We start from the raw sequence: 288,358 nt of genomic DNA, 5'->3' as shown, positions 1-288,358 counted from the left end.
GAAGTGATAAATGTTGGAGGGGATATGACAAAATTGGAATATTAATGCGTTGGTGGTGGAATTATGAATTGATCCACACATTTTAGAGAGCACTTTGTAACTATGCCCAAAGGACTATAAAACTGTAACCTTTGATCCAATAATGCCACTACTAGGTCCCTATCCCAAAGAGATCAAAAAAAGGGAAAGGGGCCTACTCATACAAAAATATTTATAGCACCCCTTTTTTGTTGTGGCAAAGAATTGGAAATTAAAGGGATGTCCATCAATTGGGGAATGGCTGGACAATTATGATATATTATGGTGATGGAATTATATGTGGTATATTATGGGGATGGAATACTATTATGCTATAAGAAATGATGAACAGGCTAATTTCAGAAAGAGCTGGAAAGACTTTCACAGACTGATGCACAGTGAAATAAGCAGAACCTGGAGAATATTATTCAAAATAACTGAAATATTGTGAAATGATAAATTGGGATAGCATGTCTGCTCTCAGCAATATAATAATCCAAGACAATTCTGAAGGACTTATGACAAAGGATGCTATTCACTTCCAGAGAAAGAACTGCTGGAGTTGGAATGCAGATCAAAGCATATTATCTTTCACATTCATTTATTTGTTTTTATTTTGAGGTTTTGGTTTTGTATGAGTATTCTCTTACAACAATGAATAATAAGGAAATTTGTTTTGCATGATAATCCATGTATAACCCAGATCAAATTATTACCATCTCCAGGTGGGGGGAGAGAAGGGAGGGAAAGAGACAATTTGGATCTTATAACTTCAAGAAATATGTGTGGGAAATTATGACATGTAACTGGGAATATAAAATATCTTTTTTAAAAAAGAAGAGTGGTATGAGCTAGGCAATTGGGGTTAAGTGATTTGCCAAAGGTCCCACAACTAGGAAGTATAAGAAACCATATTTGAACCCAGGACTTCCTGTCTCCAGTTCTGGTTCGCAGTACACTGAGCCATCTAGCTGCCCCAGGGGCATGGTTCTTTGGTCCTTTTGATGGCATCTTTTTTCTCCTTCAAGAAATGATACCATCGTGAAAATCACCCCTGGCTACTGACCAGTCCCCATGAACTCTCAGACTCTCAAACTCTTGCCATTATGACTAGAACAGTCCATCTCTCAATCCTGAAGTTCAGTTGCTGTCATTCTTTGTTTTTCAAAGAGGACCAATGGCCTCATGAGATAATGTCTTGACTTACACATGAATTGGATTTCAGTAAGACAGAGTTGTACAAAGTCCTCAGCCTTACTCTCTCTTTCTGTGACATGGAAATACACAGGCAGAACAAAAGCCAAGACTGACTGGTGATGGCCGGAATGCAGTGGATGTCCTTGGCATCTTCCATGTCTGACCAAGCTCTAAGTGCTCCACAGTGCCTGCTTAAGCCACCTTCATGGTGGAACAAAGTGTTCTCATACATCCTTCTGCACCTGCTTGGGGCAGACATTCCCCACCAACTCACCAACAGATGAGAGACCTGTCAGTTACCCCCAGCCTGGTGTAGCCCATCTGCTGGGATGGTTTTACCATCTGCGTGTACATGGAGCCACAGGTGAGAATTAAGGGAAAGGTGGACACCTCAAGTAGATGAGCAACCATGGAAAGGACTTGGCAAGCCCACCCACCAGAAGTGCTAGTCCTACATCCTGGATCCCCCTCAGACACTTGTACTAAAGAAAAGAAGCATAAAGCAGAGGTATATATTTGAAATCCAATCTCAGGTATATCTTGATAAGCTCATGCACTCATGGCCATGTGCAGATAGCCATAGTAGCTTCTGCTAGGAAACGGAAGAAGAAAACAATCCCCTTACCCCCATCAGAAGTCCAAGGGAGAGATCCAGAGAAAGAACTGTGGAAGTAGAAACAAAGAAGAAACACAACTGCTTAATCTCAAGAGTCGATGGGGATATGACTGGGGATTTAGACTCTAAATGATCACCCTAGTGCAAATATCAATAACACGGAAATAGGTCTTGATCAATGGCACATGTAAAACTCAGTGGAATTGCTCTTTGGCTACAGAGGGAAGGGAAAGAACATGAATCATGTAACCATGGAAAAATATTCTAAATTAATTAATTAAATAAATTTTTTCACAAAAAAAAAAAGAATTCCAAGTGAGACTTGAAAGAGTTCCAAGTAACTTGTTCAAAGGAGTGAAAGAAAAAAGACAGGTGGAGACCTTGTCCTCTCCTTAGCCTATTGAGTGGGCAGCAATTCTTGACTAAGTCAATAATCATCCTTGGCATCCTCCTAAATCACAGGGACTGATGGGCCAACCAGGAATCAATAATCATGCATATCTTTAGAAACAGATGAGACCCCATGGGATGCTATCAAAGATGCCAGAGTGAAGGCCCTCTTCTCCTCTGCTCATGAGATGCTCAATGCTATCTTTATATAAAGAACCATACTCAAAAAAATGGAAAAAAAGTGGGCACCATTGATTAGAGAATGGCTGAATAAATTATGGTATATAGGCATGATGCAATATTATTGTAAGAAATGATAAATATCAGGGAAGTTAGGTGGCACAACAGATAGAGACTCATGCCTGGAGTCGGGGGATCTGGGTTCAAGTCTGACTTCGGATATATGACCCTGAGGAAGTCACTAAACCCCAACTGCCTAGTCTTTACCCCTCATCTGTCTTTAGAGTTGTTACTAAGAAAATAAAGGCTTAGTGGGGGGGGGGGGAAGAAATGATAAATATGAAGAATTCAGAGATGCTAAAGAGGACTTTTATGACTAAATGCTAGTGTAGGAAGAACCTAGAAAACAATTTACTCATTAACCATGGTAGTGTAAAAGAAAGTCACCCTGAAAGACTTCCAAACTCCAACCTGTGCAATGACCAGCTTAGAATTTAGATGCTGAACTGAGCCTCCTCTCTGGATGGAATGCAGTATACCTTTTCAAACTTGGTCTTTGTTTTGGCATGCTTTTCCTAACTACATTTGTTCTGAGGGAGGATGCTATTGAGGAGGGAGAGTCTTTGGAACAAAACGGTGATTTTTTTTAGGAGACCATAAGTAAATAAAGGATGGCATACTAGTAAGGAAAAATAAACATGAGTAGTTTTAATTACATAATTATATTTATTTATAAATACATATTTATAAAGTTATATAAAATTCTTAGTTGGAAGAGACTTTAGGAATTATCTACTCCAACCTCTCACTCAGCAGAGGAGTCTTTCCCATGATATTCCTAAATAACCTCTATTTGAACAATTTTAATAACAGAAAACTCACTGCTTCCAGAGCCTGCCCGGACCATTTTTATTTTTATTTTTTAAACTCTTACTTTCCACCTTAGAATCAATGTTTGATTCTAGGGCAGAAGCGTGGTAAGGGCTAGACAATGGGGGCTAAGTGACTTGCCCAGGGTCACACAGCTCAAAATTATTTAAAGCCAGATTTGAACCTAGGACCTACCATCTCTGGACCTGGTTCTCAATCCACTGAGCCATCCAGCTGCCCCTCTTTGACCATTCTTAGATCAAAATTATAAACAATTTCTACCCTCAAGGAGTTTATATTCTACTGGAAATAAGTATATACATTATAATTTGAGGGAATAGTAGAGCACTGAGAATTGAGGCAATCAGAAAGCTGTCGATTCAGGGGTGAATCATATCTAACTCCTGCTACTTGACAAACCTTCAAGTATTGGGAAACAATTTGGAGACAATTGGAAAACAAATATGAGAAAGCCAATATATTCCCCTAAAATCTCCCTCCCCTTCAAGCCAAACATCTCTATTTATTCTTTCATAATACAGTTTGATTTTCAGACTTCTCTAGCTTGACTGTCCTTTTCAAAGACTTCATTTGATCACTGAGTCTCTTCAAATCTGATACCCACAAGATAACCTTCCTTTTGTTTGAGATTCTTTTTTAAAACTAAGACAAGCATTTAGTATAGATAGAGCCTATCAGTGTATACCCATCCTGTTCTTTTGGAGAATGGTGTTAGCATATCTAGAACTCTGTGGGCTAGAGATTAGCTTTTGGAATTAGCAGAATGCCAAATTCCTGCTCCTTGGATGCATTTAGATTACTCATTCCCCCTAATCCATGATCGCACCAAATTCAGGACTGAGAAGTGTGTTTTGGTGCTTGCCCTAAGCCCATTCCTTAGCAGTGATTATAGTGGGAGGATGGGGGGGGGGGGGGGGGGTCCTTTCCAAGAACCAAGATCTTTAACTGACTGAATTATGTTGAAGTGTGGGTGGATTTAACAAGGTGGTAAGAAAGCTTATGTAAGCTACTTTATTATATATGATTATATCACTGGGGTAAGCGAAACTCTTCCTGTTTGGATATTATACTGATCATTCAGTTTAAGATTTGTAAGAAATGAAATGAAGAAAAAGCTGCTAGGAATAGTATCTGGGTGTCTGATTTTTAGCAACTTACATTTGCTCTTTTCTTCCTGCTTTCCAAAGAAACTCCACACACTGGCATTTTGTGTCTACAAAATGGAAAAAAAAAAACACTACCAGTCCATTGGGCCAAATGACTTGACATTTCAAAGAAGAAAAAAATCTGGGATGAGTAGATGGGTCAGTGGATAGGGAGCCAGGCCTGGAAATAGAAGGTTTGGGGTTCAAATCTGGTCTCACAATCTTCCTTGCTGTGTGATCTATAAACCTTAAAATTTCCCAGACCCTACTTTATAAGATTGGATTAAGACCATTCCCCATTTGGGCAGTGAACTCTACTTAGATCAGGAATATGAGAACTCTACTTCACCTACTTAAGTCTGTCCTAGGGGAAGATAAAGTTGTAAACTCTTTTCTGAACAATGAAAAGTACTTAAACCCATACTTTTCTTAAGCTAAGTACCTATAAAGGTCAAGCAACTTGTGATTTTATAAGGAACAAAGAACTGTAAAACTTACTCAGAGCTTTCCTGGTGTGAATTACTCAAAAATCCACACCTTCTTAGGTGTGGACTAAGAATGGGCGGTCCTTTAGAAACATCTACAGTGATTGGTAGATGTAAGGACTTAGGGGAGGTGACAGAGAAGATCTTGCCCTTAAAAATAAGAGCTCAGGGAAGAGCTGGGAAGTCATTCTGAAACATTCAGATTGGAGAGACTCATTCTGAGGAGACTGATTCTGAAACATTCAGATGGAGGAGGGAGCTGGTGAAAGCAGCTGAGATGCTGCTGGCCTGGTGTCGTTAGAAATCCTTACTTAGACAGATCTTATGGTGAGTTATAAAAAACTGACTGATTTCTCTTTTAAGACTCAGGTCTAGGCCATATTGGCTTGAGGTCCCTCATACTTTTTCCTTTCTTACTCTCTCTCTCTTTCTTTGATTACTCATTTTATTGTTAATTAAAATCTCTATAAAACCTAATTGACTTGGGTATTTGAATAATTGGGAATATTTCCCTGGCAACCACCTTATATTTGATTTTAAAACCTAAGACACTGTAGTGAAACATATTTCTGTGGTCAAATTTACTCACCCTCTCTTATATCTATCACAATTTATATCTTTCACTATTTTAATCACTACAGTTTAAGACCTCAACCATTTTAAATCTCACAGACCCTGAGCAAGTCATTTAACCCAATTGCCTAATCTGTACCACTCTTCTGCCTTGGAACCAATACTTAGTATTGGTTCTAAGATTAACGGTAAATTTTATAAGGGAAGGGAAGGGAAGGGAAGGGAAGGGAAGGGGAAGGGAGGAGAAAGGAAAGGAAGGGAAAGGAAAGGAAGGGAAGTCAGTCTAGCTGATTGTTTCTCTGAATTTCAACTACCAGATCAAACCAAGGGCATCATGGAACTATGGTGGGTATATTCTAGGCATTGTCCCGGGTCCTTGTGGTGCCTCCATCTCTCAAGACTTTTCAGGGCAATGATGGTGTCTCCTTGATGAGGTGTGAACTCTTCATCCTTTCCTGGGTTACTCCATTGACATCAAGTTGAGGATTTAATGTGGCCAATCCATATACTTAGAATGAGTCCTTGTTCATTAAAAGGAGAGAGACATGAGAAAAACACAAAGGAGAATGAAAGCTGGAAAATTGGACACAGAGATGCCAAACATTCAGGCACTCAGTTCCACAGAGGGAAGCCCTTGAAGCCATATGCTTCCAGAAACCATGTGGCTTCTTCCAAAGAAACTTTGTGCTCTAGGGAAACCGTGTAGAGCTGAGGAGTTCCTAGAGTAGAAAGATGGACCCAAGAACCTTCAAGAAAGAGAACTATGTTTTTGAAAAGCAAGCCCAAATGTTGCTCTTCGGTGACACTGTGAGTTAAGTGGGCTCTGAAGATCTAAGGAAAGGAGTCAACTCTCTAGTGACTGAGTTTTTCTCCTTTTGGGAGGATTTAACACTCTGGGTAATACTTTAGAACTGAATGCCGATATACATGCCTAGATAAGGCGATGAAAGGGGTCACCTGGTTCTCTACTAATACTAACTTCTTTCCCCTTGCAAAGTAGTACTGTACTATGTCTGGAAGGCTGTGTAAATTCCTGAAAGATGAGCCTTACCAAAGAGAGGAAATTTCAGTTCCTCTGCAGAAAACTAGAATGACTCAAACTGAGGAGCATAGTATAAATCTAGGTCCCTGAGGAAGGTGGGCTCATCAAGAAAGGATAAAGAATTATCTTAAGTGTTTATGTACAAATACTTTGTGATTCTGGGTGAGTTTAAGTAAAACCTGTCCTATATTCAATGCTTGGTTAGCCTGAGTACCTATGTGGGAACAAAGGGCTCTTTACCCACCCCTCTTCCCCTTTTGGTGGAAACCAAGACAAGGGCCAATCTCATTTTCCCAAGAGAAAACACTAGCCAAAAATAATAATAATATGTATGTGTTACTTAGTGAGAAATCCCCAAGATTGAATCCAGTCTATGTAAACTCGGAACTTTCATCCTAAGGTTGCACAATTATACCTGAATTTGCAAAGAATTCGTGATCAATATTAATAATAACCAGTATTTGTATAAGTGTTTACAAAGCATATTACAAATATCATTGCATTATGTCTTCACCACAACCCTGGTAGGTAAGTGCCAATTTTATCCCAGTTTTATAGGTGAAGAAACTGAGACAGGCAGAGTTAAATGACTTGCCCAAGGTCACATAGCTAGTAAGTGTGAGGTCAGCTTTAAATTCAGGGTTTTCTAAATCTGGGTCCAGTCTATTCCAGGTCTTGGTTCAGTGAGCTACGTAGCAACCAAATCTCTCTTTTCTCTTATAAAATATTAGCCTTTAAATGGTTTTATCAAGGGAATACTATTCTAGTAAATACTAGGAGATTCAAAACTGAATATGGCAGAGTATCTACCATTTGGTCCAGAACTGCCTTTGACTCAAAAGCATGAGAAAATTCTTTTTTTCATCTTCCTCCCTTAGCCTTCAGTCTCCTATGCGCCCATTCTCAGTATCTCATCCTCTTAATGCTTGGATCATTCCAATACCCACATGGAATCTTAGGCGCTAATGTTGAAATGGACCTTAGAGATCATCTGGTTCAACCCTCTTGATTAAGAGATGAGGAAATGAAATTATGTGACTTGCTTAGCATAACATGAAAATAATAATAACTGAATAATAGTTTGATTATAAATGATTTATTGGCTAAGCAGTGGGAAAGCAATGGTCAATGGACTTCTCAGTTCATCCAAAGACCCCAAATACGCAGTAAAGCCAAAAAAAATTAATCAAATATGTTTAAAAGTTCAATTAATTCTAACAAAAAAGATGAACCAGGCTATAACTCAGGATACAAACTCTGATGATCTAATTTCTAATTAGAGCTTTCTAAGGTGGGAACAGGAAGGACCAGGTTCCAGTCCAGTTGATAGGGAGACAAGTAAGTTTCAGGGTCTTCTGTTTATAAAATGAAAACATGCCAATTAATTAAATCCACCTGCATATAGGACAAATAAACAATTCCTATAATCTGGTTTCCCATCAGTGAATAATGGAAAAACAACAAAATGGAGGAGAATATATATGGCAGCACAAGATGGAATCTGTGCTCAAAGACAGAATCTGATTGGTCCTGATTCTCACACTAAACCCTTACCTTCTGCCTTAGAATTAATACTAAATATCAGTTTCAAGGCAAAAGAGCAGTAGGGGCTAGGCAATTGGGGTTAAGTGACTTGACAAAGGTCACACATCTAGGAAGTGTTAGATTTTAACATAGATCCACCACCTCGAGCCTTACTCTCTATCCACTGAGCCACCTAGCTGTCCCTTACCTTTATTTTACACTAGTAAGGCATATTGCTGAGACTAAACTGAAGTCCTCCACCTCCAAATCTAGCTTTTTCCCACTAAGTTGTGGGAGAGCAATTATTTAGTTTCTGTGGTTCATTATCATAACTTGGAAGAATTTTTCATTTCTGCAAATCTAGTTTCTAGCCCTTCACAAACTTTTTAAATTAATATTAGAAATTATTATATTTCCCTTATTTCCCCAGCCTATATTTCCAGCCCCATTAGACATTACCTTCCCTCCTTTACTCTGCAATCCAGCCACAATGTTCTGTTCTCTATTCTGCATACACCATACTACGTTATTCATCTCCATGCCTTTGCCCCCATTTGTCCCCCACATTTTGAATGCCTTCTTTCCTCCCCATGAAATCTTGCTCTTCCTTCATGACTCAGCTCAAGGAAGTCTTTCCACATCCCCCAACTGCTAACATCCCCCTTTCCTAACTATTTGTATTTATCTTCTTTACTATGTACGTACACAGGAGCCAGCTTGAACCAATTGCTAAATTTTCAAGCACTCACACTTAAGAAATCAAAGCCTGATTTAATGCTTTTTTGATTGTCAAGACTCAAGAAAGTGATGGAGAAAATGTTAATAGTGTAGATTAAGCATAAAAGTATGTCATGTGTACATTTTATTTTAATCAGAGAGATGGTTGTTAATCAGTCATCACATTCCTGTGTGCTTAGCACGGCACCAAGACTTTTGGGACAACTTGTGTTGTTTTCCTCATTAGGATGTAAGCTCCTAGAGAGCAGGGACTATTTCCTTCTTTCTGTTTCTATTCCCAGCACCTAGCACATTGCCTGGCACAAAGAGGGCATTTTAATGCTTCTTGATCCATTTAAGCCTTCTAGTTTTTAATTTCTGGTTTCTTTCCTTCAAATAATTGCTTGAGGACAAAAATGACTTAGCCTTTAGTCAGATCCCTTCTCTTTAGACCTTCCTTTCCTACAGACGCATTGTATCAAAGCAGAAAGAATCCTTATTGATACTTCAATTTTGTCTATGTAAAAAGGAAGCAACAAAAGGTTTAGAGGAAAGAAGGAATTAATTGTTTTGCTGGGTCTCAAAAGGCAGAACCAGGAGACAGGAATGGAACTTCCAAAAAGAAAAATTTAATCTTGATGTCAGGGATATAATAAAAATAAATTATTATTTACTAGATGTAATTTGTTATATTATATATAAATATTTAATATAATGTATTTGTATATGTAATTATGTATACGTATATAATTATATATTGTATTATAGCTTATTTAATTAACATAAGACATATAATATTAGATTATAATGATTAATGATGTAATTATTATAACTAATAATTAAACCCATCCCCAAATAAAAAGTATTGGTTTTAGAGCTAGTGAGTTCTCCTTCACTGGAGATCTTCAAGCAAAGACTGCAAAACCACTGTGGGCTACATTATAATGGAAATATTTATTCAAATGAAAATTGGAGACACATCATAGCCCTGTGAGCCTGGGCAAGTCACTTAACCCCCACAGTCTAGACCTTATCACTCATGCTTTGGAAGCAGTACACAGTATTGACTCTAAGACAGAAGGTAAGGGTTTGGGGGAACTAGGTGGCTCAGTGGATTGAGGCCTAGAGACAGGAAGCCTTCAAATATGACCTGAGATAGTTCACTTAACCCCTATTGCCTAGCCCTTACCAATATGGTTCTAAGACGTTAGGTGAGGGTTGAGGGAAAAAAAAAAGAAAGTCAGGGTTTTTATTTAAAAATTTTTTATTTTTTAATTTAAAAACTGAAAATTGGACTAGACAGCCTCTGAGAATCCTTACGTCTCTTAACTTGGGTGATACATCTCTGCATCAGATCCAGACTGTATCTCAATATTTAACTCCCCTGGAATTCAGATAAGAAAGACAAGAAATTCAGGCAAGAAAGACCCTCAGTGGTAGCACAAGAAAGCTAGAAAGAGGCCAAAGGAGGATTAAAAGAAAAAAGAGGCCATAAATTCTATAACTAACATGGGGCAGTTGGGGATTGGCCTCCGGCACCATATTTAGAGGAGTCTGATAACCCTGGTAGTCCTTCAGTTCCCTCAGTGGAACTTCTACATGCACGTTGCCCTTTCCACAGCAACAAAATCTCTACCCTATAAGGTGACATAAACATATCTCCCTATTCTCACCCTCAAACTAAGGGCATCTTTAGTACAATTTGCCCTTAAGAGAGGTTTATCATACTTACCCCAGGAGCAAAAAAACAAAAAAATCATCAATTTCCCCTGTGACTAGCACAGAACAGAGAGGGATCCAGGAGACTCTTCTAAAAACAAATAATCCATTCCACTATTTTGCCACCAGTAGCCTTGGGGATCCCAATGCACTTACTTAGACCAATTCAATACAGGTAAAACTTTGCAAGAAAGCTTCCAATGAAGGGTCAGAGGCTCTCAATACCTAATCAGGAAAACTGAAGACCCCAAAAGACTTCCACACTACAATCTCTGAAAATTAGAAGGGAGATCAATCTCTTTGACTGTAGCTAAATTAGTAAAAAAACAAATTTCCTAATGCAGAGTGAAGGGGAGTAAATTCCACCTGGGTACTCCCTGGATGCCAAGAAGAGTGGTTGCCAATCATCATTAGCAGTCATCACAATAGTGATGTGGTTCCAAGACGTTAGTGTTGATTGAGTGAGAGAAGCAGGGAAGGGGAGGTATGAAATTTCCTTCTTTTCCAGGAAAAGCTGAACTAGAAAGAACTGAAGAGCTCTGGGGCCTGGGGTGGTTTCAGCTGTTAAAGGGAACTGCTTAGTCAAAAGATAACTGTTAAGGGTTTGGGGTTTTGTTTTTGTTTCTAATGACACAACCTACTAACAGAAAAACTCAAGTAATTAAGTTTGCTTCTTGGGAGAAATCATTGGGAGAAATGTTTATAATCTGCTCTACCAATAGATTTTTTTCCAGGTCAAAGGAAAAAGCCTCTGTTCTCACTGATTGCCCCTAAAGCAGTTCCCTCCACTGCTCCTAGAAGATGGCCCTTTTAGGTTTAGAAATGTCTTCTGTGCTCCAAAGCTAATCCTCTGATTGAGTAGGGCTCATTTCTGACACTCCTTATTGGGGAGCCTACCAGGGGCTTATGAGGAGGAGCTTTAGTGGGGAGTTTTCAGATTTTGACCTAATTAAAATGGAGTAAAGGCTTTACTACAAGAATGAAGTCCAGAATAGCTAGTGGGCATTTGATTATTTAAATTTTAAAACTGAAAATGAAAATATTCTCATCCCCATAGTCCTGAAGAGCATGATGCTTGGTTGAAAGAACTAGCCAAGGCTTTATAGCTTTCAAGTGGCTTGGAAATAACTGCAAGTTAAACTCTTAACAGTTGAGGAAGGAAGAGAAAATTCACTGTGTTAAGGGAGGGGGGGAAAGGGACCTTGCAAATAGGATCCTGAAACTCTAAGTCAGGAATGCAGAAGTCTTTGCATTCAGAATCTTTTCACTGGTTGTAATGTTAGCACCATCTCTATCTAGACTCACTCCCCTGGTTGAGAGATTCATATTAAGTCCTAGAAAAATAGCAGAGCCATGGTCTATGTGATATAAAAATAACCTTATCTGTGGCTATCCTCCTAATACTATAGTTCATGAGCCCCCACTAGTGTGCTTTCCCCTAACATTCATCCAGTGTGTTCATTTTTTATCAAAGACATTCACCAAAAAATAGAATAGCAAAAAAATTACAAAATATTTCTCCCAAAACCTGTAGTATACCAGATTGAATCACCTGCCAGCACTAGGAGAAAGGGAAGGGAGAGAGAGAGATAAGTTTCATCATATAACTTGGGAAATTTTGTGTGGAAATTTGTTACTACATGTAAATGGGGGAAAATTGAAATTTTAAAGAGAATAAATAAATAAATAAATAAACCTGGGGTATATTCTCCCACAAATACATACAGAGATTGTGAGTAGGAGGAGTAAGCACAAATTTAAAGTATTATAGAAGTAAAAAAAGAAACACCTGATCAAGTCAACTTACAGTTCCAGAACTTCAAGACCAGCATGTCCTTTCTTTCTCCATAGGGCCTTTTTAAAGATTGCAGCAGGGTATGGTATTAGTGATGGATTGGTACACTACTCAGTTGTGCTGGCTCCTTGAAGGACATAGCATCTCTGCTGGACACATAATTTGACTTGACTTGCTCCTCACAGAAAGTAGGATAGGTCAATCCCTTGTAGGACTATGTCCAGAGGATCACTTGGCTGACAAACTTGATCTCCAACAATTAATTCTTCAAGTTTCAGAGTCACTTTCCTCATCCAATGGACTCTTTCTTTCAAGATTCCCTCATGTCCCTTCCAGTCCTGATCATGATATTTCTATTGCCTCAGATGACTTCCTTCCATCTTTATGGAACTGCACTATATCCTAAGAGGTCTTCAGAAGAAACAGAGACTGACTAAAGATTACTAAATCTCAGTTCCTTGAAAGAAATTCCAATCTCCTCTTTGGTACTCCATCTACCCCCTTCTCTTTTCACCCTCCTTGCTGGAGGAAGAGAGTTCTCTTAATCCTCTTATGTAGACTCTGGCTATGGCCACCATGTTTCACCTTTGGGTTGGATCCTGATGAGAATTTAGCTCATTGCTATAACATCTGAGTACCAACCTTAAAGGGCTGCCTTCTCTCTAGAGGCCAGCCTCTTCAAGAAAGTTCCAGACTCCAGATGCCCAGCTAAGAAGATATATAGTATACCTTAAATTACTTCTAGGATGTATGAATAGAATTCTACCACTGTATCCCTCTAATGTCTCTCATTACTTCCCTCAACGAATTTCTCCAAATAAAGGCTTGTTTTGGCTCAAAGTAGGACAAGATTGGGAAAATGGCCTCCCCAGAAGAGAGTAGACGCATTCCAAAACACTAAATAAAGAGATCTGGATATAGGCCTAATTCTGTCATTCCTTTGCTGTGTGTCCTTGGGCAAACCTAGGCCTTAGCTTCCCCTCTCTACAATGACAAGTTCTACCCCCTAGCTAATTAGGACCACATAACTATTGGATAATAGCTCTAGATCTAGAAAAGACCTCAGAGATCATAGGCCAACACCTCTCCCCCACCCACTGTTTGAGGAAATTAAACCTTAAGGTAGAGAAGTTATTTACCCAAAGTTACTTCAAAAGCAAGATTTGAATATAAATCTTTCAAAGGCTAAGTAAAACTCTTTCCTCAGATTTGAACAAACTTGTATCACACTAGATTGCCCCGAAGGTAATCACTCTACCTACTCAATTCAGTTTAAAGCTCACCTCCACCATGAAACCTTCCTTGGATGATTCCAAGAGAATCATCATTATATATTATCACAGGCCCACTTCACTGGGCTTGCATTTTAGTACCCCACCTACAATGTTACCTTATTCCTCCTTTATGGAATTCTACCAATGATTTAAGAATTAGACAAAGTTCTACTTTTACCATGAAGTCTTTCCTGTCTACTGCTTTCTCCAAAATACCACAGTATTCATTGTCTTTCAACTCATTGACTATAATCATCATAACAGTGATAACTTATATTTATATAGGCCTTTATCATTGCACAATGCTTTCACATGAATTTTTTTAACCATTACTTTCAGTCTTAGTAATAATTCTAAGACAGAAGAGCAGAAAAGGCTAGGCAATGGGGGTTAAGTGACTTGTCCAGGGTCACACAGCTAGGAAGTTTCTGAGGTCTGGTTTGAACCCAGGTCTTCCCAAATCCAGGCCTGGCTCTCAATCCACTGTGCTACCTAACAGCCACCAAATGTATTCTATAATCTCATTCTCACAACAGAGAAATCAGTGTAGTGGATAGAGTTAGCCTTGAAACCAAAAAAATCTATATAGATTCAAGTCCTACCTCTGATACACACTGGCTACATGACCCTGGCCAAGTAACTAAATTGCTCAGTATTTTAAATTTTTTTTTTCAAAAATTTATTTAATTAAATGAGTTAGAATATTTTTCCATGGTTACCAGATTCATGTTCTTTCCCTCCCTACCCCCCACCCCTCTCCCATATCTGATGCACAATTCCACTGGGTTTTACATGTGTCATTGATCAAGATCTATTTCCATATTATTATATTTGCACCAGGGTGATCATTTAGAATATACATCCCCAATCATCCCCTATCAACCCATGTGACCATGTTTTTCTTCTGTGTTTCTACTCCCACAGTTTTTCCTCTGGATGTGGATACATTCTTTCTCATAAATCCCTCTGAGTTGTTCTGGATCACTGCATTGCCACTAATGGAGAAGTTCATTACATTCGATTGTACCACAGTGTATCAGTCTCTGTGTACAATGTTCTCCTGGTTCTGCTCCTTTCACTCTGCATCATAAATTGCTCAGGATTTTAGACAGCTCTCTAAGACTAGGTGAGGTCAAGAAAGAGAAGGTACCAACTTGTACTGGTAGAGAGCATTTCCTCCTCTGGGAATTCTCCAGACCTGAAAACACAGTCCAGACTCTGGATTTTTCTCACACAATTCTGGGAGTGATAGCCAATATGAGGATTATTATCCATCCTCATTTTACAGAGCCTTTGAGAAATTAATTGAAGTGACTTGCCTTTGTTGTTGTTATTCAGTCATTTTTCAGTATTGTCCAACTCTTTGTGACCCCATTAAGAGTTTTCTTTTTTTTTTTCTTTTTTTTTAGATGGAAAGCATTTTATTTTTTTCCTTTTTTACCATTATTTTATTTGGTCATTTCCAAGCATTATTCATTAGAGACAAAGATCATTTTCTCCCTCACACCCCCCCACCTATCCCATAGCCCACACACGATTCCACTGGGTATCACAAGTGTTCTTGATTTGAACCCATTTCCGTGTTGTTGGTATTTGCTCTAGAGTGTTCATTTAGAGTCTCTCCTCAGTCATATCCCCTCAATCCCTGTAGTCGAGCAGTTGGTTTTCCTCTGTGTTTTTACTTCCACAGTTTATCCTCTGCTTGTGGATAGTGTTTTTTCTCCTAGATCCCTGCAGATTGTTCAGGGACATTGCATTGACACTAGTGGAGAAATCCATTACGTTCTATTGTACCACAGTGTGTCAGTCTCTGTGTACAGTGTTTTCCTGGTTCTGATCCTCTCACTCTGCATCACTTCCTGGAGGTTGTTCCAGTCTAAGAGTTTTCTTTTTTTTTTCTTGTGGGCTTTTTTTATTTTTCTTTCTTTTTTTTAAATATATTTTATTTGATCATTTCCAAGCATTATTCGTTAAAGACATAGATCATTTTCTTTTCCTCCCTCCCCACCCCCCATAGCCGATGCGTAAATCCACTGGGCATTAGATGTTTTCTTGATTTGAACCCATTGCTTTGTTGATAGTATTTGCATTAGAGTGTTCATTTAGAGTCTATCCTCTGTCATGTCCCCTCAACCTCTGTATTCAGGCAGTTGCTTTTTCTCGGTGTTTCCACTCCCATAGTTTATCCTTTGCTTATGAATAGTGTTTTTTTCTCCTGGATCCCTGCAAGTTGTTCAGGGACATTACACCGCCACTAATGGAGAAGTCCATTACGTTCGATTATACCACAGTGTATTAGTCTCTGTGTACAATGTTCTCCTGGTTCTGCTCCTCTCGCTCTGCATCACTTCCTGGAGGTTGTTCCAGTCTCCATGGAACTCCTCCACTTTATTATTCCTTTTAGCACAATAGTATTCCATCACCAACATATACCACAGTTTGTTCAGCCATTCCCCAATTGATGGGCATCCCCTCGTTTTCCAGTTTTGGGCCACCACAAAGAGCGCAGCTATGAATATTCTTGTACAAGTCTTTTTGTCCATTATCTCTTTGGGGTACAGACCCAGCAGTGCTATGGCTGGGTCAAAGGGTAGATATTCTTTTGTCGCCCTTTGGGCATAGTTCCAAATTGCCCTCTAGAATGGTTGGATCAGTTCACAACTCCACCAGCAATGAATTAATGTCCCTACTTTGCCACATCCCCTCCAGCATTCATTACTTTCCTTTGCTGTTATGTTAGCCAATCTGCTAGGTGTGAGGTGATACCTCAGAGTTGTTTTGATTTGCATCTCTCTGATTATAAGAGATGTAGAGCACTTCTTCATGTGCTTGTTAATAGTTTTGATTTCTTTATCTGAGAACTGCCTATCCATTTCCCTTGCCCATTTATCAATTGGAGAATGGCTTGATTTTTTGTACAATTGATTTAGCTCATTATAAATATGAGTAATTAAACCTTTGTCAGAGGTTTCTATGAAGATTTTTTCCCAATTTGTTGTTTCCCTTCTGATTTTAGTTACATTGGTTTTGTTTGTACAAAAGCTTTTTAGTTTGATGTAGTCAAAATTATTTATTTTACATTTTGTGATTCTTTCTATATCTTGCTTGGTTTTAAAGCCTTTCCCCTCCCAAAGGTCTGACATGTATACTATTCTGTGTTTACCCAATTTACTTATGGTTTCCTTCTTTATGTTTAAGTCACTCACCCATTTTGAATTTATCTTGGTGTAGGGTGTGAGGTGTTGATCTATTCCTAGTCTCTCCCACACTGTCTTCCAATTTTCCCAGCAGTTTTTATCGAATAGTGGATTTTTGTCCCAAAAGCTGGGATCTTTGGGTTTATCGTATACTGTCTTGCTGAGGTCGCTTTCCCCCAGTCTATTCCACTGATCTTCCTTTCTGTTTCTTAGCCAATACCAAATTGTTTTGATGACTGCTGCTTTGTAATATAGTTTTAGGTCAGGGACTGCAAGGCCCCCATCATCTAAGAGTTTTCTTAACAAAGATACCGGGGTGGTTTGCCATTTCCTTCTCCAGCTCATTTGACAGATCAGGAAACTGAGGCAAAACAGTGACCCCAGACTTGCCTGGGGTCACATGCTTAAGAAGTGTCTGTGGCTAGATTTGAGCTCAGGAAGATGAATCTTCTTGACTCAGACCCAGCACTCTGTCCACTGTGCCACCTACCTGTCCCAGTGACTAACCTATGATCACCCAATTAACAAGTAACATAGCTAGAATTCGAGCCAAGCTCTTCTAACTTCAAATACTTCCTGACATTGTCAGGTGTTTTTCATATGTCCTGACTAGACTCCATTCTTCTAAAGGTCAAGGACAATCTTTTCCCTCCTTGAGTCGCCTACAATGCCTAGCAATGGCTCAAATGGAGGAGATGCTCAGGAAATATTTCCTAAATGATAGATTGACATCCTTCCCCCATCACTCTTCCTGCCCTCCCACAGTCTCAAACATTCACACATCTATAATAATAGCTGACATTTATACCGCACTTTGGAGTTTGGAATTTGCATACATTAGCTCAGAACCTCACTTCTAAGGTAAACGTCCCTACTCAAAGGATTATCCTCATTTTACAGAAGATGAAACTAAATTTTAGAGAAGTTGTGAAGCTCCATAGACACCTAAGCTAGTCTTCCTGGATCTGGGCACAGTGAGGTGGCTCAGTGGATAGAGCGCTAGCCCTCAAGTCAGGAAGACTCATCTTCTTGAGTTCAAATCCAGTCTCAGATATATACTAGCTCTGTGACCCTGGGAAAGTTACTTACCCTGTTTACCTAAGTTTCCTCATCTGTCAAATGAGTTGGAGAAGGAAATGGCAAATGACTAGTATCTCTGCCAAGAAAACCTCAAATAGGGTCAGGAAAAATCAGAAACAACTGAGCAATGTCTTGACCCCTGGACCACTTAGCTTCTTATCCTAACACACTAGCAGTCATTTGGTAGCCCATTTGTTTCTAGGCGTGTATCAAGTGAGGTTTCTCCCTCATATCTCCTCCATTGGACTGGAAGTATTTTGGAGTGAGAGACCACAATACCTACCTCAGACCACAGGATACTAGACTAGGACTAGAAGCAACTTCATAGGCCATTCAGTCCAATCCCCTCACTTTAGGGTTGAGGAAACTGGGGCCCTCAGAGAGGCTAAGGGATTTATCCAAGGCCTGAGAGTTGGGATTCAAACCCAGGTTCTATTCCCTCCAGGGCATTTTCCACTGTATCATGTTATGTCTCCTTAGATCTCCCCACAGACCCAGTATAAAATATTAACTGCCATCTTGTTGACTGGCTGGCTAACTGATTGAATGAATGTCAGACTATATAAACAGACAAACAAAAGAAAAAAGTAACAGATAGATCTGGTTTTGAAAGAAAGAAAGAGAGAGAGAGAGAGAGAGAGAGAGAGAGAAAGGAAGGAAGGAAGGAAGGAAGGAAGGAAGGAAGGAAGGAAGGAAGGAAGGAAGGAAGGAAGGAAGGAAGGAAGGAAGGAAGGAAGGAAGGAAGGAAGGAAGGAAGGAAGGAAGAAAAAAGAAAGAGAGAGAGAAAGAAAGGAAGGAAGGAAGGAAGGAAGGAAGGAAGGAAGGAAGGAAGGAAGGAAGGAAGGAAGGAAGGAAGGAAGGAAGGAAGGAAGGAAGGAAGGAAGGAAGGAAGGAAGGAAGGAAGGAAGGGAGGAAGGAAGGAAGAAACAAAGAAACAAAGAAAAAGTCTTTGTTGTTTCTTACGGTGAGTGCTAAGTAATCAACAGAGCTTGCTGATCAGTGAAGAGTGCCAGGCCATGAGCTGCTGAGAGCTTTTTAATTAAAAGCATAAATGCAATAAAAAGTAACAGAATTATTTTTGCATCATGCATTTCTATCTATCTGCCAGAAGGGAAATAAACCAATGAACACCCCAGGGATGGCAACCACGCTGGTAAAATAGCTTATATAGTCTGTAGAGCTGTCTAAAGGTACCAATTGGGGACATGGAAAGGGTTTGTGAAGGGCTGAGACTTATTTCAGTTCTGTAAATTTAGGTACCTACAGAAGACTATGTAAGCATTAGGATGAATTAACAGTCTCATTTAAGTAATTCCTGCAGCCATCCAGCTATTGCCCAATTCATTCCATAGGTTTGATCATTCTCATTGAATTCACTGTCCACTTCAGTCCAAGGACCATGTTTAAGGGACTATTTTTTTCTTTCTGATTGACAGAACCAATCACTCATTTGGGGGCCATGTAGACACAGGCTAAATCTGGAACAGATGAACATAACCATGATTTGATTGATGATAGTGGCATCAAGTGCTACTCCACATTTCCTATTAGAAAAGATCTTTTGGAAACCAGAAGGGCAATTATAAATCTTTTAACCCTAGGCCAGACAGCTGGACAAGGGTACAAAAGACAGTCAATAGGAGAAGGGAAATGGCAATGCAGATGACAATCTAAGGAGTTGAGGAATTATAACATCGTTCCGTTTCTGATTCAGCTATGCTAGGAGGTGATAAATACTCAGAAACTCTGCATGAGAGTTAAGGTGGCAGGACAGAAAAATAAAGGAAGAAAGAAAGAAAGAAAGAAAGAAAGGAAGGAAGGAAGGAAGGAAGGAAGGAAGGAAGGAAGGAAGGAAGGAAGGAAGGAAGGAAGGAAGGAAGGAAGGAAGGAAGGAAGGAAGGAAGGAAGGAAGGAAGGAAGGAAGGAAGGAAGGAAGGAAGGAAGGAAGGAAGGAAGGAAGGAAGGAAGGAAGGAAGGAAAGTTATTAAGCCATGTGCCAAGAGCTATGGTAAGAGCTGAGGGTGGAAACAAATTTTGCTCTTAAAGAGTTCACATTCTATTTGAACTAAAGGGCTAATGGAAAGGCCCATGCCTTAAGGATGGGCCATGGGCCACCACCAATTAGAAGAGGGTTTTAGAATTAAGGGTTGGAGTGGAGTTGGGTTTCTAGATTCCCTCCAGCACAGATTTGGGGACAGCAAGTGAGGTAGGGGGATGAGTCTGTGTCCAGCCAAGAAAGGAAAAGAGGAAGAAGATATTGGCAAGTAATTTGAAGATGGATTTGTTTTTTAAAAACTCTTACCTTTGGGGCAGCTGGGTGGCTCAGTGGACTGAGAAACAGATAAAGAGACAGGAGGTCCTGAGTTCAAAAGTGGCCTCAAACATTTCCTAGCCATGTAACCTTGGGCAAATCCCTTAATCCCTCATTGCCTAGCCTTTACCACTCTTCTGCCTTGAAACTGATAAACAGTATTGATTCTAATTCAGAAGGTAAGAAGGTATTATAAATAAATAAATAATTTTGAAAATTAAAAAAAAGACCTTCTGTTTTAGTATCAGTCTCAAGGCAGAAGAGCCATAAGGGCTAGGTAACTGTAGTTAAGTGACTTTCCCAAGGTCACATGGCTAGTATATCTCAGGCTATATTTGAACTCAGGACCTCCAAACTCCGGTCTTGACACTCTATCCATTGGGCTATCCAGTGCCCCTGAAGATAGACTCCAGGGTAATGAGACAGAGAAGAAAAAGAATGGTCCTAATGGATAATGATCATGCTACACAGCGTACAAGCCACTACAAGGGAAAAGCAAAGGAAAAATTATCTCTGTTGGGAAAACATGTGTGCCCTTATATTTCAGAACTCTGTGGCAAAATCCTATGTGACCTGTGTTGGTTGCTGCTTTGCTAGAAGGTGCCTAACAGAAGGCAGCTTTGACAAGCCAAAGAAAAGTCACTAAGGGCATGAAAATGACGCTCTGCCAAGATCTCAATGGCATGTAGAATTAGGTAATTTCATGTGTCCCAATAAAGGAGGAGGTCTTCCTGGATCTCTTTTTTTTCCTGTTCTCTGCATTAGGAGACACCAAATGCAAAGTCTTGCCAGAGAATACCAGGTTGCTTGAACCAATCAGTTTAAAAGCCAAAGGAAGTCTCTTCTCAGAGGTTTTTCAATATTGTATTTTTTTCCCAGCAGAGAGTGGGTGATGGCAGATGGTTGTGAAAATCCACAATTAAGGTGGCCTACCTCCCACAGCGTATGCTGAGTCTAGACTTGAGCTTCCTTCCTGAGATAGAATCTTAGAATAGGACTGGAATCCTGACATATTTCCAAAACAGCCTTCCTTCTTTGGTACCCAGATGGTCTGGAAAGTAGAGCTGGGGCAAATCCCTTCCCTGTCAGGGAATACTGAGGCAGCCCCTGCCCCACTCTTCTGCTGAGCTGCCAGAGAAGTAGCCCTGGGTCATTTCAAGAAATCAGAGATTAGGAGCTGGAAGGGACCTGAGAGGTCATCTCATTTTATCATGGGGAGACTGAGACAAAGAGAAATTAAAGTGACTTGCTGGATGGGGGAAGAGGGGAGCAGATAGGTAGCACTGGGGAAAAGTGCCAGAACTAGAGTTGGAAGGTTCCAGGTCCAAATCTGGCCTCAGACATTTCCTAGTTGTGTGACCCTGAGCAAATCACTTAACCCCAATTTCCTAGCCCTTGACACTCTTCTGTCTTAGAACTGATACTAAGACAGAAGGTAAGAGTTCTTTTTTTTTAACCCTTACTTTTTCATCTTAGAATCAATACTGTGTATTGGTTCTATAGCAGAAGAGCAGAAAGGGCTAGACAATGGGGATTAAGTGACTTGTCCAAGGTCATACAGCTAGTGTGAAGATTGGATTTAGCTATCTCCTGATTGTAACTATGAAGGTACTTAGCTCTTCCTTTATTGTGAAGATAAAATTGTAATCCCCTGATTGTAACAATGAAGGTATTTAGCTCTTCCTTTATTGGGAAGATTGAATTGTAATCCACAATCTATTTTTAGAATTTAATCTACAAAAAGGTGATAATTCAGTATTTTTAAGTACATCTACCCATTTTAACCACAAAAATATGTTAAGTAACTACAAAAGGTGAACTTACCAAAAAATGTGTTAAGAAAACCAAAAAAATATAATCTAACCAAAGAAGGTGAGAACTAAAGAATAGGCAGTCCTGGAGAAAAGCTTTTGCTGTGTTTGGTAGATGTGAAAATTTAGGGGAGGTGACACAAGAGAAAAAGATCTTTAAGAGGCCCAAAAGGGCAGAAGAAGAAGGATTCAAGATAATTTCAATTCAATTTGAGGAGATCGAAGGGGGCTCTGACTTGGAGAAGAGACTGGAAGACAGACCCTTGAAGAGTGACTGGAAGATAGACACCAAAACTTCTTTTTAGACTGTCACCATTGGTGAGTGAAAGGCTGACTTAGTGACCCTGCTTTTCTCTTCCCCTGACTGGGACTTAGAAATTCTAACTGATATCAAAAGAAGCCGGAGTTTTCTCTCTCGCTCCCATTCATTAATATCTTCCTTCTATTGTAAATATTATAAACTACCATAAATTCCATTTAATTTAGTAATTCATTTTGGGATTTAGAAATTAAATCCCTGGAGACCACCTATATAAATATTCAGAGTCCAACCACAATTAATTTTAACACTAGGAAGTATCTGAGGCCAGATTTGAACTCTTGACCTCCCATCTCTAGGTTTGGCTCTCCATCCACTGAGTCACCCAGCTGCCCCCATGAAGGTAGTTCTTAAAAAAGTGCTTCAAAAAAATAAATAATAAACTTACTTCTCTAAGGTTACAAAGCTAAGTAAATGTCACTGACAAAATCAAACCCACTTTCTCTGACTCCAAACCCAGCACTCATATACCATGCTATATCCTCCTCCCCAAGTGGGTACTCATGAGAGTGAGAGATGAGTTGCCTGGATGATGGGGGAGAAAGAACATCAAATTATGAAATTCCCCCAGAACTCACCTGGTACCTATTGGGTTATGACTCACCCAAGGGGAAGGCTGAACTTAGAATTCTGGGTAAAGTCAGAGGTAAGCATCATAGGGGAGGGGGAAGTCTCAGGAGGAGACACATGCCCTTCAGAATAGTTCCAAAAAGGTCAATGATGGAGAGCTGCTGATTCCTCAGAAAGCGGAATTCCAAAAGATGCAGAATTTCTTTTCATGTTGATGGGCAGGGTGAGGGCTGGAGTATCCTAGCCTAAATAGATCCTGGTTGGGTAAATTTCAGGAATAGAAAATACCAAGGCTCTCTGGGCCTTTTCTTTCCCCATGGTTCATTTATTTAAAAGGGGAGAATCTCACTGCCTGGGATAGCAGGTACACCCCCACCCAGAATCAGGATATTGATTGCAAAGGACAATGTCCATGGAATGGAGAGAAAACCTGAGTTCTAGGCACATTCCTTTACTTACCAACCATGTGACCTTGATTAAAGTCAGAGGACTCCAGAGCTGGAAGGGATCTTAAAGGTCTCTCATTTTATAGGAGATCCAAGAAGAAAAATGGTTTCTCAAGGTCATTCAGCTAGGCAGCTACAATGATGTAGGATTAGAACCCAGAGCCAGTCTAGGGCTCTTTCAAACTATTCCAACATATCCTTTCTTATTTTTTATTTAATTAATTAATTTAGAGTAGTTTTCTTTTTTTTTTTAAACCCTTACCTTCCGTCTTGGAATCAATACTGTGTATTGGTTCCAAGGCAGAAGAGTGGTAAGGGCTAGGGGTTAAAGTGACTTGCCAAGGGTCCCACAGCTAGGAAGTATCTAAGTCCAGATTTGAACCCAGGACCTCCTGTCTCTAGGCTTGACTCAATCCACTGAGCCACCCAGCTGCCCCCAAGTATTTTTCTATGGCTACATGATTCATGTTCTTTCCCTTCCCTCCATAGCCAATGAGCAATTCCACTGGGTTTTACATGTGTCATTGATCAAGACCTATTTTCATATTATTAATATTTGCACTAGAGTGATCATTTAGAGTCAACATCCCCAATCCAGCATGCCCTTTCCATCTCACTTAATCTCACTGGGTCTCAGTTGCCTAATCAGTAAAATGAGAATAATTAGACGTCCTTTATCTAGGAGAAACTTTAAGAGATCACCTAATCCCTCTGTCTGCTTTCAGGTAGATACAGTCTACACCAGTGCTACACTTAGCAGAGTGGCCCAGGGCAAATCATTTCCCTCTCCTGGTCTCCTGTAAAACGAGAGACATCTTCAGACATCATGTAGCAAATATGAAAATGTTCCCCAAAATATGACGTCTCCTCCTACCCCAGTTGGTTCTCCATATCGGAGTTCCATGAGTCATGGTTTCCAGCCCCACAAACTCATTATCCTACCTATGGTAAACAGCGACAATTAGTAGGAAATTGTATTGACAGATCTTGATTAGTTATAATCTACTTAACAGAAAGCATCCTGAATCAATTACACCAATGCTATGCTACTCAGCCCCCTCTGAAAAGTCACCTCTTCCTATTTTTTAAGCTCCCCAAAGAATAAATTATATGCAATGTGTTTAGAGGGGTTGGGCTATTTTAATCAACCTAATTAAGGAGGCAATACAGTTTTCCCCATTAGCAATGAGTCACAGATGGACTCAAACATCTGGGCCATCTCACTAAACCTGTGGATCCCCAATCCCACCCCAGTTTACAGAATTCAATGACCTATTGCCTTAGAACCTTCAGAAAACCATCATTTCAGTATTGGGAAGCCATATTTATTGCCCTTATAGACCTCAAAAGAAAACTAGCCTGGGACATGACAGAGGAGAGACTCTAAATGAACATTCTAATGCAAATATTATCAACAAAGCAATGGGTTCAAATCAAGAAAACATCTAATGCCCAGTGGATTTACGTGTCGGCTATGGGGGGTGGGGGGGAGGAAAAGAAAATGATCTATGTCTTTAACGAATAATGCTTGGAAATGATCAAATAAAATATATTTAAAAAAAAAAAAAGAAAACTAGCCTGGATGGAAACTCAGTCATAGAGTCAAGAAGACTTAAATCCAGTTTTGAATCAAGAAGTTCAAGTCCAACCTCTGTGGACATAATAATAATAAATAATGTTTATGATGTTGTTCAGTCATTTCAGCCCTGACTTGTGGTGACCCCATTTGGAGTTTTCTTGACAGAGATACTGGAGTGCTTGGCCATTTCCTTCTCCAGCTCACTTGACAGATGAGGAAATTGAGGCAAAGAGAGTTAAGGGATTTGCCCAGGGTCACACAACTAGTATCTGAGACCAGATTTAAACACAGGAAGATCAGTCTTCCTGACTGCAGGCCTGGCACTCTATCCACTGTGGCTCCTAGCTGCCCCACACAAAGTGTTTATATAGCACTTTAAAATTTGCAAATTTTAAAGCACTATTTAAATGCCAATTATTATAATTCTGAGTAATTCAATTCCTCTGTCCTTTCTTTGCTCCAACTATGCAACTCCATTCTGTTTCTCTCCTTCATTTTACCAATTGACTAACAAATTAAAAAAATATTTGCAAGTACATGTAGAAACTGTTTTTGACAATTATTTTCTGACATTTTTTGATTCAGATTCTCTTTTTCCCTCCCTCCCTCCCTCCCTCCCTCTACCTCTCCAATGTGGTAAATGATCTGACATAGATTATACCAGAGCTTTCATGCAATCCATATTTCCATATTCCTCAAGCCATGACAGAAAACATATCACACATACAATTTTTTAAAAAACTCATGAAGGAAATAAAGTGAAAGATGGCATGCTTTGATCTGCTAATAGATTCCAACAGTTCTTCTTTGTCAGTGGATAGCATTTTTCATCATGAGCCCCTTGAGGTTATCTTGGAACCTTGCTTTGCTGATAATAGTTTAGTCCTTTACCATTGATCATCATATAATATTTCCTTAACTGTATACACTGTTCTCCTGGTTCTACTCACTTCATTTCATATCAGTTCATATATATCTTTCCAGATTTTTCTAAACTCATCCTTGTCATCATTTCTTTGAGCACAATAGTATTCCATCACCATAATATGTCACAATTTGTTCAGTCATTACCCAATTGATGGCATCCCCTCACTTTTCAGTTCTTTGCGTCCACAAAAAGTGCTGCTAAAAATATTTTTGTATAAGTAGGTCCATTTTCCCTATCTCTGATCTCTTTGGGATAAAGACCCAGTATCTCTGGGCCAAAGGATATGCATGATTTTATGGCCCAAACAATAAGTTTTCATTAAGTGTGAATTACACGGCATGCCAGAAACTTCACTATGTAGGGGGTACCAATACAAAAAATCTAACAGTCCTTCCTCTCAAGGAACTTATTGAACCATAAAGTCATAGAATTATAAGGTATGTCTAAAGACAGAGATAATAGAACAGATTTAGAGTTGGAAGGGACTTCAGAAATGTTTTAGTCCAACCCCTCCATGAATTACATGTCAACATCCCCCCAGATGTGGTTATCTAGACTCCGGTTTCTCAGCCTCTCCTTTCTCACCTCCTTAACTCCATGTAATAAGCCTTCCATCCCCATCACTCTACTGAAACTCTTCTCTAAAAGGGTAACTATGAATTCCTAATTGCCAAATTCACTGGTCTTTTCTCAGTCTTCATTCTACTTGATCCCACTGTAGAATTTAATCCTATACCTTCCTTCTGAATACATTTTCCTCTCTTGGTCTCTCTTGGTCCCCATGACTGAACTATTTGATTTTCATTCCACCTCTCTAACCACTCATCTTTCTATTTTATTGGCTTCTCTTCCTTCTCTTTATTTAGCCTCAAAATAAAATTATGCTACAGAACCATCTAATCTTCTCCTTCTGTACTTTGTCATTATTTTTATTATTATAACCTTATTATAACCTACATTTACTCCCTGGGCTTCCACTTGCCATGTCCAAGCAAGAAAATGTAACATGAATGATGAAGAGCAAATGAATGTGGCAGAGAAATGGTAGTCAGAGAGAGAGAAGAAAATTATTAGAATATAATGTCTCCCCCAATTGACAAATGGTAGAGGGATATGAATAGGCAGTTTTCAGATAAAGAAATCAAAACTATCAATAATCACATGAAAATGTGTTCTAAGTCCCTCCCAATTAGAGAAATGCAAATCAAAACAACTCTGAGGTACCACCTCACATTTAGTAGATTGGCCAATATGACAGTAAAGGAAAATAAATATTGGAGGGGATGTGGCAAAACTGGGACAATAATAGTGCAGTTGTGAATTGATCCAACCATTCTGGAAGGCAACTTGGAATTATGCCCAAAGGACTTTAAAAGAATGCCTACCCTTTGATCCAGCAATATCACTACTAGGTTTCTATTCTAAGGAGATAATAATTTAAAATGTTTGTACAAGGATATTCATAGCTGCATTCTTTGTGATAGTAAAAAACTGGAAAATGAGGGGATGCCCTTCAATTGGGGAATGGCTGGACAAACTGTGGTATCTGATGGTGATGGAATATGATTGTGCTGTAAGGAATAATGAACTGGAGGATTCCCATGTGTAAAGGGTGAAATTATGGTTGAGTCTGAAAAAAATCTAAATTTAAGTGGTCTCCAAGTATGGTGGCTTAATTGATATAGTAGAGAAGATTTTAAGAAGAAGGAGGAAGGAAAGGGCTAGTACCGGGCAAGAAGATAGGAGATCTAGAAAGTAAAGGTTTGAGTGTGAAGGAGGAAAAGAATCAGCTTGACCTCCAAAGAGGCTTAGCTAAGATGCCTGAACCTGAAATCAGCTCCAGGGCAAACTCACCATCCAACACTCCAAGATATCAGAATGCTTAGCCAGAGTCATCTCTCCAGGAAAAGAGAAAGAGGCAGAAACTGACATGCCTTATATGGACGTTTTTACATCACTTTTCTGCATCTCATCTGTACCAATGAGAAATTAGCTTGACTTAGGACAGCCCAGAGGTCTGTCCTTTTTTTGCACATGTCTGTTGAAGGCCATCTCCTCAGATAATTAAATCTTGAGTTTGATGCAGACCTTTCAAAATCTTGTTAAACTGAGTAGGGTGGAGAATATGGGTTTTCCAATACCTGATTCTGTTATTCCAAGTATCTCCATTGTTATTGATCAGGAAATAGCTAACTCAGAGCTTCTAAAGAATGGTCTGATTAGGGTGGAATAGTTTTAAAATTCACACATGTAAACTGGAAGGACTTCTCTGAAATTATGCAGGGTGAAATGAGCAGAACCAGGAAAACATTGTACACAGAAAGTGAAACTTCAATTGGGGAATGGCTGAACAAATTGTGGTATATGTTGGTGATGGAATACTATTGTGCTAAAAGGAATAATAAAGTGGAGGAATTCCATGGAGACTGCAACAACCTCCAGGAAGTGATGCAGAGCGAAAGGAGCAGAACCAGGAAAACATTGTACACAGAGACTGATACACTGTGGTACAATAGAACGTAATGGACTTCTCCATTGGTGTCAATGCAATGTCCCTGAACAATCTGCAGGGATCTAAACAACACTATCCACAAGCAGAAGATAAACTGTGGGAGTAAAACCCCGATGAAAAGCAACTGCTTGACTACAGGGGTGGAAGGGATATGACTGAGGAGAGACTCTAAATGAACACTAGTGCAAACACCAACAACATGGAAATGGGTTCAAATCAAGAACACTTGTGATATCCAGTGGAATCGTGTGTGGACTATGGGATGGGGGGGGGGAGGGGGAGGAGAAAATGATCTTTGTCTCCAATGAATAATGCTCGGAAATGACCAAATAAAATAATGTTTAAAAAAATAAAATAAAAAGATTGGCATAAAAAATTTTTTAAAAAAGAAAGTGAAACATTGTGGAACAATCCAATGTAATAGACTTTACTACTATAAGACTATCCCAAGGGACTTGTGAGAAAAAATGCTAACCACATTGAGAGAAAAAACTGTAGGAGTAGAAATATAAAAGAAAAACATATGACTTATCATTTGTTTATATGGGTATATGATTTGGAGTTTTGCTTTTAAAAGATTGCTTTAAAGTGGAGTAGAATCAGAATAACAATTTACACAGTAACAAGAGTATTGTAAAGATAATTAATTGTGGAAGACTTAGTAACTAATCATCACATGACCCACCACAATTCCAGAGTACTCATGATTAGAAATGCTATCCACCTCCAGGTGGATTCAAAGTGCAGATGGAAACATTTTTTCTTTCTTTTTCTTGTTGTTGTTGGAGGGGTTTTGGTGGGGGAGAATGTGGCTAATGTGGAAATTTGTATTGTGTGACTTCACATGTATTATGGATTTTGTATTTCTTGCCTTCTCAAAGAGTAGAGGATGAGGGAAAGGGAGAGAATTTGGAACTCAAAATAAAATAAATTCAGTTTTTTAAATGAAGTCATTTAATCCAAAAAAAAAAAGATTGCTTTGTTGTAAAAATTAATAATATGGAAATAGGTATAAGTGATAACATTTGTATAACCCAATGGAAGGGCTTATTGGCACGGGGTGGGGGAAAGGGGAGGGAAAGAAAATGAAACATGGAAACATGGAAAAATAAGAAAGAAAGAGAGTGAGAAGAAACAAACAAACAAAAAGAAAGGAAGAAAGAAGAAAGAGAGTATAATGTCTCTAGAATACTACAAAGAAGTCAAGGGAAATAAAAACCAAAAAATTACTGAAATTAGTAATAAAGAGCACATTAGTAGGAACAGCTAGGAACTCAGTAGATTGAAAACCAGGTACAGAGATGGGATGTCCTGGGTTCAAAGGTAGCCTCAAACATTTCCTAGCTGAGAGACCCTGGACAAGTCATTTAACCCCTTTTTGCCTAGCCCTAACTGTTCTTCTGTCTTGGAACAATACATAGTATTGATTCTGAGATGGGAGGTATGAATTTTTTTTAAGTGAGAGAGCAGATTAGTGACTTTGGAGAGAGCTATAAGGATGGAAAGTCCAATCACAATGGTGTTGAGAAATGAGAAAATAAAGTAGAAGGAACATGTATCAATGACTCTTTCCAGAAGTTTTTCAATGAAAGGGGAAAGAAAGCAAAGATATTAGCTTGAAAGGATAGTCGAATTAAAGAAATGTGAGTTGTAATTGACTTTTTTTAATAAAATATCTGCACATTTATATAGGCTGGAGGCTCAGAGCTTGTAGAGAAGAAATTTAATTAATCAAAAAATATTTATCAAGCTCCTATTATGTGCCCAAAAATGGGTTCCCAAGTATAAAGAATGAAACAAAGAATGGATAATTCATGGAACAAAGACCACAGGAGAGATGGATGAGACCAAAGATAATAATAGAAGGATTTGTCTTGGCAAAGAGGATACCCTCCTCTTCCTGACACTGAAGAGAAGAAAGGGAGATTAGGTGAGGATGCAGAGGTGGAGTTTAGAGGCATGAAAGAAAGAGTTCAAGTCAAATGGTCTCCGTAAAGTAGGAAGAAAAGCCATCTGCTGATCCCAAGGGGAGAAGTCAGGTCCTTAAGCAGAGAAGAGATTTTTAAACAGCTGCTGTGAGGCATGTGATTCAGAGTCAATAAGAGATGAATAAAAGAATTGTAAGAAAAGTTAAGAGTCCACATGTCCAAATGCCTGCTGGACATCTGCACCTGGATGTCCCATCAGCATTTCCAACTTCCTATCTCTAAAATAGACTTGTACAATCACAGAATCCAAGTTATAAAGAGCCTCTGAAGTCACCGTATCTAACCCACACCTGAAGCAGGAATCCTTTCCACAAAATCCTGGACAAGGATTCATCCAGATTGCATTGAAGACCTCCCAAGATGGTGAATTCATCGCTGCTCAAGGCAACATATTACACTTTACAGGCACAGAGAATTAAAAAGCACATCGGACTCAAAACTGGGAAGATGAGTTTGAATCTTAGAAGCTATGTGACCTTGTGCAAGTCACTTGACCTAATTCAGCCTCAGTTTCTTCATCTGGAAAAAGAAGGCAATAATAGCACCTTCTTCACAAAGTTTGTAATGAAAATCAAATGAGAGATCATGAAAAGAGCTGGGTAAGCCTCAGAATGTTACCCAAATGTGTCATACATCAGAATGGGGGAAACCATTGGAAATACATGAGTCCAGGTCTAACATTTTTAGTACTTTTCCATGCAGATTTATGTACATGTGAGAGGGTGTCACATTTGTTCAGTGATCATTACTTGGGAAATCTGGACCACTGTTATTTGTTGCTAATCATTGTGAAGATTGTATCTCCTGATTTAGCTCTTCCTTTATTGAGAAGATTAAATTGTAATCCCCTGATTGTAACAATGAAGGTTCTTAGCTCTTCCTTTATTGGGAAAATTGAATTGCAATCCACAATCTATTTTTAGATTTTAATCCCCAAAAGGTGGTAACTCAGCATTTGAAATAGATCTACCCATTTTAATCTACAAAAAGTATATACTCAGTATGTTAAATAGATCTATCCATTTTAACCACAAAAAGGTGTGAACTAACTACAAAAGGTGTGATCTAACCAAAAAAGGTATAATCTAACCAAAGAAGGTGTGAACTAAAGAGTGAGCAGTCCTGAAGAGAGTGTCTGCTGTGATTGGTAGACGTGAAATTTAGGGGAGGTGACACAAGAGAAAAAGATCTTTAAAAAGAAGACCACAGACATGATCGAGGAGAGACACTAAATGAGCGCCCTAATGCAAATACCAACAACAAGGAAATGGGTTCCGAGCAAGGACACATGTGATACCCAGACGAATCTCGCCTCAGCTAGGGAAGGGGTGGGGGTGGGGGGGGGGTTGGGGGGAAGAAAAGAAAATAATCTGTTTCCAATGAACAATGTATGAAAATAACCAAATAAAATAATGTTTTAAAAACTTAAAAAGAAAAAAAGAGAGAGAGAGGACCACAGAGGCTAGAGGAGATTATTAGAGCATTCGAGATTTCTGATAGAGTGAAGAAGAGTCACTCAGAGGAGAGACTTGGCTGTGGAACTGGACCTCTGGAGGAGCTTGTGCAGGAGACCTCAGACTGCTTTCCTTTTAGATGGTCACCATTGGTGAGTGAAAGACTGACTTAGTGACCCCATCTTTCTGGAGGTGTAAACCTCTGCCCATCGCCTTGAGACTCTTTTCCCTGATTAGGACTTTAGAATTTCTACCTGGCTCAGAGGAAGATGGAGTTTTCTCTCTCTCATTCCTTAATATCTTCTCTCTATTGTAAATAAACTACCATAAATTCCAATTTTATTTTAGTAATTCATTTTGGGATTTAGAAATTAAATCCCTGGTGACCACCAAAGTAATTATTAAGTCCAATCAGAAATAAAAATTAACATCATTTATTGTAGACCCAAAAAAGCCTTGTGAAAATATTATGCCACAAACAACAACAAAGTAACATAAGATAATCACATTTTTTAAACAAAAAAGCCACACAAATGCTATCTGTTAGTATTATTATTCAAATTAGTTTGAACAGTTCTAATTGTTAAACTAAATTGTTAAATAACTCCCATTGCCTAGCCTTTGCTACTCTCTTGGGTGGCTGTCAGATGCTAGTCATTGTGCTATGGTGAATCCAAAAACAAAAGAATACTCCCTCCTCTTAATCTTATATTCTATTTGGAGGGAAGAAGGAAGATATAGCACACACCCAGATGAGTAAATATGTGATGCAGTTGAGGACAGGGTTGTAGGACAAGCACTATCCATGGGAAGAAGCAGGAAAAGCATACAGAAAGGTTTGGTTTTTTCCATACATCAAGCCTAAAACTATAACTTCCATCCACTGTTCTGAGGTCTGCTCTTTGAGTACCAACAAACCAAGATGGATCCCTCTTTCTAGGGATATGTAGGCAGTTCAGTGGATAGAGAGCTGGACCTAGAGAGGGAGGTCCTGGGTTCAAATGTGATCTCAGACACATCCTAGCTGTGTGACTCTGAACAAGCCACTTAACCCCTATTGCCTAGCCTTTACTACTCTTCTTCCTTAGAAATTATACTTAATTTTGAGTCAAAGACAGAGGGTAGGAGTTTTAAAAAAAATATTCTAAGAAAGAGTTCATAGTAATAATAATGACTAACAAACTTCATAACAATAGCTAACATTTATAAAAATAAATATGTGCCAGAAATAGAAATACTATGTGCCAGACCCACTTTATAAATATTATCTCATTTGGCCCCCATAACAATTCTGTGAGGTAGGCACTGCTATGAAGAGCTGTTCCATCTTCCTGTTGTTCAGTCATTTTTTAGTCATGTCCAGCTCTTCATGACCCCATTTGGGGTTTTCTTGGCAAAGATACTGGAGTTAGTTTGCCATTTCCTTCTCCAGCTCATTTTACAGATAAGGAAACTAAGGCAAAAATTTGCCCAGGGTCATCCAGCTTGTAAGTGTCTGATGCCAGATACTGGAGTGGTTTGCCATTTCTTCCCCAGCTCACTTTACAAATGAGGAAACTGAAGCAATCAGATCCTTTCTCCCTCTAAATCTGTGATGCTCCTATTCTCATCTGGCTCCTTAATAACACATGATGATTTCAGACGAAAGTATGTAGGACTGGAGTCATGGACAGCTGAATTTCTCAGCTTAAAGCTTGTGCCTATGTACAGACGCCTTCCTTCCTCACTTTTGTCTCTCGGCATCCGTAGCTTCCTGTGAGAGGGACCACCTTTCCCTGGAAGTACATTTTTGTTGTAACATCAGTTACTTGTCTCTGACTCTTCAGGACCTCATGAGGGGTTTTCTTGGCAAAGACACTGGAGCATTTTGCCATTTCCTTCTCCAGCTCAGGAAATGAAGACAAATAGGATTATGTGACTTGCCCAGAATCATACGTGCAATAAATGTCTGAAGTCCATTTGAACTCAGGTTCTTTAATTCCATGCCCTGCACTCTATTCACTAAGAATACATTAAATTAAATTTAATTTTTTTTAAACCCTCCCTTTGGAAGTACATTAGGAAATTCTCAATTCCCCTGGGTCGAGGTTTCTTAACCTTTTGTATCCTGGACCTCTTTGGCAGTTTATTCAAGCCAAGTTTTGAGTTAGAATAGATCTGAATTCAAATACAGCCTTAAGACACTTAGTAACCATGTAACCTAGAACTCTTAACACTTAACTGCTGTTTGCCTCATTTTCCCCAGCTGTTAAATGGACACCTACATGGCACAGTAAAGACAGTAGCAGGCTAAGAGTTAGAAAGGTTCATCTTGTGTTCATTTTACAGATGAGAATTATTAGAGAAGTTAAACAACTTACCCAAGGTCATACAACTAGTGAATAGTGCAAGAAACAGAATTAAAACCCATGACTTTTGGCCCCAAATCCTTGACTTCTTCTGCACTATATTCCACCCAAAGTAAAATTCCAGCTAGAATGTTTCCCCCAGAGGGCAGAGCTTCTCATGCTTCTTTGCCTCTGCCATAGGATTTAGAAACAATCTTAGCCATACATTGGGAGCAAGTTGGATTTCTTTTGTTTTTTTTTCAACACAATAAACATTTATTAAGCACTTACTTTGTGCCATTCACTGTGTTCTAGCTATTAGAAGGTTGGGGGCAAGGTGTTAGTCTAGAAATGTGAGCTATTTTTATTATTATTATTATTAATATATTTATCTTATTTAATTCCTCTATTGTTGTCCCTTAAATAAGAGCTAGAATCTTGGAGCTGAAAGGAACCTGAGAAGTCCAGCCCACTCCTTTTAAAAAATATTTTCTTATTTATTTTATTAAATATTTCCCAATTACATTTTCTAGATTTTTAATATTCATTTTTTTTAATCCTTACCTTCCTCCTTAGAATCCATAGGGTTTATTGGTTCTAAGGCAGAAGAGTGGTAAGGGCTAGGCAATGGGGGTTAAAAGACTTGCCCAGAGTCACACAGCTGGGAAGTGTATGAGGACAGATTTGAACCCAGGACCTCTCATCCCTAGGTCTGACTCTCAATCCACTGAGTCACCCAACTGCTCCTTTAAAATTTTTTTAATTCCAAATTCCCTGCTTCCTCCATTCCTTGAGAAGGGATATATTGATTATACATATGAAGTCATGAAAAATATATTTCCATATTAGCCATAGTTGCACACCCAGGAAAAGAAAAATTGGGGCAGCTGGGTGGCTCAGTGGATAGAGGGCCAGGCCTAGACATGAGAGATCCTAGGTTCAAATCTGACCTCAGAAATTAACTAGCTGTGTGACCCTGGGCAAGTCACTTACCCCATTGCCTAGTCCTTACTACTCTTCCACCTTGGAACCAATAGACAGTATTGGTTCTAAGACAGAAAGTAAGGGTTTAAAACAAAAAGAAACTGAAACAAGTAGACTTTAATTTGTGTTCAGTGTTCTGTTTTCTGGAGGTGGATAGCATTTTTTTTAAAACCCTTACCTTCTGTCTTAATATCAATTCCAAGACAAGTGGTAAAGGCTTGGCAAATGAGATTAAATGACTTGTCCAGAGTCACACAGATGGAGAAATCCAGGTTTGAACCCAGGTCCTCCCAACCCCAGACCTGGTTCACTATCCATTGTGCCAGATACTACCTTAGCCATAGACTGTTAGAGCTGGAGGGGTCATTAAATATTATCTACTTCAACTATCTTCCTATCCCCACTTATTTCGCAGAGGAGGAAACTAAGGTCCATTGAGGTAAAGAGACTTGCCCAAGGTCACACAGCAAAGCCAGAACCAAAACCCCAGTCTCCTGTGAACCTCTCAATTATCCACCACACTTCTTCCCAAGCAGGGCTCTATAAATAAATGTTTGTTGTTTGAGTGACTGGCCAATAATAAAGAAATGCCTACTTTACCCAGCTGAGTCCTACAAATATGGAATGTGTTTTCCAAGAGGTCAAAAGTTATAAATATTTCAGGAGGACTTAGCTAAGTCCATAAATAATAGATACATAGAGAGTTAGTAAGGGAAGCAAGAAAGATCTGGGGAAATCTGCCTTTACTGAGCGTTGACAGCCGAGAAGAATCCAAACCCCCGAGTTTCAGGGCTAGCTGGGATTCCGTTGTCTATCTAGTATGAACTGGATTGGGGGGGGGGGGGGACGAGAAAGGGGGGGAACAAGCCCTTGTACTCCTCCGCGGATATATGGGGGGGGGGGGGGGGGGGGAGAGACACATTGCCTGAGGTTCAGTCCTTTCCACTTTGGACAGCTCCAACAATGAGGAATTTTCCTTGAATTGTGTCAGCAATTTCCATGCATTGTCGTGTCACGGTTGTTGTGGAGTTGTTTCAGCCTTGTCCGACTCTTTCTGACCCTTTCTAGGGTTTTCTTGGCAAAGATGCTGGAGTGGTTTGCCATTTCCTTCTCCAGCTCACTTGACAGATGAGGAAACTGAGGCAAAAGGGGCTCAGTGATTCCTCCAAGATCACACAGCTAGTGTCTGAGGGCAGATTTGAACTCAGAAAAAATGAGCCTTCCTGACTCCAAGCCCTGCACTCTATCCACCGTGCCACATGATCTTCCGCTCGCTGATCCCACTCATGTCTTCTCTAGGCTAGACATCTTGGTCAGCTTACGGCCTAAAAACCCTTCGCCACGACCCCACTCCCTCATTTTACAGATGTTCCCTCTGGGAGGATCAGTCTGGAGGAGGTTAAGTAATTTGGGTAGAGGCAGAGATACGATTCTGGGACCCAGATTCAGCGTCCTCCCCTTAGTATCATGCCACCTTTTCCAATTCGGTCCTTAGGACACTGGAAAACCCGCGGATCCTAGGAAGGGAGGCGTGCCGGAGGGAGGAGGGAAGTAAGCAAACACCCGGTGACCGTGGCATGCTGGGAAGAGGACGATTAGCTGAGTGACTTTGAGCAAAGCCCTTTCTAAGGCGCTGGACCCCAGTTTTCTCATCCACAAGTGAGATAATATACTACAGTGCAGTGAGTGAGTGATTGGGGTCAGAAGGTGGGGTTTTGATTCCTGCCTCTATTTCTATATTTGGAGAAATCAAGAACTGGACAAGAAGTGGTTTCAACTCATTTTTGCACCCTAAATCCCTTTGGCGGGGTGGTGAAGCCTATGATTAATGTTTTTAAAAGTAGAAAATAAAATGCTATATATTTTATTATATTGAAATGCAATAGGAGCAGTGAGGTGGCTCAGTGGATTGAGCTAGGACTAGGTCCTGGGTTCAGATAAGACCTCAGATAAGATCAGACATTTCATAGCTGTGTGACCCTGGGCAAGTCACTTAACCCCCATTGCCTAGCCCTTACCACTCTTCTGCCTTGGAACTAAGACACAGTATTGATTCTAAGATGAAAGGTAAGGGTTTAAAATTTAAAAAAAAGAAAAAGAAAAAGAAATGATGCTAGCAAGATATTTTTAAAAGAAATTCATAGATTTATTTTTTGCCCCTTAATGAGTTTAATTTTAGAAAAGATAGCAGTTGAGGACTGTCAAGGACTCCTCGACTAAATGATCTTTAAGGACCCTTCTAGCTCTGAAATTCTGATTCTGAGGGGTGCCAAAGATGAATTTATAAACCTTATTCACAACCACACCATGTGCTCAAAAAGGCAGTTTCCAGAACTACTTTTACCTTTCCTCAGCCCAATGAACCAACCCCTCCAAGGCCATCCCCCACCTTTTTCAAGCCAAGTCTAAAAGGGCACATCCAAGCAATTTCATAGATCTGACTCTCACTCACTCTTTCCTGATCCAAAAGACCTGAGTTCAAATATACCTTTGACCCTAATTACATGACCTTGGACAACCCACCATAATTTTCCTCATCTGTAAAAGTAAAGGTATTGTTTTTTTACCTATCTGATGAGTGGGAGAGAGAACCACAGAATAACCTTAAATTACAATTCCCTAATTATTAGTGACTTAGAATTAGTGGGTATTCATACAGCTAGAGCTACCTAGGATTTCTTCCCTTGAAAGCTGCCTGTTCATACTCTTTGTTCATTTAGCAATTAGGGAATGGCTCTTATGTACAAGCAAGATGAGGCACAGGTTTTTGGAGCCCATCAATGTGCAAATTTGTTTTGTTTGACTGTGCTCATCCATGACAAGGATTTGTTGTTTTATTTCAGAGAATGAGGACAGAGGGGAGAGGGGAAAAATTTTAATTGTCAAAAATAAAATATATTATATATCTTATATGTGTTATACATGTAAATGTATGCTTAAACATGAGGTGTGTATCTAATTTACATAAATATGTAAACATATGTCTAAATGTATGTATTATAATGTATTATATGTTGTATTGTGTTATAGTGCATATTCTGTGTATTGTATTATATGTTATGTTATACTGTTTTGTTATATCTATATTGTATCATATCATATCACATATATCATATTATATTTGATATATTATATTATAATGTGTTCTGTTGTGTTCTATTATGTTATGCTCTATTACATTATTTTTTAATCCCTTACCTTCTGTCTTGGAATAAATACTGTGTATTAGTTCCAAGGCAGAAGAGTAATAAGGGCTAGGCAATGGGGGTCAAGTGACTTGCCCAGGGTCACACAGCTGGGAAGTGTCTGAGGTCACATTTGAACCCAGGACTTCCATATCTAGACCTGGCTCTCAATCCACTGAGCTACCAGCTGCCCCCTCATAATGTATTATTTGTATTCTATTATGTTATGTTGTTATGTCCTATCACATTGTATCTATTATATTATAATGTGTTCTGTTGTGTTCTATTGTTATGTTCTATGACATCATATTATATTGTGTTATATTATAGCCTATTACATAGAGATATTTATTATCTATTACCCAGGTAAGTGTATATATGTGTGTGTGCTCTATATAAAGTATTTGTGTAATTGTATACTGAATATGTGCATAAATATGTGCAAATGGCTGTGTTGTTTCTTTTTTAGCAACAGGACTGGACAAGATGTCCTAAAGTCCCTCCAAGCTCTAGCTTACGTCTCCACTTTCAGCCAAGATTCTCCCCGGCCCCACAGTCCCATTCATTGTCAGTGGCTGCCACCTAGTGGCAGCCATGGAGCAGGGCAGGGGAGACTCAGACTGGTAACCGCAGGCTTTGTCTCCTTTATGGCTACGGGTGTGACGGGCAACCAGGTGGCCAGTTGGATAGAGGGCTGGACCTGGAGTCAGAAAGATTCTCCTTCCTGAGTTCAAATCTGGCCTCAGGCACTTACTGGCTGGGTGAAGGCAAGTCACTTCCTCCAGGTTTACCTCAGTTTCCCCACCTATAAGATGAGCTGGAGAAGGAAATGGCAAACCAGTCTGGTACCTCCTGCGGGTGATCTAGGGCAGGTCTTAAAGCCAAAAAGTCAGCTTGGCCTCGGGTTCAGCCTCTGGAGGGGGTGAGATTGGGTCAGAGGTGTACAGCAACCAGCTCAAACATCAAAAGCCAATTGGTAAGCATTTACACCTTTGACATATATAACAGGGCTTGATTTATTGCTTTGATTACTGGACCTAAAAAAAAGCAACGGGAGAGGAGCAGCTAGTTGACTTCGTAGATAGTCAGACTTAAAGTCAGGAGGAACTGGGTTCAAATATGATCTCAGGCACTTCTTCAGTCACTTAACCTCAAATGTCTGGCCCTTATTGCTCTTCTACCTCGGAACCAATATTTAATATCAGTTCTATGACAGAAGTTAAGAGTTTGTTTTTTCTTAATTGATGGAGAAAATGTTCATAATACAAATTAAACTAAAAGTGTAGCTTGCATACATTTTTTCCCACAGTCAGCTGTTTGCCCCTGGGGTGGGGGTGGGGGGGAATCTCAGTGGCCCAGTGGATTGAGTCAAGCCTAGAGACAGGAGGTCCTGGGTTCAAGTCTGCCCTCAGATACTTCCCAGCTGTGTGACCCTGGGCAAGTCACTTAACCCCCATTGCCTAGCCCTTACCACTCTTCTGCCTTGGAACCAATACACAGTATTTATTCCAAGACAGAAGGTAAGGATTAAAAAAAAAAAAAGATTCCTCAGCACATCCTGAATCCAGGACAGGGACATTTCAGGGGTATTTGAGAAGCCCATTGATGAAATGTCTGAAATGGAAAGAAAGCTCTAATGGGAGAATGAACAGGAATTACAGATTTAGGACCAGAAGAGACCTTAGAAATCATCTAGTCCAACTCCTTTAAACTACAATTGGGGAAACTGAGGCCTATAGAAGAGAAGTGACTTGCATTGAGGGAACATGGAAAAGAAAGGAAAGTAAGCTTTGGGTGTTAAAATAATGTACACAGCAGCTCTGGAAGGGTCATTTGAACCTTAAATCTGAGAAGGGAAGTGACTTGTGAAATGTAAGATTTAAACTAATATCCAATAACTCCAAGCATTATTTTTATAATATTTATTAATAGTTACTTGAAGTAGAGGAATAAAACATCAAAAGTAAAGCCTGAGTAAAAAGAAGTTTTTCCCCACTACCAGAGAGCGAGAGAGACAGAGACAGAGACAGAGACAGACACAGACACAGACACAGACACAGACACAGACACAGACACAGACACAGAGACAGACAGAGACAGACAGAGACAGACAGAGACAGAGACAGACACAGAGACAGAGACAGAGACAGAGACAGAGAGGTCACAGAAACTTTTATCTCCAAAATGTAAGGACAAAAGTTGGATTCTGGGATACAGATTCTGGGATGGATTTTGTGCCTGGGGTACAAAATTCTAATTACACAGCAAAGTGATTTAAATTCAGGTGTTCTGACTCCAGATTTCTTGCCCTTGTACTACCTTCCTCAGAAGGAGGCACTACAAATAGAAAATGTAACCTGATTCATGATTTTTATACAGCATTCTTTTCATGGTCCAACATCAGGATAACTTCTAGCCTAAAATGAGAGAAAGGGGTCATATACCAACAACTACACAGAAGTCATGTGTCAACTAGAAAAAACGCAGAACTATTAAATAGTCAAAATCACTCTTTAATCGAGGGGAAGGGGGTTAGCACTACTAATAGGACAACAGAGCTGCTCCCCAAGACTGCACCGAGTCTGGACGCCCTGGTCACTGACCCCTGGGAGTGCCACCGACTCAGGATGGACTCCAAGGAACAAAAGCACTTGGGGAACCTATATACCACTCTAGATGACCTGGGGGGTTGGAGTGAGAGGGATAGTTGATTGACTTTACAATGGTAAGATAGGAAAATGAGGACTGGGGATCTCTAGATTTCCATGTTGACACATGAATGAACAAATAAGTCTTTGGCATAGAAAAATGATTTCTAACAAGAGCCTACAGAGTTTCCCAACTCCCATCTTTTTGCCTTTGTGTAGGCTAATTTCATTTTCCCTCGTTAGCTCTGCCCCTTGGAATTCCTGAACTCCACCTTGAGACTCATTCTAAGCACCACCTCGGTTATTAGTGCCCCCTCCCCCACCATCCCAATCACTTTGTATTTATGTAGCCTATCAGGGATACTTATCTTCCATTAGTTATCTAGGATCATGTTGCTTTACAAATTTTGTAACTGAAATAAACACATAATTTTGCTTCAGTATGCAGCATTGCTTTAGCAAATGTTAATAAATGCACCACATTATTATTGTCACAATAGAACATAGCTCCATGAGAGAAAGGGCTGTCTCATTTTTGTACTGCTATTTCCATCACCTAACACACAGTAGGTGCTTAATAAAATGCTTCTTGACTGGTTGATTGTTGGATGGATTGGGCACATATTAATATCCCCGTTTGATAGCTGAGAAGGCACGGATGAGATGATTCATTGACTAGCAAGCAGAATATCTGGGTTCTCGTCCAATGGTTTGTTATGTGACCTTGGACAAATCACATCAACTCTCTTGGTTTCTCCACCTGCCAAGTAGGGATAATAGTTCCTCCTCTGTTCTAAGTCACATAAGCAACAAGATGGTGACCTAGATATTTTCTCTGTCTCCTACAACCTCTTAAATCTCTACAAAACAGAAATTATGCCTCAAAGACAGAGTAACTTCATCTGTTTCCATGGTCTGGGATACCCAGAATCCAAAAGAAGGTATTAAAAAAAAAAAAACCCAAGAACTGACATTCACTGATTTTGAGATCACTCAACACCCCCACCCCATTTTCCCCTGTCTCCCCCATCTCCCACATTACCAACAGCAAGGCTGCAGGAGCAGACACAAAGACATGACACCAGCTTATATGAAAACCTCCTTCTACAGCCCAGCCTTCCCTCCTTCTTTCCTGGGCAGGGACACTTTGTGTATAGGCTTTGGAAGTTTGGTTAAGCCTCAGTAGCCTGCTTAGCCTCAGCCTTCAGGAGCAAAAGCTTGCCAGGAGCTGCAACCCATTGACACCAGTGCTGCAAAGCTCTGAATTACAGGTGCTGGACCAGTACGGCAAGTCACTAGGTCAGGACAGGATACCACCAGCTGGTAAGGCAGAATAGGAGTTACTGTACAGCATTTCACCACACCTGAGGGAAAGAGCTCAGGGTCCAGCTGGAGCCAGGTTTGACTACTCAAAAGTCAGTTGGGACTGATATCTAAGCCTGAAGAACCCTGAATTGCCTAGTGTAGGAGAAGAATGAGATGCTTTGAGACCCATTCCCCAAGGAAACTACAATCAGAGGAGCCAGAATCAGGACAAGTGATAAGGAAAATAAGTGGGGGAAATGTCTGAAAGTACCAAAGATTTCAGGATGAAGAAATTTCAAAAATCTTGAACATAAATAGATAAATCAACAGGAAAAAATTGTAACAAAAGAAATATGGCCTCCAGACCTAGTAAATGAATTTATATATCTATGAATAAATACTGCAAAGGAAAATGATCTAAAACTTGATTAACAGGACTGTGTGGCATTTGAGGAGAATCTAAAACATAGAAATATATTTCCTGAGAGGTTTATAAAAGTTACAAGAATTATTAAAGCAGAATTTATATCCTACATGACAAAAGAAATGGTCAGAATTTTAAAAACTGGAATGTGCATTGGCAAGGTTCACCAAAGAAACAAAAGAGAGAATAATAGATTAGGAATATTTGAATTAGAAAATTAGAAACACAGAAGAGAAACAAAAAAAAAAGAATATTAAAAGAAAATGTCTTTATTATATAAGGAAAATATATAGCTCTCAAAGATAAGATGCCCAGAAGATCCTAGATCTCCAAAAGAATACAACAGGACAAAAGATCTTAACACCATAATGAAAGAAATAAGGGAACTGCTCTGAACTTCTGAATGTAGAAAATGAAATTCCAGTGGAAAGAAGTCTCATATTGCCTCCAGGGGGGAAAAAAAACACAACAACGTAGCTAATTCCAAGACTCAGAGTGGTTAAATTTAACAATTCAATTCAATTTAGAAACAATAAGTTCTGCAAGCCAACTGGAGAAAGACCTTCAAATATAAAGGAAAGGACATTTGAATAGCATAAGACTATTCTGCACCCACTAGAGAAAGGAGGAGGGAATGGAATCGTGTATTCCAAAGGGCAATGGAGCTCAGGATGCAGCCCAGGGTGACCTATCCTGCAAATCTGAACTTAACCACAAAGGACAAAAGACAGACACTTGATAATAAAGAACAATTGGAAACATTTTTAGAATAAGTCCTGCTCTGTCTAATTCACAGGAATATTATAGAATCAATCTTTTTAAAAAGGGGTTATTTAGTCTCATCCCTACCAGAAGAATCCAAGAACATTATAAAGAGAATTAAATCTTGGACTAAAGGTGTGGGTTCAAGTCTCAGCCTGTACTAGCTATGTGAACCACAGAAAGAGAGAGAGAGAAAGCATGACCCACACCACCACCACAAAAAAAAAAAACATAACCCTCCAAGTGAAAGTAAAAGAATGAGCAGGTGGGGTCTGGGAATTTGCCTTAAAACCTGATTATTTCACTTTCCTAGTCATCTAGTCAGAGAAATAAAGTGGCAAAGTGAATAAGAATACTGGACCTGAAATTAGGACAATCTGAGTTAAAATCCAGCCTCAGATACTAGCTGTTAGGCCCTGGACAAATCATTTAAAAATCTGTTTACCTCCAATCCTCATCTATAAAATAGAATAATAATAGCTGCCACCTCCTAGGCTTATTGTGAGGATCCAATCAGATAATACTTATAAAGCACTTACCATAGTGCCCAGTAAATAGCAGGCATTTACAAATGCTTATTCCCTCCCCTCCTCAGTTTCCTTATAAATATAATGTGAAATGAGGGACCTAGACTAGATTATTGAGGGATTATGGCTCTATTACAACTTCAAAAAACACTACTCCTATACCTCTAGCAAGTGGCTGTCCAGCTACCACTTATAAGGACTAATCCATCCTCCATACAGATGCCAAAATGATTTTCTAATGACTTCCTATTGCCTCTAGGATCAAAAATAAAATCATCTCTTCAGGTTTTAAAGCACTAAAACCAACTTAACTCAATAATAATGATGATGATAATTAGCATTCACATGACAATCTGATCAGATCTCTGGGAATAGGCTTTATAGCCTCAGCCTCTACAAAATTCCTATAAAGTTTGGGAAACTGTCTACCAGAATGTGTTTTAGGGATACAAAATCCCTCAGGGGCTACACCTAAGTTACAAGGAATTTCCTAACCCTTACAACAATAATTGTCTAGAACAATGGACTTCAAAATGCAGGTAATCAAAAGAATGGACTTCATCTTATCTTGGGGACATTCTGGATGGCTTTTTCTGGTTGTTCTTGTCAATCTGCCTATTCTAATTCCTTAGCTGATGAAAATCAAGAGCCCCAAAGATGGTAGGGAAAAAAAGCAGTTCAGCAACTAGATATAGACAGAATAAAACAGAGTAGCAACCATGTGATGCTTGGCATAAAGCCCTAATGTTGGAAGGGATATTGGAAGTCACTCAATCCAACTTGTACTTGAAGCACAGAAAAGATGGCGTACCCATCTGAGAGGAGCTTAGAGCATCATCAGAGGGCTTTGCTGTTCTTCACTTGTTTTCAGTTGTGTCTGATTCTTCATGACCCTATTTCAGGCTTTCTTGGGAAAGAACTGGAGTGGTTTGCCATTTCCTTCTCCAGCTTATTTGATAGATGAGGAAACGGAGGCAAACAGAGTTAAGTGACTTGCCCAGGGTTACCCAGCCAGCAAGTGTCTGAGGCCAAATTCAAACTCAGATCTTCCTGACTCCAGGTGCGGCACTCTATCCATTGTACCACCTACCATCTTAATAACAGAGCTATGAGTTGCGCTGGCCATATGTATACCCTGATTAAACATGTCTATTCCATGTGTATCCTCCATGAAGGTACCTTGATCACATGTGCTCCCTGAATGGGTGACTTCCATGCTTATTCCCTCATCACACATGTTCTCTTGTGCCCTTCCCGTTGAGGGTAGGGTCCCTTGTGATAGCATACATCATGTGCTTTCTTATCGCTACTTGATTAAACGTCTTTTGTTTGGGACTCATATATATTCTCCTCTGGCTGATAAAAATAAGCCCACCAGCGAGGGACTCAGAAATGACTTCAGTATGGGTTTTGCCTATAGAGCCAGTCCGTGGAGTAGCTTTTCTGGATGAAGGGGTACACAAGATGGCAGCGATACATAGATAGCTACAAATATGTGAATTGGAAAGAAATATAGAGAGTTGTTCAGTCGTTGTCCATACTGGAAGAGGACTGAAATAACATGAAGTGATGCCTTTTGACTCACACATAAATTAGATTTAAGGGAGGCAGAGCCTCACTCTCTGTTCCAAAGTCATCTAAGTCCAATGGCATAATCGGGATAGCCATTGGTAGTCTGGGATGCAGTGGATGACCTTGGTGTCTTCCATGGCTGGCCAAGCTTTAAGTATTCCAGAGTCTGTTTCAGCTGCCTTCAAAGACCCTGGAACAAAGTGTTCCCCTTCTGCCAGGGGAAGTCTTCACATGCCTGCGGCAGACACTCCCCGATGCTTGCCAAAAGATTTGAGGTCTGCCAGTTCCCTGAACCTGGTTTAGTCCACGTGCCAGGATGTTTGCTGGGATGTGACCACTGTGCATGCTCCGGCTTCTCGGAGCCACGGCTGAGAGCTGGGTGGAAGGTGGACGCCAAAGGTGAAGGAGCAACCCTGGAAAGGTCTTGGCAAGCTTCCACACCAGAGGTGCTAGTCTTCCCTGAATCCCCTGTACCATATGTAGACAGATATAGCTACAGACAGCCCCCGATATAGATACCGATAAAATGCAGACACACAGTGACATAATTACATACATGCACACACAGAGAGAGAGAGATAATGGTGTTATAACAGGGATTATCCTTGCTGTCTTCATTAGCAGATTGAGTCTACTCCTGTAAAGATTAAAATTTAGGGAATATTGGGGGAGACTGAGGCAGGTAGAAATTATTTTCTCTCTGCAAGGAGTATTATATTTTTTTAGACGTTTATTGAAGATTAAGGATTAAAGAAAATACAGGATAAGAGACACGTGTCCAGGCCATAGAGAGGCCTAGACACAACCTCACCTACATTATGAAAAAAAGCCACGCCTGTCCCAAAACGGAAGTCCAAGCCCCCAACAAGACCTTTGCCACCAGCTTAAATCCTTCCTCGATCTCGGCCCACCTCAGAATTCCCGTGAGATTACAAAGCATTTTGGGGAAGTGGAGCAAAGGCTTGTGGGGATTGTAGTCCTGTATTCGAGTCTATTATTTACACTCCTTATGGTCTGTAGCACACGCTACATAGCTTGCTGCAAAGGTCACCCCTTCCACTCAGCATCTCCTCAGCTGGGTACAAAATGCTAGGGGAGCTGTTCACCCCTCCCTTGCCCATTTCTGCCCATTTCTGCCCATTTCTCCCCTGCAGTCAGCTAGAGACTGTTGCTTCCCTTTGATTAACAGTCTGCAAGGGAGTGTGTTTTCCTTCTCCAAAGAACTGGGCTCTTTGGTAGCTGCTTCTGACAGGTAATTTTCCTCTGTTTCTGGCTTCTCAAATGGCCCTTATTACCCATTCTTTCCCTATTGCCTGTTTATTGCTCACTGCTGTTTTAGCCTGGGTTTCCGTGGAATCAGGGAATTGGAGACTCGTAGGATGGAAAGGACTCCATGTCATACCATCTAGACTTTTGCTTCTAGTCCATAGACTTCTGCATTCTTCTCTTGCGGATTTCCAAGCAAAGGGATTAATGTTTGTCTGGGTTAGGGATTGGGGAAGAAGCCCTTAGCAGGCAGGATATGTGGGGTGAATCGTGATGTTAGTATTAGTAGTAGCAATGGTGATAAAAGCAAAAGCATTAATTTCCTTGCAATTTAATGACCCTCTTTACTTTCTCATCTCAACAGTCTTTTTTCTCATTGATAAAAAAAAAAAAAAGCTCCAAGAGGTTAGGCTGGTCTGATCACCCCTATCTGAAAGCTAATGAGGGTGTTGGTGGGTATTTGTATAGATGTTGATCATTGTAAAACATTTTGCATCTTCCACAGTAGAGTGGAAACAGTGCTAGATTTAGCAAAGGTCCTGGGTTTGAATTCTGACTGCCACTAGCAGTGTAATCTTTTTTTTTTCAATTCAAAATTCTCTCCCTCTCTCTAATCACTCCTCCACCATTGAAAAAGCAAGAAATACAATAATAACTAATATGATGTCATGAAATAGGGTCATGAAGAATCAGACACAACTGAAAACAAGTGAAGAACAGCAAAGCCCTCTGATGATGCTCTAAGCTCCTCTCAGACGAGTACGCCATCTTTTCTGTGCTTCAAGTAGAAGTTGGATTGAGTGACTTCCAATATCCCTTCCCACATTAGGGCTCTATGCCAAGCATCACATTGTCACTACTCTGTTTTAGTCTATCTAAATAGTCTAGTTAAATCTTAGTCTAGTTAAATCTTAATAATAAAAATATCATATTTTATGAGGTTTATTAAATGATCATTAGATTTCTAGGAGTAAAGGATTTCAAGGATCAAAGAGGATACAAAACAAAAACCACGTGACCATGGTTGGTTAGCCATTTTTTAAATCTCCACTCACCGCCATCACTACTGATTGCTGTATCATGCCCAAAAAGAGAGGAAGAGCTTCAACACCCACTCCTTTTATCCTGTCTACAGGAAGTATGTAATGACAGGAAGTCAGTGGGCTCTTGGGATATGTGGCTCTTTTTTAGGGTAACGGATTTTCAATTATGCACTATGAATACAACAAATAGTGGACTAAGCATAAGAGGTGATGATGGTATCGTGCCCATACAACAGATGAGAAAAAACAAGGCATAAAATGAGGTTTATTTAACTTAATGAGATTAAATAAATGAGATGACATATGTAGTTAGGGGTCCAGAAGTCAACATCTCAAGAGATCCCATTGTGCTTTTGAAATAGGGTGTCCACAACAATGCAACAATCTGGGACAAGATTGTGACGGGGAATGCTCTCTACCTCCAATAAAGAACTATTGGGGTCGTCTTTCACATCAGTGTATCATTGGTTTTATTTGGGGGGTTTGGCTGCATATGAGTGTGCTCTTACAACCATGACCGATATGGAAGTGTGTTTTGCATGATAATAAAAATAAAAGTAAAAGAGTGATCTGGAAAAAAATAGGGAGTTCAAAGCTAATGGCAAAAACTTGAAGTATATACTCTCAGGGCTCTGCTGCCAAGTCTCAGCTGCCTCTTGACTCCTCCTTTAGGTAATCTTCTCTCATTCTTTCCTTTAAATCCCAACTAAAATCACAACTTCTATCTGAAGTCTTTCCCAATTCCCTTTAATTCTAGCACTTTCCTTCTTGTTATTTCCTATTTTTTCTATCTTGGTATAGTTCATTTATAGATATTTGTTTGTATGTTGTCTCCCCCACTAAATTGTGTGGCATACAGAATTTTAACCAATAAATGAGACCATTTCCCCAAGACGTATGTGATCTATTAATAAAAGATGGGTCCATGAGTCTGCCTCTAATACCAAAAACACTCAGTAATCCTTAACCCTGTCTTTTATAAGGAAGTATGTTCACTTTTAGCCTGGCAGTTTGTCCTTTGGGTCTCCCCAGTGACAGCCCCAATTGGTAGATATTGGGGGAGGGGGGTTAAATTTTTTCTTTTACCAAAAACATGTAATAACAAATTTCCAAACAAGTTTTCCAAATTTGTCTACCTTCCTCCCTTCCCTTCCCTCTCCCAGAGCTGGCAAGCAATTCAACCTGGGTTGTACATGTATTATAATGCAAAACATATTTCCATATTGTTCATTTTTGTAAGTGAATAATCTTATAAAACCAAAACCCCAAAATACAAACCCAAATAGACAAGTGAAAAATGGTATATTTTCATCTGTATTCTGACATTAACAGTTCTTTCTCTGGAAGTAGATAACATTTTCCATCCTAAGCTCCTCAGAATTGTCCTAGATCATTGTATTTCTGTTAGTAGCAAAGTCTGTCACTATTTGATCATCCCACAATATTGTTGTTACTGTATATAATGTTCTCCTGGTTCTGCTTATTTCACTGCATCAGTTCATGTAGGTCTTTCCAGCTCTTTCTGAAATCATCCTGTTTGACATTCTTTACAGCATATAGTATTCCGTCACTATCATATGCCACAATTTATTCAGCCATTCCCCAATTGACAGGGGGGATTGACAGACATTCCTTCAGTTTCCACTTCTTTGCTACCACAAAAAGAGCAGCTATAAATATTTTTGTACAAACAGATCTTTCCTCCCTCTTTTTTTTTTTTAATCTCTCTGGGATGCAGACCTAGTAGTAGTATTATAGGACTGAATGGGATAAAATCAGTGACTTTCTCATAGGAAGTGCTAAGTACCTACATAGAAGCTGGTACTTTTCCTTCCTTTTAGAACACACCCCCTCTTCCAAAAACAAAAACTTTTGGCTTTTAACATTTCAAAGGCCTTGAGGGTAGGAGTAACTCACAATCCATCAAATCTTGTAATCCACAATCCAGTGCTTCACTTATCTTTTAAAGTAATCTATGTCAAAGATGATGACTTCTGACCTGAACAAAAGGGGGAGGAAAGAGGGGAGGAGTTTCTTTGATTGGAGACCCTTTGAATTGAATCTTTGGAAAGAATTTAAGACCAAGCAAGAGACAGAGAATATTACAAGATGTAAAATGAATAATTTTGATTATATTAAATTTAAAAGATTTTGTACAAACAAAACCAATGCAACCAGAATTAGAAGGGAAACAACAAACTGGGAGAAAATTTTTATATCAAAAATCTCTGACAAAGGTCTAATTTCTCAAATTTATAAGGAACTAAGCCAAATGTTCAAGAAATCAAGCCATTCCCCAATTTGGCATGGACATTGTAACCCCCAAACTCAGGCAAACTATAAGAAGGGAAATTCCTTTGCTCCCTCCTGTCCCTGTGACTCCTAATCCAATAACATCTGATAACTTCTTATAAGACCTTGAGGTTATTGTCATCCTTGGACTGTCCTTTAGATTTCAGATAGACATAGAGAGGCACCTCCAGGCTACACCTCGATACTATTGGGCAGTATCTCAGACATCCATCTCTCCCCTAACCCTATAAAGGTCACCAGGCAGACCCCAGTGACTGAATGCAAAGTGTTTCTCACTCTAGAATCACATCCTTACAGTGACTCAACATCACATCTTCACTGTTGTAAAGAGTATATAGTTCCCAGAATTGATGGATTCTGGGAGCAACCTTTCATCTTGCTGTTCCACCTATACTATCCTCCTGGGCAGATTCAAGATTACTTTCTAAATTAATAAATTTTTCTTTTTTATTTTAAACTAATCTTTGGAGTCTTGCATTCTTGAAAAAGGTACCCTTCCCAAACCCCAGGGGCTAACCTCAAGCTCCCCCACAACAAATTGACAAATGATCAAAGTCAAAACTATCAATAATCACATTAAAAAGTGTTCTAAGTCCCTCCTGATTAGAGAAATACAAATCAAAACAACTCTGAGGTACTACCTCAGACCTAGCAGATTGGCCAATATAACAGTAAAGGAAAATAATAAATGTTGGAGGGAATGTGGCAAAATTGGGACACTAATGCATTGCTGGTGGAGTTGTAAATTGATCTAACCATTCTGGAAGGCAATTTGGAATTATGCCCAAAGGGCTGCAAAAGAAAGCATACCCTTTGATCCAAAAATACCACTATTAGGTTTGTACCCCAAAGAGAGAATGAAAAAGGATTGTACAAAAATATTCATAGCAACACTCTTTGTGGTAGCAAAAACATTAGAAAATAAGGGGATGCTGCTCAATTGGGGAATGGTTGAACAAATTGTGCATTATGATGGTGATGGAATACTATTTTGTTATAAGGAATGATGAAGTGCCTGATTTCTATATGAACTGGAAAGACCTTCATGAACTGATGCAGAGTAAAATGAGCAGAACCAGGAGAACATTATACTCAGAAGCTGAAACATTGTGGACCAATCAACTGTAATCACAATTCTGAGGGACTTATGAGAAAAAATGTTATCTACATCAAGAGAAAGAACTGTGGGAGTAGAAATGCAGCAGAAAAACATATGATTTGTCACTTGTTTATATGGGTAAAATATTTTGGGGCTGAGTTTTAAAAGATTACTCTATTACAAAAATGAATAATAATGGGAAAAGGTGATAACACATGTATAACACAGTGAAATTGTCAGCTCTGGGAGGGGGAAGGGAAGAGGAGAGAGAAAAAATGAATCGTGTAGCCATGGGAAAATATTTAATTATTTGTTTTTAAATTGAAAATAAATAAATAAATTGAATCTTTGGTCTCAATACTTAGACATTCCTTAGGCACCTAAATCTGGGGAACATCCCTTTCATGAAAGAATAAACTGCTGTCTTCTACTTTGGCTTCTGAGCTCTGTGTTTCTGAATTCTTTCAGTGGTGGGGTCCACTGTCCGAGACCCTGTTCCACACAGGATCAAAGAGTATACATTTTTTATAGCCCTTTGGGCATAATTCCAAATTGCCTTCCAGAATGGTTCAATCAGTTCACAACTCCACTAGTGATGCATTAGTGTCCCAGTTTTGTCACATCTCCAACATTTATCACTTTACTGTCATATTGACCAAACACAATTGTTGTGAGGTGGTACCTCAGAGTTGTTTTAATTTTCATTTCTCTAATCAAGAGAGATTTAGAACATTTTTTGTATGATTATTGATAGCTTTGATTTCTTCATCTGAAAACTGCCTATTTATATCTGTCAACTAGAAAAATGCAGAACTATTAAATAGTCAAAATCACTCTTTAATCAAGGGAAAGGGGGTTAGCGCTACTAAGTGTGACAACAGAGCTGCTCCCCAAGACTGCACAGAGTCTGGGCACCTTGGTCACTGACCCCTGGGAGTGCCACCGACTCAGGATGGACTTCGAGGAACAAAAGAACTTGGGGAATCTATATACTACTCCAGATGACCTGGGGGGTTTAGGATTAGAGGGACAGTTGATTGACTTTACAATGGTAAAACAGGGAAGTGAGGAGTTCCAGAAAGGAATAACAGTGAGCAGCTGATGCCCCACAATGGACACAAAAAGGAAAGACCCAGCCCAGGGCTGGGCCCCCTAGGTAATGGACTTTAGCATTGGGGGAGAAAAAGGGATTAGCTGCTCCCACCCAAACTACCAGGAAGTCCATTGTCTGGTGAAGAGGGACCTTCCCTCAGGGGGAAACCTCTCCTGTGACAAGGTCAAAACCTGGGGTTTCTACACTCAAACTAAATAAACTGGGGATCTCTAGATTTCAATGTTGACATATCCTTTGACCATTTATCAATTGGGAAATAGCTTGGATTCTTACAACTTTGACTTAGTTCTTTATATATTTGAGAAATGGGACCTTCATCAGAGAAATTTGTAACAAAATTTTTTTCCAAGTGTGTTGCTTCCCTTCTAATCTTGGTTGCATTGGTTTTGTTTGTACAAAACCTTTTTAATTTAATGTAATCAAAGTGATTCATTTTACATCTTGTAATGTTCTCTATGTCTTGTATGGTCTTAAATTCTTGCCTCTTCCATAGATCTGACAGATAAACTATTCCACATTCCCCTAATTTACTTATAATATCACTCTTTACGTCCAAATCATATACCCATTTTGAACTTATCTTGGTATATGGTATGAGATATTGGTCTACATCTAATTTTTCCATACTGTTTTCCAGTTTTCCCAGCAGTTTTTGTCAAATAGTGAGTTCTTATCCCAAAAGCTGGGATCTTTGGGTTTATTAAACACTACTTTGCTAAGGTCATTTATCCCTAATCTATTTCATTGATCCCCAATTGGTGGATATTTTAAAAGAAGAGGTGACCTTAAAGATTTCAGCTCCTCCCCATTGCCTCATCACAGGGGAGGGATCTTTGCCCAGTAAGGAAAGTGAGGCCCACCCACCCAGCTTTCAAATGCCCTAGGCGGGGTGTTCTGGGTTAAAGTTAAAGAAGTGCCTGGATCCTTTCAAAGTCTTTAACAAAAGACAAAAGGTCCTATCCCAATTAGATGCCTTGAGACTTGAGAGTAAATTATTTCACCTTGGGACAGGCTGACCTTCAAAATTTGAGGCTTAAGAAAGGTTTTATCTAGAAATATTACTAATAAATAATACAACTCAACATTCATTTTCTTCCAAAGCCTGTGTTTCTTCTCTTTGTTTTGCCAGGCACAAAGCTATTGTTGGTCAGTGGTGTCCAATTTGTTAGGACCCCATTTAGGGCTTGGCAATGGGGGTTGGATTTAGGATTTTCTTGGCAAAGATACTAGAGTGGTTTACCATTTTCTTCTCCAGCTCATCTGACTGATGAGGAAACTGAGGCAAACAGGGTTAAGTGATTTACCCAAGGTCACACAATAAATTCTAAGGCCAGGTTTGAAGCCAGGAAAATGAGCCTTCCTGACTCTAGGACCAGTACTCTATCCACTGTACTACCTCACTGCCCCCTGACACATAATGGGAGCTCAATAAATGTTGATTGGTGATTGATTAATTGGTGAGTTCTTCCATTTTGGTGAAGAGTCCCCATACCAACCATCCCTAACCTAACCTTCTCTCCCTCACCTTCTACCTCCCACTGCCTTTCAGGTTTGTTTTTTAATCTCTTCCCATTTGAATGTAAGCTCCCTGGGGGCAGGCACAGTGGATAGAGGACCAAATCTGAAGTCAGAAGGTCCTGGGTTCAAATTTGAACTCAGGCACTTCCTAGCTGGTGACCCGGGACAAATCCAACCCCCATTGCCAAGCCCTTACTGCTCATCTGCCTTAGTACCAATTCACAGTATTGATCCTAACATGGAAGGTAAGGGTTTTTTAAAAACAAGGCAATTATAGACAGCAAGGTGGCTTGGAGGCTAGAGAGGTTGGACCAGAGATGGGAGGTCCTGGGTTCAAATGTGACGTCAGATGTTTTCTACCTGTGTCATCCTGCCACTTAGAACCAATAATCCATTTTGGTTCCAAAACAGAAGATAAATGGGGGGTTTGTTTTAAAATAAGGCAATTGAACCAGATGACTTCTAAAGGCATCTCTGTTTCTAATCCTGTCTGATTCTGTAAGCAGGGCACTTGTCTATGTACCAGCAGAGTCATCAGTGAGCCCTTGAAGCTAACTCTCTAGAAGATTAGCTTCAGATTCTTCTCCTGGACAGCTCAAAGGAGCCTCCCTGAAAATTCTCAAGGTAGAGGATGCTTCTAAGAGCCTGGACTAGGAATCAGGAAAAGCTAAATTCAAATCCTGCCTCAGAGACTTTCCATGTGACCCTCAGTTTCCTCATCTGTGAAGCGGGGACAATAATAATATTTATCTACTGGGGTTGTGCTGCGCAGTGCCATACAAACTTTAAAGTTCTCTAAAAATGCATGATCGCTCCTATCATGATTCCATTTGGGATTTTCTTCATATACCACAATTTGTTCAGCCAGTCCCCAGTCGAGGGGCATCCCCTCAGTTTCCAATTCTTTGCCACCATAAAAAAGAGCTACTATCAATATTTTTGTACAAACAGATCTTTTTCCCTTTTTTTTTTATCTCTGGGGTACAAGCTTAGTGGTATGACTGGATCAAAGGGCAGACATTCTTTTATAGCCCTTTGGGCATCATTCCAAATTGCCCACCAGGTTTTTGGAGTTGTCTCATTGAAATACTGCAGTGGTTGGCCATTCCCTTCTCCAGGTCATTTTACAGATGAGGAAACTGAGGCAAAGAGGGTAAATAAAGTGGCTTGCCCAGGATCATACAGGGAGTAAGTGTCTGAGGCCTGTATGTGTAGCCATCATTATTAGGTAGCCCCCATCACAGCATCTGACCTGACATCGTTTCCTCTTTGGAGGAAGGGCTCACTACTGCTCACAAATGTTGTACCAGAAGAGCAGGATGCAAAAGAATGTGAAATAAGGACTCCAGAGGCCAGGGACTTGGAACTCCCGACAGAATAAGTGCTTAAATTGTTTGTGGTTTGTTGTTTTATTTTTTAACTCTTTTTTATCTTCTGTCTTGGACTCAAAACCATGTATTGGGCAATGGGCAATGAGGGTCAAGTGACTTGCCCAGGGTCACACAGCTGGGAAGTGTCTGAGGCTAGATCTGAACCCAAGATCTAGGGCTGACTCTCAATCCACCGAGCCACCTCATTGTCCCCTTAAATTCTTATAACCAACTGACTGCAAAAGAGCAGACAGCTCTCCTGTTTCTCTGCCTAAAGCTTAGAACGCTGAGGAGAGAATATCAGCCAGCTTGGGGGAAGCCCAAACTACAGTGCAAAGTGATTCCAGCTCACCCAGCCTCTCCTTTCCCAAGCAGAGGGTCGCTCTCTGGGCACGGACACAGGCACGGACACGGGCAGGGACACAGACACAGACACGCGGATGCGCGCGCACACACACCCGGACAGCCGATGCCGGAGCCTCCCGCTTCCCCTCTGCCAGAGCCGCCCCCTTCTCAGACGCCCCAGGGACGAATGATGCTATAACGGTTCTCAGGAAACCGCGCACCATCGCGATTCCGAGAAGCGCAAGTCTGCAATCTATCCTGCAGCCCCGAATGTCCCGGGAGCCCTGGGGGCGTGTATTAGCATTTCTACCCTCCGTTACAGATCTGGCGCTTGACTAGAACCCGATTCCGATGCATTGCCGTTAGCGACGTGGATCCCAGCTTTCTGTTTGGCTTAAGGCAGGTGGGCCACCTTGCGCTCAAGTCTGATTTTCATCCCACAAGGATGCTCTCAATGACTAGTGTTATTCAATTGATCTCCAGCTAAGAGGTCCAAAACAGAATCATGCTCCTCTGTTCTTCCAAATCCCCACCACCACCACCGGCCTCACTTTCTTTTCTTAAAAAAACAAAACAAAAAAAATATTTAAAAATAAAAGATCTTAATTTTCTGTCCTAGTAACCACTCTAAGACGGAAGGGCAAGGGCTAAGCAAATGGAGTCAAGTGACTTACCCAGGGTCACACAGCTAGAAAGAGTCTGAGACCAGATTTGAATCCAGTTCCTCTTGACTCCAGGTCTGAGGCTCTATCCACTTAGGTACCTAATCACTCTCCAGCTTCCCTTTAAAAAAAAAAAAAAAAACCTTTACCTTCTGTCTTAGAATCAATACTGTGAATTGGCTCCAAGGCAGAAGGAAAGTAAGGGCTAGGCAATGGGGGATAAGTGACTTGCCCAGAGTCACACAGCTAGGAAGTGTCTGAGTTCAGATTTGAACCCAGAACCTCCTGATTTCAGGACTGAGATTCTATCCACTGAGCTACCTAATCAACTCTCCAGCCTCACTTTCTTTTTTTTTTTAATAACCCTTACCTAGTTGCTTAGCCCTTGCCCTTCTGCCTTAGAGATGGTAATAGGACAGAAAATAAGTTTTCTTTTTTTAAAGAAAAGGGGAGGGGGGGATAACCAAAAGGTCCTCAGATACTTCCTAGTTGTGTGACCCTAGACAAGTCACTTGATCCCACTTGCCTAGCCCTTATCCTTCCATCTTCAAGCTATTACTAGGACAGAAAATGAGGATTTAAGGGGAGAAAAAATTCACCTTTTATGTAAAACCATTCCAGATCTTCTCTCCCCTAACCTGAGTTCAAATCTAAACTCACACATTTACTATATGTTTAGGGCAAATCACTTAACCTTTGACTGCCTCAATTTTCACAACTTAAGATGGAGATAACAAAAGCCCCTACCTGCCAGGGTTGTTGTGAGGATCAAATGAGATAATATACATAAAAGCACAATTCTTGGTACACAGCAAACACTAGATAAATGTTTATTTCCTTCCTAGTTCTTTCTCCCTCAAAATAACCTTGGGTATATTTTGAATATAACATACTTAAATGTAATGGGCATCGTCCGGGGGACAGAGCACTCACCCATCATCTCTGGCTAGAAAACACCCTATGAAGTACAACTAGAAGGGGGGTGGGGGGACTGGCCCTATCCCCATGACATATATGCCGGCTCAATGATCCAAGACTTGGAGTTTGGAGATGACTTCGCAATTTTCTGGCTCCCTGGAAGCAGGGTTAAAGAATTGCACCAAAGACTCTGCCTCTTCCTTCTCCCTTCTCTCCAGAGGTCCCTTTCTCTCTCTCTCTCTCTCTCTCTCTCTCTCTCTCTTCCTCTCTCTATCTCTGTCTCTCTCTATTTCTGTCTCTTGTCTTTCTCTCTGTCTATCTCTCTATTTCTGTTTTTTTGTCTCTATCTCTCTTTTTGTCTCTTTGTTTCTGTCTCCATCTCCTTTTATTTCTGTTTCTGTCTCTGTCTCTCTCTCTGTCTCTTTCTCTTTCTCTCTTTCTATCTTTATCTATTTCTCTCTGTCTCTCTGTCTCTTTCTCTCTTTCTCTATTTCTCTCTGTCTCTGTCTGTTTCTGTCAGTCTCTTTCTGTCTCTGTATTTCTCTCCGTCTCTGTCTCTGTCTGTCTCTGTCTCTCTCACTTTTTGTCTATCTATCTGTCTCTCTCTCTTACTCTTTTTCTTTCTCTCTCTCCCCTGGGTAGAATGACAACTGCTCCCACAGGGCCATTGATCTGTCCAGGACATGACCACTCATACTATTCCAGTGGTGAAGCTCATTCCATCCTCCAAAATGAGACTATGCAGGAATCAAACTCTCCTCTTTAGAGATGGTGCCAGAGGCAAAGGATGGAAAGACTGAGCTGTGGAGTCAAGAGGATTTGGGTTAGGATCCCACTTCTCCTGGGCTATCTGACCTCTTTTAATGTGTTTCCTCATTTGATAAAATGATGGGGTCATTCTAGGTGGCTTCTATAGTCCTTTCCAGCTCTAAATCTTTGCTTCTGGGAATGAACAGGTCAGGAAAACCCAGTCTTTCAGATTCACTAAAGTTCATCCCATAGTGAAAATTCTCTATAGGGTGGCAGAACCCTTGTCATAAGATTCTCTAAAATTATTCTTTTTAATGCTTGTCAATAGATGTGACCAAGGCAGCTAGTTGACTCAGTGGATAGAAAGCCAGGCCCAGGGAAGGAAGGTCTTGAGTTTAAATCTGACTTCAGACACTTCCCAGCTGTGTGACCTTGGGCAAGTCACTTAACCTCAGTTGCCTAGCCTTTACCACTCTTCTGCATTTGGAACCAATATTTAGTATCTATTCTAAGACAGAAGGTAAATTATTTGTTTGTTTGTTTTAATAGGTGTATGACCCTGGACAAGCCACTTAATCCTGTTTGCTTCAATTTCTTTTTCTCTAAAATAAGCTGGAGAAGAAAATAGGAAATCACTTGTATATATTTACCAAGAAAACTCCAAATGGGGTCACAAAGAGTTGGACACAACTGAAAAACCACTGACCAAAAAAATAAAAACAATTTAAAATTCATTAAAACAAAAAGCAAACTTGAGGTGTTTCAGAGTTCCCTGCAGTACAGTTTGAGAAACAGTGTTCTCTTCCATGAAATCACATTTTGAATCCCTACCCTTATCCCAGATCAGCAGGGGAGGGAGGTATAAAGGAAGATGCCCCCCATCTCACTTTCTCCCACACCTCCCACTGGGTGACCTACCACAAATCTGAAGCCACTCCCTAGCCTGGCACCCAAATCTACTCTCCACGGGTCCCTCTACAGCTTACCTAGCACAGTGCTAGGCTCAACAGGTTCTCAGTTCTTGTTGAATTGTGTTAGACAGACAGAGCTGACATGAAAAGGAAAGCTTTTGGGCCTGATTCCTCTATCAAGCTTCTCTCAGCTCTCGAGGGAAACAAGTAGCCATGAGCACAAGAAAGCAAGAAAAGATAATAATACTGAGGCCACTAACCTGCCTCATGACCTTACTTCACTTCTCCCTGCTTTGGAGTCTTCTTTTATAAAATCAGGCTGGGTGATTCTCTAAGTAAACCCTAGCAGGTATAATTCATTAAAAAAAAACAAACACATTTTCCCTCCCTCAAGAACAGGCATGTGCCAGGAAGCCTGTTCACCTAGGTGAATGGCCAGCTTCCCACCCTTAAAGCCATCCGCCAATTGCCTGAGAAGTCAAAATTCCAGAAACTCGGTATCACAGAACTGGAAGGAACCCCAGAGGTCTCATATAACCTCTACCTGAACAGAAATCCTCTGTCAAATTATCTCTAATAAGTGGTCATCTGGCAAATCAGAAACTGCCTTCCTCAAAAGCAACCCATTCCACCTTTGAGCAAATAGTTTTTTTGTTTTTTTCCAGGATTATCGTAAAAGTCTCAGAGCACTGGAATTGGGAAGACCTGGATTCAAATGTGGCTTTAGTCATTTCCTAGCTGAGTGACCCTGGGTAAGTCACTTAACACTGATTGCTTAGCCCTTGCCACTCTTCTGTTTTAGAATTGATATTGACAGAAGGTAAGAGTTAAAAAAAAAAGTCTCAGTTTCAAACTATTAAAGCTAAAAGCCCTAAGATTTTTGGAACAGCTATTGAATGGAAATCTGCCTCTCTATGAATTCCACCATTAGCTCAGGGCAGAGCCAAATAAATCAGACCCCTCTTCCTCAGGATGGCATGCTAAGAGCTATCATGTCCACCTTAAAGTTGGTATTATGTACAGGATAGGTCTCTCCCACTTCCTACAACCAAGATTCTTCTGATGTGGTCGCCAGTTCTCACTCCATCCTGGTCTCCCTTCTCTGGCTGTGTTCCAGTTTGACAGTGTTTCTCAGCAATGTGGTAACCAGACCTAAATGTCACACTCTGGATGTGGTCTGACTAGGCCAGATTTCTTTTTTTTTTTAAACTCTTACCTTCTGTCTTAGAATCAATACTGCGCATATGGTTCTACGGCAGAAGGAAAGTAAGAGCTAAGCAATGGAGGTTAAAGTACTTGTCTAGGGTCACACAGCTAGGAAGTGTCTGAGGTCACATTTGAACCAGGACCTCCTGTCTCTGGGCCTGTCTCTCAATCCCCTGAGTCACCCAGCTGCCCCCTCTCCCCGCAGGCCAGATTTCAGAAGGACCATTGCCTCTTGGACACTGCCTCTATTAATTAAGCCTCTGATCCCATTAGCTTTTCTGGACTACCATGTTCCATTTATTGACTCAACTGAGTTTGCAAATCCCCTTCATTAAAATCCTTTTCTTAAAGGATCGAAAGAACAATTTATACTCTGCCATCAATATTATAAAAATGAACAATTTGGAGAACTTTTTTAAGTTGATGAAGAATGAAATGAGCACAACCAGGGGAACAATTTATTTAATGACAACAACACCATAAAAACAAACAACTTGAAAGCTCTAAGAACTCCGATCAATACAATGATCATTCATGATTCCAGAGGGACTGATGAAGAAACACAGGATCCATTACAGAGACAAAACAGATTTAGGGTACAGAATGAAACCTATATTTTTGTATAGTCATTGAGGGAATTTATTTTGCTTAACTATGTATATTTGTTATAAAAATATATTTTTCTTTTTTCCTTTTCCCCAATGGGCTGGGAAGTAGGAGAGAAAGAGAAAAAAATAGAAATCTGTTTGTTTTTTTTTTAAGTAGAGGAAATATAGAGGTTCTACAAGATGGAATTCACTATGGAATTCATTTTACTTCATTCTTTTACCTTATTCCAAGAGACATCTTACAAAGTGAGGGAGGGGAGGTTAATCTGTAAATAGTTATAATATAGGGTAAAAAGAGGTATCCAGTCTCCTAGGAAAGTAAGTAAGTCAAAGAGGCACTTTGTGGCTCAGGAGGTAAAGGAAACCTAGCTGGCCCTGGAATTTCTCTAAAGGCCAGCACTGATCTGAAAATGGCGGACCAGAAACCCAGAATCTACCAAGTCTGAAATTAGCATTCGATCAATAGACCTATACACAGTTGCAGGGCACAAGGTGAAGGAGCCACATATTGGCCAAAGGTATCACTAACATGGCCTTGGTTTTAGCCTGGGGTGGAGGAGAAAGGAGAAGTCTACAGGCCATGAGGAGAGATAAAATGCAGGTAGAGACTTGTAGGAGATCTCATGTTTCACTGAAAAGCATTTGGCACAATCTCTAGGGGAACTGGAGAAAAAAATGAAGGGAAGAGCACGAGAAGACAAATTGACTACCTCTGCTCCATATGGAAACCATGACAAAAGGCAAGTTCTAAACTGCAGAGAAATACTGGATTATGACACCGAGCTCGGGGCATCTTTAAACAATTTAATTTGAAATGTTAAAAAGTCCGACAATATCAAGTAGTATAAATTTTCATCCAGATAAAATCCAAACTAGAGAACTCAAATAATTTTTTTTCCAAATTACTAAAATAGAATTTGCTTTAAAAAATATTTATATACAACTTTTCAGAAACCTGCTTTCCTGGAAGAAACCATAAAATGCTTATACACCTAGAGCACGGATTACCCACACTTTGTTGGCCCCCGTTCCTTGGCTTTATGTCAATTTTCCTAGACGTACATACATAGATACATATACACATGAGGAATAAAACAGAAATAGAGATCACGCCTGTGATTTCATTGGAAGAGGAAGAAACAGCCTTTTACCAGCCCACGCTGGTATCTTCTCTGTGACATTAGAGTCTTAGACTAGTACCTGGGAAAGACTGCCAGCAAAACTGAGTCTAAGACTGAGGCAAAACTCGAACTCAAGTCTTCCTCATTCGAAGGCTGGCTCTCTATCAGCTCTACCACCTTTGCCTCTCAGGAAACAAAAAAGGAATTTCAGAAGGATAAGGTATATCAGCCCTATCCCTCGACACGTTTCTTGTGCTCCCTAGAAGTTTGCTTCCCCCTTCCCCTAGCTGGAGTAAGTAGGGAGCTCAATGGGAAAAACTACAGTCAGGAAGATCTGAATTCAAATCTAGCCTCCTACGCAACTCTGGGCAAGTCATTTCACCCTGCTTGCCTCCGTTTCCCCATCTGTCAAAGGAGCCAGAGAAGGAAATGGCCAAGCACTGAGTATCTCTGCCCAGAAACCCCCTCATGGGGGCACACAGAGTGAGACACGCCTGGAGAACACCCCGACTGAAGACCAGAAGAAGGCAGCCGGTGCACTTCACCATGGAAAGAGACACACGAGATCATTAGGTCTGAACGCGGCACTGGAGGGAGAAAGGAAGCCACGAGGCCGTGTATTTTAGAAGGACGGAACTGGTTTCCCTCCAGAGAGGATGCAGACAAAGTCAATTCAGAGGAAGGTTTAACAGATTCACCAACAAAAGAGGCCCAGCGGGGCGTGAAAGGCGATGTCAGGACCTCCTGAGCCCCCGGAATCGGGCTGAGGGAGGAGACGCCCCCTCTCTCCTCCCTGGGCCCTGGGGGGGGAGGGGTAAAGGCTGGGGTACTCGGTGGGGAAGGGGGAGCAGAATAGGAAAAGAGGCGCGCTCATTTCCACCCATCGCCAAGGCTGGTGACGGTCTGCGGCCCCTCTGCGGATGCCGGGCCAGTGTGGAAGACGTACAGAGCCCAAGTTCCGGGGGACTGTGCCTAGGACGGCGGCTCCTAGTGCTCCGATGTCCACTCCCTCCACAACTAGTGGATGAGCGTCTCTTATGCACACGGCACACTTGTATTTGTTTCGCTTCTGGGCCGCATGGACGCGAATCAGAGTATCTGACTCTGGGTCTCAGCGAACCCTTGGGCAGGGCACTGACCAGCGCAATAAGCGACCATTCGTCATTCAAGAAGCCTGAAGGTTGGACAAGTGACGGACACGGGCTTCCAAATGAGGCCTACATCTTGAATGCGGCCAAAGAGGGAAGTGCTTAATCGGTTATGAGTATTTCTTACTAGGGTTTGGGGGATTTTCCTTTTGGAGGTGTCGCTGTTATTCCATTGGCAGAAAGAGTAAATAAAGGCTTCTTACATGAATCAGTTATTTTAAAATAATTAAATTCTAGAGCATGGAATAAACATTTTTTTTTATTTATTTATTTTAAACCCTTACTTTCCGTCTTGGAGTCAATACTGTGGATTGGCTCCAAGGCAGAAGAGCAATAAGGGCTAGGCAATGGGGGTCAAGCGACTTGCCCAGGGTCACACAGCTAGGAAGTGTCTGAGGTCACATTTGAACCCAGGACCTGCTGACTGCTTCTGGGTGTAGTTCTGTACCCCTCCCTCTCCCTCTTTAAGTGAAAATCGATAGAGCCTTAGTCAAGTCTTCCTTCATCCCGTGGTTTGATGATATTCCTGCCGGCAAATCCTAGAGGCAGGTGACCCTGAGCTTTGGGCAAAGAGCTGTAGATGAAAATGAGCTTCAATTAGGGGAAAACATCAGCCACAAAAGTTGGGGCCGAGGCCGGCAAGCTTTGAAGGAGCCCTTGTGCTAGGGGCCGGGAAGAGGGGGACACCAGCACAGGCTCGGGTGCCCCTGCAGAGCTCAGAGCTGAGGAGGAAGGAGACAATCCCCCAGAAGGTCCCAGGGAGGATGCTCCGAAGCCCAGTGAGCGCAGGCTCCGGCACTCCCAGCCTCGGGAGGCTGAATGCTGCAGGGGCGGAGAGCTCCGCTCCAGAGGCCGCCCCAAGTACCCTCCCTCGGGGTCAGACTCCGTAGTGCACTCCCTGGTCAAGAGGCGCCCGAAGGGCCCTGGCACAATAATCAGATGGCGGCGCCCCATTAGACGTGCAGAGTGCTGAGCTGGGAGGGAGGGCCGGGCTTTATTTCCTCCCTCACAAGGTATTCCTTTGAGTCTCTACACAAATCGTCTTACCTCTCCAAAGTCCATTTACTCATCTCCAAAATGGAGGAAATAGGTTCGTGATCTCCTCCGGAGTCACTGGGAAATAAATGTCGGAATTGGGAATTTTATTAAATAAATGTAATAATTTAATAAATAAAATAGGCAATCAATTTATGTAAGGGCAGCTACATGGCTCAATGGATACAAGACCAGAGGTCCTGGGTTTAAATCTGACCTGACACTTCCTAGCCATGTGATCCTGGCAACACACTTACCCTCCATTGTCTGGCCCTTACCACTTTTCTTCCTTGGAAACAATACTTAGTCTTGATTCTAAAATAGAAGGTAAGGGGGCAGCTGGGTAGCCCAATGGATAGAGTCAGGCCTAGAGACTTGAGGTCCTGGGTTCAAATCTGAACTCATACTTCCCAGCTGTGTGACCCTGGGCAAGTCACTTGACCCCCATTACCACTCTTCTGCCTTGGAGCCAACACACAGTATTGATTCTAAGATGGAAGGGTTAAAAATAATTTTTTTAATGAAATGCAAGAAAATAAAAGGTAAGAATTAAAAAGTTACATATGTCATCGTCCCCAAAACCTATTCCTCAGGGCTCTGCTACCCATCCAGCACTGGATTAGACAGTCGCTATGAGGGCAAAAAGCAAAATAGAAACTTGTTCCCTCTCCCTAGATGGCTTGCAATCTGTGGGATCCGCTCTCCTTTTCTGATTGGGGCAGCCTGCCAGACCTGGGCTCAGCCCTTGACCCCGCTGCCCCTGGACAGCTATTTCCTGCTTTTCGGGGAGGGAAGGAGAGCCTGGTTTTGTGACATTCGCTTTAGGAACACCCCAGTGACCAGACCCCAGGCGAGCTGCTCTGCCATAAGCCCAACAGTCCCATCATCATGCGGGCTGTGATGACGCCTATCCTAGAAAAGGAACTCTGCCCATCTTCTAATGATGCATTGTTCTTTTTTTGAAGCATAAGGGTAAAGCCCTTCCCTGGTCAGGCTCCCGTGTTATGCTAACTAATGGGAGATAAATATGCCAGGCCTTGGCTAATAAGTGCCAAACATTTGTGTCCACGGCATCAAAGGCAAGACCTTTATTTTTAGTGAAGAAGGAGGCAGGAGAAAGAGGGAGCAATTAAAGCCTATTTTTGTTCTCTTTGGTGTGTTCTCCACCCAACCCCAGCCCACCTCCCACCCCCAAAGAGGAGAAAAAAGAAACCAGCGGCTCTAGCCTCAAGAAACTTGGGTGGCGGGAGACTGCGCCCTCGCTAAACCCCTCCCCTTCGCTCCCCTGGTGAGGCAGGGCAGGTGCCAGCGGGGAAGGAAAAGGGATGCTGTCAGAGGGATGTCGGAGCAGGGCTTTGTGCAATGTTAGGGCTTCAGCCCCTCGGCCTGCTTTTCACAAAGAAGCTTCTCCATCCCATCTGAACATCCTTAGCCACAGAGGGTTTCTCAGAGACGCCTGAGGATTTAAACGTGCTAGTGAAGCTTGGGAAACCTTTGTCCTGGAGTGATCTGGATTCTCACGTTTCATCAGCCCCTTCCTGACTGCTTGATGGACTAGAAAGTGGAATCCCTCTACTTTTAAATATCCTTTTCAATAATTACACCACGCAGGGGGCAGCTGGGTGGCTCAGTGGATACAGAGCCAGGCCTAGAGACAGGAGGTCCTGGATTCAAATGTGGCCTCAGACACTTCCTAGCTGGGTGACCCTGAGTAAGTAACTTACCCCCCACTGCCTAGTCTTTACTGCTCTTTTGCTTTGGAGCCAATGCACAGCATTGATTCTAAGACACAAGGGTAATAAGAAATAATAATAATTATGCCGTGCATTGTATAGCACTTTATAACCGATAAAGCCTTTCAGATTTTATTATCATCTCAATTGACCTTTATAACAACTCCCTACAATGGTAAGGAGAGCCAATGCCATTCCCATTTGGCAGAGAAAACCCAACACAAAAAGATCACGTGGCTTCCCCAAAGGTCACAGGGCCAGGAAGCTAAAAAATCCAAAAAATTCCATGTTTCTACCCCTGAATCATTTTATTCTGCCGACTTTAGCAATGTTTGGCTACCTCTAAAAACATATTCACTTCCTCTTATAAATGGAAAATAAATTCACCCATCCTGAAGCCTTTATCCAGAGCGAAGGGTACTCCTGTCTAGACACAGTTCAGGGATCTTGTCTGTCATTTCTAGAGTCCTGCCTACTTTTCCTGCCCTCTTCACTCATCTCTAAATCCACAGAAACTCAGAGGTTCCAGGCTAGGCCACAGTCCTTGCTATGCAAATTATAGTTCAATTACATTTGGAAACAGCACTGAGATCTCATGTTTCATCTGTGATGCATCAACAATATGGAATGGAACGTGGTCACCCCCAGGAACCAGGACATACAACTGAGGCCACCGTGGCCTGGACACTGAACCAACTCAAAACAGACTTAAGCATCCATCCGTGCTATGAACTGTGAGTGATAACTGAATTTTTGTGGGACAAATGACAAAAAACAAACTCAAGAACTGAAGAAACAGTCAGCAAAACCCTCATCTCTTGGGCTCCGCTGCTGCGAGCCTATACAAATGGAGGTCATGTCTCTGCCGTAAGAATATTTGCACCTCTTGAGGACAAGACCAGGGCTTTCTTTTCACTTAAGTCAAGAGGGGGATCTTCTACCATTGCTAAGACAAAAGCATCTTCTTAGAGGAGAAAAGTAGCAGAGGGAACAGTATTTTTTCCTAAATACAAGTTAACTCAAAAACCCAAACTGCATCTCAAGCTCTAGCCTTCCCGTTTATACTTATCATTCAAAGTTTTTTGTTGTACACAAAGATTTCTTTCCTATGTGTGATACAAATTTGGGGTTGAAGGAATGCCAGTTTCACAATGAGCCTGGAGTGGATTGGCAGGGGAGGGAAGAGACCCAGCACTGTTCTAAGCACTTTAAAAGTATTGTTTCATTTGGTCCACATGACCAATTTGAAATAGGTGCTATTTTACTGTTGAGCAAACTGGGGCAATTCAAGGTTCGGCAACTTGTCCAGAATCAGAGCTGTGGAGTGCCAACATCTGGATTCGAACTTGGCTCTTTTTGACTCCAGACCCAGCACTCTATAGACTGTCACTTCTCTCCCCCAGAGGACAGAACAAACTTAAGCCAGACAAGTCAATGGAGCAGGAAGCCTTAGCAAAAAAGAAAGTTTGAATGGTAGCAGTAAAATTTGACCAATTCAAATTAGAGATTATAAAATGACCCTCAGGGGAATCTTAGGAAAGATGCTAGTGTGAAAACCAGTGAAGATGGATAAATGGGTTCAAGTCCTGCATCTGCCAAGTCCTAACCCTGCTCATCATCCATCCTACCCTACCCACAAAGGGGGAGGAGTGAAGATCAAAGGAGATAAAAATGTAAATTGCTTTGCAGACCTTTAAGTGGTATAGAAATGTCAGCTACAGTTTATTAATTAATCAGCTCAGAAAGAGCAGTTTTGAACTGGACCACAAGAGTTGTGCTTCAGACTGTCAAAGGAGTAACTGTGAAGTGGGCAGCCTGGGCAAAAAATGGGGCCAAAGAAAGTCATCAGGTTTATACTACTATTAGTTAAAATGGAACATTGTTTACACTCAGAATTCCCAACCCACTGAGGATCTGGCCAAGAAGATATTTGTTTGGGGCAAATTACCAAGCATGAGAAGGCAGGGCCATACGCATACTAGACGTCTAGTCCTGGTTTCAAATACAGTCTCTGCAATTTGGGTACTTTTGTGACCTTGGAGAAACCAATTGCCTGGGCTTGCAATTGCTCCTCTGTAAAAAGGGGTTGGAGTCAATGTCCCTTCCAGCTCTACATCTATGCCAGGGGTCTCATATGCTGGCTCTGTTCTGAAGAGAGGCAATCTTCAGATAACTCCCTTTGAATCTGCCCCACTAAGCACGGCTTCTGAGCCATCCATCAGTAACAGACACAGCAGTACCAGCTCAGGCATCTATCCAACCTGCTGTTCAAGTCCTTAGAGAAAATGTCAAATTCAAGTATTAAGCATTGACTGACTGTGCACGGCACATAAAAAAGGCAGCTTTGTAATCAAGAAGACAGGAGTTCCAGTTCTCTCTGAGAACACACGCTTCATGAACAGACAAGCCACAACCACGTCAGGGCTTCAGGTATCCTTGCCAGGCTAAGCTGTATGTTGGGCTGCATCCTAAGCAAATTTCTCATCCAGATTATCTTCCTCTCATTAATATGCACAGCCCTGTGCTAGTCACTGGAGATGAGAACCCTGCTCTTAAGAAGTTTATTGCTTTGACTGGAGGAGAGAGTTATCATTTATGGGATGTGGGAGGGTGAGGGAAGATCACCAGCAAAAAAGAGAAAACCATGGAAGACTCTGTGGCTGAATCTCTTTGGGGGAGGCATTCTAGGTACAGAACACACACAGAGTGCCAGATGAGTATGTAGTTTTGGAAAAGATCAGGCTTGGGCATAGGAATTGGGAAAGGCACAGTATGTAATTATGTCCTGAAGAAAAGCTTGTTCATCCCAGGCAAGACCTTAGGCTCTTCTTTGCATGATCTCATGCCCTTCAAACACTAAGAACCACTCAGCATCAAACCTATTAAGAAAAAAATCCTGAGGGCCCTAAAGAACATATTTCTTGGGGACTCCACTCTGGGCTTATCTCAGTTGTAAAATGAGGGGACGGCGCATGCCCTTTTAAAATTCCTTCTAGCTTTAAATGTGATCCTAAACCAGCAGCAAACCACATGTCTGCTGAAATTTGGCCATTCGAATTCCAGTCAAGTACCAAGTTATAGCAAATGAATATGACTGTTCTATTATCACATCAAAGCAAAAGGATCACATCTTTATAGGTTGTAATTTTGTTATTAGACATCTGCTCATCCTTTTATTCTCTTTCCACAAGGAAACATCCAATTTCAGTAAGGAGCAGATTATTTTTTTCTTGTCCTTTTAATTAACGCCAGGTCATCCAACTAGGAAAGGCAACTTTCCAAGCAGAGAGCATGTGGTGTAGGGAATACCATTCTTATAAGTCTTTGGTTTCAAATCCCTGAGGGTTCACCCCACAAACTTCCTCTTACCCAGTGCGGAGCCAATAATACTAATAGGAGACAACTGAAGTCAAGAATGATGAGGAACAAGTTCTCAGAAAATCCAAGTTGTAGTATCTTAGCAAAGTCTACCAAACCTCTGAACCTCAATTGGTCAAGAATTAAGTTTTAAGGCAACTAGGATGCCAAAGACCCAAGTTCAAATCTAGCTTCAGATAAATCATTTAAACGGTTTGCCTCAGTTTCCTCATCTGCTAATGACAATATCATCTACCTGGCATGATTGTTATAAGGATCAAGGGAGGTAACTTAGCAAAATGTCTGGAATATAATAAGAGCCAGCTATGTTAGCTATTATTGCCAAGTTAAAAGTATAATACACAATTGCCATAACTGTAAATGATCGTGTCAGCTTGGGCTTTGTAAAAATTAAACTTATATCTCAATAATAAAAATATTACATTTTAGGAGGTTTATTAGATGATCATTAGAAATCAAGGAATAAAGAGGATACAAAATAAAAACCACGTGCCCATGGCTGGTTAGCCGTTTTCAAAATACCCACTCACCACCATTCACTGCTGATTCTACATCATGCCCAAGAGAGCAAGAGCCTCAATGACCCTCCCTTTATCCTGTCTATGGCAAGTCCGTAATGACAGGAAGTCAGTGGGCTCTTGGGAGATGTGGTTCTTTTTTTAGGGTAACAGATTTTCAATTCTACAGCTTTTATTATCTTCATTACTGTTTTTGCTTTCACAAACTTCATAAAAACTGATTTTCTTCATGATCAGTTTCTTTTTGCATCCACTGCAGTTCGTGAGTCCTATTACTGGTTTTCCCCACACCAAAATCTATGTGCCACATCTGAGGGTCAACAATTTTGGTGACAAGAACTTAATTCTTATTAAGTATCAGTCCCTCCCATAAACACTAATTACCAATTGAGATCATATATTTAATCTTTTCTTTTAAACCCCTTACCTTCCATCTTAGAATCAATACTGTACATTGGTTCCAAGGCAGAAGAGATAAGGGCAAGGCAATGGGGGTTGAGTGACTTGCCCAAGGCCACCCAGCTAGGAAGTATCTGAGGCCATATTTGAATCCAGGACCCTCTGTCTATAGGCTTGACTCTCAAACCACTGAAAGGAGTCCTGAAATACAAACACTACTCTATCCACAAGAATATTTCCCAGGTCCCGCTATTATTATAGAAATCTATTCCAAAAAGAATGAATCTTTTAAAAGAGTGAATTCTTTTAAGTTGAAAAATACACTCATCTCTATGGGAAATGTTTCATATGAAAAAGGAGACCAATATTCCTTAACTGCCTCTTAAGTACTGTTTTTTAAACTCCACTAAATTATACAATTCTCTTCTACAGAACAGATCCAAGTTACAACTGCATCATGGCAGCTGAGGCCTGAGATCCTAGGAGCCAGGCTCAGCTTATGCACTAATGGCCCTTTTTGTCAAAGCTGGGAAGGATTAGGAGAAAAGGCAATGAAGGCACACTTCCTGGTGAGCAAAGGGCTGAACTCCACAGCCTTGCGATTAATGTTTGCTACAGCAACTTAATACTTGGAAATTCCCATTTGCCTGGCCAATTTTGCCTCTAGATGCCTCTCCTTTTCCACTGATCCTATAGGTGAACCCCCTGATTCACTGTCTCTATTTGGCTATGAGCTACAACAGAGCAGGTACCATCTCACTTGGCTTATTACTTTTTTCATTTGTCATTCATAAAAATGACTAAGCAATGCCAATTTAACAAAGGTAACTATATTGATTCAGTTAAAACAAGGGTCAGAGATAAGATGCAGGGCTAAAAGGGGCCTTAGTCATTACAACCCAATCCCCTTAGCAATGTCTAGTATGGAGTCAGCTATGTAAAAAAAAAATGCTTTTATCCATTTTAGATGAAAAAAAAAATGAAAGGTTGGAAAGGTTTAGAACACTTGTTCTCTAACACCATTTTAACAACAAAAACGTTATTTTTCTAAAAATTCAAGCCAGTGGGGTTAGGACACAGAATATCCCCTTTTCTCCAGTGCCTCTAATCAAGGTACCCCAATCACACAGGGGACAGATAATTGAGTAAAAACTACCCAACATCCCAAATGATTCATCTGACAGAGGAAGGAGGGAAATCTCTAAACCTGTGTGCTACAACTTGACATAAACTCCCTCCTATAAAGTCGTAACAGAGAAACAGTTTAATTGTAACAGGTTCAAACTGATGTTGGCTGGGCAGGGCATCCTTAGCAAGTAGGGGCCTAAATTCTTCATTGGAGCACTGCTAAAATCATGAGAGGTAAAACAGGGTAAAAACACCCCCATTTTACCAAGCCCAACTTACTATGTCCCAGGAAGGTGACTTGACAAGTTTCTAGGTCTATTTTTCTGAAAAGCCCAACAAAGTAACTGAACCCACAGAATACCAAATTTCAGAAATAGCCCCCCCAATACTGAACACTGGAAGCTTCCAATGCGGGGAGGGATTTGAAGCAAAACAAAAAGATTCTCAATGAAAAGAACCTTCTATTGCCAGGCACTCAGTGCCTGATGCAGAAACTATTTCCTTTTTACAATGCTCTGGGATTAAGCATTTCAATCTACTATCCCCACCTAGTGGCTGTTATGGGAAAGATTAGTCAAGTTTCACCAACATTATACAGCCACAAAAAAGGTGAGCCTTTGAAAATTACTTTAACCATTTTCCCTGTGCTAATACAATCAGTAGCAGGGCCCTTTGTGACTACTCCTAGACCATGCCCTTAGTGATTCCCTCCCTGACTTTTACTCAGTAAGTGCCACTCTATGCAAATACCTGAAATCCCCTACCTTGATGGAGCTCACATTCTCCATCATTTACAATACCAGACCTAGCCTCCAGTGAGTTTACTGGCTTTTTCAATTACTCAGCATTATCAGTCTCTCAATCCTTCCTATTTAAGAAGCAACCTTATTTCTCTTAATTCCAACACCAGAACCTTTGGAACTTCAAGACTTCCCTCTCCTCTAGGATTCTGCCCCAGCATCCCCATTCATGTCTGTAATCTATTGCAATTGTATTCCATCAGCCTAAACACATGCAGATTTCTCCTATTCCAAAGTTGTCTTCCCTAGACCCTACTAGGTCATTTAGCTAGCATTCCATTTCTCTTCTATCATCTTAACTTTTTTGAAATGCCCCTCTTCAACAACCATCTTATCCTCGGATGCTTGCAATCAGCCTTCTGCCCCTACACTAACCCAATTACCAAATCCTATCTTCACTCTAACCTCTTGGGGTATCAGGTGCCCATGCCCTACACTGGCTTCAGAGATGACTTGGTCCTGAACATCCCAGGAAACTGGTTTCCTTTACTCTTCCTGAGAACTTTTAACAAATTTTTCCCAAGGGTCTATGGCAATATCACTTATTACAATGGCTTCAACCACAAGATCCCTTCAGATAAGTTCCTCCCAATTTCCAACCCCCATTGTCCAGATGCTTTCAAAGTTTCACTAATACTTTAAACTCTCAGGTGCTTTGCAAACTTTTAGAATACTATCATTTTTCTTACTGACACCAATTTATAATAAATTTCCTTTTCCCCTCTCCTTATATCAAGTTCCTAAGGCCTGCCTTCATCACCATCACCTATCTACAACCTCCTACTGCTAAGACCACCATGATAGTATAAAGCAAATCTTTCCTAATTTTATTGCATGAGATTGTTCCACCTCACAGCAAATCCTTCAGGAGCAGTTAAAACAGCATAGTGGATAAATGTCATGTCTGAAGTTGGGAGAACCAGAGTTCGAGACTTTCAGCAAGTCACTTAACCCCAGATGTCTAGCCCTTGATGTTCATCTTTGAATAGATGGGTGTAGGTCATAAAAAAATAATATAGGTCTTTCGAGGTGGCATAAACTTCCTTAAATTTTCATAAACTTTACTTTATGTCCTGTTCTCTTGCTTCTCAAATTATTTTACTTGTACAAGCTATATTCCGCAGTCCAACGTAAGCTTCTTAAGGGCATAACAAATTTCATGTCATTGTATTTCAGACATTTAATGTGTTTAATTAAGTATCAATGCAATAAAAAATTTTCAATGGCTCCAAAGTCTATTACTGCACAAAGGCACAATTCATTCCCAACTAAATCCATCCATTCTCTAAGCAATTCAAATTCCTATACTGATTCATCTTAGTCTCAATCGCTAAATAAAATTACTAGTATTATCACACTCTCAACTCATCCTCCCTGTTCAGGCCTCATCAACTTGAAATCAATTTTCCTAAGGAATTGGGGGTGGGTCTGACTATGTCATTGCCCACTCTGCTCAAAAATCTTCAGTGGCTCCTATTGATACCTCTAAAAATACAACTTCTCAATTTCACATACCATGTATACAAAGACTCAACAATATCTTCTGGGTTTCCTTCCCATCACTCCTGGTAAAAAAACACCTTGTATTCCAAACTATTTGTTTAGATATTTGCTCAAAGACCATTCCCCACTCCCACCTTAACTACCTTCCCGGTTTAGTTCAATGTATCTTCCCTAATTACCTTTGTTTCTGGTTCTTTGGTTTTCTTTTCCGACTGAAAAACACTTGATCAGATTTCAGAGCCCTTCAAAGCTCTGTATGTGGCAATTTACATATATCCTTCTCTCCATTGTTAACTAGCTACTTGAACATGAATAAAAACTTGAGAAAAATAAAATTAAGCAACTTTTTGAATGCATTTTCTATTGTGATTCTGAGATTCAGGGATACTGAATTTTCAAGAGGAAGATATCCCAGGATTTCTTAATACTTAATATTTAAAAAATTAGTTAAGATCAAATTCCATCCTGAACCTGAAAGAGTAAAGTATGTGGAGTTACACAGTAAACTGCCATCAATCAGAATCAACAAGGCCAGTGTTTCCTTGTTCCTCTAATCTTCTAGTATAGCTTTAATGGCCTCAAAGCTAATTGTGGGTGAGCTGAATAAGGAAAGAATGCTATTACCTGAGTCAGACTGGAGAATAGAGTCCTATTCAACTCATACCCAAATAATATGCAATGGGTATATTAGAACCAACACAAGATTGATGGCTTTTCTTCCATGCCTCAGTGGAGAGGTCTGTTGTACAAGTAGACTTCTGTTCATTTCAGGTTGTGACAATGGTTGAATCAATGCCCAAGTATTTCAATACAAATCCTATTATGTAATCCAACATTAAGGCAAAAGCTGACCCAAAAGATCAGAATGGATTTGGTAAACACTCAGCATTTAACAGTATATACCTATGAGAACCAAAAATATGAGCATCCAAATGATGCTATTAAAGCTTTTTTTTTTTTTCAAGGTTCAAAACCACTGACTGGAAGCACCACAGTCCATTGGAGCATTTTATTTATGTATGTTTTACACCCTTAGAAAAAGAATCCCAGGATTTTTCCTCCTGTGTGTTTTCGTCTTGCTTCCTCATGGTCCATGATGCCAGCTGAGGTTGTAAGCACAATGAACCTATTAAAGAGTTAAAACAAAGAGAAAAGATTTTTCTGGGTATAAGAACAAACTTTAGCAATATGGTCCACTGTAAAAGTATATGACACAATCCTCAACCACCTTTAGCAGTCATGGATCTAAATTTATCTATGCTTAAGATTCAGCTGCTCTGGTTATTAAAAAAAAATCCCTTCATCCTTCCCCTAAAGTTACAATTATTTATCTGTTAATGGAGAAAATATGTGAGAAAAAGCTATGAATTCAACTATGAATTCAATAGCATTTTAAGTGAACTTGTCATTTTAATCACAACCGCATTTACAAACATGTAAAACAAATCATTCAAATGTTGGTTATTGTCCACAAAAAGATCTAATGAGTTAGCTAATGGGATACAGGTGGAAAATCTAGGAATTCAATAATTCTCTGCCTATATGAAAGAATGAAAATATTCATGGCATCCTTAAATGCAAAATATTCTGTAGTTTTCATTATTAACAATGTTTTTCTAAATTGTTTCACAGAACTTTGGAAGCTGTTAAACAAAGGTGGAGTGGTTCAAGGAATAAAATTTAATAGCTATATTCTGTTAACCATCAGTATCAAGGTGTCAAAAACTAATTATGCATAGCATTTTCCCAATGAAGATAAGCTTAATTTCCTCTATTCATAAAACTTTTGACTTCTCATTTTACCCTGGTGGTAGTATTTATATTTCCATTTCCCTAAACTATAGTCTATGGAAGTTCCTGGAATGAATTTAAAAATATTTCCAGAGGGCAGCTGGGTGTCTCAATGGATTGAGAGCCAGGAGGCCCTAGGTTCAAATCTGACCCCAGATACTTCCTAGTTATATGTATTGCCTAGCCCTTACAGTTCTTCTGCCTTGGAACCAATATATTGATTCTAAGACAGAAGGTATGGGGTTTGTTTTTAAGTATTTCCAGGATAAATTAGTTAGGGAAGTGCCAACTTATTCACTGTTTTCCAGATTGAAAAATGAGTGACTAATAAATGATCCATAACATGTTCTCAGGTATGATGTGCAAGATGTCAGGTATTTTATTGTCACATTCAACACCTTTTAAAGATTAAAAAAAAAAAAAGATCTTTGACATCCCAAGCCTCACCAATGAAAACAAAATTTAAAAATCTGCTTGTGAACATACACAATTATAATAAATAAGATCCTTACCCAAATTGACGGGATGGTAGCAGATTATTCTGCCACTTTTCCAGATCTTTCAATTGAACATCAAATCTGGGGCTGATTACACCACACTGTAAAAAACATTTTCCAAAAAATTAATTCTAACCAAAATTGCATCCTAAGTACTTATAAACACTCTTAAATAATGTCTATTTGTTATCAAAGCAACATTTACATGCTTAAAACATTCAAGCTAAGTATGCTCTCTTCTCCAAAAGCTTATGAATGTACCTAAAGCAACCAGACAAAGCCACAAAAAGTTAAGTACTCAATAAGACAAAAATAGTAAGCAAGCACACAAAGCAGTACATGATTAGTTGCCAAGTAAGTGGAAGGCTTTCAAAGTGATAGTTCAGAAGTTTCTATTATGGGCTAAGAAGACCCTTTATGAAAGAGAGAATGAAAGAGAGAATTTGAATGGCCAGGAATGAAATGGAATAGAATGGGGATTTGTGAGAAGAACTGAGTAAAACCCAAGCTTGAAGGAGCTTTGGTTTATGAAAAGATGAAGGAAAATGTAGATAATGTTGAAAAAGCGAGATCCAGCTAGTCAAAAACAGAAAATGCACTTGGGAAAATTAAACCATATAGGTCTTGCAGGTCAACCACCTTCTAATACTCTAAAATAAGAACACCAAAAACTCATTTACATTAATTATTTTAGTCAACTGTAAAAGTTGGATTTTCATAAAGATTCACAGTGGAATTAAATCCTTCAATATTGTATTCCCTTTTATTTTTATGTTTGTTGGAAACAAATGCAGTCACCACATAAGATAACCACAAACTTTGCAGAGAATATCCTATGAATGTAGATTAAGAACCCTCCTTTTGTTTCTCTAAAAATAGCAAGAAACAAATATTTATCTAGTCTAAAAACCTTTCTCAATTCATTCTCTCCTTAATGGTAGATTAGTTGAGTACAAAAATCCCTTCCAGGGGACAGCTGGGTAGCTCAGTGGATTGAGAGCTAGGCCTAGAGAAGGGAGGTCCTAGGTTCAAATCTGGCCTCAGACACTTCCCAGCTGTGTGACCCTGGGCAAGTCACTTGACCCCCATTGCCTAGCCCTTACCACTCTTCTGCCTTGGAGCCAATACACAGTATTGTTTATTTAAAAAAAAAAAAAATCCCTTCCTGTAGGGAAATGGACTGAGGATAATAAGCAAACTTTGTTTATATATTGCTAGTGGCATCTAAGAGAATTAGGAGTGTGACTCAGAATGATACTAATCACAAGGAAAATTCTCTTTAGACCTTCTAGAATGTTACACCAGTAAGTTTTTTTTCTGACAGACTTAAGTTTAGCCCAGGGAGTACAACATAAGGAAATCTCTTAACCTCACTGAGCCTCAAATTCCCTAATCCATGAAATGAAGGAATTAAATTAGATGGCATCCTCTGACTCTAAGACCTTACGACCAAGGACAGCTAAGCTAAATTCATAAGTTCATAAGTTCATAAACATAGACATTTATACCCAATCAGTAAATTCATGTTTTAAGAGACAATTTGAGGCAAAAATAAGTTTTAAAAACTAATCGTTTTCACAATCATCTCTCCCCCAAGGTCATTAAATGTTTCTTAATGCAGGACCCACTGGTCTATTTTTCACATTTTAATCTCAATCTGATTACAGATTACAAATTACAAGAAGCAAAATGCCCTGGAAATCTAATTACTATATAACACTCTGTAAATTCCTACCTTGTTTAATCTGCCCGTGAGGTTCACAACAATTTTTCCTGCTCTGTGATCATCAATGATCTCAAATTCGCCAATATAACCTAAATGGTTTAAAAAAAAAAAGTATGTTAAGTAATTGAACAATAAGAGCCTTGGGCATTCAATTAGTGTTCCATTGTATACTCTATTTTGTACTAAAACTAGCATTTCTAGTCTTACCCTGACCAAACTTTCTTCTGGAACATTTTTGAATATTTAACAAAATAGAACCAATTCACTAGTATACTAACCTTCAGAAACAATATATCATGATAAACTTATTTGACTTCCATAGAGTGACCAAGGGGAGGAAAACTTGAGGTCACAGAACTCCTAAAGCATGATGTCAAGCATGTAACAAATAAAAGCTAGTCTTTATTCTATCAGAAGGCTCTTTAAAGTAATTACATATTTTGAAAAAAACTTTTACATTATAAACAGTGCTTCCAATAGTGGAATCCACCTCCCCCCAATCTACTTCCAAGCATCACAAAGCCCTTCTCTTAAACCTCCTTTAAACCAAAATACAGCTGAGAACCATACTTACCATGCTTCATCATCACAGTTAAGAACCGGACGATTACTTTAGAGCACGGCCTAATAAGAACCTGGCGTTTTCCTCGCTTCTCAGCATTGTTTATGCTTTTGAGAGCATCTGCCAGGACATTCATGCGCACCATGGTGGCTATAAAGAAAGAAAAGATGGATATTCTGTTAGTATTGCCATCAACTGAAAAGAAATAATTTCATTTGTTACCCCCACTGGCAAAATCAAGAACTGGTCAGTCTATGCCTCCACTGAGGAAAGAACATAAACACCTTTGAAAAGGCATCAGAGCAATCAAAGTTCAGGTTTGTACCTGTGATTTATTTAGTATACAGCAAATTCCCAGATGAAAAAACTCCCTCTTAGTAATGCAGGCTACTGACCTCAGCTACTCAATGGTCTTAAAAGAGTGGCCTATAACAGGGTTATTTATCCAGGGACATGCAGTCAATGTCAGAAATAGGACCGGTATGAAAGTGTTTCTATCTCCTAGGTAGCCTCCCTTATTACACTAGCAATTATACTACACTGCCTAAAATCAACTGCTTAAAAAAGAACATTTAGACCAGATCTAAACTTGAAACCAGAAAAATCCTCTCATTCTCACATGGTCCAAAGCCCAGTAAATCTATTGAGCCAAACAAAAATGCTCTGCTCAAGGAGCTTGAATTCAATAGTGGGAAATAGCATGTACACATCACAGTCAAATACAAAATACAGACAATATATAAAAATAAAGCCCTTGAAACAAAACAGCAATTTACACTTAACCTCAGCTCAATGAAACAGGGATACTAAAACATCTGAGCAAACTTAGGGATCTGTAATGTTGGCCAAAAAGATCATTAGAGACTAATGCTAATCTGTAAAGTTGGGCCAAAAGAGGTCCTTTAAATGCCAAAAGTAAAATTTATACAAGCAATAGGGAGCCATTGAGGTTTGTTAGTTGAGCAGAGGAATGACAGTGTGGAAAAAATTTTAAATGGTAGCTGCAGACAGATCAAGCCTACTACAAACAGTAATTTTTTTTTAAACCCTTAACTTCTATCTTAAAAACAACGCTAAAACGCTAAAATAGTGATTCTAAGAGAGAAGGATGTCAAGGGAATTAAGTGACTTGCAATGGGTCAAAACAGCTAAAAGTTGTCTGAGGCCATATTTGAACCCAGGTCCTCAGTCCCAGGACTTCAGGCCTGACTGCTCTATTCACTGTGCTTCCTAGAAAGTGGGCTTGGGGAATATTGTAAAGAGTGAATCAATGAACTTTAAAAAGTTGCTGATTGATAGACAATGAGAATTTTGAGTCACTTCACAATAGAGATCTGGGAGGAAATAGTTTTAGGGCCAAAAAGGTTTCTCCGAGGTTGAAATCAGTCAACTTGGGTACTACAGCAGTTTCCGCTCTGCAAAGTCACCTCTTAATCAAATTCCCCATCACTCCTAAAGCCGAACAAACTTCTGCTTGGCATCGGAAACTTACAAACCGATCCCTTTATTTTTTTTCAGTCTTCTTACAACTCTCCTCACCCTCTTTTTCACCGTCTGTTGAACTCACTTGTACACACACACAACCTTCTACCTGCTTCCCTTGTGCTTTTAAGCATACCTAACATGCATTCCTTCCTCACCTGGCCTCACTTCCAAAACTCACGGACTGCTTTGCATAGGCTTTTCCCAAAATACCTTCAGAATACCTTCCCTGGCCTGGCTATACAGGCTTTCTCGTAAGACCGAAAGCTGTAGAAACTCCTTGGGGCCAGGGCAATTTTCGCTTTTTCCTTATACTCCCAGAACTTGCACGCCCAAGACGCTTAGACAAAACTCGCTGGCTAAAACTCAAAAGCACTAGGTGAGAGTTCACTGATTGCCTGGCCTTTACACGGAACGGAGCGGATCAGACCAGACCTACCCGGGTTTGCTTTCTCATAGCCAGGACCCTTCAAAAAGGAACCATGACAGTAACTCGTCCCTCTACCGTCCTACAACAACACTGCAAAGAACTCTAGTGGGCACGGACAGAGCTCCGCCACCGGCCCGACCGCAGCAGGGTTTCCGCCGCTCCCACGTGCGCTGACCGCCCAGCCCGGACCGGAGCTGGGACTACCCAGGGCTCACATTCGCCCCAGCCCGTCCCGCTGCACGCCCGCCTCCACCCGCAGTCCCAGTTAGCGTGTCGGCCCCCTCTGTGCCCAGGCCCAGGAAGCGCGGGAGCGTCCAGACCCGCCCGGGAAGAAGGAAGGAGGCTCCAACGACCGCACCCCCCCCAAGGTCCTCCAACGTCCCCGGGGGCCCCAGTTTCGAGTCAACCCGCAGCCAAACTAGGAGCCTCTGAAAGAGAAGGGTCTGGGGCGTCGGCAGAGCCCAGGAACGCATGCCTTGGCTGCTGGATGTAGCCGATGCCCCATGGATGCAGACGGAGAGTAAATCCAAGACTACTCACCGGCGCTGCAAGATGGCGGAAAGAGGACGAGATGGGTGAACGCGGAGAGATATGGGAACCGCGGGAAATCTCGCGAAGCTTTAAAGGAGCGCCGAGCAGGATGGGGCGTTCCTCTCTGCTCAGGGACTAGCAAAACAGAGCCGATGACATCGAACTGAGAACCTGGAGGGGTGGTGAGGGAGGCGGGCTTACTGGGGGTAGAACCTCATGGAATACGCGGAACTAGAAGAAGGGATGAGCAGGGTTATTGGCCAGACTTGGTTCAGGGGCGGTTTTCTATATCCTATACTAGCTGAGTCTTTAAAACGTAGAGAATTGAATTGTTTACAAGTTTTTTGCTTGTTTTTCATGATTGATTGCAACAAAATCTAAAACATTGGTAAACAAATTGTGCCGTCTAAACTTGCAAGCAAATCACAAATGCCACCAAAAGAAAGAAAGAAAACTTTTAATTTTCCCATCAAGAGAGAATAAGGACCATTGGTCAACTCTTGTTCGACGTTCACCCGTAAATCAACTTCTTTATAGTTTACTTGGGCTAGATTATCCTGTTAAAATCACAAGTGAACTTCGTTTTACAAAGAAACCAAAATAGGAACATTCCTGTTAATTAGAATGTATGTATATATGTATGTATATATAATACATGTATGCCCTTTCAGTCATTTCCGGCTCTTCGTGACTCTATATTTCTTTTCCTAGTAGCCACACACCCCTTGCAAATGCCTTCCCTATGAGATTTATAACTTGAACCACAGAATACTAAAAGGAAAGTAATGTGTAATTGTGGCTTAGGATCAGGTTTTGAAGGGCTTTGAATGACAGAGGAGTTTAATAATAATAATAAATAAAAAGATCCTCACTCCCAAATGTAATATATAAATACACATATACCAACTTATTTATTTTGTTTGTTTTTGTTATTATTATTAAATTATATGATAAAATTATATGATTATTATTTGTATCCCCAATTCCTGGCATACAATAGGTGCTCAGCAAATACTTGTTGATTTGATTGATTTATAAAGGCTTAGCCCATTTAAAATATAGCAATATGATTTACAAAACCTACGGATTTCACTCAGATTTCAGCTAACACATCCATAACATTAAGTATAGGTGGTGTAGTGGATAGAGCACTAGAACTAGAGCCAGGGAGACCTGAATTCAAATGTGACCTCAAACACTAACTAGCTACAGTGACCCTGGGCCAGTCACTTAACGTTGTTGACCTCAGTTTCCTAGCCTGTAAAATGATCTAGAGAAGGAAATGGCAAACCACTTAAAAAAAAAACTCAAATAAGGTCATAAAGAGTTAGACAAAACCAAATGACATTAAAATGAAAGCTAAATCATAAAAGCATTTAAATAGTGGTTTTAAGGTTTGCAAAGCATTTCATATGTTATTTTATTTGACCCAAAAATCCAAACCCAACTACGATGGTCTGGACACGTCATCCGCATGGACCCACAGTGAATACCAAGACAGGTATTCTATGGTGAACTGTCAGCTGGACTCAGGAAACAAGGCCGACCAAAGAAAAGATACAAGGATCAGCTAAAGTCCAACTTGAAGTGGGCTGGCATTACACCAAAGCAACTAGAACTCACTGCCTCTGTCAGAAGCAGCTGGCGAACCCACATTAACCATGCTGCCACCACCTTTGAAGATGAGCAACATTGACGTCTTGCCACTGCACGTGAATGCCCACATCAGGCCACAACCGCACCTCCCGTAACAATGGGAGAGAGAAAGAAAGAGAGAGAAAGAAAGAAAGAAAGAAAGAAAGAAAGAAAGAAAGAAAGAAAGAAAGAAAGAAAGAAAGAAAGAAAGAAAGAAAGAAAGAAAGAAAGAAAGAAAGAAAGAAAGAAAGAAAGAAAGAAAGAAAGAAAGAAAGAAAGAAAGAAAGAAAGAGAAAGAAAGGAAGGAAGAGAAAAGAAAAGAAAAGAAAAGAAAAGAAAAAGGAAAAAAAAGAAAATAGTACCAGCAAGACATGCCTTAGAGAAGGGAGGGTGGAATGTCTTATTCTGTGAATAGGCGCTTTCAGCTAGAATGCAGAATGTGCATGAAAACTAATAACAGGGAATATTCCTTGAAGAGTAAGCCAAAGCCAGATTGTTAAGCATTTTAATGACAGAAGGGTTTGTACTGCAGCATCTGAGAGGGTGCCATAGTCAGGCTTATACTTTAGGAATATCAATTCAGTTATAGGTGGAGAACTGGGAGAGACTGGAGTCAAAGAGACCAGTTAGGAAATAATTAATACCTCTCATACTTCCAAAACATTTTAATTGCTTTATATCTAGTAGAAAAACCTTGTGAATGTGAACAGATGCTTTCAGACTTAGTTAGTTTGGTCCCATTTACTCACTAATTTTAGAAAACAATGGAAACATAAACTCAATAAGCAGGCTAAAACTTAATCCATCAGCCTTAAGCACATGAAGAATTCTGTTAAGTACTGTATTTTCTTAATCCTTTCTCTTTCTGCTGCAGATAAGGGACAAAGAAAGGGACACAAAGTGAGCCACTCAGATTTGCTCCAAAGAAGTAGGAGCTAAAAAAATGGATTGAGTCATCCTTCAATTATTCAGGAGCTGAAGTATTCTAAGGGCTTGAGGGCAGTTTCACTTCTCTTTTACGCTGGTAGAGAAGGAAAATCTAGAGAAAGGGCATGACTCCAAATGGGTTGATTTTTCTGACTCTGAGAACATGCAAGCCTTTGCAAATGATTGTATCTTTATAGACACAAAACTGAGAAGTTGCTTAAAATGGAAAATCAGCTAAAAAGCAGTTAAGTGATTCAGTGATTACTTCACTGGACCTGGTACCAGGATGGCCTGAACTCAAATATGGGCTCAGAGACTCCTTGGCTACGTAGGGTCAAGTCACTTAACTTTTGTCTGACTCATTTTCCTTACCTGTAAAATAACAATATAGTACTACCTTCCAGGGTTGTTATGAGGATCAAATAAAAGGATATTTGTAAATTATTTGGCATAATGCCAGTAGAAACTTAAGGAATACTTGTTTCCTTCTATTTGTGAATTCTAATTACATAAAACTAGTAGATTTGAATAGATGACTTTGTTCAGAGGTCGGCCAGATATTGACATGGAGTGAGTATAAAATCAGGTATCACAGATGTCCTGTATATAGACCAAATGAAAGGGTTACCCATTGTTGGGGAGGTTCTCCAAATATTCCCAAGCAAAGATGGCATTATGCTAATTGTTGCAGAAAAGGAAAGGAGGAAAAGTGAATTGGATGGATCCTTGGTAAGGGAATGGGGACAAAGGCAAGCATTTGGACAGAATGCTTGAAGAATTGCATGAAGAAGCTAGAACTTACATCTGTGGATTTTCCATCGTCCTATTAATGAAAATAAAAAGACCTACTAAAATACCAAAATTCTGATTCTTGGCAGCATTTATAAATCCAATACTCTAATACTGGAAGAAGGTTTGTGTGTGGGCAAAGCAAAAGACCATCATATTCCTTTAACTTGAATAGTCAGATTATTATCATTAGCTTGCCTCAGAAGTTTGCTTAGCCTTTACACCTGGAAATATCAAAAGAATAACTATGGCAATACCCTATTCTATCATATTTCCAAATTTTGCCTTGCTCTGTCTAAGATAGTTTATATACAATGTCAATGGATATTTTACTAAATACTTAATATGTCCTGGGAATACAAATACAAGCAAGAAGATATGCAGTCCCTGCTCTCAAGGAGTTTGCTTTTTTTTTTTTAATGCTTCCTTCCAGCTTAGAACACTGGGTATGGGTTCCAAGGTAGAAGAGCTGTAAGGGCTAGGCAATAGGAGCTAAGTGACTTGCCCAGGGTCACACAGCTATGAAGTGTCTGAGACCAGATTTTAACATCCTTCTCTAGGCCTGGCTTTTAATCCCCTGAGCCATTTAGCTGTCCTGAAAGTTTACATTCTAAGGGGAAAAGATGACACATAAAAGAGGAATTAAAAGGGCTGGGTGGTTAAGAGTGTAATGAAGAAAGCCCAGAGTGCAACCTAGGAGAAATTAAATTTTTTTTTATTTTAATAACAAATTTACATCTGTTTTATGAAGTTATATGATCCATATTGTCTCCTTCCTTTCTTCCCTCCCCCCTCCTGGAACTGACAAGCAATTCAATCTGAATTATATATGTATTATCACACACAAAATATTTCCATATTTTTCATTTCTGTAAACAAATAATCTTATAGAACCAAAACCCCAAAACATATACCCAAGTAAATAAGCGATAAATAATAGGTTTTTGTCTGTATTTCTACTCCAAACAGTTCTTTTTTTGGAGGTAGATAATGTTTTTTTCTTTCTTTCTTTTTTTCTAAATTGAAATCCTTACCTTCTGTCTTGGAATCAATACTATGTATTGGTTCCAAGGCAGAAGAGTGGTAAGGGGCTAAGCAATGGGGGTTAAGTGACTTGCCCAGGGTCACACAGCTAGGAAGTAACTGAGGCCAGATTTGAACCTAGGACCTAGGACCTGATATGCTGTGAGAAGCAAAGACTATCACCTTTGATCATTCCACGAAAACCTAGAGAGGAATATTAACATGATCAATCATGGGTCTGGAAGCAACTTCCAAAATTTCCAAAGGCACATATACATATACCATCCTAAACAGATTTATGGAGAAGATATCCTATTTTTAGGATTCTATATTTTCTCTTGATCACATTTCATGGTCTCTCTCCTATTACAACTGTGTTTATTCATGCCCACTCTTTGTGGAGGTCACCAGCAGGACTCCTCTTGGGCCTGCTTCTCTTCTTTTTACTCTTCCTTATAGACCTCATCAGTTCCCATTGATGCAAAAAATATTCCTTTGCAGTTTGTCTTTCTTTCTTTTTTTCCCTATTTTTTTAAAATTTTTATTTGGTCATTTCCAAACATTATTCACTGGAAACAAAGATCATTTTCTTTTCCTCCCCACCCCCCCCCTCCCACCACCTTTCCCTCTCCCATAGCCCACACATGATTCCACTGGGTATCACATATGTTCTTGATTCAAACCCATTTCCATGTTGTTGGTATTTGCATTAGAGTGTTCATTTAGAGTCTCTCCTCAGTCATATCCCCTCAACCCCTGTAGTCAAGCAGTTGCTTTTCATCGGTGTTTTTACTCCCACAGTTTATCCTCTGCTTGTGGCTAGTGTTTTTTAGATCCCTGCAGCTTGTTCAGGATCACTGCATTGCCACTAATGGAGAAGTCCATCACCTTCGATTATACCACAGTGTATCAGTCTCTGTGTACAATGTTTTTTTGGTTTTGCTCCTCTCGCTCTGCATCACTTCCTGGAGGTTGTTCCAGACTCCATGGAATTCCTCCACTTTATTATTCCTTTGAGCACAATAGTATTCTATCACCAACATATACCACAATTTGTTCAGCCATTCCCAATTGAAGGGCATCCCCTCATTTTCCAATTTTTGGCCACCACAAAGAGTGCAGCTATGAATATTCTTGTACAAGTCTTTTTCCTTATTATCTCTTTGGGGTACAAACCCAGCAGTGCTATGGCTGGATCAAAGGGCAGACAGTCTTTTATCGCCCTTTGGGCATAGTTCCAAATTGCCCTCCAGGATGGTTGGATCAATTCACAACTCCACCAGCAATGAGTGTCCCTACTTTGCCACATCCCCTCCAGCATTCATTACTTTCCATAGCTGTTATGTTAGCCAATCTGCTAGGTGTGAGGTGATACCTCTGAGTTGTTTTGATTTGCATCTCTCTGATTATAAGAGATGTAGAGCACTTTTTCATGTGCTTCTTAATAGTTTTGATTTCTTTGGCTGAGAACTGCCTGTTCATGTCCCTTGCCCATTTATCAATTGGAGAATGGCTTGATTTTTTGTACAATTGATTTAGTTCTTTGTAAATTTGAGTAATTAAACCTTTGTCAGAGGTTTTTATGAAGATTGTTTCCCAATTTGTTGCTATCCTTCTGATTTTGGTTACATTGGTTTTGTTTGTACAAAAATTTTTTAATTTGATGTATTCCAGATTATTTATTTTGCATTTTGTAACTCTTTCTAATTCTTGCTTGGTTTTGAAGTCTTTCCCTTCCCAAAGGTCTGACATGTATGCTATTCTGTGTTCACATAATTTACTTATAGTTTCCTTCTTTATGTTCAAGTCATTCACCCATTCTGAATTTATCTTGGTGTAGGGTGTGAGGTGTTGATCCAAACCTAATCTCTCCCACACTGTCTTCCAATTTTCCCAGCAGTTTTTATCAAATAATGGATTTTTGTCCCAAAAGCTGGGGTCTTTGGGTTTGTCATAAACTGTCTTGCTGAGATAATTTACGCCAAGTCTATTCCACTGATCCTCTGCAGTTTGACTTTCAGAGCTGTAAATTCAGCCCGATACTCTTTCCTGGGCTCTATTCAGTTCTTCATCACCAACTGCCTATCAAATCTGCTAAACAGTCAATGTCAGAACATCCAAAACAGAACCATTCTCATTATCCCCCAATTCACTCTTTTTCTAAGTTTCCATATTCCTGTCCAGGGCAGCACCATCTTTTCTATTTCATAACCTTAGCATTAGCTTTGGCTGTGCGTAGTCTCTCATCCCACGTCTCCACTTGTTTGTCTCTCGTGACATTTCCATCTCTGTCTTTGTACTGTCACCACCTCTGGTCTAGGCTCTTATCATGTCTTACCTGTATTATCTGTCTGGATCTAATCATCTCATCTAAGCAATAGGATGGTGTCTTGCTTTGCTCTTTCTGCTCTAATACTGGGTTCATAAATTCGTCTGATCTCACTTTTCGTTACTGTCAAGTATAGGGATTTTGGTACTTCAGCAGGTCTTTTTATTTTTGTCAGGTAGTCAAGTCACTCTTCCCAGCTGGCTGCCTTCAGGGTCTGGTCCAGCCTCCTTTTCTGGAAGAGAGAGGAGGGGAAAGCCCTCCTGGGGCCTGGGAGATGGGGCACAGGGAAAGCAAGGGAGAATGATGCCCCAGATGGAGGGAGACTCCTAGATTCGAGTTTATTGTTTCTCCAACTCATCCCATACACAGGCAGCAAATATATGGACGTTTCTAAAGCTCAGATCTGACTATGTCATTCTCCTACTCAAAATCCAGTGATTCCCTATTACCTCTAATTAAATTAAATAAACTCAATTTGGCATTTAAATCTCTTCACTGCCTTTCAAGTCTCCTCACATATTCCTGTCCTCCATTCCTGCCCTGGTCTACTGTCCAGACATTCTGCTCTAGCTATGATGCAGAGAAATGCTCCATCTCCCATCTCTCGTTAGAGGACTCCTCACATGGTAGATTGTCTGGTCTTTAGGACTGCAATGATCTTTCTGCTTCATTTCCACCTTGACAATCCTTTCTTTCCCAGCTTCAGAACTTTGTTCCAATGTCACTTTTTGTATAAAGTCTTTTTTGATCCCACCCCTAGCAACTGGTACCCTCCCTACCCAAAACACTTTGTGTTAGTTTTGTATATATTCTGTCTATGTGAACACTGTCTCCCCTGTTAGAACATAAGCTCCTGAAGGGTAAAGACATTTACTTTTGTCTTTGGAATCCTAGCACTTAAAGGTTTGCTCACTGGGGCATAGTGCTTGCTAGGGACCATGAAATGAATAAATGAATAATTGCTTTGTGACTGGGGTAAGCACCGAGAATACAAATATAAAAACTGAAACCTTTCCTGCTCTTAAGGAGCTTACACTCTAATTAGGGGAACTCGAAAGGCTCATAAATACTAGGGCATTAGCTGCAGAGAGGGTAAGGCCCAGGGCTGAGATTTCATCAGTCGTTAAGATGACAGTGCAAGGTCTTGTGTACAGTCTGGTGGTCCTCAATCTTTCCAAAAGAATGAAATAAAGATGGTGACTCTCATCTCATCCAAAAGGTTTAAGAGGTCATCCTAACTGGCTGCCTTATGGGGTCTGGCCCAATTCTCTCTTCTGGGAGAGGGAGGAGGGAAAGAAAAGATGGAAAGGAGAAAAAGATTCCCTTTTGTGAAGATGGGATTAACTCTCTCCTGCCCATTTTTAGATTTAATCACCAGAAGTGTATCCACCCCCACTTATCCTTAAGTATGGGGAGGTCATAGAGGTATGTGAAAGTGGGTGATGAATCAGAAGCCCCTCGGCAGTCCTAAGCAAAACTATAGCTAAAATGGGTCCACATAAAAGTGGAAGGGAGGCACAGGAAGGGATGAAAGGAAGGGTCTTTAAAAGTGGCAAGAACTTCCTATGACCAAGTTTCTCTGCTTTCAACTTGATCCTGGAGGAGCTCCGACTGGGGACCTCAGACTGCTTTTGATTTTCCCTTAGTACTACCACATGGGTGAGTGGAAAAGGCTCACTCCTTTTCCTGGCTTTTCTGGAGGTACTAGCCTCCTGAGAAGACCCTCGTCTTGGAGGAGGCCTCATGGCTAAAACCCTTGTTTCATTCACCTCTGGGGCCCCTTTGCTGGGGCTTCTGAAGCCCTGCCTGGTTCAGACCAGGCTGGAGTAATTATCTATTCTCTCTGATTTCCTTCCTTTCACTCTTTCTCCTTTTGTAAATAAACTACCATAAAATGTCACTGACTTGAGATAGATTAATTTCTGGTGACCACTCATATATTTAGTCCAACCCTTTAATTTTTAACCCTTACACTTTGTGGGATCTGGGAAGCTAGGGCAGGGAGAGGGGGCAAAGGGAAAGCAAGGGAAAATGGTGACCAGATGGTAGCAGGTCTTAGGTTAAGGGGAAGGAAGCAGGAAGCCTCTGGAGAGTGGCAGGTATTCCTAACCACTAGCTATTGCTATTAGTCCCTGAAATCAAGTTTATAATCTTAGACAGCTCATCCAATTTGTCCTTAGGAGGAAAATGGTACATTCACAAACCCATTTTATACTTAATTGTTTCTGTGAGATTGTTTAACTGCCTATATGATTACAATACTCCTATGGAAAAGACCCTCCATGTGAGACTCTGTATGCACATCTAAGAGATATATGTCCATATAGGTTGTCCAAATGTGGCTCAAGAAAGCATCGATAACTATCTCTTCACTCTCACTTGTCTCCCTCTCCAAGGGAAAGGTGATTCTTGCTTTTAAGAGATCTCAAGGACTGAGGCTAGATGAGAGGGATTCTAGACTAGAATTCTATCCATTGTTAAGGTCCGGGAATTCATCCACCACCAAGGAAGACCACGGACAATGCAAACAGGCAGAGAAAGGCCATTTATTGAACTGATACGCACATCAGTGGGAACCTCTGCCATCAGAGTTCCAAGTTGCTTCTGATAGGCTGGGGTTTAAATACTTTTCAGCATGTATAGCTCTTATCTGCTTCCTACTATTCTTGGAACTTTCACAATTTTATGTTATTGGGGTCTTCCTGGCCTTTATCTGGTACCTACTGCAGCTACATGTTTATTGGGGTCTTCCTAACTTCCAAGGCTAGCCAGCTTGTTAAGATTTTCCTGTATTTTCAAGGCTGGTCATTTTGGCCTCCCTCACCATCTAGTCTTCTCACTATTGCTGCTCTGGGGGTTAGGATTTTTAGGTTCATAACAAAAATCAGTTACTTGGTCTTTAGTTTAGGTTAGTGGGGAGGTGGCCCCAAGCTTATGCCTTCTAGCTTGGCTTCCTCTCCCCAAAGAACATGACAAATGGTAAGTAAATTCACTTATTCAAGTGTAACCCAAGTTCCAAAGTCCACTGGTTTGGGACTCTCTCCTCATTAGTAGAGATCAGTGCTCTACTGCATCTATGAAAAGGGCAATGCCAAGTTATTGAGACTGGGAAAGAGGAAGTCTTGCTCTGGCTGCAGAGCTTCTTTGGGGTCTGCTGTTGCTTTGGGTGTTTATGTATTTCAGCTTCAAGACAGAAAATGGAAGAGGCCAACACCATTTCAGATGACTGAAGGAGAAGACTCTGGAAAGACAATGAGAATAGTGAATGTCTCCATCATGTCCCTGACCCCAACTTGCTGTGTAAGACTTCAGGGAACTTCCCCTTGGGCTCACCTTTGGGGGTTCACCACTCTCACTTTAGGACTCTCTTTTGGTTCAGGTGATTTACTTCACTTTGCATTATCTAGTATATATTCCATTTTATTTTGACTTGGATAAATGGATTTCTTGCCAACCATGTATATTAATTGTAGAACTTATTCAATAGGAAAGGAAACTGGAGGTCCTCCTTCCCTGCAAAATGATTAGATTGAAAACCACATCTCCTAGATTAATACTAATTAAGGGAGTAGACAGATATAATTCTAGCCCAGTACTTTCTCTATCTCTAAGGACAGTTGAGTGGCCCAAACTACCTGCTTTCCCTCCTAGAAGGAAAAAAAGATTCCCTTGCAGAAGAGAAGGGGGAGAAGGGTCTACAGATGTCTATTTTTCCTCCTTTTGAGCCACACAATAAAATCTCCATTCTACATGGAGTGGTGGCAGGGGAGCTGGAGACAGTTCTCAGCACACAATCCAAAAGGCAATTAGAAAATGGAAAAGTTATACAGATTTGAATATACAAGAAAAATCCCCAGGTATTATTATATTTATCTATTCTAATAGGAGAAAGATAAGATCTCATAGCTCAAACCTAGAAACTCACTCAAGGGGAAATTTTCACAAAAATCAGACGTGTTTGAATAGCATATCTGCAACTTTCAAAATATTTTTCTTGCTCTCCTTGAAGAGTTTGGAGCCATGGCCGCTCCTCAAATAATGTTTGTTTCTATAGGTCAGCATTCTCTCCAGTGTGATGTCATGTTGCATATACAGCAGCACACAAAATAAGCTCAGGATGGTCTGGAAACCCAAGTTATCCTCTATTAAAGACTCTCCTTGCCCCTTCAGTCTTGTCTTCTAAAAACTGCAGTTTCTTTTGGCCTTTTTCATAGAGCTTATTCTCAAATCTTTCCCAGTTTCCAAGATCCATGCTAAATAATTGTTAGTCCTTCATTGTGGAAGAGGATCAATGACATCATGGGGGTGTGGCAAAATTTTTAGCCATCTGAAAGGAGACAAAGAGGCAAAGCTCTAAACCAATAGCAGGTTTATTGAGAGACTAGTGGCTCTCAGCAAAGCTAAGTCATTGGGTTCCCCCCATCTTAGACAACTGAATGTGAGTTTTCTGGTTTGTTTTATTTAATACCCTAAAATTACATCAAGATCCCACCCCAAACTTCAACCACCAGTCAATTGTAGGTCTCAATGGGTGGGAGGCCCATTTAGGAACAATGGGTGGGAGATCCATTTAGGGGAATGGGTGGGAAGTCCATTTAGGAACAATGGGTGGGGGATCCATTTAGGAACAATGGGTGGGAGATCCACTTAGGGGAATGGGTGGGAGGTCCATTTAGGAAAAATGGGTGGGAGATCCACTTAGGGGAATGGGTGGGAGGTCCATTTAAGGAACAATGGGTGGGAGATCCACTTAGGGGAATGGGTGGGAGGTCCATTTAGGAACATTGGGTGGGAGGTCCATTTTGAGCAGGAGATACATTTTCTAGTCATGGTTGGGGTGTTGTCTTCTTGAAGAGGTGTCTGATTCTTTTTGAGTCTTGGTTGATTGGGATGGCCTTCAATGTAGTACACTAGCAATGCCCCTCAGTCTAGGGGTCAGCACACTTCCCAAGTCCCCACTCATCATCATCTGGACATGCCTTATGTAGTGGATCAGAACTCTAACTTGATGAGTCACACCCTATTGCAAATGCTAGCTTATGAGAAAAAGAGGAAGTAGCTAGATTTAGTTTAGACTTTTCCCTCATAAAATACAATTCCTGGATTTCTCTTCATCTTACTATAATTCTGTCAATCACTAATTAATCATCATCCCAGATTAATCACTTATAGTGGCTAAAATACTGATCGTGGTAAGTGGGGAGTCAGGGATTCTCATTCTCTTCGGAGGGATGCCTTGACTTGCCCATGAATTGGATTTAAGTGTGGCAGGACAAAAAATTGAGATAACTGGCTGGGAGAGAAGTGGATGATTGCTGCCTCTTCCATGTCTGACCAAGCTCCTAAGTATTCCACAGTGCCTGCTTCAGCTGCCTTCATGGCTGTTGGGGACAAACTGTTCTTATCTACCCATTTCACTGGGGGAAATCTCTTTAAATTCTTATTTTCTGTCTTAGAATTGATACCAGTGTCACTTCTAATGAAGAAGAGCAGTAAGGGCTAGGTAATTGGAATTAAATCACACAATTAAAACATGTCACAGGCAGATTTGAATCCAGGTCCTCCCAATTCCAGGCCTGGCACTCTTATCCACTGAATCACCTGTCTCCTGGGGAAGTCAGCCGTCTCCCTGAGGCATATCAGTGACTCTCAACCCAGGGTAGGCTATCTGAGCAGTTTTACCAAGGTGTGGCTATTGCATGTGCTCCAGCTTCTTGGAACCACCAGTGAGAGCTGGGTGAAAGGTGGCCACCAAAGGTGGATGAGCAGCCTGAAGAGAGCTCAGAGATGCCAGGCCTCCCTGAATTCCCCATTGAGGAATATAAAGGCAAAAATACAAGTCTGGATCCTCCAGGAGCTTACATTCTAATAGTGAAATAATATGTAAATAAACAGGGATTTGGAGAATGAAAAGATGGAAACCCGGCACATGGTGGGCACTTAGGTATTTATTGATTCAAGTGGCTCTGGGAAATGAGAAGGTGGCATTTGAGCTGACTCTTATCCTCGCCTATACCTTTTTGGAAGGCAGGTCAGTTAATCTTCTCAGTTGAGGGTCTTGCTTTGGGACAGTTGCCTCTGTAGATTAGAAAGTAAATCAAATCTCTCCTCATCCCCAGGATAAATTTCCTCCCATCCAGTCAACCTAGCAACTTGCCACCCTTGCACCAATCTTTCTCCTTTTTCTGCTTTAGAAATATAATACTGCTAATAAATCAATTAACTCAAAGAATACTAATCAAATCAGCTTTCTTTGGAAATGCTAATTAAATTAACTTTGGCATCCCCTTTTCTTTCTTTTTACAAAAATCCTTACCTTCTGCCTTAGAATCAAAACTGTGTATTGGTTCTAAGGCAGAAGAGCAGTAAGGACTAGGCAATGGGGGTCAAGTGACTTGCCCAGGGTCACACAGCTGGGAAGTGTCTGAGGCTAGATTTGAACCTAGGACCTCCAGTCTCTAGGCCTGGCTCTCCATCCACTGAGCTACCCAGCTGCCCCCATGGCAGTCCTCTTTTCATGAAAATTTATTGCTCTGTTTCTACTGAGCGTCTCTGATTCTGAGTTTTAGGGTAGCTAATCCCAAAGCTCCCTTCCCCAGCTACCACTCACAAACTTCCACAATCCATAACTCTGAAATTTCTCTATCTGACCATAATTTCTTGTCCTTCTAGCTCTCCCCTATTCCTCATGCCTCCTTCATTTCTCACTGTTTATTGCAATCTCCCTCCAATCACTCCAGTGACCTCCCTAACTTCAAACTTCTCAATTTTTGTGAAAGGTAGTTACTTAAGTTTACCATCTGGAAGTCATCCATGGCTCTTTTCACTGACATCTCTGAACACCCAAGCCCACCTCCATCGAATCAGTTACCAAGTTTTTTCTTACTTAGCTACCAGAGAATGATTGTCAAGAGGCCAATTTAGTCTATTGGCTTTAATTTGCATTTCTGTATTTGTAGGACTTAAAAAATATATGTACATCTTGGATTTCTTTCTTTAAAACCCTTACCTTCTGTCTTAAGACTCAATACTGTGTATTGGTTCCAATGGAAAGGACTAGGCAATGGGGGTCAATAGTGACTTGCCCAGAGTCACACAGCTGGGAAGTCAGCCCAAATTTGAACCTGGGACCTCCCATCTCTAGGCCTGGCTCTCCATCCATTGAGCCACCCAGCTGCCTCCTTCTTGGATTTCTTTCTGTTAAAAGTGCTTGTCTTCAATTTGACCATTTATCTGGTCACTTAATAGGTGGCAGCTGGATAGAACTCATTAAGACTACTTCAAATCTCACCTCAAGACACTGTATGACTCTGGGCAGATTATTCAAACTGTTTTCTCAGTTGGAAAGTGGAAATAATGATAATACTTACTTCACAGGGTTGTTGTATTAGGATTCATTAAGGCTAATGAGGACCATTTGGAGTGGGATCTTAGCAGCTAAGGACAGGTAAAGAATAGTGGGGAACGTTTCTTTAAGGCCAGACAGAATCTTGGGAAGGTTGCCTGCTGGAATTCTGGGTAGCCTGAGTCAGTTGGGTTTTTGCCAACTGATTCCTGGAGGTTGTTTCCCCTAGGAGGAGGCTGGTGTTTCTGTTCCCTGGAACACTGAAAAAAACCCAGTGGCAGGGGAAGGAGAACAGGTTGGAGTTTCTGGAATAAGTTAGTGGGGGGAAATCACCAAAAAAAAAGAGACTTTTTCCTTTGTGTGGCTGCTGAGAGGGCCAAGTCATTTTCCAGCCTGCTTAGGTCAAAAAGCCTAGCTAGGCCCAGAAGGGCTGGCAGTGGGCAGGGAGAGTGAATAACCGAACTTATTTAAAGCCTAAGAGATCTAAGGAGACAGCAAACTTACCTATATACTGAGATTAGTAATTAGCATACTTTACATAGTATAGACCCTAGGTTTTTAGTGATAGCTTAAGGAGGCTCAAATTCCTGGAGCAGGAAGCATGTTCTCCCGAACTAGAAGGGAGTGGGTAAAAGTTTTAGATCCCCTTTAAGACTAGGGAATCTATCTATCTCCAGCAGTTATCCTTGGGTAGGCCAAAAAGAGTTACATGGAGCTTCTGAAGCCACAAGCACCTGCCCAATCTACTACAAGCAGTAAAATGATACTGTATCCAATCTCTCCCCCATAACATTCCTATATTAACATTCTTGACGATAGATTACATCAACAGTTGTGAGGATCAAATGGGGAATAGATATTTAGCACTGTACCCAATATGTAGTAGGGATTATTTAAAGGCTTATTCTTCTCCCACCCTTTCCCGATTGGTTCAGCAATGGCTTATTCTCATAAATTTGAACCAATTCCTTATATGTTAGCCAGTCAATAAATACTTATTAAGTGATGACTGTGCCAGTCACTGTGCTAAGTGTTGAGGATATAAATACAAATAAAAGTAGACAGTTCACTGCCCTATCAATCTAATTAGGCAATTTGATCAGGGGAGGAAGAGAAGGCTGTAAACATTTCCCCCCAGTTTTCTTTCTAATCTTAACTGCATTAGTTTTGTCTGTACAAAAAAGTTTTATGGAATCAAAATTGTTTTATCTTCTGTGATCATCTCTATTTCTTGTTTGTATAGGAAATCTAGCCAGAGATCTGAAAGGTAATTTGTTTATGATGGGTTGTTTTTATATCTAGCTCATGAATCCCTTTGGAGCTTATATATAAATGGTATGTGATGGATGGGAGGTTGTCACCTTTGCCCTGATTCCATCACCCTCTAGCTTGACTATTTTGATTATCCCTTTTTTCTTTCTTAATTTTCATCTTATTCACTGGCTTCTTTTAAACCCAAATCTCCATCCTTAAAACTAGTTACCTCAAGCTAATTTTCTTCACCAACTTGTAGAATAAGTTGATTTTTTTTGCTTTTCAAACCCATTCAGCCCTCTCTGCCACCTGGTTTCTCTGTTCCTGCTAGGTGAAAATATTTTCTCCAAGGTCACTAATGATTTCTTCATTGCTAAAGTCAATGATCTCAGTCATCATCCTTTTTGATGTCTATGCAACCTCTAGACACCACTATCAGTTCTTGAAAAATTTCCCCTCCATAAGCTTCTGTGACATTGCTTTAGGTGAACTGTCCCCTATTGCGACTCCGTAGATGTCCCTGGCAATCTAATCAGCTTCCATGGCTTCACCCATCTCCTTGACCAGATGAATAGGCACTCCTCATCTTTTTCCTGAGTTCCAGGCCTATGTCATCATTAGTCTGCTAGGTAACTTCATTTGGAAGTCCCATAAGGACTTATAATTAATATACTCAAACAGAACTCAACCCATCCTTCCCCCTTTCTGTGCAGGGCATTTACCATTCTTTCAGATACTCAAGTTCACATCCTAGAAGTCATCCTTGACTCCTTACGCTCATTGACATTCCCAACCCAATCTCCCCATATCCACCCAGTTGTTGCCAAGTTTTTTTTTTTTAATCTTCAAAATCTCTCAAAAACATTGTCTTTTCCATACTTATGCCATAGCCACTCTTTAACTATGACCCTCAATCACCAGTCATCTGAACTACTAAAGCACTCTCCCAATTGGTCTCTTTGCCACCTTTTTTCTCTCTACACAATTGCTGAAGAGATAATCCTTAAGCTCAAGTCTAACCATGCTGTTCTACTGCTCAGGAACTTTCTATGGCTTCTTTCCTATTAAGCCTCTTTCTCAGGCTTATTCACATTACTCCCCTTTACACACTATGTCAAAACTAAATTTACCCATTTGGTTCCTCAAATTAACACTGTCCCTTAAGGATCATGCTATGGGGGCCACTTTATAACCCAGAATCCTCTTTGTTGCATAAATTGGCTTGGATAAGGTCTAAAACAGACCCCTCTATTAAACTACATTCTACTTGATGTTATAGTGAATTCAAGGAAAATGGCTAATACGCTGATTTTTATAAGTTTGATTATATGATTTTCTGTGTTGTTTTTAAAAAAATGGTAGAATGCAAATGAAGAATTCAACTTTTTTTATTCTTTCCCCTCCCTCTTTATTCTCTTCCTGCCTCTTCCTTAACACAAAACACAGAAGGAATAATTCAGGATTAAAACTGCAGAGGTCATCAGTACAACACACAGAAACAGCTATGAAGACAGGCTTATTTACAAGAGGAAATAAACGCAATATTCTTTAGGTGGTTTATACTATCAGACAACATTCATAAAACTAATCATGCTACATGGGCTCCTTGGCTACAGTAGTATTCTGAAAACAAAGTTTACTGTTAGAACATAAATATCACAGCCCAATTTTAATATCATTTCAGTGCAATAAATTCACAAAACTACATCATAGTCAATAAGAGTTTAAGTACTGTTTCTAAACATTCCTTGACATATTTCACAGGGGAAAGGGTGTTGGTGGAGAAGAAGTGCTGTTAAGCTTTAGACATCTCTTTATTTGAATTCAAAGTGACCTCAATTTCTGGCTGTAAGGCTGAATATAATTTGAATACTGGATAAATTAAAAACATACAAACTACAGGGGCAGACTTTCCAGCATGCTTTTACCAATAACCTTCTTGTTCTCTATGGAGAGGTCAAAGAAAAGAATACAGGCAATCACTTGCTTTTGTACTAAATCTATGGTGATAGCAGTGTCTTATAACCATTAACCTGAGACATGGAATTTAAAAGTCTATCTCGTAAGATCTATTACCTACCAGAGTGAGGCTTGACTAATTTACAGAGAGGTGTTACTGTCTGGCCTTAGAGCTAGGGGCGAATGGTGTGGGCCATTATTTCCGGAGTTTTTACCTTATGGTGACTCTCTCATTAGTTCTTCCTTTCCTCTCTCCTCCAGGCTAGGTTTTAGATAATTATCTTAAAACAGTAGGATTCTATGAGTGTACTATAAGAAAGCTTCTAAAAAATTTACTAAATAGAAGTTACATGTGAGAGCACAAAAGTGACTGACAATAGTGTGCCAGATTTCTACTTGGCAGAAATGATCACATGGCCAAGGTGTTCAGTAGGGGAAACATATTAACCAGACCATTAGCTAGGCTATGGAACCGCTTTTCAGTAATTCTGTGGGCATTGTCCATGATACTAAATAGGAATGGAAAATTAATGCTAATTGATCTCTTCATCAGAAGTGACGAAATTGGTCATCATATCCATGGAGCCAACATTTCAAAGCAGGATGTGAAACCTACTTTCTACACCCACAGACCACCCCAATTTCTCTAGAAGGAAAAGTTTAACCTGAGTTTTCCCACTTTAAGGTGGATTGTATTACTCAAGTTACTGTGAATGTTCAAAAAGATTAAAGTGAATTACTATACTAGTGAATTACTATACTACTATATAGGATTGTTTTAGTTCCCTAAAAATGCTAGTTCTGTTAATCTTGGGTAATGAGATAGGAACAAGTCCAGAGAGGTCCCTTTCACAGACAACTATTTCCCATGTTCTCGATATTAATTGGTGAAGATACAATTCAGGTGAACTTTACACGAAGACACTACAAATAGGGTTTTTCAACTGGCAAGTCTCAAATTCTTTTGAAGTAAGAAGCCAATCTGAAGTTAAATGAAAAAGTAAAAATGTGCTTCTGTAACATTAGTACACATACTTTGTAGATACTGTTCCCAAAGACACTGTGTCACATTTATGATACTGAATGAAAACAGATGAGTCATTCGTTTTTCTTCTCCTTTTGTTTGAGGAGCTTGTTTATCTCTCTTTTGGCCATTCCAACATACTTTGAAATGATTCCATGTTGGTTTAGTCCAGGAAGTAGCAGTAAGAAAGTTACTAAAAACAAAAAGAACTTAGGTTAAGAAGTAGGACTCAAATAATGCTTCATATTATGGTTATATATATTTTATATCTCTGCCATGGAATAAAAAGAACAAATTAACACTTTTCTCTAACTCTTACAGTACCTTGCACAGAGTAAGCATTATAAAAATACTTACCTATTTTTAATAAAAAATTTTCTCTTTAAAAATTTTACTTTTTCAGTTAAAAATTGATTTTCCTATAGCAAAACAAACAAAACCCCTTTTTAACAAATGTACATAGTTAATCAAACAAAACAAATTCCTACACTGGTGATGTTAATATAATATAATAATATTATTAATAATATTAATATAATAATAATATATGTATATTATGTATACATGTGTATACATATAATATACATATTAACATACATATACATATGTATATGTTAATAATATATGTATCATTCTGCATCCTGAGTCCCTCAGCTCTGTGAGGAGGGTAAGAATTCCTCATATAAACATTAAAAAAGTTAATAATGGAATTGGCCTCTGAATTGGACATTAGAAAAAAACTTTCCACAAACTGCACTGTTCTCTTGAACCTCATTGCTTTGTCCTATCAGTGCTAACAACTTAGCCAAACCTCAAACCTAGAGCACTCCCACTATTTAACTCCTTCATTCCTGTTCATAATGCTGCTGAATAGCAGAAGGAAATCACACAACTAAAATGACTAGCCCCGCTATAGATTTGTTGTCAAATCTCACCTGGGGCCTCATAGCAACAACATCTTTTTCACTTCTTTCCAGATGATTCTGGAAGCCATTTTCTTCTCTCAAATTTCCCACACTATCTCCTCTGTAACCCTCAGCCAAGTATCTTGTCTCACTTTCCCAGAAAAAAAAAAGTCTCAAAACTCCTTAATATCATTTTTCATTCATTTCAGTTACATCTATCTCTGAATAAAGCCAACCTCTTCTACCTGTACCTTAACTCACCATTTCACCAAGAAGTGAAAAAGATGTTGCTATGAGGGCCCAGTTGAGATGAGGTAGCATATAGCATTTAAAGATCTTTACAAGTTAGGCCCATCCTACTTTTCCAATCTTCTTAAAACATTGCTCCCTAGGGGGCAGCTGGGTAGCTCAGTGGATTGAGAGCCAGACCTAGAGATGGGAGGTCCTAGGTTCAAATCTGGCCTCAGACACTTCCCAGCTGGGTGACCCTGGGCAAGTCACTTGACCCCCATTGCCTAGCCTTTACCACTCTTCTGCCTTGGAACAAATATACAGTATTGACTCTAAGACAGAAGGTAAGGGTTAAAACAAAACAAAACATTGCTCCCTCTCTACACCTTCTAGAGTATGCATGTTCTGATCTACTTGTTGTTTCTACATACATGATGTTCTCTCTCTCATCTCTATGGCTTGTAATTGGCTGTTCTCTCTGCCTATAATGATTTTCCTTTTTACCTCCACCCCTTAGGAATGCAGTTTCCTTCCTTCCTTCAGAACTTTGCTCCTCCATGGGGCAGTTAGATGGCTTAGTGGATTGAGAGACAGGCCTGGGGACAGGAGGAGGGCCTCAGTTCAAATATGACTTCAGACACTTCCTAGTGATGTGATCTGATGCAAGCCACTTAACCCCTATTGCCTAGCCTTTACTCCTCTTCTGCCACAGTATTGATTCTAAGATTAAGGTAAGGATTTAAAACAACAACAGAACTCTGGTCTACTGTCAACTTTTGCATGAAATATTCTAATCTCCTAAATTGTTAGTTTCTGTGCCCCCCCCCCCATTTTTTTTACCTTGTATTTATTCATGTGCAATTATATATGGGCAACATTTTCCTTCCTTTTTTTAAGATAAGGACTTTAGACAGGATATCCCTTTGTTTCAGTTTCTAAAAAGACTTACCGATAAGGTAGGTGAGGAAAAGATTATGGACTTGCTGTCCAATCCAAGCGACTGCAGCAAGAGAAATGATCATGGTCATGAAGTACTAAAAAGGTTTAAATGAAAAAGAATTCCTTGTTACCTAGAGGTAGGGAGGATACCTAAAACATTGAAACTCTTTAGGATTTTGTTATTACCACAAAGTGAATATAATTATTAGGTGATATAGATGTACATATGTGTATATATGGAATCTTACTAAAATTTACTTTATAAATAACTGTTCTGTTTTCATTTTTTATTCAGACTTTCTAATAGTAAACCAAAGCACTTTTAGGCATTTAACCCCTGCTTTCCAAAAGACACTTCATAGTACAAGTATTTTACTTTTGTTTCAGGAAAGGAAAAGAGAAAAAAGGAATGAAAATATTCTTATCTACAAGAGGAAGTATTACCCCCAAACAACCAAATACAGATAATGTAATTTTCTGACTTTCACGGCCTACGAATGATGCCCCCAGAATGTATTAGATGAACGTAACAAAAACAAGTACCATTTTAGGTTTTTCTTCCTTCAGTGTGAAGAGGCGTCTCCACCAGCCAACAGTTCTGCGCCGGGTCTTCACTAAATTGCTGCAGATTTCATGGAATCTTTGCTGTTGCTCAGTAGTCCTAATGAAATAACACCCCACCCCACCCTGACTGTGAACAAATTTGTATTTTATATAGAACATGAAGTTATATACATAATTTTGTCAGCTTACATTTTGAGATTCTTTCTACTAAAATGAAATTTGGCAAAGAACAAACAAACAACAAAAAAGCAAAATATTCAATCCCATACATGTAGGTTATGTGGCTCCAGAATCATGTTTTGTAATCTTAAGAGCCACATAAACACTCTGTGGTTGATAGGGCTTAATATAAGTTCATTACTACTACATGAGATCACAGAAGATCTTGATAATAAACTTATTCCTAGAGAGCCTATATAAACTGGACCATCTTTATTTCTGTTTTTTAAGCTTTCACTGAACCTTAAAATTAAAGACTCAAACTCAACTCAACTCAAACCTAGAGTTGACTATCTTATACATCTCAAAATCTTCAATGATTCTCTATTGCCTCTAAAATCTGGCTCCCACCTACCCCCCCCCCCCCACCCCTATATTCCATTACTCCTTTTTCAAGCAATGTATTTTAATCAAACAGGTCTACTAAAGCTGCTTCCTATAAATGACATCCTACTCTAGAATGCCTTGTCAGATTACCTAGTTTACCTAGTTTTCTTCAAAGCACTATTATATGAGACCTTTGTCTTGCTTTCTAAGGAATCAGGAAGCTCTTGTTTTAATTTTGAGTAGGCATTCAGTTAAGGTCACCAACCATACAATAAGTTGATATTTCAGGTCTCAAGGAACATAGTACTTTTGATATGTTATTTAAATAAACATTAATTTCACAAATTGTGGATTTAATATGAGTTTTCAGCATCATTATCATAACAATATATAATCACTTATCTAAGTCACATAATTTTTATATATTTAAAATATATATACATATTTAACATTAAAAAAACTGAATTTAATGGATAGAATATTCCATTTGAAGTCTAGAAGACTTGGGAAGTCTAATTTCAGTAACTTACTATCTAAGTGATCACAGGCAAATCACCTACTCTCCCTAAGTTTGCTTCTTCATTTGAAAATGATATGGTTGGACTACAGTGTCTCAGATCTCTTCCAGCTCTAAATCTATGACATTATCATAATTATAATTTACATTATTATCATCACACTCTTAAGTGACCTAAGGTAAATTATTGGCATAGTTTCCACTCTACTTATTCTTAGGCCCCACTAAAAAGTATACACACTCAGAAGTACTTAATATGCTATGATTTATATGTCAGATGCCAACTCTGATTAAATTCCCAAGCCAAGAAGCTATTCCTAAATGATGCAAAATGTTTAAAAATGCAATTTAATCAAGTTGTTCTTATTTAACCTTTTCTTAGTTCTTTGTTAAATGTGGAAATTTTACTTGCAACTTATAACTTGTTTCATTATTTACTGGCCTTGGCATCTAAGAGGAATGTTACTAACAATTACAGTAACATTCCTCTTACATGTCAAGGCCAGCCGGAATTCTTTGTAATCAATGGCATACACTTCAAAAAGGGTGATGGACAAGGGAAAATTTTATGGACCAGTTAGTTGTTTTTTCTTTTAAAAAGGGTTATCTTGGGGCAGCTGGGTAGCTCAGTGGATTGAGAATCAGGCTTATTACACAGTATTGACTCTAAGATGGAAGGTAAGGTTTTTTTTTTTAAGTGTTATCTTCTTATTTAGTGCCATACCTATCCAACCACCAAGAAACTTTTTTCCTGAATTAGAAAAAATTATAACAAAGTTCATTTGGAGGAACAAAAGATCAAGAATATCAAAGGAACTAACAAAAAACCTGTGAAGGTTGGAGGCCTAGCACAACCAGATCTTAAACTGTACTATAAAGCAGCGGTCATCAAAATAATATGGTCCTGGCTAAGAGACAGAAGGGAGGATCAATGGAATAGGCTTGGGATAAATGTTGTCAGCAAGATAGTGTATGATAAATCCAAAGATCCCAGCTTTTGGGGCAAAAATCCATTATTTGACAAAAATTTCTGGGAAAATTGGAAAACAGCAAGGGACAGATTAAGTTTAGATCAACACCTCACACCCTACACCAAGATAAATTAAATTCAGAATGGGTAAATGACTTAAATATAAAGAAGAAACGATAAGTACATTAGGTGAACACAGAATAGTATATCTGTCAGAACTATGGGAAAGGAAAGAATTTAAGACCAAGCAAGAGGTAGAGAATATCATAAAATACAAAATGAATAATTTTGATTACATTAAATTAAAAAGGTTTTGTACAAACAATATCAATGCAACCAAAATTAGAAGGCAAACAACAAACTGGGGGAAAAAATCTTTATAACAAAAACCTCTGACAAAGGTTTATTTGGTTGAATTTATAAGGAATTAGATCAATTATACAAAAAATCAAGCCATTCCCCAATTGATAAATGGGCAAGGGACATGAATAGGTAATTTTCAGATAAAGAAATCAAAACTATCAATAAGTACATGAAAAGGTGCTCCAAATCTCTCATAATTAGAGAAATGCAAATCAAAACAACTCTGAGGTACCACCTCACACCTAGCATGTTAGTTAACATGACAGCAAAGGAAAGTAACAAATGCTGGAGGGGATGTGGGAAAATTGGGACATTAATGCATGGCTGGTGGAGTTGTGAATTGATCCAGCCATTCTGGAAGGCTATTTGGAACTATGCCCAAAGGGCAATAAAAGACTCTCTTGCCCTTTGATCCAGCCATAGCACTGTTGGGTTTATATCCCAATGAGATAAGGAAAAAGAGTTGTACAAGATTATTCATAGCTGCACTCTTTGTGGTAAGCAAAGGAAAGAAATCGATGTTTGAAAGGATGTGGCAAAATTGGGACACTAATACATTGCTGTTGGAGTTGAAAATTGATCCAATCATTCTGGAAAGCAATTTGGAATTATGCCTAAAGGGCTTTAAAATACTACCTACCCTTTGATCCAGACATATCACTGCTGGGTTTGTACCCCAAAGAGATAATAAGGAAAAAGACCTGCACAAAAATATTCATAGCTGCGTTCTTTGTGGTGGCAAACATTTGGAAAATTAGGAGGTGTCCATTGATTGGGGAATGGCTGAACAAATTGTGGTATCTGTTGGTGATGTAATACTAGTGTGCTCAAAGAAACAATGAACTGGAGGAATTCCATGTGAACTGGAACAACCTCCAGGAATGGATGCAGAGTGAAAGGAGGAGTAACCAGAAAACATTATACACAGAGACTGATACACTGTGGTACAATCTAATGCAATGGACTTCTCTACTGGCAAGACAATTCTGAGGGACTTATGAGAAAGAACCCCATGCACATTCAAAGGAAGAACTGTGGGAGCAGAAACACAAGAAGAAAAACACTTGGTTGGTCACAAGGTTCATTGGGGATATGACTGGGATGTAAACTAAATGATCACCCTATTGCAAACATTAATAATATGGAAATAGGTTTTGATCAATGATAACATGTAAAACCCAGTGGAATTGTTCATTGGCTATGGGATGGGGGGGGGGGGGGGGGAAAGAACATTAAATAATATTAAAAAAAGAAAAAGGTTATTGTCTATCTTGGAATGGATACTAAATATTGGGCTAGTCACTAAGGGTTAAGTGCCTTTCTAGGAATCATACACTTAGGAAGTATAGGAAGTATCTTGTAGCCACATTAAAATTCACAACCCCATCTCCAGGTCTGGCTCAATATTTACTGAGCCATCTAGCTGTCCCTATGGATCAGGTTTTTTTCTTTTTCTTTTTAAATTGTTCTCCCTATTTCTAATCTAAAAATGGCTAGTTCATGGTTAGTTAAATTTTATGTCACTTGACTTACTGTGTTCAGGAAAATAGAAACACAAAAGCAAGAGTATTTTCGTTGGGATGGGGGAGGGGATCAAGCCAAGTACCTATGATGTGCCAGGAGATAGGGATACAATGACAGTTTTGCACATATAAGCATATACAAAATAGAAACAAAGTAATTTTGAGAAGTGGTAGAAGATGGAAGAAGAAGAAGATTTAAAATTCATGGAAAGGAGTGCCACAAAACAGCAAATACTCAATTGGATCAAATTTTGCACTTGGGCTAAAACAATCAAATTTAGAGATACAAACAGGGAAAGAATGGCTATAAAAGTGTGTCTGAAAAATATCTGGAACTTTTAGTGGATTACAAACTTGTAAGTCAAATGACATGACATTTAAATATGCTAATGTGATTTTAGGCTGCCTTAAAGAGTTTTATGACCTAGAATCTGGAAGGAGGTAGTCCCACTGTACTTTTGTTACAGTCAGATCACATTTAGAGTACTTGGATCAATTTTGGACATCACATTTTTTTTTAAAACTCTTACCTTCTGCCTTAGAATCAATACTTTGTTTTGGTTCCAAGGCAGAAGAGTGGTAAAGGTTAGGCAACAGGGGTTAAGTTTCTTGTCCAGGGTCACACAGCTAGGGCGTGTCTTGAGGCTGGATTTGAACCTAGTACCTCCTTCCTGTCTCACTGAGTTGGATATCAATCTTAAGGGGATAATGCTTTAAGATGGCATTCAGAGAAGGAAGAATCAAATGGGTGTGGGGCCTTAAGCTCATACTATATTAGAAAGTAAAGAAAACGAGGATATTTAGCCAGAAGACTCAAAAGAAGATATCAAATCTCTTTTTCTGGTAGTACTTGAAGAGTTGCCTTATAGAAAGTTTCGAGAAGATCTAAGAAAAATGGCTAGTTTACAAAAATGCAGATTTAAATTCAAGAAAATAAAATTTCTCAGCAATTAGCGTGATTTCAAAGTCTTAAAAATGCTGATGGTGTCAGGATACAGTGAAATTCCTCTATTGGATCTTTAATCAAAGTAAGGATGACTACTTGTTAAGACATTTTTGTACCAGCTGATTTTGAGATGAAGCTATTTGTATTTTTGGAGGTTTATATTTCAGGAATTTTTTCCCCCCAGGGTTTTATTTTATTTAGAGAAAAATCTTTACAGACTTAGTAATCAAATTTTAGGAATGGTGGTTACAAAATTTGTTCAACACTTTTAAAACAAAAAATGTAAGTATATTTCAATGCAGTGAGAAATATAAATGCTAAAAGAATAGTTTGTATCTTTGGGTTAAATAAAACAGTATTTTATCTTTGGGTTATATAATAACAAGCAGTGTATATGTTCTGCATACACACAGGAATTTAAAACTGCTAAGCCAGTCATTTTGGAAAACAATTTGTAGTATGCCCAGAAAGTTGAACTATACCTATACCACCCTCATACCCACTGATACCACTGTTAGGTCTATACCTCCAAAAAAAACTGAAAAATGCTAAAGAAAAGGACCCATAAATGCAAAAATATTTAGAGGAGCTAGCATCGGCAGACCTTTTAGAGATCCAGAGGAAGGAAGAGCTGTCATTGTGCTACTGGACATACAAAAAATGTCCTTGGGTACTGGGAACAGGGGGAACAGAGTAGCCCCCTTCAGCATGCTGGGATACATGTTGGAACCACCATCTTTGCCAACACGGAGAGGAGCTCATTTTGTGACTGATAAAGAACTAAAAACAACATCCACAACTGCAAGTGGAAACCAGCTGGGGAATGTTTAAATAAATCATAGTATATAAATGGAATGGAATGAACAGGACAACTGCAGAGAAATCTAGGATGACATAATATGGTAAAGGCAAACAACTTTGAAAAACTTAAGTACTTGGATCAATACAATTATCAACCTCAAAGCAAAAAGCACCAAGCATGAAACATGCTATACCCCTTGACAGAGAGGTGATGGAGTCACAGTACAGAATGAGATGTACTTTTTTAGACATGACCAATATAGGGATTTGTTTTTGTTGAGGAAAGGGGGAAGAAAAACTTTTTTAATTTAAAAAAAAGAAAAATGAAAAAATGCTAAGAAAATCTGGAACAGAGATTCAGTTTATTCTGAAACACAATATTGAAAACCTCACCTTATTTTTTTTTATGTTCATTAATTTGTTATGGATTTGGTTAGAAGCTTAGGTAGAGATTTTAAAAAATCTTTTAAATGAGCTAAAAGAATGACTAAAAAACCCCAACTAGATAAGACTAAAAACATCAACAAAAAAACCTTACCTTCTGTCTTAGAATCAATATCATGTATTAGTTCCAACACACAAGAGCAGTAAGGGCTAGGCAATGGGGGTTAAATGACTTGCCCAGGGTCATACAGCTAGGAAGTGTCTGAGGCCATATTTGAACTTAGGACTGACCCCTTCTCTAGGCCTGGCTCTCAATCCACTGAGCCACCTAGCTGCCCCCTGACCCATAGACTTTCAAGGAGTATAGTCACAATTTCATATGATAGTGAAAGAGAGAAATGTAGATCCATAGGAACAAAGCAATCAGAGAAGTCTCCATTTATACAGAAGTGATTGAGATCATACAGCTTGTTAGTAACAGACATTACTAACACTCCAAGTTGCTTGACCTCCAGTTTGTAGCTCATTTTACTTACCAGAGTAGCCTGCTCTTATTTAACAGCATGTATTTATAAACTTTCTTCATAGTTCTGATTTTGTGGTGAAAAAGCAATTGGTTTTTAGATTAACAATAGGAAAAGCACAGTAACTTCATTTTCCATCAGGTTAAAAAGTGGAAAATATTCGAAACAAACAATACATTTTTAGGAGGTTAGGCTTCAAGCAGGGACTGATTCAGTTAGTTTAGACTAACTTTTTAATATCCTTAATTTAGTTGTGTTTTTCAAAAGCAATCCTCTTCACAAGCCATAAATGTCTTTCCCCCTTTTTACCATTTTTCCTCTACTGTCCTGATGAATTTTAAACTCTGAACTCTACATCCTAGACACATAAGCTAGCAATTAAATTAGGCATACTAATGTAACAACAGTCTCCCCCCTCTCCCCAAATGCTAAGTATATTGAGTTAACTAAAGTATTACTTAACTTACCATTTATTAGAGCCAAATATTCTAGGAGCAAGAATGGGTACAAGGTAGTCAGCCAGGCACAAAAACATGACAAAACAGGAAACGCCAGAAAGAACAGATGGATCTAAGTAGTAGATCAAACTATTAAAGGAAAAAAGAAAACAAGATTTAAATATCAGATTACTAGAAATTTTATCCCAAGTTAAGATCTCAATGAGCTTAAAAGTCTAGGAGATGAGTATAACACCAATTTACTTATAATATACATCATGATAAAAGCATTAGAGCATTATAAAGCAAAGTTTACATAATGAAACGTGAAAAAGATGACTTAAGAAAATGAATTCATTACAGATTATATATTACATAAGATTTAAGGTATTGCAACAAATGGAGGCTTATTAACAATACAAGTAATAAATATCAAAATAACAACTCAAAGCTCACTTACAGGAACACCAAAGAAACAACACCCACGACTGCAGGTGGAAACCAGGCTCTTTCCCATCGCAGGATTTTATCAGCTACCAGCATCACTTCTCCCCATCCTTGTAATTGTTCTTCCAGGCTGGCAGTCTCTGCAGCCTGCATATAAGTAACACTTAATATAATCATTTTAATATTCTTAAGAGTAGTTGAGACTATCTGAAAACAGATTTTTTTTTAATGGCACTATGATGCCATGTATCTATTTTCTGCTCTAACTAGTTAATAATCTTAATTTTGAAAGAAGTCATAGTGGTGCACCAACAAAGGTCAATGATAGAAAGACACCAAACACACCCAATATTTATAGGAGAACTTTTCTGTAGAGACTAAGAACTGGAAATAAATTTGATTTTCATCATAGGAGACTGACTATACAAGTTGTGGCATATCAATGTGATGAAATAATACTGTGCTAAAAATGATGAAAATAATATGAAAAAAATGATAGAAGACATGAATTGATAGTAAGGGGAAGTAAATAAGGTGGGAAAATGTAAACAAAGACAGAAGAAGATACCTGGGTGTGGTACACTGTATGATATGTCAGATATTTCTGATGTATTGATTTGTTTTGTTTAACTCCCCCCCCCCCTTCTTTGTTCTAAAAGATGATTCCCTAGGGGGAAGACAGGAAAGGGATAAACTGGGAAATGTAGATGATATAAAGATAAAAGGCAGTAATAAAAATTAATAAAGTCATCGGGCTGATAGGCTAAAATACTTAACATAACTTTATCAAAAGATTATTAGTTTTAGGTTCAGATCACAGGAGTTCCTAAAACAAAAATCACCATTTTAATAGAACGTTAACCCCTTTCTCGTACTAAAAGGGGCTCTAAGATCTTTTTCAATTCCTTAAGTATTTCTGGACAATCTTCAATTTTTCAAAACAGCTTTCTTGTGAAGAAGTCAATCAATTTTTAAAAAACATAATCGAAAACAAGGATATGCTTTAATAACAAAAATAGATGTCTAACTTCATCAAATTTTGATGCTCAACATAATTTCCCTTTGGAGTTTGTGAAAGAACCTGAGAAACTCAAAATTTCATAAAATGAAAACTCTAAAATAAGCAAAATAGAGGAAAACTACAGAGCTGATGTAAGAAAAAATAATATTGCTAAATTTTTTTTTGTAGTCTGAAAACTAATGTGAAACCCAGGTATTTCTAAAAATTACTAAGAATTATTCACATGGAAAATACTGTAGATGTCCCTTAAGACAAACAAGTCACTGAACTTGCTGAGATTTAGCTTACTCTTCTGCAAAATGAAATTAGATGCTATCTCAACTCTAAATCTTAAAACTGCTTATCTTAACTAAAATCCTACCAGGCCTAATCTATTTCTCGAGCTACGTGAGATTGCTATGGGAGTCTCAAAGGTTTTCCATCTCCAAGCTTTCCAATTAATTGACCTGATCTGCCAGAGCATAGAGGAAAGAACATTGGAGCTAGGAATCTGAGCCTAGTCAATCAGTCTCTCCAAATATGAGTTTTCTCATTCTGAAAAGGCGTTGGCCCAGATCTTTTCCAGCCCGGGGAGCCTATAATTGCCTTACAACAAAATCCCAGTCAAAAGAACGCACTTCTCTGCTCCTCCAAAAATCAGGAAATAATTTGCAGTCACCATTTCATTTCTCTTAAGCAAGCCTTCACCTTTGGATTTCATCAGAAAACTGAGAAAAATTCTGTTTCTACTCAACCATAACGCTTTTAGCGGAAGGAGTCGAGGAAAGAATAACACAGATAAGGAATAAAGGCCTGCCCCAGAAAGACACGATTAGGTTGGATTGACACCCTCCTCCCTCCATCTTGTTCATATCCATGCAATCACCCCGCCCCCTCCGCTCTCTCCTTCTCAACCCCGACCTTTTCCTGAAGATTAATCAATAGGCCTTCAGCCTTCCCCCACACCAAAGAAGGCCTTGCTGAGGAAGTTGGTGGCAGATCACAATACAACTCAAACAACCCTCCTCAACATTCAGCAGAGGAGCAGAGAGGAAAAAGGGTGATCCTTTTCCTGGCTCCCAAGCCTTGACTTGGGGAGACTAAATTACAAGTTTGGCCGTGGGCCCAAACGAACTCAGCGGGAGGAAGGCCCGGGGCCTCTCTCTGCTACCGTGCCACTCACCAGCATGTTGCTGCTGCGATTGTCCCCCTCCGCCATGGTCACTGTAGCGCTTCTCAGGCTCCGCGGCCGCGGCCTCTGGATTACCAGAGGAAAAAAAAACCGGATCAAGAACTAGAACCTTCGCAAGATCCTTAAGAGATACAGCCTTGCCCCCAGGCCCTTTTATAGGCTAGCTCCTTTTCCCGACAGGCCTTGCGAGCAGGTCTTTTCATTGGTAGTATTCGGGCGAAGCAGAAGCTCACACCAGCCAACCATCAGCCAGTGCATATCTTCAAAACGAAGCTGAGAAATATGTGAAGGAAGTCCACGGTTGAGGGGCGGGGAGATGGATTGCCTGACCAATAACCACTCGAATCTGTTCTAAATCCTTTACCTTCCCCCCCACTTCCCTCCAGTCTCAGCCACTTAAAGATTCGGAAGCAGTTTAACTGTCACAGGTGCAGAGTGGGTGGGAGTGCGTGCGCGCGTGCGTGCGCGCGCACCCAGAAGGTTGCGCAGGCTCCTTTTTTTCCCCCATCAGTTTTCACTGTACAGGCAATAAGTACCCTACTTGGCTCTAGTTTCTCTGCCCTTTGCCGCAAGGGAACTTCCTGACTTATTTCATTCTTTGGTTGCAAAACGCCGTGAATGAAGAGCAGCCTTAGGTTGGGGCGGGGTAGGGCTGGTCTTTGATTTTTAAATGGATAAGCTGGCCTTTGGGAACGTTTCATCGAGCTCGGGTACGGGGATTAGGGCCATCAATATAATGGTCAGTGACTTTGAACACTTCACCTCCCTCCCTTTGTGATTGCTGCTTCTGTCTTCAGCTGTTCCAAAGGCGCAAGAAAAGAAAATGAAAGATCTAAGAAGTGGGATAGACATTTATGTGGTTTTTGTTCCCCACATAGTAATGACTCACATTTATATAGTGACTTTAAGTTTGAAAGGAGCTCTGTATTTTGTTAGCAACCACAAAGTGCACCATTTTACATTTGAGGAAACAGGCTTGACAGGTTAATTGGTCACACAGCAAGTATTTGAGGTTTTTGAACTCGTCTTCCACGCTGCAGATCTAGTGCTGCATCCACTGGGCCACATAGCTGTCCCTAAGTGGCATACATTTTTATTTTAGAAATTTCCTAGTCACATTTGTAAGAAGCAAACATCACCTCCCTTTTAAATTATTATGGACATTTGGATTTAGAATTGGGAAATACAAATAAAACCCTTACTGGAAGAGAAAGTAAAACTTTCTCCAAAACGTAGTGATTCTTCATATGAGTAGACTGTATTGTTCAACTGCTGAGGGCAAGAGAAGGCATATACAGTATAGTAACATTGTAGATTATTCTAGGTAGGGCAGCTTTCAATGTGCAAGAAACATATTTAAACATTTGTGTAAGTTATTGGGCGAAAAGTTTAGACAGAGATGATACATGGCCTTTGATAAGAAAAAAAGGAGTGGAGGGATCCTTTTTTGAGGGATGGAAAAGACTGGCAGGTTGTTGGAGAGTGGAGTACCCTCAACTAAAGGTAAACTCCTTAAAAATAGTGTCAAGGATTAAGCAGAATAACACGGGAAAACTTTCTCTGTCACACAATTACACTAAGTAGGCCAGGTTACAAGACAAAACATAATGAGAAATGGAACTACTAGGTATAGTAGACCCTTCTTGTGCACTTAATCCATAATCACAACCCATGAGATAATAAGATATGATAAGATAATCCATAATCACAACCCATGAGATAAATAAGGTTGTGCAAGATGTCCAATGTATCTCTTCCACTACTGAAGCTTCCCAAGAGCATAGTTTGGGATTTAGGAAAAAAACAAAACTCTTTCTTAGTTAACTCAGACAAAAGGGTAGAGGGCTAGGCAAACAGGACTTGCTCAGTGTCACACAGCCAGTAAGTATCTGAGGCCACATTTAAATCCAGATGCCTGGCATGCACTGAGCCACCTAGCTACTGTTTTGGGAGTTTTTATTTATTTTTTTTAACATTATTTAATTTGGTCATTTTCAAACATTATTCATTAGAAACAAAGGTCATTTTCTTTTTCTCACTTCCCTGTGGGAGTTTAAGATTTTCACTGATGTTTTGCAACCATTCTGAACTTTTAAAAAGTGATAATTCTAATATTCATGATAAACATTACTTTAAAATTTTTTTAAAGAAAATCTGGGTGGGGGTAAAAAACAATTGTACATCATAAAGCAGTAAGAAGATAAGACTTTTTAATATTTAGGGCTGTAAAGTATTTTTAGTAGCCTGCTTTGAACAATAACTTCAGAATTTAACATTAGCCCAGTTAAGTTTAAATCTTTATTTTTTTGTAAAAGGTATTTTATACAGTCTTTACCATGTTGATGTCATGTATGCACAAAGTATGCTTGTAAATTTTTTTCCAAAAGTTGCTTTATCAACATTTTCAGGAAGTTGGTGTGATTTAAGTAAACTTTTAATCTTTAATACACTCACAAAATGATATCCCTTGGGAAGGTAATACAACCTTTGTACTGAGCAGTCACATCCTTTTATATAGTTCTATTATGAAAAAAGGAAGGTTAACTTAAAATTATTTGTCTTCACAAAGAGTGAATGGAAAAATTACTTATATCACATATGGTAATTACCATTATAAGTGGTAGAGAAAGAAAACTGTTTTTTGCCAGAAAAAAAAATGGACAAGGGGTATAAAGTGTTGAGCTGAACAAAATATTTGAGGGTTGATATTGTAAAAATATGCTCATATTTAAATCAGCCCGTTTTAATAAAAACAAAGCATCTTTCCACAAGTCTGTTTCTGAACAACATGCATTTACCACTTTCAAAAATACATCTAACAATTGCATTTCATTTTTACATTAGTACAACAGTTTTTTTTTCTAATAAACCCAAACAACTTAGTAAGGAAAACCAATTGATCTAGAATCTTCTTGTTTTACAATCCACCTCTTTAAATAAAAGATTCTCTTGGCCAGGCCAAGTGTTTTCCTGCACTTTGTTTAGTTAGGTTGAAATGTTGCTATTCCTAACCCAGGTTTAAGCAGCAGAAAAAAGTGCAACAATACCCACACAACTTCTTATTATGGTGAATTTCTTTTCCATCCTATTTCTTGGAAAAAAAATTATTTTATATAGATAAGCTACTGTGTTTTTTTTCAAAGGAGGTACTTTCCAATTTGAAACATTAAAGCATTAGCCACTTCATTTCACTGAATCTTATATTAACAATATTCTGCCTCCAAAGCTTAAGGAAAATAAAAATCTTAATTCTATTTTGATAATGTATAAGCCAACTGAGAATAGGTCACTGATTTTGCTATCTAATGTAAAAAACATTCAAGGATGATAATAGTAATTTGCATTTTTCTTTTGAATGAGTAGTTCAATTAGGCTCAATTAAAGAAACTGGCTGAATAATATTTTATGTCCCCAAAGCAGGGAAGAACTGCCAAAAGAAGCATAGCAGAGGAACCAGCTCCTTTTGTTTTAGTTCTGCTCAAATAAGCAACTTTCAAGAGTAATTATAAAAATAAAGAGGTGAACTGAAGGGGGAAGACTTTCCAGGGTTAAAGTACTGCTTATAACCTAAGAAGGGCCTTGGGACTATACTTCTACTCTAATATCTGGCTGTATTCACACTGCCCTGCTCAAAAATTTAAAATGGCTCTTTCCTTACATTTTAAAGATTGGACCAAACACTGGAGAAAACCCCTAAATTGTGGATAACATACAACACTAGAAAAAGCATCTGAAGCATGAGAAGGTAGAGAAGGCTTTAATTCGAGTGTTGGATGATTATATCTTAGTTTCAGCCTTAAACTTTGGTATCTGAAACCTAATGAAGAATTTAAGACTTGGGTTGAAATAGTGGATCAACAGTTCTACCTATAGTCTCTCAGTCCCTACATAGAATTCCATTTACCTCAATAAGAACTATGTACAAGGACCATAGGATCAAATCTAGACTGTTATCCAAATAACCTAAACATCAAGAAAACTGCATAAGAAATAGTCATGAACAAAATGGAACAAATAAAGAGTAGTGGAATTTCTAGAAGTATTCCACAGACTAGTATACCTCCAGTTTTTTCAAGTAAACATTAAAAAAAGAGGTCAGGCAATTTCATGACTCAAGACAATATAACACTGAGGATAATTGAGCCTTGAGAAAGTAAAAGAGCTGCTTATCAATCTAAATCATTAAAAAAAATCTTTGTTTCCCAGAGCTATTTTTATTTTTGTCTATGACCAAATGTAATTATGTTTCACAGGTGCTTCATCTTTACATTTTACTATAAACATGAAATCTATAGACCTATTTGATCTGCTACACCACTATTTTGAAAATACTAGTGAATATTCTTATAGAAGTCTAAAACTGCAAGGCCATTTGAAATTTAAATTCCATGAAGAAATCAAACTGCTGTGCAGGAAATGTCAATATACATTTGGAGCCATATGTTAATATTTCCGAAAGAAAAACATTTGTTTTGATGTCATTCTTAAAAGTTAAAGGGACCATTTTGTCAAAGGCCATGCATAGATAATTTACTAGATGTATATGGGTACTATCTTTCACAGTAAAGTTTTTTTTTACTATTACCTGGGATAAAGTGCCAAGGCATCTGTGAAGTCTGATACTTCTTGGAATTTCTTATTCCCTTCCTTACTAAAGAGGAAGCCATTTCTGAATACTACATGTAAAGGCCAATTTGTGTGTTGGGTTATGTTTTAAAATATTCTTCCTTGCTTTTTCATTTTGATAATAAAAACATCTCTGCAAGCAACTTCATTTCTGGATAGCAAGAAGTACAAATGAGATGAAATCAATTCTTTTAGCTCCTAGAAAACAAAGCAGCATGCAAAATGCATTATGGCATTACTATTCCAGCATAAGTTTTGTTAAAATAAGGTTAATTATAAATGAAGTAAAATTTTAAGAGGATCTTTCATTAGGCACATAACTATTCAACTGCCATCTTTCTTGCAACATGGCAGTGTTAAGGTGTCATTCTCTTGAGTATTAAGAAATCAAGAGTAATGAAGCAATTTAAGAAAAACTTGTAACCATATGGAATTTTTTTTAACACTTCAAATTTGTGAAAACTGTAAAGTAAACTGTCTAAAAATTTACCACATGCTTGAAATCTGTACTGGATGTCAGGTTTTTTTCCCTTTTGTGTTAATATAAGGTTTTAATTTTGTTTTGTGTTATATGATTTGAAAATTCATATTCTAGCCAGGATTTTTATTTTTTTGATGGGATGGTTTGGTTTACTGAGTAAGACTTTAATATTAAAATGCAATACTAAATTTAAGGAAACCTTGATCATGAGTTCACTGTCATATATTACTGAACAGTAAACTATCAAAGTTATGCTAATAAAGCACCACACTCTATACATAACTTTAATAATTTAACAAAATGTTGGTGGTTTCTCTTACTAATATTACATGTAAAAGTCCTAAAATATCACATGAACTAAGGAATTTTTATTTTGCAAAAGTATCAAATGAGGAAACTGAATTAAAAAACCATATCACTCTACCTCCACCAGAACATCACTTTATTGTTTATCTGTCATCAACAATGTAAAACTCTACTAGATATTCTATCCTGGTTTTTAAAAAAGGTAAAAGATTACATTGGATTGGCTACTCTTTTATGAAAGAAACTACAGCAATCACGGTAGAATGAGGTTTGTGGGAAAATTTTGAATGACAGCCCTCCCACCCCAAATCCCTCCCGTCCCATACGTACACTACTACAATAGCAGAGGGAAGTGTACATTAAATCAAATGCCTGTTAGATTAATTACTTTTAAATGCACAGTGACAATTTGGGAAACTGTACATGATAGAATCACAGAAATGACTTTTAAATAACCAGAATTACATTTTGTATGTGATCATTCAACCTTTAAGTAATCCTTGAATTTTCAATGTTTTCAGTGCTTTTGGAGATATTTTCATTTTTCAAAAAAAGATTCTAGGTCAACAGCATTGAGACTGAAGTACGTGAAATACAAGGATTGAAATAAAAGTTTATTTGAAATATGGCTAATCTACTAGACTAGGCAAAGGAGGAAAAAGGAGAATGGGCAGGGGGTAAACGAGGAGGGGGGAGGGTAGGGAAAAGAGGAGCAGGGAAAGGTAGAGGAAAGGGGAAACCCAGACTTTTTCTTCATTTCAGAAGTTCTTCCATTGCAGTGTATCTGTTACACAGCTCTCTGCTTTCAGTCCATTTCTGAAGTTCATATTGCGTAGCCTTTTTTTTTCTTTCTTTTTTTAAACTTACTGGTCAACCCAACCAGTATTGCTGCCACACAACAAGTGTAACACAAGAATCTGAATGCATCAAATCTTCCTTTGCTGTGATTTCTTCATGGCCCCAGTTTTCTGTTTCTCTTTGAACGGGCTTTGGTATTTCCTGGATTGTACACACAGGGTCAGGTGGAATGGAGTTCCAAATCACTCTGCGCTCTGTAGCATTCGGATTTCTTTCTGCAGCTAACCTCCTGACACGTTTGCAGCTGTTCCGTAGCAGAAAGACAATCGTGGTGTTCAGGCGATGAACTTTCACCCTTGACCCTGGGGTTGCAGACCATTGTGTTTAGCGTATCCCTGAGTGCAGCTATCCTGCAGGATTCACTTCCTAGTGCACCGAGATTTCCTAGGTTTCCTCAGATTAAGCCCCAGTATGCATCACCACCGACTGTGGTGTGGCTATGGATGCCTGAGGCCGAGTTGATTCTGGTGGATGTCTGACCTCACTTAACCAGACTGATCTGTGGTCTTCCCGTTCATACCCAGGCTGTCCAACCTTCATACAGCTGAGCCAAGTTATCTAGATTAGTTGCTTCCTTAATCACATAGTCAACCTGTAAACAAGCAAAGTAGTAATATTTAAAACCAGAAATAAATAGGAAAACTGATTTAGGAAGAGAGATGAAAAGATGATTGTGATTCCCAAATTAGATAGCTGGGTGGCTCAGTGGATTGAGAGCTAGGCCTAGAGAAGGGAGGTCCTAGGCTCAAATCTAGCCTCAGATACTTCCTAGCTATGTGACCCTGGGCAAGTCACTTAGCCCCCATTGCCTACTTCTTACCACTCTTCTGCCTTGGAACCAATACACAGTATTGATTCTAAGACAGAAGGTAAAGGTTAAAAAAAAAAACAAAAAAAAATACCAAGCTGTTTCTATGTACAGACAAATTCACTATGATGTCAGAAGAGTTTTAATAAAGATAAATTGGAGGAATATAAGTATGCCCTATGACTATTTACAAATTGTAATCTGAATTTCTAGTGGGACTAGGTGTCAAGTAAAATGGATATACCACTTCAAAGCATCAACCAAGTCCACTATACCACTATAGGTCTTCAAGAAAGTCCTCTTCTAAATGGAGGGTGGGTGAGAGAGAAAGGGCTGGGGTGGGAGAAAGACATCATAAGTTACTAACACCTAAGTACTGAGTAGTATAGCTAAGAAAGTAGGAAGATCAGGAAAACAGGGAAAGGTATTCAAAAGAGATGCACCAAAGAAATATTTTTGTCTTTTTTATTACTCCTTAACTGGGCAGCTCAAAATCATAATAATTTAGAAAACTTCCTGGTCAACAGCTTTTTAGACCTTTGATATTAGTTTTGTGACTTCAACAGGTACTCAATAAATACTTCTAGGATTTGACATCCTAATTGTATTTTTCTAACAATATAATAATTTTCAGTTCCACATTTTTCCTTATTTTAAAAGTCACCTGTTCAGCAACAGACATCCTTCTATTAGGATCAACATCTCGGCCCTCTAACTTGGCTTTGACTCTCTTCCACACACTCACTGCATATGAGTTTCTTTCTTGCACAGCTAAAAAAGAAATGAAATCACAAATGGTCAAACCACCAATTTTAATATGTAGAGATTTAAAATACACCAAAAGGGAACTAACTTTATTTTAACTAATTACCTTTTCCAGTTTTAGGATCTCTGACTGCCTTTTTAGGACTACAAGCAATACTCTTGCCTGTTCCTGGGACTGTGCTTGGTGGAGTATCTGCGGATGTGGCAAGATTTTTCTGAATTGCCTTCCTTGCATTCTGTGACATAACTTCAGGCTGAGTCTTCTGGCCAGTGTTGCTTCGAACTGCTATAAACATGAGAGTTGATATAATTATTTAAATGGAATGAAGAAATATTTCCAAGGGACATAAATTGAAATTTAGCCTCAAACTCCTTCAGCCTCTCCCTATCATTAATACAATTTCATTCTAAATTTAAAAAAGTGTATTTAACATTAATTATTTTCATATTTACTTGATTAATCTGAAGTTGGTTTAGCTGCCTGATTTGGAAGGATTCCTTTCCTACAAAGGTTTTCTGAATAGGAGTTTCACATATTATGCTACACAAACTTAACACATTTCTATCTAGAAAACTTATACACACAAATTCTTCATTTTATTTCATCCCTTCCCAATCAGAAAGGAATACCTGCAGCAAAGGTTGGCTGATAGGTAGCAGATGATGTTGGACTTGAACATTCATTTGTTGCATCTGTGACTAGGGGTGATGCAAAACTCACTAGATTATTGTAGATGCTGAAAGACATAAAATTTATTTTTAAAGTAAAAGTTGAAAACATGGAAAATGCCATAATTATTCACAAGATATTTTGACATAATAAAATGGCTTAATTTTATTTTATAGGGGATCAGAGAAATAACATAAGGTTTGCTTATATTTTTACTTTGGTCAGCAACTGAGAAACTATTCTTACCTCTGACTTTGTGTTTTCAGCTCCTTCAAGGTGGGAGTTATTTCTTGCAGCATTTCAACATGCTCTTGACTGCGCACCTGACCCATAGCTTGAACTAATGTAAACAGTACTGTCTGAATGTTGTCTTGCCATGACTTATATTCCCCTAAGAACTGCCTGACACTGTTCTCATAAGGAACATCATCACCATCTGCCAGTGCAGCTTCTTCATCCTAGGATTTAAAACATTAAGAAAAAAAGTTTTATTTTGCTAAAAAACTTCATCTAAAGAAGTAACCTTTATAATCCATGAGGTGGTTTGAAATATAAAATAAAGCCGAGAACAAAAAATTTACTTAAAAATGCAATAAAAAATGCAGTAACTTAGTGACAAACACATTCAAGGGCAGCTAGGCTGCACAGGGAATAAAAGTGCTAGATCTGGGAATAAGGAAGACTTACCTTTACCTTTGTTCAACAACAAATGCCATTCAATTTCCACTGACAATCTAACATCTTTTTTAATATCCTAAATGACATTCATTTTTGAGTCCCATATTTTTTCTCTCTCCAGCCCCTCTCCCAGCCTTGGAGAAGACAAACAATATGATATCCATTAAATATATGAAGTCATGCAAAACATATTTTCACATTGGGCATGTTGCCATACTCCCTGCCCCCCAAAAAGGCAAGAAAAAAATGAAATGGAACCCCCTCCAACTTTAATCTGCACTAAAGAGTTCATTCAGTTCTCTTTCTGAATAAGGATAATATCCTAAATGAAAGAATACATGTCTTGTAAATAAATGTTACCCAAATGTTTCTCATTCATTAGCTATGTGACCAAGGTTAATAAATGGAGAAGTCACAACTTCTCTGGAATTTGATCTCATCTTACTAGAGCAAGGGTCAGAAAGTTATAACCCTCAGGCCAAGTCTGGGCCCAAATCCAAAAAAGCTGTATTTAAAAAATGTGAAAAACAATTTCAGTTCATTGGCCATACAAAAACAAATAGGCTACATTTGTCCCATTGAGTCCTTAGGGTTAGGTATCTTGTTTATCCTTGTTTCTTATCCTGGAAGTACTCAATAAATAGCTGTTGAAGAGTTAAACTAAAAAGTTTTCCAACCCTATGAATCTGTTCTATGGTACTTAGTTCCTTAGTATTAGCATTCCTCTTTGCCTCTTTAAAAAAGAGGGAAAGAAAATCTTAAGCCCTAAAGTCTTTAAAAATATAGAAAATTGGGGCAGCTGGGTGGCTCAGTGGATTGAGAGTCAGGCCTAGAGATGGGAGGTCATAGGTTCAAATCTGGCCTCAGACAGTTCCCAGCTGTATGACCCTGGGTGAGTTATCAACCCCCATTGCCTAACCAATACACAGTATTGACTCCAAGTAGGAAGGTAAGGGTTTTAGAAAGAAAGAAAGAAAGAAAGAAAGAAAGAAAGAAAGAAAGAAAGAAAGAAAGAAAGAAAGAAAGAAAGAAAGAAAGAAAGAAAGAAAGAAAGAAAGAAAGAAAGAAAGAAAGAAAGAAAGAAAGAAAGAAAGAAAGAAAGAAAGAAAGAGAGAGAAAGAGAGAGAGAGAAAGAGAGAGAGAAAGAAAGAAAGAAAGATCATACCTTACTCTGTATACTTAAACCTTATTTAAAATATAGAATAGGTTTTATTTAAAAACCAAAAAACCATAAGTATCATTGGTCTTTAATCTTACCTTGGCCATTGCTTTTAATAGATGTTTGACATCTCCCAGTTGTCTGTTGTGACCAGTGAGAACTGTCTTAATGTTATCAACCAAGTTCTGAATTGTTTCACAGACAGTTTCTACCTGTTGTTCTTTCTCAGTTTGAACCACTCTTTGAGTAGACATGTCCTGACTCAGTTGTTTGTGTGCTGACAGAAGCCACTCAGAGCTGCCAATAGCATGTTCAAGATTGGTACCCTTAAAAAAATGATTTTAAGAACCCATATTATTGAAATAAAAATGTCTTTAATCATCACAATTAAACACAACTTTAAAATTAAGCATTAGGTGACCCACTAAAAGAAAGCTTAAATTTTAACACTACCTAGTCCTTACTGTCAAACTTTGTAATGTTCAAATTTACCACTTAAGTGTTTTAAATATGTATATAATCAAATGTCTATGTAAACATACACACATATGTATATAAAAATGTAAAGGAATACATAATTCATAACAGATCTATTTGGAAATAGCAAAACTTGCGGCTCCAATGATTAGTTAGTTAACTTGGGAATATTGCTTAAGAGTTCAGTTTTTCTTTCTTAAAATTTAAGACTTACCACTCTTTGTAGTAAACGAAGCTCTAACTCAGAGACTGAACTGTTAAACTGTGATGCAAATGAACACATTTGCTGACAGCGTTTGATAAGTTCAAATAATGAAGCATCAAGATTTAAGGCTTCTGCAGTTCTAGTTCGTAAACTTTCAAAATGAATAATATTACTGCAGAGGAAAGTTACCTATGAAGCAAAAATAAAAGACAAAAGTCTGAATTAGCTTGTAAAAAGTTAGAATCTCAATTATACCTTTTAAAAAGATTTCAAGGAGAAAAACCATAGAAATATTTATCTGGAGGACTCATATCACTAGATAATCTAGAAGCTATTTGAGAGAAATGATTCTAGTCAATAACCACCAGCTCATTTCCAATTTCTTTTACATCTTATCAAAAGGAAAATTTAGAATTGGAGATCATTTGAAATGAGGTCAAGTTAAATGCACTTTTACATTTAATAGGTTTCTGTAAATTTTTTGTTAATGGCAAAAAAGTTTTTGAAATGTAAGGTCATCCATCTAGACCAAATCCCTTCTTATGAGCAAACTGAGGACCAGAGACATAAAGCACTTTGCGCTTCAAGGTGATGTGAAATCGAATCCTCTATACCAGCTAGGTCAGTTCATGATAATTCCCTACCTGACAAAATTGGACTTTAATGAGTTTATAATTACACTTTGTCTTCTGTTTGAATGCATGTTATAAAGAATATCAGGAGGCACATTGAGATAAGAGGAGGACCTGACTGTTGCGATCTGAAACTGTATTATATAAAGTCACCATCATCAAAATTACCTGGATTTTTTTTTTTATGACTTAGGGTTTTGATACTCAAAAATGAGTAATATGGAAATATGTTTTGAGTGATAATAATAATCCAGTGGAATTGCTTATCAACTGGGGTGTGTGTGTGTGCACACAACATAAATCATTTAACTTTGGGAAACTTATGTGTAAATTTATTATTGGAATAAAATAAAGATAAAAATTATATATATTTTTATAAGAATAATAATCCATAAGCATTAAGCCTCTGCTACACACCAGGCACTGTGCATTAAGTTTTCAAATACAATGGATGAAACAGTTCCTACCATAAAGGAGTTTACATTTTAATGGGAAAGATAAATATAAACTCTTTCTGTGTGTGTATATTCATACATATATATGTGTAAATAAAATAGGTACTATATGCATAGATACTGTACCTTATCTGAAATGATATTAAATATTATGTAGAAAAAATCTTAAGAATTCTATATACTAATGGACACAAAGGCTTGTACAAAAATATTCATAGCTGCGCTCTTTGTGGTGGCCCAAAACTGGAAAATGAGGGGATGCCCATCAATTGGGGAATGGCTGAACAAACTGTGGTATATGTTGGTGATGGAGTACTATTGTGCTAAAAGGAATAATAAAGTGGAGAAGTTCCATGGAGACTGGAACAACCTCCAGGAAGTGATGCAGAGCGAGAGGAGCAGAACTAGGAGAACATTGTACACAGAGACTAATACACTGTGGTATAATCGAATGTAATGGACTTCTCCATTAGTGGCGGTGTAATGTCCCTGAACAACTTGCAGGGATCCAGGAGAAAAAAACACCATTCATAAGCAAAGGATAAACTATGGGAGTGGAAACACCGAGAAAAAGCAACTGCCTGAATACAGAGGTTGAGGGGACATGACAGAGGATAGACTCTAAATGAACACTCTAATGCAAATACTATCAACAAAGCAATGGGTTCAAATCAAGAAAACATCTAATGCCCAGTGGACTTAAGCGTCGGCTATGGGGGGTGGGGGGGGGGGGGGAGGAAAAGAAAATGATCTATGTCTTTAACGAATAATGCTTGGAAATGATCAAATAAAATATATTAAAAAAAAAGAATTCTATATACTTATATACTTCTGGGAGTTGGAGGTAGGGAGATTGAGTTCTTTCTAGAAGCTTGAGAAGAACCTAGAAAGCTTCAGAAGACTTGTCAGTTTCTGATAGGAGTGTGGCTCCACCAGTGAGAAGCATGATTCAATCTGAGCTGAATAAAAAAGATCCCCCTTTCCAACCTCCTTCTTTGGAGAGATTACCTCATAAGAAGTGAAGAGTAAGCAAGGTAATATAATGATAGTTATTTAAGAAAAGAAAAAATGAGTTCTCAGAAGATCAGACGAAGACCTATGTACCCATCTCATATTCCCTTGGTTTCTGCCTCTGTCCTCATTGGTCAAGATCAAAGTCCCTGATTTGACAAGAGTTGATAAGGAGGGCAGAGGATTCATTCTCTTTATTCTCTTGACTACCTTTATAATTTTTTCATTATCTTCCCAAGTCTCTGGGTTCTGCAGTCACTTTGAGCACAGCTTTCTTCCAGGAAATGAATACCAGACTTTTCTTGTTGGCTGGAATGAATCAGTGTTTTCTGCTCTGCGTCAGCCTTACTGCTACTCTCGCAATACTAAAGTTCTTTCAGAAGCATGAGAGACTTAATTTGCCCATGGGAACAAATAATTTGTTCAGATAGATAAATTAGGGCACTCTCCATTCTCTATCTGAGTCATGATACCATCTGTGTGTGGTAGAAATTGGGAGGACTTTGGAAATTTCAAAGTTGACCCTCTTTTACCACTTATTAAACAATATATGACTATGCATGTCAATCATTTAAAATATAAGACTTTATTGAGAGAGATTGGCGGGGGTGGGGAATCAGGAGAAGCGGGCATTGGCTCAGGTTGAAGACCCAAATTACCTGATATTGAATAAAAAAGGAGAGAAAAAGAGAAGAGGAAGGAGAGGAGGGAGAGAAGAGAACAATGGGAGAACACAGATTCTAGAAGTTAAACACAAACTATATGTAACAAGAGCACAATTTCATGCACCATTCTTTTACTATATTTGTATGTGGAAATGTTCCATTTTATTTGGTATTAAAGTTCAGAATAAAATTTTAAAATAAAACATTTAAAAACTAAAACTTAACAAGCATCTAAAAAACCTATAGTAAATAAAAACCAGGGAAAAGAATTTATTCCATACATATATTGCTGAGATACTAGATTGGCTATGATAGACAATAAGTTTAAAATGACTCAAATACCAAAAAAGTTAGAAAAAACTAAAAATTTATCTCACCTACGGAAAGAAGATACATTTCTGTCTATCGAGCAAATTCAAGAAAATGACAGTAGATAGTTTTAATTACATAAAATAAAAATTTCTGTACAGTCTTAACCACTTTAGGAAAAAGAACAATCTGGGGGAAAATACAGGCCAAAAAATAAATGTGAAACTGATTTAAATGGTGCATCTAGTTCCTAAAAGATGACTAAACAAACCATCTAAAAAATGTTCAAAGTAACTAATAAAGAAATACAAATTAAAAAAATTCTGACATGCTACCTTCACAAATACATAAATGACAAAAATCAATGATGGTAAGGATTTCAGAAAAAAAAAGAACATCCATGTTTGAAGTTAATTTTTACATAATAATTTGGCAAGACATTGCAAAAACTATTTTTTAAAAAAAATCATACTGTTTCATGCAGTAATTCTGCAACTGGAAATAGACCTTAGGTTTATAGAGGAGAAAAAAAGTTCGCTGATGAATGATATTTATAGCAGTTTAAACAAAATATCCAACAATTGGAGAATGGGCAAACTGTGGCATATCAATGTAAGTCTATTAATGAAATTAAGATTGTCAAATATAAGTACTTAGTACAATGCTTGGCACAAAGCAAGTGCTTAAATGCTTGGTGACTGACATTATCATTACAGAATGAGACAAATGACTATTAGAGAGAAAGAATAAACATTCCCAAATTGCAAAAGTTTGCATTTATCTGTTAAAAGAATTAATTAAAATTGTACCTACCTCTAATAAGAAACTTTTCTTCACTTCTAAGGAGGGGAATGGTTCTAATCTACTAACTTGTTAGTGGATGGGGACTATGTTTCATTATATTTGCTTGTGTATACTTTCTTAGAGCAAGGGTTCTGAGCCTTTTTTGTATGTTAAGGAACATTTTTTCAGGAGGCTGATGCTTACAAACATCCTTTCAGAATAAGGTTTTGTTGACTACATTCACAACTGAAGGAAAAGCTGTATTTCAGCTATAGGTTAGTATAAAGATGTGACTTTCTCCCCCTAACCAAGATCATAGGCCCTAGATTAAGAACCTCTATTTTAAGATTACCATTTTATGTTCTTTGTATTATAAGAGGACAGTCTAACAGTTCTCATTTAGTCCCCCATTAGTAGGGGTCTGAAAAGATTATAGTAGTTTTAGTTTAAAGACCTGCCTTAACTCTTTTTTTTTTAAAACCCTTACCTTCCGTCTTGGAGTCAATACTGTGTATTGGCTTCAAGGAAGAAGAGTGGTAAGGGCTAGGCAATGGGGGTCAAGTGACTTGCCCACCTAGGACCTCCCATCTCTAGGCCTGGTTCTCAATCCACTGAGCTACCCAGCTGCCCCCCCACCCCCCATTCCTTAACTCTTAAATGTTTACTGACTTCACTTTTAGATGACTGGGAGAGATGGGTACTTGATAAGGGATGGATCAGGACAGGATAATGATCCAAAAAGGTTTGTGTTCCATATCAAATTTAGAGCTCTTCAAACATCATATCAGAATGCAAATAAAATGCAATTCAACATACCTGACTTGCTCTTTGGCTTTCTTTAAGGACAAGATTCCTTCTTTCAGCAATTGTTGCTTCAAAATCTTGTAAGACTGGAGCCAGTGCAGGATTGGCCCCACCCGCCCATTTTAAACGCTGTTCAATACTTGCTTCAAGTGTTGCCAGTTTTTCCTGGGGGTGGGAAAAGTAGCTTCTTTTTTAATGCCAATAAAAACTATGTAATTCCAAGTTAGGATAATACAAAGTCCAGAATAGTAGTCTTAACCAGCCTGTGAACTCTCAAATATGCTCTCAAAAATATTTGTGAAAACTGTGTCAATATAATAAGTTCTTTGTATTCCTATATAAATTATGTGTTTAAAATCACTGTGTTGAGGAGTCCATTGACAGTCAGATCGCCAAAGAGGTCCATGGCAAAGTCTAGATAAAGAGTCTCTGGCCTTTTAAGAAAGCAGTATGAAATAGTGACAAGCAAAGATAACTCATAACTTATGTATTAAGTAGAGTTCTGAGTTTACTTGGGCAAGAGAAAGCAGAATACTAACATAAATAGATATAAACAGAAGAATTAGGAATCTGATAGAGTAATGAGTGGTAGATTAGAGGAGGAAAAGAGAAGAATCAGAAAAATCAGAAAACTCTTATTTTATATATATATATATATATATATATATATATATATATATATATATATAGTCTAAGTAAATGGTAATAAGGACCTAAAGTAGAGTAGTGGCAATGGGAAAAAATGCGAGAGATAGTACAAAAGAAAAATAAAAAGGATTTGATGATTAAGACATGTGAAATGAGGGAGAGAAGGAATAAAAGATAATCTCCTGAAGTTGTAAACATGCAAAGATAGAAGAAAGATGGTATTACTGACAGAAACAGTGAAGGAATCAGTATGACAGCATCAGCTCAGAAATAGTATTTTATTCACTCCTAAATTATGGAATTAAAATTCCCATTTTAAAATATTGATTTAACCACTCTGTTTCCTATCTATAAACTGAGTGCTCAAACCTCATGTATAACTTAAAATAAATCACATAAAACATGTTAGGAATTCAAAGAAAAGTTCATTAAAAACATTTTTATCTACCTCTGAAAAATGCAATGTACACAAAATCAGGTCATGAATATTCCATTAAAGATATCAATATACAAAATTCCTCAAGGATATGAAAAAAAAAAACCCCACTGGTTTTCTCCTGTGCTCAAAATTTACACATTAAGACAGTTAAACAATGCAATAGAAAATAGAACTATCTGTTACATTTACTTGGTAAATAGGATAGACTTGCTGATATGCTTCAACAAAGAGCACCTACTCATTTAATCATACGTGGGTGAAATTATTTTGTTTAGATGCCAGGAGTCATCAAAGACCACGCTGTTTGACACAGTCCACGTGGAAACCGGGGACTGCAAAGCAGCCCTCTGGAAGGATGGAAACACCTACTGAAACCCCCCTAAGTGACTTTCATTATTAATACCCCCATATTATTGGAATTGCTATGATTATTATTCTTACTTAGCCCCATGAAAAATAAATGAGAACAACATTGCAGGGTTAATATAGATGTCCCACTCTGTCCCCCCAGGTTATTACCAGGAGAGCCCACTTACAAAATTAAACCTAAGGATTCTTATATACCCACTTAGATAGGACCCTCTTTTCTAGGCATAAAAATTTCTGGCAAATCTATGCTCTTCCCTAACCTATATCTGGGTCATGTTGATTCTACCCTCTGACCCTGCACTTAGCAACAATGCTTTGTTGACTATCTCCCTAGGCTTCCTGTCTGTTGTTAGGTTCCATGGAAACATGTATGTTGAGAATGAAACTGTGCCAAGTAGATGTGTGATATGAAGGTATAAAATAAAGCCAGGCCTTAGCCAAGGTAGAGCAGTTTATCCTGTGAAACCTGTGCTACGGGTTGAATGCGAAAGCTGTGTCTCATCCATCATTTCGTCGACACTGCCCCACCTCCAAGACCCCATCCCCTGTGGGTGGCTGGCCCACCTCCACAGCATTTAGATACACTGAAGATATACCTGCACTGCTGCAATTGAAGTTTCAATCTGACTCAGCGTATGAAGTTTCTTTTTCATGCTGGTTAAAATAGCAGAACGAGGTGGAGGTGTAACTGACATGGCCTGTGGTCTACTAATAAGAAGATCTTCATGCTGCCACTATTTCAGGAAAGAAAAATAAAATTAACTGGTTTACTTTAAACAAAGTAGCATAAGTATGAATTATATGTTGAGAGAAATGATTGACTATATCTCAGGTACACAAATCCCTAAAGAAGTAACTGAGAACAAGACAGCATTCATTGCTTACTACAGGCTTACTTACATACATACTTACATACAGGCTTACTAGTTGACAAAACTCATAATATAGCACTCATAATGCCTTGATGGCCAAACTAAACTTCAAAACAAGTAAGCCAAAAGTGAACACTGAAAATGTATACAATTAGGACTTAATAAAGTAGATTATGACAAGATTCCTAATCCTTTCTTTTGAACAGATGGTTTAAATTTGGTACCACTTATTTTTGAGAAAATCAGCCCAAATTACCCAGAGACAGTACAAAATAACAAATTGTTCTAATGTACTCTTTATGTGAATCTTTAAAATCTAATATATTTACCTGAAACATGGCAATGTGCAGTTGTACTCTCTGGAGGCTTGTCTTACAAGATGAAATACTGGTTTCTAGTCTTCGAACCAAGTCATGTTTCTTCCAAGCAGTGTCATATGAACTGGCTAGTACTGTTGCCCTGTTCATGACCAGTTGGGAAAACTTCCCAATTTGGATGTTATGTTCCACTGCCTTCTTACACAAATCATCAACTGAAACTTTACTTTCAGCCCCAAAGTCCTTTGCTTCCACTTGAGCAATTATATCTACGCCTAAAGCACTGATGAAACTACAAAGGGTAAGCCCTAAGGCCTGATTTGGGAGTCCAATTAATAGCTGTCTCACAAAGTCAGCTGTAAATGCCTTTATGGGTTTTGCCATTTGATCTTCACTAAAACAAGAATTTCTAAAAAGTGTTTTTACATTGACAATCTGTACAGGTCCATTTACAGTATTCTGGTCTTCAAGTGAACTTGACCCTAAAAAAGAAAAATATTGCACAGAATTTAAAAAAGTAGGATGTTAATGATCAACAGTGGCTGACATAAGTTAATAAATAAGATGACTGGTCATATGAAATAATTAATGAAGGTTCATTAAAAAAATTCACACAGCTACAAGAGAAAGGGTTCATTTAGAATTCCCTCAATTTCAATATTATTTTAGAAGTATGAAATATTTACCTGACAATGTTTTTGAGAAAGTACCACAGAGTCTGAAGAATTCTTTAATTGTCTGCAATCGTTTTAAAAAGAAAATTTCTTCTAAAACTTGCCGGTGATTATCATCATCGAAAAAATTAACTTGTGTACTTCTGGCTTCCCTTATAATATCAACCTTACGCCAAGCTACAGGTATTTCCATCTTATTTAACTGTCAATTAAAAAAACCCAAAAAATCCATTTCATTCTATTTTTTCCTACATTCATTGACTCAAATATTTCTTATATATATCTTATTCCTAAAATAAAATAAAGTTAACACTTACCTTTTCAATTAGTAAGCCAAAAGCTGTTTCAACTTGGGCAAACATTCCATCAAAAGCAACTAAAAGCATCTGACCAGCTGACATTTTGGGTGTTTCATCAACTGAACCATTTCTTGGTTGAATCAATTCACCATACTGAGCATGCAGTATCCTGATTAAAAGGAAAATTAAAACAATTCAAACAATAACATTCATTATAGCCAAAGCAAAAACTGATAAAATTTCATCAAAGGACTTATTTCACCTATACCTCAACAAGTAGAAAAGCCAATCAATACAAATGGGAGAATATAAGGTCCTTGAAAACAGGGATTGTTTCATTTTTTGTGTTTATATCCTAAATCACTAGAACAGTTCCCAACACATTAGGTACTTAATAAATGCTTGTTGATAATGATTTTTCAGGAAAAACAAAACAACCCCCCAAAAAACCAAACCAAACCAAACCAAACCAAACCAAACCAGACAGGCTGGATAGAAATCTTACTAACTGCATTGGTACAAAACACAGGAGTGGACTATGCCAAATGTCTTGAGTTTTACAGGAGAAAAATATAAAGGAACCCTAGAGGCTATGTCAGTCCAGTCTATACTTAAATAGGAATCCTTTCTATAACAGCTTAATTAATAGTCATCTTGACTTTCTGGGTGTTAAATTGTTTAACGGGGTATGAGAAATGATCTTTTTAAAATTTTTTTCTCTTTTGTTTTGTTAGTTTTAAATATGAAACTTGAAATGGAATTATACCTCATACTTGGTATCAGTTTACAATGTCTAACCACCCTGACAACACCGCATACTTCAAAGCTCAGAATACTAAAATTTGCCATTGGTAATTAAATCTTATGGGACTATAATGGATACTTGAGTCTGATTCCAGGAAAACTACATCGGGATTGCTAACAAGCCTCTGATGAAGGATGTCAAGTATCCCTGTAGGGGTGATGTCAGTGTCCAAGCTGGGAAGCTGTCTCAGTGGGAAGTGAAAAGAGTGGCTTTTCAGCAAATGTTCTGAGGTAGGCCTGCCTCTTCTGACTTAGTCTATAAGACATGAATATGCAAGACATGAGAATATCTTTATTTACCTCTGATTTTGGTTTATCCCTATGACTTGTATAGAGTAGAAATCAAGACTATGGGTTTTGTTCCTCTTTTTCTTTGGCATGGCAGCTTTTCTTAGTCATGGTAGATGGTGGGTAACTACAATATTGTTGTATCTGACCTACATGTTTGTAAGATATAAATTACCTCCACTAGACGTTGAATATGTATCAGAGTCTTTATATTTGTGTACACACACACACACACACACACACACACACTTTTTTTTCCTTTTATTTTTGGGAGAGGTGATTCATATATTATTTAATGCATTTTAAAATTAGCAATATAGTCATACATGGTTTACCAAGTCTATTGTTGTTGCAAAAGAATATTCACTATGTCAGAACATTATTTTGTGTTACCATCAGGTTATGTATATATGTAGGATTAGATGCTGGGCAGTATCTCATCCTTCTGAAGAGGGATTATTGTAAAATTATCCCAAAAATTCAAAGACTAAGACCATTTAAAAGCAATTTTAGGGAAAGATATCACCATTAACCTGAACAGGAAAACAAATCTCTTGGAGAAGATACTGTGAGGACCATCAGGATTTCAAATGGACTAAAAAGATGACAGCAGTACAGGATATCCCAGAAATCAAATACATAAAAGATTCTTGAGCAAGTTTCTTTGAATTTAATGAACTGAATTGTGGTGAGTTGGGCCCTCCATCCACTTCTGTCTTTTCCATGCGCCATTATTTTATTATTATAATACCCTTGTGCCAAAAAGGGGGAATAACCCCCTTTAATGAGTATTATCGATCATTTTTTATGTTAAGAAACACCCAAATGTAGTTAAGAACCATCATAAAATATGTAATATCTTTAGGTCTTTATGCACCTTGGTGATACAATCCTAAAATGTATAGATATTCTATATGGGGTGATTCACTGGGGAGAATCAGAGTGGGGATTGCATAAATTTAATATAAATTGTATCCCTCTTTCCTTTCTAAAAGGAAAGTTTTGAAAATCCATTTTGGTCTTACCCCTACCCTTTAACTGGGTTGGGAACTTGAGTCCAGAAGCTTATCTGTGGAAGGAGAAAAACCTGGCTCCCTGGCACCCTGGAAGATGCTTGCATTTTGTTCCACACGACTCGGGTCTGTTCAGCCAGGTTGACTGGGAGGGAGTGACATCACTGGGGTTATAAATTGGGGATCAAGGAAGTAGCAAATAGAGACACAAGGTGAGTGGCAAACTCAAATTAGCTAGGCAACTGGTCATGTGATTATGTGCCTTTTCTCTCTCCAACTGGCTTTTCTATCTCTTCCTCTAGATTACCTTTTATGTAATATAGTTATTTGTTTTTCAGGTGATTGCTAATTGCTGATGTGACACATCATTTATACAGTCAGAAAAGACAGCTAAAAAGTAAACTATACTCTTTTAAGAAAGCCTAGAATTTACTGTGAGTTTGCTAGGTGCAAGGCACATGTAACAGGAGTTGAAAACAATATTCTTTTGCTCTGATAATTCAAGGAAGAAACAAAGCAATCAATGTTGGCATCAGAGGATTACTCTGAACCTGAAACACAAGCAGTGCAGAAAAGATCTAGAATCTCAAAAGAAATAACGAAAAAAGCAATAGGAATTAAAAGTACTTGACAAAATATAGCTAACCCCGTAAATATTATATGACAATAAGCTCAAAATAGAAGCGACTAAAGTTTTTTAAGTCTCTCCCCCTCCAATAAGAGTTCTAGTTAGACTTCCTTTACTCCAGAATTGCCAAGGGAAGGAGGGCAAAAAACGAATAAAGAAAAGAAACACCAAGGGGAGAAGAAAGCTCCAGAATGAGAATCTTGGAAATAGTTAAGAATGGCAGTGGCCATGTTAAGACAAAGATTCCCAGTCAAGGATCCCAAAGTCCCAAGTACCATGTGCAGAGTTATAGTGAAGACCTAGAAGATCCAGGATTATGAAACTTAGATCTGGGTGGCTTAACCCCACACCCAAAAGTACAGCAGGGAAACCAGAGCCTAGATCACTGGCACAAAGCCCTAATTCAGGAACTAAATCTGGAGTCATGGGTAAGAAACTAGTATTAAAAATTCAGGACAAATCTATAAAATTATTCCCAAGAAAAGAATTCAAAATGCAATGAGGGAGGGAAGACAACGACTTTCCATAAAGATTATATGAATACCTAGGTGAAATGCTACAAGATCAAGAAACCACAAATGAAAACTGCCTAAATCCATTCGAACCAGAGTACAAACAGGGAGTTGGTAGATTCAGTTATCATTATTAGTAAGAAATATCAAAAAGAAAAGATCCAAGAATAAATATCATAGCCCAAATCTAGAACTCTCACATCAAAGGACAAGAGCATTCAGAAAGAAGCAGTTTAAGTACTAAGGGACCAAAACCAGCTTCATAGAAGACAAAGAAGTTTCTATTATAATAAAAGGAGATACTGGAATAATTTCAAAAGGCATTAAAATATGTATTTATAACCAATAATAATATACTTTGTCAAGCTGAGAGTAATCCTATAAGTAAAAAAAAAGGGGGGGGGATGATTTAAAATAGAATATAGGATTTAGGAGTGTCTAGGTAGTTCAGTGGATTGAGAGTCAGACCTATAGACCTATATCCTGGGTTCAAAAGTGGCTTCAGACATGTCCTAGCAGGACCCTGGGCAAGTCACATAACCTCAATTGCATAGATAGCCCTTGCTGCTTTTCTGCCTTGGAACCAACACACCCAGTACTGATTCTAAGATGGAAAGTAAAAGTCAAAAAAAAAATAGCATTAAGATTATTATTATTTCTGAGTTAGGATAAGAAAAAAAAATGAATGAGTATGAAGAGAGCAAACTATATTTAGGTTCTGCTGCTTAATTTAAAGTTCAAGCAAATCCCCCCCACCCCCACGTCATTCCTTTTACTGAAAGACTGTCCTTTTCCTTATACTATTATTGAAGTCTTTTGCTTTTGTTTCACATTCATTTCTAAACATCCTTTCACTATCCAATGAGCTTTCTCTTATAGCAAAGATGTCTAACAGCATATTCATCACTGTACTCATAGCCTACTTCTACAATTACATGGCATTTAGGTTTACTTTACTGTATATGTGGAGTTTTCCAATTTCATTATTGTAGTCATGATATGTAATCTTTTCCTGGTTTTGTTTACTCTACTGCATCAGTTCATATACTTCTTTATTTAAAATTTAATTATTCATTCCTTCATTCAATTACATGTAGGAACAATTTTTGACAACTGTTTTTTGATGTTTCAGGATTTTCTTTCTCCCTCTCCCTAGCAGTAAATAGTCTGGCCTAAGTTATGCCAGTGTAAAACAATATTTTCTTAAAAGATCACACACATATTTTCTAATATATTGTTTTACTTATTCTGATCAACATTTGGTTCTGAATGCCCTTAAATCTGTATATGAAAGAACATATAATACACATATTATAAATAATATATCTATACATAATATAAAACCGAAATCTTCCAGGTAAGTTTTAAGTTTATAAATCAATAATGAAAGATAATAAAAACATTCCTTTATTCTATCCACTTTTCCCTCTAGCACAAGAAAAGGAATCATTGGAAAGTCTTGTTTACCTTGCAACATCTATATAATGAGCATGTGTTTCTTCTTCTAATCCCATGGCTGCATTTCTCAAATAGGCCTGAAGAGATTCAACCAATGTCTGTAAAGGGACGCCATCAGTTGTTTGTTCAATAAGTGTGTCCAGTTCATGAAGCATACTTTCTAATGTATATTCTCCTTTCATTAAACATCTAAGTGCTTCTGGAAATATTATTTGCCGAAAGTTGGAATTCAATTCCTACAAACACATAAATTTCATTTAGTGAAAAATTTGCATTATTTCAACAGTTAAATCCTACTAACTTAGTGTTTTCCAAAACAGGACTATGGCATACACACCAAGTAGGAATCAACCAAATGGAGATCAGGAAGATGGGTTGTCCCCCAACATTCCTCATGATAGCCTGTCTCCAACTTAATCCTACAACTCCTCCTTTGCTCATCCTAGCTGAATATTCCTCACTCTCTACTTTTGACTACTGGTCGGTCTCCCATGGTTGCTGCATTGGCAAAATTCCTCCTCTCACACCTAGCATCCTCTACTCTAACCTTCAGATCAACTGACAGCTCAGCAAGGAGGCAATGACTGAGAAATTTTCTCAACTCCACTTTACATTGTTTTTAGGGAGGAGTTCCCAGGATGAGCTAGAATGAATGGGTTAATATGTACACTGCAGATCTTTTTAAAATTATCTTTCTTCTCAAACCCACCCCTCTCTTTTTAAGTTCCCCAATTCCTACTGAAGGTTCCACCAGTTTCCCATATCCTTTCAACTTCCTTGTTATCCTTAACCCCATATACAAATAAAACTGCAATTGCCAAGTTTGAAGGCCATTTTTCAATGCTCATCCTTCTTGATATTTCTCCAGAATGACTTACTGATGAACACCCTCTCCTCTTGGATACTAACTCTCTAAAAGTAATGTTAAGTATGTTACCTATTAAATACTCTCCTATCTGTACACTTTTTAAAAATTGGAAAAAATATTTTTAACCTGACAAAAATCTTCCCAGCCAAGAGTTTCAATGATAAAAATACCCCTTCTGATAAGTTTGCAAGAACTGATTGCTGTCAGGGAAGACAGAAATTTAATAGCCAAATATCAACAAAAATCTCTGTAACATAGGTAGAATGGATTAGAAAATGAGTATGATTTAAGAAACCTAGTGAACCATGGACTTCTATTAGCAGTTTTGTATCTTTGTGAGGTATCTATTTTAACTGTTGACAACCAAGAAAATAAAGTTCAGAAAATAACTGAACCTAAAACTAGACTTGCTGGACAACAATATATTAAACCAAAAATTTTAAATATAAAGAAGCAGATTCGATTACCACCCTCTCACTAAAAATACTAACATTTTCAAAATGTGTATTATCTTCATCTCATAATTTGAAAATGCCCTTTTTGCATAAAATTTGCGATTAAATAGATATATACAATATTAGGGGTGCATATTCAAAAACTTTTTATTGACAAGGCTAGCATGGACCCCTATAACTAGCTAAAAAAGAATGAAAGAGAAACTAATTTTTATAATAATGGAGCAGTAATTACTAATAGAATAATGACTTATAGTGTTTGGTTTCAAATCCAAGATCAAAACTTAGAAACAATATATTTTAAAATCTATTGTCATAATGCACCAATTACATAATTTTTGGTTTAATTTTTACTATAAGTGGAGGTATAGAGATTCTTATATGCTTTTCTAAAGATGATACACTTAATGGCAGAAATGAAATGATATAAGGACTTTGTAAACTTTAAAGTGCCTATATAAGAGAGCTAAGAAATATGTACAATATCTAAAGCATGACTTTATATGACTTGTGTTAAGCAAAAAAAATCTCACTAGACACAGATACAAACAGGAACATGGAATTTTAATTATATGAGAACAAAATTTTAACTGACTTATGAAAATTAGCCACAGCTGAGGTATTTTAGAAACAATCCTGAATTCAGAGTCAGAAGACTGAGTTCTTGAACATTTTTGTTAGAAAATAAGGATAATATTTGTTATCTACTTTTTGACAGGTGGGGGTGGGGGGAAGGAGACAGTTACAGAGAGATGGAAGGAGAAAAAACACATAGGAAGCATGTTTAATTTTCTAAGGCATTACTATAAATAAAAGCTATTACTATATTAACATGCAATATAACATCACCAATGATAATAAACAATTATCCTTTCCAAAATGTTCATTTGACAACATAGCTAAGTTTTTTTAAATGAGGTTGATTCAATAATAGGAACAGCAAGTATATTTGTTTAGGATATGGGCTTCCTTACAAGAATAATAAAAAAAAATTCATGGAAAAGAAAGCAAATGAGGCTGATGTAAAATAAAGATTTTTTGTTTTTTACCTGAAGTGAAGTATATACTCCATTAGCTAAGTGAACTGCTTCAGATGCTTCCACTGGGTTAGGAATATCTAAGTCCTGTGGGACCAGATGGCACTGCTTCAATAACTGAACAAGACATGTAACATTTCCACTCATACTACACAATTCCTCTAAGAACCAGGCTCCATCCCGTGAAGTAAGATCAACAAGCTGTTCTCCAGCACTAGATGCAGCACCTTCCATCATTAGATTACGCCTAAATGAGATATTTATATAATCAGGAAAAATGTACATTGAGCTTACCGATGAGAGTCAATAGTAGATACAAAAGTCAATTATGTGCAGCATTACAATGAAGAAGCTACATTTAGAGTAGACTGTAATTATTCAAATTCGGTTTGGGGAAATGTATGAAGACACAGAAATGTCCACTGTCATTTTGGATAAATTTATTTCGGATCTAAAAATCCTAAAATTTTCAATTTGGGGGAAATGAAAAAAAAGGAGATAATGAAAAAGGCAGCACATCAGCACAAACTCTCTTTTTTTAGCTCCCAAATTAGGATTAAGTGTACAAAATGCATTTTCAGAGTTTGTGGAAAGGCTCAGAGAACACGTGTCCAGGTTATTTCCTGAACCACTGAAGAGTGAAAAGCTATGGAGATCATTGGCCCTATATTTGTAAATCTCTTCCAAAAGGATAAAGGAGATATAAATGGTAGCTGATTAGCTTTAAGAATGCTCCCAGGGCAGATTTTGACTATTGCCCACACATTAAATAGCACCACAGAGTTTCAGACTTCTTTTGTAGAGTAAAATGAAAATATATACTCCTATAGTTTCCTGGTATTACACTGGTATTAGAAAATATTAGGTATTACAATGAGTTAAAGAATTATTTTCTATTCATAAGATATTAAAAATTCAACAAAAATAATACCTATACTGTAGTAAAATATTGTGAATAAAAAATGAAAAACAAGATAGTTCCTGCTCTTTTGGAGTTTACAAATCTAATAGTCTCTTAACAAAGAGCATGGCCCATTAAACACAACTAACTTACCTTGTAAGGGTGCAGAGGGCAGATATAATAACACTTGCTAGGCTCAAAGACCCTTCTTCTCCATTTTCATGTAGAAAAACTTTAATACAACGTTCAATTTCTTTCAACTGTTCTTCACAAACTGGCACAGTAACAGCTTCTTGCTTCAACCTTTCCACTTGTCTTATAAGTCGACTGTTGATATCTGCAGCATAACGCTGAAGAGTCATTTCTGTGGCAGTTATGAATTGGCATACTGTTGGAGGAGGTTGGGGAGCATACTGCATTTCATATCTGTAAAAAAAAAATCACAAAACACAGATTATTTGAATGTGGCATAATTATATTAATTAGGAAAAAGCAATATTTATTATTTTAAGTAAGAAAAAAGGGGGTAGCTGGGTAGGTAGCTTAGTGGATTGAGAGCAAGTCCTAGAGACTGGAGGTCCTAGGTTCAAATATGGCCTAAGACACTTCCCAGCTGTGTGACCCTGGGCAAGTCACTTAAACCCCATTGCCTAGCCCTTACCACTCTTCTTCCGGTTCCAAGAGAGAAGGTAAGGGTTTAAAAAAAAAAGCAAGAAAAAAATAAGACCAATAAAAGTGCAAGAAAGTGACTTCAAATTTCCTAGCTCAATCTCCCATAAAGTTTAACTTATTTTTTTTTTTTGCTGAGAATGTGTACCCAAAAAAATCTAAGAATTTTTTCTTCCTCCAACCCTACCCTGTTGCCTATAACTTACTTTCTGTATAATTCCTGACAACGTTCTATTGTTGTGTTACAGATAAGTTCTTCCATCCAAGTCTTCCATTGTTCAATTCGGTGTTTCTGAAATATTGCTTTGGGGTATTGAAGAGCTACAGTTGCATAGTGATGCAACTGCTCAAGACATCCTCTTAACACTGACCGCCGTTGCTGTAGAAGAGCACCGACCTCTCCCTCTAGCTGTTCACACTGGCTGATCAAATGGGCCTGACCAGCATTCTGAAGAAAAGCTGTTGCTGGTACATAGCTCGGAGGACCTATAGGTAAAATGAAATATAAAACATAATATAATGGAATTAAATGTAGCACTAACTTTGGAAATATAACACAGACTATCAATGAAAATATGTGATGGTCATATAAGGATCTCTATATATTATAGATATAGCATACCAAGGTCCATTTGTGTGCTAATCTCTTGAAGAAGACTTGCAAGTTGTGTTGCTTCTAAATTATTAAATGCAGCCTGGTAATGTGTTATCCACTGTTCAAATTCATTCAGTTTCACCTGGATTGCTTCCTGAACAGCTCTTTGCTGAGTCTGCAGTTGTGTATGTTCAGAATACCTGAATTAAAAAAAAAATTAAACAAATATTTCTCTACATTAATATGTTAGATTGCATAAGGGTCAATTGCTCAAAAGATGACATTACAAAAAACATGTGATTTGTACTTATATTGCCTTTATTTTTTATTTTTATTTATTTTATTTATTTTTATTTTTTAATTTTTATTTGGTCATTTCCAAACAATATTCATTGGAAACAAAGATCATTTTCTTTTCTTCCCTTCCCTCCCACCACCTCTCCCATAGCCCACATGTGAATCCATTGGGTATCACATGTGTTCTTGATTCAAACCCATTTCCATGTTGTTGGTATTTGCATTAGAATGTTCATTTAGAGTCTCTCCTCAGTCATATCCCCTCCACCCCATTGCCTTTATGTTTTAAAATAAAGTTGGTGTTAAACAGAAGATCAAAGGATGTCTGTCTACCAGTGGTTCTCAATGTTTTAGTCTCAAGATTTCCTTAAAAAATGGAAAACTTCAAGAGCTTTGGTTTATGTTGGTTATATGTATCTACTCATATTTACAGAAAATTAAATATTAAAATAAACTTCTGCATTCAATCAGTTGCAATGTGTTGTTTTAGTTGAAAGATGACAATTCAACCTCACACAGATATGTAGTTGGAAAAGGGAGGAGTATCTTAATAGATGATGAATATCTTAGTATTACCACGAAAATAGCTTTGACCTCATGGTCCCCCTGAAAGGATTTTAGGGACTCCAGTTATTTAGAACACCACCCTTATTTTATAAATAAGGAATCTATGGTCCACAGAAGTGAAGTCATTTAAGGTCTAAACTGGAGGGTTGAGGAGAAAAACCAATCACAGGCTCAAAGATGAGAAATTTAGGCTACAAGGAACATTAGAAGTTATCCAGTCCAATTCTCTCTCTTTTTTTTAAATAGATGAGGACTAAAAGCTAGAAAGATTGACATGGTTATTAAAAAGTGAACATTCCTGAACAAATATTCAACAATTCCTTTACACCTGTGCTGCAGAGTATGAGAAGGATGATCCACTCCTTCAGCTCCTTCTAGGAATTCAATCTCCTCAAGGAGTTTGCCTTGTAATTTTTCAACATCTGTCAGTTGTTCTTGCAAGTTCAGATATTCTTCTAAGCTGCTGTCTAGCTTGGGAAGCACGACCAGCATTTCATCTCTATTCTTAAACCAATTTACCTATAAAAAAATTCTTATTAGGAAGGCTTCTTACAGTCAATTTTCTCAAACAGTTTAGCATCATTAACTACCACAATGTGAAATCAGTAATATGTAATATTAAGGCAGTAGAAAAAGAAAATAATTTTTTAAAACAAAGGTAAAGACAATGCATGGCCCTTGACAAAATACTGGGAGTTTTTTAAAGGAACAAGATAGAAACTAAAAGACTTGATTCACTAGCATAGAATAAAAGGAAAAGCAATTATTTCCTAAGAAAGAACCCAAATGGACAAGATTCTGTGTAACATATAAGATTAGTTTCAATACTGAAACTCAAAATGAGCTGTTATATTTAAGTAGTGGTTCAAATCATTAACATGCTTTTAATTATATGTTCAAATAGAACATTTTATCAAATTTCCTTCACCTTAATTTCAGCAACTCTGGAAGAGAAAAGGCTTCGTGTAATGTCTCTCTCCATCTCTCTTTTACTTTGTTTGTTTTCAGCTTGTTGGCCACCACCACCATAGACAGCTCCAGCAAATCCTGCTTCTCCCCCAGCTGTCCAGTCGACGAGGGGATCATATACAAATGCTTCCAGTAATGTAAGCAAAGTCTCTCTTCCACGTCGCATGATATGCAGGACCTGTTTTAGAAATCATTTTAGACTAGATTTTTGGTGAGTTTCCTCAAAAATGAAGGCCTATTTTGTAGTCAAGAAATAATAATAGATATAACACTTGCTTCCTTGGTTAAAATGGACCCTCCCAAAAGAGGAAAGCATACCTGCTCACAAGAAAGCCTGAAAACTCCTTCTACTCCAGTCACACCCAGGGCTGTCTCAATATTATGTGTCATGCGGAAAGGTACTTTTTCTGGAACTCTAAGGCTTTTACCTAAACAAAAAGATATTATTTTCTTATTTTAGTTCTACTTACTTCTAGTAAAGCCATTTTAAGAATACCAAAAAAAGCCACTTCTACTTTACCTTTTTCAAAGCAAACATTATAATCTATATGAACAACTTCTCCTGTAGTCATGTCTATAAGAACATTATCCAGATGTCTATCTCCAAGGCCAATTATGTATCCAACCATAGACATGACTGCGGTAGATCTTGCATAGGACTTAAAAAAGAAATTACATATCACTAGTAGTATTTTTCCAACATGAAAATAAAGCTTTGAAACTAGTACCAAAAGTGCCACCCCTACCCTCTCAGAGATGGTTCTTCTTTCTCACTACTTTACTTTTCTTCCTATTTTTTTTTTAAATGCACTTTCACCCACCCCTCAAGTAGCACTTAAATTTTCTTGTGGTTCCTTTCTTATAAGTTCTATAATCATGGCTAAAAGCATCATATAGTTTAAATTCAGGTCTTTATTATGTTACCCCCCATTATCAAAGCTCTAAGCTTTATTTCAAACAAACCATACCTGTGTAACTCTCCACCATTCGTCAGGGGTAGTACAAGATGACCAAAGCTCCTTAGCCAGAAGATTTGGGGGTGTTGCCTCCATTAGTTCTTCTAACACAGCCTTCATCACATTAAGAGGCCAATCACGACGGGAAACATCAAGACTAAGCCCAACTGCTTTTAAGGCAGGTCCAATTTTACTATAATAAAGTTCACTTGGTCGAGGCACTATTCCGGGATTTTGAGGGGTTTGGTAGGAATCTTGAGCCTGTTTTAAGAAAAAATACAATTTTATTCCCAACAAAAGCTCGAATTGCTAATACTGTCAGACAGAATTGATGGGTGTTAGCTTTGCTAAAGTACTTTTTTTCTCCTTTCTTTTAAGTCTTTGTAATAGCAAGGGCTTTCTGGGTAAATGATATAAAAACAAGAGGAATCAATTATTTTTTAAAAAATAGAAATCTAAAAATTTCTTAAAACTTTCCTAAGGGAGAATAGTAGCTCAACTGATTGAGAGCCAAGCTTACAGTTGTGAGGTCTTGGGTTCAAATATGCCCACAGATACTTTCTAGCTATGTGGTCTTGGAAATCACTTAACCCACCCTCCCTAGCCTTAGTGCCAATTCACAGTATTGTTCTAAGATGGAAAGTAACAGTTAAAACTTCCTTGAAATAGTCTATCATTATACTTTCGAAAATAAAAACACTAACAAGGAAATGCTAAATGAGAAGTAGCACTAGTAAACTTAGAAGAATGCTGGATTCAGTGATCAGAAGAGCCCTGAGTTTGAACTGCATCTTGCAATGAATTTTGTGACTGGGCAAAACATGTAAAAAATTCTTCACATTTGAGTTTCCTTCATGTATAAAATGGAGGTAATGCTTAAGGAACCTACTTCATATTATTACTGTGATGGCCAAATGAGAAAAATATGTAAAACATTATATAATTTTAAAAGTATATATTAAAGCTATTTAAATTATCAGCTAGTAATATTATTATTAGCTAATGGTATACAGCACTTTATAAAACTAGGAATGTAAAAGGGGAAACAGAAATGGCTTTTAGAACCACAAGTTTAAACTAAAGAATTGCAAAACAAAACAACAATTCATTCTTTCAATATTAATGAAATTGTTTACCTGTCCAAGTCCTCCTGGAATAGCTTTTGATGTACCAAATAGCTTAATCATCTTCCTTATGGCCCTATGTCCCCTTTAACTCTGGCACTGCTTCTTTAGTGGAGATATCATTTGTGTACCATTACTTTTTCTTTCAGGTTTAATTCATAAGTGTCAGGAGTTTTTCTATTTGCCTCTCTTTTACTTTAAAAAAATGATTATCTTTACCATAATTTCATATTCTTTTCTGTCAAGGTTTTCTCAACAAATCAAACCTGTGAATTTAATTTAATAGAAAACATTGATAGGGATAGGGAACTCCCAAGTGAGGAAGCTCCCTCTACCAATGCAGACTGACATATTGTCTGTGATTTATAGTCCTAGAGTGTTTTCTAGAGCAGAGGTGTCAAACACTTGACCCACAACACTCACAAGTTCAGTTAAGTCATGTAAAAATTTAATTAGGAACTATTTAATAAGCTAAATAAAAATCCAGTAAAGCATAGATAATATCACATTTTAAAGTTAAGTCAATATGTAGCCTGCAGGGATCATTTTCTACTTGAGACTACCACCACTGGCCTAGAGCACTAAGAGATTAGTGACTTGCATAGGTTCCCACAGCTAATTATGTGACAGAAGTGGGTCTTGAACTGAGATCATCTTGGCAGAATGGAGTAGAGAATACAAAACATTTAATATTCAAAACACCAATACATAAAAACCTTTGCATGCTTTTAATATTTTAACATATCAGTGATTCCATATTGCTTAAAAAGCCTCAAATTAAAAAAAAAGTATTCAAACTTTTCCAATGAATCACAAAAATCACATTTCGATTAAATTACACACCTTTATAACTTCCTAATATATTCTCACATTCTACAAAATAGTATATTCCCAGCACCTCACAAAGCATCTTATCAGATGCTCATAAAATGTTTGTTAAATTACTGTACTAGAGCAAAGTATGATCTAAAAAATGTCATTTGCACTTATATGTATCAATGTGTGTTTGGGAATTTCAATATAGATATACATTTTGAGCTCACAATATAATAAAAATATCTACCTTTTGTGCTTGTAAAGCAGCTTCTCGTTGTTGCCACCGTTTGTAAAGACCAAATAAAGGTGTAGCTCCATCAACCCACTGGATCAGACCTGACCTGGTTCCTAGTGGTGTTACAGAATAATGTCTAGCATGAAAACGAGGAGTCTCTTGACGATTAATTGTAGCAAACATAGTATTCACAATAGACAAGAATTGCATAATTCTCTCATCTAGGTGCAAATCTTCTAGTCCTGCAATTAAAAACAAAATATGGCATACTGAGAATATGTGGCTAAACAAAAAGGGAAATATTAGGTTGCTCTGGAGAAGTAAAAATTTGCAACAGATTAAAAAGAAACTAGTAATAGTAAGGTACCATATTCAAAGATTTTTTAAAAGACATGCATTTTTTAGTCAACATTTTAAGCAGTGGTTTTGAATGTGAAGGAATCTATTCATTATAATGGGAGAAAATGTTTATTTTTATAACTCAAGGGCAGGGGTGGAAGGGAGATACAGAATTAAGGTCTTACCTTTGAAAAGATAAGGGTAGTTTTTCCCATCTGAACCTAGAAAGAGAAGTTTCTTTGGTTTGGTTTTAGTAGGCAAGATTGTGATGGTACCACCAACACTGTGAATTGTAACTGTATCTCTGGCAGATACTTCTCCAGGAAGGGCAATTTCAGTGTTAGTCATGGCAGCCAACCAAGGACTAATTTCTTCAAGACGTAAGATGTAACTAGCACGTTTTTGTGCTCTCTGCTGTAAACTTAGCATCACCTGCATTTAAAATTAAAAATCAACAACAACAAAAATTCCTAAAGTTCAATGTATTAGTGTGACATTCATTCACATTTACTTTGGCATACAAGCTTTGGATCAGATAGATAATATTAATAATCATATGGCATTAAGTTTTTAAAAACCTTAATTATAAAAGAAAAAGTAGCAGCAAATGTAAGAGTCTAAAATCTATTTCACATGATCAATTTGTACCCTTAAAAACCCTATCTGACACATAAGGAAAATTAACAATAAATATGAATATATTTTATTTTAATATACTATCTTTCCTAGTTTAGTCATTCTTAACTATTTCCGCAATTGATAAAAACATTTAAGGGCAATATTAGTTTTATTTTCTATGCTAATAAGTGTTATTAGGTTGTTTGCCTTTTTGTTAATATAAACACTAAATATATCCACTAAAAGTAAATTTAATTACATAATAAAACATTCTCCTTTCATTTGTTTCCTCTGTAACAAAAGAGATATTTAATAATGAATTAGGGGGACCAGCTCAATATCTTTGGGTTATATGTCACAAAGGACCAGTAAGTATTACAGGGTGAACACTTAATTTATATAGCAGGTTCTCTCATCAAGGAAGGAAACTTTAGTGTGTCCAAAACAAACAAACAAACAAACAAACAAACAAAAACCCAACCCAAACCCAGTTTTACACAACTTTAGCTAAAGCTGATCAAACTTCCACAGCAGGAAATCAAGGAACTTAGAAAAACAAATCATCATCATATTTAAAGGAAAAAAAAATTTTTTTTTTTAAATTTACTTACAGGTATTCTTATATAAACAGTACCTCTTTAAAAGGGATCCAGCTACTTCCTGGCTTTGCAGGATTGGATGGATTCTTCAATTTTTCTAGAGCATTTTCAATTGCATCACCATAATTGTCCTGAAACCATTTTTCGTGAGGAGTTTCTGCAGGGGCTGCTGTAATGCTCCGTACATGTTCCAATGCAAATACAATAGGTTTCATCAAAGCAGTGTGCTTCTCACGCATGATAGCAATTTTTTCCTCTCTAACAAAAAGGAATTTTTATTTTTGACACTTTTAAGTACATGATATAATTATGTATGTCTGTATGTATATAATTTCTAGATTTAAGAATGGAAGACAATTATATAAGTAATTAGTAATGAAACTTGTAACAAATAAAACACTTAAAACTAAAAATACAATGGGAATGGCTTCTAGTATTTTCTAAATATATTGTATAAATTGGTGCTACATAGTTCTGTAATCAATGTAGATAGAGTAATACTATTGCTTTTTTTCTCAAGCCCACCTCTCAGATCTATTAGTCCCTTCATTCACAACTGTCTCCTTGCCTATGGGCAATAGATTTTAAGCTTATTTTTGGACTAAACTGACTTACCAAAAAAAAAAATTTATATATATACATATATATAAAATTATTTGGAGAAAATAAAAACTTGAGCAGTACCTAATGCTTTAGAGCTCCTGAAAAATGAAACTAATCTTACAAATGAGAACGCTACTAAAATGTTACCAGAAAGAAAAGCAAGATTAAAATTTATGGAAAGTACGTGTTAAAGCAAAAGTAGAATACCCATTTCTATAAAAAAATTTTGATTAATTTTATGCACTTCAGAAATTAGTGTACTTTAAAAAATTTTGATTTCAATAGCATTAAAAGTTTAATATAAAAATATTTTGGACAGCGGGTGCTAGTGAGTCAGAAATCTAAGCATTTATATGGTATTTGTTCTTTGTAATAAAAAGTATCCATAAAAACATACTTGCGCAATGTGTTGTTGTTTTGGACTCTCTTCACTTCATCTTCTAATTGCTGAATTCTTCTCAAAACATACATGTGCTGTTGTAGTAGAACTCCTAACCAAAGCTCATCCCAAAGGACAGTAACCCTGCGAAGCTCTGCTACTAGCATTTGGACCTATATAAATACCACAGTGTTTATCTTTAGAATATATACAAAGTAGAATACTTAGAGGCCGATTTTAAATTACATCATTTCAAATGAATGATTCCATAATGTCAAGATGACTGAAAAATACTTTTAAGTAATTCTGAAAAACTAAAAAAATTTAATCTTAGTTTAACAAAATATGTAATTATGCAGTAATATTTATTCTGCAAATGCTAGTTCCACAACACTATTGAAGGCATATTTTAGACCTGAGAAAAAGATACCACATTAAAAAAAAATTGAATCTTTTACCTGTAACACCATTGTTGGATTTGCTGAAGATAGCTTTTCTACAATTTTGCTGTAGCAATCTTGCATCATAGCTTGGTCTTCATTTAATCCATTTTTAGGCTCATCCTTATTACTATCTTGAGAAGCTGGGGGACTTCCTCCTTCACACTCAGTACCCAATAATTCTTCACCTTGAATATTGCCTAGCAAGGTAGGAATTGCAGAAGGAAGTTTGTTCCCTAGAATGAAGACAATGTATAGATTATAAAAATGTTTCTCTCATGTACATATAATATTAAATAAAACTGAGAAAAAGAACAAGATTCAAACTAACTCATTTTGGCCAACTTTTTTTTTTACACTATCTGATATTTAAATACTAGAAACTTAATGTACTAGAAATACTAGATTAATTTGTACTAAAAGCCAAAATAAGAAAAATGATGAAAAGGTACGAAAGACATCTCTAATAAAGCCACAAATACATAGAAATTTATAGTACATAATACTTGCCTAAAAAAGAAATTATAATAAACAAAAATAGCTATCAATAAGATCATCATGGATTTAATTAAGTAGCTTCACTTGAGGGAAAAGCATTCTAATATTCCATACCTGAAGACTGTGATTCAGTACTAAGTGAAATAGTACCCACTATTGCAGGATACAAGATAAGGTGAGGGGAGTCCTGAGCCACTCGACAGAGTAGGTTACAAATACTTTGGCGAACATATACTTCAGGGTGGTTTAAACGGGAGAAAAGCTGTGGAATAATACCTTTGGGAAAAGAGGTAAAAAAAATTGCACAAACTGTTTAAAAAAACAAAATCCATATTTTTTTTCAGGGGGTGGGGGATGGGGACCTAAAACATGCAACCCTTCAAAATCATCAACATAGTGGTCAGTTTACTGTGCCAGGCAGCACAGCACAACAGTGAGAAAGTTGAGTATGGAGCTATAGGACCAAAGTTCAAATCTCAGCTCTGTTGCTATCTGACTTGGGGTAAATCAACTTATCTTCACAACTTCATTCATAAAACGAAGGTTTTGATTTAGTGGATTACTTGCATGGACCCTCTTAATTCTTGAGTGATGATCCAGATTTTCACAATAAATCATCCTCATTAACTGTGAGGAAAAAAGAATCTCCCCATAACCTCCCAATCCAAGGGACAACAGGGAGATGCTTCAAATTTCTCAAAGGCAAGGAAAAATAGCAGATGGGCTTTAATTATCAATTTGATGGAAATTAATACCCATAACCATTGCTGAAACCTCTGAGTGAATTCACACAATAAACCAAGAAAAACAATCATTTTGTTCCATTCATATATCTACTAAAAGAAATGAAGATGGGGTGATTTCAGAAAAACATGGCAAGAGTATGAGTACTCTCTTACAATAATGACCAACATGAAAGCATATTTTTTATAATACATGTATACTAACTAGAAGGGAAGTGAAACAATTTGAGATCTTATAAATTTGGAAAATATTTTAAAAAGTGGCATGTTCTCCTTCAAAGTCATGTGGACATGGCTGCTAATAGACATATAATGGAATAAAGGACTTTGAAGCATTTCTGATGAAAGGACCAGAGCTAACCAAGAACTCTGAAACACAAACAAAAAAAGCAGTTTGAAAGGGATAGCTATTGATATAGAGAATATAGAGACTGGCAATAATAATGTGCCTCCCCTCCAAAATTTAAGGTCATTAAAATATCTTTTAAAAATAAACAGAAGTGAACAGAAGGAAGTATAGAAGAGCAGGATATTTTTGAAAGTAACATGTGGAAACATATTTTTTAAAGTAAGCACAATAAAATAGAGATTCACAGTTGCAATCCTCTGTGTCTTAATTGCATATACTGTGTTAATTTGGGGGGGTGTTTAAATATGGAATTTTTCAAAAAAAGGTTTGTGATACACATGGCAAGTTACCATGCCTATTCTGTGCAACTCTCTGTCCAATCCAAATGGAAAGGGAAAAGGTGGAATCTACAACAGGAGGAATTCCTGTTGTAGACATGTAGCCTTTTAAGGGTTAAAGGAGGGTTAAAGATTAAAGGATCTTGCTGGGGGAACAGAATGGAGAATTCTCCCAATGGCACATGTAGAGATAAGTATTCAGGTAGTAATTAAATTATAATTGCCACAAGAGACAGAAAAGGTGAGGTCTTTCTATTGTTCAACTGGTGCATCACATACTCTGGGATGGGTCATGGGCTCTACACTCTGGAGAACACTAATAAACAAATGCCATCTGCCCATATAGGTCTTAAAATTACTAGAGGTTTCATATTTAATCATTTATGTTTTATCATAGCTAATTGTGATTCCGGTCAGTTACATATACTTCAATGGCATGTTTTCTTTCTTTCTAAACCCTTACTGAAGCTTCCGTCTTGAATCAATACTATGTTGGTTTCAAGCCAGAAGAGTAATAAGGGTTAGGCAATGGGGGTTAAGTGACTTGCCCAGGATCTCATAGCTAGGAAGCATCTAAAGCTACATTTGAACCTATTATCTTCTGCCTAAAGGTCTGGACCTCTATCTACTGGCTCCATTACTATCTACCTCACTGCTCCACTTCATTGCTCACAAGGATCATTTTTCATTTCTCTTGTGTGTCCCCAGCATGTCAGTAATAATGCCTTTGCAAACAGCAGAATTGGCTTGATAAATTAATGTATAGCATGATTAGGCCTATCTGTCCTGAAAATCCTGCTAGCTTGGTAGAATTATCTTTTAAGAATAGAAAGCTCAATGCTTTAGTGTTAATACAAATATATAAGAATTTCCTTCCTTTATAGTACAGAAGCATGTACAATAGCTCTTAGTTTTTAGGATTATTCAGTCCCAGGACCTTTAAGTAAACACAAAATTCAGAGCAAGTTAATATCATCCTAAAGAATATAATTTAATCATCACCTCAAAGGAAATTGTGAATAAAATATCTGGATAAAAACTATCTGTGAAAAATTATTCTTTTCATCTCCTCCAAAATTCACTCTTGAATAAAGGTGCTAGAGTGATTTTCAATAACATAGCTGGTACCTATGAGGCAGGATTAGAACATTGGTCTTTCCTGTCTCCGTTCAGTATTTTTCTTCAGTACATCATGTAGTTTGTTAGTAAATAGATATTTATAATATAAATGATGTAGGTTATGAGGCATAATGTAGATGCCCATGTTTAAAAATAATTAGGTTTTCACTTAATTACACATTCCATTAAAATTATAAGTTTTTATAATGCTTAATTTCAAATGTTACCTCTCCAAGGTGCAGTGGGTGTTGTTTCCAAGCCATGTTCCAGATACTGTCTAAGTTCTCCAGCATGTTTTACAAGTAATCTCAACAATCTTAATGTTGCCATTACAATAACATCATCAGTACTCTGTTCAGACCTATTACTTAAATGCAATCTGGGATCATCTTCATCTAGAGGAACCTAAAAATCAACAAAAGAGGAAAGAGAAGGGTCAGGGAAAGAATAAATAAAAATTTGTAATATTGTTCCTGTACTATACACCAAGAAAACAACTTTTGAAAAATTTGTATTTCCAGAAAGGCTTATGGCTGGGGAAATTGGAAAACAGTATGGCAGAAACTAGGTATAGACCAATATCTCACACCTAAACCAAAATATGGCCAAAATGAATATATGATTTAGATATAGAGTGATACCCAAAGTAAATTAAGGGAACATAGAATAGTTTACCTAGAAGCTTTATGGAGAAGGGAAGAATTTATGACCAAATAAGAGAGTATTGTAAGATTTAGAATGGAAACATCAAACTGGGGAAAAAAATTTTATAACAAGTTTCTCTGACAAAGGTCTAATTTCTCAAATTGATAGAAAATGAAGTGAAATTTATATGAATACAGGTCACTCACCAATTGACAAAAGGTCAAAGGATATGAATAAACAATTTTCAGATAAAAAAATCAGAGCTATTAAGAATCATAGGAAAAAATGTTCTAAATAAAATAGGTTCATTATATTTCATACCTGTCCAGCATTGAGTTTAAGAAAAGTAAAATATGCACTACAGGATAGTTTGTAGAGGCTAAAGATTCTATCTACAACTTTCCGCCACACTTTAATTAGCCCCTCTGTTGCATTTTCATCGAGATCTGAAAGCCATGGACAGCTTGCCAATAACTGGCGCCAGATAACATCGACCATATCATCTTCTTCATTGTCTTCACTCTCAGTTATCTGAAGTGTTATATCTTCATCCTGAATGAAAATTAGGCAAAAAACAAAACAAAACAAAAAACCTGTCTTCAACTCAAAAAGCAAAAACTGATACGTATATTTAAAAAACACCTCGGTATATGTGTGCATAGATATAAAGAATACACAAAAATGTGTTTGAGATCATTGGACTCAAGTCTGGAGACCTATTTTCTAACCTTCTTGCTGAAACTCTTGAGTTGCATACAGTTGTATAAGGTATATAACTTCTCTGTCCCTCAATTATCTAAGATATTAAGTGGCTACACCATAGGACTGTTTTGTAAGGAAATCACTAGATAAACTTTAATGTGATTTTCAGTTGTAAGGAAGTATATATGTATACATATGTGTGCAAGCGCATGTGTGCATGCACATATGCATTTGTATGATACATATCTTAATCAAAATGTGACCAATAGGTGAAATTTATTTTCAGTCACACTAATTGGGATCCTTTATTAAAAAAAGGAGGAAGTTGCAATTTCTGTCAGTGGAAGAAGTATCCATTTCAATGAAGTAATAGGACTTGGCCATCTCCTGTGGAAAATAGTATGGCACAAACTACGTATAAACCCGTCAAAATAACATAATTGCAAATGTTTTACTAAGAGTAGCCTGCAACAAATTTCCTTAATAGGAAAATGAAGCAATACAACACTATTTGTATTAGAAGTGACCTTTAAACAAAACTTGCCTGAATTCCGGCTGGCCGGCATACAGCCTGACCAAGAATACCATATATTTTTTCTCTATCTTCTTCAGCTATGTTGTCTGGAAGTAGATTCTGAACCTCAGACTTCTCTCTAGGTAGTAGGCGGACACCTTCTCCTTGACTGTAAAAATTAATACATGTATCGTTATTCCACTTATCCCAAATTAAATAATGATACACTAAATCTCTATCTTGAAATATACTTAAAGCCTCTTCAATAAAGTTCATCTGAATTCAGTATCTGAAGTGTACATACCTAGCATTATCAACCACCTTTCTGCCCCATCTGTATGCCCAACTAGCCAGGGCTGCCCAAGATTTGGCAACCTCAGGAGCTTGAACTGAAGAGAGGTGATACAATTGCCCCAATATGAAGTCTGGTTCCCCAACTCCAATATTTACTGTCAAGATTGAGAAAAAACAACAAATGTTAAGTACCCATAAAAGGTGCTTCCATTTAACATTTGTATACACAAAAAGTTATCAGCTAGAAGAGAATAATTTTATACTTTAAAGACCAATAAAAATGGTCAAATCCTAAAGTTTTTAAGAAGAAAAACTAAAATTTTCCTTCTCTCAAAATTTAAATATACTTTTTGATTAATCCTTGATCCATAGATTTAGAAGAGTTACCAGATATACTTTTAAAAATGTGATTTTGGATGACTACTACTGCAAAGTTCTATAAAACAAAGGCAGAATGAATTCTATACAGAAACATTCAAATATAAAAGTTATCTGTTTAGTGATACACAAAGCAGTATAAATTACTATACACAATCTTAAAATATTTATTTACTATTATTATATAATACATATATAATAATATACTATTATAACCAGTAATAATCTTTAAAAAATCATAATAATTTAATAGTTAACATAAGGCATTTTACCTGTAGATTCACTCTCAATCCGGGGATATTCCTCTTCTACTGCATTGACAGATGGTAGTGCAATCAAAGTATGTATGTTTTTAGACAAAGTAGAAAGACCTGTGAAATTCTGTTGCTGTTGGGCTCTGTATACCTGTTTCAACTGCCCTGAAATTTCTTTCCATTCTGCTTGGATCCACTTAGCCAGAGTAAGAATTGATTTAGCTACTGCATATTCCGCTTTAGCAGACTTGCAAAAGGCTATGGCACAAGAACTCAACATTTCCATCGCATGTGTTGACTGACCTAACAAAGACAACAAACTACAATTTAAAAGAATCCTTTATATATGAATAATCATTTTTATTTTGGGGTGAAATCATTGGATACCAGGACAGCAATGATCACTAGAAACAAAACAAAACAAAAAAAAAGAAGAAAAGAAAAGTAACAAGTTTTTCAGCTAATTTTCAAATATTGCAATCATTCTACTTCTAGTCCAAAACATTACATTCTAAGATAGAATACTACCATTTCACAAAATTTGCTCACCAACACAGTCAATGAAACAGGAAACACTTTTAGAAAATAAGAGCCACTAGAGAAAAAATCTTTTTCTGCTTTAGCTTCAAATTCTTAAGGTTTCTTAAATGAAAGAATTCTAAGAAAACATTTTAACCTTAAAAACAACACACATCCCCACACCCCAAACCCCAAGTTGCTTCTTTTCAAGCAATTGTTTTGGCCAGAAGCAATCTGAACCAATTTTTTTGCCTGCAAAATACTTCATACCTATCTTCCTCTTTACCCATTCCAAAAAGTTATGTGTTAAACAAATTTAGGACCTATACTATATATACATTCATAGCAAAATGAAGCCAATGAGAAAAAAGTTTCATAAAATGCCAAGAAAACATAACTTTGAGGTAGATCTCTTAAGAGTGTGCAAGGGGAAGCTAGGTAGCTCAGTTTTGGGAAACAGGAGATTCTAGGTTCAAATCTGACCTCATATACTTCCTAGCTATGACCCGTGGCAAATCACATAACTCCAATTGCCTAGCTCTTACCATTCTTCTGCCATCTAAAAGATAATAAGGTTGATTTCTAGTGTTTATATAGGATATCCATTGCATGGTTCTAATAATTCATATCCTTAACAAAAACATTTTTTGCTTCTGTGTTATGAAGAAACAGTTTAATATGTACATTCAGTGACAGATAGTGGGTCAGAAGAACATTTCTATTTCACTAAAAAAGCTAAAGAACTTAATTGGAATAAGAAAATTACCACTACTATTAAACATGTCATTAGAATAAAATTTCTACAAAGATGAATGCTGGGCTTATTATTTCATTGATAGAACTTACAAATGAGTGCACTCTACCAATGCAGATCGATATCTTCTCTTCAAGACTTCTATAGTTTTGGAAAGTTGCCTAGAGAAAGAGTGCCAATCTCAAATAGAAACAGATCCCTTGGGGCTACATATTGACTTAGAATACCACAAATTACTATTATCCATGTTGTATTTAATTTGTTTCCTTTGTTAAATATTTTATTTTACTTATGAATGTTTTGCTTTGACCTAGAACACTAAAAAGTTAAAGAACTAGCCCATAATCACAAAACCTAGTAGAGGTGGGCCTTGAATGCCCAACTTGGATTTAAGTTCAGGTCTTAATCCATGACATGAGGCAACCTCTTACAAAACTCTGTATTGGGTTTAACCATTTGAATTAATCATTTTTCCTAATAGTTTTAACATTAAACCTGTTAACATCAATATTATACTAACCTGCTGTATATAAGAGTTTGGTTTTTTCTATATCAAGCTCAGGTCCCCATTTTTCATCTACTTGACCTTGTGTCGACAATTTTTTAAAATACTGGACTAAATCTTGAGCAGTAGTAGTTTTTCCCAATTGGACTTCACTACACTGTGCAAGTAATCTTGTGGCCAGTGCTACATTTCCCCGTTTTCTGGCAAATTTTGCTGCTGTTAGGCCCAGTTCCATAAGGTGACTTCTAATTGGAACAGTTTGCTCTAAAGAGAAGAAAGTAAATATTTGTTAATGTTAAATGGCATGATAGGCATAGGATCAAATCTAAAATCTGAGCCAATACCAATGAAAATTTTCACATGAAAAAGTATGTTGGTCCAAGCACAGATTATATTTTCACTACTCTCTATCTTCTGTATGACTTAGACAAAATCTAATTCTTATGCTTATTGTAAAGCATAAATAAAGTTATGCTTTAAAATAATTATCTTAAAAACGCATGGAATTTCAATATACTTTGGTTTTATGTATAAAAGTACCACTCTTCTTAACAGGTGGTTAAACAGTTCATAGCTAAAACAAAACAAAAACCCTGCCATTTGAATATAATGGATTGAAATTAAAATAGATTTATATACTGCGTTAAGGTGGCATAATGCTTTCCTCACAGTCTTATAAGGTAGCATGATTATAAATACTGTTATAGTCTTATGATCTGTTCAAACCAACACATGTAACAAGTATAGGTGCTGGGACTTAAGTTTTTTGACTCATCATAAAGCACTCTGTTCATTATACATTGTTAGAAAGAAAAGAAAAAAAAATAAACTTTGGGCAATCAACATATGATTATTTTTATTGAATATGAATTATTGGAATAATTATTTTTAATAATTACATTTATTTTTCTTTGAAAGAGATTTCATTTTATGAAGCAACTTGCAATCAGATCAATACGATAACTATTGAACATCTGGTTCAAAGGTAGTCTAAAAAGACAGAAGGCTGGGAATGATGAGTTAATAAATTAATAGGTAACATTCTTAAGCCTCTTTTTTGTCCCTTTAGTCTTTATTTTCATTCAGTCATCATGAAAAAGCGAGGATTGTTTAGGAGGGGGAAGATGCAATAAAATTAGGGCAAAAGAATAAGTTTCCAAAAAAGTGTATTCGTGCTAGAAGTCCAGATATCTTTAATGTTTTTAATCTATCTTTAAAAAAAAAAATTCTGCCTAAATTTCAGCATTCCAATAGACATTTTCAATGGTTAATTCATTGAAACTCTACTATATTGCAGTATCAGTAAAAAAAAAACACTGGCATTTAGCTCCAGAAATGGGGTTTTCAGACTTTTTTTTTAAACCCTTACCTTCCATCTTGGAGTCAATACTGTGTACTGGTTCCAAGGCAGAAGAGTGGTAAGGGCTAGGCAATGGGGGTCAAGTGACTTGCTCAGGGTCACACAGCTGGGAAGTGTCTGAGGCCAGATTTGAACCCATCTCTAGGGCTGGCTCTCAATCCACTGAGCTACCCAGCTGTCCCGGTTTTCATATTTTTAAGAAGCAAATGCATTTTTTCTTCACTAACGACAGGAATTATTCATACATCAACTCTGCAAAAATACATATAGTTCCAAAGAAGTTAACAAAACCTATGAATACTAATTCTATATTAATATGATTAAATATTTACTTTTAAGTAGTATACATACCTTTAATTTTTTCAAGTAACTGACTCTGATACACAGTATATCTTAATGCATGCATCCATGGTCTTACATCATGTTGCTTACATGAACGCAAAGCTTCACTAAAAAGTGGGATTAGACAGTCCTGAAAAAAAAAATTACATAAACTAGAATATCAGGAAAATTGTTAGAAGTTTATTATCTTGGGGCAACAAGCTCAGATGTTCAGAGAATGATATAACTGACCACACAAAATTATCAAACAAATGCTGAGGATCCATTAATATAGAAAGATATTACTAGCAGTGGATCAATAAGTAAATTATTTTTACACAAGGAAGTTCACTTTTACACAAGTCTGTTCTTACAGTTAACTTAAATTTGAAATACTTTTAGCATGCATTTTTAAAAATCACCATTTAACATTAAAATCCCATAATTACACTCTTTAATTCTGATCAAACCTAAGAGAATGTAAGCATTTACCTATCATAATTAATTCACCCATCCATTTATAACCATGCATATAATCTTTTCCCCAAAGACAATTTTTAAAATGAGCTGATTTCCTCCTATTTACTCTCCATTCACGAGCACGACTAATTGAAACTCAACATAGATAAGTGACAGCAATAATTTCTCACCCAAAATGAAATTAGATACAAAAAATGCTGATTTAATGGGCAATAAATGGCAAAATAATAGCAAATTAAAAATCCAGCCATCAATAATGATATAAAAAGCTGCAAATACCTAAATTTTCTCCAAAAGGATCTGATTAAAAAAGCTAGTCTACACCTTAAATTCTATTTTATTAAACAGTATCACAGATCAAAACATATAGAAATATACCTCTGTTGAAAGCCTGTTTGACACAGTATTCTCCAAAGCAGATGAACAATATAGTTGTAGAGTGCTTAAAACTGGCAAAGACTGTGAAACAGTTAGTGTAGAGAGCCTCAAAGGTCCAATAGCTATACGTGATGTTTGCTTCAAGTATTTTACAACATTTCTGAGGGGGGGAAAGTTTGCTATTAATTGACTATAACTTTTCAATTTGCAAATCAAAAGTTAAATTATTTAAAAGTATAACACTTATAATTTCTTAATATTGAGTCTTCTGATTTTTCATTATAATGACAGTGAAATAGGATAATTTGTGCTATTTAATTATTTTAACCTTTCACTCCTTTGAAACCACAATTCATATGGTAAATTAGCATTCCTATATTATATGATCATATGAATTCTACAGAGACAAGGTCTTTATATTATAAATCATAATTATATAAATAGATTATTCCTAATCTATTTTAGGAGCAACAAAGTTCTATTGACTTAATGGGAAACAAATACATTTAATGAAATCATAAACTAGAATATAGCTAAATTGTTTCTTAAAACTTACTCAGTTATAGATTGCCACTTCTGTTCTTGTTCTATATGATTTACAGCAGTTGCCAAACAAACTGAACTTCTCAACAACTGAACTTCAATGGATTTCTGAAGTTCCCTTGGATCTGGACTTAACATGTTAGGAAGTAGTTTTTTCATATCTACAAAAATGAAATATATCTCATAAAAAATATTTCATATTTTATATACAAACACAATAGTAACAGACAAGTTTTAAAAGTAGCTGCCACAGTAATTTTATTACTAATAGGTACGATTTTCTTTTATGTCTAAGTGCTTCATTATTAGAAAATTAAAAATTCTCAGTCCAACAACTAGAACGTATTCTTGAGGACTAAGAAATCAGTCACTGTACTATAATATTGTGAACATTTCCCAGAAATATTGCTTGAATTTTTTTAAAAGTCAAAGATACATGCAAACAAAAAGTCTTTGATTGAGGCAAATCTAGACTGTGTTCCCAAATACTATTTAAATAGGGATGTCTTGGTATTCCCAACTGCATATAGGAAGAGGAAACAGATTATATTAACACAATTGATTTACATTCTAATATAGCAAGCAAAGTGGAAATTAAAGTTTTTGAAATCTTTTTTTTTACAAAAACGTTTCATTTCCAATAAATGAAAAAGAAATACTATATATTTTTAAAGTTTAAAAATCACCCCCCCCCCCAGACTCATCCTTTCACCAGTAGAGGGAACTCCAAGAAAGGAACTCTCTCTACTATAGCAGACTGAAACTCGGTTCTGCAACTTAGCTCTTTCAACCATTGGACAATGTCTTTTGTTTTGTTATCTATATATCTTGAATGTCACACTCTTATTATTAAAGGTATTTTACAGAAAGACATTTTGTTGGTCAATCACTTTCCTTCTTATGCTAGTTGTATTAATTTTGTTCATGTAAAAACCTTTTAATTTCACATATCAAAAAGTGTTTTATATCCTTTAATTATGAAAAAGATAACAGAGTAATTTTAAAAAATATTCAGGTTTATTTTGAGTTTACTGTGATATATGTTATAAAATATTGGTATAAACCTAATTTCTGCAAAACTGTTATTCAGTATTCCAAGCAATTATTGTCATCAGTCTCTAAGTAAACTATTTCCCTAGATAATGTTTTTGAGTTTATTTACAAGGGACTAAATTCAATTATTTCTGATTCTTCCTTATTTAGTCTGTTCCATCAATCTACTTGATATTTTTCAACCATTAGCAAGTAGTTTTTATGACTATTTTATAACGTAGTATGAATTATCTAGAACTATTATATAGAACTAGTCCTATTTCCCCTTTATACCTACTTTTAAAAATAGTTCCCTCCTTGATAATTTAGATGGGTTTCCCCTATACTGTCTAGTTCTGAATTGTGACTAGAATGGCACTAAACCTGAAGACTAATTTAGGTAGTAGCATTGCCATTTTTATTGTATTGCTACATTCCTTAGATTAACTGTTAATTTTTTAAAAGAGTCTTTTGTAACTGTATCAATAGGTACCCAAATGTGCTTCAATCAAGTCCCAGATATAGCATGTACTGTGCAGTTAATATGAATGGGATTTTCCTTTCTAGTCTTCTTTTCTGGGTTTTGTTATATATAGAAATGCTATTCATTTTGTATCTTGCTATAATTACTGTTTCAAGGAAGGAATGACATATGTATTTTATTAAGTATCTACTATGTGCCAGACACTGCTAAGATCCTCACAACAACCCTGGGAGGCAGGTACTATTATTTATTATCCTCATTTTAAAGTTGAGGAAACCGAAGCATATAGAGGTTAAATGGCTTGTCCAGGGTCACATAACTAGAAGGATGTGATCTCAGGTCTTCCTTACTCTGGCCACTCCTTCAATCTACTTGCTTTTTGTGCTACCTAGCTGGAAAGGGTATTAAAAGTCTAGAGGAATTTGTTTTTTTAAACACATAGCTTTCATTTTAGTATCAACTCTAAGAAGGAAGAGGGACAAAAGCTAGGTAATTAAGGTTAAGTGACTTGGCCAGGGTGACATAGCTAGGAAGTGTCTGAGGCCAGATTTGAACCCTCGCCTCTCCAAATCCAGGTTCTGTGCTCTATCCACTATGCTACCAACTGTCCCAAGAGATTATGCCTTCCTGACCCCATGCTCAACACTCTATTCTCTGTGCCACCTAGTCAGTGCCAATTAGAATCTATGTTAATTCCATAGGATTTTCAAAGTTAATTCATGACATTTGTTCTTATTGTTTTTGCTAGTAATTCTAGAATTATGTCTAGGAGCAACTAGGGGCATAGTAGAAAGAATGCCAGTCCCAGAGTCCACAAGAATTTAGTTCAAAACCTGATTCACATACTTACTAGCTATGTGACCTTGGACCAATCAATTAAAACCTCTATTTGCATCAGTTTCCTCATCTGTAAAGAGGGAGTCAGAATAGCACCTATTTTTCAGGGTTGCTGGGGGGACTAAATGAGATAGTAATTCTAAAGTGCTTTGCAGAGTGCCCAGCTTATAGTAGGCACTCTAAAATTGTGAACTGTTATTATTGTCAGCTATCATCATCATTATATAATGAGGGCAATGTGGAATTTCTTCTTTATCTTTTTATTTATTAGGAAAACTTTCTAGTGTTTCCCTTTGCATATAATACTAGCTTTTGATTTTTATGTAGGTGTTTTTAAAATCATATAAATAAAAGGAAATATATCTTAAAAATGATAGAATGCTGCAAATAACTCATATAAAGAAAAAATACAAATCTGTTTTAAAATATAAAATAACTGAGAATCATTTAGAGAATTGGCAAAAATAATATAGGAATAATCAATGTTGGAGGAACTAGATTAATCAATGCATTGCCAGTGAACTGTAAATTGGTACAACCAGTGTAAAAAGAAATTTGGCTGTATGTGAAGAAATTACTAAACTGTCTATACCCTTTGACCCAAAAATTCCACTGCTAGGTAAATACCTTAAGGAGGTAAATGTTAAAGAGAAAAGCCCCATACATACCAAAATATTTATAGTCGCGCTTTTTGTAGTAGCAAAGAACTGGAAACAAAGGAGATTCCTATCAATTGGGGAAAAGCTAAACAAGTTGTGGTACATGAATGTAATGAAGTATTACTGAGCTGTAAGAAATGATGACTATGGATACAGAGAAGCATAAGAAGACATATAAGCTAATACCAAGTGAAGTAAGCAGAACCAGGAAAATTATACACAACAATATACATAATGACAACAACTGAAACTAAATGCAGTGAAATTGAAATGACCAAGAGATATGAGAAAGTACATCTCTTTCCCTTCTTTGCAAGATGGGGAGATTTAGGGTATGGAGCACTACAGATGTCAGATTTTTTTGAAGCTTGCTTAGTTTTACAGAACTATTTTTGTACAGTCCCTTACTTATTCTTTCTTTTAAGATTTGGCTCTCTGGAAGAGGGTGGGAAAGAGATATACTGGGAAATGTAGGCGATGAAAATGTCAATAAAAATGTATTTTTTTTTTAAAAAGTCAAACATTTTACAAAAGCAAACAGTACTATTTTTAATGTAAATCTATATAATGATACATATTTCTAAAAGTGTGTCTAAATTTAATTAAATCCAATTTTCATATTGTAACGGCTAAAATTTGTTTAAAAAACCAAAAAAAAAAAAATTTTTTCCCTGAGGCACTGGCTCAGAAATGCCTGGAAATATCTAATTTCTGAATTTGTTAACATAACTTAAGGGTAGTTAGGTGGATCAGTGGTTAGTAGCCGGGCCTGGAGATGGGAGGTCTTGGGTTCAAATATGACCTCAGACACTCCTAGCTGTGTGACCCTAGGCAAGCCACTTAACCCCAATTGCTTAGCCCTTACAACTCTTTTGCCTTGGAACCCTTACTTAATATTGATTCTAAAACAGAAGATAAAGGTTTATTTAAAAAAAAAAACAAACAAAAAACCAAAATTAAAAAAAAAAACCAAAACCAACAACAACATATAATCTCAGTTAATGCATTTGCACATATGGAGTCTATAAAAATAATTTTACTTACATACCTATTTTTTCTTTTGATCCTCCAGTAAGCAAGTTAATGTTTTCTCCTGGTAATAATTCTAATTGTTCAGTACATTCAATAAATTCTCCAGACTCAAAGCTGCTTAGTGACCTGTAATTAAATTATTAGATATTTTCAAAATGTTGTAATGCTGCTTTAACTGCCATTTGTTGGAAGTGATATGTTTATGAATGTCAACTGAAAGAAAAGATTTAAAAGTAGATTATTATATTTGTAGATAATTACATCACAGCTCTTCCTTCATGCATATTCCTTTTGTACATCAAGCTCAGTGATTTATGGACAAAAACTCCCAGAAAAGATATTATTTCCATCTCCTATATTTCTATGGAAATCTTTACTTCTTTAGTAAGGAAAAGATACCTATAGTTTCACAAACATGCTGTAAACAGTTTTTGAAAGTGAGCAAAAAGCTGCTTTTTAGTCTTAAAAACAGGAGAAATCAAAGCCTACACTTTATATTTACTTCCATATTTTAAAATTCTAATATTGCATTTAGGGCTATAATTTCCAAACAGCAAATACTACTATTAATGTGTGTTCTAGTAATTAGTATGGATTGATATGATTACTATTTTATTCCTTTGCTCTCTTCCATTATCCATCCATGAATGTCTGTCCTAACATACTTCTTGACCATTAAACTTGCCTGCCTGTTCTTCACCTCTAATAATCACTTTCTTTGAATGGTTTCAACCCTCTTTGGGGGTTCACAAAGTCAACATATAAATAATTACAATTAGTAAATACTATCAATATTCTGGAAAAGGAAAAAAAAATCAATGACGGCCTTTCTTCCCATAACAAAAAATATTCAATTGAAACCAAAAATGAAAACCCAATTTTGATAATATTTGGTTCAAAATTTAACAATTCTGCTTTTAAGACTGTTAAAAACAGCATTATTTACAAAGATTTATTACTTTAAAACAACATCAGGTCATCATCACACACTTTAGGTATGGTGCCAAACCCTACAATTAATTTTAGGGGGGAAAAAATCTTACTTTATGTAGTTGAAATCAGCTTTTAAGTTGAGGGAAGTACTACTTGTGCTCTTTTTCAAGTCATGGACAGCATTCTGCCATTCCTGTACAGCAGCCCAATCAGCAATTGAGATATAACATTCACATGCCTTATTGCCCAAGTAATTTATAACCTCAGGGGAAGAATCACTTGGCTTAGCCAGGACAGTTTTTCTAGCTTCACCTATAAATTGTAAAATTTAAAAATAATCAAGTTTAGTATAAATACAAATATTTTGGACCAAATATTTTAAAATGTAAAAAAAATTTGAAGCTCAAAATTATATTTGTCCAACAGTCATAAAATAAACAAAATATTTGATGCTAAATTTAATCTTACAAATATATCAAACTGATTTAACTCACCATTCAGAGAATGCTTTGGACTAGCATTATTACTATTCGAGTTGGCCAACTTCAAGACTGATTTATCAAATCCAGTTATGCTGCAATCTACACCTGTCATGGCACACAAGTGCTCCTGGTACTCAATGGTAGCCTTTTCAAACCTTTTAACACAAAATTAAACAGTTTTATGTAGTACCAATATTCCAAAGTAATTTGCAAATGAGTTACTTAAAGTTTCTGGAATTAAACAAATTCAGGGCCATAATATCAGACACTAAATCTGATAAAGATTGCAGAGACTGAGTCCAGCTCCTTCACTGTGCAGATTAGGCAACTGAGGCCTACAGCCAACTAATTCAAGCTGAACTTTTCAAAATGATACTTATAAGGCAAGGAATGGTATTTACTCTCTATAGGAGCCAAATTTAATTTTGTTTTCTATGTATGCTGCCCGGTAGCATATATTAACATCTTGAAAATGTCCATTTGTGGAATCCAAATAAAATGGGATACTGTGGACCCTACTTAGAAAAACATAAATCAACATCATCTACATTTTATTTTTATTTATTTCTGCTAAACATTTCCCATTTACATTTTAATCTAGTTTGTGATACTTTGCTTTTAGATCTGCAAGTTTGAAATCTCTGATGTACATTATTCACAAGGAGAACCACAGAAGAGAGATGATAGGCAGAAATCAATTCCTACTACCAGGCAAAATCCATGCTGTATCAATAAATGGTACAGCAGAAATCTCACCGTCACAGATTGTACATGAAAAGAACTTCTGAAAACCCAAGATACTTTGATAATATCTTTTAGGTTATATATAAAATGTATTACTAATCTAAGCAAAAACCCAATCTGAAACTTTCCCCATAAAAGAGGCGGAAGTTCTCTTTAAAAAAGATTTTTGTTGCATTTTTTTGTAGTAGCAAAGAACCAGAAACAAAGTAGATATCCATCAACTGAGGAAATAGTAAAGACTATAATACATGAATATAATGTATTATTGTGCCAGAAATGATAACTAGAAGCATTCAGAGTAAAATAAACAGAACCAAGAAAACATATATACAATGACCATAACAAAATGGAAAATAAAACAGAATATTGTGTAATTGTGATGACTAAGCATAATTTTGTGGAAATGAACTTCTATCATTCTTTTAGCAGATCTCCTGTTTTTAGAGGAAGGATTGACTAATCACAAACCTGAGTTAAAGAGCAAAATCTTGCTCTTACCTACTTCCTGTAATTGCTGTAAGTCATGGCTCTTTATTTCTGAACTTATTTTTGAATGTAGCTAGTCTGTAATGGGTTAAGTTTGAAAATCCAGGTCTCTTGCTAATCAATGAATTTTTTTGGCTTCAAGGAATTCTAAATGGTCTTGGAAATTGTATGAGAAAGAGAAGGATTTGGGTTTGATATCTTTAGCCACAAAATTTTCAAGGATGTCTGATTTGGTCTCAAAAAGTCTCTCACACTTGGACTCCAATAACAAGCCCTTCTTAGTCCCAGGGGAAAAGAAGTACATTGCTATTCTCTATTAACAAACTTCCAACCAATCATATAATTCCCTTAACTCTGTTAACACTTACTTTGGTAATAATGATATTATTTACCCTGCTCTGGATTTTATGTGCCTCTCCAACCTTTTGTGGTTTTAAGCTTTAAAAAACCCCTATGCCATAATGGGCCCTCTTATACCTCTGATACCTGTGGTGTCCCAAAATGAGCATTCCCTAATCATGTCCATATTAAAGATGAAATATATAGATTCCTCTGGTTTCTTCACATTGGGGATCATGACTCCTTTGTTTTGAGTAAGAGGACAACAGATTCAAAGAAGATGAAATACTATACCTTCCTTCAAGTTTTACATAGTTGGGAGATTAAGGCTGAAGACTATTTCATATACTGTCGGGCACTGTCTACATGTTATAGGCTTAGTTTTGACACATTTTCTAAGGAGCAGGGGTAGTTGGGAGGTATGAAAAAGGTGCATATTTGGAAATGAAAGCTCATAAGTCAAGTCCAACCTTTTATTTTACAAGCAAGGAAACAAGCACAGAAAGGTTAAATTAGTGGATCCCAGGGTCATGGAAGTGTCTGAAACTCAGGTTTTTGTTTTACTCTAATTTAGATCCTATGCACTACAATTAATATAAATATCTTGGGGACAGCTAGATGGTTCAGTGGGTCCAGAGCTAGGCCTAGAGACAGGAGGTCCTAAGTTCAAATATGACCTCAGATACTTCCTAGCTGTCCTGAGCAAGTCACTTAACCCCCATTGCCTAGTCCATAATACTCTTCTGCCTTGAGATGAAAGGTAAGGGTTAAAAAAAAAAAGACTTAAAAAGTAAAGTTAAAAAGTCTATGTTGTTGCTAGTGTCAAAGTGAAATCTTTAAAAAACAGGATACCCAGAAGCAGTGAGGTGGTTCAATGTAAGAGAGCTGAGCCTGGAGATGGGAGGTCCTGGGTTCAAATTTGACCTGACACAAGTCCCAGCTATGTGACCCTGGACAAGTCATTTAACTCCCATCACCTACTCCTTCCCATTCTTTTTCTTGGAACCCATACATAATATTGATTCTAATATGGAAAATTAAGGGTTAAAAAACAAAAACAAAACAGGGCAATTTAAACAAGAATAAGATATGAATTCCCAAATCTAAAATGACCACGTTTTAGTTAATATCTCAACATATGTTTTTACAAGATAAAAATGATAGAGAATGACAATGAATAACATTTCTATCATTCTTATTAAAAAAAATTTAACAAGCAACAAAGCTTCAAGAAAAAACTAGGTAAGAACACATATTTTTGAACAGTGTAATACAATAATGCCAATTTGAACTTCATATTTGACAAAACAGCATTTCTCTTAAGCTGCTATCACATTCTAGACAAAATCAAAGTGGCTTTTTATAAAAATTTATAAACACTAAAATGTCTTAATTTTGTCTTCTGAAACACAGCAGAAAATAAATTTTGATTCAGATCTCTTTAATCTTCCTTATGGTATACCCTCTGCACCTAGCTAAGCGATCTTGCCCAATAACAGACATGCAATAAATACGCAAAAACTAAAAAATTAAAAAACAAAAACAACTCTTTAGGGGGCAGCTGGGTGGCTCAGTGGATTGAGAGCTAGTTCTAGAGACAGGAGGCCCTAGGTTCAAGTCTGGCCTCAGACACTACTCAGCTGTGTGACCCTGGGCAAGTCACTTAACCCCCATTGCCTAGCCCATACCGCTATTCTGCCTGGGAACCAATACACAGTACTGATTCTAGGACGGAAGGTAAAGGTTCATTGATTTGCCCAGGGTCACGTAACTTTAATGAATGAAAGTCCAATCAAATCTGGAGTATAATTCAAATGCAAGGTATTATTTTACTGTTATAAGTGTGTATTATCTCTAATAGGTATTTTCTATGACTACTGTTTTAGAAATATCTTTAAGCTCTTTGTTTCAAGGTTTGCCTCAAGCAAAGAATTCATCAATCTGACAATCTACCTGAAAAGTATCCTTAAATTTGGGAGGTCATGGAACAGAAGGCTCATGTAATAGTAGTTGTATTCATACCTAAACCCTTCTTAGAAAGCTGGACCTATTGGTGGAGCCCTCCAGAATCCAAGGTTCTTCACATAGTGAACACTATGCTAAATGGAGGAAGCCAAGAATAGTGGAGACACAAATCCTGTCTCAGACAGCTGAGTGAACTTTTGGAAAAATATTAACCTGGGGGGTGGGGGGTGTTTCTTCATCTAGAAAGTGAAAGTTGGATTTAATGGCTTTTAAAATCCCTTGTAGCTCTAGATCTATGAGCAATCTAAGTAGTATGTGGTTTTGGTTTTTTTTTTTTTTTTTGGTATGTGTATAGCCATAAACAAGCATTTAGTAAATCTTGACCATTTGCCAAGCACCGAGTTAGGCTTTCCAGATATCCTGCTTCCCTCCTTCTTTCAAGGAGCTTACATTTTATTAGAAAGAAATGACATGGACACATTTGTGTGTCTGTGTGCTTTTTACTAGGCCAATGATTTAATTAGTGTATGGATCCCCCAATACAGACCACTACTTTCTTTACAACTTACAGAGCTGCATGGGACACTGAGAAATTAAATGACTCCTCCAAGGACTTCCTGACTACAAGGCTTCTGCACTGTTTCTCCCAAAACCTATACAAAGTTGTCACACTATGGAACAAAGGGTAGAGAAAGGTCTCATGTAGAATGTAGCACTTGAGATGAACTGTGGAATAAACTAAGTATCCTAAGAGGAAGAGATAAGAGAAAGAGCATTCTAGGTAAGAGACTGTCTGGGTAGAAGTACAGAAAGGGGAGATAGGCGTTGTTTTGAGTGAAGGACAATTTTCCTTAAGTTTTAATCTAACCCATATAATTCTCCTATTTAATAAACTCAGCCAGCACCCTCTTACCTCCAGGGAAAAATAATTTTTACAATCAGTTTTCCCAGGCTTATTGGCCATTCCTCCACGAGCACATTGTGAGATCCAAGTCCAATCAGCTTTCTCTCTTCAACCACATACAACTTGTCCTCTAATCTTCCCTGCTTCTGTTCTAATGCCTCCCCAAAACGGCAACAACTCCCTTCTCACCTCAATCCCAGGAGTACCTTTTTCAAAGCCTCTCCTAATTCCTCCAACTGCCAGTGCCCTCATCTAACACTGCCTCATATTTACTTGGAGTATACTTAGAAACATACTTGTCTTCTCCCAATCAGTTGAGTTGAGATTCTTTCATCCTGGTATGTGTCCCTACTTCCTACACACAGAAGGCACCTAAATGCTTCCTGATCAATGGATTGACAACAAAGGAAGTGAAGGGCAGCAGACTATACCAGTAAAGTTAGAGGGGAGTCAGGATGTCAAATGCCACGTGGATCATTTTTGTATTTGATCCTACAGGTAGCAATCCTCTGAAGAAAATACTCCTAGAATGAGGCTTTAGAAAAAAAACATTTTAGTGACTTATAAGATTGATTAAGGAGGATGCAGGCAATCTATCTTCTAAGGCATTAGGCAGTATCGAAGCTCCACTTACTGTCAGATATACAAAGTAGAACTAAAGAAACAGGTAATAGTGATTCATTTTTAAGTCTAAGCAACTCAAGAGAAGAAGGAAATTTGAATGAGGACATACAGGAAAAAAACAGATGGCAAAAGTTTAAGACCCTGCTAACTTTGGTCACCAGTAGGAAAAATTCATCTAGTTTATCACAAATAATTTTCTTCCCTATTTTTCTCATATTTGGGGTGAACAGTTCAAAAATCATACCCACAAAATCATGTATACCTTTTGTGTATAAGTATAATGTAGTACCATTACAGTTTGCTAAACTGAAATAGGTTGAGTTTAACTGGATTATAAAGTTTAAATGTGAATTAATCAAGCTATGTCCCATCCTACCCTTACCTTCCTTCTGCCTGTTGTGCCACTGAATTAATCCATACAAGATTCTTTCCAACAACTGAAGAGGACCATACAGCTAGTCCTTGTATGGCTTCAGGACAATGTAGTTCACACAGTGCTTCTACTACCATCATAATTGTTACTTCTAGTTCATTTCCCTAAAAGCAATATTCAGAAGAATTAAAACTTATACCACCATACTTTAACATATTAATCAGTTTTCATAAAAGGGGATCCTAAACTTCAAAACACCTCTATATTCATGAAGATACATCACACATTAGAAATGTGTAACATTTCAAAATTTTATAAAGTATGCATAATTATTAGCAATAATCAGGAGCTTTGAAAATTGGTTAAATGGAATTTTTAAGACAATTTTTAAAATGCTTAAAGAACTGATAATATACATACTGGGGAAGCTATTTTAGGATCTAAGAAAGTAACTCTTACATGACCCCAAGAAAAAGATTTAAGAAGACACTCCCAACTCCACTCCTCTGCAAAAGTGAAAGGTCCTTGAGTGTGGTACATTTTCTTTTCTTTGTTTTTAATTAAACCCTTACCACCTTCCATCTTAGAATCAATACTATATATTGGTTCTAAGGTAGAAGAGTGGTAAAGGCTAGGCAATGGGAGTTAAATGACTTGCTCAGGGTCACACAGCTAGAAGTGTCTGAGACCAGATTTGAATACAGGACCTCCCACATCTGGGTTCAGCTCTCAATCCACTGAGCCACCTAGCACCCCTCACCCCCAACCTGTGGCATGTTCCCAAGACTTTTTCAGCAAACTGATTGATTTTCCTGATTTTTTTTTAACTCTTCCTCTATTTTGTTTTTCTTTCTTTTAGAAATATTTTTTGCTATATGGGATGGCCCTTGGGAGGGAGAAAGGTCACTGGAAGAAACCATGGTGACAAAATTATCAATAAAAATGTCTTTTAAAAAGGTAAATATTGTAGATTCTTGGAAATGGCAATATTATTTTATACTGCACCCATAGAAATCTTATAAGTAATGTGGATTTAAAATATACTTTAATAAAATTTAAAACAATACACTATTAAGGGGACTTGTTTAATTTTTTTAAACCTCTACCTTAAAAATTTTGATAAAAAGAATGCTGAAACAATAGTTCTAAAAACTAATGGAGGGGGCATCTCAGTGGTTTAGTGAATTGAGAACCATGCCTAGAGATGGGAGGGTCCTAGGTTCAAATCCAACCTCAGATACTTCTTAGCTGTGTGTCCCTGGGCAAGTCACTTAACCCTCATTGCCTAGCCCTTACCACTCTTCTGCCTTGGAAGCAGTACACCGTATTGATTCTAAGGCAGAAGGTAAAGGTTAAAAAAAACAGTGTATGAAAAAGTTTTTCTTATTTTGCTAGTAAAACAAGTCACATGTATCAAAGAGTTAGCACTGGGTATTCAAAATAAGAACCAAATAATTAATTATGGAAAAATATTTACCTGAGATATATTATTGGTCTTCATTTCAGTAAGCAAATCAAAGCCATGTCTTACAGTCACAGCAGGTTGACCTGCCAACAATCCAACTCTCATGATGGAAAGTCTAATCCGAGTTAGCCAGTCCTGACAAGTTTGGCGGTTGGTATAGAAAAATGTCCTAATGACCTTCAGGATAAAAGGTAAAAGACTTGAGCTTATTAAAATTAAAAATTCTTTAAATTTTATGCAGTCCAATTGGAATAGCACTCATTTCATATAAATGTTGGTAAGCAATCTATCTACCTGCTTCCATACAAATGACCATATAGCAATACTCTCATATACTAACCTTAGGAGGTGAAGTTAGTGCATTAGCACATCCTTCATATGCATTATACATTAGTTTTTCCAGATTTTCTAAATATTGCAGAAGAAGAACAAGCCTAAGTTGGTTGCTGCTATGTCCTTCATCATTGTCTGCTGTTGTCCACTGGCTAACATCTTGATCAGGGTTTAATGTGTGGGCTGCAAGACTTCTAATGATACCTAGAAACATTTGACAACATTCCAAATGAATAATTTTATAATATCACATTAATAAGATAAAAAATATTGACACCAAACATGTACTATATACAGAGCATTATAATGAATCTTTCACAAAAAAATTTAGAATATTTAAACAGTATATTTAAGAATAGCTTCTCATTGTATTAGGTTGACATTTAATCTCTTAGAACACAAAAATACAAAAACAAAAACAAAAAAAACCCCTTACATTCTATCTTGGAATCAATACTGTGTATTGGTTCCAAGGTACAAAGGTAGTAAAAGCTAGGCAATGGAGGTAAAAGGACTTGCCTAGGGTCACACAGCTAAGAAGTTCCTGCAGTCAGATTTGAACTCCCACCTGGCTCTCAATCCACTAAGTCACCTTGCTGCTCCCCATATGATTACTTTTAAGTTGTTCAATAAATATTACAACTATACCTATGCCTTAATAACAAATCACTGAATTTATTTTTATCTCATTATATATATCAATAACTTTGTAACAAAGGTTAAAAAAAAGCACTGACAATAAAATTATTTAAAAAATATTGATAGACTCTTAAAATCACCTTCAATTGTCTGGAATGTATCTTGTGCTCTGCCTAGTGGGGTTCTTAACTTAGAAAGAACAGTGAATTGAGCAGCTTCCCAAATAGCCCACTGCCAAAGAACAGCATCTGTCTTCAGTAGGTTTCGTGGAATAGTTGATTGGTCACGCTTATCCAGCCTTTGGCAACTGTAGAACAACCTCTCTAACCAATTGTCCTTCCTGGGAAGTAGAGTTTTTACATTTAATTCAATAAGCATTTAACAACTATTATATACTTGCCTCTGTATGAAGAACCAGGCATATAATGAGAACAATCCCAACCCTCAAGAACCTCCCAATTTAATTTTTACCATTTTGACATCCTTAAAAAATTACCAGAACTTCTGAAACATTAGCATCAGAATAGTTAAGCACTTTTTCTAAAAAGTCAACAGCCTTTTCTAGCATTGTTTTCAGATAAAGTACATTCTTTGTTCTTTGGTTAGGTTAGATCTGAAAAGCTCTTCCTGTTGCTAATGATTACTTCAAATAGAGAAAGGAATGATTTTAGTTCCCTACCCTGTAGTTATGTTTAAATACTGAGGTTGAGATAAAGATATGTAAATATAGTTTTTAGCCATTTTCCCATTTATTAATAAATAAAATTTCTTACCCAGTCCTATGAGAATTCCCATACAAAATAAAACTAATGACGTCAGAGAAATCTTGTGGGTGAAATGTATTACTTGGAGCTTTGCTCATGTGACTTCTTATAGCTAAAGAAATTTCTTGTATTTCTGTGTGGTTGCTATTGCTGTAAGGGAAAAATGTGCTTTGTTAAACAAAGGTGATAGTTTATCTCTAAGTTTCAAAGAATGGAAAAAAGCTTAAAAAATATAAGAACTTAAAAATAAGATCTAAGATTATATATATAAAAGACATTATAATAAGATTACAAGATTGAAAATTCTAAGTAGGCTCTAAAATTATATGGACTACATGAAAAGTCTATTATACCTAATTTTAACTGGATCAATTGCTTTCCTCATCACTGAGCAGATTCAGCAAAGTTCTTAGTCCTTAAGACAAAACTATATTTAGAGGATTTCCCCCCCTTTTCCTACAAAATCGAAAGATTCTGATGTAGAAAAATACTGAGAATTAAGAAGTTTGTTTTGTTTTATTTTCTAAAAAAATTCCTCTTTTACATTTATTTCAAAATCTGTTTACCTTAGGACAACATCCAAAGGAATAGATTTCAACAACTTTCCAAAGGCTTGCCGAATACGAGTTCCACTATGGACTAGCTGGACACGACATACATCAACACACCTACATTTTTAAAAAAGGAAACAGAAAATTATCACATGTATAGATGAAGGTTGTTTTTTTTTAGGAGGGGGAGAAATAAAGTAATAAAAATATATAACTTTTCAAAATATACCTTTGTAAAAGGTCATCTGGCAAGGAAGATGATAGGGCATGTAGGCTGCTGCATGCTTGAAGACAGATATTCACATCTTCAAGAAGGGCTATAACAATAACAAAAAAAGATCTTTTAAGACAATTTTTAGATTGCTTTATATCACATCTTCTGGATTCTAAGGGTCAAAGACCTATTCAATATAACTGAGAAGCCTACTTATATGCAAGTCAAAGCACTAATGGAAAACAGAGACTTTTAAAGGACAATCTACAAAGTATTTTAATTTTAAAATGGTAAGGAATCTGAATATTATGAGCATACTGAAAATTTTAATATAATTAAAAATTCCTTATATGCAAGAATTTCCAAGGGGTAAGAGGGAATTTATGTTCAGCTATCTTTGTTAATTTCTGTTACCAAGGATACTCAATTCTGTGAAGTTTGAGAAAGTAAAAATCTTACTGTTTGCCAGAAGTCCTTTGCAAAACTTATGGAAAGATGGAAGAGAGAATAAAGGTGCATATGTTTCAGACTTTTTCATTAGAACAGCAACTTCCAAAGCCCAAGTCATTAGCAGTTTCCTAAAATGTAATTTATATAAAGCAAATATAAAAATGAATGTCCCACATTAGCTTACATTAGAACTCTACTTTAAATTTACTTCTGAAAAATATAACTTTCATTGTTTCAAATATTAACTATACATAAAATAATATTTAATAAAAATAATTTTGTCTTAATGGTTGAAATTTTCTTATAAAGCTTGTTTTAATAAAGTCTCCAAACATTGGGGTTGGATTCTAGCCAAAGTTAACTAAATTCTCCATGTACATATGTTCTTGATTTCAATTTCTCTCACAATTCTTTTGAAAGGAGTCAATTAAAAATTAATTCTCCAAAAATAAGAAAGGGTTGAGCATTTATATACTGCCTGCTATGTGCCAGGCACTGGGTTAAACACCTTACCAATATTGTCTTATTTAATTCTTACAACAACCTCGAAATGTGGAAATTAAGGCAATCAGAGATTATTGGCTAGTCAACATAGCTATTAAGTCTGAGGATGTACTTGAATTTAGTTCTTCCTAATTCTAAATCCAACACTAACCATTCTGCCAGCTAGCTGCCTCAATACACACTCACTATTTGAGAAATGTGAGCTACTATAATTTTCACAAAGAATCAATTTAGGAACAAAACTATAATATTAAAATTTTGCCAAGTTACCTGGTATCCTGATTAAGGTTATCTTTCTTTAGTAAAATTCCCAAGAGGTTTAATATGATGGAGAAATGCTTCTTTGTGGCTGTTGTTACAGTACTAATTACTGCTCCATCAAACAATGATGGGGAAGAAGAGCTAAGACTACTAGATATAAAGTGATCATGCCTGGAAAACATATAGAAATTGAAATTGCTTTTATAAAGTTAGTAATTAAGTTTTAAAAAATCTGGTAACTGTTTTCAAAGTAACAGTCTTACCTGGTACAATGTGAATATAAGGTGTAAAGAACTGCATATTGAATAGCAGGAAAATGGACAGCTAGGTCACCATGCACAATCATTAGATTCTTACTAAGTAGTGCAAAGACCGTTGGAGACAGTGCCCACATCTAAGTAAGCATAAAAAAAAAATAAATCTTGGGTTACTATTTTCTAAGAGTAAATCCTTAGAAACAATGTTAAATACAAATGAAAATATACTTATGCTGCTAAAAAGAAATACCTTTCTAAAGTTAAACATTTAATTCAGAAACTTTAAGGAATATATACATATTGCTATACTCGAAGGGTTCCTTGTTTTGTGTGGGAGTGATACTTATTAGTCCTCTCTTTTCAAAGCATTTTATTAATTTTTCCATGCTTTCCTTTTTTAAGTCATTCCATAAATGAAATTTCCTGAGATAGTCTCAATGATTAAGAGTTGAAGGGAATACAAAAATAAAGAAGGCAGTCAAACATGTGGGGTGCAGTACCATTGGAACAAAATTGAAAATAATTGGGAAGTATTTAGTAAAATAAATATACAATAAAACATTAGCTAACAATTCATTTTAAACTAATGTCAATAAGAAGCCCAAGTAAAGATTAGTGGCTGATGTTTCTATGTGAGTTGGGTGCCAGAGGTCTAAGCCAAGATGATCCCTGCTGTCAAATATTTTTAAAAGGCAGTGTGTACTACAGTGGAAAAAACACTGGCTTAGAAGTCAGAGGACCTAGGTTCAAATTCTAGTTCTAATGCTTACTACCTACCTCTGTGACATTTGGCTAGTCATTTAACTTCCCTAGGCTTCAGTTTCTGAGGGCTTTGGATTAGATGACTTTTGTAGTCTCTTCCAGTCCTAGCTCTATGATCCTATGCAGTAGAGTATAGTAAAGGAGTAAACAAGATAACTTGATCCCAAATATAATGGGGAGGTAAAGGGCTCTCAAACAACACTCAAACTACAGTCCAAATCTTCTTTTGTCACATAGAAACTCTCAGAACAAAGGGACTGCTAAGGTTTTCAATACCAAGGCAAGCTGTTTATGTCCATATGATCAAAAGTTAGAAGAAACAAAAAAATCTGAGGATTTAAACTTCCTAACCTAATTCTACTTTTTAATAATATATTACTTGTAATAAAATTAAGACTTTGCAAAAAAGTAAAAAAAAAATAAGCCTTCAACTTTTTTTTTGGTATTTCAATGAATTCATTATCTGCCACCAAGGAGAGAAGCCACATCCAGGTTGCTGAACCCAGATTCAGGACTGGCTAACCTACCAGTGCCCTGTTATCCACTTATAATGCCTGAAATTTTTCCTCTCGTCTCTTCCTATTAATATACTAATCATTTAGGAGAAAACTATCCCAAGGTACTCCTCACCCTCATCCCCAATCCTAACCCACTTAGGGCATCCCTTCCACTGTTGCCCACTTAAAATTCTCATTCCATAATAAAATATTCTTCAAACTCTGTGTTATTCTTGAATTACTTCCATCTCTTAGTCCTCCACTGATAAATGAACTCCCTTCTAAAGACACTGCACCTCAGGCTATTCTTTCCAGCACTGGTTGTACCTTCTCTTAGAACCTCCAATACAACTGTCCTGAAGGAGAAACTGGAAACATTTCCAGTCTCTCATTACCTTATGTATTCAGCAACCTTTCCTTTGTTTAAAGTTCATTCAATCAAAATTTTCCACCCAATCCAAACTATGGCAGTTGTACACCAACCTCAAGGCTAATCTCCCTCTTTTCTCAAGGAGTATAGTAATTGGCTCATCATTTTCCTCTCCTCCCAAACTCCTGCCTTATACTACTAGGGAATGTTAATATTCACAAAGATGCTCTCTCAAGCTCTCCAACTTAGGCCATTGATGATGAACATTTTAGAGATAGAGTGCTAGGCCCTGCCCCCATCCTATCCCATGAGACCTAGTGCAGTGTCCTTCCTATCCCCCCACCCCCACCCCAGCAGAGGAAGGAAGTACTCCCATTGGGTAGCTGGACAGAGGGCTGGGGGAAGTGAGAAATGTCCTTGGGCACATGGAAAGAGGGAGAGGAACAGATGCACCCTGAGTCCCTCTGGCTTTCTAACAATGAACTCTGGCAGGCGAATGTAAATGTGCCCACAGAGAGGGTTCTGTGTGCCATACGTTTGCCATCACTGAGCTAGGCAATGGGGGTTATGCCCAGGTTCATACAACTAGAAGTACGAGGCCTCATTTGAATCTAGGACTTCCTGTCTCTTAGACCCTTAGTTGTCCTTCCTCAAACTTTTTAAATCTCATGATCCACTCCTTCATTCTTCTTCAGCCACATATAAGGTGTTCACACACTAGATTCTCATCATCATATACAAGTATTCCACTTTCCTAATTAGAAATTTTATCCTTATCATAGTTTATAATTCCATCTCTCTCAAACCTTTCTCCATTGTCTAATCCTTCCAAATATCAATATTTCTCTTTCTCCTCCTTCACAATCAAGCCAAGAGTTAGCCATATCAACCCTTAAATTGTTCTCTGTTCTCTAATTCTCATTCCATACCCAATATAGGTCCAATTCCATCCTCTAGCTCTTAACAAAGGTCAACCCTGGAGTACTCTTGCTCATAGGTAGATGGACACACTAAAGGAGAAGTTCACAACTTAAATTCCTTATTATCTAACCTCGACTCTTGATTCAACTTTTAATTGATGTTTAAAACTTCTATCTCTTCAGAAAATTCCAGACTATTCAGTGACTTCATTCCCCCCCCATTCTCTTTACAAAAAATCCTTGTCAATATTATCTCCTATTCTTCTCCCCTTTTGCTTGCTAAAGAACACCTCTATGTGTGTGTATTTGATCCCACCCCCACCTATCTTTTCTGGAAGACTGCAACCTCAATGTTCTTCCTTAGCTCAGAAAATGTTTGATCTCTTCATTCTTTTCCTACCCTACTGCCTTCAAATTTATCCAAGTCTACCCCATGCTTAAAAAAAAAATCATTGCTAGACACTACCATTACCCTCAAGCTATAGTCCTAGATCACCCTTCCCTCTCTAAACCAAAGCTATCTATACTGAAAGTGCCTCCACATCTTTTTTTTCCCTCACTTATTTGGCAGCCCTTCAATATCATCATTCAAAATCACTCCCTCCAAAGCTTCCAGAGTGTCAAATCCCAATGGTCTTTTTCTGATTACAAAATCTTCTTCCCCAACCTGCTGCATTTGACACTGCTGACCACCCTTTTCCTCCTGGATATTTTCTCCTCCCTGGGTTAGTATGACAACCTCCCTCTGATACCTCTCAGTATTACCATTCCTCAGTCTCTTTTGCTGGAGACATCTATAGCATGCCTCTGAACTGTGGATGAACACTGTGTTGTATCCTAGGCCCCCTTCTCTTTTCTCCTCTGGTAAATTTATGAACTCCACTGGGTTTATCTGTCACCTCTATGCAGATGACTTGCTGATCTCTGCATCTAGTCCCAAATCACCAATTGCTTATCAGTCATTTCAAACTGGACATGAAACAGCTCAAACTCAGTAAGTCTCAAATTAAACTCACTGTTGTTCCCCAAATGCTCCCACACCTCCACTCCTTTCCAAATTTTCCTTTTTCTGTGGAAGATGTCACCATTCTTTCTACCTCCCAGGCTAGAAAACTTGGCATTATCTTTTACTCCCCCCCCCCCTTTCACATTAAATCTTGCCTTTTCTACTTCCCTAGCATCTATTTCAGTAAAACTTTTCTCTCCACTTTAATAGCTATTTTCCCTCTTTGTTCAGGCTCTCATCAAATCTCACCTAGATAATCACAACAGCTTCTTAGTAATCCTCCCTGCCTTGTGTTTTTCTCACAATTGTCATTGTGATTTTTCTGAAGTACAGATCTCACCATGTCTCTCTCCTACTATATCAATTCCAATGCCTTCTTACTTAAAATAAATTCCTCTACTTGGCTTTTAAAATCCTATAAAACCTAACAATTTTCTTTAAAAACCTGCCATCTTAATATCAATACAAAAACAGAAGAGTGGTAAGGGGCAATTGAGGTGACTTGCCTAGGGTCAACTGGCTAGGAAGTCTCAAAAGCCAAATTTGAATTCAGCTCCTCCTAACTCCCAGACCCAACATTCTACCCTGTGCTACCCACCTAACCCTGAGAATGATTTTAAGTAAAAGTATAGTAAAAATACACATAATGTATATTTTTAGGGAAACTAATCATGTTGAAGCATATGTGCAAATAAAATATAAAATAAAAAGTTTACACACTGCGGATTAAGAAATCCTCTTCTACACAAAGCCTTTCCTGAATTCCTTTTGTTAATGTCCTTCTCCCTGCTCACTACTTGTATAAACAGATATATGTATACATATCCTGATGGGATACAAACTTCTTATATCCCTAGACCTAGCACAGTGCTTGGCAAATAATAAATGCTTGATAAATGACAAATAATAGAATCAGCTCATGTTTTTTACCCCCTCCAGAGCTTTTCATAATGACACATTTTCCAGAAGATATCTTTTACATTTTAGCACATAAGTCATAAGGGTGTTCAACCTATTTAAGCCTATTAAAATACAATACTCCAGGGGGCAACTGGGTGGCTCAGAGGATTGAGAGCCAGGCCTAGAGATTAAAGGTGCTAGGTTCAAATCTGGCCTCAAACACTTCTTGGCTGTGTAAATCTGAGCTAGTTACTTAGCCACCTCTGCCTAGTCTTTATTGCTCTTCTGTCTTGGAACCAATGCACAGTACTGATTCTAAGATGGAAAGTAAGGGTTTAAAAAAAAATACATTACTCTACTGCCTCTTCCCCTACAATGTCGGTTCTTTAGAAAGAGTGGGTGAATCATCTCATGATTTAGTTAACTACCATCACCAAGAGCAAAGGAATGTAACTTTAGTTTCAAGGAACCTATAAAGGCACTATATAGTTTCTCAAATACAATCTAGGTTATTCTCTTCCATCTATTCAACTCTGGACCCAGGTCAGGTTAATAATGAGTAGCTGTTTCTATCCAACATAAGTGTACTGGGGGACTAATTCAATGGGTATCTATTCGAATGGACAACTAACATTTTTAATTCACAAGATATCTAGCAAGTGGACTGTGAGGTATATATATATATATATATATATATATATATATATATATATATATATATATATATATATATATATATAGTAGGCATATACCTTAATGACAGGGTTCTATAGTGTTTGGGGGTTTGACACAATCAGCACACTCTAAAACAGGACTTTGTGATGGATCTCACCATCAAGTTATAAGGATTACCTCTTCTTTTTGGCCACTGCACTAATATCTTCCATGACATTAGCATATTGATTTCCCTGCTTTTCACCTTCTTTGATATTATCTGAAGACTGACGATGAGTAATACTGAATCAAAAGTTTCTGTATAAGCAATAAAACAGTGGAACCTTGTATTCTTTACACCTTGCACAACTTTTGGGACTAAGATCAAATTATACTTCAATAATATTATTTATGAAAACTTACTCTTAGTGGCTTTTCATAGACACACATGCAGATTATTGTCATAAGATTTAAATGCAAGTCTACTAGTATTTAGCTCAAGTAAGTAATATCCTCTTGAGAGCCTTATTCACTACTAATACTGTCTGATTCTTTGCAATTGTTAGGTATTTTTACCACTTTTGAGTTATTTTGAGAACTGATACTTCAATACATTTAAAATTGTGTCATTTTCAAGGGACAGATTTTCCCCATGTATTCTTAGTCTTCAATTCTTATCTTCACCTTAAGTCCCACTTTTATTTCCTTATACATAAGAATTAAAGATGGAAATGCATCAGAGGCTAAAATACTAGTATACAGTATAATGGTTCTTCTGCTCCCAATGTGGTCTAGAAATGGTATAGATTTGATGGCAATTGTTTGGTTCTTTTTTTGCCTCCTCACTACAGTGAAAGCTTTATCTTGGTAAAACTTCCATGGGAAATCACATTCAAGATCAATGTTTGTTTCTTTTCCATTTCCCATTTTTTAAGATTAATAACTTGTCTGAATACATCAAGTAGGATCTGTTGTAATGTTACATTGTTAAATCTCATTTTTATACTTTCTTCTAATTTGGTGTTAACACAGGAGTCAAAAATCAACAAATCTAAAGTATGAATGCATATAATCATCCTGAAACAAATCCTATGTTGTAACCAAGTTTCTTTATCATTATTATAGTAAATTTCATATTTTGTGAGTGTTCAATGTTCCTTTTGACTATCACCTTCAGCATAACTCCCATGAATAAAGTTATTCATGCTATATAGACAGTTTCTGAGTAGCCTTTAAAAGCAAGCCTTTGGCCTTAGTTCCTTCTAACCATGTTTACTTTCTCCTATAGAGAAGGGAATAAGCATTTATATAGTGCTTACTATGTGTCAGATACTATGCTAAGTGCTTTGTAAATGTTATCTCACAAAAAATCTTGGAGCTAGTGCTGTTATTATGCTCATTTTTACAATTGCAGAATCTTAAGTGAATTTGTCAAGGTTTTACACAGCAATTATCTAAAACTGGATTTGAACTCAAGTCTTTCTGACAAGCACTCTATTTATACACCACCTAACTGGCTCTAAAATAACACACCCAAGGTCACATAAGTACTCAATTAATAATCAACAAAAAATAAATGACTACAATATACCAGACACAATGATATGCTCTGAGGATATAAAAAAGAGACGCAAGACAAGTTTATGCACCCAAGGAGCTTACAACCTATTAAATAGCAAGCTCAGTTTAGAATTAGGACTTCAAAATTCTCCTTACATTATATCAAGCTAGCTAGTTCAAAAATTATGCAGAAATCACTGAGTATTAAGATATAAGATTGACTTAAATGGAAAGATCTTACTAAGTTAAGAGGAGAAAGGTCTTTTTTTTTTTGCCTTTTGACTGTCTGCAATTGAAATTGGTACAGAAATTATTTTCATAAGCTAAATTTTAAATATTGGTACTATAAATGTTGAAACTTGGCCAGGGACCAACAAGTTCACATTCAACATTGGAAGCATATTAATTGTATTATAATTGTTCTTACCACACATTAAACTATAAGACACAAGGAGACTGCAACTAAATAGAAAGAAGACTTAAAAGTGTTCCTAAAAAGGCAAATAAAGAAATGGGTGGAGTGTCACCATGAGTCCAAAGGAAACAAGAATTATTTCATGGAGTCTCTGGATATCTCACTTTGCAAATGCTCATTATAATAAGTATAGGCAAAAAGTCAAACCATGAACCAAAATCTGATAAACTCATGGTTTCCTAAAAAGATACCATTTTTCCCATCAGTGAAAAGAATACCTGACTACATATGGAAGAAAAAGAGAACATTAAAGAAGAAAAAGATTTCTTCCTATTTGCAATTAAAATCAATTAGAAAAACTTACTTAGATACTCAGGATAAATCTGAGTTAAGAAATTAACTTCCTGAATAACTGGCATGTTTGGAAGATACCAAAACACAGAAAAGTAAAAAAAATTCAATATATTTTCTAGAACCGTGATGGTGAGCCTCGAGTAGCCATTTTTGATGACATGAGTATGGGGCCACATGCTGAGAAGGACAGTTAGGGTTTTTTTTTTCCCCCTCAAAGTGACATACCACTTGTGTTATGCTTGGTTTTTTGGTGAATTTTGACACACCAAGCTCAAAAGGTTGCCCATCTCTGTTCTAGAAAATAGTAAACTTAAATACACCTCTAATATCCACTAATAATGGCAAGTATTAGGTTGCCTTATTTTGTGCATATTCATAAATCTAAATATTTACTACTCAGCCACAAATAAAAAGCATACTGAAAGGAATATTTAAACTTACCCTGAATAGTAATTTTGGAGTTACAATGATGTGACTCTAGTCAAATACAGTTGATACTTTAGAAATAAGTAGGAAGAATGAACCAAAAAAAGCACTAAAGACTTACCCCAATTAAAGAATTTTTGGCATTTCCAATTGTGGTTAATGCACTGAGGTCAAATATAACTACAAATTTTGCATTGTCTACATTGAATACATGGTTCTTAAAAGCATCATGCTGGATTTCAGAACAGGCTTCAGGAAGTTGTAAGTTATGCAGGAGATTGTTCAGTGCACAGGTCATTTCTCCCAAAATTAACCTGTAGGCAGTCTCCAAAACAGGAATATTCTTCAGGCTGAGTACAGCTTGATATACAGCATGAGCTACAGCAACAACCTTGAAAATTTAAGAAAACATCTCAAAAGAAGGTAATTTTTCTATTTCAGCTCATTTCTGACATATTTCCAAGATCCAAATGCTCAGCATATGCTTTGAAAGCTATCAATGATCACACCAATAAGTATTAAGTAATTAACTTAATTTGAAGATATAAAAAAATTTCTTTAAAACACTTCAAATCAAATTTCTAAACAAAAATGATCCAAAGGAACATTTATGCATTTCTTTTGTTTAGTTTTATAGGGTTTATTACTTGGTCAGAAAGAATATAACAAGAAGTTAGTAATCTGACTACTTTGAATACTATGGCTTCATTAAAACACAAATTGATTCCTTTCAAAACAAATTTTATTTACAAACAAAATTACAAAATTTCAAAACTATAAAACTGTAGAGCTCAAATATATGTAGTGTTCAAACAAAACTTTTTAACAGCCTCAAATCTTTATAATGATGATGATGATGAAAAGAACATTAAAAATTAAAAATTTTTTCCAGGCACATAGAAATCTAGTTTCCTTCAACCTACATCAGTATAGTACAATAATAATCAACAAATATTTATTCAAAGAATTCTTTTCCATCTAAAGTTTCAATCTAAAGTTAAAAAAACAAATATTCAACAAATCATCTAATAGATACCTACATCCTTTATGAAATAAAGAATGTAGAATGTTTACCGATTCCTTTTCCCCCACAAATGAACTTTGTATCTACTTACTACTTACCTCTTTTTCTTTATGATAACGCAGAAGTAGTAGTTTAGATGCTGGTATAAACAGTTTTTCTACGAATGATGATGGTAATTTTGTATTTATCTGTTCAACAATCTAAAAGCATAAGATAGCAATATTTGTCTCGGTTATATTTAAAAAAACCCAAACTTCATGAGCCAAGTCCAAATTTTTATAAACCATTTAAATTTAAAATAACTGCAACTAAGAATTAACCTACTGAACTCTGCAAACTTAAAATACTCAATGGTTACAGAAGCTTAATCACAATTTAGTCTCCATCACAAAAACGTGTGCTTTTAAATAGAATGAGCATACTACATAAATTTGAAATACACTGAGCTACAATCTCTACAGAAATGCTTTTTTAAAAAAGTGTTTTCTACTGAGGCCTATATACTCATGTATTCAATGTATTTTGTATTCATGTATTCAAAAATATGAATTACTACAACAAGTAACAGAAAATTAAAACTAATCCTTTTAAAAATGTTACACAAAAGCTTGAGTGAAAAAGAAGCAAAATATCATGATGACTCTAAAATGACTACTTAAGTACTTCTACAATTTTTGTTCAAGACTTACAAATACTTTGGAGATTAATTTGTAACAAAAACTTTGACAATGTAAATAACTCAAAAATATTAGAGAACTTCTAGCAATAAAATTAAGGAAACTATTGTATTGAAAAAGCATATTATGCTATAAGTAAATATATGAAAACACACTAATTTAAACTTTAAATCAGTAAATTAAAAAGCAAGGGAAATTAGAACAAAATACTTACCAATGTGAGCAAATTCAAGACTGAGATAATATAATCGGTACCACAAGTCTGGCAATTCTCCAACTGATCTAATCCATATGTGATGACCATGTCACAATGTATAGACATGCTAGGGTCTAAGCTACCAAGCAAAACACCAACACATTCATTGGCAGCTGTCAGAACTGCCTCAGAAAAAAATACTTGGTTTGCAGCAGTTACACATCTCATTACTCTGTACAGTACCTGTCAAATGAGAAAAAAACAAGTTTTTAAATTTAAAAATTTCTAAATTTAATTAACCTTACCATAACAATTATCTTTAATAGGATCAGAGACCTCCAATCTATTCATCTTACAGTCAGGAAACTGAGGCTCAGGGAGTGTCAAAGTCAGTTGTCAGATTGCCAAAATAATGGCAGATTCAGGATCTAATTAAATCCAGGTCCTTGGACTCTAAAGCCCATGTTCTTTCCATTGTATTTTTGTCTGACTTTATTTACAAATGATAAGTCATGATAATGGTATTTTATATTTTTCAATGTTTTCAATATACTAACACTAAAAAGTCAGAAAATTCTAGAGCTTTAACATAAGAATTGGAATTCCTTCTAACACATTTATTATTATAAATAAAGTTAAGAAAAGGAGATTTTTTTTTAAAAAAGGATGACATTAATGGGCTAAGCTGTTGCTGATTAACTTGTTTTCTCTTTTAAACTGTGAACTGTCATCTTTCAAAAGAAAAGACTTTGACCATTAATGAGTGCCAGGATGCCAGGATATATTTATATATATTTAAACAACTCTTCAAGTGGGATAATTCATACTTTTATATTAAATTTCCAATGAATACATTTTAGGAGAAAAGAAGTGGACAAATGATAGAATATAATAATCTATAATAATATTTTTAACCATTGCACATAAAAAAGCAGTGGAAAAGCCTAAAGAAGGATTAAAAATGATTTTTGCTTAAAGTCCAAATTATTTCTACAAGTCATATAACTATAAAGCTATTAATTAGGATGCTTTACTTTCTGTTTTTAGAGACCTATTTAACTGCCTACACTGTTTTTAAAGACTTAATTGTACCTCTAACAAAGATGCAAGCAATGGCACAAGAATATGAAATATAGAGGTTTGGTTTAAACATCAGCAGTTTATTTCATTTATCTGAATGAAATCACCACAGAACCCATTCTTGTCATTAAACAAGAATCCCCTATACAGAAAGATCTCATTCATCTACCATCTGAAAATACAGCATTAGATAGCTGTTTCTGTCTTCACTGAATATTTATATCCTTTTAATCACAAATAGTTTGAAACCATTTCTAATACAAATCATTCTAAAATATGTTACATATTTCTGTCTTTAAGCAAGGGGTATAATGTTAACTGCATTATTATAAAGATCATTATTAATAAGCATGCATTATTATACTCTACTGTAATGCAGTGATACTCAATGGCTACTGAGACATGAGAGCTGTTTTCTCTTAAAATAAGCTCTAAGTTGTTATATACTTAATAAGTTCTATCCTTTTATATTTTTCTGTTTCTTCCTTTGTTGTTCAGCTTTCCAACCTCTTAAGGCAATCATTTTTCCTCCTTTCTTATTTGAATTCTAATCAATCTACTATGAATCTGAGAATATGGACAAGTTTGTTACTAAAGTCAAGATTAAAAGTTACTGGAGCTTAAAGATCTCTTTTTTCCCAATGTCATATAAAGGGTAGTTAAAAAAAACTCTTACATCTGTTACATATGCTTCTGTAATTGGAGGACCTCTGATTGGACTGAAGCGCTCTCCAATACTTCTCACCACAGTACTGAATACTCGAAGAAGTGCTGCTAATTTTGGTAGTGATACTGACGGAGGTGGAATATCTTCATCTACTGACTCCCCAGAGGCCACATGGCTGAGGTCCTAGATAGGATACAGAACATTCATTTATGAAGACATATAAAGTAAAAAACTCCCAGTAAGGGAAAAAAAAGATAAAAATTCATCTCAAAACAAAAGTAAACATTTGGTACAGCACAGCCAACAACGAAAAAAGGTATACAGAAATGGATCTCTTCTTTCACCTTAATATTAATTATATCTAGTTGAAAAAGGAAAAAATTTCTACTTAAGTAATGCAACAGAAAAATCACTGTATTTGAAGTGACAGGAATTTCTGTCTTGAAGCTCTACCACTTAATCATGAGGCAAATTTGGCCAAGTAACTTCAATTCTCTATGTGTGTTTCCTCAACTATAAAATGTCAGACTAGTTACATAAGGTCTCTTAAAATTCAAAAGGTTTCTGATTTACTTACTTAAATACTTTTGTTATTATTTACAACCTACACAGCACTTTGCTAAATAAAATAAATTCCTGCCTAAAAGCCTCTATAAACAATACAGGAAAGAGAACCCCCCAAAATTAGGCAACATAAAAGTTAAATTACAAAGTAACACAAGAAATTTTATACCATTTTTTACTGGGAAAACTGATATGGATAACAGATGTTATAAATTTTAAACAGAACATTTTTCTCTGGACTAAACTAATCTGGAAAAGCCACATAGAAGTACATCATAAAGAAAATTTTAGGTTTTAAATCATTGGGGGGAGGAGGAAGGAAATGTAGAGAAGCTTACATTCCAGATGCAAGAAATATAAAGAATATGAGGTGAGAGTAGACACGATAAGAAAAGAGGGGGAGGGTCTAGGATACAACACAGGGGTACAGGCACAGTTAGAAGGCATGATATGGATGGAGAACCAGCATAGGAGACTGAGGAATGGTTATATTGAGAGATGCCAGGAGAGAATATCACCAGAGAAAGTATCCAGAAGGAAGAGGGTGATCAGCAGTGTTAAATGCAGCAGGTAGGGGGAAAAGATTTGTAACAAGAAAAAGACCATTGGGATTTGACACCTGAGGGATCTCTGGCATCTTTGGAGGGAATAATTTTGATGAGTGGTGATATTGGAGGGCTGTCAAATAACTGAGAAGAAATGATGTGGAAGTACAGGGAAGATAGCTTTGACTTAGAAAAGGAAGAGTATCTAGAAATGTGTTTTGGGTGATAATACTGGGAGGAGAAAAGAAGGGAAGGAGATATTGAGATCACATAACTGTGAAGATGGGATTAACTCTCCCCTCGCCTACTTTTAAATTTAACCAATGAAAGCAATACACCCATATTTAACCCTAAAGTAGGGGAAGTCTAAAAACTATTTACTAAAAGAGTTTGCACCTCCAAAAGCAACTGACTGCCCCCTGGGCAGTCCTAAGCAAATTTAAAGACTATAATTGGTCCCCTACAATGGAGGAAGAAATAGGGAGTGATGTAAAGAAGGGCCTTTAAAAGCGTCCTTCCTGTTATGAGGTCTTTGAGCTCTTTCGAGGCTCTGGAGGCTGGTGGAGGACCTTCTTCAGGCTGGACCTGGGACCCTACCATTTGGTAAGACTGCTCGTGGATCTTCCCTATTGGATTCCCAAGTGGGTGAGTAAAAAGCTGACTCCATTCCTGGCTTCTGAAGAGATTAGTTTCGGGAGGAGGCTACATGGTTATTCACCACTGTGTCTTCTGGTTAAATGGCCCTCCAGCTGAGTTAGCCCAGCCTAAATTGAGCCAGGCACTGGAGCAAACATTTAGGGTGATTAGTTAAGACTGCTTCCTCTACCCTCTTTCACATTTCTCCATTTTACTCTTTCCCTCTATTTTATAAATAAAGCTGCTAAATTTAAAAAAGTCATTTTGACTTGAGTTATAATATCAGTGACAACATTCTCCTATATTAATCAAACCATTAATTTTATCCCCTACATAACTTTGGAGAACTTGAGACAATTTGGATCATATTATTTCGGAAAACTTAAGTGGAAATTTGTTATTAAATAAATAAATTTCTCTCTCTTTTTTTTAAAGGAAGAGAAGGAAGAGTGTTGTAGGACTATAGCTTATGGGAATGATAGTGTCTTGCAAAGTTTAAGGATGGGAAAGATAATGAAAACTTTTGAAAAGAATGCTCTCTAGAGGATAAGGAAAATAAAAAGATAAATTTATGAGATTTGCAACCTGAGTATATGAAAAAATGTTACATACTCTCACCAGCTGAGGAGCTTACTTGGGAAGGGGTTGTCAATAGGAGACAGCAAGGATATGTAAGAATGCATTTGGTTTGAGGGGAAAACATCCAAACAGAAATATACAGTAGGAAAATACATGACTAAGTTCAAAAGAAAAGTTAACACTAGAGAAAAAGATTTTTAACATCTCCAGATTGTCATAGTGAAAACAGCAAAAACAGAAGTGACTCTAAAAGGGAAAAGTATAGACCTAAAAGCAGAGATCAAGGACTGAACCTTGAGTACTGCCCAAGCTGTCAATTATAGGCTACAGAGGCAATTGCTTTATTAAGGTCTGATTCTGAATATGTCTACCCCAAATAGCATACTATTCCACAAGCTAAGGAATACTTAGGATATAAGTTCAAGATACCTTTACCTTCAGACACTTGTACTACAAAGGATCAAGTATAAAAAACAATGAACAGAGAAAATAAGAAGAAATTAGAATTAAAAAGTAAGACACTCCACTGAGATTATAATCCCTATCAGGCTTCAACAAACCCCCCAAAAAATTTCTACCTAAAATTTTTGGTCTTTCACTCTGATGGTGAAAAGCAAGTATAGGTTCCAATGTAAAGTTCTATTAAATTTTTTATTTTTCCAGAATTTAATTATGAGATTGAGCTTCTATGCATAGCTGATATCTTATAACATAGTCATTACTACTATTTATTAAAAACATGTAGTTTAAATAATTTTTAAAATACTGAGAATCACAAATTTAGAGCTAGAAAGCTAGAACAGCCTAGCTGAATCCCTTCACTTGGTAGATGAGAAAACTTTATTTCTTAGATTTTTAAAATGTTTGCTATAATTTAAAAATTCCTATCCACATGCTTATTACCTCAGCATATGCCTCCATATCCTCCAGAAACTGACCAAGAAGAGTGGTAGAAAATCCAAGATCGGCTACCCAAAATGGCTCCAGACTCTGTAACCATCCTATGGAAGGTAGAAAACAAATTTTACAATATGAGACCGACCAAAGAAAGTATATGTTACCTGACTTTTTACCAACCCTGGTTTGTAAATGGGACTATTCAAAAATATTTTGATACATTTTATCTCCCAGAAGTAAAACATACAAATTTTAATTTAATATTAACATTTTAAAATAAATTTAAATACCACATGACACCATGGGGAAGTATACATAAAATCAAACTACCAAAAATTAAAACATCAAAGTTATTTTCTGAATATGGTATCAATTAAAAACATTCACTTTGTCTACAACTGCTTCTAGTTTTAGTCCTGCCACTAATTTGACATCTGAATGTTTTAAAGAAATTGAGACCTAACTTGATTATAAAACTGAGACCTAATTCAGTTGTCCAGAGGTTTCTTGTAAGAATCAAATAAGTTAGGAAGTAGAAATGCTAAAGAGAAAGAGATTTAATGAATGTAAATTGAAATCAATAACAAGTAGTATTTGCTCCTCAAAGTAACTAATTTGAAAGGTTCATGTTTTTTAGCACCTGTCTATTTCCCTTTTATCTTTGATCACCATAAATACTTCTGCCAAGAAATTAGCAATCAACTAATAACAAATGACTGCCTCTTCTGAAATTTATCTAGTTATCAGTTCTTATCCACTTCAAAGGAGTGTCACTTTTCATATTAAGTCAGATAATGAGATCATTTTAGGAAAAAGAAGTCTCTAAAATAATTGACTCTCCTTAAAAAATAATTAAAAAGGGGGCAGTTGGATGGCTCAGTGGATTGAGAGCCAGGCCTAGAGTCGGGAGGTCCTAGGTTCAAATCTGGCTTCAGACACTTCCCAGCTGTGTGGCCCTGGGCAAGTCACTTGACCCCCATTGCCTAGTCCTTACCACTCTTCTGCCTTGGAACCAATACACAGTATTGACTCCAGGACGAAAGGTAGGGGTTTAAAAAATGAATAATAATAATAATAATAATAATAAAGAAGCTACTGACATCCTGCAGCTGCAATGAAGTCATTATTTCTACAAAGTAGATTAATTACTATTACTTACATTTAAGAAAAATCAAGTATTTCCATATATCATGATTTCTCCTTAAGCCATAATATTAATCTTTATAAGACTAAAAAATTCTTAAAATGTATAGATTAAAATACTTACCAGACACCTGCTGAGTCAGAGAAGGTTTCTGAGTATGATCAATATGCCATCCAACTAATATATCAACCGTATCCTTGAAAAGGGAAAAAAAGATTTTTACCAATGTAACATTTTTGTGAATTTATAACTTCTCTCATAATTTGAAGGAAAAGACTACCTACTCCACTCATTCTTTCTTGCTATTATAAAAGACTCAAAAGGGAAAACTGGCGTTGTTTGTGACAAGCTATTCCAAGATTGACCTAATGATTTGCAAGAATAGGAAGACAAGGCAAACTAGACTTATAGTTCCCTCTACATAGGGATTTCCCTAACTCTAAAAATCATCTTCTGCAAAATTTAGAGAAGCCTCAAGAACGTAAAATGATTTTACCATTACCATACAACTAGTATGTGTTAGAGGCAGTAGTTTAATTCAGGTCTTCCTGATCCTAAGCCCAGCTCTATATCCTCTACAATGCATGCTTATCAATGAGATTAAATTTTTAAAATTAAATCTTTAATATCAAGTTGTTAATTCATGCCAGCAACAAAAGGAGAAACACCAAGATAAATAGTAGTTTGAAAGACAGCTTAATTTTCACAGATGAATGATTATACTTTGAGAAGAATCTACAAACTCACCCTAAAATTTGTGCTGAAAATATGAGGGTAACATCGAGCCACCAAGAGTATGCACTTTACACATTTGCAGAGTAATTCCGGTGTATCCACATTTTCTAGAATGGACTGTAGGCTGGTCATTACAAGCTTAAAAATAAAATCAAACCATAAATTCCCAATTGGAAATGGCACTAGTGACAATGTAACAAAGTTTAGCACTATACATGGTACCAGATTCCATGGTAGTTCTCTTAAAAATCCCTATTCTGACAATATCTAAATAAGAGAGAACCTCCCAAGGAACCACATTCTAATATGAACAGCTCTAATTGTTAATTCAGTTTTCCCTTTGGGTCTGAGAACTTCAAAATGTTCCAGAAGTTAGGGGCTTAAAGAAACAAGCAACTTTTAGTCATTGTGGAGCCTGATACAAAACAAAAAAGAAATCAGTAAGAAAATTGCCATACAATGACAGCCTACCTGAAGGGTTTTTTAGTTGCTCAGGAATAAGATAAAAGGTAGAAATTTTACAAGCTTAGGGTTAAGAGGTAGAATGAATAGTTAAAGAAACATTGAGCAGTTCCACGGAGGTTAAAAGAACATTACTGAAATGAGTGACTGAAAACTACATAGGAAAGGAAATGAGATCAGAACAGGGTCCCAAGCAATCTCACAGGAGACAAACCCAAGGTAATGATTCCAAGTAAATGTTGCCTTCAATATCAAGTATGATGGACAATATATTTAAAAGTCACATTTGGTGAATACCACTCTAAATTTTTTCTTCATTTTTCCTACAAGGTATATGCGTACAATCTTCCATTCATTAAGTATTCATTCTACTTTTTGTGTAATGCACTGATATAAAGAGAAAAAAAAATTTTCATTTACTTTTCAGTCTTACCTGCATTACAGATGAAAAAGCCTTCTTTTCTCCTACAGTCTCTAGTGCTTTGTAGGTGGCACATAAGTAAAGAAGTTTAACTTCATCTTTTGCAGATGAGCTAAATTTGCTAAAAATCCATTTGAAGATTTTCTCAGCCTCATAGCTTAGGGAAGCACAAAGAAGGCCAAGACAATAAGCTCCCTCCTGTCTCAATTCTTGAAGTAATTTGCTACTGTAATGATACCAAAAGAAAAAAGTTAGCTTCAGTTTTGAAAGGTAATGACATTTTACAAACTGAATGATCTTTTACGTAATAGAAAATTTTAGACAAAATTAATCAAAGGGTTGAAATCTAATCAATTTAAGGGGAACCATATAGTCTCTCTAGAACAGGAAAAGCATCTTACTGAATATTTCACTTTTCCTCTATAAAATAATTTTGTTAAGCTGACAAGGTTAGCCTGAGATTGACCTCAAGATTCATATTCCGCCTTTAAATATAAATGATCTGTAAAAGTAATCCAAACCAGAAAAACTATATATTTGTGTATTTCCACAGCTAAAATATCTATGATAAAGCACTCTAAGAAAACAAAATGACAAAAGATGCTTAACAATAAGTGAAAAAATGGCTAAACAGTAAAGTTTAATTGAAGGGAGACACTGATAATAAACTTGCTATTAATGAAGTAATAGAGTATAAAAAGCATTGGATACAAGTAAGGAGACCAAAAGTTTAGTCCCACCTCCACCACTAACTTGATGTGTCACTTTACCACACGAGGTCTCAGTTTCTTCATTTGTTAAAGGTAGTAGCTGGAATAGATTACCTCTAAGGGTAACTTGGAGTTCTAACATTCTAATGTTATTATGATCTCATGAGCTAGAGTATAAAGCAAAACCTTAAGGGTCCCTCTATAAAGCAAGACAATTAAAGGGGAGAGGCGAAGTTAGTGGTCAACTGTGACTAGCCTGACACTTTTTGTCAAAAATTTGTTGGATTCTCTGTAGCTACAAGTGCACCAGTGGGTAAACAGGGAACTGCCACAATGATGAACACCATAACCACATTTGGAGAAACAAGGAGGCTTAAGTTAAAAGAACTTAGCAACACTATCATTCTGGGTAAATTTCCTGAAATTTGTTATTTGAATGCATACCTAGAAGGGATATCATTGACCTAAAGGCTTTACTCATTCTAGGTTAAGGGTAATAAATTAACAAGGACCTCGTCCTAGTCTTGCTTCAATTCTTTAATGATAATATCACATTAGGTATTTGCTTTAAATAACCCATTTTGGCTAATATTATTTATAGATTTGTAATAAGAGGTAAAACTGTCTAGATTAAAGTAAATTCCAATTTATTGCTCCTTACCTCTCATTAAGCACATCATGTATAGCAGCCAAGATATTATCTAGCTGTTTAACTAGTACCTGAAAAAGTTAAGGAAGAAAATTCAGAAAAACTTCACATATTCCATTACTTTTAAGCGTTCTACGATAGTGTCTGTGGAAATTTGCCCAAGAAAACATTTGATTATTTTGCCCAAGAAAACATTTGATTATTTTCAAAGAAAATACATGCAACTAAAATAGTTCAATCTGGCCCCGTTGATCATGATTCAACCGCCCTTGCCTAGCCCTTACTGCTCTTCTGCCTTGGAAAAAATACTGACTCTAGGACAGAAGGTATGGGTTAGGGGAAAAAAAAAGTTCTTCACCTCTGAGATCTGCCCTGCTACAGCTACTACATATACATTCCTGCTTCAATACTATAACTGTAGAGTTAAGGTGCCAAAGAGATCAAATGATTCAGATTAAGACTTTGATGTTTTTCCCCCTAAGAGAACATTCCTTCTTCTGTCCTCTCCACCCCACCTACCTTTTAAAAAAAGAATTACACAAATAGAAAGCTTATTTCCATGTCTTAAGTAGAAATGAATAGACTGACCAGCTTATTTTCTGGTTGCTGAATGAATTCTTTCAACTGCTTTACAGTAGCCAGTCTCCGGTCTCTGTCATCTTCCCGAGTAATCCTCCGAAGAAGATTTGACAGTCGAGACTCATCAGAGTAAGACAACGATCGCTCTATAGATATAAAATTGTATTTTCCATGAGAGTACATAGAAGCATCACCTTTAGATGAATATGTTAATTAAAACTACAAAAAAAAATGAGTTGTGAGCACACAATTCCTTTTAGCAAACTCTTCCAAGAGAAAGAGCCTGTTAAGTTTTTCTCATGTTCTTCTTAAACACTATCCAATCTTTCAGCAAACAGGTAAGGGAAAACCCTCCAACAAGTATTGGGGATAAAGGGCAAAACTTAGTATCCCACTAAGGGGGATGTTAATTTCTCATTTTAGTAAAATTGTTATTGGGAACACTATTTTCACCAATAATTATTATTCCTTAGCCAAAGATAACTCCTGAATGTATTTGTGTTTTTAACAACCACTAAAAATAAGAAAAACCTCAAATAAAAGTCTTTCATTTTTTAAGAGAAACATTATCTAGCACACATACTGATAATATAACAATGTACAGCTAACTTGTGTGCTTGTATATTACACACATTCACCAATATTTTATATTAGAGATTCATTTCACTTCTCCTAATTAAAATAAATTCAATTTTGTCTAGGGCAAATTATAAATTGATCTATAATCTAGGTAATAGATGCTAGCTAGGAATATCAAGAAGTTAGAAGATTTTGTTCCTCTGGACCCTAAAAAGAAAGGCTGAGAGAGATGGAGTGAATCCTTGATGCATCTAGATCCATATATCCCTTCTTTAAAATTATCTTAAAATTTCCTTTTGGCTCTGAAATTCTGATTTTAAGACCACCACCATCAAAAAATAAAAATATTATGAAAACGACCAAATAAAATAATGTTTAAATAAAAAAAAATAAAAAAAATAAAAATATTTTGACTTCAAATCAAAGAGGAAATGAAATTAACTTAATTACAATACATCAGACCAGGGGCTCTCAAAAGGGTATGTATGAATGTATGGATCTCAGTTTTGCATTGTATGGAATTAAGCCTGCATTCTTAGGTTGCAAAATTGCACAAGTCTTCTCAACTCCTCATGGAAAATTCTGGGTTATGATCAAAAAAAGTTTGAGTGTTAGATGAAAGAAATACCATTCCAACAAAATGGAAAAGAAATACTATTTACATAAATAAAAGGGTTAGCATATTCCAAGAGTACAGTAAATGAAGTAAAAAAATAGGATCTTTATATGTTCAGCTTTGTAACTATGGAGATTGATAAAAAGTCTCTATATCCCATTTGCCAGGCATCATATATATATATATATATATATATATATATATATATATATATATATATATATATATATATATATATATATATATATATATATATATATATATATATATATATAATTTTATTAGGACAAAATAGTGCATTTTAAATTACTTCATCAATTCAAGCAAAGAATGAGCCTCATCTGGAGAGAAAATAGATTTTATTTCTGGACTTTTGTCAGTTAAATAATGGGGAATCCATTACTCCCCTAAATAAACTCCCCATTTAATTCAAAGTACTCCATTCCCAGTATACATCTTTCACTTTAAAATCAATTTACTTAGTGGATAAAACACTAAATGGTTAAATCAGGAGGAATGAAGTTCAACTTCGTACTTCTGATGCCCATGAGACTATAGGCAAGTAACAGCTTTTCTGAGCCTTAGGTTTTTTAATCTATAAAATGAGAATGATGGGGGAAGCTGGGTAGTTCAGTGGATTGAAAGCCAGGCCTAGAGATGGGAGGTCTTAGGTTCAAATCTAGCCTCAGACACTTCCTAGCTGTGTGACCCTGGGCAAGTCACTTAATCCCCAATGCCTAGCCCTTACCACTCTTCTGCCTTGGAACCAATACACAGCATTGATTCTAAGACAGAAGGTAAGGGTTTAGGGGGGAAAAAAAACGAGAATGCTATCTCTAGTATTTACAAACAAAACACTTGACTAACTTTTAAAGTACTATGTAAAACAATAATATTGATATGGGTAGTAATAATAATGATAATAATGATAATCCTTAATTCTAAGGCTTTACTCATTCTACCTAGAATGCCCTTGTTTCTCACCATTTATCAAGATTCTACTTTTCTTCATGGCTGAACTCAAATTGAGCATTCCATGACTCCTTTCTAGACTACATCGGGCTGGTGTAATTTTTTCCACTCCTAACCTAAAAATTCACTAAATAAACAATTCTTGATCATTTGTCAACATGAAGATTCCTTTTTAATCAAAAAGTGTCATGAATGTCACCATTATTATGGGCCTAGAATGAGAAAATACTTGACAAGTGATGACTTCAGTAATACTTAAATAAATTTGTATTTTATTAGTCAAAATATTTTCTACATCATAAATAGTAATAGGCATGCAATACTCAGTCAACAGAAAACATCCATCTTGAATAAGGAAATAGATGTTTTGCAGGTTTCATAGATTATATATGTGGCTCAATCAACGAAAGTTTCAGTCTTAGGCCAAATTCCATATCCGGCTTGTTTCGGGATTTGAAATTCAATGCAGTAATAAGTGCAGAAAATTCACCTTCACAAAAAGATGTTTTAAGAAAATGATCTAATATTCTATATCAGATAATCTATGTAATACAGAATGACTATATGGCCCATAAATAGGTACTTTTAAAATGAAAATTAAATTTTAAAAAATTCTATCTTAATATTCAATTCTATTAAGTTACAAGGATTACATACTCTGTTGCAGTCCCCTTCTCCTCCCAGGGATCCAGGGGCCAGAAGTACTGGTCCACAGTGTTATTAAATTCAATAAAAACAGTAGCCACTAAACTTTGTCTATAGATCACTGCAGTTTCATATCAACTTAGAAAAACCATCTATGTTTTATTGCATTTTTATTTTATTAAATATTGACCAAAATCTACTTTAGCTGCACTTGGTTTTTGCCGTTTGACACCTCTAGAACGCATTACTTATTCAGCAATAAAACTGCTCATACGGATTTAAAAATTTTTTTAAACATTTGTTAAGCTATATATCCATAAGTAAATAAAAAAACTAATTGAGAATGGGAAGTATAATTTTGTATTCCCTAATACAGCAATTTTTTAAAAACAAAATTTGATTTTTATAATACTCAAAAGATCATTTTAAAAAATTTATGTTTTCTAATTTAGTATGTTAATAATTTAAGTACTTCCTCTCACATAATGCTATTCTTGTTAAGGACTAATTATTCTTTCCTATCTGTATGACCGTGGGCAAGTCATTTACCCTGTTTTGCTTAGTCTTTGCCCTTGTCTTAAGAACTGTCACAAGGGCAGAAAATAAAGGTTAAAAAAAGAAACAAACACATTTTGCTAATGAAGAAACAATTTTCTTTAATAGATGTACACTAATACCTATGGAAAACATTATGTCTCATGTTTTTTATTCTTTAGTTATATGATAAATCAGGAACTAACACCATAAAGAAAATAGTTCTACACACCATATTTTATTCTTTAAGTGTTCAGAATACTTACCCTGTGATTTCCTCATGTCTTTTGTGGCTAAAGCACGATTTCCATGCTGAATACTGGTGAAATCAGGGTTGGTCACATTGTTAACTCTCAGCTCTTGCCCCAACGACTTCCGACCATAAGTATTTTCCCCAGATCCTCCATTGACATTGTAGCCACCTATAAATAGTGAATTTGAGTTGGCTTTATTAAGATATTCAATGTGAACTCACAATACTCCTTTTTAAACCATAATTAAGAAATGTTTATACCTTTTTCGTCATTCTGTATGTCAGTATGGACTCTGATATCATCGTGCCTTTGACGAGACACCACAGCTGAATTTGAAGATTGTAGTCCATACGAGGCAGAACTGCCCCGATCTCTAGATGAATATTTTAAATTATCTGGGTCGGCTGATGCACTATCAGTTCTGTTAAAAAAAAAAACACGCACACACACACACACACACACAGATACACAATTTAAAAGGCTTCATTTAGTAATGTAATAGCCAGTCAAAGTTAATAATTAAAACGTTTAAGGTTAAGATCTCCAGGTTAAGATTTGAATCTTCCAAGTGCCAACTGCCTTAGTAGTAGCAGGCACTCAAAGTTACTTTTTAAATCAAAATGTCACCCATGAGTTCTTATTAGATATTATATATTTTTTAAATCCCCTGGAAATCTGAATAGCAGAAGTTTTTTCACCTGTCTTTTGATGTAAGGAATCATTTATTATTTTTCTCAGTTAGAAAATATTGGGAACTTAGAAGAAAAGAAATATTTTTAATCTTCCAAGTGACAAACTTAGAAGCAATGGCAACGAAGCCAGAAGAGGAAGGTGCTATCACCACTTTTAAAATTGTAAAGAACTATGTTAATATCTTCAGGGAAACGTATTTCCAAGTTATTTAATTCATGACATCAATTAAACTACATAAGAGTTAAGTTGAAAGGTCATATGTTGTAAAAATGAGGGAGAATGCACAGAACATTAAGCATTTTGGGAAAAAGAGTTCACAAAGAAAATGTGTAAATTCAATAGCATATTTATATACTATAATACTCAAGGATTCATTGTAGAAGTCTGCAATAAAAAATGTATCAACTGACATATAAAGAAAATAACAGTAAAAAGGATTCAGTGAGAAAAAACTTTAAAAACTTTCATTACTACCTTTGACTCAAGTCATAATTTTAAATATTCTTAATCTTATTAAAAACCTATTTAGAAGGGAATTTGACACTCAGATCCTAAAAACAAACTGTAATTTAAAAAGCTTAATCATAACTGTCAATGTTAAAAAAAACATTTAAGATAACAGGGTGTGTATATGTATATATAAACATAATATAAATATAACATTAAGTATCAAGAACCTCAAAAGTTCTAAAGATATAAATAGGAAAATCCAAATTCTGTTAGATTTACTACTGCTAAAATAACTTCAAATCATTTTAACTAAATTTGTTTTTGGGAAGAATGAAATTTCTACTTCTACCTATTCCTCAGCCTTGGGGGGCAGGGGAGAAGAAACCTATAGATATTTTTGCACATGTTGTTCATTTTAATTTCCCTTCGGGGGAGTATAAGGGGGTGGATGGATGGATACTAAACCTGAAATCTAGACAAATTCTATCAGAATATTCCATTGTTCCTAAAAGGCTATTATATGAAATGCTAACCATTTAAAAAAAGGATGTCTGCCAATAGGTTTAGTCAAACCTTGATTAAAAAAAAAACCCGATTGAGTCTAATTAGGACCAAAAGCCCCCACATAAATCAAAAGTCCAATAATCTAAAATTCAGTAATCCTATTCTACTGAGATATAAGCAAGATTGTATTCTAACCTATGACAAGTTTCCCCCCTTCAGATATTAGAATATAATTGTCAATAAGCTTCAAATATAAATCATAATACCTCCAAATTGTCACAGAAAAATAAGAGTTAAGAAACTGTCTTTACCTGACTTCTAACAATTGACACTGTGAGGTTACTTGCCAAATATGTCATACACCAGTGCTAATTTAAATACTTCTGTTATGTCATTATAATACTTTCTTAAGTCACTAAATGGAACATGAGGGCACTGAAAAACTTACCATAAAAACTTACAGTATGACTGAAAACAGCACATTTATTTGAAATTGTACCCAAAGTAATTAAAACATGTTCCACCAATCATTCCTTTCTGAGTGGGTATAAAATTAGATAACTACACTAATAAAATGTTTGTTGAATTCAATACTGAAGTGCCCTCAAAGAAACTTAATTTGAATATGCCTTCATTTCCTGGTGCTTAATTGCTTTTATCAGTTAAGTATATATTTTTATTTACAATAAGGTACAGTGGAAAGAACACTAAACTAGAAGTAGTGAGCCTTCCCATGACCAGTAACCACAAATAGGAGTTTGGGCAAGTCAGCACATCTCTGGACTTCTTCAGTTTACTTATCTATGAACTCAGTAGGTTAAAACCAGTTTAAAGTCCTTTCTAACTGTAACTTTATGACTGTATAATTATATATACTGAAATGTTTCTCATGTACTATAGAAGCAATTATGTTCACAAAGGGAAATCTCAAAATCCCCTACAAAATCAACTCAATCTTAGTAAATTAGAAACACATACACACATTTTTTACATACACATAAATTAATCAATATTCATGCAACTCATTTTGTCACCCATTTTTATTTTTTGCCCACTTTAGTTCTTTTTCTGACAGGAATTTTGGATCATCTGTCAAGTTATTAGGACTATAGGAAAACAAAGAGATCCTTTACTGCAAGTTCCTGGTTACCTAAGATATACAAGCTTAATAATTCTATAGGCAACGAACACTGAGAATTTCAGAATGAGGATCTTTAGAAAGACAACATTTTAAAAAAATACTGATACAGGACTTAAGATCAGGACTTGGATTATTAGTATACTCTATTCTACCAAAGAGAACAAAATGGTGATCTGATTATGGAGTTAGCAATCATATAAAACTCTTAAGAGTTTGCTTCTAATACCTAAACTGCTCAGTTTTGGTTTTTTATTTTAAAGAAAACTAATTTGGACAGGCCATGCTACCAAGAAAAGCTTCCCCAATCAAAGAGAAACTCAAAAGAAAATAATTAACATTCAATTAACTAAAGTGATCACCATGGCTAAATAGAATACACAGCTGCAGACTCAAAGTGATAGTCACAAAGATAGAACAAGCTAACATCTGCTAGAATGAGCATCCCTCATTTCATTGGGAAAAGAAAATCAGCTGGTAGAGGCCATGGAGCCTAGAAGGGATCCAGAAGTACTCCCAGCCCTTTAAATACTTTAAAAACAGTATGGAGGGGAGTTAGAAAGGTAGAGTGTCCCCCTAAAAGACCAAACTGAAATTAAAGCTTGATGTACATGCCACAGTGAGAGGTAAGTTTCTAAATCTCATACCTCAAAAATCGCATACTGTATAATATGGAGCCTTTGTGATGTTTTGCATCAAGTCAATCTGTAAGACAGTAGTTACAATATTAGTGAAGATAGTGGGTTAAAACATTTGTTGCTCAAAAAAATTAATGTACATATGCAGCAAATAAGGTTTTGGGGTTAGTTGGTTTTGGCTTAATATTAAACCTGTGGGGACTAACATATGCTGTGAAGCAGAAACAACAAAAAACATAAAAAAAAAACCTGATTATATAAAAATTAAGAAAACATAAATGTCAACTGTAACATACATCAAATGGAAATACAGTTATAATTCATTTTAGATAGACTTAATAAATGAGACTAGATAAAGTTGGGATGTGATTAATTTTTAATAACCTAAAATCTTAGAACTAAGGATGTTTTAGGCAATATCTAATAACTGTGCCATTATATACAAGTTAGCTATTAAATTATTATAGATGCCCTAAAGTACAAAGGGAACAACAAGTAAAATGTAAGTTCCAGAGAGATTGTTCCTCATTTCTGTCAACATGACCCCAGCATCTACCAAGTTGCTTTATTTGGAATAGGAACTTAATAAAATGTCTTTTGAAATGAATTAAGCTAATTTCTAGAAGTTATGAATGGAAAGAGAGATTTTTCCCAGAGAAGAAACAAATGAAGAGAAAGAAACAGAAATCGAAGATTTAGTAAAGTTTCAAAAAAGCTCTGCAACATTCCCAAAATACTCAATGCTGCCTATGGGACATGGAGCTAATTACTAGCTCAATGGGAGTTTTCAGTTCACCCCACCCTCTCCCTGGAACATTTCTTCTGTTTTAAAATAGACATCAACTAGAAAAGAAAATTTTCATTACAGAGAATTTTCTTAACAGAGAATTCTTACTGGAATAGTTATTTGTCTACAAATTAAGAATCTAAAAGGTCTGTTTAAAAAAGGTAAGTTCAGAATATATAAAAATATAAAAGAGCTTCCGGTATAATGTAACTTTAATCAATGGAAAATAAGCAAACTCAATTTAGTGTAACAAAACTCAAGCTCTATCATGGTGAGAGCTCAAATATAAGCTTTGATCAGTCCACAAATGCTAAAGATATTAAAAGATAGGCAGCATGATATAATAGATAGACTATGCCTTTATTTTTCCCCAGTACTTGTCCAAAGAACTGTAGCATAGTATAACAGAAAGAATCCTGGACTTAAATAGTCAGGAAGGTGAGTTCAAATTCCACCTTTACCATTTATTAACCATGTGACCCCCAGCAGCAAATAATTTAAGCCTTTTCATCCTTCTTTTCCCTATTTATAAGATATGGATAATAGTAGCTATCTCACAGGGAACAGGGGAAGGAGACTGAGATTATGTACATATGCATAAAACACTTGTAAACCTTAAGTGTGCTACATAATATAAGCCATTATTATTAGTATTAGAATACTATTGCCCAACTAGATATAAGTTTTTGTGTACTTCTTCCCACCCCTTTAATGACAATAGGTCTCCAAATCCATCCATCCTTTCTAGAAACAAATAACACATTTGTAAGACAACTTAATAGGCTTAAAACCAGAAAAAATTAAACATAAATAGCCCAAACCTCTGGCTGCACAATCAAGAACTCTGGTCAAAGTCAAACAAACACTTATTAACCACATACCATGGACCATGTAAGTAAGGCTTTGGAGATATAATGAAAAAAATGAAATAGTCCCTTGTGCCCAAGGAGCTTGTGGATATAATGTGCCCACCTAGCCTGTGGATATAATGTGGATATCTAGATTTAAAAAAAAAATAGATGCAATATCAGGCAGAGAGAAAGAAATTGCCAGCAGCTGGAAAGAATAGGAAGGGTTTATGTACAAAGTAGGAACAAAAGCTTAACCTTAAAAGAAATAAGAGAATCTGAGAGGCAGAGGTGAGTCTGTGACTAAGTAGTGTGGCACAATGGATTTAGCAGAGAATGAACTGGAAGCCTCAAGTTGAAAGCCTACCTTTGACAATTAGTTGTGTTATCACGGCAAGTCCCTTAATTTCTTTATGCAACATTTCTTTATCTGTAATATTGGGTTAATGTCTGTAGGTATTTACTACCTTTTCTCTGAGCCTCATCTCCTCCATGAAGTAGATACACAAATACAAATTTTGAGAAATGAAAGGTAATCTTAGTGACCATCTAGACCAGATAATATACACAAGAAATTCCCATTATAACATAATCCAATCTCTGCTTAAAGAAAGGAAGGGGGAATAGAACACTTTTTTAAGGTAACCCATTCCACTTTCAGAATTTCATTTATTAAATAGTTTTTCCTTGACATCAAACCTAAATTCACCTCTCTGCAACTTCTACTCAACTCCTGGGTTGGCTCTTTAGGGCCAAAAACAACAATCCCTCCCTCCTCCACACAACAGCCCTGGCAAACAAGTCCAGATTCTTCAACCAACCTGCATATAACATGAACTCAAGGCCTTTCAGCAACTATCCCAAGTGTCCAACTCTTGGACAAACAATACTCAAAGACAGAACTGTCATTTCTTTATTCCTAGAAGTGAACAATTTGGAACTATGCCCAGAAAATTACCAAAGACCACATATCCTCTGACCCAGTTATATGACTACTACTAAGCCTATACTCCCCAAAAAATCAAGGAAAAAGGAAAAGGATCTATATAGACATTTATAGCAGCTGTTTTTGTGGTAGCCCCAAAGTGAAAACAAAAGGGGTTTCCTATTGGGCAAAAGCTAAACAAATTGTACTATATGACTGTAATTATTTGTGTGCCCAAAGAAATTAGGAGATGGACAAGGATTATGAGAAAACTGGGAAGATCATTAGGAACTAACAGGGCAAAATGAGCATAACTAGGAAAACAATTTACAGAATAACAGTATAGAGAAAAACACGATACAATACAAATTCAATGTATGGTTTTGTTTTGATAGATATATAGGTATTGAGGGGTTGAGTTTTTTTTTGTTTGTTTAAATTATTCAACGAGGTGGGGGAGAGATTACTGGGGACACTAAGGAATGAACCCTTCTAAAACCCAATCTGATCCTGAAGTGGGGTCAAAAAATCTTGAGAGGTCCCACTGAGAAGGAAGGGAAGGAAGAAGGCAGAGAAGGAGAAAAAGAGGGAGACAGAGATTAGATGCAGATTGCAAACTTTTAAGTGCCATGGTTAAGGAATTTGTACTTTATTTAGAAGCAATGAACCTAGTAAAAGTGCTTGGGTAAGGATGTGCCACAGTCAGGTTAATTCTTTAGTAAGGTCCTCTTGGCTGCTGTATGAATGGTAGATTGGAGAGAGAAGAGACTGGAAGTTGAGTCCAATTAGGAAGCTGCTGAAATAGTACAAATAATCTACAATAAGTATCTGAATTAGGATGCTAGCCATATGAACAGCGAGAAAGATGGGAGATGTTGCAGAGAGTAAAATCTTAGACTTATTAAGACAAGAACTGACAACTATATTTGTTAATATAGTTCAACCCTCATCTTCGGTCTTGGAACCAATACTGTGTAGGCAATGGACATTAAGTGACTGGTTCAGGGTCACACAACTAGAAAGTATCTAAATCTAGATTTGAACCCAGGACCTCCCATCTCTAGGCCTGGTTCTCAATTCATTGAGCCAACTTGCTGACCCCTATAATAGTTTTTTTTTTGGGGGGTGGGGATGAGAAAATAAATGCTTGTTTATTGAAAACAAAAAATCCTCCCACCACAATAAAATGATTGCATTAGCTTTTCAGCTAGCAATGATAGCCTTCAATGAGTTTCTACTTCTCTGAATTCCTAAACACTCATTTATACCAATACAATTTATGAGTTAATTATAGACTGCCTAATATCGTTCAGTTTGATCATGTGTTAGTCTCTCAATTAACTTTAGGTTCCTTGAAAAAAGAGAAGAGTGTCAAAATACTGTATCCTCCACAACACTCAGTATTGTCTTTGTACCTCTTATACTAGCATAGGGCTTGACACATAGTAGGACTGTTATGTTGATTGGTTGACAGTCTGAGGTGTGCAATAAAAGCTAATTGACTAGTGCATTCATTATAACTGTTAAAAATGAAACCATAAAAGATAAATCAATAAATCTCAATGTGTAATTTAATTAAAATCTAAAAATGTAATGGCCAAAAAGGTTTAGGTTTCATTATGAATTTTTGCATATTCTTTTGTATACAGGGAAAGAAACCTAAAATATAGAAAACACATCCACTAGTACGCAGACTGATTTTTAATTACCTTAGTTGGAGCCAATGATTTATTTAAAGGAAGGTATTCAAGATAGGTGAATAATTTTAAGTTATTAAAAGGAAATTATTTCGACTACATAAAATTAAAGAGCTTTTGCCCAAATAAAATCAATGAAGACAGAATTAAAAGAGGAAGTACTAAAATATTTGCATTAAACATCACCAATAAAATTCTGCTAAGGCATTAATACAAATACATATCACTAAGAGCTATTTTCCAAGAAATGCAACCAGTAAACATTTAACTACTGGTCAGGTACTGGACTGAACACTGAGGATACAGAAAGAGGCAAGATAGTTCCTACCCTCAAGGAGCTCAGAATCTAAAGGAGAAGTCAACAAGCAAAACAAACCAAGGGAGAAAAAAAACCAAGCTATACACTGGTTAAACTGGAAATAATTAAAAGAGGAAAAGCATTAGGATTAAGAGGGATTAGTAAAAGCTTTCTTTAGAAGATGAGATTTTAATTGGAACTTGATGAAAGCCAGGGAAGGTAAGAGGCAGAGATGAAGGAAAGCACTCAGGGATGGGGGATACAGCCAGAGAAAATACCAGGAACATCTGGAAAGATGGAGTATCTTATTTATAAAACAGTAAGAATGTCAATATTGCTGGATCAAAGAGTAGGAAGCAAGACATAAAATGTAAGAATACTGAAGGGGGATTTTATAGTTTATATGAAAGGGCTCTGAAAGTCAGAGGATTTTTCTTTTTGAACATATTAGTAATAGGGAGTATATTGAGTGGGGGAGATGGGATGTGTTTATGTGTGTGATATAGTTGGACCTAAGCTTTAGGAAAACTACTTTGGTGATTGGCCGATGGACTATAATGGGGAAAGACTGGAAGTAAGCTGATTCAGCAAGTGGGCTATTGCAGTTGTCCAAGTGAGAATTAATGAGCGTCTGTAGCGGAGTAGTGGTGAGAAGAAAATGGGCATATAAAAAAGATATTATTACAAAGTTGAACTGACAGGCCTTGGCAACAGCTTTGGCATGGGAGATGAGAGTGAACAAAGAATGATACATTGATTGTGAACTTCAGGGATTGGGAAGATGGTGTTGCCCTCTACATTAACAGGGAATTTGTAATGGGGAGGAGAGGATCAGGAGTAAAGATACATTGTTTAGTTTGGGATATGTTAAGTTTAAGATGTCCACTAAATATATGTTCTAGATGTTTGAAAAACAGAGATGCAATGTTAATGGTCTGCAGAAAGATGAGGACAAGAAAGGTAGATTTGAGAATCAAGAGCATAGACACGGCAATTATATCCAAGAAAGCTGATGAGATCACCAAATATAGTAGTATATGGAGCCAAAAAAGGGCACAGAACAAAACTCAATTGAGTCACATCCTCAAAGAAAATGACTTGGATGAGAAGGAACCATCATTGATAAAGTAGAAAACCCAGGAGATTGATGTTCCAGAAGCCTAGAGAGAAAAGAGTATCAAGGAGGAGAGAGTGATCAACATTGTCAAAAGGATGTGGAGAGGTCAAGAATGAAGACTGAGAAAAATCCATTGGAATCGGCAGGTAAGAGACCTTGTTAACTTTGGAGTGAGCAGTTTCTGTGAGTGAGAAATTTGGAAGCCTAATTGTAAGAAGTGAATGAGAGGAAAAATGTGGAGGCCAATTGTTGCAGATGGCAAATTATAAATGACCACACAAAAAAGGTCCCAAAATTACTAACAGTAACTGAAATGCAAAATGCCTTCCCAACTACTTCTTTGCACACCTGGGAGAAATTTCAAAAAAAATTTTTTTTAACAATCTTCATGCTACGCAAACTGGCAAAGGGACTAAAAAAAGAACAATTCTTATCTAAGATAGGCACAAAGATGTACTGTTGATGGACCTCTGAAGTAGTCCAATAATTCTATATTATCAATTTAGAATTATGTAAGAAAAAAGATTAACCTATCCAAATGGTTTGACCAGAAAGACTTCTGAAGGTTATATAATATACTCCAAGAAGATCAAAGACAGAAATAAAATATTTATAAAGTAATTTTTTTTTGGTAACAAGAAACTTGAGAAGGGGGGGCCCATTATATGTGAATGAAATGCAGTATTGTAAAGAAATAGGAACTTGGAGAAATATGGGAAGATTGTATAAGCAAATACAGAATGAAACAAAAACAGAGAAAAATAAACTGCTAAAAGAAAGTAGCATTCTGAATTAACTGGGAAAAAAAACAATGAAGATCTAGTCTAGGAGAACAGATCATTAAATTTATTTCCTTACAAGGGGCAGAAAGCATTGTTAGATTCTGTCAATGAATCAATTATTTTTGCTTGGTTTTTCTTTGTCACAAGGGAGAGTGGTTCAATGGAGAGGCAGAGATTAAATTACAATCAACTGGCAACAACATTTTTTAAAAAAGAAAGTATGTTCTGTTTTTCATTCTTAGCAAACTTAGCAATTTTAAGTAAAAAGTGAACATTTGGCACTGTCCTTTAGGTAGTTTGTTCTCCAATGCAATCAAAACTTTGATTGTCTAACTTCAGAAAACAGGCATAAGTTTGAAAGAAAGAAATTTATTTACTGAAATTATTTACTGAAAGAAAATTATTTAGTCATGCACACAAAGAAACAAAATGTCATACCTGTCCCTTCCTCCTCCCCCTTTCACTGTTGCCTATGTTTATAATTCCTGATATTCTGGCACAATTAAAATTCTACTCAAGATTAATTACTGGGAAAGATTTATATCAATGAATAATACCTTCTCTCCCACCTAAGTTTCCTATATAGTTCTTGACAGAAAATTTTATGAAGCAAAGTACTATACGGGTTCTCTATTTATTTCTGCACTACTTCACATTTTAAAGAATGACTTGTAACAACATAGATGGCATGCTTAAAAATCTATTGTCACAAAGGTCAGCTGAAACTGTGGATGAAAGTCGAATCTAATGATGTAGATGGATTATTGGTCTGAATTCAATAAAAAGAAATGTAATACTTTATTGTTATCCCTAAAGTTCTAAAAATCTACTTCACAAATATAAGATAGCAGTGCTCCTGAAAAAGATCTAGGGTTCTAATAGGCTAAAAGTGTGATAACAGAAAGAGAATTTTAGAGTCGGACTTGTACTTTAGGAATACCAAACTGACATGATGGGGAGAGACTAGAAGTAAGAATAACTATTTGGAAGCAATGACAAAAACAGAAAACAAAAAACAAGCAAGGAACTATATTAGAATCTAAATTAGGATGATGGTCATGTGAATAAAAACGGGACAGATATAGTATATATTGCTAAGGTAGAATCAACAAGATTTGGCAAGGGGTGAAGCAAAGAGAAGAATAAAGAATGATTATGAGATTGCCAAGACTGACTATAAGAAATAGTAGTGCCCTTGGCAGAAATACATTGTTAGAAAGAAGGGAGAGTTTGAGGGAAAAGCTAAGTTCTGTTTTGGACATATTAAGTTTAGGATGTCTATAGGACACCCATTCAATTAGATGTCCAGCAGGAGGTTGGTGATATGGGAGTGGAGTTCAGGCGAGAAAATGAGGTGTTTAGACAGACAGCTAGATAGGCAGAGAGGTATAGATATTAACAGATATACCTGGGAGCTTAGTGTATAGAAATAATGGATGAACACGAAGGGAGCTGGTGAAATCACAAAAAGGGTCCAGGAAAAGGTCCTTGAATACAACCTGCACAGGTGTGGACCAATGTTAATAATTCTGCCAAAGACACTGAAGAAAGGCCAAGTCAGGTAGGAAAAGAATCAGAAGAGGACGGTATATCTAGGAAAGATGATCAATCAGCCAAAAAGCATTTATTAAGCACTTATTGTGTGACAGGTATTGATTGTACAAGAGGGTCAAATGGTGCAGAGCAGTCCAGAAAGAACTGAGAAAAGTCCTTAAGCCACTGGTGGGAACTCAAGTTCTTCCCTTTCCTCAAGTCTTAAGTCTTAAAGTCAAGTGCCACCTCCTCCTAGAAGCCTTCTCTTAGACCACAAGTGAAAATAACTTCTGACTCTTAACTTCTCAGAACCTTGCTCTGGACCTCTGCTTCCTATTTATTCTCACTTTGCTTTATCAGTTATTTCCACATCCATTATCCATTAGGTAGGTAAGAAACTGAAGTGCTTCCTTAGTATTCAAAAGAAAATATATCTGGGGAGGGAAAAAAAAATCTCAGTTCTAAAGGTCATTTAGTATAATCCTTTCATTTTAAACAAGGAAACTGAGGCTCAGGGAGTATAAATGACTTGGCCAAAATCAAAGAGATAACAGCAAGAGATAGAATTTAAACCCAGGTTCTCCAATTCCAGAACCAGTGCTCTTTCCATTGAGTCATGCTTTTTACCAGACCAGTTAACTTAAGAAAAGACTGATGAGGTCTTAAGGCAGAAGCCAACAGTTTAAAAGAAGAAAATGGAGGCAAGTTTAGGTAGCTTTTTACATGTTATTTGGAAAGGGAATGACTGACATATGAGCATACTTGTAAGGGATAGGGAAGGAGACTTTAAATGACAAAAGTGAGGGAAAAACAGTTAGCTCCCACAGGACAGGAAGGGACCAAGATCAAAGGGAGCAGTTGGCATTTGCAAGATTAATACCTAATATTTTTTCCCCTGTGTGAATTTTAAGGACAGTAACTCAATTTATAAAATCTGGTGAATAATATTAACCTTAGTCTGAAATACAAAATATTCCCATATAAAGAGTTTTTATAGTCATTCTAAATGATCACTTATGGAACTTATGGAAAATAAAAAAATTTCTGTGGCTATTTTTAATCCAGATAAGTTCAAAAGTCTTGAAACACTGATTCAGCTCCTATTACAATTACTTATCTCTCATCCTCCCACTCCCTTTGTCAGTAGGTCTTGGAAGCATTCTAGAAGCTCCCATCTAGCCTGGGAAATGGCCAAGAGTGAAAGGAAATCTCCATGACCTCCCAGGTTAAGTAAGGAGGACAAATCCTGAAAGAATCCAAAGAAACTTTCCTTTAAACCTTCATAAAAACTCCCAAATGTAGATAACTGGAAAGAAATATGACTAAAAGCAATTAATACTTCAGGTATTCTAAATAGAAGCCTCCTTTAAAACACATACACTATTTTAATATCTTCTGTCTTGGAATCAATTGACTATGGGGGGTTAAGTGACTTGCCCAGGGTCATACAGTTAAGAAGGCCACATTTGAATGCAGGACCTCCTGGCTCTCAATCCATTGAGCCACCCATCTGCCCCCAAAACACATACACTATGACCAGGAAAAAGCGTAATCCACAAAAGGTCAAGATGAAGTAATTTTTTGGCACAAAACAACTTAGAAGGCCAGTTTGAGGGAAAGAGTGAACCCTGAGTGGAACTAAAGCACAGCATGAAAGGGCAGGCCCCACAGAGGCAACAGGGCTGAGGCACAGCTGAAGCAACAGCAAAGAATTTTCAGCCATAGATGGTAAAAGGGGGTTGGACAAATGCTCAGAAGATTACAGAAGTGCCTTTGCTGGCTTTGATGCAAGACTTCTGTTGCATTGCTTGTTGCAGTATAGAAGTACAATCTCAGGGTGAAGAGGAACACTACCAGACACAAGCACTTGAAGCAACAGGGTTCAACTAGGCACAGTTCCAAGGTGTAAAAGAGTGGCTTTGGGTTACTCACAGACTAGAGTATAGGTAGGGTGAGGATTAAACATACCTTTCCTTACATCATAACACACTGGAAGAATTGAAAGCAGATAGATTCCCAGAGCCAATGCTCAAGGCAGCTTCACAAATAACTTGAAGCTTGGAACTGTGTTCCCTTCATCCCAGTTATAGACTGCAACTTTTACCATTTTTAAATTAAAAGAAAAGGCAGGAAAATAAGCAAACAAACAAACAAAAAAAAGAAACTCAACATAAAGTTATTCTGGAGACAAGGAAGACTTAAACTCAGCAGAAGACAACAAAGTCAATACTGCTGTATCCAAAGCTTCAAAGAAAAATATAAATTGCTCTCAAGCTCCCCCCAAAATAGAGGACCTAAAAAAGATTTTAAAGTCATAGGAAAAACTTAGGAAAAGAAATGAGAACAACAGGACAATCTTGGGGAAAAAAAAGTCAACAGCTTGGTAAAGGTTCAACAAAAAAATTCTGAAGAAATTTAATACCTTAGAAAACTCAACAGGTCAATTGATAAGAGGCACAAAAATCCAATGAAGAGAAGAAATCCTTAAAAAGGCAGAATTGGTCAAATGGCAAGATATACAAAACTGTCTTGAAGAGAAAAACCAATGAAAGATAGAACTGGTCCTATGGAAAAAGAAGTACACAAATTCACTGAGGAATTTTATTCTTTAACAAAGTAGAATTGATGAAATATTTTCGAAAAAGAGATACAAAAGCTCACTCAATGATAATATATATATAACCCAGTGGAATTGCTTGTCAACTCCAGGAGGGGGAAAGGAAGAGGGGAGAGAGACAACAAGAATCATGTAACCATGGGAAAAAATTTTTTTAATTAAAATTAAAAAAAAAAAATTTTTAATCTTACTCAAGAAATCATGCCTTAAAAATTAGACTCAGGCAGGTGGAAGCCTAAAAGTCAAAAGATGGGGGAAAATAAAATCAAAGAAAATGTGAAATATCTTATTGGAAAAACTGACCCAGAAAATAGACCCAGGAGAGCTAATCTAAGAATTATTCAACTACCTGAAAGCCATATAATTGAAAATCTGTTACCCTAAAAAAGAACTACATTTCCTGGGAGCCCACTGACTTGTAGACGGGGTCTGCCCTCTTTGGCATCTTGGCGGGATGGTGGCGAGTGGGATTCTCAACAGACTGATCAGCCATGGACACGTGGTCTTTATTTTGTATCCCTCTTATTCCTTTATTCCTAATGATCATTAATAAATCTCCTAAAATATAACATTTTATTATTAAGATTTAATTTTAATTTTTACAAAGCCATGATTAAAAAAGGATCTTAGACATAATTTTCCAAGAAATTATCAAGGAAAATTTCCCTGATATGCTAGAACCAGAGGACAAAATAGAAATCTAGCAATCACCTCCTGAAAGAGATCCCAAAAAAGAACTCCTAGGAATATTATAAACAAATTCCAGAACTCATAGGTCAAGAAGAAAATATTGCAAACAGACAAAAAGAAACAGGATAACACAAGTTTTAGGAGCTTTTATTTTAAAGGACTGAAGGCCCTGGAATATGATATTCTACAATGCAAAGGAGCTAGGATAGCACAAGATTTAGCAGTTTTTACATTAAAAGATTGGAGAGTCTGGACTACAATATTCCAGAATTCAAAGGTGCTAGGACTTCAATCAAGAATCACTTACCTAGCAAAACAGATCATAGATTCATCAGGGGGGAAAAATGGGTATTTAATGAAATAGAGGATTTTCAAACATCTTGGTGAACAGATCAAAGATGAATGGAAAAATCGACTTTCAAATACAAGACTCAAGAAAAATAAAAAGGTAAACAGGAAAGAGAAATCAAAAGTCACTCAATAAGGTTAAACTGTGTACATCCCTACATGGGGAGATGATTCTTGAAATTCCAAAAACCCGTGTCATTATTAGGGCAAATTAGAAGCAGTATACATAGAGGGCAGGGAGTGAGTTGAATATGATGGGATGATATAAAAAATTAATTTAAAGCAAGAAATAGAGGAATTTATTGGGAAGAGGAGAAAGGGAAAATAGAAAGGGGTAAATTATTATAAATAAAAGGCATGAAAAGAGCATTCAGGAAGATGGGGTGGGAGGAGAGACTGTGAACCTTTTACTCTCATCAAAACTGGCTCAATAAAGGAAGAATACACAATCAATTGGGTATAAAAAGCTATTTAAACTACAAGCAAGTAGAAGGGGAAGTGGATAAGAGGGGCTGGAACTGATAGAAAATAGGACAAATTGAGGGGAGAGGGAGATAAACTAAACAGGGGTAAACATAGGATGGAAATTAATACACAGTAATCATAATGGTACAATTTTTTTTTACAAGCCTTTCTAGTAAAGGCCTCATTTCTCAAATACATAGACAAATTAGTTGAATATATAATACAAGTCATTCCCCAATGGGGATCAAAGGATAAGATCAGGCAATTCTCAAAGTAATTAAAGCTCTCTACAATCATGCAAAAAATGCTCTAAATCACTATTAGAGAAATGCAAATTAAAACAACTCTCACCTGCCAAATTGGCTATTGTGACAGAAAAGATAAATGACCAAACTGGAGGGGTTATGGGAAAGTTGAGAAATGAATGCATTGTTGGGGGAGTTGTGAACTGATTCAATCACTCAGGAGAGCAATTTGGACCTATGGCCCAATAGCTATGCAACAGTACCCTTGGATCCAGCAATACTATACTAGGATCATGTCTCAAAGAGATTTAAAAAAAGGAGGGGCCTATATATACAAAAATATTTAAATCTCTTGGGGGGGGGGGCAAAAATCTGGGAAGTGAGGAAATACCCATCAATTGGCGATAGCTGAGTAACTTACAGTATATGATTGTAATGGAATACTATTATGCTGTAAGAAATGACAAGAAGCTCAGAAAAACTTGGGAAGACTTCTACAAACTGGAGCAGTGTGAAATAAGCAGAACTAGGAGAACACCATACACAATGACAAGAATACTGTAGTACAATGAACAACTGTGAATAACAGCTATTCTCAACAATACAATGCTCCAAAACTATCCCAAAGGACTCATGATAAAAAATGTCATCTACTAACCAGAGAAAAAAGAACAGAGTCTGAATTTCTTTCTTAATTTTTTTTCTATTTGATTTTCCTTCCACAACGGATAAGACAAAGTATTTTACATAATTGCACATATAAAATCTATCTGATATTGCTTACTATCTCAGCAAGTGTAGGAAGCTAGGGGGAAGGGAAGGGAGAGAATTAGACTTAATATTCTTTGAAAAAAGTTGTAACTTTTTTACATGTAATCAGGGAAAAATAAAAATTGATAGTTATTTGTTACTTAAATTGATTTGTATAGTGCCTTAAAGTTTGTAAAATGCTTCACATGTTATCTCATTTGATCCCAAGAACAAATCTATTAGATAGGTTCTATGAGATTAAGTAACTTGTCCAGAAATTCAGGGGCAGGATTTGAGGTCATGCCTTCCAAATTCGAAGATCAGTATTCTACAAATGTTATATTACCTACATTAAAAATAAAATTTAAAGGATTCTTTACAGTATGAGGCAAAAATAAAATTTGAATATGCTAGGGACTATATTCAGTGTCCTAGAGTGAAAAGAGTACAGGCCCTGAAGTCTGAGAATATGGCTTCAGTTGACTGTAATTTAATACTAGTATTATCTTGGGCAAGTCACTTCATCTCTTTAGGACTCAATTGCCACTAAATTATATGATCTCTAGGATACCTTCTACCTCTAAATTCTTTTGTATGCTATTTGGCATAATGGTACAATGTGCATATACTTAATTATATTTGAACTTACAATTCTCTCTCTTGGTTTGGAAGATTATGTATTTATATCCCTGTCTTCCCCTGCCCCAATAAAACTAGTTTTGTACCAGCTTTTGGAACCAGGAGGCCTAGGTTTAAATCATAATTCTGGTCATTTCTAGCTGAGTAACCTAAGGCAAGCTAGTTAACTTCAGTTTCCTCACCTGTAAAACAGGGATGAGAGGAGAAATGGCACAGCTATCTGTGTTATGTGAACACACATGTGTACATAATGTTATATGGTGTGCACCATATAAATGTCAGCTATTATTGTTACATGGTTCCCTGGAGTTGTCATTACTCTTTCTTAGCAAAAGAGCAGCTTGGCACAGTGGATAGCCTTCTGTGCTTGATAGAGAGCTGTATTTGGTACCAAGTTCAAGTCCTGGATCTAACTTTTTATTGTCATATATATATATATATATATATATATTGTCAGTAGATATTGCGTACCTTATTTTATAGTAGCTAGGTCTACAACATTGTGATGAAGCATTTATTAAGACCACAAAATATGCTGGTAGTGCATTAAAAAAAATGACATCACCTAAATTTCTCCATACCCAAAACAAAATGAGAAAAAAATTTATGATCCATAATGAATCAAATATGAGTAGTAACAAAATCACACAAGCCATCTATACATATATAAACATTATATAATAAAATAAATTTCAATTAGTAAACTAAATATTAAAGTAAGCTAAAATATAAGTATAACTTTGTTGTAAAGAAAATTATCATAAAAAGAACTAGTAACAAAGGATGGATGAATTTGCCTATGCAAAGAATTTTATATGACAAAAACCAATGTCTCCAAAATTAACAGAAAAGAAAAATTAGAACAAAATATTTGCAGTAAGTACAACTGATAAAAAGCAGACCCCCAACTCTATAAGGAATTTATACAATTTTACAAAGTAGAGGAATAGTCAAAAGCTTTGAAATGTGGACTATCACTATCATCAAAAAAGACAAAAGTTAAATGTGAAGTTCAAATGTTAAGTTAACCACTACACTGTTGGTAGAATGATAACATGCATAAAAGTTTTTTGGAAACCAATCTGTCAGTATGTAATAAGTGACAAAAGTAATCATAATGTACAAAAATATTCATAGCTATTTTATTTGTAAAAGGAAAAATCTGGTAACAATACTGGGAAAGGGGTAAACAAATTATGTAATTATAAATGTAACTGTTTATTATTGTGCTATTAAAGACATCCCAAATAACAGAAATAAATGGAGGTCAACAGCAAAAGAAAACTACATAGACTGGCTACAACCATTATAGAAATGGGCAACAAACTTTTTAACTACAAAGATTTAGAAGAGAGAACAACAAAAAATCAAATTCTAAATATTTTCTTCTAATACAAATGTTAATAGTTTGCCTTTTAAAAAACCCTTACTTTCTGTCTTAGAATCAATACTAAGAATTGGTTCCAAAGCAGAAAAGCAGTAAGGGCAAGGCAATAAGGGGGTTAAATGACTTGCACAGGGTCACATAGCGAGAATATGAAATCACATTTGAACTCAGGAACTGAGTTCTCTAGTTCTAACTGGCTTGCTATTCACTGAGCCACCTAGCTTCTCCTTACTGAAACTATTAAAGAAAGCAAAACTACCTGTTAGAAAATCCTTATGAAAACACCCCTTCCCTTTATCTATGGCTCATAAATTTATATATTTTATTTCATTTTTAATAAATATCTATATCAATATCTCTTCTCAAGAACACAACATAATATAGAAAATTACTCATTTGGAGGTAGAAGATATGCATTTAGATCCTGATTGTTCCAAAGCAGAAGACTGGTGTGGGGTCAAGTGATTTGTCCAGGGTCACAGCTAAGAAATATTCTGAGGCCTATTTTGAACCCAGGATAATATCCTGTGTCTCTATGCTGAACCACCTACCTTTCCCTTAAGATAGGTTTCCATATCTAGATTACATAAAAGAAAGATCCTTTCTAGGATGTAATGCTACCATCCTAAGAAGGCAGGAGGTCCACATCTTCTCTCTCATCTTCTCTCCCTCTCCCTCTCCCTCTCTCTCTCTCAATCTGAAGTTCTATGATTCTTCAACTTTGTTTTAGTGGCTCTTTACCTGACATCTGTAAACTTAAAAATAAAAAAAATGAAATCATATCTATATATAACTGTATTATAATATAATTGGTTTCCTTTTTATTTCTATGCTTCTGATTTTACTCCATTTATACAAATTGTATTAATTTACAATTGCTTCATTAAATGCTAATTTCACTATATAGATAATATTGGGTTTACACTATAATGAGGATAAAATTTTGATAAAAAATTTCCCAGGAGGAGGCAGCTGGGTAGCTCTGTGGATTGAGAGCCAAGCCTAGAGACAGGAAGTACTGGGTTCAAATCTGACCTCAGACTTCCCAGCTGTGTGACTCTGGTCAAGTCACTTAACCTCCATTGCCTAGGCATTACCATTCTTCTGCCTTGGAACCAATACACAGCATTGATTCTAAAGGTAAGGATTTAAAAAAAAAATTCCTAGGAAAAATGTATCAACTTTATCCAATTAGGAAAACCCTTTTAGTCTATAAAGTGATGTTACGATAAAGGGGCTGATTCAAGTGTATTTAAATTTAATTTACTTTTCTATGTAAAGATCCCAAATTACTATTTAGAAAATGAGTAGAACCAGGAGAACATTATACACAGCCACAGAATTAATGCTGGAAGAATAAACCGTGTTACTTCCAGAAAGTGAACAGAAAGGTGAAATATGAAAGAATTTCCATATATGCATTGGCCTCCCTGACAATGTTTTATGATACAGGGAGGATGGGATTCATATGGATGAGATTTGTAAGCTAAGCACACAGTCTCTGTATATGGAAATGCTTGTTTTTGTAAAGTTTGGAATAAAAAAGAAAAAGAAAATTAAAAAGGACTTAATCCTAAAAATGAGGTGTTTTGTTTAATTTTCTTTGCCAGAGGAACAAAAATGAGGCTCTGGAAACTAAATTTTTTTTTTTATTTTTAAAACCCTTACCTTCCCTCTTGGAGTCAATACTGTGTATTGGCTCCAAGGCAGAAGAGTGGTAAGGGCTAGGCAATGGGGGTCAAGTGACTTGCCCAGGGTCACACAGCTGAGAAGTATCTGAGGCCAGATTTGAACCTAGGACCTCCCGTCTCTAGGCCTGGCTCTCAATCCACTGAGCTACCCAGCTGCCCCCTTGGAAACTAAAATTTATTAAGGATAGTAAGGATGCAAAGCCATGGGACTTGGATATATATAATGACTTAAGCATTAAGAAATTTGGGTCATTTAAAGAAATTAAGATATTAAAAAGTGGGATAGTCCATAGGAGGAAACTAGGTAAGCAGTCAGAAAAATAAACAATCTGAACTTGAAAGGATCAAAAGGAAATAGGAATTATTAGGGAAATGCAAACAACTCTGAGATACCATCTCACACATACCAGATTGACTAACATAACCAAAAGGGGAAAACTGGGGCATTAAAAGAGCCACAAAACTATGCATACATTTTGACCCAGCAATACCACCACTGGGTCTATATTCCAAAGAGATCAGAGTTAAGGGAAAGAACCTAACTGTAGCAAAATATTTTTAACAGCTCTTTTTGTGGTGGCAAAGAAAGGAAACCATGGCAATGTCCACCACTTGGGAAATGGATGAACAATTTGTGGTATATATTTGTAATGGAATACTATTGTGCCATAAAGAACAATGAATAAGATAAGTTCAGAAAAACCTGGGAAGACTTGTATGAACTGATGCACAAGTGAAGTAAGCAGAACCAGGAGAACAATGTATACTCTGTATATACTATACTATGTGATGATCAACTGTGAAGGACTAAACCATTATCAACAAAGCAAGTCTCCAAGAAAACCAAAAGGAACTCAGGATGAAAATGCTATCCATAGCCAAAAAAAGAAATTTACTGAGTCTGAGGGCAGATCAAAGCCTGTCATCTTCCACTAGATTTCCTTCAGGAGGTTTGTATCATATGTGTGATATATGACTTCTATTGTGACATGAGCAGTATGTATCACATGAAAATAGATATAACCTTGGCTATTCATTGCAAGGGGGTGAAGGGGCAGGAGTGGAGGGAGAAAATTTGAATTCTAAATAAAAAACCAGTTGTCAAAAATTGTTTCTATATGTAACTGAAGAGTTAAAAAACAAAAAACAGATCTGAAAGTAGTCTTAGGTATATTAAGTGTAAGACCATGATGTAGAAAAATGTTCCTCTATCAATAGATATGGACGAAAAATTCCTAACATGCCACTAAAGTAGGAGAGACTTTTAAAAGTCCTCCTTCCCTCAGGTGTTATGGGAAAAAACCACATACACATAAACACACAAAATACCTGAGCAGTCACATTCAAGTATGGGGGGAAAAAAGTAAATGTTTTCAAATCTCTAGGGTTCAATGATATAACAGGGTTACCAAGGATGTACTTCAAATTTCTGCAATCATTTATAATTTTCTTTTTAAAAACTGAAAATAGTGATATGGTCATCTATAGTCTATATGTAAGCATTTATTAAGCACCTATTGCAGGCCAGTCACTGTGTTAAGTACTGAGGATAAAAATAAAGAGAAAAGATAGTTTCTGCTCTTTGGGAACTCACAATCTAAAGGGAGAGAAAAATGTATGGTATATTCCCAATTAAAAGAAAATAATCAAAAGAGATGGCACTAAAATTAGGAGGGGCTGGAATAATAGAAGAGTAACTGCATTGTTTTTATTTTGGGGGCATTGGAAGAGAAACAAAAGTATTAATTCCATACATGGAAAAATCTGGTAAGGATAATTTAATAAATACTGTACCATAGTGGATAGAGAGCTAGCTTCAGAGTTGGGACGGCTTGGGTTCAAGTTCCATCTCTGATAATTACTGATTATGTGACCCTGGGCAACTCATTTAAAACTTTCTGTGTCCTGGGACCTGACACCAACTTGAAAAGATGGTTCCAACTAGCTTTAATGGAGAGAATGTCTTTATTTGGGAGTTCTTTATGCCAATAAAATTACAGATCCAGTATTTATTCAAATATACACATAATTTAGATCTTGGGATACTGTGAAAAAATTAAACTTCTAAAGGAAAATTCCTGATAAAATAATAAATTTCTTTTCTTGACAGTACAGCTGATAAAGCAGCAATAAAATATTTTTGAGGCTATCTGGATTTGGGCAAAATTAAATTTAGGTAAGATCATCCATCAGTTGGGATTCTCCTCCCCCAAATAAGTATTTAAGTTCAATATCAACCTCTATAATAGCACCCCGCCATGGCCACAAAGCAGTTTGAAGCATGAAATATACTAATGAAATTTATAAATGTTAATGACAAAAGGGTATGCTGTATAGAACATATTAAATTCACTTTCAATACTGAACATTGGTTCATAATAATTTTTTTAAATCTCTCATAAAAAACGAGTATATAATAACAATTTACAATGTATCATCAGTAAAATGAAGGGATGACTGCTAGATGCCTTGAAGGTCTCTTCCAGCATCTCTCTTATCCTAGGAGTAGAGATCTAGTCTTTTCCCCAATGCTGCTCTTTCAACTGTTTCTATAGCTAAAGAGGATAGTCATAGCACTCTCAAGGTCCTCTTAAAAATACTTTTAACCACAGTAACATTATCTTGTGAAAATTTGCATCTAGTTGTTATGAACAGAAACAAACTAGCAGAGACCCCCCCCACCCCCGCTTTTTTTTACACTGTCTTACTAGCACAAATATCAAGCTCAGTTCATACAAAATCTAAAAATGGAGTCAATTGGTAAGTTTCAGAACTAGAGTTCCTGAACTTCCCCATGGGGGGAGGGTTCCCCCATCTAACTCAGCATGAATTAGCAATGCTGACTGGTGGTAGGGTGGGCTGGCACTATATTTTATGGATTGGAATGCTGCATGTAGGAACCAGTAAAAAATCGCAACTTACTATGAGCCAAGCACTGTATTAAATGCTAGGGATACAAGGCAAAAAAAAATATGGTCCCTGTCTGCCCTCACATTCTAAAGAGGTTGACAATATGCCAAAAATCTGCATACAAGATAGATACAGTGTAAACAGAAGGTAATCTCAGAGGAAACCAAGAAGTGAAATAAAACAGTGGTCAATTTACAAAGAACCACTTTATAAAACTTCCATAAAACAGGATGCATTTCTGTTGATCCTGATGACTTAGAACAAGTTATTTCACTTCCCCATGTCTCCCCATTCCTCAACTGTAAAATGATGTACTAAATCCTATGATCAACTTTGGGTGAGCATGCTTGAAACTAATCTCAACTCAAAGTCAGTGGATGAAGTTCAAAAGGAACAAATGAAGAAAAATTCAACTTAAAAGGAGAAAAATTATACCAAGATAAATAATAGCTATAATTTACATAGGGTTTTTTAGTTCACAAAATACTTTGTATGTAAACTCAATTTGATCCCAACAAAAACGCTGGCAGGTAGATCATCTCCATTTTATAGATGAGTTAACTGAGGCTCATTGAGATGAAGTGACTTTCCAGGGTCATCCAGTTATTAAGTGTCTAGGGAGGATTTGAACTCTGTTTTTCTTAGTTTCAGGACCAATAATCTTTCCACTGTTCTACCTAATATGGAATGTGGAACATGACTTGTTTTTTAACACTAAGATTCAGGGGGTTTTGCTGATCCCAAGCTAAAGTTAGCAATGTAATGCTATAGTCCAAAAAGAAAAGAGGATACTAATCTGTATAAAAGGATGTGAGAATTATGAAGTGATGTTTCTCCTTACTCAGTATTAGTCAGGATGCTTTAAGAGAATCCTATTCTTTTTTATTCCAAAGCATTCATAGAATCATGAAAAATCTACAAATTATCTAAATGAAAACAACAAAAAGAATTCAAGGTTTGTGAGTTAGCTTTTGAAGGAAAGTCAGAAACAAATCAAGGATGGGCCAACAGTCTACAACTTTAAAAAAGTATATCATGTAAAAATGATGGTGACTTATGTGTTCCCATTGAGGCCACCACAAACAAAACCCAAAAAACTCCAACTAAACAATACTATATGGATTTATTTTCATTAATTAGAAAGGAATTCTTTAAATTAAGAGACTTGTGAGACACTAATATATTTATTAAAGAATCTGTAGGATTTGCCTTCTCTGAGGATTAACATCCTTATCCAAGAGTTTCAAGAACTTTATTTTATACAATATAGTTACAATACTTCCTGAAGTATATGCAATAACTGTTAGCCCCAATCCAGATAAAAATTGTGAGTAGGATAATCTCCCCTAAATCATGCACTTTGTGGTCAAACAATGTAGAAATGACTTTCCCTTTGTTCCTCATTTCCTATTTATGTTATACATAGTTTGTACTTTGTTGTTTGCATGTCTCTCTTATTAAATTATTAATTCCCAGAGGGCGTGGCCTGTCTTTTGCCTTAGTTTCTGGCAAATAGTAGGCACTTAATAAACGTTTATTGATCATGGAATGAAAGAAAGCAAGGCTAAATGCAGGCACAGCTAGATTCCTTTCAAAAAAAAAATTTGCATAGCTCCAGGTTCAAAAGTGAAATTTCTCTTCCAAACATATTACCAAAATTTACAAATCTATGCCTCCAAATAAAAACCAGGGAAATTCACCAAACCTAATAATTGTAACATAAACTGACTTCAAAATCAAAGCTAATTTTAAAACAATTCAATTAAACATTTATTAATGAACTCAGGGCAAGGCCCAGTGGATAAAAAGACAAAAAAATATAGTTCCTGCCCTCAGGGAACTTTTATTTTATCTAAGAGAATAAATAATAACATTTAGAACCCCAAATAGGATCACCAAGTCAGACACTACTGAAACAACTCAATAACAACACAAGTAAGGAAATATAGGAGTATTGGAGTTCTAATATCAGGTTATCAGGCATGGCCTGGGGAGGGAGGAAAGAGGAGAGAAGGGAAGGAAGGGAGGTAAGGGGGAGAGAGAGGAGAGAGAGAGAGAGAGAGAGAGAGAGAGAGAGAGAGAGAGAGAGAGAGAGAGAGAGAGAGAGAGAGAGAGAGAGAGAGAGAGAGAGAGAGAGAGAGAGAGAATGTCAATTTGATGTATGGTATACTATATAACTATCTTTACCAATAGGGCCAGGTATAATATCTTGTTAAAAGATACTACTTGTCTTTATACCATCAAGACAAGGAGAATGTCTAACTGTAGTATCCAAGTAAGTTCTTGGAAATCCAACCCTGTCCTCTGAATTCTAAAGAAATAACGAGTGACACTAATTCAAGCTGACTTGAATAAAATATTTAACTTATGGGGACAACTTTTCTTAAATGTTTATTAGAGTTTCTATGAATAAGTACAAAGAAAATAAAGCAAGGCTATATAAATGCTTAATGATAATGTGCTTCCCATTCTGGATGACAGTGGGTCTGCTCAGCTACAAGGAATATTTCCTGTTGATATGGATGAAGTACCTCGTGTGTCCATGAACTGACTCAACAGTACCATATCACATTGGCTAACTGGCAAACAGGAACTGAAAGGAATTGCTTTTTCAAAAGCCTGAGCCAAAGAAAGTGGAATGCTACAACCAGAAAAGAAATCAAAAGAAAATGAAAGGAATAGAAAAATCAAATTTATCTTGATTCAGAAGAGCAACAAGGAGTTGTACACTCCAAGAAGCTCCACAAGCATAAAAACAAGTAAGCTTCATTTAAACTGGAATGAACTTAAAATTCCATTCAGCTAACTAGACTCTGCCATTACCTCTGAAAAGGCTTGCTGCCTCAGAATAACTTTTTAAAACTACACTTAATACTCTCACAAATGTTCTAGTATTTTGTTTAGCAACTTTATAAGTAAAAATCTAGTCTATCTGTACTTGGAGATCTACAAAGATACTAACAGTAAATCAATTATGTTCTATTTCCCGATGGTGTAACAGTTTATCTAATCCTGTAGAACATCAAGATCACCTAGAAATAAGGTTTTATAAAGAGAATGTTTACACATCTAAAACAAGAAAAATTTACATTCCAAAGGCTAAATTTTACATTCAGAAAAATAAAGCACCCTGCCAAAAATGCCACACGGACACTAATATGCCATGACAAACTTCATAACTATAAATGATATTGCTTCATACCTGTCAGAATAAGTCACATGACCTTAATAAGTGGATACAACCCATTTACTTAGAGCTACAAACTATGGATCTATTTTCTTTTGTGAAAGCTCCAAGTTAAAGTTCTCTGGTCACTAAAATGAGACTGAGTTCAATATCATTCATTGATAGTTACACATTCAAATAGCAAGAGATAAATTGGGGTTCATATACTGCCCAACTGAACTCCAGTTTTTTTAAATTGAGATAGTCAAGTTTTAACAAGACCTAAAATTTAAATAAATAATGTCAAAATCAATGCCAATTACTTAAAATACTTGATAACTTTCCTGGCAATCATCTACCAAACCAAAGGAGTTGAGTCATAACTATGAATTTCAAATGAAAAACTGTTTAAAATGTATCAATATCCTTCACATCTCAATCCTTAGAAAATTTTTGTTGTTAAATCATATTAAAGAGCTGTATTGCTAAATAATCCTAAAGATAATTTCAAAGTGATGTCTTTTTAAAAATCTTGTAGCAAAAACACATGATCTTACATTTTAAGTTTCCAAACAACATTTAAATTAAATGAAGCCTTTTTTCCAGGCTGAAAAAGCCTACATGATCACCTGCACTTATTTTTGTTAGCTCCTGGAAAACCATGCTAGTATGATTTTTCTTGAATGTATGAAGGTGCAGCACACATAAAAAAAATCCATTAAATCCCCTTTTTGGTACATAATACAGATTACCTTAGTCGAGTGATGCTATAAATCCCTCTACACTTGGTCTTAAACTGCAATCATTCCACTGTCTATTAGAAAAACTTCTTAGGCCTTCGAAATTGTGGTAATGTCAGGTGCCAAAAAGTTACAACTGCCTATGATTCAAATGACATAGGAACCACACTTACGAAGAAAACGTTTTCTTCCACTATAGTAGCCCCAATGTCTTAAAGCTACAAGAGTCTCATTCGCACCAACACTGGAAAGATTCCTCCTCTAGATTCAAATTTAAGCCAGCTCTGAAAGAGTCGAGTCTTTCAAGTGTGCTGGCATGGTGGGCCTTCCCTCAGAACCAACTGCCCCAGCAGTAGGAGAGACCCCACAGGTCAGGGAACAGGATGTCTTTAAAGGAACTCTCCGACACTCACTCCCAGGGTAACGAGGGAGGGGATCCAAACCTGGGTCCAATGAGGTTTGGATCGGGCCTCTAAAGGGAATGATTGCTGGGGCCCAATGTGCTTGGGGAACCCCCAACCCCATTTCCCGGGAAAAGGTACCTGGATAACAAAATCTTCTCTAGCTGGGAGGGTGGGGGGAGCAGGGATAGTGGCAGCACCCCCAGACTGTCACACACCCCCTCCCAATGACTCAGGTGCTCCTCCCTCACCCCAACTCCCAGCCCCATCACCCGCACTAGAATCTGCTCACCCCCGCCCAGGGCCCAAGGCCCAGGGCCCAGGGCCGCGCCTTCCTCTCAGGCCCTTGGCCCAGCCCACCAACCTCCGAGCCCCAGGCAGAGGAGGCAGAACTTAGGCCTCACCTCTCTCTGGTCTGCTCCGAGCCCAGCCGGCCGCGGCGGGAATCCTGGAGGCGGCAGAAGCCGCGCCCCGACCCCTTAGGGGGAAGGGAGCGGGGTGGAGTGGCCTAGGCCGCGCCTTCCAGCCCGGAGGCTGCCGGGCTCCAGCTTCCCACCGCCGCCGTCACCGCCAGGAGCTCTGCGGGCAGGGACCCGGGGAGGGAGCAAGCCTGGACGCCTATAGGCCTCAGGCCCAGGGCCCGGAGTGAAGAGGCGAGGCCGGGCGAGCCACCCACCTGGGTTGCCAGTCATTCCAGCTCCGCGGATACTTGGTGCCGCCGCCGCCGCTGCTCAGCCGAGACCCCGGGGCTCTGCGGCTCATTACCTTCCCCGACACGACATGGCCAAGCGCCGCCGCCCGAATCGAGAGTCTCTCGAAGCAGCCGCCCACCCGGCAGCCAACCCAGTGCCCCGGCCTCGGCACGGAGAGGGCGAGGGCCAGGGGAAGCAGCAGCAGCAGGAGGAGGAGGCGGCTGAGGGCGAGAGAGGGGGGGGAGCAGGGCGGCCGTTCCGGGTTCTGCCGGAGCCCGCAGCGCAGGAGGCAGGCACTGGGCGAGGAGGCGGAGGCGGAGGCGGTGTCTTCGAGGGCCGTGCGCTCCGAGGAAAGGGAGGAGGAAGAGGAGGAGGAGAAAGAAGAGGAGGAGGAGGAGGAGGCTCACACGGCGCGACCCACAGCGACAGCTTCCCCGCCTCCCGCGCCGCTCCAGCTCCGCCCGCCGCCCCGCCGCACGGCATGCTGGGAGGGCGGCGCTGGCGCTGGAGCTGTGGAGAGGGGAGGGGAGCCGAGCGGAGGGAGGGAGGAGCCGAAGGTGCGCGGCTTCCTCAGTGGAGGAGGACAGTGGGGTGCTGAAGTCGCTGCCGCAGATCTCGGGGTTCCTACGCTCCCACCCCCTCCCCCTCTCTGGTCCCGCTGCGCCCGCCCCAGCTCTGAGCAATCCCTGCCCCCCCCCCCCCCCGGCTATCTCCGCCCGCAGAGAATCATGGGAGAGGGGATTCCCTCCCCCCCCACCTTCGCCTCTCACTAGCTCCCTTCCCCCCCCCCTCCGCACTCTCACACCTGAGCTTATTGTAAGAGACTGCACCGGGGACAGGAGAGCCGGTGTCGTGAGGAGTACTGCCTGGCTTATTGCTTCTGTTCTGGGCCATTAGTATGCTCACTTAATCCACTCATCTGCTCCAATTTCTTTTTACCTAGAGAAAAGAGAACCAGGGTCCTCTTCATAAAACGCTGAAGAGCTACCTCTCCTTACAGTTCATCTAGTAACCTTTCTTCACGTATCCTACCCATCTCCTGTGCCCCTGATAGGAGAGCTCATTTGCTCATTTGCTCCATTCAATGGGGCTCTGTCATTGCCTCAATTATTTCCAAGTTTATCAGACCCGTCTAGTAATTTTGTGGATAGTATACCCAACATCTTATGTTCCTTCCATTTCCCCCAGAGTATCTTGGGTTTGAATTTCAGGTCCCTTATCTCTGTGACCTTGGGCAAGACACTTAACTTTTGGGGGTTTGTTTCCTCATTAGTAAAATAGGGATGTTGGGCAAAATGATCTCAAGGTCTGTGCCAGCTTTAAATCTTATGACTGCAGTTGGGGATCAGTTTTCACTCCTTTTGTAAAGCACCCATCTCCCGCTGTGGATACTCCTAGTGTTCGCTAAATCCTTTATATATAGATGCAACTATTCCTTTAGTCTTACCTACATATCCCCTTTTATTACTTCCATCTGTAGGATACCCAGATTTTGGTTTGTGGTCTTTTGTGTGTGTGAACAAATGTCTAGTTTCATGACCTATTTAATAATTTTGGCTATGTTGTCATATATGTGGCCATCAGAATATGATCATAACGACTAGATTGAGCTGGCTCTAGAAATTTGGAATCTCAGGCCAAAACCTCAGGCTCATTTTATCCCAAGTGGCAGTAGCAGTGTCTAGTTGCCTAATGTTGCATGTTCTACATCACCTTTTGCACTTTCTTCATGTATTTGGGAGCATGATCAGTAATTGGTCCTCAAAAAAGCCCCAAGGCAGTAGAAGCAGAGATAGAGAACAGGAAGGGACCATTTAGTCCAACCCCATCAATGTCTAAGTATCCCAATCATAAGGCCATACAGCTAGAGCTAGAAGAGATCTCAAAAGTCATCTAGTCCAATCTGATTTTACACATGAGCAAACTGAGATTCAGAAAAGTGATATGATTTGCCTAAGGTCATACATGTAAGCAAGATCAAAGGTAAAATTTGAACCCAGCTCTCTCTGACTTTAGGACCAGTACTCTTTCCATTGTAGAGGCTAAAAGATTTGTTCAAGGTAATACATTAAAGCGGAAGTGTCCAACAGGAAACGTCCTTTAGGAATTTTGGAGGGTTTTGGCAAAGCTGTGTTATTTTATGGAGTTTCTTTGCTGGTCTCTTCAAACCTTTTAAATATCCTTAGTTGAATTTGCAGAACTTGTGGATCTGCAAAATTTGCAGAAAGGATGCCCCCTTTCATTCTATAAATCTAGAAAAGTAACAAACTGATGATCTTGAATATTATCAGTATTCTTCTCAGACCTACTGTAGGTGTATATCAAAGTAAGAAAGTTTTCTTCATTCTGCTCTGCTTTTGTCTTTATTGTGGATAGAAAATAAATTTTCTCCTCCTTTCTTTTTATGAATTTGAAAATTTAGCCCAAATTTACCTTATTAGCAATCAATAACTCAGAAATATATATGTATGCACATATACAAATATATATGGAAATGAAATTTCCTTGTAAAAATCCTAAGGTATAAGAGAGTGATTTTAAAACATGTCATCAAAATAAATTTCATATGTCCAAGACATTATGACATATGAAAACTGCCATTCTTTCTCCAGCAAGGAAAATCTTTGAGCAGTTTCGACTCCTTCAGTAGGGGTTATTTTTATAGCAAGTTTCAGTCTGTTGAGGAATTTGGCCCAGAAATTTTCATAACACATTTGAAATCTCTACTTAGGTTACCACAGCTTGAGTCTTTGAATTTTATGATTTTATGAAATGAGATACATCATATGTTTCACAAGGGTCAGAGAAACCACATACATTTTCTATGCAATAAGAAAAAGGATCAAAAAAGTTCATTTGCATCTTTTAATTGTTTACAATGAAGGTGGAAGATGGATAAGGCAGAAAGAAGGTTTTCTTTTTAGAAAGATAATTTATTTTTAACATTCTTTTAAAAAATTTTTAAGTTCCAAATTCCTTCTCACCCACCCTTCCTCCACCCACTGAGAAGACAAGCAATATATCAATTATACATGTCAAGTCATGCAAAACATTTCCTTGTTAATCATGTCATGAAACAAAAAAAGAGAAATGAAGTGATTCCAGTGTTACTAGAGTCAAAAGGGAATGATATATTATAGCTTTTTGTGGGAATTGTTACTCAATGGCTAAGTAACAGTGTTGGCTATGACCAAAATTAAATTTGAACTAAAATATCCAAAAAAAGAAAAGAAATGTAGAAAGCTATATCTCAATTTGCACATTCAGTTCTTCCTCTGGAGATAGCTAAGTATTTCACAGGTGATCATTATTACAATATTGCTGTTACTATATACAATGATCTGATTCTGCTTACTCTGCATCAGTTCATATAGGTCTTCTGACATTCTTCTGAAACCATTCTACTCGTCATTTCCTTTTTTTTTTAAACCCTTACCTTCCATCTTAGAATCAGCACTGTGTATTGATTCCAAGGCAGAAGTAGGGGCTTGGCTGTGGGGTTAAGTGACTTGCCCAGACTTCTCTACTAGCAGCAGTGCAATGATCCAGGACAATTTTGAGGGACTTATGAGAAAGAAAGCTATTCACATCCAGAAAAAGACCTGTGGGAGCAGAAACCCAGAAGAAAAACAATTGCTTTGTCACATGGGTTGAGGGGATATGATTGGGGATGTAGACTCTAAAACAATCACCCTAGTGCAAATATTAATAATATGGAAATGGGTCTTGATCAATGACACATGTAAAAGCCAGTGGAATTGCTCATTGGCTATGGGAGCAGAGTGGGAGGGGAGGAGAGAAAGAATATGAATCATGTAACCATGGAAAAATATTCTAAATTAAGTAAATAAAAAATTTTTAAGATAAAAAAAAAAGCAACTTACCCAGGTCATACAGCTAGGAAATGTCTGAGGCCAGATTTGAACCTAAGACCTCCCATGTCCAGACCTGACTCTCAATCCACTGAACCATCCAGCTGTCCCACCTCTGCTTATCATTTCTTAGAGCACAATAGTATACCATCACAGTCATGTACTATAACTTGTTTAGCCATTCCCCAATTGATGAGCATCCCTTTAATTTCAAATTATTTGCCACCACAAAAAGTTGCTATGAATAATTTTTTGTATATAGGTCCATTTTCTTTAATCTCTTTGGTGTATAGACCTATTAGTGGTATTGCTGGGTCAAAGGTTATGCATGATTTTATAGCCCTTTGGGCATAGTTCCAAATTCTTCAGACAGTTCACAATTCCACCAACAATTCTTTAGTGTACCTATTTTCCTTTCATCCCCTCCAGCATTTGTCATTTCTGCTAGGTGTGAGGTGGTAATTCAGAATTGTTTTAATTTGTATTTCTCTAATGCAATTTCAAATAATTCTCAGTATCAGCTTCCATGGTGGTGTGATTCTAGGAAAATTATGGTTACTGTTCTAGACTACATTCTGATCTTTACATTTACATCCCAGGAAGGGACCCCTGTTCCCCTGTAGCCTCAAGCACTAGCAATTCCTCTCTGCTCCCGGAACTTGGATCAGGTCCCCTGCTCTTCTTCAACCACAAGTGCTAGTGAGGGAACTTCAAATAGAGTCTCTGCTCCCTTGTGACTGACTACCAGTGCTCCTTTTTGCCCTGGAACCAAGACTCAGAACAGCTAATGGGCTATAGAACTACCAGTCAGTGCAAGCTGCTCTCAAGACCAGCAGAGTCCCCAGTGATCTCTTTCTAAACAATTGCCTGACCTTCTTACTATCTCTTGCCCGAGAGCTCCCAAAAGCTGCTGCTGCTGCTTTCACAGCTACTTCCAAGGCTTAGCTGCTGGTGCTGCCATTGAGTACTCTTTGGGTCAGTACCCATTTTGGAATCCGAGATCTCTCCTGCAGACCCCCTAAGTTAGTCCTAGGCAGGAAATAGGTTTCATTCTGACATTTTCTTGGTTTATCATTTTATTTGGGGCATTATTTTTAAGTTGTTTGGAGAAGAATGTTGGGAGAGTTTGACTGGGTCGTTGGCTCTACTTTGCCATTTTGTTTTTGTCCTAAAAGATTTGATTCGACTCAATGTTTTGTTCTGAGATAGCAAAGGAGAAATATGAAAAAGTAGCATTATACCGTGGATTTGTAAGTCTTTCCTCTGTTGGAGGTAGCTCCTTATTTTTGTTTTGGTTCTGACGAGTATGTCAGAGACATAAGTAAAAAAAAGTGCATCTTTGTGCTTTGTAGCATAGTATTGATGGGGATTTCCCCTCCTACATTATTATTATTATTATTATTTTAAAAATCCTTACCTTCTGTCTTGTCAGTTCCAAGGCAGAAGAGTGGTGAAGGCTAGACAACAGGGATTAAATGATTTACCCAGGATCGCACAGTTAGGAAGTGTCTGAGGCTTGAGTTGAACCCAGAGCCTCCGATATCCAGCTCTGACTCTATCCATTGAGCCACCTAACTGCCTTTCCTGCTGTATTATTATTTAACAATCTAAAGTGATTACTCCTCTGTAGTTTACTGACTCCATGTTAGAAGGAACCTCAAACAAGGAACTCTTTTTTTTTTAAAGTACTTGGCAAACAGCCAAGTCTTTTCTTGAAAAAAAAAAATTTTTTTTTAATTTCTTTAAAAAAATTTTTTTTTTTTTTTAGCTCACTGCTTCAGGAGTCATACAGTTGGTTCCTTTTCTGCATGGCTAGGAAACCTGATTCTGTCTCCTTGCAACTTTCAGCCATTATTCTTAGTTTTGCTTTCTAATTTCAAAGTTGAATATATCTAACCTCCTTTTCCACCTGGCAGTCATTCAAGTACTTAAAGATAGCTATAACATCCCCTCTAAGTTTTCTCTTCTCCAAGTTAAACATTCCCAGTTCTTTCAACCAATACTTGTAAGGTCTTATCTTCACTGGACACTGGCCAGTATATGCCAATATTGCCAGTAATGGAAGTAAAGCTCATTGAGCTATGGCTTAGAGCCTCCACTCTTTTCAGTGGTCCAGGTGAAAGAATACAGTATATGAAGTAAAAAAATGTTTTCATATCCTGACTGCTATATTTTGACTCTATGGCTTTGTTTAAGTCACTTATACTCTGGATCTCAGTTTCATCACCAGTAATATGAAGAATTGGACTAGATGGGCTTAAAGATCCCTTTCTAAAATATGATATCCACACTCAATACAATACTCAAGATATGGTCTAACAGAGTAAGACTCTTGCTGAGTAATTTCTGGACATTATATCCACTTAATGCAGATGAAGAATATAAATTATTCTCCAACTTTTTTGAGTGCTATATCACACTCCTGATTTATAAAGAATTTGATGTCCATTAAAGCTCCCAGACTTCCCCCCCTGCCTTAAATGCACTGCTGCCTTCTCACATTTATTTATTCTCACATGTATTTATAAAATTAAACTATTGAATACAAGTATGTGACTTTACAGTGATCCCAATTAATCTTCATTTGATTAGATTCAGGACAAAATTTTAGCTTGTGAAGATATTTTAGGAACCCATAATTTAATATGTTTGTTATCCTTTCTAGTTTTGTGTCATCAGCAACGTTGATAAGCGTACCATCTATGCATTTATCCAAGTTATAAACAGCACAGAACCAACCACAGATCCCTGGGGCATTCCCCCAGAGACCTTCTAAGTTGATATGAAATTATTAATGATACCTCTTTGTGTTGAGTAGTTTAGCTAGTTCTGAATTTACCCAACTGTACTATAAATCTAACCCAGAGACTTTAATGATGTGCTTTGTTAAAATCTAGGTAAATTATATCTGTAACATTAACCTGAACTATATGACTAGTAATTCTAAAAAAAAGAAATGAGTTTAATTTGCTCTTCCCAAGTTGAGTTGAATTTAATGACTTGTTAATTATGTCATGCTGGTTCTTTGTGATTATTATTTCCTTTTCTAGGTTTTACTAACAATCTATTTAATAATGCATCATAGATTTGATCAACACAGTGTCTAGTCAAGGATTCCAGAAGGCTTAGGATGAAACATACTATCTGCCTCTGGACAAAGACATGAATTGACTCAGGGGGTAAAATAAAACAGGTGTTTTTTTAATATAGGTAACATAGAAGTTTGATTTGTTCTATGTATGTATATGTTATATATATATATATATATATATATTTAAACCTTTACCTTCCATTTTAGAATAAAAACTGTGTATTGGTTCTAAGGCAGAAGACTGGTAAGGGCTAGGCAATGGAAGTTAAGTGACTTGCCCAGGGTCACACTGCTAGGAAGTGCCTAAAGTCAAATTTGAATCTAGGACCTCCCATCTCTAGCCTGACTCTCAATCCACTGAGCCAATTAGCTGCCTCCTATATGTATATTTATTAAAACATTTTTCTTTCTTCTATTTCCAGTGGTGGGAAGAGTAAAAAGAGAAAGAGAATAGATTTTTGTTAAATAAAAATAAATTTTAATTAAAAAAATTTAAATAAAAAATAGATACCAGAGTTTTCTAATAATGCAACCTAATTCCAGTACAGTCTCCATTCTTTTACATGTTACATGAAAAGAGACTGAGACATTTGTCCTCTACTCTTATTTTCCTTGTCTTAATCTCCAAGTTCTTTTGAAGATTGGGTTCCTCAGTAACATTTACTGAATTCTTTCCATTCCCTGGCATGTAATTTTACTGGACCTGTTGATCTGAACTCACCCAGGCCATCTAAATGTTCTCTCACAAGTTCCCTATTTATCTTAGCTAACATCCCCTTATTAGTAATTTTTATTCTGTCCAAAAATCATTCTCTTTGGGAAAAATTAATTAAAGGTTGAAGTATTATTTCCAATACCAGTTATCTTATCTACCTTAAAGAAATGATCCTATCACTTCTTTGATACTCCTTTTCCTAATGTAACTAAAAAAGCAAGCAAACAAACCCATTTTTTTTTGTTCTTAGCTTTTATCACCTCCACGTTGATGTGAAACCATTAAAGATTCTTCTTTAGGTTTAGCCATTTGTCCATTTCTGAATTTTTCTCATTCTAAGCTTTAGTACTCCTAACACTATTATGAATAGAACTTTAGTGAATTCAATCCTCTCACAGCTGTGTTGAGACAGCTTTTATGATTCAAATCCTGACAAATAATTTCAGACATTTTGGCTTCATTTCATATTTCTCTCCAATAGGTAGTGGCTTTTCTCACGGGGTCATAGATTTAGAGCTGTAGGAAATCTCACACAGAAAATCTTACCTTTCATTTTACTGAAAAAAACATTATATACTCCCTATTCTCCAGTTCTTTTCATCTCAAAACCCCTTGCTGACATCTCTCATTCTCCCTTCTCCTTTCCCCTAGTCTCCCCATCTTCCCCATCTTCTTTAACATTATATCCTTCATATTTGTCTCTCTATAAAATCCTCAGTCTCCTATTAAATGGTCCTTTCTCTACTGCCTTCAGACATGCCCAAAGCACCCTTATTCTTTTTTTCTTAACCCTTACCTTCTGTCTTGAAATCAATACTGTGTATTGGTTCCAAGGCAGAAGAGTGGTAAGGGTTAGGCAATGGAGGTTAAGTGACTTGTCCAGGGTCACACAGCTGGGAAGTGTCTGAATCCAAATTTGAACCCAGAGCCTCCTGTCTCTAGGCCTGGCTTACAATCCACTGAGCTACCCAGCTGCTCCCCACCCTCATTCTTAAAAACAAAAAACAAACAAATAAAAACTTGATTGGACTCTACCAATTCCTCAGGATTTTGTCTCATATCTCTCCTTCCTTTCTTAGCCAAACTCCTTTAAAAAGTTGTCTACATGATTCACCTCTTCTGTCATTCCTCTCCTGTCATTCTTTAACCTTTTACTTTCAAACTAATCACTCAGCTGAAATTCTTCTCTCCAAAGTTACCAAAATGACCAAATCTTATTTATAGTCTTCTCTCAGCCATGATTCCTCTTCACCTATCTGTTGCACTGACACTGTTGAACACTTACTTCTGGAGACTCTTTCTTCTCTTAGGTTTTGATGATACGACTGTCTCCTGGTTTGCCCTACTACATGCTTGACCATTCTTTCCCAGTTTTCTTGGGTGGTTCATTATTGCTTCCTATCTGGTTGGCATTATCCTCTAACCTTGACTCTGTAACCTCACGTATTCAATCAGTTGCCAAATCATGCTTTATTTAAATAACATCTCTCACATCCAGCTCCTTCTTTTCACTCACACAGCTGCCATCTCAGTTCAAATCCTTATCCAGATCCTGGAGGGTAAAGGGAAGTGAAGAAAGGAGACAATTTTGATCATATATACTTTGGAAAACTTAAGTGGAAATTTGTTATTGTGGGTAATTGGCAAAAAAAAATTAATTGAATTATGGAATATAGTTTGTAGGATGCTCAAATGGGCATTTTACACTTCATCTGGGTTCCATGTTGTCCAAACAACTTTAGGGACATATCCACTGGTTCAATGATCAGAATCAGGCTATTCTAAGTTGTGGCTGTTCTCTTGCTACAGACCACCTCCAACCCAATGAGACTCAGGGCCTTCAGATCTCTGGAATTCACAAGATCACTTCCAAAACTAGAAATGTTCATTGGAAGATAGGTATTTGCTTACTCTATATCAGGAGAGCACAACTATTTTAGAGGCTACAAGTTTCAGGCTTACCTAAGCAGGACAAGTACTGGAGCTGTGCTGTGCTTGAGGTCTGGTTGGCCTCTATCTCTGTCTCTTTTTCTGTCTCTGTCTGTCTGTCTGTCTCTTTTTCTCTTTCTCTCTCCCTCTCTCTCTGTCTCAGTCTCTCTGTCTCTCCCTCTCCCTCTGTCTTTCTCTCTTCCTCTCTCTTTCTCTCTATCTCCCTTCCTCTCCCTCTCCCTCTCTCTCCCTCTTCCTCTCTCTCCTTCTCTCTGTCTCAGTCCCTCTGTCTGTCTCTCCCTCTCCCTCTCTCTTTCTCTCTCTTTTCTGTCTCTATCATGGCTAATATGGAAATACATTTTTCATGACTTCACATGTATAATGAGTATGACATTCTCAATATTTTTAATGGGTGGGGGAGGAACAGGAGAAAGGGAGAGGATTTGGAACTCAAATTTTTAAAAAATTAATAAACAGCATGTAAATGTATTTTAATAACACATTTTCACATGTTTTCTGAAGTTACATGATCCATATTGTTTCCCTCCTTGCTTCCCTTCTCTCTCCTGGAGCTGACAGGCAATTTAATCTGGGTTGTATATGTAATAAATGACTTAAAAAAAGAAAAAAATAAATAGTCCTGACACAAAAAAGGAAAGGAGATGGCAGAGCTCTTTTTTGTATATCCACTGAGTCATCAGCTCTTTCAGATAGGCAGCCACTGAGGGGGTCTTCTCCTCAAAATGTGATGAGGCACACATGACTGAGAAGGGATCTCAAAATTCCCAAATGGCTATCCGAAAACAAAAATGGGGACTCTGTGAATGTTCCATGGGATGGCCTCACTACACTTTCATTCATATTTATATAGGCTTTAAATGACCCAGAATTTTACATTCATTGGCCTTGTTTTCAAAGGATTTTTTACAACAAACCAGTGTAGTATCCTCGTTTTACAAATAAAGAAATTGAGGCTTAAAAGTGATTAAGTGCTTTGTCCAGGGGCACATACCTAGGAAGTAAGGATTTCAACCTCTTCCCTGCTCCTTTTCCAGAGGCAGGTAAGACTTCACAGAGAAAGAGTAAAGTTCAAATGATAAGGAGGGACCTCAGGTTCTTACTGGAAGTCATCTATCCATACCAGTTTTTTAACATAGGAAAGGAGGCAAGCAATCTATATTTTTGCTTTCCTCAATTAAAAAACGTCCCAAATGCCATTTATAAAATAGTATAGTGTTATCTTTTCCTAAAAGTTAGTATTTCCTAATTAATGCTTAGGCTCAAATTGTTCAGTCCTGTTTGACTCTTTGTGACCCCTGTCAGAGTTTTCTTGGCAAAGATACTGGAATGGTTTCCCATTTCCTTCCCCAGCTCATTTCACCTCATATATAAATGAGATATGAATATGAAAAGACTAGGTTCTTAGAAAAAGAGTCTCATTCAAACTATTTACTGAGTGGTCACAATCAGTGTAAGCTGCTGAGCTTGGGAAAGGATGCCAGCAAAGGACACAAGACACTCCCTTTGATCCCTTAACATTAAGTGAAATTGAAAGGAGAGGGAATACACAAGAAGGATCAAGCTCACTTTCAAAGATCTGCATAGACTATTTTTTTTTAGCCTTCAGTAGGACATATTTCAAATTAGACAACAAGGCTTGATCAGAAAGAGGCAATTATGGTTTTTTAAAATCCTTACTTTTTGTCTTAGTAACAATTCTAAAAGAGAATGGCAAGGGCTAGGCAAATGGGTTAAGTGACTTGCCTATAGCCACACAAGCTAGGAAGCTTTTGAAAGTCACTTTTGAACCCAGGTGCTCTAGACTCCAGGTCTGGCACTCTGACACTGTGTCACCTAGCTGCCTCAGACCATTCAGTTTTGAAGGAGGATTTAGAAGTGGAGAGTGGAGTTAAACTGGTTAAATAAAGGGTCAGGATGGGAGTGGAAACACCGAGGAAAAGCAACTGCCTGAATACAGCGGTTGAGGGGACATGACAGAGGAGAGACTCTAAATGAACACTCTAATGCAAATACTATCAACAAAGCAATGGGTTCAAATCAAGAAAACATCTAATGCCCAGTGGATTTACGCGTCGGCTATGGGGGGTGGGGGGTGGGGAAGAAAATGATCTATGTCTTTAATGAATAATGATTGGAAATGATCAAATAAAATATATTAAATTAAATAAAGGGTCAGGATTGTGGAGGGAAGAAAGTGAAGTTATAACAGGAGTAATGGACCGAGAGATAGAGTGATAGGAGGTCATGGTGAAAATAAAGCATAGGGTTTAAAAATTTTATTATTATTATTTCAAAAAATCCTTACCTTCCATCTTAGAATCAATACTGTATATTGGTTCTAAGACAGAAGAGTAGCAAGGACTAAGGAGTGGAGGTTAAATCACTTGCCCAGGGTCACAGAGCTAGGAAGTATCTGAGGCTAGATTTGAACCCAGAACCTCCCATCTCTGGACCTAACTCTCAATCCACTGAGCCATCCAACTGCCCCCAAAGCATAGCTTTAAGAAAAATAAGACATAGGGAGAAAAGAAATAATATTATGACCAGATGGAGGAACACCAGGTATTTTTTTTTTATCATGGAAGATCTAGGATATAACCATATTTGTACATGGCCAGAATGGTTTTGTAGCTCATGGGAGTTAGGGTGTTTGAGGGAGCAATCAAATCAAAGTCTTGGGCTAAAAGTCTCTTCCTTCACCACCTCCCTTCTCTCCCTTTCAAAGATCATGCACATACCATATTCCTTACTTTTCTTTCATCTTTATTGATTCATAGCTATAGTAGATAGATAACCATAGAGTCAGAGAGACTTGGATTCAAAATTCATCAGATAGGGAGCAGGTTCAGTGGACTGAGAGCCAGGTTTGGAGATAAGAGGTCCTGGGTTCAAATTGATCTCAGATACTTCCTAACTCTGTGACCCTGGGGAAGTCACTTTACCCCCACTGCCTAGCCCTTAAACTCTTCTGCCTTGGAACCAATATACAGTATTGATTCTAAGATGGAAGGTAAGGGGTTTAAAAAAAATCCATCAGAGGCTTTTATTAGCTGTAAGACAAATGAGCAAGTCACTTTCTCTCTTTAAGCCTATTTTCTCATCTTTAAATGGGGAATTACCTCCCAGGGCTGTTGTGAGGCTCAATTTGACAATATATATACAAAGACCTTTGTAAACTTTAAAGCACCCTATAAATTTCAGTTTTTATGATTACTTCTGGTTATTCAGGCAATCTTTTTCAAACATAGAAATTCATATTTTTAATTCCCTTTGCCCTTCTCTTTTCTCTTCCCAATTTTATCCAATTATCATAGGATTCTCCTTTTTTCTCCTTCTAACTCTTTCTGATTTTTCTATTTAGGAGCCATCATAGCTACAAACATAGTACTAAGCTAGTTGAAACGACTACCTTGAAAAAGAGAAAACCCATAAGCTTTTTTTTTTAACCTTTATTTTCTGTCTTTGTAATAAATCTAAAGCAAAAGGGCAAGAGCTAGGCAAATAGGAGTCAAGTGACTTGCTGGGGGTCACACATACATAAGAAGTATCTAAGGGCCAAATTTGAATCCAGGACCTCCTGACTCCAAGTCTTACTTAGCCACTGTGCCACTAAGCTGTCAAAAACTTTAAAGTAAAATTAGATGGATTGAAAAACTTCTGCAAATTAAAAAAAAAAGTGAGAGGGAAGGAGACCTAGCAGAAATCAAACATACTCCAAAGCAATAATCATAAAAACAATTTGGTACTAAGAAATAGAGAGGTTGAGTAATTGAACAGATTAAGTACATAACATAGAGAAGCAAAAAAGCACAGTAGCTTAGCATTTGATAAATCAAAGGTTCCAGCTATTGTAGCAAGCAAGAGGTTCTATTCAATAAAAACTGTTGGGAAAACCACAAATCAATCAGGTAGAAACTAGATGTAGACCAACATTTCATACCATATACCAAGGCAAATTCCAAATGGGTTCATGTATTAGATATAAAGGATGACATCACAGACAAATTAGAAAAACAAGGAAGAAATTACTTCTCAGATCGATGTCTAGGAGAAGAGTTCAAAACCAAGCAAGAAATAAGAGTGATCGCAGAAGGTAAAAAGTACAATTTTGATTAGGTAAAATTTTTAAATGTTTTTGCACAAACAAAATCAATGCAGCTAAAATTAAAGTAGTTCAGTGGGGGAGAAATCTTTAGTGTTTGAAAGTTTTACATATATTATCTCATTTGATCTTCAGAGCAACCCAGGGAGGTATGTTAGTGCTAATATTACTATTCCCCCATTACCTCTTGTTATGTACTCTCCCCCTGGATATCCTTCCCTTCCCTCCCTTTTCTTGTCCTCTTTTCCTTAACCCACCTTCCTTTTCTTATTCCCTCATCCACTCCTCCCCCCCCCCCCCCCCCGTAGGGGACTCTCATACCCTCCCCTGTCCCTTCCCCCTTCCCTCAAGTTTCTCTGTATGTTAAGAGAACTGAATGTTCTCTCTTTATCCCGGGTCTTATGAGAGTAGGGTTCTAGAATCCCAACTGTCCATGGCCCTTTCTCCACTCATTTCTCCTCATTATGAGATAGCCATTCCAGCCAGCCTCCTGTCTGTTCTACTACCATTTTGCCTCATTCAATTCCATTGTCTTGACTTCAAGTCTTTCATCCATTTCTGCCCCTTCAAAATAATCCAGCAATGATGCCATTCCCAGAGGCCATAGATGACATTTTCCCATGCCAGAATAAAGTAATTTGTCCTTTTGGGTTGCTTAAGATTAGTCTTTCATTATCTTTGTATATTTCTTATAGATTAATTTTTAAAATTTTAATTTAAACTTTAATTTTAATTCCATCTTTGCATGATTCATTTTCTTTCTTTCCCTTCTTCCCTCTCCTTCCAGAAACAACAATCAATTCCACTGGGTTACACAAATGTAATCACTTGATACCTATTTCCATGTTATTCATTCATTCATTCATTCATTCATATTCATTCATTTTCGTAAAAGAATAATCTTTTAAAACCAAAACCCCAAATCATATACCCATATAAACAAGTGATACATTATATGTTTTTCTTCTGCATTTCTACTCCTACAGTTCTTTCCCTTGATGGGAATGGCATTCTTTCTCATAAATCCCTCAGGATTGTCATGGATCACTGCATTGCTATTAGTAGTAAAGTCAGTTACATTGATCGTTCCACAATGTTTCACTTTCTGTGTACAATGTTCTCTTGATTCTGCATTAGTTCATGGAGGTTCTTCCAGTTTATCTAGAAATCTTCCAGTTCATCATTCCTTACAGCACAATAGTATTCTATCACCATCATATACCACAATTTGTTCAGTCATTGCCCAATCAAGGTACACTCCATTATTTTCCATTTTTTTTTTGCCACTGCAAAGAGCAAGGCTATGAATATTTCTGAACAAACCTTTTTAATTATCTCTTTAGGGTACAAACCTAGTAGGGGTATTGCTAGATCAAAGGACATGCATTCTTTTAAAGTCCTTTGGGCATAATTCCAAATTGCCTTCCAGAATGGTTGGATAAATTCACAACTCAACCAGCAATGAATTAGTATCCCAATTTTGCCACATCCCCTCCAACATTTTTATTTTCCTTTACTGTCATATTGGTCAATCTACTAGGTGTGAGGTAGTACCTCAGAGTTGTTTTGATTTGCATTTCTCTAATCAAGAATGATTTAGAACATTTTTTCATGTGATTATTATAGATCAAATTTTCTGCTGAGTTCTGGATTTTCCCCAGGAATAATTGAAACTCCTTTGGTTTGTTAAATATTCTTTTTTTTTCCTTTTTATGATTATGCTCATCTTTGTTGGATATGTTATTCTTAGTTGTAAGCTGTAAGTTGTAAGTGCAGTTCTTTTGCTCTGTGAAATGCTGTGTTCCATAGCCTGCATTCTTTTAATGTTGCAGCTGCTAAGTCTTGTGTTACTCTGATTATAGGTCCATAGTATTTAAATTGTTTTTTTTTCTTGTTGCTTGTAGTATTTTTTTCTTAACCTGGGGGCTATAGAATTTAGCAATGATATTCCTGTGCATTTTCATCTTTGGGTCTTTTTGAGGTAATGATCAGTATATTCTTTCAATTTCTATTTTAGCCTCTGTTTCTAGAATTTCTGGACAGTTTTCTTTGATGATTTCTTAGATTATAATATCTACAAACTTTAAAAAAATTGTTTTTAAACCCTTACCTTCCATCTTGGAGACAATAGAGCTAGGCAATGGGGGTTAAGTGACTTGCCCAGGGTCACACAGCTGGGAAGTGTCTGGGGCCATATTTGAACCCAGGACCTCCCATCTCTAGACCTGACTCTCAATCCACTGAGCCACCTGGCTGCCCCTACAATCTTTTTTTTATTACAATTTATATTTTTATATTGTTTCCCTTTGATCTCTTTTCGAAGTCAGTTGTTTTGTGATCAGATGTTTCATATTCTCTTCTATTATTTTATTCTTTTGATTTTGCTTTATTATTTTATGTTATCTTAGGAAAGTGTTAGCTTCCCCTGGTCTGATTCTAGTTCTTAATATATTGTTTTCTTTTGTAAGTTTCTGGATTTTTTTTCCATTTGAGTGATTGTTCTTTCATAATTTTCCCAATTTTCTTGCATTGCTCTGAGGTTTTTTCCTAATTTTCCCATAACCTCTCTCATTTGGTTTCTCAAAAAAAAATTTAAGTTCTTCCAATAGCTCTTTTTGAGATTGTGGCCAAATATTGTATTTCTTTGTTGTTTTTGAAATAGGTGTTTTTACTTCACTGTCCTCTGAGTTTGAGCCAAGATCTTCTCTGTCCCCATAATAGCTATCAATAGTTAGGTTCTTTCTTCTTTGCTTGCTCATTTTTATTTATTTCATTTTAGTGGCTAGGCCAATAGATTTAATTATTGGCTTTGAAAAAAAATTCTGAAATTGCTCTTGTGTTGATATCTATTATGTCAGATTTCAGGAATTTTGGGGATATGTTTATTTTTTCCTGGGGCTTATTTAGTAGTTTTAGTTTTTATAGTCCAGAGTCAGATGTACTTCTGGTCCTGCTGAAGCTGCAGTTGCTTCAGATCCTCAGAGCCCACTGACAAGTTTGCATCCCTCTGTTGCAACAACTAGGAAATCTACTCTCTTGGTGGGCCCCCAGTCCCTTAGCATACACACTCAACACACTCCTTCCTCACCTCCTGCTACAGTCCCAGAACAGAGTAGGTATCCAGTCCACTTTTTTTAGGCCTCCAAAGCCCCTTCATTTGTTAGCAAAGGTCTGTGGGAGTCTCCAGAGACAGATTCCAATGGTATCCTGGAGGATTCAGACTCCCCTAGCTCAGCAAACAAGGTGAGGTTGTTAGTTCTGCCCTCCAGCTGCTTTGTGGATTCCCTCTATTTGTTCTGTTCCTGCTCCCAGGGTCTATAGGAATGGGATGGAGGCTGGGGAAGTTAAAAACCTTTCCCTCTACCTGTCCTTAGCTGTTCAGCTTTGCCACTTTTGGTGTTGATTATAAGGAGTTATTTTTGGTTGTTTGTGGAGGTTTTAGGAGGGTGAGAAAGCTTTAGGCCCTACTCTTTCCACAATCCATCAGGTTATTTTTTTAAGAGAAAAAATTTTCTTTTATCATAATTGACAAAAAAATCAGCTAAAATGTCAACAAATTTAAAAATTAAGTTCATAGAATATTTCTTTATCTAAATTCCAAAATATAAGAGACAATAAATACAAAATCAAAATTCAGATGAAAAACAAGATTCTGAGATTCTGAATATAAATGAACTGATATAACATAATATTCAAAATATACCTGTAAATCTTAAGATCTTACAACACTCATAAAGTTATTGGTTACTTAAGTTATTATTCTGATCAATATGCAATATTTGTACTATCTTCACAACTTCAACTGAGTCACTTGAGCTTATCAAAAGGTGCTTCTTGGCAGACCAGGATGGCATTAGCTAGATCTGGTATGCACAAAATTATCATAGTCAATTACTGAGGCCAACTCCAAAATAAAGTCACTTAGATTGTAAGGATAATTTTAGGGTTGTGACCTAATCTAAACTAATTTGGTCACCAGAGAAAATCCCAAATAAAATACCCATGTCATTTGGAAATTTATGATGATTTTAATTAATATAGAGGGAAGGAATCAAGGAGAAGAGAGAGAAGGAGGGTATAGGATTTCTTCCACCTGGCCTGTCCCAGGGGAAGTTCAAAGACCTCCACCATGAAGTCTTTGAAGAAGATTAGAGGGTTTTAAGAGGATAGTGTTTGGAAGGTAAAGGAGAAAAGAATCAGCCTAAACTCTGAGAGAGCTCAGTGAAAATGCCTGAACTAAGCTGAACTAAGCTACTAAGCTTCTCCCAGTATAGTATCAAGGAAAACTCACTGCCAACCCCGGACAATAGCTGCCACCATGCCAAGATGCCGAAATGCTCAGCAAGCTGCCGCCAGAGCCACCTCTCCACGGAAAGAGCCGGAGAGAGGAAGTGATGTGAAATATATAGTCAGTTTTTACCTCACTTTCCTGTGTCTCACATGTACAAATGGCAGCTTAAGCTTGACTTAGGACAGCCCAGGGGTCTGTCAGTTGTTTCAAATTTGTCATTTGCTAGCACATGTCTGTCATAGGCAGACTTCCCCCTCTGAGAGCTAGCAAGTGATTCAATCTGGGATATATATGTGTAATAATTAAAGTTGGTGGCCAAAACATAATAGTTAAAATTTTGATTTGACAAAGATAATAATGGTTTAAAAAAAAGGGTTGTGGTTGCCATTTATAAAAGTTAAAGTTAAACAATGAGTCAGTAGACTGTTAGTACCTTTTAATAATTTAATTTAATATAAATATAGTAAAAGGAGGGAAACGTATGAAGGAAGTAGAAAATATTTCCTAGCCTACCACCCTAGAGCTCCTATCTGAAGAAATTCAGCTCACTCCCCAACAAAGTTCTGATCTCCATGTTGTGTAATTAGATTCTGTTACCCTAAAAACTACAATTCCCAGCACCCCACTCTTCTTCTCACATTACATGCTGATGTAGGGAGGTTATACATTTCGTGTAGCTCCGCCTCTCTCTCTTGATCTGATTGTTTGGCGGAGTTGGTGTGAGGTGAAAGTCATGAGACTATTGCTCACATGGTCTTAATTTTATTAGATAATTAGGTTTTTTACTTCTATTTCCATTTTATTCCTTCTAGTTCAAGTGGTTATTAATAAACTCTATAAAATATAATTCTTGGAGTACTGGATATTAATTTAAAATCCTACAATATAGAAACCCAGTAGCCTCTTTGGTGAGGGTCTCACCAGAATAAGCCTCTTCCTTCAGCTTAAGTAACAACACTGAATCAATGCAGCACAGACTGCTTCTTCAGTCCAACTAACCAATGCTGAATGTATTTTTGTGCCTTGCAGTGCCTTGCAGAATGAATCACAGAAAAAAGCCTCCTCTTTAGCCAAATTCCTCCTAAAAAATACCTCCTCAGGAGTCTTTGGGTTGGCTTTTTATAAGTAGCTTCTCCAAGTCATTTCCTATCTCTCTCCCACTTCACAGCAAACAATCACAGCCTTCCAATTTGCCTGGGCAGTGCTTGTGGTCTTTGGGGGTGGGAACTTTTTCTGATAGTAACTTACTCAGTGTTAAGTAGGAGTACTTTAAGTTCTTGATTGATTAATTTAAAATAGACAAAGGGAATAAAGATTCCCTTTCAATATCTATTATCATGGAGAACATATTCCAATGTTGTTCATTTTTGTAAGTGAATAATCATATAAAACCAAAGCCCCCAAACATATACCCAAATAAAAGAGTGAAAAATCATCTGCAATCTGACTCCAACAGTTCTTTCTTTGGAAGAGTGTAGCTTTCTTTGTCATAAACTCCTCAGAACTGTAGTTTCAAAAGTTTCAGAACAGTTCTTGATCTGCATGTGACAAAGTGTTTATTCCCTGGGAGTTCCCAACATGGATAAAAATCACAGGTCTAGAAACAAACAAACAAACCTGTGAATATATCTTCAAAGCTGCCTTATTTGTAAGAATGAAGAAATAGAAACTTTTGACATGACTGATGATTGTGGAATAGCTTAATAAAATTATTTTATATTAATGTAGTGGACTACTACTATGCCTTAAATCAATGACAAATGTGACAAATACAAAAACATTTGGAAAGGCACATGAAATGAGAAGACTCCTTCCATCAATACAGGCTAGTACTTACCCTGTAACAAAATCCTAAGGAAATCACTGAGAGCACCAAGAAGGTAAGTGACTTGCTTGCCTATGGTCATACAGTCAGTTTACTGTCAGAAGCAAATCTTGATCCTAGATCTTAATGACTGAAAGACCACCTTTTTAATTCTTTCTACCTCCAAGGAGGCTAACAAACATTTGTAGATATTTGTTGAATTGCTGACTTGAATGTTTGCTTAATTCTTGGAGGTTTTTTTGGTATTGTTGATTTTGTTTTACATTCATTTTTGGTTTGAAGCCACTTCTGTATTCCTTGAATCATTCTATATTGTTTGGTCTTCAAACAAAAACAAAATATAAGACAGCCATATTTGGAGATTTTCCTAGAATAAAATGACACATGGGGGCAAAATAAAATACTAGCCAAAGTTGTACTAAATTTATGAAATATTGTATGTGAGTTACTCTTTCACTTATTACTTTTATTTTTTCTTTAGAAATTCTGGGCAAAGCCTAGAGCAGTGATGGTGAACCTATGGAATAGGTGCCAGAGATGGCACACAGAGCACTGTCTGTGGGCATTCAGCTGCCCTTCTCCACCCCTCAGTTCATTCATTACCTGATGACATTTTTTCACATTCCCCCACCCCTCTGCCAGCAGCCAGTGGGAGTGCACAGGGTGGAAGGTGGGCGGTTCATAGGCAGCAGAGCTGGAGGGGGAGCAGAGCACTTGGGCCATTCTTCTCCCCCTCTCTACACTCACTGAGGACATTCCCCACTTCCCCTGTCCTTCTGCCCAGCAGCCCAAAGGGAGAGCTTTCTCCCTTCCCTGTGTGGGGGAAGGGGAGGCACAGTATTTGTTCTGGGGTGGGTAGGGTAGGGAGTGGGGTCCATCTCTAAAAGATTTGCCATCACTGGCCTTCAGGAACCTGAACTTTAGAAAGAACTCTCCTACTAGACTGATGGAGACAAATCATTTTTTAAACCTGCCTTTACAGATGGAAAGCAAAACTTTCCTTTCATAAGGGATCTTCCATATCACTAGGCATATACAGAGGAGGTGGGAATAGGAAGTTAAACTGAGGAACCAAGACAATCCAATCCAGTCATTACCTAATTTATACTCCCTGAGCTCTTTTTTTTTTTTAACTTTTCTGCTTAGTATCATTTAAAAAAATTCAGTTATTTTGTTTTCCCAATTACATGTAATAATAATTTCCAACATGTGTTTTCCAAAATTATAAGATCCAGACCATTTCCTTTCCTCCCTTCCCTCCTCCGACTCAGATATGGCAAACAATTTGATCTGAGTCATACAAAACATACTTCCATATTGGTTGTTGTAAGAGCACACTTATACAAAACCAAAATTCCAAAATAAAACTATAAATACACTGATGTGAAAAATGGTATGCTTTGAGCTGCATTTATCTGACCCTGAAAGTTCTTTCTCTGTAGGTGGATAGCATTCCTAGTCATAAATCTTGAAGGATAGTCCTAGATCATTGTATTGCTGAGAGTAGCCAAGTTTTCAGAGATAGTCACGGAATAATATTGTAGTTACTGTGTACAATGTTGTCCTGGTTCTGCTTATTTCACTTTGCATCAGTTCATGTAGATCTTTCTAGCTTTCTCTAAAATCATCTTGTTTATCATTCCTTACAGCATGATAGTATTCCATCAACCATCATGTACCACAACTTGCTCAGCCATTCCCCAATCGAGGGACACCCCCTCAATTTCAAGTTCGCTGCCACCACAAAAAGAATATCTATAAATATTTTTGTACATTTAGGTATTTCCCCCTTTTAAAAAATCTCTTTGGGCTTAGTATCAATTCTAAGTCAAAAGAGCAGCAAAGGTTACCTAATTGGGTTTAAGTGACTTGCCCAGGATAACACAACTAAGAAGTGTCTGAGGCCACATTTGTACCTAGGATCTCCCCTCTATCCACTGAGTTACCTAGCTGCCCCAAGAATGTTATAGCTTTTGTAGTGAGATAGCTCCTGGGTGAGTTAACTGTAACTACAATTTTCACCTGTCCTACGCCTTACCCACCTGGTGCATGAAATGAACCTTCAACTAGCTATGAAAACCTCCTGACTCATCTCACATGATGGTTTCCAGCCTGTAAACCTCATCTAGTAAGGTGAGTTACATTGACCAAATTCCATTTAAGTCATGTATGTCTCCTCCTACAGAGCTTTTTGTGGGTGGGAAAAAAATCAGTGACATAATTTTTCTTCACTTTTTCTATCACTTTCCTCTTGTACCCCCCAATCCTGACCCCCCAGAACAATGGCCGAGTCTTCAAATTTATCTCAAGGCTCTGAGAAGTCTCAAAGTTATGGGCAATACAGACATTGTGGCAAAGATTCATGTACTAGTTAGGTCAGTAAACTTCGTGAAGGTAGAGGTGTGATGTTAGTCATCAAAGTAACCTTTAGCACAGTACTTTGTACTTTGTATACACACACATATTTAATAACCCTTACCTTCTGTCTTAGAATTGATATGAAGTATTGATTCTAAGGCAGAAGTGCAGTAGGGGGGTAGGCAATAGGGATTAAGTGACTTGCCCATCAGGGTCACACAACTAGGAAGTATCTGAGGCCACATTTGAACCCAGGTTCTTCCAACTCTAGGCTGTATCCCCTGAGCCATCTAGCTGCCCCTTGCTTACATATTTCTCTAAATCAGTTAATGGAGTGGAGAGTTTTGATGAATAGCACTCCCTCGGAATATGGAAGGATGCAAAATAATATGGACTGACTGTCCAAAAGACCCTGGATTTCAGTTAGGATGTCCTTGGTAACTATGGAGTGAGCAATTTCAGGAGTGTTTAATTGGGTTTGATTGAACAAATTTCTCTCTTTGAGCTTCAGTTTCCTTAGTTTCCCATTGAGGGAATTTGACTAGTGGCTTTCTATCTCTAAAAGTGCATGAAAATATGAAATCATTGTAAGTCATAGTCATCAGGGGAGGCTTTATGGAAGAGATGGAAACTTGAAGTTGGGAATAAACATATTAATAAAAGAGAGTGGGATGGAGAGAAGAAAGTTGAGCCCCAAAGGCAAGGTACTGCACCTTCCTATTTTGCTTCAAACATCCCCTGGAATTCTCTTTCTTTTATTTCCTCTCCTTGACCCTTAAGAACAGCAACAACAAAACCCCAAGGATAGTCAATCCATATGAATTTATTAAGCTCCTACTCTGAATGTGTTGTCCTACAGTTATAAAGACAAAAGTGAAAGTGTCCCTACCTTCAAGGACTTGTCATTCTATCAGGGGAGATAAAATGTACATGAATAGAATTACAGAAAATATATCAGTTGTAAAATTTAAAATTATATCTTAATAGTAAAAATATTATATTTTAGGAGGTTTATTAAATGACCCTTAGAAATCAAGGAATAAAGAGGATACAAAATAAAAACCATGTGCCCCTGGCTGATTAGCAATTTCAACATCCCTACCTTACCACGACACCATCATGCCGAAGAGGGCATGGGAGGAGTTATAGCCAGTTAAATACCAATAATGTGATCTGGCCAACGTGGAGATGCAGGAGAGATTATAGGGAATTTTGGGAAATACTAAGGACTTCTGGGGAATGAAGTCAAAGGTGCAAAATCTCCATTTATACACAGGGATAGGGACAAGACCTGTATGGAATGGAGCATAGTAAGTTGGATAAATTCTCTCTACCAAGGCAGGCTTCTATTTTTTTCCTTCAACATATAGTCTTAGAGTTACCTTATGCACTGGGAATTTAAGCAAGTTGCCCAGGATCCTACAGATATTTCAGAAGATGAACTTGATACATTGTGATCAAAAAAGATTTATACCAGGAAGGCAGAGATGGTTTAATGTAAGGAAAACTATCAACACAACTGATTACATTAATAACAAAACTAATCAAAACCATATATTATTTCAAAAGATAAAGAAAAAGCCTTTGATAAAATACAACACTTTCTTATTAAAACACTGAAAAGCATTGGTCTAAATAGAGATTTACTTAAAATGATATGAAGCATTTACCTAAAATCATCAGCAGGTATTATTTGTCATGGGGATAAACTAGAAACCTTCCCAATAAGATCAGGAGTCAAACAAGGATGCTCATTATCATCAATATTATTTACATAGTATTAGACATGCTAGCAATAGTATAAGAGAAGAAAAAGAAATTGAATGAAGCGGAATCGGTAAAGAGGTAATAAAAGAACCTTTTTTCTTTTTTGGAGATGATGTGATGCTATATGTGGAAAATCCTAAAGATTAAACTAGAGAGTTAATTGAAACTATCAATAATTTTAGTAAAGTTAGCAGGATAAAAAATAAAGCCACATAGTTGGGCAGAGCAAAGATGCTGGAGAAAGTATAGGGACCCAACTGATTTTTACCAAATTACCCTCCAAAAAGCAGCATAACCCATAAAGGACACAGTTTCAGCCCTAAACAACTAGAAAAGCCAGCAGGAGGGATTGAGTGCCCTGGAGCAGAGGTGGAATGCATTATGCCAAGTCAAGCCCCACAGAGGCAATGGGCTTTGGGTGCAACTGAAGCTGTGGCTTCTAGAACTCTTAGGTACAGATGTCAAAGGTGGGTGGAACAACTACTCAGAAGGAGATTACAAGGTTCCCTTTGAGGGCTCTAGATGCAAGACCCTAGTTGAATTGCCCATATGCAGAACCAGATCATAGCCCTGGGTAGAGTCCCAGGGTGAGGAGGAGCACCAACATCCAACCGCACTGGCAGCTACAGGGGAGCAAATGAACCTGGTCACAGTTCCAAGGAGTGAAAGAGTACGTGGGGCTATTCACAGACCAGGGCACAGGCAGGGAGAATGAATATTAAACACACCTCTCCTTAGATCATACCAACTTGGAGGAACCCAAAGCAGAGAGATCCCCAGAGCCAGCTCTGAAGACAGCCATGCAAAGAACCTGAAGCTTAACAGTCTCTTCACCACAGAAACAGAGTCCAGCTTTAACAGTTCTTAAACTAAAAGAAAAGAAAGAGGCAGGAAAATGAACAAGCAATAAAAAAAGAAACTCAACGTAGAAAGATATTGGTCTTACAAGGCAGACTCAAACTCAGCAGACAATGAAGTCAATACTGCTGCCTTCAAAGCCTCCAAAAAAGAATATAAATTGCTTTCAAGCTCAAAAAGAATTAATGAAGGGGGCATCTGGGTGGCTCAGTTGATAGAAATTCAGGCTTAGAGATAGGAGGTCCTGGGTTCAAATGTGACCTCAGATACTTCCTAGCTGATTGATCCTGGGCAAATTGCTTAATCCCCAATGCCAAACCCTTACTGCTCTTCTGCCTTGGAACTGTGAAGTGTGAATCAGACTTGCTTTTAGTACCTCACCAGACACTAAGTAAGAGTGTTAGCATTTGCTAAAGTGGATGATAACTCAATCAGTCAGGAATCCTTTTGATAAGAGTTTACACCCTCAGAAGACAAGAAGTGACTTGGAAAAGGAATATGAAAGGCATGACTGAGGGGAAGATGGATGCATTTCATTCCTTGGCTCTTTCAATGAGGAGACTCTCCAGGGAAAGGAGGATTCTGCATGATTCTGCACTGGAGGCTTTCTGGGTGGATGACTGGAACTGAAGGAAGAGGCTTACACTGGTGAGACCCATATTGAAGAGGTTATCAGACAGAGTGGAGATTAGGACCTGAGGGAGCTTTTGTTGGTCTTGAGTTGAATTTCTTCGAATTGGCAATTATAGGGTATTTAGCTAGGAAATATTTTCTACTTCCCTCTTATATTTCTCTCTTTTGCTGTATTTATATTATATTAAATTATTAAGAGCTACTAAGATTTTTTTTTTTTACTTAAGAAGTTAATTATTCTCATGAAGGACAACCACAATCTCGCTTTTATAATTCTCATATTTTAGTCAAACCCTAAATTTAATTCCTTACAGAACCAATTAATTCTTCATTAGTCTTTTTCATAGTATATAATAAATGTTGAATTACACTGAATTTTTCTAGTTTCCTTGATATTATCTTTGAATCATTTCATTCCTTCATCCTTTTCCTCACCTTTAATATTGTCATTTACCAGATCATAATAATTTTACCTCCTTAAAATATTTCAGAAATCATCAGCTCCTCTTTAATCCTATTACGACCTCCTTACTGCGATCTCTCATTACAATCCACCTGGGCCATTTGCAATAACATTTCTTGCTTCTACTTTTTTTTCAGTCTCCAATCCAACCTTCATATGGATGTCAGAATATTCTTTCTTCAGCAAAGATTTGGTCATGCCACTCAGTCTTTCACTTAGCTAGCAATTTGCTAAGCTCCTTTGCTCCAAAATCTTCACTGCCTCCCTATTTCCTACTAAATCAAATTCTTTTTTCTTTTCATTTTTAATTATGCAAAACCCACTTCCACATTGGTCATTATAAGAGCAAACTCATACATAACCCAAATCCCAAAATAAAACCAGATACACTGATGTGAAAGACAACTCCAACAGCCCTTTGTCTGGCGGTGGATAGCATTCCCTGTCATAAGCCTTTCAGGATTATCCTAGAAAAGTGCATTGCTGAGAGTAGCCAAGTTTTCAGAAATAACCATCATCTAATATTGTTGCCACTATGTATGACGTTCTCCCCATTTTGCATCCATTTCTGTAGATCTTTCCAGCTTTTTCTGAAATCATCTCGCTTATTGTTTCTTATAGCACAATAGTATTACATTACCAACATGTACCACAATTTATTCAGCCATTCCCCAATTAATGGGAACCCCCTCAATTTCCAATTCTTTGCCACCAGAAAGAGCACAGCTGTGAATATTTTTTTGTTTAAGTAGGGTCTTTCTGCTTTTTTAATTATCTCTTTGGGATACAGATCCAGAAATGACATGACCAGATCAGAGGGTCTGCACAATTTTATAGTCCTTTGGATATAATTCCAAATTTCCCTCTGGAATGGTTGGATCAGTTCACCCAAGTCAAGTTAAAAAGCCATCTGTTGGTTATTATTTAAGCCCCTCTACAATGTGTCAACTCACCTTTCCATAATTTATCTATTAACGTCCTCCATATCTTCCACTCTTCAGCCATACCAGATAACTCTCTGCTCCTAAAACTACCAATTTATATAGGACATTCTCATACCTTTTTATCCTCATTGAAGATTTTTTCTTTTTGATACTTGAGATGTCCTCCTTCCTTTTTTCTTCTTGCTGAATTTCTGCACATATTATTTAAAGCCCAACAAAAAAGGCCATCTTCTTCAAAAAGTTTTTTTTTTTCTGATTTCTTCTCCATCTTGTTGCAACTCTCTAGGTAACTTAGGAGAAGGACTGGATCTTTAATTTTATTGGCATAGAGAATTCCAAGGTGGGAGAGGTGCGCCTCTAGTGAGCACATTATCTAAAATTGTGCCTTACATTTATTTTTGCTGGTATCTTTCCTGTTACTAGACTATAAGTCCCTAAAGGTTAGTGATCATGATTTATAGGTATCTTCCCTAGCAGATTCTCTTTGTATAGAAGTTACATCTTGGAGAGAACATAAGAATTCATAGAATCATGAACAGAGAACAGGAAGAGATCTCAGAAGTCATTTAGTTCAGGGGCAGCTGGGTGAGTCAGTGGATTGAGAGCCATGCCTAGAGATGGGAGGACCTCAGATACTTCCTAGCTGTGTGATCTTTGGCAAATCACTTAATCCCTAGTGCCTAGTCTGTCTTGGAACTAACATACAATATTGATTCTAAGCCAGAAGGTAAGGGTTTAATTTTTTAAAAAGTCATCTAGTAGGGGGGTGGGGAGGAAAAGAAAATGATCTTTGTCTCTAATGAATAATGCTTGGAAATGATCAAATAAAAAATTATTTAAAAAAAAGTCATCTAGTTCAATAAGGAGATGGAGACCTAGAGAGGATAATTAACTTATCCAAGGTCACATAGGTAATAAATAGCAGATATGGGATTTGAGCCTAGGATCTTTATCTCCATATCCAGCATTTTCCCCACAATATTACTCTATTTCCCCATTATGTGGGGCAGCTAGGTGGTGTACTTAGAGAGAGCAATAAGTCTAGAATCAGGAAGACTCATCTTCCTGAATTCAAATCTGGCTTCAGACACTTACTGTGTGAACCTGGCCAAGTCACTCAACACTGTCAAAGTACCTCAGCTGTAAAATGAGCTAGAGAAGAAAATGGCAAACCATTCAACTACTTTTCCCTGCTCCCCAAATCACAAACAGGATCACAAAGAGCTGGAAAACAATTGAACAACATCTACCCCATCATATCCCTTCCTCTAAGGAGAGATCCATCATTTTATAGGTCACTCAGCTAACAGATGGTACTAGTTTTTGAACCCAGATCCTCTAATTCCAAATGTAATTTGTTCTCTTTCTACTACCTCAAGCTGTTTTACTCAGTAGGAGCTTAATAAATGTTAACTATTATTGCTACCACCATCAGTTCCCATTCATTGGCTCCAAGCAGAAAATAGGGCACAGGATAAATAATTTTCACTGGCAGGAAGAAGGAGGGAGATGTCTGAGACATGGAATGTTGTCTGCCTGGTGGCTTGCCTCAATAGGAGGCCCATTTAATTTTCATGAAGGCAATGAGTCATAGAATGAGAAATACAGAATTCAGAAGTTGAAAGGGAACTTGGAGGTCATGAATTTTACCTTCTTACTTGAGGCATTCATAAATAATAATAACTGACACTTATATAGCAGTTAAAAGATTGACAAAGTGTTATATAAAAATTAAGAGTCATAAGACGTTGGAGGCAGAAATGATCTTATGGTGACCCCATCTCTCCACATACAAGCCTACCAACCTTATTTAGTCTTTCATCACCTCTTACCTGGTCTACTATGATAGGCTTCTTACTGCCTTTCCTGCCTCCATTGACTCCTTACTCCAATTTCTCCTCCAGGATGCTGAAAAAATGTACCTTTCCAACGCCCAAATATGACCACGTCACTAACCTGCTAAAAGATTTCAGTGATTCCTTATTGGCTTTAAGATAAACAGAAAATTCAGCCTTGCCTTTAGGACCTTCCACAAATTCAAGCCATTTTACCTTTCCAACCTTATTTCATTCTACCTCCCTGTACACACTCTGCATTTTGGTTAAACTATACTACCAGCCATTTCTCAAATTCAGCCCTCCATCTCCCACCTTTTATGCATTTATGTGAGCCATCTGTCATGCTTAGAATATGCTCTCGCATTATCTCTGCCTCTTAGAATCCTCATATTCCTTCAAGGCATGGCTCACTTCTATGAAAACGTCACTGTTTCCTCTAGTAATTAGTGCTTTCTCTTATAAATTTACATTGAATTATAGTCAGGAGTGTATTGATAAATGTTTAATAATGGGCTTTCTGAAGATAAAAAAATATGCAGGGCATCCTTTTAAGTTTAATCTGTATTGTTAACATATTTTCCATCCTTTTCTTAGTTTAGACAATGGACAAAATAATAAATCAGTTTCTTATTTGTGTTGTTTTTCAATTTCCAAGGTATAAATGCTCACTTTGAAAATTTAACAATTAGCTCTGTTGAGCTTGTTTCTTTCTTTTTAACTCTCACCTTCCACCTTAGAATTAATAATTCTAAGGGCTAGGCAACAGGAGTTAAGTGACTTGCCCAGGGTCACACAGTCAGGACGTGTCTGAGGTCAGATTTGAACCTAGGATCATCCTGTCTCTAGGCCTAGCTCTCAATCCACTGAGTTACCCAGCTGCCCCCTCTGTTGAGCCTGCTAAAGCTGACTCAGGCACACTCCTGATAGTATACGAATTTGCCTATGAGTTATAAGCTCCCCAGGAGATTATAGCTGGAACTGTTTTGAATCACAGAATCATGGAATTTTGAAATCAGAAGGGACTTCAGTAACTATCTAGTTCAATACATATAGCAAAGGAATCTCCACTATAATGTATCTGGGAAGTCACCATTCAGCCTCTGTTTGAAGACTCAAAGGGATGAGGAACTCAGCAGTGTCCAGATCACTTGACTGAGGACTTAACTGTATATGCCTCAGTTTCTTCATTAAAATGTGATGGTTGGTCTAGATGACCTCTAGAGCCATAAATCTATTGTGTCAACCTGGAAGGAAAACTTTAGTGGGATGTGACAAGGCTGCCTTGATCCTAGTTAACATTTTTATCTGTGACATGAATGAAGGGTTATTAAAACTGGAAAAGGCAACTAAGACTTGGATGACAGAATAGGGATTCTATGCAAATCAGGTCAGAGTGGATGGGCTGTAATCCAGATGAAATTTAACAGGACCCAATGTAAAGCTTATTATATTTGGAATATAGGTTGGAAAAGATATGATAGAAGAGTCATTCATAAATGACTTTAACAATCTAGTGTTTGATAAACCCAAAGATCCCAACTTTTGGGATAAGAACTCACTATTTGACAAAAATTGCTGGGGAAACTAGAAAACAGTATGGCAAAAAATAGGTGTAGACCAATATCATACTCTATAATAAGATAAAGTCAAAATGGGAATATAATTTAGACATAAAAGGTGATATTATAAGTAAAGTAGGGGAACATAGAATAGTTTACCTGTCAAATCTGTAGAGAAGGAAAGAATTTGTGACCAAATGAGAGAGAACATTTCAAGATTCAAAATGAGTAATTTTGACTATATTAAATTTAAAAAGTTTTGTGCAAACAAAACCAATGTCATCAGAATTATAAGGTAAACAATAAACTGGGGAAAAAGTTTTATAATGAATTTCTCTGATAGAGTTTTCATTTCTCAAATATATGGAGAATAGTAAAATTTATAAGAAACCAAGTCATCCCCCAGTTGACAAATGGTCAAAGGATATGAATAAGTAGTTTTCAGTTAAAGAAATCAAAACTATCAAGAATCATATGAAAAAATATCCTAAATCCTTCTATTAGAGAAATGAAAATTTAAAACAGCTCTGAGGTATCACCTCATACATATCAGATTGGCCAATATTATAGTAAAGGAAAATTATAAATGTTGGAGGGGGATATGGCAAAATTGGGACACTAATGCATTGCTGGTAGAGTTGTGAACTGATCCAATCATTCTGGAAGGCAATTTGGAACTATGCCCAAAGGGCATATAAAATAATGCATACTCTTTGATCCAGTGATAGGTGTCCAAACCAAAGAGATTTAAAAAAAATAAACCCTTACTTTCTGATTTGGAATCAATACTATGTATTGATTCCAATGCAGAAGAGTGGTAAGGGCTAGGCAATGGGGGTCAAGTGACTTGCCCAGGGTCACATAGCTAGGAAGTGTCTGAGGCCACATTTGAACTCAGGACCTCCTGTCTTTAGACCTGACTCTCAATCCAGGTGACTGAGCCACCGAGCTGCCCCCTCAAAGGGATTTTTTTAAAGGGATTTTTTTAAAAAGGGAAAGGGTCTGTTTGTACAAAAATATTTATAGTTGCCCTTTTATAGTGGCAAAGAAGGGAGATTGAAGGATTCTCCATCAATTGGGATAATGGCTAAACAAAAAATTGTGGTATATGATGGTGATGTAATACTATTGTGCTATAAGAAATGATGAACAGGATGATTTCAGAAAGAGCTAGAAAGACCTACATGAACTGATGCAAAGTTAAAAAAGTAGAACCAGGAGAACAATGTACAGAGTAACAACAATACTGTGAGATGATTGACTGTGATAGACTTAGCTATATCTCTCAGCAATGAAATGATCCAGGACAATTCTGAGGGACTTATGACAAAGAATGCTATTCACTCACAGAGAAGGAACTGTTGGAGTCAGAATGCAGAAGAAAACTTGAGATTTTTCACTTGTTTATTTGGGTGATGTTTTGGGGTTTTGGTTTTACATGACCACTCTCTTACAAAAATAAACAATATGGAAATAAAAAAAGAAAAGTCATTCATATGGGGAAGGGGAAGGATCTTAGAGGACATATGGGTACATGAATATAAGTTGATGGGAGTTAGGAGCATGATATTGCAAATGAAACATAATTATGTTAACAGAAAAAGTATACAGAGCAAAGGAGCTTATATGCTGGCTTACACTGTTTTACTTAAGTCACATCTGGAAAACTGTGTTCAGTATTGAGCATGACATTTTACTTTTTAAATAATCTCATTGATATCTTTTATTTTTTATATTACCTCCATTTACCAATTTATCCTTTCCTCCTCTTATCTCTAAAGTCATTCTTTATATAAAGGAATAAGGAGAAAAAAGTTCAGTAATACCATTGAAATATAATATTATATGCAATGGTCCATACCCATAGTTCCCTACTTCTATCAAAAGAGGGCAGTAGTACCTTCTCTTATCTCTCCTAGGCTAATCTTGCTGATTATAATTTCACAATGTTCAGTTTCAATTTTATCATTGTTCTTTTCATTCGCATTGTTATATTCTGTGTTTATACATTTTTGCTGGTTCTGCTTATGTCACTAATTTCTCAGTTGAAATGTCTTCTGCTTCTTGGTATTCATCATATTTATTGTTGTTGTTGTTTTTTACAATACAATAATATTTAATTGTAGGGGCAACTAGGTAGAACAGTGAATAGAACCAGGCCTTGAGTCAAGAGGTCAAATGTGACCTTAGATACTTCCTATCTCTGTGATCCTGGGCAAGTCATTTAAGCCAAATTGCCTATCCCATTACCACTCTTCTGTCTTAGAACTGATAGTTTCGATTCTAAGATAGAAGGCAAGGGTTTGTTAATAATAATAATAATAATGATAATAATATATTCCATTGCATTCATGTATTACAAGTTCTTTATTCTCCAATATATGGGCATCTACCTTATTTCTAATTCTTCGCTACTGCAAAAATGTTGCTAAATATTCAATGTATATATATGGAGCCTTTAAAAAAAATTATTATGAGATATATCCTCCAAGGAAGGAGGTCATTCCAGAGGATTTCTAGCAGTGAGATCTCTGAGTTAAGTAATTTTAGAGACATTTCAGTCTCTTTCTTAGAAGAATTCTTTCTGTCTAGAATTCTGGCTTTCTAGATTGATTGAATCAATTCACAGCTCTATCAATTATAATATGGTAAGGAAGACAGGAAATAAGAGGAAGACTATATAGTTTGTACAGTTGGAATGACATGGCTATAATGGTAACCACTATCTGAACCTATCCAGGAGAAATATCAGGTGGTAGGAGCACCAAAAGAATTCCTGTGTCTCTTTTATCCTTATCTGCTATGTGACCCTGTGGGTGACTCACTCAGAGATGGCATGAATAAAAGGGACTACACTAATTAAATTCATTCAAGCCTTCCTTCCCGTCTAGCCAGTGATGCCTGAAAGGTCCCCTACAGATAACCATTTAGAATAGATCTATGGGACTTCTCTCCTGCTGCTTGACTGTGGGCTTGTCTCTATTCAATGAAAGTTCTTTTTGCTATCACATTGTGGTTCTCTCTGTCCTGGTAGGAATTCACAGCTGGAACCCCAGACCCTCCAACGGGAAAAACTGATTTGAGAAGACAAACTGAGAAGCTGAACATGTTCAAAAGAGGTCAATCCAGGCGATAAGGGACTGGTTAAATGAGTTGGAACATTTAGCTTGGAGAAGACTTTAGGTTATATGTGGAAGATGTGATTTGGCAGTTATTTTCTAATGTTCAATTCCATTTGACAAACATTTTATTAAACGGCTGCTATGAAATACGGTGCTAGGCAAAAGGGAAGTTTGGGATAAGGCGTGGAGCTTAAAGTATAGCAAAAATATTATATCAAAGAAGAATAAAAATTTTTTACTTGATTCCAGAAGGAAGAGCTAAGAACAATAGTTGGAAGTTATAAAGAGAAGTTTAAGCTCTCTGTCTGTCTGTCTGTCTGTCTGTCTCTCTGTTTCTCCGTCTCTGTCTCTCTGTCTCTGTGTCTCTGTCTCTGTGTCTCTCTCTGTCTCTCTCATAAATAGGTCTGTATATGCATGTGCATTTATAAATCAAGCTCTAACGAACCAAGATACTGAAAAATAGACTGACTTGACCTTGAAAATAATAAGTTTCTTGTCACTAGAAGTGTCTTGAGCCATCAGCTGGAGCCTTGACTTTTGTCTTGCCATTGGACTTCTGTAACTCTGAAAGAGAATGTGAGGGGGTGCATCTAGGTGGCTCAGTAGCCAGAGTCAGGTCCAGAGATAGAAGATCCTGGGTTCAAATTTGACCTTAGATACTTCCTAGCTATGTGACCCTGGGCAGTCCTTTAACCCCACTGCCTAGCTCTTATCACTCTTCTGCCTTAGAACTAGTACATAGTATTGATTCTAAGACAATAGGTAAGAGTCTATTTAAAAAAAGAGAGTGAAGCTGATGATTCTGTGTAACTTTACCTCACTTAAGCCCAGTTTATGTGTAAGTCAAAAGACATAAGGGATGTCACTTCGGTCCTTTTCAAGTACAAAGGACAACAATCAATCAACCAACTAACCAATCAAAACAGAGGGCTGGAAATTCAAATTTTGGGTAAGGGTTAGATTAGCTTTAAGTCAATTCTACTAACATTTGTCAAATGCCTTTGAGATAGAAGGTTCTGGGCTACCAAGACAAAAAGAGACAATCTTTGCCATCAAGGAACTTACATTCTCCTGGTGAGGATACAGCCTCTACAGAGGTAAGTAAATACAAAAAGAACAAAACGAAATAAAATAATTTAAAGTGGGACAGAACATTAACAACTGGGAGATTCATAAAAGGTTATGTGTAGAAGATGGCATCTGAGCTGTGCTTTCAGCAAAGTTTAAGGATTCTAAGATGTCTGAGTGAGAGAGGGATGGATTCTGGACATGGGGGACCACCTTGTAAAGACATAGAGAGAGGAGATGGGGAACAGCAGAAGGCAAAGGGGATTCAGAAACAAGCTTAGAACTCATGATGAAAAATACCAAGTGCCTCCAGAGAATGAATGAACTGAATGCAGACAAAACCATATTATATTGCACTTTCTTTGCTCTTTTTTTTTTTTGCTTCAAGATCTCTTCCACAAAATGACTAGTATAAAAAAATTATTTTTACATGATTGTACATGTGAGATCTATATCAAATTGCTTACCCTCTCAGGGAGGGATGAAGGGAAGGAGGATGAGAATTTGGAACTCAAAAAATTTTTATAAAGAATGTTAAAAATGGTTTTTACATGTAATTGGGGAAAAATAAAATATTTAAAGGAAAGAAAGAAGCCTAGAAAGGTAGGTGGGAGTTAGGAAGAATATTTTGTATTTTATCCTAGAGTCAATAGGAAGCTACTGGAAATTTTTTGAGAAGGGTGACTAGTGCTGTGTATTAGTATTATGGGGCATTAATATGATTTGGAACTAGGAAAGACTTTATACAGAAAGACAAAGTGAACAAAGGACTCTTCTCAAATATAATATATATTAATCCTTTACCTTCCACCTTAGAATCAATACTGTGTATTGGTTCCAAGGCAGAAGAGTGGTAAGGGCTAGACAGTGGGGGTTAAGTGACTTGCCCAGGGTCACCCAGCTGGGAAGTGCTTGAGGCCAGATTTCCCTTGGAACACCCCAATATTCTTGGTACCCAAAAGCCTGGGGTAAAGGTGTGATTCCTTCCTCTTTTTTTTTAAAACCCTTACCTTCCGTCTTGGAGTCAATACTATGTATTGGCTCCGAGGCAGAAGAGTGGTAAGGGCTAGGCAATGGGGGTCAAGTGACTTGCCCAGGGTCACACAGCTGAGATTCCTTCCTCTTGTTCCTGCAACCTTTCTGTTGCTTGTGATTCTGTGACAAGTGATCTGTTTGGCCACAGGAAAAACACTGACCTTTAGGCTCTCTGACCTGTGCTGCTAAAACAGATTGATGCTCAAATGTGCCTATGTCCTGGCAAGCTCTTAGGAAATCTGTTAAAGTACCAGTGGCTTTAATCGGAGCTAATGCCTTCCTTGCATCGGAGTTTGAATTCCTACAGGCCAAGTCTCTCAATAAAACCGCAGCTGCTCCCTCCTGTGGAATCTGCCTTTTTATCGCTAGCGACAATCTATCCACAAAATCTGCAACGCTCTCATTTTGTTTTTGTATAATTTTCCTATAAGAGTTTGCTACCTCGTCCTTATTAGTCAGAGTTTGCCATGCTCTCTTTGCCGCGAGGGAGATCTGGCCATAGACCTGCTCCGTGCATGCAATTTGCCTTTCAATGGCTTTAAACTCTCCTTGTCCTGCTAACTGCTCATATGTAATGTCTAATCCCGCTCGTCTGTTATTAGAAGCCTGTTCCTGACAAAAATCCTGAAATTTTAATCTCCAAGTTAAATAATCTCCACCACTGAGTGCAGATTCAGCTATTACTTCCCAATCATCAGGTATGAGGAACTGCTGACTAATATTTTTAATGAGGGCAATAGTAAATGGAGCTGTGTTTCCGTTCTGCGCTACAGTATCTCTAAAGGCTTTCAAAGTCTTGTAATCAAGAGGTCTGTACTCTGCCACCTGTTCATTGGGGTTTTCTGGGTTATTTCTTAACACCGCAGAACTTCTGTGGTTTCCCCTGATGGCTCTCTCTCCATATCTTTTTCACTGATACAGTCTTAGTGACTTCTGGCGACCTAGGTGTGTGGGGTGGAGCAGGACAGTTGTGAAAAGTCGAATTAAATGGTGGAGAAGGGGGCGGTGAGCCTCTGCCTTTTTTAGAATTGTATCGGTTATTGTAAAAAGATTAGGATAGAGTGTTACGTCTGCCGGTGGTGTCTTTGTGGCTACCTGCTCTGAGGGATAGGTTGGAGCAGAAGCTATCTCCTCAAAAGGCGGAGGAGGCAGGGGAACCTCAGCTGGTTCTGCTTTTAAGAGGCTTTCAGCATTCTGAGAATCAGGGCTAGAAAGAGGTTGCTTTTCCTCTTGCATCTGTGAGGATCTTTCCTCCTTAGTGTCTGAATGCTGCAATGGCTGTGCATTTAAAGCTATCCTGATAATATTCCAGGTGTTCCAACTGACTTGCGGTATTTTCTGTCCCTCTTTCTGAGACTGTCTCATTTTATCACCAATCAGATCCCATTCATGGACATTCAGAACTCCTATTGCTGGAACTTCGGGATATGCTTTCAGTATCAGCTTAAGTAACGCTTTTATCTTCACTTCAGAGATCTTTAATACCTTTCTTTTCAATTAAAGACATTAACAGTCTAATATAACAGGTATGAGATGAGGCAGTTTGACCCATTATTCTAAAATAAAAGACGTCTTACCCAAGAGGCCACCTGCAGGTTCCTCTTTTTCGGCTCCAGGCTCCAATGGTGCTTCTGGAGCTGTGCACACTTGAACTCTTAACGCCTGTAACAAAGGATTATGTCCCACACCGGGGGTGCCAATTATAACCTACCAGCCAGCGGCGGTTATAAAAAGAATTTTCCTTTGTGGGTTGGGGCTCGAGAAGGAGCAAGGGGTCTGAGAAAATGGGAGAGACACAGACGAGTCAATATTTTTGATAGGGAAGGCGTGAATCCCTATGACATTTTCCTTGGAAGAAGAATTAAAGGAAAATGTGAGAAGTTTGCAGACGAGTGGAAGTAAGAATTCCAAGATAGAAAGCATGTGGCCAAGAGTGGCCTTAGGAAAGATAGAGAGAAAGACAGTAGTGAGAACTTCAAGGTTGCAGGAACAAGAGGAAGGAATCACGCCTTTACTCTAGGCTTTAATGAGGATTGCCAGGATCAATGACAAGGCAACAAAGCATAGATAATTCAGATTGGATGGGATGGTAATGATGACACCTTTTGGGCGTGTTGACTTCAACTCATGCTTTTACAAAGGAATTTGACTCTGCACCAAATGTTAATGAGTTTGCCTTGAACAAAGGCATCATGGCTAGGTCAAGAGTCTGCCCATGAATTCAAACCTTGTGTCTGAAGACACAATATCCATACATCATCTATATTTCTTAGATGTGAATATGCTTGGAATGCTACAAATGACTTAACTAGTGTCTGAACCCAGCTAGCAGAACTACCAACCATAATACTCTCCTTACAACTCTCATATTTGAGGCTCTTCCATTTAGGCTAATACCATAGGAAAAAAATGCAGGGATAAAGAATCTTCTAGTTCTATTGCATTGTCTTTTCCTTTTACAATAAAAATAATAATAATAGCTCACATTTAAATCGAACTTAATAGTTTACAAAGTGTTTTCCTTATAACAACTCTTGGAGGCAAGTACTACAAATATTGGGTTTACTTTTAACATTTTTCTGATGAGCACATTGAAGCTCAGTAGAGTTGTGAGAGGTCCACAGAGGTGCTACATGTAAGGGATAGGACCAGGTCTGGAAGTCAGGTTTTTCATCACCAATTTCATTCTGATTGACATCTTAATCCTGGACTTATTTCATACAAGGCATCCCAAGAGTACTTTAGAGATCACTTGTTTTTTGGCTTAACAAGTTCTAGACATCCAGATCAATCTTAAATAGAATAAATAGATCTATCCCCTAAGTAAGCATCAGGCCAATAAAGGAGGTAAAAACAGTTCTCTAGTTACCCATAGACAAGTTTCCCAAATTGGTGGTTTGGTGTAATATAAATAGTCATTTTAATTGGACATTGTCATAAGATCAATGTTTCCTGCTATGAAAATAATCTGTGTGGTTTTGCCTGGGCACTTATAAGCAGCAGGAGACCATTATCCAGTGATGCTCTCCTATTCTATTAATATTATGGCCTCAATACACAAATAAAATCAAGGAGAACGTGCATGCCAATGTCAGTTATTACTTTGGATTAGCAGGGAAATTTCTTTTCAGAAACCCTCCAGGAATGGTTAGTGTTCCTAGGGTTTCAATATTATTTCTTTGGATTACTTTGTTCTTTTTGATTCCTGTGTCTCTGTGTAGTACTAGTTTGTGACAGAAATATTTGAAACTTGGGGGGGAAAGTACAGCTTATAAAATAAAATTTCCATTGTCATTTGGAAAAGTGTATTCTCAATAAAGAAATAGGAAATCATCCCCTTGGGGAGAGAGGGAAGGAGAGAATTTGAATTCCAAAATGTCAAAAAACAATTGGCAAAAATTGTTTCACCATGTAACTAAAAAAAAAGAAAAAAACAATAAAATAAAGAAATGGCACATCATAGAATGGTGGCAAGAGAAACTGAACTGGGGAGTAAGGGCTTCTGACTGGAAGAAAGGGCTGGATTGAGAGGCGATATTCCTGTGTTTGATCCCTGATTTTATCACTTATTATTTTTGTGATAATAAAGAGAAATGGAGCATCAGTTTCTTTGTGCATCATTTTACCCTTCTCTGTAACATGGGAGTGGTGGTAGACTAGATGGCCTCTCATGTTGCTTCCAGCTCTACATTTAAGATCCCGGTCCTGGTTTGACCACTAGTGAGTTCTGTAAATTTTGATAAGTTGCTTCATGTCTCTGCTCTGTTTTCTTATTGGAAGAGATTTCAAAGATTTTGAAGTTCAGTCCTTGTTTGTTGTATCAAGTCTTCCAACATCATCCCTGATAATAATATACAATTCAGTCCTGAATGAAACTGAGGAGCTCTAGCCTAGGAAAAGGGAACCCACTTCTTCATCAGGTTCCTCATGCTGTTTTCTGAAAGAAACCTATTTAAAAAAATTTATTTTCATAACAAATTTCCACATGAGTTTTCTGATGTTATACGATCCAAACTGTCTCCCTCTCTTTTTTCCCTCCCCTCTCCTAGAGCTGGCAAACAATTTAGTCTGGGTTACACATGTATTATCCTACAAAACATGTTTTTATATTATTCATTTCTGTAAGTGAATAAAACCCAAACCCTAAAACCTATACCCAAATAAACAAGTGATAAATCATATATATTCATCTGCATTTCTACTCCAACAATTCTTTCTCTGGAGGCGGATAGCATTCTTTTTCAAAGGTTCCTCAGAATTGTCTTGGATCATTGTGTTACTGTTAGTAGCAAAGTCTTTCAACTTTGATCATTCTACAATATTGCTATTCCTATGTACAGTGTTTTCCTGGTTCTACTTATTTCACTTTGCATCAGTTCATGTAGGTCAAGAAAGACCCAATTGTTAAGAAATTTAGGATCAGTGGATTGAGAGTCAGACCAGAGACAGGAAGTCTTGGTTCCAAATCTAGGCTCAGATAGTTCCTTAGCTGTTTGACCTTGGGCAAGTCACTTAAGCCCCATTGTCTAGCCCAATGATGGGCAACCTTTTGAGCTTGGTGAGTCAAAATTTGCCAAAAAACTGAGCATAACTCAGGTGGTGTGTCACTTTGAGAAAAAACATCCTTCTCGGCATGTGGCCCCATACTTCTCTGTATGCATGTCATCAAAAATGGCTATGTGTGTCAGTGCTGACACGTGTGTCATAGGTTCGCCATCATGGGTCTAGCCCTTGCAGCCCTTCTGCCTTGGAACCAATACACAATATTGATTCTAAGACAAAAAGCTTAGGATCAAAGGATATGAATATCCAAGTTTTAGATGGAGAAATCAAAACTATATTATTTATAAGAAAAAATTCTCTAAATCATTATTCATTAGAGAAATGGAAATCAAAACAATGCTGAGATACCTCACACTTGTCAGATTGGCCAAATAACAAAGGAGTCAAATGAAAATGTTAAAGGGGGTGTGAAAAAATGGGGATACTAATACATTGTTGGTGGAACTGTGAACTGATCTGGCCATTTTGAAGAACAATCTGGATTTATGCCCAGAAAGTTGCAAAACTTTTTATACCCTTAAACCCAGAAAAGCCACTGTTGGGTCTGTTTCCCAACGTGATTAGGTAAAATGGAAATTAACCTATGTGTTCTAAAATCTTTAGAGCAACTTTCTTTGTGGTGGCAAAAAACTGGAAATGGACCGGATACCCATCAATTGGGGCATTTATGTGTATATCATAACACTTCGTCCCTCCTGACTCCACATCTTGCTTTGGGAACTGTATTAGAATTAAAGGACCAATGAGGATGAAGGGTATCTCACTTTGAAGACATTTGCACAGTGCCTAGAAGATTGGACCTGGGTTTAGAGTTTGAGTCCTATCTCGGATGCTTTGATTGGAACCATCTGAGCAGTCACAAAAACAATCTCATGAAGTAACCTTAGCTATAATTTTACTCTCCATCATACTCATCAATGGCTCATTTACCCTAAAAACCCCCCAACAATTACCCAAGAAAACATATGATTAATTACTTCATCATGACCATTAGCCATAATATGATACACTTCCACACTAGTTGAAACAAATCACGCTCCATTTGACCTTACCGAAGTAGAATCAGAGCTTGTATCAGGTTTTAATGTTGAATACGATGTTCTGCCACATTCTTCTTAGCAGAATATGCCAATATTATTGCAATAAATGCCATAACAAGTAGCCTCTTTGTAGGTTCATCTATTGACTACAACTATCTTATTTATATAGGCTTAACTCTACATAAATGTCAATTAATGTTTTTGTATTTTTATATACAGTGTCAAGATATTTACTCCCTCCACATACCAGCTTGGGAAGATGTGTTCCTGATTGCAGACTTGGAACTCTATCTACTGTTCCACCAAACTACTCCATAGTTTTTTGAGGCTCTGCAAAGAACAGGTGGGGAATTTGGACTGGGCTAGTTTCCTAATGCAGATGTTCTCACTTCTATGGAAGAACTGCCAATTGTATCTAATTATATAGTAATTTAAAAAATGTTTACACATGAGATAACATAAGCAAAAGCTCAAAAAAAAAAGAGTCCTGACCCCAGAATATGACATTCCTCATCTGTGTTTTTTTCCAACTCCCATTGGTGATGCCCAGGTTCTATATCTCCCTTCTAGGTTTTTCTCAGTGTGGTTACCATGGAGATTCATCTCAGACATGTATCTTCTTTGGGTGCCAACTCCCCACACATTTTCCCATTACCATGGTGATGATCAGCCACTCATATTCTGACTCCTAAAGGGAGTATGAATGAATAAGAAACACTCAAGTCAAGCTCTGTATAGCGCTTGGAGCATGTTTGACTTAATAAATGTTTATAACTTATTCATACAGGAGGATATATATGCCTATTTGGGAAAGTCTCCATCCTCAAGAAGTTTACAGTTTCATGGAGAGCTGGCACAAATAGAGGAGTGATAGAGTTCTAGAGCCAGTTATAGGAGTTATGAACTAAGAAGTTGCAGTCATAAGCGAGGAGCAGCTAGGTGGCACAGTGGATAAAGGGCTGGGCTTAGAGTCTCGGAGATTCATCTTCCTTAGTTCAAATTGGAGCTGGGTGATGCCGGGCCAATCACAACCCTGTTTACTTTAGTTTCTTCATTTATCAAATGAGCTGGAGACAGAAACAGCAAGCCACTCTAGTCTCTGCCAAGAAAACACCAAAAAGTGTCATGAAGAGAGGGACATACCGGAGCAGCAAAAAGAATAATGGAGTCCTTTGAGACAGTGGTAATGTTGATTTGATTTTGGTCAGCAGAGAAAGAGTTAGAAAGTCGGATCCTGGGGGCAGCTGGGTAGCTCAGTGGATTGAGAGCTAGCCCTAGAGAGGGAGGTGCTAGGTTCAAATCTGGCCTCAGACACTTCCTAGCTGTGGGACCCTGGGCAAGTTACTTGACCCCCATTGCCTAGCCCTTACCACCCTTCTGCCTTGGAGCCAATACATAGTATTGGCTCCAAGACAGAAGGTAAGGGTTTAAAAAAAAAAAAGAAAGTCGGATCCCACTTTTTGTGTTAGCAAAGAATTGGAAATTGAGGAGTTGTCCATTAATTGGGGGAATGGCTGAACAAATGGTGGCATATGAGAGTTAAAGAATACTATTGTGCTGTGCGAAATGAAAAGCAGGATGATTTCAGAAAAATCTGCAAATACTCAAGTGAAATGATACAAAGAACCAGAAGAACATTGTATACCATGACAGTAATATTTCTTCATGAACAACTGTGAATGACCTAGTTATTCTCATCAATACAGTGATCCAAGACATTCCCAGAAACTCGTGATGAAAAATGACATTTGCCCTCCAAAAAAACCGAACCAAAACAAACTGAAGTCTGAATTTGGACTGAAACATAATATAGTTCATTTTCTTTCTTCTTTTTTTCCTATTTGTGTACTCTGCCAAAATGACTATTATCAAAAAATGTTTTATATGATTACACATGTAATATCTATATCAGGGAGGCAGCTGGGTTGCTCAGTAGATTGAGAACCAGACCCAAAGATGGGGAGGTCCTAGGTTCAAATCTGGCCCTAGACACTTCTTAGCTGTGTGATCCTGGGCAAGTCACTTAACCCCCATTGCCTAGCCCTTACCACTCTTCTGCCTTGAAACCAATGCACAGTATTGATTCCAGGATGGAAGGTAAGCATTTTTTTTTTTTAAAGAATGTTAAAAAATTGTTTTTATATGTAGTAGAGGAAAAAAGAAAGGCAGGAAGGAAGGCAGGAAGGAAGGAAGAAAGAAGGAAGAAAGGAAGGAAGAAGGAAGGAAGGAAGGAAGGAAGGAAGGAAGGAAGGAAAGAAGGAAGGAAGGAAGAAGGAACAAAGAAGGAAGGAAGGAAGGAAGAAAGAAGGAAGGAAGGAAGGAAGGAAGGAAGGAAGGAAGGAAGGAAGGAAGGAAGGAAGGAAGGAAAGAAGGAAGGAAGGAAGGAAGGAAGGAAGGAAGGAAGGAAGGAAGGAAGGAAGGAAGGAAGGAAGGGAGGGAGGAAGGGAGGGAGGGAGGAAGGAAGGAAGGAAGGGAGGAAGGGAGGGAGGAAGGAAGGAAGGAAGGAAGGAAGGAAGGAAGGAAGGAAGGAAGGAAGGAAGGAAGGAAGGAAGGAAGGAAGGAATGTCACAGAACATATTTAGCTGTGAAAAAATATCCTGGGTGAAAAATGAGGTTTCATGATGGGAGAGGGGCTTAGCTCCTCCAGGTACAGTAACGTCTGTATTCAAGAAGCTCTCTCCCACAATCCTGAAAGGCCTGTAGTTTCTTTCTTTTTTTTTTTAAGGTGCACAAAACCTGTACCAGCTGCTGTTGTGCTCAGATATTTCTTAGTTTTGAAACCTGCTTATGTCTGCTGCATTTTTTTCTAGCAAAAGGTGAGGGTATATGCTAACTTTGATGATAATTTCTGATGTTAAAGTTTTGAATACGTGAGTATTAAATATGTAAGCATGATTTAAGTCAGTTGGGAAGAATGAGGGCTTTCAAAGCCTTAAAAAAAGAAAAAAACCCCAACAATCCTTACCTTCCATCTTAGAATCAATATTGTATACTGGTTCCAAGACAGAAGAGTATTGAGAGCTAGGCAATGGGGGTTAAGTGACTTGCCCAGGGTCACACAGGTAGGATGTGCCTGAGGCTACATTTGAACCGAGGACCTCTGTTCTCTAGGCCTGGCTGCTACCTAGCTGACCCTCCAAAGTCTTTTTGAAAGGTTCATCCTCTATCTTTTTTTCTTTTTTTATCAAAATAGAGATATAACGCAACAACAAATAGGCTTTATCTATACCTAAACATCTCAATTTCCTCATCTGTAAAATGGGGATAATAATACTTAACCTATCTATTACACATGGTAGTTGTGAGGCAAGGACTTTGTTAAATTTAAAATGCTGGATAAATATGAATCATTGCTAATTTTTTTATATCCCCTGCAAAAAAGGTTTGCTAAGCCTAATTACAGATGCAATGCAAATACTAATAACAATAACAATTTCATTTAACCATCACTTATTTGTACATGGTCTTGTGCTAAGTAAGTAAAGTGTGCAATTGATAGCTGATAAGCCATGATCCCCTTCCCTATAGGACTTTCAGTCTAGTCTAGTTGTGACCCTGTGGACCATGGCATGCCAGACCCTTCTATTTTCCATTCTTTCTCAAAATCTGTCCAAATTCATGTTTGCTATTTCCATCACACTATCTATCTATCCATCTCATTCTCTGCTTTCTCCTTCTTCTTTTGTCTTCAAATTTTCCCAATATCATGGACTTTTCCAATGAGTCCCGTCTTCTCATTATGGAGCCAAAATATTTAAGCATCAGGAGGCAGCTGTATGACTCAGTGGAAAGAGTATCAGACCTGGAGTCAAAAAGACCTGAGTTCAAATCTTACCTCAATCACTTTCTAACTGTGTGATACCAGGCAAGTCATTTAACATGTTTGCCTTAATTCACTGGAGAAGGAAATGGCAAATCACTCCAGTATCATTGCCAGGAAAACCCCGTGGACCATATGGTTCACAGGGTTGCACAGAGTTGGAAACAAAGTATTTAAGCTTCAGTATTTGATCTTCCAGTGAATAATCTGAATTAATTTCTTTAAATATTGATTGATTTGATCTCTGGGCTGTTCAAGAGATTCTCAGAAGTCTTCTGTAGCATCCCAAATTGAAAGCATCAATTCTGTGACTTCAGCTTTCGTTATATAGTCCAACTCTCAGAACCATAGCTTTGACCACACAGACCATTTTCAGCAATGTGACATCTGTTTAAAAAAATTATTTTTGTACGCTGTTCAGATTTGCCATAACCTTCCTTCCCAGGAGTAAGCATCTCTTAATTTCATGGCTATAGTCACCATCTTTGAACCTGTGAACATAAAATCTGATTCTGCTTCTATTCTTCTCCCTCTATTTCTTTCTAGTTGTACAGAATAGCAAATTTGGAGCCAGGAAGATCTTGGCTTGAATTCTGTCTCTGACACGTTACCCATGTGACCCTGGGGAAGATATTTAATTTTTCTGGACATCAATTTCTTCACATCTGTAAAATGAAAGGATTGAAGTCAACAACCTCTTCTTAGTTCCCTTCCAACTCTCAACCTGTGATTGGATAATAATAATAGAAACTGACCTCACACTTTGAAATTCATAAAAAACACTTTGCATAATTCATCTCATTTAGTCTTCCCAACAACTCTGTGAAGTATCCCAATTTTATGGATGGGCAAGTTGACTCTCAGAATGGTTAAATGACCTGACCCTGGTCACACAGTGAGTAGGTGACTGAACTGTGTGGTCTTCCTGATTCCAGGACCCATACCCCATCTTCTACTCAACACTGCTTCTGGTACTGAGTAAAATATTAAACAGTATGGTAGAAACAAGTCACAAGGTAGTATGACAAAGGACTGGGACAGCAAAAGGACTATAGAAGAGATAGCAAGTTGGATTGAAAAAAAAAATCAGTGGATTGAAAGCCATATTTGAAGACAGGAGGTTTTGGGTTCAAATTTTACCTTGGACTTTTCTTAGCTGTGCCACTTAATTCAGATTGCCTAGCCCTTATCACTCTTCTGCATTGGTGTCAATACTTCATATCAATTCTAAGCCAGAAGATAAGGGTTCAAATAAAAAAAGGAATTCAGGAGGAATGTGTTAGTAATATTACAACATGGTATTATATGCCTGGATTTTACATTTTTGATTCTCAGTAACTCTGTCTGTGTAACCCAAGCCAAGACCACTCCATCTTTCTCTAGACTTTAGTTTTCTCATTTATACAATGGGAATAATAATATTCACACTCATTGTTTCCCAGAGATTTGCTAAGGATCAAAACAGAGAACATATAGAATGTTCTGGGAAATGCTAAAGAGCTATAGAAATGTGAGCTGCTTTATACAGTAGTGGGGCAGCTAGATGGTGCAGTGGAGAGAGCTCTGGTATTGGAGTCAGGAAGATTCATCTTCTTGAGTTTGAATCTGGCCTCAGATACTTATTAGCTGTGTGACCCTGGGCAAGTCACTTAATCGTGTTTGCTATAAAATAAGCTGGAGAAGGAAATGGCGAATTATTCTGATATCTTTGCCAAGAAAACCACACCAGTAGTGGAGGAAGGGTCTTCAGAGAGTCTGATGCTAGGACAAACTGTAAAGTAGGTTGCAATGTACCTCCAGGGCCCTCTGATCTCATAAACTCACAAAATGTGAGCCTTTGAAAGGAGCCTGCACATGGCGGTCTTCAGAGATAACTTACACTAACCTGTGTGTAAAACAGAAAACCTTTCTGAAATATCCCAGATAAAGGGTCGTCCATCTTTGAAATGTCTCTGCTGACAAGGAACTTCACTGCCTCTTAGAGTTAGTTCTGAGTGGGGATGGCTAATCCCATCAAATTAGCCTCTTTTTGGGGGGGGGGGCTTTAAAAGCTTCTCCCATTGTATCACATCCTCCTTTTGAGGACCAAACTCTGGACCTTCTGCTTATGAGACTGACATGCAGTAACTCAAGGTCTATTGTTAGTCTAAGAGGCAGTGAAGTAGGACTTTCTCTCCTGTGACAAGGTCAAACTTGGGGTCTTCACCTTCCAACCAAGTCAACTGGGGATCACTAAATCTTTCTAGGCTACAAGTTTGGGGGCTTCTGGATTCCACATTGATACCACCCAGAACATTTTATTCCCTTTTTAGCCTACTCTGATTGGAAGTTTTTCTCTTTGTTAAACTGAAATCTATTTCCCTCTAACTTCCACTCATTGTTCTGAGTTCTATTCTCTGAGGCAAAGCAGAATAAATTGCATTCTTCTTTCGCACCACAGCCCTTCAAATTTTTGAAGACAAGACATCATGTCCTTCCTAATACTAACATCCTTTCAGGGCTAGATTTCCATTCTGGTTACATCATCCCACCATATACTTTGCCTTTCCATTCAGTGGACTTGCTCTTGTGGGTGGCAAATAACGAGATACTTCTCAGAACTTAGGCCAGTAGGGAATGAGAAAAGATAAAGGAAAGGGCAATATAATATGTGTCAGAAGAAGCTTTCTTCCTCCAAATAGAGTTGATGGACCCAGAGCAATGATAGAGAAATATTTTCTTTTTTCTTTTGTTTTCTCTTCCTTCCTTCCTTCCTTCCTTCCTTCCTTCCTTCCTTCCTTCCTTCCTTCCTTCCTTCCTTCCTTCCTTCCTTCCTTCCTTCCTTCCTTCCTTCCTTCCTTCCTTCCTTCCTTCCTTCCTTCCTTCCTTCCTTCCTTCCTTCCTTCCTTTCCTCCCTCCCTTTTTGACATAGGTAGTGTGGGAGTTTCTTTTGCATAATTAATCACATTTGTAACAGGCTTTGGTTTTCTTTTCTTCTCAATGATTCAGGACAGTGATTCCCCCAAAGAGGGGAAGAAAGAATTTGAACAGAAAATAATACAGTATATAAGAAGGAAATTCAAAAGACCCTTGAATTTCCTAGTCAAAAGGACATGAAAAAAGAAGTTGCATGGCATAATGGGTTAAAGAGTCAGCTTTGGAGCTAAGGAGACCTGGGTTTATTTAGACTATATGCAGGTGAGGGGTGGGGGGCAGACCTCAGTGGACAGAGAGCCAGACCTAGAGACTAGAGGTTCTGGTTTCAAATCTGGCCCTAGACATTTCCTAGCTATGTGACCCTGGGCAAGTCACTTAAAACCCATTGCCTAGCCCTTACCACTCTTCTGCCTTGGAACCAATACACAGTATTAATTCTAAGACAGAAGGCAAGTTTTAAAAAAAAAATTAAATAAACTGTATCTGACATATAGTGTGTAATCTGTGTGATCTAGGGAAAATAATTTAACTTCTTTGGGCTCTAGGAAATTCTTTAAGAGTATATGTTGCAAAGAGTAGCTAGATGGTTCAGTGGGCAGTTGCAGGCCTGGAGTTGGAAGGTCTTGGATTTAAATTTGACCTCAGACACTTCCTACCTGTGTGAACCTGGACACATCACTTCATCCCAAGTGCCTAGCCATTACCCTTTTTCTACATTGGAACCCATACCCAATATCAATTCTAAGACTGAAGAAAGTAAAGAGTAATAAAAAAGAATGACCTTTTTATGTCATAAAATAAAAGTTTAAAAAACTGACCTTTCAGTTCCCTTTTTTATGTTGTCTTCCTCCATTAAAATATAAGCATATTAAGGGCAGAGATTGGCTTTCTTTTTTTCAGGTATTTGTATTCTCAGAGTTTAGCATAGTGCCTGGCACATAGTAAGTGCTTCTTGACTTGAGTATTTTTAGGACATGACCAGTCACAAGATGTGGAGCATGGATTCCTAGTTACTTTTTTTTGGGGGGGGGGGATCTACATATATCTTGGGTTTGAATTACCTTAAATCGTGACCATCTACTACAACCACCTCATTTTATAGATGAGTAACCTGAGGTCCAAAGAGATTAGGATTTGTCTTGGGTCACTCATCAATTAATGACATTGCTAAGATTAGAAACCAGATCTTATGCTTGGTGGTCTAATGGACTATTCTGAAGCTTCCTTGAACCCGTGAGAAGCCTCAAGATAGGAAGATAGAGGAAGGATAGAAGTTCTGGATGCCGCGAGGGGGGTGGCGGAGTCAAGTTAGAGATATGAGGTGGCAGGAATGAGTCAGAAATCCAGGCCTTATTAATTATCAAGGAGCCACAGCAGAAACTCCGATCAGTGGACTACTCAGAAGGCTTATACCCGTCCAGTGATCCAAATTTAATACCATACAGGTTGGAGACATGATAGAGAGAAGAAAGTGCCTGGCCGAAGGCCAGGGCCCAGGTGGGAGAGGTAGATAAGGAAAGGAATCAAAGATGGAGCTTGGCCAGAGGCCAAGCTCCAGCAAGGACAGGTGAGAGCTGAGATCCAAGAGGAAGAGAAGGCGGAGCCTGCTGTGGCCTGGTATTTAATCTCTTTGATATGCAAATATACACAATACATAGGGATGATTATCATTGGTTAATGACAAGGTATAGGTGTGGTTTCTCTTAGCCAGGTGAACACAAAGAAACCTGTTTTCCTGCCTAACCTGGGGGAAACTGGGGTCAAGGGTCAGAGGCTTTCCTAGCCATGCGCAAGACTGAGCATGCTCTCTTCTAAGCCACTCTGTACATACTGTAATGGTGAAAATTTCACCTTTTTAAGATTGTTGTAATATTGAACAATGGCCGCCAAGGAATTTACTTATGAAATTCCTAAAATGAAACACTCAAGTCAGAATGGAGTTTATGGAGGTTTAATCACAATGGGAGTAGGAAAAGGAGAGGGAGAGAAGGAGAGAGGAGAAAAGGGAAAGGGGCTACTCAACCTCTGACCAAGGCAGAGGGAGTTTTAGGCCCAAAGGGCCAAGGTGGAAAGAATCAGTCCTTAACTCACGTGACCGATCTGAAGGAAAGCTGTCTGCGGGCATCCTCCCTGTCCAAGCTTCTAACACGAACTCCCGTCTAGCTCTCTCCACAGGAAGTGAGCGAATTTCAGAGCTTGTTCCCTACCTCACTTCCTGTGTCTCACAAGTGCCAATGGTTGGCTCTAGCTTGGCTTAGGATAGCCCAGTTGGGCAGTTAGTTATTTCTGATTTGTCATTGACTAGCACATGCCCGTGTAGTGTGGGTGTGCACAATTTTTGGGTGCTATACCAAGATGGAGACTTTTAAAATTCACAATCCCCCCTGATGATGATTGGGGGGTTAGTCTCCCCAATTGATCACTAAACATAAGCATACTGCATCCCAAAAATTTCTAACTGTAAGTGTATACAAAAATTTTTACCCATTAAGAGGAAAATTATAATAGTTGTAAATATGGGGAAATAGAGGAGAAAGACAGCAAACCAATGTTTTGCTGGGCGCATTGACAAAAGCCAATTAGGGGGCAGTTCCCTTTGGCATAAGAGTGTACATTCAAAAAATGTTCAATCAACCACACCCCAAGGTTCATTCTGGATCTTCCTGTAGTGAAAAGGTTTAGATATCTTTCTGCAAACAGTTCATTCTCTGGATTCAGTTAGTTAGCAAGCTTCTTCTCTGAAGATTTATCTCGAACAAAATTTAAATCTTGGATTTGATGAAATACAATCCCCCCTGAAGAAAGTGTTGAAAAAAAACTGTAAAGATTAAAATTTAGGGAATATGGGGAGACTGAGGCATCTGAGGCAGGTAGAAATTAGTTTCTCTCTGCAAGAAGTATTATATTTTTTAGAGGTTTATTAAAGGTTAAAGATTAAAGAATATACAAGTAAGAAACATGTGCCTAGGCCAGAGGCCTAGACAAAATAACCTCACATCATGCAAGAGACGGGCCTGCTCCAAAACGGAAGTCCAAAAAGAGCCAAGAGAGAGACCCCTCAAAAGCCTTTGAATCAGCTTAAATACCTTCTCGATCTCGGCCCAGGTGAGATTACAAGGCATTCTGGGGAAGTGGAGCAAAGGCTCGTGGGGATTGTAGTCCTGTATTCGAGTCTATTTTTTATAATACTAACTGTTTCCCTTGCCCATAGCTAGGGCTGGACTGCTACATATTCACTGTAAAACTGATTTTTAAAAAATATCGATAAGCAAGAAACATTATTTTATGTGGCATTTATTTCTGAATGGCTTCAAAAATCCCATATAGACAAAGGGATATTGATCAATATGTCCTCCTGAATAACACTAGAATTACTCCTGAAAGTCTCATGCCACTTATTCACTTTGCAAATAAAACAAGGAGTAGGTTGATTGAGTAGGTATATGATGCACATACAGAGACATATTTTGATCCTGATCAATGGATTAAAGTTGTCAAAAAAAATTCAATCTGACATTTAAACTAGATTTAATCAAACATATTCAGCCTAATTCTTAGCAAGTGCCACTAAGCTTTTAACATCTTATTCCATTAAAATCTACCAAAATGCCATGCCACAGTTTTGATGGCTTTTACTCCCTAGCTCTAACATATTTTCCTTAGCTAAAGAATGAAGAAAATGACAATTAGGTTCTCCTCTCCTTTCATCACCACTCTTATCACATTCCTCTAGTTAGGATTCTGGAAGAACTTTTTTTTAGAGCCTGAAAAGTATAATGGAATCATAATAACTGTTATTTATATGGTGTTTTAAGATTTTTTTCTCATTTGATCCTCACAACAACCATGAGTAAACTTGCTGAAAAAGGTTAAGGTACTTGCCCAGGATGATGAAAGAAGAACCAGCAAAGGAGTCTGCAGAGTAAAAATATAGTTAAAGAAATCAACCAGGAAAAAGTAGAAAACCCAGCTAGGGGAAGAAATCCAGGAGAAGGTGATCGTTGGTGTCAATGTCGAGAGGTCTGAGAAAAAAGCAATTAGACTTAGCAATTAAGAGATCACTGGTAATTTGGAGAGGGCAGTTTCAGTGGAAAGATGAAATCAGAAATCAAATTGTACAATGAGTGAGAGAGAAAAGGAAAGGGAGGCACTGAGTATAGATTCAAGGAGGTTAGCCGGGTTGGAGATACAAAGATGCTAGTAGATTGGAAGAGATTATAGATAACAGAGTGGGGATGTAGTGGGAGCAGTTTGTTGGAAAAGACAGAAAGAGAGAGATCAGAGGATGTGTAGAAGGGTTGGCCTTAACAAGGAGAGTCATCCCTTCATCCAAGAATGGAATAAAAGAGAATTTGTCCCTAGTTTTTCTTCTCTTTTTCTTTTCTTTCCTCTCCTCTCCTCTCCTCTCCTCTCCTCTCCTCTCCTCTCCTCTCCTCTCCTCTCCTCTCCTCTCCTCTCCTCTCCTCTCCTCTCCTCTCCTCTCCTCTCCTCTCCTCTCCTCTCCTCTCCTCTCCTCTCCTCTCCTCTTCTCCATATTTAGTAATATATGCATAATAATTAAAATTATGAGGCTGGTTGTAACAATAAAAAGTAGTAGTAGTAAAAAGAGGAAAAAGTAGGAGACAGAGAGGTACTTAACCTTTCTAATCTATTGTCACCATTATGGGCCTCTAGCTACACTCTGCCAAGGGTCCACTCTGCTCCTCCACTCAGATATCAAAGACCCAGACTTGCTCCTGGTCTGAATTTATAACCTTTTTTTCTCTACCCCTTAACTCTGACACATTACATCTCTGAAATGAATCATAGTTTCTTAATTTTCCTGGGCCATCCAGGGGCTCAGTGCTTGTGGAATCATTGTTTCCTGTCTTGGTTCTTTAACTTCCTTTTCCTGAGGCTTGTCTATACCTAAATTTACTCAGTGGTATTTGACCTCCAGGTCAATGGGAGATGACATCAAAACAAGCAACTCTGGAGAGAGAGAAATTAACTTCCGAGAAATGCTAAGATAGAAGGGCAAGGGCTAGGCAATTGAAGTTAAGTTAATTGAAGTTAACTTGCCCAGAGTCACACAGGTAGGAAGTTTCTGAAGCCTGATTTGAACCCAGGTTCTCTAACTACAGGCCTAGAGTTCTATCCACTCATTGTTCCAACCAGCTGCCCCCATGTGCATGTTCTTTAAGCAAATAAAATAATGCTATCTTTGTGTGTATATGTGCATTATTCAGATTCTTTATCTCATCATGGATGGGAGGCCTACATAACATGCAGTAATGGAGATTTCCCAAGAATTAGAATCCCATTTGGAGACTTTGCAATCACTGCCAAACCCAACATGGGCATCTAGAGAAGAAGCAATAACTGTTATAAAACAAATTTATTCTCACATTTTACAAGTTTTACAAGAGATTATGAAAACAATTCATCTTGCTCATGCTCAAATGCAAACTGGGGAACTTGTCCACGAACTAAGTTCATTTTTGCCTTTCATATGATAAATTCTGTTCTCCAGATGGTAATAAAAACGAGGAAGGGGGCATCTGGGTGGCTCAGGCTCAGTGGATTGAGAGACAGATCCAAAGATGGGAGAGCCTGGGTTCAAATATGAACTCAGATACTTCTTAGCTGTGTGACTAACTACCTAGCCCTTATTGATATTCTGTCCTAAAACCAATTCTTAGTATCAATTCTAAGATAAAAAATAAGGGTTCTTTAAAAAAAGTGAAAAAGGCTCTTCAAGTTCCATTTATCACTTGTAAGAAGTGGCCCAAAGTATTTTCTATTTTCTGTATAATTTTTAAGGAAACCTGGAAATGTGCATCATAATAATAGCTAGTATTCCTATAGCACTTTCAGATTTGTAAAAGGTTTTACATGTTATCTTTTTTGATCTTCATAGCAACCCTGGGAGATAGATATTATTATTCTTATTTTACGGATGAAGAAACTGAGGCTGAGGGAGGCTAAATGACTTGCTCTGAGTCACACAGAGTGTCTAAGACAAGATTTGAATTCAGGCCTTCTTGAATCCAAGTCTAATGTCCTATCTACCATGACACCTAGCTATTCCTAGCTACCCCTGACCCCAAGTAATTTCATATTCAGGAAATCTATCTGCCTAAGTGTAGAGAAGGATGTAATGATTCCCCAGTTAAAAAAAGGAAAAATTCCACTGATGTTAATGATGTATTTGAGTCCATGCATCACTTTGGTACAAAAGAAGAGAGAAGATAACTTCATTTACCAGTATAAACTCATGACTGGAACCATGACTAGAGATGATAATCTGGACCATGATGAGAATACTGCTGAACTGTGGGCAATGATTAGATGAGAATCATTTGCAATAAATTTAGTGTCTTTGGATGAGTTGACCACTGAAGTTGCATTGCTTTGGGGTTGTGACAGAAATATTCCTTAAAATAGCTCCATGGTTACCCATCAGAAAGTGGTTTGCTTGGCTCATGGAATCAGCTTTGCCTCCAGTTCTTTTTCAAATTGATTCAGTGCTTTGAAGTCTTAACTGTTAAAAGCCATTGATATGAAGAGCCTTTTTAAAACAAACAAGCATATGTTTTTTTTTTAATTTTTAATTTTTAAAAATTTTATTTGGCCAATTTCAAACATTATTCCTTGGTTACAATAATCACATTATTTCCCTCCCTCCCCTCCATCTACCCTTCCCGCAGCAGACACGCAATTTTATTGGGTATTATATGTGTCCTTGATCAAAACTTATTTCCATGTTGTTGATGTTTACATGAAGATGTTCATTTTGAGTCTACATCTCCAGCCATATCCCCTCGACCCATGTATTCAAGCAGCTGTTTTTCTTCTGTGTTTCTACTCCCACAGTGTTTCCTCTGAATGTGGATACAGTTCTTCTCATAGATCCCTCCAAGTTGTTCAGGATCACTGCATTGCCACTAATGGAGAAGTCTATTACATTTGATTGTACCACAGTGTATCAGTCTATGTGTACAATGTTCTCCTGGTTCTGCTCCTCTCACTTTGCTTCAATTCCTGGAGGTTGTTCCAGTTCCCAAAAACAAGCATGTGTTAAAAAAAAAAAACTCAATTAATAAGTATAATTTCCATTGGAATTTTGACTTATTCATGATTTTTTTTGTACATTGAACAAAGATTGACTTCCTCAATTGGCCACAATGATGCAATTGAGGAATTTAAGTCCATAACATTTGGTGAGATAAGCCTCATGTTCTTAGGATAGGAAAATGAAGAAACTTTCACCTGTTTTGGTCAAACAACAATCTTTATATTTTTGTATAGGTCTGATTATGACCACAGAAAAAAATGTGGTGTCTTGTCTCTCATTTTTTATTTCTATTTTTTAATTTATTAAGCCCTTACCTTCTATCTGAGAATCAGTACTAACTGTCAGTTCCAAAGCAAAGGTATGGGTTAGGTAATTGGGGTTAAGTGACTTGTCCAGGGTCACCCAGCTAAGAAATGTTTGAAGCCAAATTTGAACCAGGATCTTTCATCTCCAGGCTTAATTCTCTATCCACTGGTTATCTAGCTCTATCTAACTACCCCTACTTGTTATTTTTTTTAAAAATATAACTAGGCTTTGACTTCTTTATCTTTTTTTTAATAAATAAGGTTCACATTCTATATGATCCAATAAATGTTCACCTGTAAAAATAAATTTCCATGTGTTACTTGCTCATCTTTACCAGTTACCCCATTGGGTAATGCCTTGATCTAAGCTTGAATTGGATTTAAGTTAGACAGAGTTGCCCAAAGTCTTTGGCTTCATTCTCTCTTCCAGAGTCCTTGAAACCCAGTGGCAAGACAAAAGTCAAGACGACTTTGACTTCATTGATGTCTGACCCAGCTCTAAGCATCCCACAGGTCCTGCTTCAGTCACCTTCATGACTGTTGGAACAAATTGTTCTCATCCACCCCCTCTGCTAGGGGAAGTTTTCACATGCCTGTGGTAGACAACCCCCTAATTCACCAATGGGTTTGAGGCCTCTTAGTTCCCTTCAGACTACCTTGTTGAGAAGGTGTGATGTGGCTGGGGTGTATCCTACAGCTTCTTGGAGTCACAGATGGCAGGTGGACACCAAAGGAAAAAAAAACAGCCTTGAAAAATGGCTCAGCAAGCCCTCACACCAGAGCTACTAGTTTTCTTTGACCACCCCATATTTCCCTCTGAATACTGTCATGATTAAAGTTCTTTGGAGACTATATCTTAATTTATAATTATTTATTAAATAAAAAAAGTGGACCAGAGAAAGAGAGAGCATGGGCCATTCCCTTAGCAGTCTCCTTGGAGAACCTATACATACCTTCTCGCTCTGGATTCCCAGCAAAAAACTCCACACTTCCACCCAGGACTCCAATTTATGTTCCTCATGAAGTCCCTTTCCAAAGCCCCTACAACTGGAGGACATACCTCATTCTGGGCAGGAGATGAGTCTTCTTGGTTTTTTTTTTTTTTTAGGTTTTATTTAATTAGTTAATTTAGACTATTTATCCATGGTTGCAAGATTCATGTTCTTTCCCTTTAGTGCTTACTTTACACCAGGAACTATGCTAAGCAGCAGTGATGGCGAGCCTTTTAGAATGCCCGAGTGGCCAAACTGCAACCTTCACACTACAGAAGTCACCTCCTTACCCCACACAGAGGAAGGAGGAAGTGCTCCCATTGGGTCGCTGGGCAAAGGGGTGGATGATGTGAAAAGATGTCCTCAGGCGCAGTGGAGAGGGGGAAGGGAGCAACCCTCTCCAGTACTCTTGTCATAGGTTTGCCAACATGGCCTTAGGGGTATGAATAATGAGTTGGAGCACTAGACTTATTCTATTTTTTTTGACAAGGGACCCAAGCAAGCAGCCTTGGGCCTTTAAAGATAAATTCAAAGTGTTCAGATTCCCATTTCTACTCACCAGACCTCCATGTATTTCTGGCCTTGCTCCCCTACAGTATTCAATCTAAAAATGCTACAAAGATATTAATTTAGAGATGCTTGAAAATGAATTGTTACTGAAGCTCACTGCACTGCAAGTCATTGTAGAAGTGGGATTGGGTAAAGATGCTGAAGAGTTAAAGTCTTGAGAAGAACAGGAGGAGGAGGAGGAGGGCAAGCCCTGGAGAAAGAGCTTGTCTTGGGAGGAGGAATTATCTCTGTAGACTTTGCTTAGAAGCAAAACATTAGCCTTAGGGCCCTATTAAGTCATTGAACCTAAGCAGATCTCATAAACAAAATCTAATGCTCTTTGGACTGTGAGGAGGCTAGCTATGAACCAAATTGGTAGAAAATGAGATTTTTTTCTTTCCCCAATTTTGTAAATGTTTCTATTGTAGCACAGGAATGTGCTGGGAAACATTTAACAACCAGGCTTCCAAAAAATGTATACAAACCATGCTTTTAAGCTGCAATATTAACATTTTCACCTCCATTTCTTGTCTAGACAATCAACAAAACAATCAACCCAGCCTGGCTTTTTAGGATTTGCTGATTTCCAAGGTGTGAATGCTCACACTGACAATTTAACAATTGGCTCTCCAGCAGTAAAAGCTGTTTCCAGAATACCGCTGATTGCATGTTTACAATAAAATATATGACCCAGAACAATTATGTTCTGTAACATATAAAGTATGTTGGTTGATGTGGCTCAAAAGTAAGGAATGAGAGAGGCCAAAGACTTGTAGACACATCTAAGTCTCATATATAGGACTATTGATTTGTCCAAAGTCATATAAATAGTGACAATCTTGTTTTATGGTACCCTAGGTCGATATAATTATAGATTATATAGATTATAGATTAAATATATAAAATATAGATTAGCAGCTATAATCTCACATTAGTACTCTTTTGTCTTAGAAGTATTAAAGTTAAAATTATGAGATTGACCTTAAATTTTATGATTTTATTAAATCAAAAGTAGTAGGAGAAAAGATAGAAAAATAGGAGAAAGATATATAGTTTACTTACTAATACATTATTTGTTAAATGTATAGCCTCCATTTCTGCCCCGTACTCCCACACCAACACTCAAGAGAGCAGTCACTCATGATCACAGGAGTGAAGAGAGAGCTCCCCTCCTGCCTCAGTTTATCAGGTCTATTCTCAGTCTCAGGTGCCAACCAGGGTTTTCTAATTTGCCTGGGTCATCCAGTGGGGCAGTCCTGGGGGGTGTTGCAGGGAAGATTGTTCTGCCCTTCTGGTCTCGCTGTATTCTTGACTCCGTTGCTCCATTTTTCTGACTGTTGTTTTACTTTTGTGACTAAATTTACCCAAAGATTTCCCTCACACAGACCTTGCTTCTGGGCTTATGCCCAGAAACTCATGCCAGGTATGCATAGTGAAGAGAGGGGAAGGAATATTTCCTTTTGCACCAAAGTTACTCTCCCAGGGAGTCTAGTTCCTGGCTGGAATCCTCCTTCTCTTGTCTTCATGTAAGCTGATCAGTTGTCCTTTTCCTATAGTCCCTAAAGGGTTAGAAGAGCCCACATTCTTCAGTTCAATGGAAATTTCCATGATGGAGATTCCCATTCCTGTTGCATTTTCCTGGAGACTTTGTTCCTGGAGCCTCAGTGTGGTATTGGCGCTGCCCCCACATGACTCTGTGGTAGCCATGAGAGCATCGTCTCCTTGTCCTGATTAAAGATCTGTTCTTCTGTAACTGCTTTGGAGGTTTGGTGTGTTTTCAAGGTTGACAGTAGTAGGCATGAGAGGTGGGATTTGAGCCCAGGTCCTCTGATTCCACCATCAGGATTCTGTACAAGGTACACTATAGATGATTCCAGATGGCTGTAACACAATCCCTTCTCACTCCTGCCTCATCATTTTTTTCAGTCATATCTGACTCTCTGTGATACCACTTGAGTTTTTTTTCTTTTTTGGCAAAGATACTGGAATGGTTTACCATTTCCTTCTCTGGTCATTTTACAGATGAGGAAAAGGAGGCAAACCACTTAAGTGGCTTGGGGTTATATAGCTAGCAAGTGCCTCAGGTTGGATTTGAACTCAGATCTTCCTGATTCCAGACTCAGTGCTCTCTCCACTCTATCACCCTTCAGAATTCTTAGCTTCCCTCCAATGTCACCTTAAGTGCCAGTGCCTAGAGGAGGGCTTTTTTATTCTATACAGCTGTTAGTGGCTCTCCCCGACAATTACTTTATATTTATTGTCTATATATTTTATAAACATCATATACTATTGACCCCCAGGGTGCTCTCCTTTTCCCAATGAGTTCTTTGCCTTTCTCAAAGTGTCTTCTCTTCTCTCCAGCTCCTGCATTCATACTAAGCAGAGTTCACCATATGGACTGATACTCTCCCAAATGCCCTTCCTCCCCAGTTCCTCCTCTTACTCATTTCCCATGGCCACCCTACTCTTCCAACCCACCAGAGATGCACAAAGAAGTTACTAGAGATCTTGCTGCCCCCTCAAGAGGTCCACTTCCATGTTCATGACTTCTGAAAGTCCCTTCTTTGCTCCGTTGTCACTTCCCTTCTCCCTCTGCCTTTGCAACATCAGGCCTCTTCACTCTCCCTGAGACCTTTGGTCCCTCCCCTCCTCATTTCTCTTCCAGGCCACCCACTCTAGGCTGGCTACACTCTCTTCCCTACCACATCCTGACTCCTTAGTGAGCTAGTTCAGCTCTGCGCTGCCTTTTATCTTATCAAAGAAGTTGCCTTTCCAACCCTAGCCTTGGAGTCCTCCCACCATGTGCTGCCTTAGTCAATACTGAACAAAGCTGGAGAAAATCATAAAATCGTGGTGCCTAGATTCACTCTAAGTTCATGCTACACAATCTCAAGTCAGCTCTCGAGCCCACTTTTCCAAACCTTTTCATCGTCTTCAAACCTCCCATAGCTACTCCTGTCCCCCCAAACACTCAGCTGAGAAGCTTGCTTCAATACTGTGTATTGGTTCCAAGGCAGAAGAGCCATAAGGGCTAGGCAATGGGGGTTAAGTGACTTGCCCAGGGTCACATAGCTAGGAAGTGTCTGAGTCCAGATTTGAACCCAGGACCTCCATTCTTTAGGACTGGCTCTTAATCTACGGAGCCACCTAGGTGCCCCTGTTTCCCTCGAGAAACCCTCTCTTGATTCATGGCTATTGGTCTATATTTTCAAAGCATCTTGGTTTCTCATGGCTTTGGGTTGTTTAGAGTTGCCTTGGTTTCTAGAACTTGATGAGGAACATGGGAATTAACCTGATAAAACAATGGCACATGCCCTGGAAGTAGCCCTGAAAATGTTTCTGCATGAGAATGGTTAATCCATCCCCGAACAGACCCCAAGTTCCTGTAAATCACACCAAGCCTGTCTCCTTCCCTATTATCAAAGTTGGGTCCTGGTCGACATTCCAAGTACCTGACAAATATCTATGGCTAGGCAGAAGTCTCTCCCTTGTTGTCCAGTCCCAGAGACCCTTTCCCCTCTTTCTTAGAATACTATAAAACTTGTAACCTCCTCCTTCTCCCTGGCCTTAGTTCTACCCCAGTCTCCATACTTGGGGTTGTTTTCTCTCTCAAAAGGAAATAAAGCTGCTGAGCCTACTGTGGCTTTTTGGTTTTTCAGGGCTAAAAGGTATAATGCCTGTGGCTCTTTGGTTCTCAGGGGAACAGGATAACAGTTCCTCTCTGGTTTTTAAGGATTAACAATGTCTTCTCCTTTGTGGCTAAGTCCTTGGGAAGGTTATCTGAAATAAATGCTTCCACTTTCTTTCTTCCCACTCTCTTCTTAACTCTCTACAGTCTGGCATCTGACCTTATCATTTGACCAAAACTTCTCTTCCCCAAATTATTAGTGAACTTCTAATGGCCAAATCTAATGACCTTTTCTCAATCCTCATCATTGTTAACCTTTCTGCAACCTCTGAAATGGTCAATCACCCTCTTGATAGTTTCTTTTCTCTTGGTTTTCATGACTCCATTTTTTCTCTTAGTTCTTCTACATGTCTCACCAGATCTTCTGTCCCCTTTGCTGGATCTTTATACAGATCACATCTGCTAACCATGGGGGTCTCCCAAGGTTCTGCCTGGGGTCCTTTTCTATTTCTATACTTAATTCAGTTGGTGATCTCATTAGATCCCATAGTTTTAATTATCATTTCTAAGTGGCACAGTGGTTAGAGTACCAAACCTGGAGTTAGGAAGACTCATCTTTCTGAATTCAAATCTTGTCTCAGACAATTACTAGCTGTGTGATCCTGAGCAAATAACTTAACTCTGTTTGCCTCAATTTCCTCATCTGTAAAATGAGTATTTGAGGAATGAGGAAAAGGCATACTACTCCAATATTTGCGCCAAGAAAACCCCAAATGGGGTCACAAGGAGTGGGACTCAACTGAAAAACAGCTGACTGACAACATTCAGATAACTCTCAGCTCTGCTTCTCCAGCCCCAATTTCTTCCCTGATCTCCAGTCTCACATCTCCAATAGCCTGTAAAGATCTCAAAATAGACATTTTGAAATCAACATAACCAACATATTCAAAGGCGAGTTCATTATCTTCCACCCTCCCCACACCTTCCTTTCTTCTTAGCTTGTCTCAGTCATCCAAGCTTGCTCCCAAGTGCCATCCTGTCCTCCTCACTCCTGCCTCCCTGTCCGTGACTCCAACCTAAGCTAAGACCTGTCAATTTTGTCTTCATTGCAACTCTTGTATATGTGCCCCAATTTCTCCTCTGGCACTGCCACTACCCCAAGGGGAAACCTTCACTAACTCATGCCTACCAACTCAATAGTCTGCTGGTTGGTCTCCCAACACTAGTCTTTCCCCACTCCAGTTCATTCTGCACACAGTTGACCAAGACCAATCATATAAGTTTCCCATCCATTCAATCAACCCCAGTGGCTTCCTATTGCTTCCTTGACCAAGTATAAAATCTTCCACCTTTTAAAGCCCTTTATAACCTAACCCTTTCCCACGCATACCGTCTTTTTACACCTTACTCCCTTCTAGCCAGTTACTGGTCCAGTGATATTGGCCTCCTTGGTATTCCTTAAACTCTCTTATCTTATCTTATCTCTCTTATCTTATCTCTCTACTTGAATATTTTCACTGGTTGTCCCACAAGACTGGAACTCTCTCCCTCCTTGTTTCTGCCTTTGCTTCTTTCTAGCTTCAGATAAAGTCTTTCTAGTCTTCTTTAATCTTAATTCCTTCCCTCTGAGATTATCTTTAATTTATCTTGAATACATCATATTTGTACACAATTGTTTTCATATTGTTTCCTTCACCGAAATGAGTTCCTTGAGAGCAGGGACTGTTTTTGCCTTTGTATGCCCAATACATAGCACAGTTTCTGACATATATTGGGTGCTTAATGAATGTTTATTGACTGACTAATAGTTCTAGAAGTTTGGCAGATGAGTATTACTCCCATTTTACAGACAAATAAAACAGATTTGGTAAGAGTAAGTCATTGGCTTAAAGTTATATGGCCAGTAAGTGGCATAGCTAAGACTAGAACTCATTCCTTGAATCTTTCTCTGAATGATGCTATTTTGCATATACTAATCTCCTTCCTACTTCCTTTCTACCAATCCTCAATTCCATTTTTTCTTTTTTTACTAATGTTAGTTTACTTTTTCCAGTTCTATGTAAACTCATTTTTTTTGACATTTTAGAATTCAGATTTCCTCTCTCTCTCTCTTTCACCCAGTCTCCCAGGCAGTTTTCATGTAATACAGATTTCCATATTGCTCATGTCATGGTAGATACATATAATACAAATCTCCTGAAGAAAATCTAGTGGAAGATGATACACTTTGATCTGCACTCAGACCCTGATGAGTTTCTTCTTTGACTGTGTATAGCATTTTCGATCTGAGTTCAATCTGGTTATCTTGGAGATTTGCTTGGGATAATGGTTTAGTCC

The 288,358-nt window shown here is 37.4% G+C and overlaps 3 protein-coding genes across 9 annotated transcripts; all 3 read right to left on the bottom strand.

Annotated features, from left to right (window-relative positions):
- Positions 1-74,375: 74,375 nt before the first annotated feature.
- RPS15A (ribosomal protein S15a) lies at positions 74,376-80,560 on the bottom strand. Of its 2 annotated transcripts, none has more exons than XM_003341595.4 (5): positions 80,410-80,560; positions 77,970-78,107; positions 77,405-77,484; positions 75,685-75,770; positions 74,376-74,507 (listed from the first exon to the last, which is right to left on the bottom strand). In XM_003341595.4, the coding sequence occupies exons 2-5, from the start codon at positions 78,100-78,102 to the stop codon at positions 74,414-74,416; spliced, it is 393 nt and encodes a 130-aa protein (XP_003341643.1). In that variant the 5' UTR covers positions 78,103-78,107; positions 80,410-80,560; the 3' UTR covers positions 74,376-74,413. The 2 variants fall into 2 exon arrangements, with proteins under 2 accessions (XP_003341643.1, XP_007498235.1); XM_007498173.3 differs by having other exon boundaries at positions 80,345-80,415.
- A 16,514-nt stretch (positions 80,561-97,074) lies between these two features.
- Positions 97,075-111,422, bottom strand: ARL6IP1 (ADP ribosylation factor like GTPase 6 interacting protein 1). The gene is made up of 6 exons (XM_001366000.5): positions 110,966-111,422; positions 108,796-108,929; positions 108,366-108,485; positions 101,304-101,421; positions 100,771-100,855; positions 97,075-98,878 (listed from the first exon to the last, which is right to left on the bottom strand). Exons 1-6 carry the CDS (start codon positions 110,999-111,001, stop codon positions 98,760-98,762), a joined length of 612 nt encoding a protein of 203 aa, XP_001366037.2. The 5' UTR covers positions 111,002-111,422; the 3' UTR covers positions 97,075-98,759.
- A 1,832-nt stretch (positions 111,423-113,254) lies between these two features.
- Positions 113,255-225,783, bottom strand: SMG1 (SMG1 nonsense mediated mRNA decay associated PI3K related kinase). Of its 6 annotated transcripts, XM_056806584.1 has the most exons (65): positions 225,645-225,783; positions 200,942-200,999; positions 197,770-197,930; positions 197,522-197,677; positions 193,919-194,055; positions 193,343-193,401; positions 191,984-192,197; positions 191,101-191,226; positions 190,477-190,549; positions 189,216-189,313; positions 185,998-186,171; positions 184,260-184,484; positions 183,467-183,568; positions 182,466-182,735; positions 174,487-174,617; positions 174,233-174,394; positions 173,468-173,586; positions 173,024-173,111; positions 172,810-172,911; positions 172,253-172,393; positions 171,620-171,819; positions 170,848-171,044; positions 170,520-170,684; positions 169,052-169,206; positions 163,620-163,762; positions 163,236-163,437; positions 162,209-162,318; positions 161,170-161,208; positions 158,162-158,309; positions 157,606-157,765; positions 156,778-156,898; positions 155,082-155,330; positions 153,307-153,591; positions 152,667-152,811; positions 152,393-152,531; positions 151,468-151,698; positions 150,729-150,906; positions 148,067-148,228; positions 147,473-147,690; positions 147,033-147,187; positions 146,068-146,290; positions 145,001-145,247; positions 144,489-144,718; positions 142,314-142,562; positions 141,866-142,004; positions 141,664-141,773; positions 141,305-141,523; positions 140,705-140,895; positions 139,540-139,712; positions 139,124-139,403; positions 138,402-138,674; positions 137,360-137,594; positions 134,997-135,223; positions 130,303-130,453; positions 129,998-130,187; positions 129,324-129,793; positions 128,719-128,856; positions 126,679-126,831; positions 122,017-122,196; positions 121,424-121,651; positions 119,735-119,946; positions 119,449-119,555; positions 118,925-119,104; positions 118,718-118,824; positions 113,255-117,837 (listed from the first exon to the last, which is right to left on the bottom strand). In XM_056806584.1, the coding sequence occupies exons 2-65, from the start codon at positions 200,953-200,955 to the stop codon at positions 117,760-117,762; spliced, it is 10,944 nt and encodes a 3,647-aa protein (XP_056662562.1). In that variant the 5' UTR covers positions 200,956-200,999; positions 225,645-225,783; the 3' UTR covers positions 113,255-117,759. The 6 variants fall into 6 exon arrangements, with proteins under 6 accessions (XP_056662562.1, XP_056662559.1, XP_056662560.1 ...); XM_056806581.1 differs by lacking the exon at positions 200,942-200,999 and having other exon boundaries at positions 225,645-225,777; XM_056806582.1 differs by lacking the exon at positions 200,942-200,999 and having other exon boundaries at positions 118,925-119,101; positions 225,645-225,777.
- Between the last annotated feature and the right edge of the window lie 62,575 nt (positions 225,784-288,358).

This window comes from Monodelphis domestica, chromosome 7 (genome assembly GCF_027887165.1).
Source record: "Monodelphis domestica isolate mMonDom1 chromosome 7, mMonDom1.pri, whole genome shotgun sequence".
Classification (NCBI taxonomy): Eukaryota; Metazoa; Chordata; class Mammalia; order Didelphimorphia; family Didelphidae; genus Monodelphis; species Monodelphis domestica.
The sequence above is the reverse complement of the archived record's forward strand: the minus strand, read 5'-3'. Positions and strand labels throughout refer to the sequence as shown.

Bases quoted from the DNA above. Each gene is read 5' to 3' on its own strand.
- RPS15A (XM_003341595.4), bottom strand. From the start codon at position 78,102: ATGGTGCGCATGAATGTCCTGGCAGATGCTCTCAAAAGCATAAACAAT. The intron at 75,771-77,404 runs GTAGGAATTTAC...TGTTTTTTACAG, and splicing joins TCACGGGCAGATTAAACAAG to TGTGGTGTAATCAGCCCCAG. The intron at 74,508-75,684 runs GTAAGGATCTTA...ACTCTTTAATAG, and splicing joins CTACCATCCCGTCAATTTGG to GTTCATTGTGCTTACAACCT.
- ARL6IP1 (XM_001366000.5), bottom strand. From the start codon at position 111,001: ATGGCGGAGGGGGACAATCGCAGCAGCAACATGCTG. The intron at 101,422-108,365 runs GTAAGTTAAGTA...TTATTTCATTAG, and splicing joins ATATTTGGCTCTAATAAATG to GACTACTGAGCAACAGCAAA. The intron at 98,879-100,770 runs GTAAGTCTTTTT...TTTTGTTTTTAG, and splicing joins TTTCCTCACCTACCTTATCG to TAACTTTCTTACTGCTACTT.
- SMG1 (XM_056806581.1), bottom strand. From the start codon at position 225,730: ATGAGCCGCAGAGCCCCGGGGTCTCGGCTGAGCAGCGGCGGCGGCGGC. The intron at 172,394-172,809 runs GTAAACAGATTT...TTTCCCTTACAG, and splicing joins CCTTTGGATGTTGTCCTAAG to CAATAGCAACCACACAGAAA. The intron at 147,691-148,066 runs GTATGGAATATT...TCTTCATTCTAG, and splicing joins TACTGAATCACAGTCTTCAG to GGAACAAACTTCCTTCTGCA.